We start from the raw sequence: 250,173 nt of genomic DNA, 5'->3' as shown, positions 1-250,173 counted from the left end.
CTGCAGTGAACTGTACATTTCTATTGGACAATTCATTATAACCTAGACAACGATAGAGCTTATTTCTTATTGATTATTATTATACCCGCACTTTTAGATTTAGTATTGATGACGTATAATTATCTGTATATTTTCATTGATATTATTTTTGTGTATTTTTACTAATAAATACTGTTAAAAATAGTATCATCAGACTTCAACGGACGTCTCTATCTTTGCTGGTAAGTGACCCAGTTACGGGGTTCGTAACAACCATACACTTCCCGACACTGTATTCCATCTGCAACTTCTTTTCCCATTCTCCTAACCTGACTGAGTCCTTTTGTAGCCTCTCTGCTTCCTCAAAACTACTTGCCCCTCCACCTACCTTTGCAGCATCTGCAAACTTTGTTACAAAGCCATCAATTCCATCATCCAAATCATTTACATATAATGTAAAAAGAATCAGTCCCAACACAGACCACTTTGGAACACCACTAGTCATCGGCAGCCAAGCAGAAAAGGCTCCCTTTATTCCCACACTTTGCCTCCTGCCAATCAGCCACTGTTTTATCCACGCTTGTGTGTTCTGTATACAATGGAAAAGACTTAACAGGAGGAGAAAGATAGCTACTCCTGAGGAATGCTACATTCCTGATTATCTTTTACCCTATTCTGTTGTGAGGTCTTCGGAAATGAAGGCCTCTGCGGTCTACAAATTATTATATTGTCAAAAGGTAGTGTAGAACTATCTGAATGCATTTGCTATTTGCTTACTATTTGGGTGTAAGCATACACAGTATTGCATATGTGGTACTCCTACAATGCAACAAGACCACTAAAACTACCAATACTGACATTTGTGTTACATTTGTTACTAGAACAATTGGTATATTTGGTTGATAAATGCCATGGTTTGACAGAACCGACCGAGCAGCATTGCTCAGTTAAAGTTTTCTGGGAAAACACCCAAGTCAAGAAGGTGTGTCAATTCTTCTCAGTCAGGTCCAATTAAAGTAAAGGGGGAAAGCCTGAACAGTTATACACAGAATCCAGAGTAAAAAAATGGAAGAAACTTATGCAGATGGTCTGTTTGGTATCAGAATGTTAAGTTACAGTATACCATTGGGTGTTCACTCTCATGGGAGGGATATAACCAACTCCATGTTTAGACATCTTGTTCTGGGAGCCTAGAACTAAAGGTATAGACAGGATCCTCAACAGGAGAACTGTACTCTTCCTTATTTTTGTAAGTGTTTCATCTTTTATGTATATTATTATAATTATGAATCATGTTCAATAGGTTCAATGGGTACATTTAATGTCAGAGAAATGTATTCAATATACATCCCGAAATTCTTTTTCTTCGCAAACATCCACAATAACAGAGGAGTGCCCCAAAGAATGATTTGAATGTATCTGAGAGATCTAGTTTTCTACATCTAAAATTTGAGTTTACTAATCCTTAAGCAAAAGAATGCAGCAGTACACTATCTGTAATATGCTTACAAGACTAGTTTTCAGGAAATATCAGTTAAGTCGTACACGATATGGAAAGCAATGTGAGCATCCCTGTGAAAGAGATGAACTATCTTCAGCTTAGTGAAAGACATTGCCAGCTGACCTAATGAACTAACAATGGAGACAGTGATTCAAATTTGCATCAAGGCTATAGCAAGAACAGTTTTTGGGGAAGAGCATTTTAAAGATGGACTAATATGGACATTGATTGTCATGGGCTTATGAAAAATTATAGTGGTGACATTCCTCTGAGGTTTGGGAAAAGTGTGCATGATAGAGTAGATCAAAGTCAACCTAGTTTCCTTAAGGGAAATTTTTGCCTGACTAATCAGTTGGAATTCTTTGAAGAAATAACAAGCAGGATGGACAAATGAAAATTAGTGTACTTGGATTTCAGAAGGCCTTTGACGAAGTACCACACATGAGGCTGTTTAACAATTAAGAGCCCATAATATTCCAGGAAAGATACTAGCATGGATACAGCAGTGGCTGATTGGCAGGAGACAAAGAGTAGGAATAAATGGAGTCTTTTCTGATTGGCTGCCAGTGACTAGTGGTGTTGGGACCGTTTCATTTTACGTTCTATGTCAGCCACGTTCTATAGAAGTGGTAGATGAAGTTCAACCCAAATAAGTGTGAGGTGGTTCAATCTGGCAGGTCAAATATGATAGTATTAATGGTAAGACTCTTAGCAGTGTGGAAGATCAAAGCGATCTTGGGCTCCAAGTCCATAGGACGCTCAAAGCTGCTGTGCAGGTTGACTCTGTGGTTAAGAAGGCATGCAGTGGGACTGAGTTTAAGAGCCGAGAGGGAATGTTACAGCTGTATAGGACCTTGGTTACACCCCGCTTGGAGTACTATGCTCAGTTCTGGTCACCTCACTACAGGAAGGAAGTGGAAACTATAGAAAGTGTGCAGAGGAGATTTACAGGGATGTTGCCTGCATTGGGGAGCATGCCTTATAAGAACAGGTTGAGTGAACTCGGCCTTTTCTCCTTGAAGCAGCGGAGGATGAAAGGTGACCTGATAGAGGTGTATAAGATGATGAGAGGCATTGATCGTGTGGATAGTCAGAGGCTTTTTCCCAGGGCTGAAATGGTTAACATGAGAGGGCACAGTTTTAAGGTGCTTGAAAGTAGGTACAGAGGAGATTTCAGGGGTGTCATGACCTCAGCCCCCTCCTTTGTGAGAATCGCAAGAGACAGAGCCTTACGGTTTGGAATGTGGGCTGGTCGCTCAGCAAGACAAAAGCCTTGGACATAGCCATTGTCTTGGGAGACACCTTTGTGGAATAAGGAACTGGCCTACGTGCAAAATCTCAGGGCAATGTGAGATGGGTGATGGGGGAAAGATTGCCTCGCCCCCACCCTGATTGACATCTACAACCCGGCCAGTCCAGATAAAAGGTGGGCTGCCGAGGCGGGGCCTCAGACGCACCAAGGAGACACACGAAGAAGACACGATAGTGCTTCCCGTCGGAGCAGGAAGCCATTCTGAAGGAAGCCACGTGCGTTAGATTCCGGATCGGGAGTCTGTGGCTGGAACCAAAGGACAAACCGCTTTAACTAACAACAGGGATTTGCTTCGCAAAGACGACAGGCAAGTGTTCCTTCTCTCTCTATCCAACACGTGAAATGTCAGCGGTTCCCGAAACAGGGAAGCCTACAGACTTTGAGTGACTCTTATGTTCCATTGGACTCAGTATCCCCTAGACAACGATAGAGCTTATTTTTGATTGATTATTACTATACCTGTGCTTTGGATTGAGTTTTGACGATGTATATGATCTGAATGTTTTGTATTAACCATACGTTTGTGCCCCTTTATAAATAAAACGTTTGAAAATAGTATCAGCAGGCTTCAGCGGACCTCTCTATCTTTGCTGGTAAGTCACCCGGTTACTGGGGAACGTAACAAGTGGGGTACTCGTCCCAGATTTGAAACCAAAGGGGAGGGTCAGTGAATCGGGCTGTAAGTCCAAACTTAAATCTGGTTACGCAGGTAGCCAGACAGGAAACCAGCAAAGATGGATGTGGATGAATTTATGAGAAACCCGACTGTAGAGGCGCTAGGGGCGGCTACCAAATTAGACTTGGTAAATCTGGCAAAGGGGTTAGACCTCGCAGAGGTGAGGTCATTAATGAAAAAGCAGGAAGTGCGAAGGGTCATAAATCAGTATTACATTGGGAAGAAGGTGTTTGCAGCTGAGGATTTGGAAAATATCCCCGAAAAGAGATTAGCGAGTGGGACAGATCAGTTAGAGTTGGAGAGAGTAAGGTTGGAACATGATCTTAAAGTAAAGCAGCTAGAAGCAGCTGCGAAGGAAAAGGAAAGAGAGCAGGCATTCAAACTAAAGCAGCTAGAAGCAGAAGAGAAAGAGAAACAAAGGAGCCATGAATTGGAGCTGGACAGGCGAAGGCAAGAGCGAAGAGCTCAAGGGGTAGAGAGAGAGGAGGGGTTTGATGTTAGTCGGGCGTTGAGGTTGGTCCCCCCGTTCGAGGAGACGGATGTTGATAGTTATTTCTTGCTTTTTGAAAAGGTGGCAGTGAATCAGAAGTGGCCCAGAGAGCAGTGGGTGGCGTTGTTACAAAGTGTGTTATGAGGGAAAGCACAGCGGGCATATGCCACGTTGCCCCCAGAAGGGGAAGGGAATTATGACCAAGTAAAGGAGGCCATTCTCCGAGGTTACGAGTTAGTACCTGAGGCGTATAGACAAAGGTTCCGAAATTTACGGAAAGGGTGGAATCAAACGTATACCGAGCTAGCCCATGAGAAGGGTGTGCTCTTGGACCGTTGGTGCATTGCGGAAAAGGTGGCCGAGAATTATGGGCGTCTCAGGGAGTTATTTTTGATTGAGAAATTTAAAGGTTGTGTTCCGGAAGAGATCCGGATGTATTTAAATGAGAGGACGAATCAGTCCATCTCAGAAATTGCTAGGTTCGCAGATGAATATGCCCTAACCCACAAGACAAAGTTTTCCTTGCCAAAAAGTTACCTGAGAGACCGTCGGAACGGTAGGGAAAGCCAGCCGGCTGAGGCGGAGATCCCACTGGGAGCTAGTGGTAAAATTGAGGAGAGGCAAGACGGCAGGAGAGGTCCTGGCTTGACCTGTTTTAATTGTGGAAAGGTGGGTCATATTGCATCTAAGTGCTTTGCTCTGAGAAAGGAGCCAGAGAGAGAGAGAGCAGCGATCCCTATCGGACTTGCAGTGGTAATCAGAAAATCGGCAAGAGGGTCCCAGGGGAGCAGAGAGCGCGAGGGGTCGGAGATTTATCTGTCACCCGGAACTGTGTCTGTGAGGAAGGGGGACCCGCCAATCCCCGTACGGATTTGGAGAGACACGGGGGCGGAGCTATCATTAATTAGCCGTAACGTATTACCATTCGGACCTCCGACGGGCGAGGTAGCCCTGAGAGGCATAGGAAACTGGACCGAGGTAGTGCCTTTGCATAGGGTCCTTCTAGATTGTGAGTTGGTGTCGGGACCAGTGGAACTGGGGGTCCTGCCGGAGTTGCCGGGGGAAGGCGTGGACGTCCTTCTGGGTAATGACCTAGCTGGTGGGAAGATGGGAGCAGCCGTGAAGCTGACAACCCAGCCCGTGAGAGTTGAGGCCCCGCCCATAGAGTCCCCGAGCTATCCCGCATACACGGACACTCGCAGCCTGTCAAGAGCGGCAGCTGAGAAAGCGAGCAGTTTAAAATTGGCCCAGACGTCTTTACCGACCCTGTGCCACGAGGGTTTCGAGGGTGGTAAAACGAGGAATAGTAACGTAAAAGGGGGTAAAGGAGAGAAGGGAGAGAAGGTAGATCCTCCCTTAGCGAAGAAAAAGGTCCTAGAGGTAGGAAATAAAGATGAGAAACAGATAAAGCTGTTAAAAGGTCCAGGGTTGGACATGGATGAGTCTAAAGGTGTTCCCGATGATGAAATGAGGGCAGTCCTCGATGAAAAGGATGCCATTACCTTGAAGAAGTCTGCTGGGTTGGCAGATGAGGTTGTTTCAGCCCGCGAGGTTGAGTTTACTTCAGAAGTGAGTTGCCCAGAGAGTAACTGGGAGGATCAGGGGAAGTTAGAATTTGAAAAGGGTATGGGTATTGAAAGCCTGGAAGAGGCCAATGCCCCGTTTGAGTGTGTCCAAGATGGGGAGGCCCGTGGTCCTGAGCCTAGTCACGGAGCTCAGAAAAAGTCTGAGGTATTTGACTCGGCTGGACAAGACGGCCGTCCTTTTGGATCAGATAGACTTGGTTCGGGAAAGAAGGTGTCTGTGCTGAAGGGGGTGTTCAGAGTTAAGGTGGAGTTTACGAATGGGGAGATAACTGTTGTTGTGGAGGAGAACGGTAAATCTGTAGTTCCCAAATCGAATAGAAAAAAGTTAAAGTCTAGATTGATGCCTGCGCATCGATTACAGGTTGATTTGGAATGTAAAGGGGCCTCACACGCTATTGTTATTCAAGAAAGCGCTGTGAGGAAGCCGAAATTTAAATGCGGCCGGAGAAAAAGGTTCAAACTAATACACATCAGCCTGTATGGTCTTGACAAAAGGGTTAACTACCTGTGTAGCATTAAAGAATTGGGCGGAAATTCCCATGATGGACTAGGTTGGGGACACGGAGTTAAGAGAATAACCCTCGTGGAAAGGAAAGGTGGGAGAGTACCTCGCCAAATTACTCAAGTTCCCCACGGGGGGACTCCCCGGGAAAGAGGCCATGGTTAATAGAAATTGTCATTTTTAAACAGCGAAGCCGGTTGTACGGGTTTGCGCCAAAGCCTGTGACTAATAAAGACAACCCCTTTGGAGACCTGCCGGTGAAATAACACGACCGAAACGATTAGTATTTGTGTAAACTTTCGTAGATGCACATAAGCTAAGATCACACCTCCTTAGTTGTGTTGCTGAAGAAAATAAATAAAAATAGGTGGTTATTGAGCTGAAGTTTGATGCTACCAGACTTTAGTACGGTACGTGAGGTTAAGATATTAAAGAAAGGGGCACTGTAATTGTTACCTGTTTAGATACTGACTGGAATGTATAACGGTAGTACTCTGTGAAGAGAAAAGCTTGTGTAGTATGGTAGAGTCCAAAAAAATCCTGTACCAACTTGTTTTTAACCGCTGGTAAAAAAACTTTTAAGAGGGGAGGTGTCATGACCTCAGCCCCCTCCTTTGTGAGAATCGCAAGAGACAGAGCCTTACGGTTTGGAATGTGGGCTGGTCGCACAGCAAGACAAAAGCCTTGAACATAGCCATTGTCTTGGGAGACACCTTTGTGGAATAAGGAACTGGCCTACGTGCAAACCCTAAGGGCAATGTGAGATGGATGGGTGATGGGGGAAAGATTGCCTCACCCCCACCCTGATTGACATCTACAACCCTGCCAGTCCAGATAAAAGGTGGGCTGCCGAGGCGGGTCCTCAGACGCACCAAGGAGACACACGAAGAAGACACGATAGTGCTTCCCGTCGGAGCGGGAAGCCATTCTGAAGGAAGCCACGTGCGTTAGATTCCAGATCGGGAGTCTGTGGCTGGAACCAAAGGACAAACCGTTTTAACTAACAACAGGGATTTGCTTCGCAAAGATGACGGGCAAGTGTTCCTTCTCTCTCTATCCAACACGTGAAATGCCAGCGGTTCCCGAAACGGGGAAGCCTGCAGACTTTGAGTGACTCTTATATTCCATTGGACTCAGTATCCCCTAGACAACGATAGAGCTTATTTCTGATTGATTATTACTATACCTGTGCTTTAGATTGAGTTGTGACGACGTATATGATCTGAATGTTTTGTATTAACCATACGTTTGTGCCCCTTTATAAATAAAACGTTTGAAAATAGTATCAGCAGGCTTCAGCGGACCTCTCTATCTTTGCTGGTAAGTCACCCGGTTACTGGGGAACGTAACAGGGGTAAGTTTTTACGCAGAGTGGTGAGTGCGTGGAATGGGCTGCCAGCAATGGTGGTGGAGGCAGATACAATAGGGTCTTTTAAGAGACTCCTGAATAGGTACATGGAGCTTAGAAAAATAGAGGGCTATGGGTAACCCTAGGTAATTTCTGAAGTAAGTACATATTCGGCACAGCATTGTGGGCCGAAGGGCCTGTATTGTGCTATTGGTTTTCTATGTTCTATGTTTCTATGTGATTTGGATGACAGAATTGATGCTTTTGTGGCCAAGTTTGTGGATGATACAAAGATAGATGGAGGGGGAAGTAGTGCTAAGTAAGCAGAGAGGCAACAGAAGGACTAAGACAGATTAGGAGAATGGGCAAAGAGGTGGCAGATGGAACACAGATCAGGATGTGTATGGTTATGCCCTTTAGTAGAAGAAATAAAAGGGACTCTACTCACTGGAATTCAAAAGAATGGGGGGGGGGATATCTCATTGGAACTTATCGAATGTTGAAAGGCCTCAATAGAGTGGATGGGGAGTGGATGTTTCCTGAGGTTGGGGAGTCTAAGATCAGAGGACGTAGCCCCTGAATAGAGGGGTATCCATATTGAACGGAGATGAGGAGGAACTTTTTTAGCCAGGAAGTGGTGAATCTCTGGAATTCATTGCCTCAGGTAGCTGCGGAGGCCAGGTCAGAGGGTGAATTTAAAACAGAGGTTGAAGGATTCTTGATTAGTCAGGGCATGAAGGGATATGGGGAGAAGGCAGGAGACTGGGACTGAGAGGGAAGTGGATCAGCCATGATGAAATGGCAGAGCAGACTCCATCAGCCAAAGGCCTAATTCTGCTCCTATGTCTTATGGTCTAATAAGATTAGAAATGAGAATGTTCATTATCACTGTAAAATGTTCAATTCTATATTCAACTCCTCAACAAATCTAAATTTACATGCATTATTCATACTTGGGCTAAGTAGCAAGTAACATTTGTTTCTATAATGTGCCAGATAATGATGATCTTAAAAACTTCATATTAAATCAAATAACATTTATGTATTTGTGCACCAATTATTCAAAAATCAGTTTTACCCAGAGTAACTTTTACTAGCAATGATATCCACGTGATTTGTGGCCATTTGTAAACTGGACTAGCCACTGATCCACCCTGATATTTTTCTGGCACCAGACACATACCTAATGGTAGCACCATGCGTTGATCAGCAGTCTCCAGTCATCCAGATGTAAACTGAATTTCAAAGCTACACTTTATAATCTTTGTGGAAGAGTGGAGCAATCTCAGTTCACACAGAAGCTCATCAATCTGTTGCTTTTGCCACTGCATATAGGATTGTGGGAGAGGTGACCAAGCAGCTTCAGAATTGACTGCTGCTTGCTCAAGCAAACACCTCTCAAAATTCACAGTGTGTGCTGAAACAAGCAGGGGGTGTTTTCTTTAGCCATTAGCTGTTGAAATATGTGTACTTTATTAACAAGAGCATCCACTGACAATACTATGCTACCAGAGGCAAAATAATGGTCATGACCGGTTCTCCGGTTAGATCAGGAACCTCAGGGCTAGAGGCAATTCCATACAGCTTATTCTAAGGGAGCCTTCAGAGATACTACCTCCTGCCTAAACATCATTGGCTCAGGTTTTCCCAAGCTTCCATTACCGAGATACGTGCAATGTTTCAAACATAGATTGCCTTCCCCTTAGAGGTCAAGATCATGTTCATTCTCGGCCTCGCTGCCACAGGTTATTTTCATTCAATCCAGCAGATCTTCGATACATCTCCCAAACTGTTACTCTTTAGAATGGTCATGCTAGCATGGTTTATTTGGAGAAGTTATTCCCTTTACTTTGATTATACTGACGATCAGTAGGTATTGTGAGTTTGTGGCGACCCCCTTTCTGCGCAGGCGAACCGGCTCACAAATAGCCAGCGCGCGGGGGAAGACTTTGGTAATGCACCTCTGACGTCATTTCCGCCCGGAGAGGGCGGGTGCTAGGGATTAAATACCAGCGCTGCGAAGTTTGAATAAACTAGGCTCGAAATGACTTACCGACTGCATGTCGTCTTTAGCTCTGTATGTAGTACATCGCTACATTGGTGACCCCGACAGTCCAAACGGGATTTGGACCAAAGATGACCGACTCTTCATCTGTTCACGCAGTTTCGCTAAAACTGCCGACTTTCTGGATGCTGCGACCACGCGTGTGGTTTAGCCAAGCAGAAGCCCAGTTCCAGATTCGGCAGATATCTTCTGATTCCACGCGTTACTACCACGTGGTGAGCGCCCTTGACCAGGAGACGGCTGCCCAGTTTGCAGATTTCATACAGTCGCCCCCGGAAGAAGGCAAATATGAAGCATTCAAAGCGCTGCTCTTCGGGACCTTTGGCCTCTCACGGCGTGAGCGGGGTGCCCGCCTGCTTCACCTGGACGGTTTGGGAGTCAGACTGCCGTCAGCATTGATGATCAAGATGCTGGCCCTGGCTGACGGACACAAGCCCTGCCTCATGTTCGAGCAAGCGTTCCTGGAGCAACTGCCCGAGGACATACATCTGCTGCTGGCCGACGCAGATTTCAGCTACCCCCGGAAGGTGGCGGCCCGGGCAGACGTGCTGTGGAAAGCCAAGAGGGAGAGTGTGGTATCTGTCGGTCAGATTACCAGGCCATGCGCCCTACAGCGGACCAGACCGGGCCCGGCAGGGGGGCGCACACAACACAGAGGCAGGAGTGAGGAGGACAGTGAACAGTGGTGTTTCTACCATCAGCGGTGGGGCACAGAAGCCCGCCGTTGTCGCCCGCCCTGCAAGGGCCAGGGCCAGCTACCGTTAAGGACTATGGCGGCTGGCCACCAGGACAGCCTCTTGTATGTCTGGGACAAACAGTCGGGACGCCGCTTCTTGGTCGACACCGGAGCAGAAATCAGCGTCTTGCCCCTGACGGGGTATGACACCCACAACAGGAAGCCAGGACCCACCCGGAGGGCCGCAAATGGCAGCTCGATACGGACCTACGGCACCCGCACAGTGCAGCTGCAGTTTGGCGCCAGCCGGTTCACGTGGGACTTCACACTGGCCGCCGTGACCCAACCACTCCTGGGGGCGGACTTCTTGCGAGCTCACAGCCTGCTGGTCGACTTGCAAGGGAAAAGACTGGTACATGCCGAGACTTTCCAGACATTCTCCCTGGGTGAAGCCAAGTTGCTGGCCCCACACCTGGACTCCATCACGCTGTCAGACAACGAATTCACCAGAATTCTGGCGGACTTTCCATCGATTCTGGCACCGTAGTTCACGGCAGCCATGCCCAGACACGGAGTACAGCACCACATCCCGACAAAGGGACCACCCCTCCACGCCCACGCATGAAGGCTCCCCCTGGAAAAGCTCCGCCTGGCAAAGGAGGAGTTCAAGAGGATGGAGGAATTGGGGATCGTATGGAGGAACGACAGCCCATGGGCCTTCCCCCCTGCACATGGTGCCCAAAGCAGCCGGGGGTTGGAGACCATGCGGCGACTACTGCAGACTGAACGAGGCTACCACTTCAGACCACTACCCCGTGCCGCACATACAGGACTTTGCAGCAAACCTGCACGGGGCAAGAATATTTTCCAAAGTAGACCTCGTCTGGGGATACCATCAAATCCCGGTACACCCTGAAGACATCCCCAAAACAGCACTTATCACCCCGTTCGGCCTGTTTGAGTTCCTCCGAATGCTGTTCGGCCTGAAGAATGCCGCACAGACGTTCCAGCAACTAATGGACACGGTGGGACGCGACCTGGACTTTGCGTTCATCTATTTGGACAACATCCTTATAGCCAGCAGTAGTCGTCAGGAGCATCTGTCCCACCTCCGCCAGCTCTACTCCCGCCTGAGTGATTTCGGCCTCCCGATCAATCCGGCCAAATGCCAGTTCAGTCTCGACACCATCGACTTCCTGAGCCACAGGATTACCAAAGACGGGGCAACACCTCTGCCCTCCAAGGTAGACACAATCCGCCACTTTGCCCGGCCACAGTCAAAGGCTTACAGGAGTTCGTTGGTATGGTGAACTTCTACCACCGTTTCCTCCCCTCAGCAGCCCGTATCATGCGCCCTTTGTACACCCTGATGTCGAGTAAAGGCAAGGACATTACTTGGGACGAGGAGGCCGGGGCTGCTTTCGTTAAAGCCAAGGAAGCCTTGGCAGATGCCGCAATGCTGGTGCACCCCGGAACGGACGTTCCGACCGCCCTCACGGTGGACGCATCCAACACAGCAGTCAGTGGGGTGCTGGAGCAGCTCATCGAGGGGCGCTGGCAACCCCTGGCGTTCTTCAGCAAGCACCTACAACCACCCGAACTCAAGTACAGTGCCTTCGACCGGGAGCTGTTGGCACTGTATCTGGCAATCCGGCATTTCAGGTACTTCTTAGAAGGCAGGCCATTCGCCGCGTTCACGGACCACAAACCATTGACCTTTACGTTCACGAAGGTGTCTGATCCCTGGTCAGCTCGCCAGCAGCGACATCTGTCCTACATCTCCAAGTACACGACGGACATCCAGCATGTCTCGGGAAAGGACAACGTCGTGGCGGATGCACTCTCCAGACCAGCTGTCCAGGCCCTGTCCCTGGGGGGGTGGACTATGCAGCACTGGCAGAGGCGCAGCAGGCAGACGACGAGATGCCCAGCTACAGGACCACAGTCTCGGGTTTGCAGCTGCAAGACTTTCTCGTAGGCCCAGGTGATAGGACCCTCCTGTGTGACGTGGCTACCGGCCAACCTCGCCCCATCGTCCTGGCAGCCTGGAGGCGGCGAGTTTTCGACTCCATATACAGTTTGGCGCACCCATCTATCAGGACAACCGTCTGGCTGGTCTCCAGCAAGTTCACGTGGCACGGACTTCGCAAGCAGGTCAGTGAATGGGCCAGAACGTGCACACAGTGCCAAACAGCCAAGGTGCAGCGGCACACTAAAGCCCCGCCGCAGCAGTTCGAACCCACCCACCGGAGGTTCAACCACATTCATGTGGATATCGTGGGCCCCCTACCAGTGTCCCGAGGAGCGCAGTACCTCCTAACTATGGTAGACCGGTTCACGAGGTGGCCAGAGGCGGTCCCGCTCACCGACACATCTGCCGATTCCTGCGCCCGAGCACTGATTGCAGCCTGGGTAGCATGCTTCGGGGTACCGGCCCACATTACCTCCGACAGAGGCGCCCAGTTCACCTCCAGCCTGTGGTCGGCTGTGGCCAGCCTGTTGGGAACGCAGCTACACCACACTATTGTCTACCACCCACAGTCAAACGGACTAGTGGAACGCTTCCACCATCACTTGAAGTCGGCTCTCATGGCCCGCCTGAGGGGACCTAACTGGGTGGACGAGCTTTCCTGGGTCCTGCTTGGAATTTGCACAGTGCCCAAAGAGGATCTGCATGCCTCGTCGGCCGAGTTGGTGTACGGCGCACCCCTGGCCGTCCCGGGAGAGTTCATACCAGCCCCAAGGGGGCAAGAGGAAGAACCCGCAGCAGTCCTGGACAGGCTACGTGAAAGGCTTGGCAACCTGGCCCCCGTACCAACTTCACAGCACAGACGGACCCCAACCCATGTACCCAAAGACCTGTAGAACTGTAAGTTTGTGTTTGTACGAAGGGGCGGACACCGGGCACCGCTACAGCGGCCGTACGAGGGGCAGTTCAAGGTGATCAGGAACAACGGGTCCACGTATGTTCTGGACATTGGGGGGAAAGAGGAGGTTTTCACAGTGGACCGACTCAAACCAGCCCATGTGGACTTGGCGCAGCCGGTCGAGGTTCAGGCACCGCGGCGCAGAGGCAGACCTCCCAAACAGAGGCTGAACCAGACTGTGGACATTGGGGGGTGTATCGCCGGTTCTGGGGGGGGGGGGGGGTTATGTGGCGACCCACTTTCTGCGCAGGCGAACCGGCTCACAAATAGCTAGCGCGCGGGGAGAGACGTTGGTGATGCACCTCTGACGTCATTTCCGCCCGGAGAGGGCGGGCGCTAGGGATTAAATGCCAGCGCCGTGAAGTTTGAATAAACTAGTCTCGAAATGACTTACCGACTGCGTGTCGTCTCTAGCTCTGTATGTAGTACATCGCTACAGGATATTGGTATTTGCCAATATTGCTGGTTTCCCACAAGTTCAGGTATCAGTAAGTTGCAGCCATGCCCAAAAAAGAGCTCCAATGATAAGTTCATCTATTCTTCAAAAAGAGGTTGACACTTCTTCAATTTTCCTATGGATTATCAGAAGGATCTCACAATGGCCAATGCTTTATTTCCACAAAGCATGCATGAAGCTTTCCTTTGGTGAGCTAAACTGACGGGTATTTTCATTGCACAAAGTAACCTGGAGGGATGGGTCCTCAGGAACAAGATTTTCCCTCTCGCCCCATGTTCTTCAAACCAATTCACATTACCATCCCAGCAGCTGAATGCCAATACACTGAGGACCAGGAACGACTGTAGTCATTATGGAAAAGAAGGTAGCATCTATTGTCAAGGGTCCTCACCATCTAGAACATGTCCTCTTCTCATCACTACCATCAGGGAGGAGTTACAGAAGCTTGAAGGCACACACTCAAAATGTTAGGAACAACTTTTTGTTCAATCTACCTATTAACACAACTTCACTATTCCTCTTCTGCACATTGTATTTCTTTTATTTTGTATTGAAATTTAGAATAACTTTTTATGTCTTGTTCTGTACAGCTGCCACAAAAACAACAAACTTCACAATGTACTTGACAATAAACCTGACTCTGATCCTGATTCTGAATTGCTGAATGTGGGTCTTCAGGTTTCTGTTTCTCCTCCCCGATGATAGATACGAGAAGACATGGAGAAGCTCCTTGGGTGATGGATGCCAATTTTTTTGAGGACCTACTTCTTGAAGATGTCCTTGATGTTGGTGAGGGTGAATAGGTGGGAAAGGAGCTTATTTAGCTGTTGTTGTTTTGTTTTAGTGTTATTGTTGTTGTTGGGGCTTGTGTTGTTCTGCTAAACACAGTGGGAATGATATGTTACTGCCAAAATGTGTACAGTATCAACATATGCAGGCTCCGTCCAGCACATCTTTAGGTTGTGTTGGTTATTAATGGAAATGACACATTTCACTATATGTTTTGACGTACATATGATAAATAAATGATTCTGAATCTGACAGAGCTGTCTGAGTTTACAACCCTCTGCAGCCTTTTGCAATCTGGTATATTGGAGCCTCTAAACCAGACAGTGTTGCAATGGCTCCTAGTCTACTCTCCGTCTTTTCTTTTAAATTAATGTTATGTTTTGGAGTTAGAAAACATAACAGAGTTAACAAGCATATGAACGACAACACTGTAGTTTAAAGACTGGTTGACATTGAGGGGACAACGGTATCCAAAGAGAGGATGTGATCAAATTTCTAGAGTGTTTTATTGCCATCTCTGCTCAGTCTTTAGCTAGCCAATTGAGGATTATAGATAGTGTAGATGTAGGTACATGTAGAGACATAATAAGTTAGCAAACGGGGAAGGGATTCAAAGTGAAGTGCATCTTTGCTGCCCAACTCAATTAGATCCTCCTTAAAGTCTGACCTTCCTGAGACAGATTTCTGTCCAGGGGTCAAGAGGAGTGCAGGTTAGGGAGTATTCTGGAGATATGTGAATATAGTAGATATTAATTCAAGCAAGAGCCAGTCTTCAGTTCTTACTATTGCAAATTGGAAATTGTGAGCAGTAAGCTGAAGATAAAAGCACGCCTTTGCAAATAAACAACGCTGTCTAAGAGATATGCCTTGCAAAATGATGACTGTGAGATGTTTCCATATGCATCAGCCAACCTTAAAACAATAGTTTTAAATTTGTCTTAATTTTCTGCATTGAGTATGAGTTTAAGGAATTTGCACCATTGTGACATTGTGAAAGTTCAGGGAAGTATCTCAGAAAAGGTATTTCAACATTCAAAGGTGTCTCCCACAGCAGGTATGCAATTCATTGTTAACACAAAGTACTGAACCAATGTCATTGTTACTATTGAAACTGTATTGAATCACCTATTGATCTAAAGGGTATAAAAGTGTAATGTACTTTTGAGTGTTTGAGACTCTACTAATGGCGTCGGTCCAGAGGAATGCCGGCTTCTTATGATGAATAGATACTTCTATATCACTAGCTTCAGTGTCTCTCCCGTCACAACATTACGGGATATGATTGTGACTCACTGTGTGGCCAGTGACTTAAGTAGTCTATGCGAGCAGATATTTGTAAGAGTAGCACCCACGCTTAAATCTGTTTGGAATGGTTAATCACCATTCAGGATGCCAGAGGGGTGTGTCTATACTCGTTCGGCAAACTGTATAATTGTATGCTTCTATGTGGGTGTGTTTGTATGTTTTGAGAATAACTTTGAAACTTTGGGGTAACTGTGTTTCATATGAAAGGGAATACAACGGACATCATGAGTTCAATGGCAGAGAAGTGGATGATTGCAGAGTGCATACTCAATTAATTGGGGAAGGATCTGCAGGGAGAAATTTTGTATGGGAGGAGATTTATAGTGGAAAAACCCGTTGCACTGGGGCAATCCCACTCTCTCTGCCTCAAAAATCTTGATCCAACGGTACGAAGAATCGTCACGACTGGAGACTTTCTCGGCTGCAGTGGTTAGCCATGACAGCTTCTGTGCCTTGTCGTGCCCTTCGCTCCCCACGAAACATTGCAGCGCCACCTTCTTGGCCGTTGGATCTTGTACTTGATTTTCTCTGCCCAGTCCGCTGGAACTGGCTTCACATGCTGGGGTAGACATATCCCTTCCTCACCAGGGCTGGAAGTTCCCGGCTACCCTCACCTGGTTTAGCCCACCTTGGAGCAGTTCCCAAACACTTACTTGGAGCCACAGGTGGGGACCAAAGGTGGACGAGCTGCCCCAGGGCAGTGTATGGCAAGCCCGTTAGCAGAGGTGCTACCTCTCCGGCCACCCCACACACCTCATTCTTACACTGTAGGTTTGTTAATACCCTCTGGGTTCTTTCTTAGCCTCAGGCATTAGAGGCATGAGAACAAAAGACCAAAGAATCTATCTCTCTGCGCGTCTCTCGATGTTTGCTGATTTATTGAGGCACCTTTTGCTCGGCTCTTGGGACTTCACCTAGACTAAGGATCGAGATCGATAGATGCCTAGGACAGGCCCAAGGTGATTTCACGAGTCAGAATTTGAAGATCCCTGGTAACAGCGACAATCAAGTGGTGGCCGAGAATCGTGAGCCCTGAAATCTATGTGGAAACGTTTGTAATTTACCACATAGTACTTAGTGTGGTTTACTTGTGCTTTCCGCCTTATGAGAATAATCAGGCTGAAGTTACTTTGTTGGGCTTCCATGCTTATTACCACATCTCCGGGACAATCGAATTGATTTGGGTCTTGAGGGTCTGGTCAACCCTGCCCATTACACCAAGTCATGAAGAAAGCTGCCTGAAAAGTCCGGGTTCGTTCTCAGGTGGATAAGACCACTAGTTGTGTTTTGACAGTTGGCACCTGTGTTTGCGTACAGACCCGACAAGTGGAAAAACTGGACTGTGGCTAAACAGTATGTCTCACCTTCTGTCGCCCTCGCAGACAGAACAACAAATCAAGTCCACCCAAGTACAATGTCATTACAGAGAATACAAGTGACAACCGCCAGACTGCTGTAGCACCTCTGACCACTCCTGATGGAAGCAGGTCTGCGGATGAAAAGGAACGACAACACGACTGCAGGAAGCACAGAATGTGTGTGTGTAAGCAAGCTGTGGATAAGTGTTTAAGTATAACGGTAGCTGTACTGGGAGGTAGATGATCAGTCAAATAGATCGGCGTAGAAAGTTGTTGAGAAAATAGATGGGGAGGGATCTGAGCTACAGCAGGGACATCAAGTTCCACAACTTCGATGGCAAGGCAGACTGAGAAAGAGAAGAAATTGCTCACAGCATCGGAAGGCAGCCACCCCAGCCTGTATAGGGAGTGGTCACAAATGAGCAGCCCTTTCAGTGGGTGGGCATGCAATCGAAGGGGCAGTCCGGGAGGATCTAAAGAATTCATCCTGTCGTACATGAGAAAGATAACAGTGGGATTGAGGACGAATGCTTTCAGACTTCAGTATCTTCTGGCCAGTGGAAGAGGAGAGAGGAGTGAATGCCCAGGGAAGGTGTGGTCTTTGATTATGCTGACTGCTTTACTGTGCCAGTGTAACTTATAGACAGAGTACACAGAGGAGAGGCTCTCTCTGCAGTTTCCTACAGTCACATACAGAACAATTCCCAAACTAAGCCACGATGTATCCAGAGAGGATGTCTTCTATGGTGCATTGATCAAAATTGGCACGGTGATGCACCATCAATAACTCTCGGAGACGTGAGTCAAGGTAGGCTTTTATTGGCTGGAAGAAAGCACCATCAGCAGCAAGAGACCACCACACAACATCCTGGAGACTGAGGGAGGAGCAGTGCCTCCAACCGCCTTTATACAGGGGTCTGTGGGAGGAGTCACAGGAGCAGTCAGCGGGGGGGCGTGTTCAGACAGGTATATGTAGTTCACCACACACGGGTTGACGGGGACAGACAAAATTTCTTTAGCCTCCTGAAGAAGAAGAGGTGTCGGTGAGCTTTTTCGGCTGTACCATCAACTTGGTTGGAACGGGACAGGCTATTGGTAATGTTCACACGTTGGAACTTACAGCTCTCAGCACCACTGATGTAGGCAGGAGCATGTGAACCCCACCACCACCTCCTGATGTCAATGACCATCTTTTTCAATTATTGACATTGAGGGAAAAGTTGTCGTTATGATACCATTTTACCAAGCTCTCTACCTCCTTCCTGTTCTTTGACTCATCGTTATTTGAGAGCAGTCCACTCTGGATGGGGAGGAACTGTTCAGATAGATACAGGATGACCTCATTTTAACACCTGCTGCTGACTGTAAACTATCGTAACACTGCTTAACATGTTTTAAACAATTCTGCAATTTTTCACGAGGGATTCAGTTGAACAGGCCTAAGCACATCAATAGTAATACCACAAAAATATACAAGGTCTATTTTCAAGACTATTATTGTTCATTTGAATAAAAGCAAGTTAATGGAAAATTATCATTGTTTCTTGTATTGTGCTATTAAAAATCCAGAGGGTTATAGTCAGAAATATTTTTTCAAATAAAAAGAAAATGCAAGGTAGTATATCCTTTAGTAGCATAATGCTTTCATAGCAGACGTTCCGGAGTTCAGAATTCCATTCCGGTGCCGTTCCAAAAGGAGTCTCTGTACATCCTCCCTGTGGGATTTCTCTGGGTCTTCCAGTTTCCTCCCTCAGTCCAAAGACGCACAGGGTAGGTTAATCGGTCATGGTAAATTATCGCCTCGTTAGGTTAGGGTTAATCAGGTTTGTTTGGTTTTGCTGGGGCAGTGAGTCTCGAAGGGCAGGAAGGGCCTACTCAGTGTGGTGTCAGTAAGTAAACAATCCATAAGCCTGGCCCTATTACACTCTGTCTTTCTATGTAACTATGTGTACGGGCAAGTACTGATCCAAAACAAAAGCACAGGAATGCCGGAAGCTCTGCAGCATCTACAGAGGGAGAAACAGAGCTAATATTTCATGTCAGTGAACTCTGCAGAACTGGAAAAGGGAGAAAACAAGTTTCAGGTTGCAGTGGGGGTGGGGGTGGGGGGAGGGTAAGAGAATCGACTGAGTGCCCAATAGGGTGCAGACCAAAGTTGTTGGGGTAAAAGTGATTTCACATGCCGGCAGTTAGAAAGCAGTTAAAGAAGCAAATTGAAACCGAAATGCCGGCAACATCTATTCTTAATAAAACTAACTATAAGGCTGATATCCTGAAAAGGTTGAATTCATTATAGAGCCCTGAGTACTGTATTGTGCCTAGGCAGAAGATGAGGTGCGTTTGATGATTTTATTTATTTTTGAATATTCAGCACAGAACAGGCCCTTCTGGAATTGAACCTGGGCCGTCTGTACTGTTTGAATGGTGAAGACATAGAAGTCAATCTAGTGATAAGACAGAGAATTGAAGTATTTTTCAACTTCAAAAATACATACAAGAAAATATACACAATACAATCCATATGTCTTTTTTTACATTAATAGTATCATCAAGTTTAATACATTAAATCAAAACATATTTTTACAAAGCAGCAATTTCACTCTTGTGACATCTTTGAGTTCTCTCATCAAGTGTTTGAGGGACTGTTGCACAAGACTTTGGCCCTCAGTGCCTAGTTGCGGCAGGAATTTAGACTGCAGTCCTTCCCACTGAGCCTTTGCATTGGCTGCAGTGGGAGGCCATGTGGTCTTTAGCAGGGGCTCCTGGGTGCTAGAGTTTCTCTTGCAAAATGAATGGAAGTGTTCTGAAGAGTGGCCACCAGTCTGGTTCTTCGCGGTACAGGAGACCGAAGCATGAGTGTTGGATGCATTAGCGTGGAAGAAATGGGAATGAATTGCTGCCGCGCCTAGAAAAACTATCTGGTTCTCTGGATAATGAGCAGGGATGAGGTAAAGGGCAGATGCTATAACTTTCACAGTTGCAAGGTGTTACGTACCCCGTAACTGGGTCACTTACCAGCAAAGATAGAGAGGTCCGTTGAAGTCTGATGGTACTATTTTTAACAGTATTTATTGATAGAAATACACAAAAATAATATCAATGCAAACATACAGATAATATACGTCGTCAATACTAAATCTAAAAGCGCGGGTATAATAATAATCAATAAGAAATAGCTCTATCGTTGTCTAGGGGATAATGTATTGTCCGATGGAAATATAAAAGTCACTTTCGTTCAGTCGAGCTGTAGGCTGCAGCCTTTGGTTGGAGAGAAAGACGGGTTAAAACTTGCCCATTCCTTTTATGATGTCAATCCTTCGAGAGTCGTTGTGAGTTGAGTTCCCCGTTGTTAGCTAAAAACCGTTTTTCCATGGCAAAGGCCACCGATTCCGGGGCAAATGGAAGCGGATGCACGTGGCCTTCCACCGGCTTTCACTATTACGGGATCGCTAGCGTTTCTTCTGGTGTGTCTGAGGGGCTGTTCCCCCAGACCCTCTTTTTATCCTGACTCACAGGGTCGCAGATGTCGATCAGGTTGGGATGATGCAATCCCTCCACCAACCTCCCCCTCGGTTCATTGCCTGGGGGGGGGGGGGCTTCGATGCATCGTGCAGGATGCAATACACAAGTCCGTCTCCAAGAGACAATAGCCGGTATCAATGGGTCCGCCTTTCGGAGGCCAGGACACATTCCAACTCTTTGTGGATTCTGCATGTCTTTCTCTCATTTCCTGTGTCCCCTGAACTGACTTAATAGCGTTCTTGCGATTCTCACAAAGGAGGGGGCCACCCCGCACCCTTCGGCCCCTCAGAGCTGTGGCACATTCGTAACAAAGGGAAGACACTGTAAGAAAGAGAGATATGCTGGAGATAGTTTAGGTAGTTGGAAAGGAAACAAAGGGAGGTGGTTGGGAGCGTGGTAGAGTGGAAGTGATGGATCATGATAAAGGAGGTCTCAGTGGTAATACTGTGGGAAGTCTCATCGTCAGAGTGGAAAAAGGGAAAATAGAAGGGAGTAGGAGGTCAGGCAAGATAACTGTGGGCTTTTAACAGATTGAGGGTCCTAGAGTTATGTTCCTCTCACACCATCTTCCCTGTACGTCTCCGTTCTATTCTCCCAGTTCCTCTATCAATTAAAATTTGTTCTAGTGATGAGACTTTCCACACCAGTGCTTTAAGAGGTCTTCGTTGTACTTTACCACAGTACTTACAGTACCTTCTGCTCTCAACACTCTCCTCCTAGTGAGGACATGGATAGGGCTTCTTCCACTCTCACCTTCCACCCCACCAGACTCCACACTGAACAGCTTCAATAGGATTACTGCTCCCCTCCCCTTCTAGCATTCCAAAGGGACTGTTTGCTCTTCCACCCACTGGTTGATTATTCAAGATTTAAGATTGTTTGTCATTCTCTGTACACAAGTGTAAAAGAGAATGAAATAATTGTTACTCCACATTAGATGCAGCATATAAAAACACACTAAGATATAGAACATAATAATAGAAAAGAAACAACAAATATCAGTGGATAACAGCACACACAGAATGGTGGAGGAACTCTGATGGCCAGGCAGCATCTATGGAAAAGAGTAAACAGTCGACATTTTGGGCTGAGATGCTTCATCAATCCTGGCAGCATTTTGTGTGTGTTGCATTGGGTTGTGTTAATTGGCCTGTATCAATCCAGGCCACAACGGATTTAAGTATTTTGTACCATTGTGATTTGAAGGAAGCTTGCAGACCAGGCTGATATTTGGCTCCCTCTTTGGCTTTCAAAAACTTATCAGTAAGAACAAAGCTCCAGGGTGACTTCTTATCAGGAATCTCTGGTGATCACTACATTTTTATGGTCTACAGCCATTGAAGTGTTTGGCTCATTATTAACAGGCTTCACTATCAGTATCTTCAGGATGGGTCTTGCACACCATTCGTAGCCATCTCTTCTCAAGGACAGGGCAGCACCTTCTCTGATAGAAGCTTCTCTAATCAGGAAATTGTCAGTAATCCAGATCCAAGCAACATTCATCATTTATCTCTCTACAAACTGATGGTTTACAATGCAATGATAACATTTTCCTGTCTTTCTGAAGCACCCGCTCTCTAGGCGACAAGTTAAACAGCATGTATAGTTCCATTTGTTCTCTCTCTGCTCAGTAACGAGCTCTCATGGGACAGAGTAACTAAAACATTGAGGAAAAGCTGCTGAAAGTGCATCTTGCCAGAGTCAGACACTTCATCAGAATGGAAATGATTGCTTATTAAGGTGAATTCTGTAAGGAAAGCTGAGGCCAGAAAGATGAAGAAAGGATCAAAGAGTTGCTGAAGTTGCCTTTGGTTGGAAGACACCTCTCCTAAGGAATTCCTGCAAGCTGCCCGGGATGATGTCTGTAGGTTCAGCATGCCACAACTTGAACAGGATTCATAACTGTCTGCAAGCTGCCTTGAAACATGCAATAGGGGCACAGAGTAATCCCATTATCCTGACAATCTCTGATGAGGTTACAACGAAAATTGCCGTTTTTAGCAGTGGACTTCCAACATCCTTATGAAAGGATATGCCTGCACCTCGTCTAGCAATCAGGATGTCTTCCCAGCAACAAGAGTTCTAATGTAAACAGCACTAGTAGTCATTAGACATGTGTTACTGACAGTGCTGCCTTGCTAGGGACTTGAATGAACCCTTATACTCCCTGCCGCTGAACACCATTATGCTTGGAACTCAGTCGCAAGTCCAGCCCCCTACAGCAATGCCACTGCCGGGATCTCTTTCATCACCTCCTGATGGATGCATGGAAGCTGCCATCATCTTCTCTTTGTCCAGCTGTAAAGCTCTCTCCAGTCTGGAGATTTCTCCGATCTCAACAGCCAGTGACCACCATAGTTTATTGCAGTCTCTGTTTTGCTGCTGAAGGATTATCCACCTGTAATATCAGCTCTGTTTTTCTCTCTCAGTAAATACTACTTGATCTGCTGGACATTTCTAACATCCACATTTTGATTTCAGTCTTCTGCAATGTGTATTTCACAGTTTTTTCATGTCTCTTTGTTTTCTCTCTATCTGCGGTATCTTCTTGTACAGCAGGGGTTCCCAACCTTTTTTATGCCATGGACCAATACCATTAGGCCAGGGATCTGTGAACCCCTGTTATACAGTGTATTACCATTCCATCACTGACCACACTCTATCAGTGATATTCCCTTTGCACTATCTTCCCCATCCCCACTCTCTCCACAACATTAACCACATATACCTTCTCACTTTTGAACTTCTGGCGAAAGTCCTTCGACCAGAAATGTTAGCTGTTTCTCTTTCCATGAATACTTTCTTAACTTCAAATCAGCAAGCCACTTACAATAAACACAAGAGATTCTGCAGATGCTGGAATTCCAGAGTAACATGTACAAGATGCTGGAGAAACTCAGCAGGTGAAGCAGAATCTGTGGAAAGGAATAAACAGTCAATGCTTCGGGCCGAGATCCTTCACCAGGACTCTTGTATCTGTCATTACTTCCAGTAAGCAGGTTGCCCACTTGTCCCTATCTTGCCTGGTAGATAACTATAGGTTTAAGTAGGTTCAATTCCTGCTCTAGATTTTTGCATTTAGTCTCTTTTTAATAGTTAACTTTAGCCAATGGTTGACAACGTATTACAGTTAGTATTTTAAATATTTTTCCTTCAAACTATCTAGATACAAATTATGTACTCTTTAGGACATAACTAAATACTTTGAGCATTGTAAACATGAGAAAGTCTGCAGATGCTGGAAATCCAAAGCAACACACACGAAATGCTGGAGGAACTCAGCAGGCCAGGCAGCATCTATGGAAATGAATAAACAGTCAACATTTTGGGCCGTGACCCTTCATCAGGACCTGAAGGGGTCGCGGCTCGAAATGTTGACTGTTCATTCACGTCCATAGACGCTGCCTGACCTGCTGAGTTCCTCCAGCATTTGTGTGTGCGACTTCGAGCATTGTCCCACTTCCTACTTTAATGCTGTCTTGTATAGCTTATTTCAAAATGTAGCTGCAAAAGTAGGACAAAAAGCACAAATGGTATACACAGCACTTTCAGTAGAAATTATGAAGCTATTCAGTAGCTCATGATATCTATCTTAAGGATGCCTTGAGATATCAAGTGTGACAATCTAGCTGAAGGTTCAGTTCTAGCCACTTTATTTTCAGCTATAATACAAGTTCACAATCTATCCACGAATGAAAATCTAAAAATATAATTATATAAAATTTAGGAAAATCCTTAATATATATTTAGCATAAAATAAATGAAAATGTTTACTGTATAGTTATGATTAGTGCCTATGTTTCATAAGCACTGTATGTAATGTTGCTTTTTATTTTATCATTGGTAATTTAAGTATCAGATGTTTCAGTGTTTCCTGCATTTTAAGATTATTTTGATGGCATGTGAACAAAACCTACACTGCTTCTGTGAAAGGGCAATAGAAATATATACCCAAATTTGAAGGCTCAGTAGAAAGAACACTTCTCCACTTCTGGAAAGTATAACTCTAAAAGTTAGTCATTGACTTGTTTCTGAGCTCAAGACCAGACACAAAACAATACTATTTTCTAGTCGCAGAGAGAACAATTGTTTTCTCTATGTTTCTCAGATATGCAAAATGCTACAGACACAGTTTACCAGCTGTCTAGGTCCTGACGTCACATCTTGCATGCAGCTGCGTCAAGATACAGATTGCATGAGAGACGTGCAGCTTGCTTGGGAACGATTCCTCTTTAGTCTGTCTGAGAATTATGGTGGGGGGGGGGGTTAACTGAATAGTGATGGGTATCTCACCCTAAGCAGCTGTCAGTCTGTGACTGTGCTGAAGAGTTAATATTCTACCGTTCAAATGGAGTCCCAGAGGCATCCATTCCAATAGCCTTGAATTCTTGGGATTGTATAAAATTATCTTTGCTTCTGTTAAACAGCACTTCAAATCATTGTTATAATCATTTTAGTTCCAAGTACTTACTTGCACTTGAGATAAAGATAATGATTTTAACATTATAAATGAGCTCAGGAAACCAAAGCAAAATCTAGTTTGCTGCAATCATGCCTCTGTAACAGCCACTTCTGTGGGAAAATGAAAATCAAAGCATGACAAATTTTCCTTAACAGTAGAAAACCTGCAGATGCTGGAAATCCGAGCAACACACTGAAGAATGCTGCAGGAACTCAGCAGGACGGGCAGCGTCTATCCTATTTTCCTATAGATGCTGCCTGGCCTGCTGGGTTCCTCCAGTGTTTTCTGTGTTTTGTTCAAATTTTCCTTTATCCTTAATAATGGATCAAAGATTGTTCCATAGTTTCTATCAGTCCTTGTATCAGCTTTCTTCCTCCAATATGTGAAAATGCATCATTCATTGCTTGAGATCGGACAATTAAAATCATGATCCACTAACCTGATCCTGAAAACAATGCAGAGCAGAACAGTCCAAACTTCAGTGTCTCCTGAACCATCTAATCTTAGCAGCATTATGACTAGCCTCAAGAGAAATCAGAATCAGATTTAATATCATCAGCACATGTTGTGAACTTTGTTGTTACGAAGCAAAAGTAGTGACATAGTGTTCATGGGTTCAATATTCATTCAGAATATCAGATGGCAGAGGGGAAGACGCTGTTCCTTCAGGCTTCTCCTCCCTGATGGTGGCAATGAGAAGAGGGTATGTGATTTCACATGTTGGTGATTTCATGGACCATAGGGCCCATAGGGGGCAAGATATGGGTAGATTTCCAGGGCTCTCTTCCACACAGATACTGCTGCTGCCCAGGCTGGGATCCACAGATACTGTTGCTGCCTGGGTTGGGACCCGGCTGGATTTGAACTCAGGACCACTTGCCTCCAAGTCCAGTGCTGATGCCACTACACCACCAGCCGGGCCTATGGATATGAAGCAGCTGCAAAGTTCACAGAAAGAGGCTGAGATGTAACCACTTTCTGATAGCCTGAGTGATTTGTCAAAATTTGCTGTGTAGGGTATCTGAAGATGAACAGCTATCGGAATTATTTGGATTGAGTAAAAGAAAATCACAGGGAAAGACGAAGGAGAATAATCTTTCCAAGCGACATGCCAAATTTTTGCAAATGATTCGCAGGTGAGGAAAGTGATGAACGGTGAGAAGGTTTTCAAAGAAAAATAAGGTTTAGCAATGGTAGATGCAAGCAGATGCAATTTAATGCATTGAAATTTGATGATTTTGTAGGAGGATGTGAATTAGTAACATACTTGAATTGAAGAGGTTCATTACTGTCGCATGAACTGTGATACGGTGAAAAGCTTCTGTTTGCGCGCCATCCAGACAGATCATTCCACACACAAGCACTGCAGAAAAGCAGAACACTTGATATTGTATTATAGTTACAGAGAAATTGCAGTGCAGGGAAACAAATAGAGTGCAAGGGCCACACAAGATAGACTGGGAGATCAAGAGTTTGTCTTTTTGCATATTCGAAGTCCATTCGAGACTCTGAAAACAGTGCGATAGAACCTGCCCACAAGCCTAATGGTCTGTACATCCTTTTGTATCTTCTAGCTGATGGGGGGTGGGGGAAGAGAGTCAACCAACGCGGGAAGGGGCCCGTGAGTATGTTGCCTGCTTTCCTGAAGTAATGGGAAGTTTAGACAGTCACTGGAAGGGAGGCTGGTTTGTGTGATGGACTGAGCTGTGTTCACAACTCTGTAATTTCTTGTGGTCTTCAACAGAGCAGCTGATTTTCAGAGCTGGTGTAATAATTAAAAGGATTGGAGAGGCATTGAATTACATATTCACAGCTTTTTAAAATAATTACAGGATTAGAGAGATGATAAATGTATTAATTATCTTCTTTCAAAGTTCTATTGTTAACAGAATGGGAGGCTCTGTTCCATGGGATAATCCAGGTATCTGAGCTGCAGCCTTGGCTGTTCTCAATCAGCATTAATGATTTAGATGCCAGAGTGAAGTGTAATATATCCAAGTCTGTTGATCATTCTAAGCTGTGTGGCAAGGACTAAAAAGGACTCAGTGTACAAAAGGGTACTGTTTAAAAGTTTCAACATAAAGATGATAGATGGAGTATAACATGGGGAACCCGTGAGAGTAACCACTTTGGTAGGAAAGGCAGAGAGTAGCTTAAATGAACAGATGTTGAAAAGTGCCAGACTTTGGGTACAATAGTTGGAAGTTAATATCCAGGTTAAGTAAACGATTAAGAAGTCAAAATATATGTTGATCTTTATAGCAGGAGTATTTGAGTGGAAGAATAGAACTCTGGTTCAATATCTGGAATATTGTATATAAATCTGGTCCCCCTCTCCCCATCAGGGGTGGTAGACTTACAGCTGGTAGACAGCAGTGAGAGCTTCAGCAGGGAGATTACTGGGATGGTTCGTTTGTTGTGAGTGGAGGGATCATACTGTACAATAATTAGTAGAATGGAAGATGATCTCATTTAAAATTACAATGTAGATGCAAAATTGATGTTTTCCTTGGTTGTGCTGTCATTCTTTGATTCTAACTCACATTCACTCATTTACAAATATGCTATCCTGAAGTCAGACAGAAGTGTGGCCAAAAACAGGGCAAGTTTAGATATTCCCCCGCAGAAAAGTGGCCTTCCTGATATTGAATGTATGCATCAAATGCTGAGGGAGTCCAACAAAAATATGTATTTCTGAATTAATTTGAAAATTTTACCATTTCTTTCAAAATTGCTATTACTAATTTGTTAATTTACAGGTACAGCAGGGAACAGACCTTTCTGGCCTTTTGAGCCACGCCACCCAGCGATGCTAGCCTAATCACGGGACAGTTTACAATGACAAATTAACCTACTAATTGGTACATCACTGGACTGTGGGAGGACACTGGAGCACACAGAGGAAACCCATATACACACGGGAAGGAATGTACAAATTTGCTTACAGATTTCGCTGGAATTAAACCCTGAACTCCGATGCCCAAACTGTAATAACGTCACACTAACTGCTACGTGACTGCGGCGTACCAGTTTTTTTCATTCAGTTTGAATCTGAATGAAAAAGTTACATAAAGCAGTTTCTTGTGAAATCGTAACAAATTGTTACTATTGCCAGGACCCATTCTTATCAGTAATCTCAGGATTTGTTTAAAGCTGATGTTACATTCATATTTTTAAAAACAGGAAGATTTAAATTAATCATGAGAAGGTCAGAAGTGTAATGGGTTTTTTTTTTAAATGAGATTATATTCTGACAAGATACTGGGAGTGGTCAGAAAAATATGCCCACTTCAAACAAAAAAGCCAAATGACGTATGAAGAATGTTTATTAAATGTACTGCTTATAACTTTAAATGCCACATTTAACATCTTACTCAGAACATCCACAGGGGTACTTTAAGAATGGGCTAACTGTGGCATTTTAAAACTCTGAAAAACTTACTGCCCTGCATTTACTCAAAATAGTTTATTTTGTGCAGAACACAGTTGACATTAAGTTTCAAAGTTATTGAGTACGTTGTGAAACAGCAATGTAAATTTGGAGGCCAGTGCTGGGAACTGAGCAAAAGGAGATAAAAGTCATGTTGTTTCAAAAGGAATTTTATTTCTTCCTCAGCCCTGACTCTGTGGAGTTTGCAAATTATCCCTGTGACCACTTAGGTTTAGCCTGGGTGCTCTGGTTTCCTGCCACATCACAAAGATGTGTGAGTAGGCACACTAAAAATTACCCAAGGTTGCTGGAAAATAAATTGGGAATTTTATGTGACGTTTGTGTTCAGAGCAACTTGAGATTCCCTGATCATTTCTGCTATTTTGAAAATGCTGTGCTGGAGCCAAGCCAGACTAACAAAACTGGCCAAGCACCAAGGGTGAATTAATTACCAATAAATGTTTACACTGTGTCATTTTGCTTATTTGCAACCTTCAAGGAGGTTTGAAAAACTTTGTAGAACATATAAGTGTAATGATACAAACAAATATATTTTAAGGTGTGTGGATCACAGCTTTTTTTAATGTTATTTCAGATCTGGCGACTGTGTCCTAATTTAGTTAGAAAGTAGTTTATGTACGTACTTAAAAAGTAAATTTCAAATGTAAAACTCCCCATAGCCAGCTTGGCCTGTATGTGACTGTAAAACCACAAATTAAGTTGATACTTATGAAGGAATTTGTATGTTCTCCCCGTGACCGTGTGTGTTTCCTCCCACAGTCCAAAGCCATACTGGTTGGTAGGCTAATTGGTCATTGTAAATTGTCCCGTGATTAGGCTAGGATTAAATTGGGGGATTGCTAGACCCCGCAGCTCGTAGGGCTGGAAGAACCTATTCTGCACTGCATCTCAATAAATAAATGAGCTAGCAAGCCATATCAGAGTTCAAGAGGCAATTAGCAATGGCCAACAAATATTGGTCCTATCGGGGAGGTAAATCCACATGCCATTAATGCATATGGCAAAAATAATTTAAACGGGGTTAGTAACGGATCATTAATTGACAAAAGGATACAGAATGTTTTTATACCATTTCAACCATTCGAATTAAGTTTACCCAAATTAAATTATAAACAATATATGTATATATTAGAAGTAGTTTGAAAAATTTTTTTGAAATTATAGATGACTACATTAGTTGATTGTAGGTTAGATTTACTGCTTTATGCAAATATTCTAGTTTGTACACACAAAATAAAAGCATTATTCAAAGCAGCTAAATTCTGACCGCAATTTGCGCTGGCATTCCTATTTGAGCCATAGAAAGGTATCTTGGTCATTCATTCCTTGAAGATTTATCACAGGACAGTGAGTTACAGATTTAGTCAGGGCAGCATCACCGGTCTCTCTTTCGACTGGTTAACGTAACATATGAACAATGAATTCAGTTTGTTCATGATTGATGTGCACGTCAACTTACCCATGGTTGTAAATCTCTTAGTGCCCATGGCTAAATCGACATTCTCTACCCTGACAGGTCCGATAGCCCTATAGTTCAGAGTTTTGTGTGGGATTTCTAGGCTTCCATCTTCCTTTATCTAAAAAACTATTTCCTGTCATCTCTCGTGTAGAGCATAGTTCTGCTTTTAAAATTGTGTTCGCTCATTCTTTGAGATACTCATTTGAGAATATAATGTTATAATGTAATCATAACATTTTTAGGACATGGAATTCACTGTCTCAATTGCAGTTGTGGTTGCTTTTGAATATGTACTTAGCAGCTCTAGGTTAAGAGCTACAGTTAAGGTCAAGGTTTTCAGCTACGTTTTGTTTAATTGGCGAGTCATGCTCAAAAATGGCACACTGGCATGCTGAAAGACATTAAAGATTTGCTTGCCTAATCTTTCAACAGATATTGTGGTTAGCATAACGCTTTTCAGTACCAGCAACCTGGATTCAATCCCTGCCGCTGCCTGGAAGGAGTTTGTACACTCTCCCCATGATTGCATGGGTTTCTCCAGGTACTCTGGTTTCATCCCACAGTCCAAAGATATACCAGTTGGTTAGTTAATTGGTCATTGTAAATTGTTCTATGATTAGGCTAGGATTGTCAGTACCTCCAGTTGACCTTTGTCTTTTTGTGTGTTTCCCCCTCGCTGTCAGTCTCTGGTTTTGTATTGCCATGTGCTCCTGTCCCCACTCCAGCCCCTGTATTCTTCTGCTTCTTCTTCTATTTCCGGCAGTTTAGACACATCTAGGCGTATTACTGCCCTCTGCAGGATGTACAATTAATGACAGAATTTTAAGAAACTCAAATTCTCAAATATAAACTAGTCGTACGTAGAAACAGAATAATCTTTTCAACCAGATGTTGGTTCTCTTGGCGGCCAAACAAAGATTTAATAGAAAAACAAAATACATTTAAGTCAGGCAGCCTCTTGAACAATATTCTTCTTTCAATTTTATATCGATTACAACTCAGCAAAACATGCTGAACTGTCTCTGGACTACCACAGTCACATAATCCGGATGGATGTTTTCCTATTATCTTTGAGTAATAGTTTAGCCCACAATGCCCCGAACTAAGTCTTGTTAATTTCACCATATCTCTATGATTTAAAGAGTAACAGACTGAGACCTTTTTAACTAGCGAGTGACTAGAAAAGAAATGCCTTTCCTTTAATTCATTTTTCCAATCTCCTGCCATTTCTTCTCTTTGCTTTTTTTTTAATCCTACTTCTCAATTCTGCTCTGCCTAGGGGTATTCTAATTCCTACTTGCCCACTCTGTAAGGAAGAGTTTGCAATGCCATCCACAATTTTATTTCCTTCCACCCCAGCATGCCCAGGTATCCATGTAAATCTAACTTCAGAACCCATCTTCCTTACTCTAAACAAAACTAAGAGAATCTCAATAACTATGTCAGGACGAGCTTTTGACTTATTCCTTTTAATAGCCTCTAAAGCAGTACCAGAATCTGAAAAGATGATAACCCTGCATGGCCAAGAGTCTTCTATCCACCATAAGGTCCAGAGGATTGCTAATAATTCTGTTGCAAAGACAAAAACACCATCTGAAACCCGGTGACCAATCTCAACTCCAAGTTGAGACACGTACATCCCAAATCCCGCCTCACTGCTCTCTGGGTCCACTGAGCCATCTGTAAAAATCTTCAGATAAGATCCCCATTTATTATTTAAATATTCATTTATGATCAACTCTGTTGAAATTGCTCTGCTTCCTAAACCCCTGTATTACTGAGTACTCCATCTCTCATCTGTTTCTCATTATTACCCGTATTGCTGCCACCTGTGTCTCATTGTGCTCCACCTATCATCTGCCTCTCTGTTTATTGCTCAGTGTATTTCAGTCCTGTGTTTACACTTGTTTGTTGCCAGATTGTGCCAGTGAGTTTTCCTGAGTCTTTCCAGCATTCCTATCTGTACTCTGTCTGAATATCAACTCTGCCTGTTTCCCAATTCTGGTTTTTGGATTTCTCTGGATGTTTTGATCTCTGCCTGAACTTCAACGCCAACTTTGTTTGCACATTGGGATTTGTTATTCAATTAATATCACCGTGTGCAAAGTACTGGGTCTGCGATTGGACCCCTGCTCCAGTGTCTTGACAAGGATTAAATCAGGGGTTTGCTGAGCGGTGCGATTTGATGGGCTGGAAGGGCCTGTTCCATGCTCTATCTCAGTAAATGAACGAGCAGCCCCTCACCTCCTGCCTCTAAGTGGGAATACTGGGTCATTCTCTCTTGGATCGGCATGCTAGTGTAGCACAACGCTTTAGAGTCCCAGTGACGCAGGTTCAATCCTTGCTGCTGTATGCAACGAGTTTGTCCATCCTCTGCACGACCAGTTGGGTTTCCTCCCACAGTCCAAAGACGCACTGGTCGGTAGGTTAATTGGTCTTTGTAAATTATCCTGTAATTAGGCCAGGATTCAATCAGGGGTTGCTGGGTGGTGCAGCTTGAAGGACTGGAAAGGCTGTGCGGTAATTCAATAAATAATATTTTTTTTTCCCAAAAGAAAAGCAACCACAACTGCAATTGAGATAGTGAATTCCATGTCCTAACAATGTTCCAAGGGGTTTTGTGGGAACATTATCAATTTAAACAAAGTTGAACCAGGAAGGAATGATGGGGAAGTTTTGGTCGAAGAGAGAGACTTTAAGGAACACATTAAAGGAGAAAAGAGCACTGGAGAGGCAGAGATTCAGACAGTAACCAAAGGTTAAGGCATTACAGTTGCCAGCGGAAAGCTTAGCCATTAGTGCAGAGGGATGATCATGAGACCAGAATTAGAGGAGTGCAGAAATCAGAAAGGGTTACAGGAATGGAGGGTAACCCTTTACTTATTCTTCTTGGGCTGTCACTTCCGGGTTCAGGATGACCTACTTTTACCTCTGTTCTGAAACAGGAGAGTGAAAAGCAAGGCTACAGAAGGATTTGGAAGCAATGGTTAGGATTTTAAAAGGAAGGAAAGGCTTGTCTAGGACCTAATGTAGATCAACAAGCAGACATGATTTGTGATGCGTGTTAGGATATGGTCAGCAGAATTCTGAATAATCTCCAGCTGAGAAAGCAGAGTCAATTAGCTCAGAACAGTCAAGTCTAGAAGTGACAAAGGCTTGGATGAGAAGATCAATGGCAGATTTGCATCCTGATGAAGGGTCTCAGCCCGAAACGTCAACTGTTTACTCTTTTCCATAGATGCTGCCTGGCATGCTGGGTTTCTCCAGCATTTTCTGTGTGTTGCTTTGGATGAGGAAAAAGAGATGTGGATTACGGTACTTTTACCAAAATCACTTAGCTTGATCCAAAAAACTATGGTACAATGGCCAGAGGTGGAAACATGATTGATAGCTTTTTAGCAAAAGGAGCTTTGCTTAAGAGAGGCAAGAACTTCAGATTCCATAAGACTGTTTAAGAACTTTGCTGATGAAAGGAAGGTTGGATGTTTTTCTTAAAGAGGAAGTGATTAAAGGAGAATTGAATAAGAAAGAGATACTACTTGTGGATAGAGAACTTGATAGTCATCAGAAATGTTTGATGGGTAAACGTTAGTTTAATGAGATAGCATCAAGGGAATAGGAGATTATCCTCATGAACAAGATGATCAAATGCAGACAGAGAGATGAGAAACTAGAGAAGGATGCAGTCTGGAATTTTCGACTGAGGGAACAGTGGAAGTCTGATTGGATGCGGTAGTGGAAAGAGACACCTGTCCAGTCTTTGTGAAAAAGAAATTCATGAGTTCATTGTGCTTTTTATTGGAAACAAGGGTGGAGGAAGAAAGGAAGAAGAGTTTAACAAGATGATTTGCCTTAGAGGAAGAAAGATAAACGTTAATTTTGAAATCCAGTGCCTTACTGAAATAGTGAACAATTTTTGCAGATGCAGGGCCTATTTGTGCTTTAAGTTATCTTAACTGATCTGACCCTAACAGATATTTACAATATTTGTTCAAGTCCATGCTTCCTTGGATTTAAGGAGTGGTGAAGAGAGCTCTACTGGAGATATCCTAATGATCAGGATGCTGAAGATGAAGGCATAAATGTTATCATGTGTAATGATAATGACAGGTATATGGAGGAATTTAAGGGGGGGTTTATATGGGAGGCAGGGTTTGAGGGTCGGCACAACATTGTGGGCTGAAGGGCCTGTAATGTGCTGTACTGTTCTATGTTCTATGTAATAGACAAAAAGTTAGATAGGTATGATTTTGAAACTTTGTTTTAAGTGAACTTGGAGAGAGCTTTCTCCCCCAGGAAGGTGTAAAGAAGGGGGAGTAGAGTTGGGAGGGGAGGGGGTAAATAGATGGGAATCTAAACAATATAATGATCGGAGATAATCTTATCCATGATTGAGATGATGGAATTGACCGATTAGATGGGAGTTACGGAGTTTCAATGGATCACCAAATTAAAGATAGATGAGAGAACAATGAACTCAGAAAGCAGAGAACAAGGTGAATTGCGATGGGAATTGAAATAACTGAGCAAGAAGCTGCCAGATGCAGAGACATGTTGGGACTCAGAATATTTCAAATGTTCCAGTGTAGGAGGAGCTAATATGATCCAGTCAGACTATGCTAACTCTTTGTGGAGCAGTGCAGTCAATTCCATCCTTATTCATTCATAGAATCACATTTCTTCACAACTCCTGAGTGACTATTTTCACAATCCTGACAGACTGTGAGTTCCAGGTCATAACCACTCTCTGCTTAACATACCTGTGCTTTGGCCAGCCTCTTCAAGTGTATGTCTCCTGGTTTCTGAAGAATCTTTCTGTATTTTTCTCTATGCACATAATTCGACTCTGGCATCATTTTGTATCTCTTTGTTAAACTTACTTTCAACCTTCATTCTTCCAAGAACCATCCACTTTCTTCAATATAACCAGTTGAAAACCCTCTCCCTGCAACCAGTCCTCGAACTTTTTTACTACAATATTTCTAGCACCTTCACATTCTTCCTAAGCCATGAAAGCCAGAATTGGATGTAATACTCCTAGCCCGGGTTTTATGAAAGTTCAATGCGATCTTCTGGCCTTTTATAATCTATGCCTCTATTCATGAATCTTAGATTTCCTTATGCTTCATCAGCTGCTCTCTCAGAATCCTGCTGTCTTCAACAATTCAAGCATGTTACATACCCAGATCTCCCGGTTCCTGTACAACCTTTAGAACATACCATTTAGTCTATCCTGCTTTTCACTCTGTCTGCCGAAATGTAACACTTTACTCTTTTAACATGAAATTGTATCTGCCACTTGTTTCCTCACGTTGTCCACCGATCTGCTCTATTCACTAGACACACATGACTGGGTGTCTAAGCACACACCCAATGTCATGTTCAAGTCCACTGATGACACTACTGTTGATGGACAAATTACGGGTGGTGATGAGTCACTAACTGGAGCGAGATAGGACACCTAGCTGAGGGGTGCAGCAGCAACAGCCTCTTACTCAGTGTCAGCAACACTGAAGAGTTGATTGTTGACTTCGGGAAGGGGGAAGGAGGAAGAACGTGTACACTGGAGGATCAGCAGTGGAAAGATTAAGCAGCTTTAAGTTCATGGGTATTAGCATGTCACATGACCTGTCTTGGCCCAGCACAAAGATGCATTCATAAGGAAGGTTCTCTGGTGTCAGGAAGTTACAGAGGTTTGTTTTGTTACCAAACACGCTAACAAATGTCTTCAGATGTAGTGTTGAAAGTATCCTGACTGGTTACATCATGGTCGGGTATGATGACTCAAATGGGCAGGAACGTAAGAAGCTGCCCGTGTAATGGACTCAATTCAATACAACACAGACATATCCTTCCCCACCACTGGTAGTATCTACAGTAGATGCCACCTTGAGAAGGCAACATCTATCATCAATGATACCAAGCACCCAGACCATCCCATGTTTTTGCAGCTACAATTAGGCAGGAGATACAGAAGCCTGAAATTCCACACCACCAGGTTCAAGATCATCTAGTTCCCTGCAACCATTTGGGTCACAAGCACCCAAGCAAAATGCTATTCACTAGAGTTTAATAACATTATTAATCACTTTGCACAAAAACAGATCTTGCTTTTTTGTTCTAATTGTGATCTCTCTCTTGTAACAAAATATATGTAATTTATGTTTAAGTTTTTCTTGTGAAACAGTTTATCTGCTGCAAGTAAGTTTTTCATTGTCTCTATGTACACATGAACTTCTGCGTATGACGACAAACTCAGCTTTTTCTTTAAAATGTATTAATTAATATCTTCCTTATTCTTTACCACAACTCTAAGTTTTATATCATTACATTATTTTTATGGTGCCTGGTGGGATGTAGAGATCAATAGAGTTGGAATTAGGCAAGGTGCCCAAAGAAATCAAAGGTACTAGAGAGTCAGGGTACAGATCAAAGAGTGATCTAGAATAAGAGCTACAACATCACCATAGCAACACGTGCAAGGCAAGTTGTTAAATGCAGAACCAGTATAAGAGCTGGCCAAGGTGCTCATTACAGTCAGACCCATCTGTCAGCAATTGGCCCACCTCCTTCTTAATCTTTCTGATTCATGTATCTGCCCACAAGAGATTCTGCAGATGCCGGAAACCCTGCAACACAGGACTGATGACAGATCTCAGCACAAAATGTTGACTGTTCATTTCCCTCTATAGATGCTGCTTGATCAGCTGATCTTTGTGTTGCCCATGTATCTGTCCAAATGTCTTGTAAATGTTGTTACTGAACCTGGGTTGACCTCTTCCTTCTTGTGGCAGTTAATTCTACATACATATCACCTTCTGTGTAAAAAAGGTTGCTCAAGTTCCTGTTCCTGAGTGCATTTATGCTCTCGAAGCCCCTTTTGCCTAATACCCCTCTATAAGATCACGTCTCAGTCTTCAGTGTTTCTAATATTTGAAAGGGCCATGGTAGTGTAGCGGTTAGAGTGATATTATTACAATTAGAGTTCGGAGTTATGGTAAAGAATAAGGAAGATATTAATTAATACATTGTAAAGAAATGTCTCTCTGTAAGAAACCAGTGGGTTTCCCCTGGGTGCACAGGCTTCCTCCCACAGTCCAAAAACGTACCTGGTAGTTTAATTTGTCATTGTAAATTGTCCTGTGATTAGGGCAGGGTTAAATGGGGGTTGTCAGAGGTTGTTGGGGCAGTGCAGCTCAAAGGGCCAGAGGGACTACTCCGTGCAGTATTTCTAAATAAATAAATGTCTAAGAAGGGTGAAACGTAAAGGGGCATCACGACAACAGGGAGCTTCTGGAAAATGCAAGGAAAATAAAGAAAGGGTAGAAATTGACAATGAATTGTATTGTGTCTGGAACTGCGCACAAAATGAAAATGGTCACAAAGTAAAATAAAATCAAGTCGGCTCATCACCAGGACCTTCTAAAGAAGTCATCTGGTAATTGTGGCAAGTTAATGTTTGATCATTCTCCTTGTCTTCATGTGTTTAATGCTTTCTTTAGATGCTTTAAGTTTCAACGTTCTTCAGAGAGTATTGTGACAGGTGGTGAAACGATTTTTGTTGACTTCAAGGCCTGTGCACAAATTGTTCCATTGCTTCCAGATGTGAATGCATTAGAAGGAATTCTCCCTGGAATTCATGGGTGAATGAGCAAAGTACTCACAGAGCTGTCAGAAGAGGAGATGGAATCTCATAGGAGGCCCTGGATGTTCAGGAGACTTTTCTCAAACTGGATTCTCACTAAGGAAAAACATATGAGGTCTCTCTTTTTCAATAACCACACTGGTAGGGTGACACACTGACAAAAGGCAGTGTGCATGCAGTCAAAAGCACCACACACCATGACAAAGCCCACGTACCTCACACGAATGCTCCACTTGCCAGGTAATTGGGAAATAGGTGCAACTGTCTCGGTGTAGTGAGCAATGCATTGAGCAACAGTGGATACTAACAAATGAAATTTTGCAAATAACATCTGGAAAAAGTCAAAGAATGGAAGCTCTTTGTGATATTTACCCGGAGAGCCACTATGTGTCCTGGGTTGAATTTGTGGCAGCACCAGGAGGAAGATTTCTATAGGGACATCTTCATTTCATTTTTTCTCGCTTCGGCAGTTGTTTCAAGCAGGTTTCAATTAAACTGGTGCCTAAGAAGAACATGGTAAGCTGTCTGAATGACTATCATCCAGAAGCACTTACATCCACTGTGACGAAGTGTTTGAGAGGTTTGTGATGAAGTATATCGACTCCTGCCTGAGAAGCCACTTGGCTCCAATTTGCCGACTGCAGCAACAGGTCCACAGCAGGTGTTTTCTCAACATCAGGATGGTCTTTATCGACTGTGGTTTTATCCCCAACACTCAGAACAGGCCCTCTTCTCTTTGCTACTATCAAGGATGAGGTAGAGGAGCCTGAAGACACAACAGTTTAGGAACAGCTTCAGTTATCAGATGTCTGAATGGACAATGAATTCATATACACTACCTCACTATTCTTTCTCTTCTTTTGCTCTCATTTTGCACAACTTATTTAATTTAATGAGATATATATTTCTTGGTTCCTTAAGGCTGTTATACCCAGGGTGGGGGTATGAATAAGCTCCCACTACGTAAAAAATGCTCTCAAAGTCGTACATCTCAAATAGCCTCTGACAACCAAGTCCAGCTCCTCGTCTTTACGTGGCTTAGCTACTAAGCCCAGCCGATCCACTTTGACTGACAGGCAGGATACTGGTGCCTTAAAACCAGTCTATTCGGGCCGATGGGCTCGGCACGCATGGTTGACAACTCATTTAGGAGAAGGAAATGCCTATCTCAGACATCCACCATCTTGGGGCTACACTCACTCATGGGGAAGGCTTCGGGAGGAAACCCCGAGGAAAAATCCGGAGTTGGAGTCCCTAAGGCAGCCTCAGGTTTTTGGTACCCTTCCTATAAGTATTCTTTGCACTCCTAGTGCCTCATTTTCCTTCCTATAATACAACGACCAGAACTGTAGCAGTACCCAGGTGTGTTGCAAGTACAGCATTTTCCCCACTTTTCAAGTTAATTTCTTGGGAAATACACCCTGTTTTTTGGGTTACTTTCCTTCTGGCCTTGCTAACATGCTGTATAAAATGATAGGGACTGGTCTGTTTGTACTGCAAGATCTACTTGTTCTTCTGTCTCAGCTGTGCTCATACTTCTGAAAATTATGTAACATCTCTGTCCTTCCTTCTTTTCTTGCACTTACCTGTGTCAAAGTTCACTGGAAATTACTTGCTTATTCTGCAGTATTATTGCTGTCTCTCTGTCATTTGTTGCAGGTCTCTCTGTTACTTATCCCATTAGCTCAAATTCTTCCACTGGCTTGTTATCATTTATCAACCGCACCGACGGATCCTTGTGGAACGTCACCACTCATTGTAAATAGGCACCATGTAGTCCACTCTCTGCTTTGTGTCTCAAAGCCCAATAATAATCCCACATGCTTTTTAGTCTAAGTGGAATGTCTGAAGGCTTTCTGAAAACATAACCACATTATGGCTACTGCATTCCTGTTCCGCACACTCTGCTCTCACATCGCAGAGTAGACTGAGGCATCAGATATACAGGCGTAACTTTGTCACTGACTGACCAACAGACAATAGTTATTAAGGTAGATCTTCTGTCAGTTTTCTGGTTTATTTTAAAGCTACTGTTAATGTTCTAGTTTTATTCATCAGCTATGCCACTGGGGCGGTGGGGTGGAGATGCGTCTTTAGCAAAGGAGGCGAAAAGCGCTCCTTCCCTCCGCTAGCCTGCAGGTCACCCCTGGGCAAGGTGTGGCACCTGTTTAGCCCCCCACAACCCCCGGCTCAATCAGGGTCACGTGAAGCCGTGGGGGCAGGTGGTGGATCGTCATATGAGCAGCTGGTGCATATCCTTGTTATGCGACCGATGACACCAGGCAGACAATCTCTGAGGAGTATTGATAATGGCTGGGGTCACCCGTCTGATTAAGACACTGTCCAAAAGAAAGCAATGGCAAACCACTTCTGTAGGAAAATTTGCCAAGAGCAATCATCGTCAAAAATCATGATTGCCCATGTCATGACATGGCACATAATGACAATGATGATGCCACTATATCTGAAAATCTAAATTAGAAACAATACTGGAAAGCACATTACGCACAAAAACAGGCTTTCAGTTTAGCGAGTCCATGCCAGCCATCAATGGTTCCATTTAATATCAGAGAACGTGGACAGTATACAACTTGAAGTTCATACTCTTCTCAGACACCCACGAAACAGAGGAAAAACCCTAAAGAATGAATGAGAGAAAAATGTTAGAAACCAAAAGCCCCCCCGACACACAAGCATCAACCATCCCCCTCCCCCCACCTACCTCAGCAAAAGCATCAACCGATCACTTACACTAATATACTTTGCATTTCCCTCTCCCTCCACATTCTACCACTCACCTACACAAGAGGGAGAATTTACAGTGGCCAATTTATCCGCCAATCTGTTTTTCTTTTGGGATGTTAGAAAACCAAAGCGCGCAGGGGAGATCGATGCAGTAAGCTGTGCCAGCAGCCAGGCTTCACACATTCAAAACCAGAGGTCAGATGTGAACCCAGTTTACTCCAGCTCTGCTGGCTGCACCACAGTCAGTAGAACTGTTTTTCATTCTTAAGTCACGTACAAAGTGTTGACTTTTTCCTTATATCAATGTTTATGGCATGTGGCATGTTCACACTCTTTTTGTTTTTTTATAGAGAGAGAAACTCTTATTACAGGAAGCACAAATCCCATTTAAATATCAGCTTTTTAAAAGCTGGTGAAATACAAAAATAAAACTTGGATCTATGTTACTGGTCTTCAGTAGTAGTGGGAGTGACAGCAGCTGCCATTATCGAGGAACAGACGTCAGTAGTTTACACAGAACTGTGCTGACGAGCTGCATGAGGCCTACAGGGTAGGAAGGTCTGATTTATCGAAGGACAAAGGCAGGGCACAAACAAAACAGGAGATTAGAAGACCAGCGAAACGTCAACGGCAGCGGGAGATTACACAGCTATGAAACAGCAGCGGCAGAGGGAGAAAACAGAACTGAGAAATCTGAAAAAAAAAGACAAGTTTTTTCCCAGTGGAGAATAAATAGAAAATTAGATGAAAAGTGCTTCTAATCAGAAAGACTCTGAACAGCTGTGACCGAGAACAGCACCCCCAATAGCAGTGAAAGATTACACAGCAATGTAACAGCAGCGGCAAGGAGAGAAAGCGGTGCTGAGAAATCTGAAAAGGAAGACAGTGATAACAAATAGAACATAGATTAGAAGTATTTCCAAACAGGGAGAAAACATCTGAACAGCTGCGAGTAAAAATTATATTAATTAGTAAGTTCAAAGTAAATTTGTTATCAAAATACATATATGTCATCATATACAACCCTGAGATTCACTGTCTGGCAGGCATACTCAATAAATCCAGAGAATAATAACCATAACAGAATCAGTAAAAGTCAAAAAATGAAGATTTTTGTTACAATATGATTGTTTTGTTCACAAATACCAAACAAATGAGACTTGCTTAGATAGAGTGCAGGATTGAATCCTTTCGGGCAGCTCCCTGCAGAACTGGTGAGTTCACCCACACTTCCAGCTTCAAATCCACAAGGTGAACAGTCAAAATAATAACCCGGCTGCTTTTAGCTTGCCTGTCGGTATTCCTATGGTATTTATCTGAGTGAGCTAAGCGATCGTTAAAGTGTGTCATGAAACCACATTTCTGAGTGATTCTTGGGAGCCCCTGGCCCATACGGAGAAAGGGCATTTGAAGTGACACTAAAACACTCAAAATCCATTTATCAGGAGCACACAGAAACTCGGATAAAATGGTGGAAGTGGCGCACATGACCTCCCAAAGCATCTATCCAGCTGTTCCACTAATGACCAATTACTCCAAAAGGAAGTCCCTCTCCTTCAAGCTGGCAAGGCTTTTTGTCTAGGAACCATCTCTCCTATTCCTGCAAAATAATTAGCCGGAGTAGTCACTTAGCGTCTCAGGTCTGCTCTGCCATTTAAAATGATCGTGAGTCATCTGATCAAAGTACAAAATACAAAGAACATTTAATATCAAAGTACATATAGATTATCCGGCCTTGAGATTCATCTCCTTACAGGCAGCTACAAAACAAAGAAACCCAAAAGGACTGATTTAAAAAGCAAGAAAACTGTCAAACACCCAGCGTGCAGAGAGAAAATAAAGCAAATCATGCCGACAATAAAATTAAGCTAATAGCGACCAGAGGGGAGGTCCACAAAAGAGGCTCCATCCACAGACACGAAGCCTCGGCCCCCGTCCAGCGCAGAGCTGAGTAAGTGGCATGGAGCAGCGAGCTGAACCAGTCCGTCTCACGCCTTGGATCCCGACACCCTGCCCGTCTCAATCTAGCCTGGCGCTTACATTGTCATCCCAACATCGGGTTCTGTTGCTTTGACACAGTCTGGAGCCTGGACCCCGTCACCTTGATTCGGTTAGTACCCAAACATTCTAATTCAACTTCATATTCCTGTCCACCCTCAGTAATATTTCAACCCACTGCTTAGCAGGTATATACTCAATTCTGCCTTTAAATTCCCTTGTATTAAACAGGCAACCCCTCAATTTTATACACTAATCTTGCTCTAGATTCCCCTCAAGAGGTATCATCTCTTTCACAGCACTAACCTTCAAGATCTTACATAGTTCAGACAAATCCATTCACTCCTTTCTAAGCTTCAATGGACAACCTTAGTCTGTTCAATCTTCCCTTGTGAGATAACTCATCCATTCCAAGTAACCATTTGAACTGCTCCCAATACATTAACATCATTTCCTGAAAAAGAAGACCAAATCTACATCCATATGTGGTCTCACAGTTCTTCTATACAAATAAAGTTTGATCTCCCAACTTTTGCATCCAACCACCCCTCCCCCCCAGCAGTCAACTGTAGCATTCCTATAGCTAAGTGCTTGCCAAAAAGTAGCATTCTGTCTGAAAGAGGCTCTGAACACGCAGATGTTTCTATGTTTCATAACTCCGCAACCTCACAATTTTGATAGTACCCCAAGGCCTTCCTTTTTCGTGTCAAAGTGAACAATCTTACAATTTTCAACATTATACACCATTTGGCAGATCTATGTCCAAACATTTAACCTACTCTTGTCCCTATGCAACCCGTTTTATGCCCTCTTCCCAGTGTGCTTTCCCACATATCCTTGCAGCAGCAAATGTGCCTTGACTGCTTTCTTCCGAATCATTGATATCAATTGTGAAAAGTCATGTGTCCGGCACCAATTCTTGAAACACATCGCTCCTTTCATGTTACCGGGAGAAGACCCAAGTCTGCTGGGTTCTTTATTTCATATAAGCCAGTTAATTATCCCCCAAGTCAATATGTTAAAATCAAACTAAATTTATTATCAAAGTACATATATGTTACCATATACAGCCCTGAGATTATGTTTTGTGGGCAGACTTAACAAATCTATGGATTAATAACTGTACCAGAATCAATGAAATAATGAAATACAGAGGACAACAAACTGTGCAGATACAAAAAGAAGAAAGAAAAATAATAAATAAATAAACAATAAATACTAAGAACAGCTCCCCGACTTGAAGACCAACAGACTCTCACTCACCATCGAGACAGAGAGAGAGAGCGAGAGAGAGAGAGAGAGAGAGAGAGAGAGAGAGAGAGAGAGAGAGAGAGAGAGAGAGAGAGAGAGAGTGAGAGAGAGAGAGTGTGTGTGTGTGTGAGAGAGAGAGAGAGAGTGTAGGGGCCTCTGACAGCAATGCACACCAACTGCTGTCTCAATGTTTCAATCTCCCACAACGCTTCAGTTAGTAACATTGGCAAGGAATCAGGTCGCCCACAGGGCCACACCCCAAAGGCACGTATCTTCCAGGTCTCATCTGGAGGTATCGAAACTCCAGGCCACTCAAGGATTTCCAAGAGTGAGAACCCTTCGCCCGTGAAGAACTATAGTTCGAACTGCAGCTGTAAATCAAGGACTCTGACAGGACCCCGACCACTTGAAAATGAAAAAAGGAAACAAGAGGAGAGTTAAACTGTTTCACAGACAAACCTGAAGATATTTCCCAGGTCCACAAAGACCTCTGGCGCCATCTTTAGCTTCTCCCACCCAAGGGTATGAAACAATGGCAATGTTACAAAAATCATGGGGGATTTCAAGATGTAGGTAGATTGGGAAAATCTGATTGATGCTAGATCCCAAGAGAGGGAAATTGCAGAATGTCTACAAGATGACTTTCTTAGAGCAGCTTGTGGTTGAGTCCACTAGGGGAAAGGCAATTCTGGATTGGGTATTGTGTAACGACCCAGATTTGATTAGAGAGCTTAAGGTAAAGGAACCCTTAGGATCATAATATTGCAGAATTTACTCTGCAGTTTGAGAAGGAGAAGCTAAGGTCATATGTATAAGCATTACAGTGGAGTATAGTGAAATACAGAGGCATGAGTGAAGAAATGGCCAAAGCTGATTGGAAGGGGACACTAGCAGAGATGATGGAAGAATAGCAATGGCTGATTTTTCTGCAGGAAAATTTGGAAGATGCAGGAAAGATATACCCCAAAGACGAAGAAATATTTTAATGGGAGGAATGAGGCAACCGTCACTGACAAGGGAAATCAAAGACAGCAAAAAAGCAAAAGAGAGGGCGTATAGTATAGCAAAAATTAATGGGAAGTTAGAGGATTGGGGAGCTTTTAAAAACCAGCAGAAGGCACCTAAAAAAGGCCATAGAGAACAGATGTAATATGAAAGTAAGCTAGACAGTATATAAAAGATGATACAAAAAAGATTTTCTCACATATATATGAGGAGTAAAAGAGAGATGAAATTGGATATTGAACTGTTGGAAAATGATGGTGGAAAGGTAATAAATGGAGGAACAAAAGAAATGACAGATGAACTTAATAAATAGTTTGCATCAGTTTTCACTGTGGAAGACACTAGCAGCTTACCAGAAATGTGAGAGTGTCAGGGGGCAGAAGTGAGTGTAGTTACTATTACGAAGGAGAAAGTGCCTGGGAAGCTAATAAGCCTGAAAATAGATGTCATCTGGACTAGATGGGCTACACCCAGGGCTCTGAAAGAGGTAGCTGAAGAGAATTAGCAATGATCTTTCAAGAATCACTAGATTCTGGAATGGTTCCTGAGGACAAGAAATTTGCAAATGTCACTCCACTCTTTAAGAAGGGAGGAAGACAGAAGAAAGGAAATTAGAGGCCAGTTAGCCTGACTTCAGTAGTTGGAAAGATGTTGGAATCTATTATTAAGGAAGAGGCTTTGGGGTACTTGGAGGCTCATGATAAAATACTGCAAATTCAGCATGGTTTTCTGAAGGGGAAATCCTTCCTGACAAATCTGTTGGAATCCTTTGAGGAAATATCAGGCAGGATAGACAAAGGAGAGTCAGTGGATGTTGATTTACTTGGATTTTCAGAAGGCCTTTGACAAGGTGCTGCACATGAGGCTGCTTAACAAATAAAGGCTCATGGTATTATAGGAAAGATACTGGAATGGGTAGAAGATTGGCTGACTTACAGGAGGCAAAGAGTGGGGACAAAGGGGGCCATTTCTAGTTGGCTGCCAGTACCTAGCGGTGTGCTGCGGAGGTTGGTGTTGGGACCATTTCTTTTCATGTTGTATGTCAATGATTTGGCTGAAAGAATTGATGGCTTTGTGGCCAAGTTTGCAGACAATATGAAGCTAAGTAGAAGGGCAGGTAGCATCGAGGAAGCAGGCTGTCTGGAAGAAGGGCTTCGATAGACTGGGGGAAGTGGCAGATGGAATATAATGCAGGGAAGTGTATGGTCATGCACTTTGGCAGAAGGACAAAGGCATGGACTGGTTTGTAAATAGGGAGGAAATTCAGAAGTCAGAGGCACAGAGGTTAACTTGCTGGTGGAGTCAGTGGTAGGAAGGCAGGTGCAATGTCAGCATTCTGTCTGAGAAGACTGGAGTATAAAAGCAAGGATGTTATGCTGAGGCATTGGTCTGACCACACTTGGCGTGTTGTGAGCAGTTCTGGGCCTCTTTCCTAAGAAAGTATGTGCAGGATTTGGAGAGAAGCCAGAGGAGGTTCAGGAGAATAATCTCAGGAATGAAAGAATTAGCATATGAGGAGCAATTGATGGCTCTGGGCCTGTACTTACTGGAGTTTAGAAGAATGAGGGGGAGATTTCATTGAAACCTATCGAATATTGAAAGTTCATGATGGAGTGGATGTGCAGAAGATGTTTCCAATCGTGGGGTTGTCTAGGACCGGGGGCCTCAACCTCAGAATTGAGGGATGTCCATTTAGAACAGAAATGAGGAAAAATTTCTTTAGCCAGAAGGTGGTGAATCTGTGGAATTCTTTGCCAAAGATGGCTGTGCAGGGCAAGTCATTAGGTATATTTAAGGTGGAGGTTGATAGGTTTTTAATTAATCAAGGCATCAAAGGTTACGGGGAGAAGGCAGGAAAGCAGAGTTGTGAGGGATAATAAATCAGACATGATGAAATGGTGGAGGAGACTCGATGGGCCGAATGGCCTAATTCTGCTCCTAGGTCACATGGCCACAATGCAACCAGTCACTATGCACCTACAGAATTTTTTCAACGTTTTAGGTGACATACCAAATCTGTGCAAACTTCTGAGAAGGTAGAGGCATTGCTGTGCGTTCTTCGTAATTGCACTTAATCCCAGATCCTCTGAAATTATAGCTGCAAGGAATTTAAAGTTCCTGACCCACTCCAGCTCTAATGAGGACGGGCTCAATGGACCCCTGCTTGCCAGTAGATGGAATAGAATATGCAGTCATAGGGAGATTTGTGTAAAAATAATCACCTCTCAAATTCCTATGAAATCTTATCCCCTGCATGTTAAATCTTTACCCTCTAGTCTTTGATTTCCCCAGCTCTGGGAAAAAGTTCAATCACGTTATCAGATGGCCAGTAGGGAAATACAGTAGGCATACTGTCTGTGGCAACGCAACAGTGAGTCAGTGCTGGCTGGCTGCCATAGAGAGTGTGCCTTTAAATTATGCTGCCTTTCGTTGTCTGCTAATCAGCACCTGCGATAAAGTAACTGCTCTTCCACTGGGACCCAGGAAGGTTATGATTTAAGGTAGCTCTTTGAGTGATAACATTGCTAGCGCTGTAATCTATTTGCGGCCAATTTTCCAATAATTTTCTTTGGGGGGAGGGTTCAATTTGCTGCTGGAAGTGTGTGCCTTAGGTGTAAGAATGTATTTTCCCATCTCAGCCCTGACCGTGGTGCATGGTCAACACCGGGCCTCTGTAGCGTTCAGTGAGGGTGAGCCAAAGCAGCGAGATTCTCACTTCTGATCCCCACTCAGTTAAACCTGTGTGCGGAAAGGGGTAAGATATCATTGAACCCTGAGGGTGGCGCAGTGCCGTAGTTAGTTTTAGGGTCAATCCGGACCTCGGGTGCCTGGCTCTGCAGAGACTGAGAGTGTAGGCACACCTCAAATGCCGTCTATAGACTTGCTGATGACAGCTCTTTTCTCGGCAGAATCCCAGACTCGTACAGGAACGAATAGATGGTCTGGGCGAGTAGCGTTGCAACAACGGCCCTGCACTCAGTGTCAGTAAGACCAGGGAATTGGTGGACTTCTGGAAGGGGAAGTTGGGAGAACACACAGCAAACCTCATTGAGGGGGTCAGCAGCTGAAAGGGTGGGCAGCTTCAAGCCCCATGGGTGTCAACATCTCAAAGGATCTATCCTTGACCCAACATATTGACGCAGTCACGGAAAAGGCTTAGAATCCGAGAAGATTTGAGCTGTCACCAAAGACTTCAGAAGATTTCTGCAGAAGTACTGTGGAGACAATTCTGACTTGCTACATCATGGCCTGATACGGAGGCTCCAAGTCACAGAATCAATAGAGACAGCAGAGGGTTGGAGACTGGGCCAGATCACCACCATCAAGGCCAATTCAAAAGTCGGTGGTTCAGGAAAGGGCATCCATCATTACGGGCCCTCACCATCAAGGGACATGCCCTCTTCTGATGACTACCACCAGGGAGGAGGTACAGGAGCCTGGAGACCCAAACCTGACAATTTAGGAACAGCTTCCTCTTCTCTGCCATCAGACTTCTGAATGGTCCACAAACCCAAGAACAATCCTCTTTTGTTCAATTTCAAGTTAAATTATATTTCAATTATACACAAATACCCATGAAATCAGCCAGATAAAACTGCGTCCCTCCAGAGTCAAGGTGCTAAGCACAGTACAACAGTCATATACAACACAAGGCACTTATAAGAGAGCAGCAAAACATACAATCACACTAAAAAACACATATTTCACAAGTTCTCCCTATGACCACGTGGATTTCCTCTGGGTGCTCTGGTTTCCTCCCACAGTCCGAAGACATACTAGTTCAGATTCAGTTTATTGTTATTTAGAAACCACAAATGCAATGCAGTTAAAAAATGAGACAATGTTCCTCCAGAATGATATCATAAAAGCATATGACAAAACAGACTACACTAGAAAATCCACATAACGTTTGGCAATCCCCAATCCAGAGTCCGGAGAGGCTGCTGCATATTAATATCGTGCTACTGTCTTAGCGCGTTCCCTGGAAAGGAGCTCCAAATCCACCAGACAAAAACAAGACCAAAAACTAAAGCTACAAGACCTGCACAAAACCACATAGTTACAACATATAGTTACAACAGTACAAACAATAGTATAATTGATTAAAAAACAGACTATGGGCACAGTAAAAGATGTTAAAGGACTATAAGTTCAAAAGAAATCACCACACAGTTTCCACAAGTCCCCAGGGTCCCGACAGACTCGTCATCCCACGCCGGCGGCAGAAGGGAATAAAATTAATCTTTGTAAACCGTCTCGTGATTAGGCTCAGATTAAATACGGGGAATTCCTGGGCAGTGCGGCTCAGAGGGTCATAAGGGCCTATTATGTTGTGTATTTCCAAAAATAAATAAATAAAGTCTCCGTGGATGACGTGTCCTGTAAGTTGATGGTTCACGCATGTATTGGCGAGAATAAGCAGCTCTCAGCAGTCCGCACATGCAATCCAGCTTGTTGTTCCACTGATCAACCACTGGAGGGCAACACTGCTGGGGGTGAGGGGGCCAGCCCTCAACCCAGCATGGATGCTGCGATACACTGCCTCTGTCGTCTCTTCTCCTGGAGTGCTGCAACAGGCAAGCCTGCAGCTTGAGGCCTAGTCCTTGCAACAATCATGGCCCACGCTCCTCAGTGATCTGTATTGCCTGTATACAAGAGGATCTGCATCATTCTACATTATCAACGTCCAAAAAGAGTCCTGTGATTGCGAGAGGAATGTCACTCGTATTTAGACTGCACACCTCCTTTGTGAACCGACTCCGAGGTCTTCCTTTAGCAGGCAACAACATGGTCTGTACCAAGTCCAGCTCCTCCACCAATGAGAAGCTCACCAATGGGGTAGACCTGCAGTGCTTCAAGTTCTTAATGTCCAGCATTGTCATAGAAACATAGAAAACCTACAGCACAATACAGGCCCTTCGGCCCACAAAGCTGTGCTGAACATGTCCTTACCTTAGAACTATCTAGGCTTTACCCATAGTGCTCTATTTTTCTAAGCTCCATGTATCCATCCAGGAGTCTCTTAATATCGTTTCCACCACCGCTGCCGGCAGCCCATTCCACGCACTCACCACTCTCTGCAAAAAAAACTTACCCCTGACATCTCCTCTGTACCTACTTCCAAGCACCTTAAAACAATGGCTTTTCGTGCTAGTCATTTCAGCCCTGGGAAAAGCCTCTGACTATCCACATGATCAATGCCTCTCATTATCTTGTACACCTCTATCAGGTCACCTCTCATCCTCTGTCGCTCCAAGGAGAAAAGGCCGCGTTCACTCAACCTATTCTCACAAGGCATGCTCCCCAATCCAGGCAACATCCTTGTAAGTCTCCTCTGCACCCTTGCTATGGTTTCCACATCCTTCCTGTAGTGAGGCGACCAGAATTGAGCACAGTATTCCAAGTGGGGTCTGACCAGGGTCCTATATAGCTGCAACGTTACCTCTCGGCTCTTAAGCTCAATCCCACGATTGATGAAGGCCAATGCACCGTCTGCCTTCTTAACAACAGAATCAACCTGCGTAGCAGCTTTGAGTGTCCTATGGACTTGGGCTCCAAGATCCCACTGATCCTCCACACTGCCAAGAGTCTTACCATAAATGCTATATTCTGCCATCATATTTGACCTACCAAAATGAACCACCTCACACTTATCTGAGTTGAACTCCATCTGCCACTTCTCAGCCCAGTTTTGCATCCTATCAATGTCCTGCTGTAACCTCTGACAGCCATCCACACTATCCACAACACCTCCAACCTTTGTGTCATCAGCAAATTTACTAACCCATCCCTCCACTTCCTCTTGTCCTGTGATAGCAAAAAAAATGTTTAAAGACAAAAACACCTTTGGCTAACCCCTAATAGGCTGCTGTGCCCGAGCATGCCGCCATTTTGCCAGATACTTTGGCATTATTCATATATTGTTCATTGTAACTCTGTGATTTGTTACATCTACACTATATTGCTGCCCAAAACAGCAAATATCGTGATTTATGTCAGTGACAATAAACCTGATCCTGATTCTATAACACTCTCCTCCCATATCTCAAAGACTTGCAGGTTGGTAGTTTAGGCTACGTCCACACTACGCCAGATAAATCCGTAACCGAAGCTTTTTCTCTTCGTTTTTACCCTCCGTCCACACTAAAACGGTGTTTTCGTCTCCTGAAACCAAAGCTTTTCAAAAACGTTTTCCAAGGTGGGTATTTTTGAAAATGCTGCTCGGGCAGATCAGTGTGGACGGCATAACCGGAGAAATCTGAAAACGCTGTCAGACGGCAGCACGCTATTTCATTGTTTTCTTGAACGCAACCTAACAATTTCAGAACAGACGGCAACGAAACTGACGCCAGAAGAGTTAGAAATGTACTCACCAAATACTTTGACCCATATCTTACTGAATAAATAAGTATTCTGTACTCACTGTGCCCTGTTTTCTGTCCTTGCTCATATGAAGGTGGTTTACCTATTTATGCAAGTACTTCTCTGACAATAGATGTGTAACAGCCTAATGTAACATTGTATGGAAATACAAGATAACACTGACGCAGACATGTTTTATACATTTAACAAGGAGCTTTATTAATGCAACAGAGTTAGTCAGTTTTTCAATGTTCGTTGTCAGCCGGGTCAATCTGTCCGTGAACTCCCTGTCGGTTGCCGCCGTACGCTCCAGTATTTGTGTTTTTTTTAGTTTTAAGTTCTTCTGCACAAGAACCAACAGCTGTCCGTCGTTTTAAGTTTTTCTAGTCTGTAACTACACAAACGCGCACTTTTACGGCGTGATTCAACACCAAACAAGTCACTTGTTTTCGGTAGGTGTGTCCTGCGCATGCGCAGCAGGAGAAGATTTGCCGAAATCTCCGTTTCATTGTGGATAGAGATATTTTCAAAAACGCATAGTGTGGACGCCTATCGTTTTTACGCGAAACTGGCGTTTTCAAAATTATCCGGTGTAGTGTGGATGTAGCCTTAATTGACCACTGTAAATTGCCATTGATGTGGAGGGGAGAGCAACTGGAGAGAGTTAATGGCATAGTACGGAGATTTAAATGGAGGAATAAACTTGATAGGCTGAAGGGCCTGTTTCTATGCCCTAAGAATCAATAACAAGGAGCTGATGCACTTCTGAAGATAAATACGTGCATTGGGATCAGGCACGAGGGAAGTGTCAGAAGATGGCTGATGCCTTTGAAATTGCTGCCAAAATGAAACTGATGCCTTCAGGAAACAAAGAAAGCAATGAGACTCACAGAAACACAATGGTAGGAAAAGAAACTAGACAGGTGAGTATATCTTTGAAAGATAGCACTGATAGCTTTGTGTCTGCTGCTGATAGTGTTTGGTCTTTGGTCGGGACGATCAGCAGACAGATGCAGGACAATGGAGAGGGAGAATTCCACCGATGTAGGTCGCTGTACTGGCAGCCGCACCGGACTTCAGAAATGTATTCACAAACCAGAGAAAATCTGCAAATGCCGGAAGTCTGAGCAACACACACCTCCCGAGTGTTCCTCTGGAGGAACTCAGCAGGCCAGGCAGCATCTATGGAAAAGAGTACAGTTGACATTTCAGGCCAAAACCCTTCGGCAGGACTGGGTGTATTGTTCAGAAATCTGTGAGTAGAAAGAGGGTATTTAACCCAATGGCATCTTTAAATAGGGCAGCATAGTAGTTTAGCGGTTTGGCGTAACACTTTTACAGTACCAGCAACACGGGTTCAATTCCCACCACTGTCTGTAAGGAGTTTGTACATTCTCCTCGTGACCGCATGGATTTCCTCCCACATTCTACAGAGCACAGGTTGGTAGTGAATTTGTCACATGTGGGCAGCGCAGACTTGTTGGGCCACAAGGCCCTGTTACTGTGCTGCCTCTCTAAATAAAAATAAAGGAAAGGTATGTTGCAGTTAGTGGGCGATTTCTTTCCATGCCCAATGACATAATTTGTGTACAAGGCAGGTTACAGCAGTGGTTTGCCATTGCCTTCAGCCTAGTGAGTTTTCACCAGCTCTTAACGGATGGAGAGCGTGCAAGGGAGCTGGATGGATTTGAACTCGGGACCTCTCGCCCCAAAGCCCAGCGCTGATGCCACTACGCCACCAGCCGGCTCGAAGTAAAATAAAAGAGCTATTAAGTTAGTCCCATTCCCTACTGTCCCTGTATTTATCTTATTAATATATATCCTGTTTCCTTTTGAAAGCTAAGATCAAAACTACTTCCAGCAGATGTTTAGACTGTGCATTCTATCGTTATAGTATCATCTTCATTTGTTGTCTGTTTTTTTATGTTCCTGTTATTTTAATTACTGACCTACCCTCCAATGGAAATGATTTCTCCTTTTGGATCCTCTATAAGAAAAGGTCTTTATTTCCACAGAGCAGGAATTTCATAGAGGTTTGATTGAATATCAGGCCATCAACTTTACAGATTCAATGCATCGGCAATCTCTGGGGAGGATGGCCAGGAGTGGCAAATGTGATTGCTCCTCTCACACCCACCTCTTGTGAAAACATAATTCCTCCACCCACAGATCAGATGCATTACTCCGTTCACCCCACACCTCTTCCTCTTCCCCAGCCACCTTGGCAAAGGGTGACATTTGTAATCCATGTTGAACTCTCCTAATAGAAATTGTATTTGTCTCTGTACAGTGCAATTTACCTTTAACACATCTATTAAACTTGAGCAGCAGGGTTTCTCATTAGAATGGTTAAAAAGTCAGGAAGCACACAGCAGGGTCAGAAAGCAGCTACGGAAAGAGAAACGGGTTATTGTTTCAAGTCGGAGACCTTTCATCAGAACTTCAGAACTGAGAAAACAAGTAAGCTGCAAATTGCCAAGAGGGTGGGGGAGGGTTAGACAGGACAAAGAGAATCTCTCTGATAGGGTGAGGCTAGGGTTGCCATGGCAATGCCCTGTTTGCAGAGCTGTGTGGTTGATAGATTACCGAGAGCAGGGAGAAAAGAAACAAAGGCAACTGTTAAACCTGTTAAGTGTTTTACAGCACTTCAGTCACTGAGTTCAAAAGAAGAATGTCAGAAAGGCCCACTAAATCAGGCAGCGTCTGTGGAGAGAGTAAAACCGAATTCATATTACAGATGGAATACCTGAGAGGCGCAACACAAAAACAGGCCCATCAGCCCACCGAGTCTGCGCCAATCCTTAACCACCCATTTATCCAAACCACATTTGATACTGAATGTCAGAAATAACTCACACCATGAGTCTCAGCAAACTGCAAAGCGGCAAAGCTTTATTTTTCACGAGTCTGCAGAGTCGGACCCAAAACTGCTCCAGCAGTATTGAGCCCAGAGCATTACATTTCATTTCCTTTTATACAGTTTCAAGTAGGTTATCACGTGTCCCTCAGTTGCTGTATCATTCCTACAATTATTCATAGTCAGCTCCACTCTCCCCCTCCCCACAGGCTTGTACATTTCGGGGGTCACATACACATTTTCTCATATCCTCTGTCCTTGGAGTTAGCCATCCGCAGAGCCATGTCTGCCAAGTTTTCAAAACACTCATCGGCCTTGGAGTTAGCCACAAGAGTACAGCTTATCTCCATCTGTTTCATCCACCTCCGCTCTCAGCTCCTAGCTTAATGACTCCCTTTTAGTTCTTCATGATTACCACAAGGTACAGATTGTACCTATACAGTTTTGCAAGAATCTTATATCCTTATTTAGCAATGTGTCAGCATATGTTTTGTAAGCTTAGATCTTAGCACAGTCTAACCTTAACCCTTTCACTTCTTACAATTCCACCCTTTTTCTTTTTAGAGTGTGCTAAGGATTTGTCCAGGGATTCCACTCTTTCAGTTCCCTGCCTCGTTGCAACAGCATTTTAGCCGGGTCAGCTGGGTTCCCTGGCTGCATTACCTGTACTACTACTCGCGTTATTAATGCTCTCAAGCAGGGTATTAAGCATGGTAATATGATTATCATTATGAGTATTCCGCCTAATATTAACAGGGCTATTCGCCACCAGCTTCCTCCCAGTCCTTTTCTTATCCCAATCATGAGCCAATAGCTCCCACACACTCAAACTCTCACCTATCCATGGCCATTGCTCGCTCATGTGGGGTCCCCCACAAACCCAACAGTCACTTACATTTAAACTTGTAGCTATTCGAGTTGCTAAGTCTATAAACAGGTTTTCCTTCATTTCCGGTCTTGTTTTTCCATAGGTTCCCCATTCTTCTCTGACTCCACCAAACTCTGCCCTTCCTTTTTCTTTCCTTTCACATATCCATTCTGTCTCAGGGCATGTACTTTCTCGTACACTCCAACTTCTCCCTTCTCCTTTTTCTTCTCTCACTGATCCACCGGGGTATCCCCTGTTCTTTCTCAGGGTATATTTTATTCCTCCCTCTTCACATTCCTCTTTTTCTTTTCCATAACATTGGTCATTTACATGTGAATGTGACACAAGGGCCCCGGGTCGTTCTTTTCCTTTCTCCAAAACTCGGTTCCTACACTTGTCACATTTCCCTTCTATTTTTCCCACATACAGAATTAAATATATTACAGTCAATAATGTAACAGTCCACATTGAGTTCATTTTTGTTGCCTTTTCAGTTTCACCACCAACGGTTCTTCACTGGGAACACAGGTCCACTCCGTGTGTCCCTCAGGCTTAACTGGTCCCTTTATTCTGGATGCGTGGGTCCACCCTTTCTCTTTTGTTCGTACGGCCGCCTCGGTGGTTAACAGGACCTGGAAAGGGCCTTCCCACTGTGGTTGTAACTTCTCCGGCTTCCAGGTCCGTACCAGAACCCAATCTCCAGGCACGATCTGATGTAAAGCAAAGTCGAGCGGCGGAGTCTGGGCCAAGAGACCCTTCTTCCGCAGTTCTGCAAAGGAACGAGATAGTGCCAGTAAATAGTTCCTTATAAAAATATCACCCCCTTGTAGCGTGGGGTACCCTTCTACCTTATTCCAATACGGGAGTCCAAACAGCATTTCATAGGGGGAGATTCCTATATCCTTCCTGGGTGCTGTTCGGATTCTTAACAGGGCGATGGGGAGACACTTAGTCCAGGGTAACTTGGTTTCTAGCATTAATTTGGTCAATTGCGCCTTTAAGGTACTGTTCATCCTTTCCACCCGTCCCGAACTCTGGGGATGCCACGGGGTATGGTATTTCCATTGGATACTCAATGCATCACAAATCAACTGGTGCGTCTTGGAGGCAAAGTGTGTCCCTCTGTCCGAGTCTATGGACCCCATGATCCCATATCTGGGGATTATGTTTTCTAGTAGTATTCGGGCTACTGTAGGCGCATCGGCCTTTGTGGTCGGGTATGCTTCCACCCAGTGGGTAAAATGATCCACTATTACTAACAGGTACTTCCATCTCTGCACTGAGGGTAGTTCGGTAAAGTCGATCTGGACTCTATGGAACGGTCTCATGGCCAGTGGCTGGCCACCTCTTGGAGTGGATCGCATCACTTTCTTGTTTATCCGCTGGCACGTCGGACATCCAGTTATCTCTTGCTGGGCCAGTGTGTATATTCCTTTGCATACATAGTCCCTCAGAATTGTGTCGCACATGGCCTGTACTCCCCAGTGGGTTTGATGGTGCAACTGTTGGAGGATGTTGCGGGTTACTTCCTTATTTAGTACCTGTCTCCCATCCGGGACCGTCCATTTACCATCAGTGTCTTTTCGGGCTCCTAGTTGGTTCATGCTATCAATCTCTATTTGGGTAAACATAGGTTGTTTAGTAAGTCCTTCCCTCACTGGTATCAAGGTCAGGAGTTGGATCGGGTCTTCAACGGCTGCTCGTTTGGCCTCCCCATCGGCTAGACGGTTCCCTACTGCTTCAGGTGTTGATCCTTTTTGGTGTCCGGGTACATGTACTACCGCAATCTCATTTGGTAGGGCCAGGGCTTCCAATGTCATACTTATCATTTGCTCGTGTGCCAGTCCCTTTCCTCTGGCCGTTATCAGTCCTCTTTCTTTCCATATCTTCCCAAAGGTATGTACTATCCCATAGGCGTACTTAGAGTCAGTGTATATTGTTCCGATCCTCTTCTCCAATATCCTCAGAGCCCTCTGGAGTGCGTATAATTCGCATGACTGGGCCGACCAGTTTCCCGGTAATCTCCCGGACTCCACTATTCTTTCAGTCTCTCCGTCAATGATGGCATATCCGCTGTGCCGTACTCCATCAATACATCGTGAGGATCCATCTATATACAATTCCTGTCCTTCTCCCAGGGGAACTTCCTGTAAGTCCTCCCGGCTCTTTGTTTGCAAGTCCAACAATTCAATACAGTCGTGTTCTGACTCCTTTTCTTCTAGTCCTCCATAGAGGAACTGGGCTGGGTTGCAACTGGAATCCTTTGCGAAGTTTAGGTCTTCTCCGGTCATCAGTATAGTTTCGTACTTTAGAATGCGGGAGTCAGTGAGCCACCGATGTGCCTTCTGGGCTAGTAGGGTGCTGACCGAGTGGGGAGAATGCACTGTGATCTTCCCTCCAAAGGTTAGTTTCCGGGCTTCCTCTACCAATACCGCTGTCGCTGCCACTGCTTGGATACAGGTGGGCCATCCACGCGATACCGGGTCTAACATTTTTGACAGGAAAGCCACGGGTTGCCGCTTTCCTCCTCTTAGTTGGGTGAGTACCCCTTGGGCCATTCCTTCGGCATTGTTGACGTACAGCTGGAATGGTTTTTCCAGGGCTGGCAAGACTAACACCGGAGCACGGATCAATTGCCCCTTGATATAGTTGAATTTTTGCTCCTCTTCCTTTGTCCATTTTACTGTTTGCTCATCTTGCCCGAGTTTATCATACAGAAATTTCACCAGGGGAGTATAATTCTCAATCCAGATTCGACAATACCCCACTAACCCCAGGAACTGTCGTATCTCCTTCTTGGTACGAGGTAGCGACATCCCTGTTATTCCAGCTATCCTTTCTGGGGTAATGCTTCGCTGTCCCTTACTGACCCGGTGTCCCAGATACCTTACTTCCTTTTCCACGAATTGTAACTTTTTCTTGGAGACCCGTAGCCCCTTTTTCCCTAGGAAGTTCAGTAATCTGATGGTATCTTCCTGCACCCCTTTCTGTGTTGGCCCGGATAGTAATAAATCATCCACATACTGTAGCAGTTGGTTCTCTGGAGCACATTGGAATTCCGCTAGTACTTGCTCCAAGACCTGCCCGAATAGGTTAGGTGACTCAGTGAATCCTTGCGGCAGGACCGTCCATCTGAGTTGTCTTTTCCGCCCTGTTGTAGGATTTTCCCATTCAAACGCAAACATGTCCCGACTGCTTTCTTCTAGCGGGCAACTCCAGAAAGCATCTTTTAGATCTATTACACTGAACCATTCATGGTCAGGGGAGATTTTACTCATCAGGGTGTACGGGTTGGGTACTACCGGGTATCGGGTCTGGACTACTGCATTTAGACCCCGCAGGTCTTGTACCATCCGATAAGTCCCGTCCGGCTTTCGCACCGGGAGGATGGGGGTATTATATGGCGACATACATTCTTCCAGCAGTCCATCTGCGATCAGCCCTTCAATTACCGGCTGCAGCCCTTTTCTTCCTTCCATCGCAATGGGATACTGCTTCCTCCTTACTGGGCGACCGTCCGGTAGCAAGGTGATCTGTAGAGGGCTGATGTTCAATCCTCCCCTATTTCCCTCTCTATACCACACCTCGGGCTCTATTTTCTGGTCGTCCTCTTCTTTTAATGCGAATAATTTTACTATTATTTCTCCATTGTTCGGCACTGTTCCAATGCCCAGTTGCACTTGCAGGTCCCTTCCTAATAGGTTGAATCCTGCCGAGGGCAGCAGGAGAAGGTCTTGCCTTGTTGCCCTATCTTCATATCCGACTTCCACATTGTCCACAATGGGCACTTGTATCGTTTTTCCTCCGATACCGGATACCTTCATTACTCTTGTTCCTGTTCGGGCGCCGGGAGGTATCTGGATTACACTGGATCTTTCAGCACCCGAATCTACCATAAAGGTTGTATCTGACCCTTGGGGACCTAATTTCAGATTTACCAGGGGTTCCTGTCGATAGTTTCTTCTCCCCAAGGGTAGGAACCCCCGACCCCCCTAGTCTTCGTCCTCCATCATGGCATATGACCTGACCTCTCGCCGATACTTAGGACATTCCCGTTTAAAATGCCCTTCCTCGTTACAGTGGAAGCATCTTAGAGTCCTTCGCGTTTTCCTTCCTGGTTCTTGGCCATTGCCTCGGTCTGACCACGTTCCCCTCTTTTCCCTGTTTTCTGTGGTTACTTGCCGTACTGTCTGAACCATTATCCTAGCGGTCTTTTTCTGTTTCTCCTCGTCTCTTCTTACAAACACCTTCTGCGCTTCTCGCAGTAATTCACTCAAGGGTTTTGAATTCCAGTCCTCTATCTTTTCTAGCTTTTTCCGAATATCTGGCCAAGCTTTTGATACAAATTCTACCCTGATTAACTGTTGCCCCACCTCCGTCTCCGGGTCTACCCCCGCATATTGTTGCATATTTTTCCGAATTCTATCCAGGAAGTCAGTTGGGGTCTCATCGGGGTTTTGATGACTTCCAAATGCCTTATTGAAATTATGACCCTTGGGGACCGCTTGTCTTATCCCCTTGATCAGGAATTCCCTCATATCCCTCATGTTTCCTCGTCCTTCAGGAGTCTGTTTGTTCCAGTTTGGCTCCGTGAGGGGAAACTTAGGTGCCCCTTCGGTAGTCTTTTCTTTCTCCCACATAACTATAGCCGCTTGTCTTATCATTTGTCTCTCTTGGGTTGAGAATAACGTCCCCATGATGGAATACATTTCATCCCAGGTGTATATATTAGGCCCGAGGAACTGATCCAACTGTTCAGCCAGTCCCATCGGATCTTCCAGGAGGTTCTTCATTTCTTTTTTAAAGGTTCTTACCTCAGTGCTGGTCAGGGGAACATTCACATACCCCGTTCCCCCATCAGGTCCACTCATCGGGACCTCCCTTAAGGGGCATAACTTGGGCTCCTCTTCCTTTTTCACCCGTTGTCGTGTCCGGGAGCGCGTCATAATAAAGGGGGGTCCTGATTGTGGTGGATTCCCTTCCTCCCACTTCTTCCTTTCTTTTTCTAACCACTCATCGTATTCCTCTTTTCGTTTTTCTTCTTCTTCCGCCCATTCTTCCCGTTCTTTTTCCTTTTCAGCCTCCGCCTCCCGTGCCGGATCGTCCGGTTGGAGGGGGGCAGAGGGAGCCGCCTCCGGTTGTTCAGGCCGGGGCACGTAAGGCGGAGGTAAATGATTCAATACTTCCCAAGGAGGTTTCTCCTTGTTCTTTGTTTCCAATTTGTAACTTCTGGCTGAGTCTCCTGGCCCCGAAACCCAGCAAGAGGCGTATTCACTTTCTTCTTCTTTTACATTTGGCTTAGAGTTTACATATATGTTTAAGGCCTGTCTAACCCAATCCTCATCTGACCCAAATGGTGGCCACCATACCGAGGACCCTTTTATTGGCTGTTTGGACCATAATTTGCAATATTCTACCATTCTCTTTTTCTGCTTTCCCTTTGTTCGTCCATATCCCCATCCTGCAAACATTCTACCGAGGGGGCTATCAGGAGGTACCTTCGGGAACAAACCCGAACTCTCCGGCTCCTCTTCCTTTGAGCTTCCCCCTCCCATTATTCCCTTCCCGGCCCGGTTCTTTTTACTCTAGGTGTCGTCACACCTAGTTTACCCGGTCACACCCACCTAGATCTCAGTTAGCTAGTCTCACTTACCCGGTGTGCCGTAGAACCGTCTCCTTTCCTCCCTGCTTTGCCGCCTTGCGCTGTCCGGATCTCACTCGCTCAAGCCGTTTCAGACGACGAGCAAGGAATCAGGGACTGCCGAACTCGGCAGGGTGCACCTTCTCCGATGTCCTTCCTCTCGCCCTCCACGACCGGAGTGGGGATCCCGGACGAGACCCCCAGCTGTCAGAAATAACTCACACCATGAGTCTCAGCAAACTGCAAAGCGGCAAAGCTTTATTTTTCACGAGTCTGCAGAGTCGGACCCAAAACTGCTCCAGCAGTATTGAGCCCAGAGCATTACATTTCATTTCCTTTTATACAGTTTCAAGTAGGTTATCACGTGTCCCTCAGTTGCTGTATCATTCCTACAATTATTCATAGTCAGCTCCACTCTCCCCCTCCCCACAGGCTTGTACATTTCGGGGGTCACATACACATTTTCTCATATCCTCTGTCCTTGGAGTTAGCCATCCGCAGAGCCATGTCTGCCAAGTTTTCAAAACACTCATCGGCCTTGGAGTTAGCCACAAGAGTACAGCTTATCTCCATCTGTTTCATCCACCTCCGCTCTCAGCTCCTAGCTTAATGACTCCCTTTTAGTTCTTCATGATTACCACAAGGTACAGATTGTACCTATACAGTTTTGCAAGAATCTTATATCCTTATTTAGCAATGTGTCAGCATATGTTTTGTAAGCTTAGATCTTAGCACAGTCTAACCTTAACCCTTTCACTTCTTACACTGAACAAGAGAAAATCTGCAGGTGCTGGAAATCCAAGCAACACACAAAAGGCCAGGCACCATCTAAGGAAATCCATAAACAGTCAACGTTTCGGGCTGAGACCCTTCATCAGCACCCTTTAGGTGAAATAATACCCAAGTTTACAGTATACAAGACTGCAGGGAGCAGGGAGACAAGTTTCCAGACACTGCTCTTGCTGAGGATATTGAATCTGAAAGAAAGAGCCGAGGAGGACTGAAATCATTGAGGCGGATGAGGAGGTGAACAAGTATTCAGCACCATCTTCCAGCCCCCACTCTCCTGCGGGCTACGTACAATACTTCTAAATATACCTCTTTTGAATTACTCTCACTGCAACCTACAACATGTAATTTCCCTTTAAGCAACATACTTTTAAATTGACTTAATGAACTACAGAATTCACAATCTTCCCAAGGACTCCATGGACTTAGCTTTCATGCTGGTACAGCACCTTTAAGCAGACGAAGGCTCTGCCATAGCTGGAAGCGAGCCAGGCTGAAATGCAGATGAGTGAAGCCCCCTACCTTGCATCTTGTTGGCAAATTTATAGTTGCTGGAGAACAAAACTGAGGACCCGAGGGCAAGATTGCTGTATCGAAGGGAAATGAGAAATTGTTGTGTTCTGTGTTTGACCGAGACATGGTTTACTCAGAATACATCAGATACGGCAATCAGTCTCGAAGGTTTCTCAATACCCAGGATGGACCAAACCGCTAATGCGGAAAAGGCAAAAGGTGGAGCTGTTTGTTTCGTGATAAACTCGCTGTGATGCTCTGATATGGCGGTTTTGTTAAACTCTTTTTCCCCCAACTTCAAACACCTAACGATCAAATTCCAATCGCGCTCTTTACCAAGATCTGCTGAGGGCCAGATCAGAAGCATTCAAATCTGGACACCTAGAAAGTTACAAGAGGTCCAGGTAAGATCTCCAGAAAGCCACCTCACGAGTGAAGGGGCAATTCCGGGCTAAACTTAAGCCAATGAAGGATGCTTGGTGTGGCAGTTTCTCACAAAGTGAAATCAAGTGACATGGGTGGCAACAGGCCTTCACTTCCCGATGGGCTCAATGTCTTCTATGCTCAGTTTGACCATCACATACTCCCACATTCACTGATGATCCTGTGATTTGGGTCTCTGTGGCTGACATGAGGGCATCCTTCAGTAGGGTGAACCCATGGAAAACATTTGGCCCAGATGGAGTAGCTGACTGAGTGAAAGACCCGTGCTGATCAACTGGCTGGATTGTTCACCGAGATCTTTAACATCTCACTTCGCCACTTCGAGGTACCTAATTGCCTTAAGTAGTGTTACGAACCCGCAGGTTTCGTTTACTGTGGACTGTCGCTTTAAGCGCCTAAGTGTGGCGGGACTATGACGTCAGTCACAGGCTGTCACAGTCTGTGCTGATTAAAATACAGAGAGAAAGAGAGAGAGACGTAAGAGAGGAGACTGGACGGGCAAACTGAAAATTCAGCTTGTCACTGCTATGGTTTGGAACTTTTCGATGCCTGAAAGATTAGGTTAAACATCGGCACATGGTGCACAACCAATGAGTGACTGTTGCTTTGTATAATCCATAGGAGTGGATTTTGGAATATCCTGTGTGGGACCACTTGTGTAGCCCTTGCCTGGGACAGTTGTGTGGTAACCTCTGGAAGACGATATTCCTGTGACAGGTCACTTTCGGTGATAATTTGTATGTGCATTTGGAATGACACGATGGACACGATCTACGGCGGCTGTTATCTCGTTGTTTCCAGTGTGGAACCTGTGAAATACTTCGTACTTACCCTTTCTCTCCATTACAACCTGGATTACAAATATCTCTCTCCCATCATTTATTTTGTGGATTACTGAACTTTCCTGCTTTACCATCTCGAGACTCTGAGCCTTGTTCCCCCAAGCTCAATATAGTTTGGGGGCTATATTTACACATAACACTGTTAACTTTTGTTTATCTTGGTTTAAGTTACTATATTATAAGTAGTTACTAATAAAGATAGTGGTTTTAACATCAAAACCAGACTCCATGTGTAATCTATTGCTGTTGGTTTGTTTCTAAAACGTTACAATTTATAACAGTAAGCTTCAATTATACCAGTGCTGAAGAGGATGTTGGTAACCAGCCACAATGACTATTGTCCTGTAGCCCTTACATCCACTGTTTAGAAAAGTTGGTGATGAAACATATCAACTCCTGCCTGCGAAGTGACTTGGATCCACTCCATTTGCTAATTGGAGCAACAGGTCCTCAGCAGATGCCATTTCATTGGCTCTTTATCAACTACAGCTCAGCATTCAATACTATCATCCCCTCAAAACTAATCAATAAGCTTCAAGCCCGAGACTGCAATGCCTCCTTGTACAACTGGATCTTCGATTTCCTCACTTGCATATCCCAGTCAGTTCAGATTGGAAACAACATCTCCTCCACAGTCACCAGCAGCATTCGTGAACTTATCCACCCCTCCCCTCACCCTGCATCCGACTCGCTTTACACTTATAACTTTAAGACACTGTTTTGTGGATCCAGAACTGGCTTGCCCACAGAAGGCAAAGAGTGGTTGTAGACGGGTCATATTTGCATGGAGGTAGGTCACCAGTGGTGTGCCTCAGGGATCTGTTCTAGGACCCCTACTCTTCGTGATTTTTATAAATGACCTGGATGAGGAAGTGGAGGGATGAGTTAGTAAGTTTGCTGATGACACAAAGGTTGGGGGTGTTGTGGATAGTGTGGAGAGCTGTCAGAGGTTACAGCGGGACATTGATAGGATGCAAAACTGGGCTGAGAAGTGGCAGATGGAGTTCAATCCAGATAAGTTTGAAGTGGTTCGTTTTGGTAGGTCAAATATGATGGCAGAATATAGTATTAACGGTAAGACTCTTGGCAGTGTGGAGTATCAGAGGGATCTTGGGGTCCGAGTCAATAGGACGCTCAAAGCAGCTGCGTAGGTTGACTCTGTGGTTAAGAAGGTGTACGGTGTATTGGCCTTCATCAATGATGGAATTGAATTTAGGAGCCGAGAGGTAATGTTGCAGTTATATAGGACCCTGGTCAGACCACACTTGGAGTACTGTGCTCAGTTCTGGTCGCCTCACTACAGAAAGGATGTGGAAGCCATAGAAAGGGTGCAGAGGAGATTTACAAGGATGTTGCCTGGATTGGGGAGCATGCCTTATGAGAATAGGTTGAGCGAACGCGGCCTTTTCTCCTTGGAGCGACGGAGGATGAGAGGTGACCTGATAGAGGTGTACAAGATGATGAGAGGCATTGATCGTGTGGATAGTCAGAGGCTTTTTCCCAGGGCTGAAATGGTTGCCACAAGAGGATACAGGCTTAAGGTGCTTGAAAGTAGGTACAGAGGAGATGTCAGGGTAAGTTTTATTCACTCAGAGAGTGGTGAGTGCGTGGAATGGGCTGCCGGCAATGGTGGTGGAGGCGGATACGATAGGGTCTTTTAAGAGACTTCTGGATAGGTTCATGAAGCTTAGTAAAATAGAGGGCTATAGGTAAGCCTAGTAATTTCTAAGGTAGGGACATGTTCGGCACAACTTTGTGGGCTGAAGGGCTTGTATTGTGCTGTAGGTTTTCTGTTTCTATCTTGTTCTGGAGTGTACTGTAGCTAGGATGTTGCTTGATCCCGTAGCCTCTGCTATATCCAGTGCTCTCCATCTCTTCTTGATATTACCTGGAGGGAATTGAACTGCCTGCAGGGATCTGAGGAGGAAGGTTGTTTGCTGCTTCTGACTGTACATGATTGTGTATGATGCAGGATTTTCTTCAGTGCTCCTACAGAAGCTCCTAGGTAGATTGGAAGTCCGGAAGCCGAGACCCATTGGCCAAAGCACTGGGTAAGTTGGTGGCTCAATGTATGTGAGTCTGCGAGTCTACTGGAGGCTGGAGGCCTGAACGTGGCCTGCCCTGGGGTTGGAGAACTGTCTGTCTGTGTGGGTGTGAGGGAGGGAAGGGGCTTGTTTTGCTGTTGTTCTGTTGCTGTTGCCTGCGTTTGTTGCAGTGAAGAAGGCGAACCCAAATGCAGGACACAGGCACAGAGATGGAGTTAGGAAGCTTACGCGGGTGTGAGCGTCAAACAGCAAACGGGAGGGATCTGACATGGAGCCTTGACACGGAGGGACGGAGTTTCACAGGTAAACCTTGAAACTGGAGTAGAACTTAGAAAACTTATCTTGACACGGAGAGACAGGGTTTCACGGTAAATCTCAGTACTGCAGCAAAACTTAGAACACACGATCTTAAGCGGCCGAGAAACGTTAATTACCACACAGGCAAGACCAATGATCTGGCAAATGGTGGTTGTAATGTCGGAGTTCTTATGCTGCAGGCCCAGATGGAAGCCAGGTGTGCTGTCATCAAAGAGAATTAGGAGTTATTGGGAAATTAATGGTCAGAACCGTGGTCCAATCAAAGGAAATTATGAGAAAATAGGGAATTAACGATCTGGACCGTGATAGTACCCCTCCCTCAACGGGAGCTTCCAGGTGAACCACCGGGCTTGTCTGGATTGTCCCGATGGAAATCACAGATGAGGGAAGGGTCCAAGATGAAGGAGCAGGGAATCCAGGAATGTTCCTCTGGGCCGTATCCCTCCCACTACCAGGTACTGGAGGCCCCTGCCTCGGCGGCACACATCCAGTATTCGTCAGATGGTATAAGTTGGGTAGTTGTCAATGATCCGGGTGGGTGGAGGAGGTTCAGCAGGGGGGCACAAAGGGCTGACAGACACAGGTTTCAGTTGGGAGACGTAGAACGTGGGATGAACGTGCATGGATCTGGGCAGTTTGAGTCTGACCACCAAGGGGTTGATGACACTCTCAATCTCAAATGATCCCAGATAGCAAGGGGTGTGTTTCTTGGCTTTATTCTTAAGGGGGATATCTTTTGACGAGAGCCAAACCTTCTGCCCAAGCCAATAATCAGGTGCAGGAATTCGATGGCGATCGGCAATCCTCCGGTTGCGGTCGGCTGAGCGGAGCAGGCCTCCGTGTGCATCCTTCCAGAACTTGCAGCACCGGCGGAGATGGACTGGAACAGAAGGCACAGCGACGTCATCTTCCTGGGCAGGAAACAGAAGGGATTGGTAACTGAGGGAGCATTTAAAGGGCGACATTTCGGTGGTGCTGCTGACAAGGGAGTTGTGGGCGTTCTCTACCCAAGTGAGATCGGTGCTCCAGAATGATAGGTTGTTGGTGGATATGCAGTGCGGTGCTGCTTCCAAATCCTGGTTTGCTCATTCTGTCTGACCATTAGTTTGCAGATGGAAGCCTGACGACAGACTTACTGAGGCTCCAAGGGCTTATATATCTCATGATCATATATGTCCTTATTTAGACCATATCCTCAATACCTTGCATAACTAAGTGTCTGTCTAAATATCTCTTAAACATATTCACTGCATCTGAGTTCACTTCCTCCTTTTGGCTGTATATTCTGTTGTGACTCTCAACAAAAACCACCTGAGACACATGATACTGGTAGCATAGAAGTCTTTATTTGGCACACAGAAGCTGACAGTCTTTGGGGTCACTTTGGATAGAGGCTTCCTGGTCCAACATTATGTCAAATTTTTATATGTTAAAGAACAAAGGTAACACCAGGACAATTTCTATAGTGTCATGCTTTGTCTGAGATACATATAATATTCAAAAATCTAGACACTCACACCAACAGACCAAAAAATGATGTTAATCACTACTGTCTCTGAGCTGCATTCATGCATATGCAGACACTTCAAGTCAATGGGGTGTTTATTGCATTCATGCACATGCAGACATCTCATGTGAATGGATGTTTCCTGGTCTGCAATTAACCCCAAAAAAGCAGCTCTAGGAAGACCATTTTTTCTGAGCTGCATTTTAAATTCAATCTGCAATCCATATTCTGATCTGAAGACTTGTTGCTGTTAAAATTAATATTATTGTATTCTATATCTTCAGAATATGTTGTTACGAATTGTAACTTTTTAGAAACGAACCAGCAGCAAGAGATTTCACACTGAGTCCGGTTTTAATGTTAAAACCACTATCTTTATTAGTAACTACTGATAATATAGTAACCTCAAAGATAAACAAAAGTTAACAGTGTTATGTGTATATATGTGTGCAAATATAACTCCTAAACTATATTGAGCTTGGGGCAATAAGGCTTAAAGACTTGAGGTGGTAAAGTAGGAAAGCTCAGTCATTCATGGAATAAATGATGGGAAAAATATTTGTAATCCATGTTGTACTGTACAGAGAAGGTAAGTACGAAGCATTCCACAGTTCCACGCTGGTAAAACGAGATAACAGTCGCCGTAGACCTTGTCCGTCGTGTCGTTCCAAATCCACATACAATTTATCACCAAAAGTGAACTGTCACAGGCATATCATCTTCCAGAGGTTACCACACAACATACCCAGGCAAGGGCTCCACAAGTGGTCCCCACAAGATATTCCTAAAATCCACTCCTACGGATTAAACGAAGTGACAGTCCCACATTCGTTGTGCACTGGGTGCCGATGACCAACCCAATCTTTTGGGCATAGGAGAGTTCCAAGCCCCAGCTGCGACAAGCTGAAGCTACCGGCTTCCCCAGTTTCTCTTACCCTCTCTCTCTCTCTCTTACTGTGTCTCTGTATTTTAATCTGCACAGACCGTGACAGCCTGTGACTGACATCGTAGTCCCGCCTCGCTCAGGTGCTTAAAGCAACAGTCCACAGTAAATGAAACCTGTGGGTTTGTAACACATTCCAGATAACAACCTCTCTTAGTATGAAAATCTTCCACTCAGATCACTTTTAGAATTCCATTCACCTTATTCCTACATACTCTTGTTTTTGATACTCTGAGAAAGAATTGGCAAAAAGATTCTAACAGTCTATCTATGTTACTTAATATTTTTCTATAATTAATTGATGAATTATAAAATCGCAAAACAATCTAATGGCATGGTTGGGGTGACCTCTCTATAGAGATCTTTTTTCTTCAGAACTCATAGAGATCTGAGAATCAAACAATCAGTGAAGATTATATTTTCTGTCCAGAGAAAACTGTCTAATACAAGGCTTCCCAAGTTCCATTTCTGAAGATTGTCTGTAGAATGAATTTGATCTAAGTGAGAAATGAATGACTCCCTCTTCCCCAAACCACAGTATAATATCTTTAGCTTTGTTAGGCCTTGGAGACCAATTTGAAAAGAACCCACTGGGAAAGGACAGGGTACGTGATAGGAGTTGTTACCAGCAAATGAATGGTGACAGTTGTTGGTCTGAATGCAGCCTGGATGGTGTGACATCAGTGCTGGTCACCGGTGGGAAAACTATTGACATTTTAATGATGGAAAGAGTGTGCTAATGAGAGCAGCTTGGGCTTGTAAGGTTTGATTTCACCTGAAGGAGAAGACAGTGGCTTTTTTTGTGGGTCATCTCAGTATTGTTTCCTGGTGAAAAGATTTGACTATTATATCTCAGAGCAGGGTCCGTGAGAATTTCTGTAAAGTCAGTTTTAGTAACTCAGGTCTTTGGTAACCCAGGGACTTCGGTAATTATATCTGCATGATTATTGATTTTGACAGTCAATGCTGGGGGAGGGGGTAGAGGTTGAGGATGGTGGCAGGGTTATAAACTTGTCCTTGATGCAGACACAGTAGAACTTGTTTCCTGTTGATTCTCTCCTAAATTCAGTTTTATTGATGAAATGGATTATTAAGCAGTTTGTGCTAGTTACGGGTGAAACTACAATGCTTGCTTAGCACCAGTAACAAACATTGACATTCTACCCCTGAGCATGTCCAAGACTTGATTGACTCCAGCAAAGATTACTTGCAACAAGAGCAGGATCTATACTGGGCTCAACACATTGATGCAATCATGAAGAAGGCATATTAGAAGTTCTTCTAAGGCAGGCATGGGCAAACTACGGCCCGGGGGCCATATGCGGCCCGTTAAGCTTTTTAATCCGGCCCGCAGAACTTGATGAAATTATATTAATAAACCTTGTTAACGTTTTTTCCCCGCAATTCTGGCGTTTTCCCAATAGATGACGCACTCTATATACATTGACCTTTGTTGAGGTGCAGCGTATTATTCCACATTTTGAATAAGTTATTCACTCATTTTCCCACACTAGCCACACTGGAAGAGGCCGGCGCAAATGTGAAAAAATTCAGCGAGTCACTGGATGCGCTGCACAGAGAATTCTGCCGTCGCTTTTCTGATTTTGAAAAAATTGACAAGTCACTTCAGTTGGTGGCCTGTCCCCTGTCACAAGATCCTGAAACAGCACCAGAGGAGCTACAGCTGGAACTGATCGACCTTCAGTCTGACCCTGTCTTAAAAGAGGAGTTCAACTCTCTTAAACTGAATGACTTTTATGCTTCACTTGGTAAAGAGGTGTTTCCAAACCTCCGGAGGACAGCACAGAAGATGCTGGCGTTGTTCGGCTCGACCTATTTGTGTGAACAGGCGTACAGCGTCATGAACATCAACAAAGCCAGCCACAGATCCAAGTTAACTGACCAACACCTCAGATCCATCCTGAGAATCGCCACAACAAAACTAAATCCAGACTTTGATGCGCTGGCTAAAAAGGGAGACCAACAACACTGTTCCCACTGAAATTAAAAATAAATTTCTTCGTTGTGTTATGTAAAAAATGCATTTGAAAATATTTTTTCAATAAGCCTTACATGTTACATGTCATTTCTGTTAAGTGATGGACATGAGTAGTGCGCAGGTGCACATACGTTATCAAAATAAAAAATGCGCTCCAGATCAAATAACGCGCTCCGCATACTGGCGCGCTGTCACTGTTCTGTCCTTGTGCTGGTCGTTGTTGAGTTTTGGCAAAGGGGACAATTGAATAAGAAGGAGCAGGACAAGTAGACCTGCATCTCCTACCGTTTTTGAAATAAAGACAGTCAGGAGGAGAGTGATGATGATAATATCTTGAAGGATAACAGAATTTTCAGTGCTTTAAAATAATAACTGTTACTATTAAAAAAAGCTGTATTTTATTCATTTAATTTTCAGTGTTTTAAAAGTCATTTCAATAGCTAAATACCATGGGACTTCAAAGACAGATATTTTGTTGTAATGCATTTGTTCATTTTCAATTGAAATTAAAGCACATGTTTTCTACATATCCCATGATATTTTATTTTCTCTTATGAGGTGTATTACCAAAACAGTCCGTCCATCTGCTCCTGGTCTGGCCCCCCGTCAAATTTTAGAACACTTTGTGGCCCACAAGTCAAAAAGTTTGCCCACCCCTGTTCTAAGGCATTGTTGGAATTTGAGGAGATTTGGTAGGTCACCAAAGCTCTTGCAAATTTTTATAGGTGTTTAGTGGAGAACATTCTGACTGGTTGCATCATCACCTAACATGGAGGCTCCAAAACACAGGATCACATGAGGTTGGGGAGGGCTGCTGACTCTAGCAGACTCCAACACGGGCATAATCCTCCTCACCATCGAGGACGTCTTCAAGAGGCAGTGCCTCAAGAAGGCAGCATTCACCACTAAGGAACCTCACCATCTGTGACATGTGCCCTTTTCGTTAAAACACACAGCGGGGAGATACAGGAGCCTGAGAAGTTCAAAGTTCAAAGTAAATTTATTATCAAGGTACATATATGTCACCTTATACAACCCTGAGATTCATTTTCTTGCAGGCCAATACAGTAAATACAAGAAACACAATAGAATCAATGAACTAACTCACCCAACTGGATGGTCAACAAGCAATGTGCAAAATAACCCAAAAACTGTGCAAATACAAAAAGGAAATGAAAAGGAAAAAATATAATAATAATAATAATAATAATAATAATAAAGTAATAAGTATTGAGAACATGAGATGAAAAGTCCTTGAAAGTGAGTCCATAGGTTGTGGGAACAGGTCAGTGTTGGGGTGTGTGAAGGTAGATGAAGTTATCCCCTTTGGTTCAAGAGCCTGATGGTTGAAGGGTAATAACTGTTCCTGAACCTGGTGGTGTGGGTCCAGAACAATGATTGACCAAGAGCCCTATAAATGAATCTGAATTGGACATGAGGTGCACAAGAAATTAGGAGAAATTGAAAAAAGTTCCAAAAAATCCATAGCAGAAGTTGCCAATGAACTAGATTAAACTTCTTACAGATTTTCTGCTTTTGTAAAGGAAGGGATTGTTGCAAATACTTTTCAGACTGAAGTGAAAGTCGATAGGTTCTTGATCAGTAAGGGTGTCAACAATTACGGGGAGAGGGCAGAAGAATGAAGTTGAGAGAGGTAATAATTACCTCTCAATGGGCTAAATGGTCTTATAATTAACATATCACTATTAAATACATACAGATTTTTTAGTATGGGACAATTTTCACAAATAAAGCTGGAAAAAAACATTTGAAAGGTTATTGTATCTGCATCCTCAAGCTTTTACACATAGATACAATCACAAGCAAGTTGTGCCAGTGACTTTGCTTTCTCATATGGCCAAGGAGGGTCAGCATGTCACCCATCACTCCATAAGCCTCTACAGATGTTTTTCTGAAAGTATCCTTACCTATAACATCCTGGTCTGCTCTGGCAATGCAAATGTGCAGGGATGTAAGAAGCTGTAGAGAGTAACGGACTCTGCCAATACATCGCGGGAATATCACTCCTCACTAACGGTAATATTTACATTAGGTGCCGCCTCAAGAAGGCAACATCTATCATTCAGGTCATGCTATCTTCTTGTAGCTGCCGTTGGGTAGGAGATTCCTAATCCTGAAGTCCCACACCATCAAGTTTAAGAGCAGTTACTTCCCTTTAACCATTCGTTTCTGGAACCAACTTGGACATCCCTAATCACTACCTCAATAATAACAACACTGAGGCCACGTTGACTGCTTTGCACTACAATGGACCAGGATTGTTCTTGTTCTTAATGTGTCCTCTCTTGTTAAAAAAAATATAATTTATATTTTACTTGTGTATCTGATTCTGTAAGCCTGTAAAGATGTTGCAATTAAGATTTTCATTGTATATGTGTGTAGGTATAAATATATACTTGTGCTTATGACCATAAACTCAGCTTAGACCATATATGTCAAACTCAAGGCCCGCGGGCCAAATCCGGCCCGCGGTGGAATTATCTTTGGCCCGCGAGATAATATCTAATTACTATTAAAGCTGGCCCCAGTAATCGAAGCGCCTATGGCATATGATATGGCTAATGCTGAGTTTATTCAGGTACCAGGTTTTCAGGGTTTTTAGTGTTTATTCGGCAGTCTTCTTCATAAGAAACGGAATTTGTAAAGTGAAACACTTTGTAGTTATAGCAGAGACTGAGACACGTGAGACCAGGCTGAAAAAACGGAGGCAACGAAAGCTGCGTTCGCACACGTCTGACTGATCCGGCCCGCATGAAGCTGCATTTTGCTCAATCCGGCCCGTGACCTAAAATGAGTTTGACACCCCTGGCTTAGACTTTTATGGTATTTACAAACAATAAATAATTTGTTCTTTTTCATAGTTACCAAGTTGCATTTGTTCGTGGGCTCATTATGTGCCATGCCATATGACGTGCGCAGTCACAGTCTTTCCATGACCATGATTGTTCTGGGCATATTTTTCTCCAGAAATGGCTTGCCACTGCCTTCTTCTGGGCAACGTCTTAACAAGGCAGGTGTCCCGAGCCATTATCAAAGCTCCTCAGGGATTGTCTGCCTGGTGTCATAATGAGGACTTACGATATACACCCGCTCCCATGGCATTACTGAATTAATTTTGTTAAAGATTAGCCTTTTGCCTTTTTAGTTTTAAGTATTTGTCATAATACACTTGATTGCTTGATACGAGTGTTAACAAACAACTTGGTATAAACCCAGAAAGAAATACTACTGTGAATTCCAGTTTTTAATTCGTTACCCACTTTTGATGACTACACTCTTCAGAAAACACCTATGTTGAGTTTTAAATATATTTGAACTTTCCACTGAGTTTTAGTTTCATGATAAAAAGAAAACGTGTTTACGTTTTGAAATAGTTTTTATTGTATTAGTAATATTTTCATTTTGTTTTATATTTCCACTACTGCAATATATAGACATCAATAAATAGTGCTTTGAAAACCAAACGCTAAATTCTAACAGGTTTAAGTTTATTAACTGAAAACGCCTGTGCTATCTCCTAGCCACTTTAGACATGTTAAACAAAGTGAAGAAATAATAGCCCAGAACTTAGAGTAAAAGGCAGATACAGTAATAAGAAGCTTGGCTAGAAGTAAGTATTAAAGAGTGTCATGAAGGAGGAGAGATGGAAAGGGCTATTTGAGCAATTCCAGAAATATAAAAACTTGGCAGCGAAACACATAACTGTCAATTATGGAGCAATCAACAACTTTCAACTCAACATCAGCGAGACCAAAGAATAGTTTGTGGACTTCAGAAAGGGTAAGATAGGGGGACACACACCAGTCCTCGTAGAGGGATCAGAAGTGGAAAGGGTGAGACTGGGACCTAACATCTCTGAAGATCTAACCTGGACCCAACATATCGATGCAGCTACAAAGAAGGCACGACAGCAGCTACATTTCATTAGGAGTTTGAGGAGATTTGGTACGTCAGCAAAGACACTCGCGAATTTCTGTGGATGTCCCATGCAGAGTATTCTAACCTGCTGCTTCACCACCTGGTATGTGGCGGGTGGGGGGGGGGGGGGCTCTGCACAGAATTGAAATAAGCAGCAAATACAGAGTTGTAAACTCAGTAGCATTCAGGACATCTTCAAAGAGCAATTCCTTAAATTAGATTAGACTAGATGATTAGATTAGATTAGATTCAACTTCACTGTCATTGTGCCGAGTACAGATACAAAGCCAATGAAATGCAATTAGCATCTAACCAAAAGTGCAAAAGAATAGTGTTAGTTACAAAATAATTGAGAATAAAATGTAAGTGCTGCAGCATACAGATATAAAAGTACTGAGACAGTGCAATATGGGTGCAATACTGCTTAGCGCTGTGATGTGAGGTTCAGCAGGGTCACAGCCTCAGGGAAGAAACTCTCCCTGTGCCTGCTGGTGCGGGAGAGGAGGCTCCTTTTGAACCTACTGGATAGGAGGAGAGTTAGATGTCCACGGTTAGGGTGAGATGCATCCTTGATAATGCTTTTCACCCTGCCCAGGCAGTGTTTATGGTAGATGTTCTCAATGGTGGGCAATTGGGTGCCGATAATCCGCTGGGCAGTTTTCACCACCCACTGGAGTGCTTTGCGGTCCGATACGGGACAATTGCCGTACCACATTGAGATGCAGTTGGTGAGTATGCTCTCAATGGTACTGCGGTAAAAGACCGTCAGTATCCTGGGACAGAGGTGAGCTTTCTTGATGCTCCTCAGGAAATAAATGTGCTGTTGCGCCTTTTTGATCAGGATGGAGGAGTTCAGGGACCAGGTGAGATCCTCGGAAATGTGGACACCAAGGAATTTGAAGCTTAATACACGCTCCACTACAGCTCCATTGATGTAGGCGGGGATGTGAGTGTGGCTCCTAGCATGCCTGAAGTCAACAATGATCTCTTTGGTCTTCTGGGTGTTAAGGGCCAGGTTGTTGTCGGCACACCACACAGCCAGGTGCTGGACCTCGTCCCTGTAGGCCGTCTCGTCATCCCCTCTGACCAGGCCAACCACCGTGGTGTCGTCTGCAAACTTGATTTTGGAGTTAGAACCATGTACAGGAACACAGTCATAGGTGAAAAGGGAGTACAGAAGAGGGCTCAGCACACAGCCTTGAGGCACGCCGGTGTTCAGAGTGAGAGTGGAGGAGGAGGGATTGTCTAACTTAACAGATTGAGGTCTGTTAGTCAGAAAGTCCAAGGTCCAATTGCAGAGGGATGAGCTGATACCAAGCTGGTGAAGTTTGGCGATCAGCTTGGAGGGGATCACAGTATTGAATGCCGAACTAAAGTCAATGAACAGCATTCTGACGTAAGAGTTGGGCCTGTCCTGGTGGGTCAGGGCAGAGTGAAGTGCCGTGGAGATGGCGTCCTCTGTTGACCTGTTGGTGCGATAGGCAAATTGATGGGGGTCCAGGGTAGTGGGCAGACAGGATTTCAGATGTGATAGAACCAGTCTGTCAAAGCACTTTGCAACGATGGGGGTGAGTGCAACTGGGCGGAAGTCATTCAGGCCTGTGGCAGTGGAATGCTTTGACACTGGCACGATGGTGGCAATCTTGAAGCTTGTGGGGACCACCGCCTGGGCCAGGGACAGATTGAAAATCTCCGTGAAGACCCCGGCCAACTGCCCTGCACAGATTCTGAGCACTCGGCCAGGTATTCCATCCGGATCAGCTGCCTTCCGTACATTCGCCCTGCTCAGGGTGGCGCAAACATCGGAGGTGGAAAGTGAGAGAGGCAGTTCACCAGGTGGGAGGTCCGCTTTGAGGGTGACCTCCCTGTTCCCTCGGTCAAAGCGAGCGTAGAAGTAATTGAGCTCATCAGGGAGGGAAGCAGAGCTGGAAGGGGGCACAGTACTAGGTGGTTTGAAGTCTGTAATGACCTGTACGTCATGCCACATGCGCCGGGGGTCCGAGGAGTTGAAATGCTCCTCGATCCTCTGTTTGTATGTGTGTTTAGCCTGAGAGATTCCCCTCCTCAGGTTGGCCCTGGCTGAGCTGTAAGCCTCCCGGTCTCCAGACCTGAAGGCTGAATCTCCGCCTTTGAGCAGGAGGTGAACCTCTCTGTTCATCCACGGTTTCTGATTGGAGAAAACTTTTATTTGTTTTTGTGATGTCACTCTATCCACACACTTGTTGATGTGCTCAAGGACAGAGCTGGTATATAAGTCAACGATAATCTGAGAGTCTGTGGTGACATGGGCAGCAGACATGATCCAGTCTGTGTGCTGGAATTGGTGCTGAAGAACGGAGCCAGATCTTAACAGTCTTCATTGTGGGTTTAGTGACCGGGCTGTACGTGGGAAGCAGAAACAATGAAAGATGGTCGGACTGTCCCAGGTAGGGGAGGGTAGTGGCTTTGTAAAGGCTGATTTATAGTTCTGCGTCAAATAAACGCCGTAGGTACGGCGTAGCCGCGTAACCTACGCTGTACCCTATGCCCTACCCTACACCATCACCTGACATGGACCTCTCCGAAAATGTAACTGCACGTCGCAGCGACGCAGACAGCAACAACTGTGATTGGTCCGCTTGGTAGCATCCCATTTCCTCCTGTCTGTAGGCATACTGTGCGTACACTGATGCGAAATAAATGGTTGGAGACGATGAACCAAATCGTCAAATCTACCTGCCGACATCTGAAAATATTTGAAATGCATTTCCTCGTCCATGTCTCTCAGTGGCCGGACAAGCACAGAAAATTCACTCTCAAAAGGCACCCTTACTGTGCCTCTATCCGTTCAACGGTTGTACATACCATCTCCTCCAACGTCTTCTCTCTTTTCTGCGTTGCAGTAATTTCAATAAAAGTAACCCTCGTTCAACATTTATTAGCTCCAACTCCAACATGATGTGCTCAGTTACCATTAGAAACCCCACCGCCAACTAGCGTTTTGGCGGTGAATTGCAGAGTGACGCAGACACACCAATGCACGGGTATAAATGCTCACAACGGTGCAGGCCACTTACGGAGGCTGCGGCATAGGCTACCACGCAGAAGTATAAATCAGCCTTAAACTTGTGTAGACATGATCTAAGGTTTTATTTCCCCTTGTGATGCAGGCGGCATCCATCATTAAGGGCCCCATCACCAAGTCATGCCCTGCAAGGAGATGAATCTCAAAGTTGTATAAAGTGTACTGTACATCCTTTGATAATAAGTGTACTCTGAACTTTGAGATGTCCCAGAGACAGCACAGAGACAGGCAATCACGGAGACAAACTTTACATGCTAGAACGAAGTGAGAATCCTAAAGAATGCAATTTAAGTAGCATGTGAATTACAGAGGAAGGCATTCAGTGTTTTCCCTGGAGAAGGCATGAGCTGTTTACCCACCAGTGAAATGTCAAGAGGAGACACCACAAATAATTCCCTCAGTACTTTAGAGACAAATTCTTGGAGAGCTTCTTGCGCACACATCAGTGTGGTGCACAGGATGTTGACGGCCCATGACATTGTCTACCGACCTGAACTGGAACAGGTCAATGAAAACATGGTCAATGTGAGTTTCGCTGGACAGAGTTGCAGGGAGCAGCTACTGCTACATGTATCAGACTGGGTTCATACTGAGGAGGGAACAGTCCACTTCCTTTTACCAGGCGTCACCACTGAGAGAATCATCAATGGATTTCATTCAGAGATTCAGCACGGAAACAGGCCCCATCAGCCCAATGTGACCAATTAACCTCATCAATCTGTCCTTATCATGTGGGAGGAAACCAGGGCCCCCGGAGGAAAGCCATGCAGTCACGGGGGGAATGTACAAACTCCTCACAGACAGTGGTGGATTTGAACCCAGGTTACTGTCATTGTAACAGCATTACGCTAACCAGACACGATCAGGCTGCCGAACTGTCGACAAATTCTGCAAGCCATGAGTTATTAGTAAAATGTGTGTCTGACAGTTGGTTCTGCCTGATTTCATAGAGTCATCATAAGTTGCATTGTGGAAGGAGTCCATTTGGCTCATTGTGTCTGTGCCGATCGATAAAGAGCTTCACAGCCAAACCCCACTTTTCAGCGCGGGGTTCACATCAGGACTGTTCAAATGAGGTAAATGTTTCTGCTTTCCGCACCATACCAGGCAACGGTCTTCAGACCTTGAACATTGCAGGGTGAAAACATTGTTCTTCATCTGAATCCTTCCATTAATGACTCTGAATATACAGTAACCACCCCCCCCCCCACACTCTCCCACATTGCCGAGGGAAATACTCTAGCTAGCCCCTTCATAACTCTATGCGCTTCCATGAAGTCTCCCATCGGCTTGACTGTTCCAAAGAATACAACTTTTCCACACAACCACAATTTTCTAATCCTGGCAACGTATTCAGAAATCTCCTCTACCCCCTCTCCTGTACAATCACATCTTTCCTGTAATGATCAATACTCAAGCTTTGGCTGAATTGGTGTTAAATGCAGTTTCAGCATAACCTCACTGTATCTACATTCTACACCACAGAGTCGCACACCACGGAGACAGGCTCGTCCACAAAGGGGTTAGCCAATATTGGCTCAGATCTCTTACGACTTTTTAACCACCCATTGATCTGACATTCTACTGTGGAACACATAGTGTAAGATCTCACAATCTCTCTCTCCCTTTGCACCACTGAACGTCCTCCCTTGTTTATATGTTGCCTGGACTTTTAACTCCTTCCTATCACTTAACACTTTTCTGAAATAAATTCCTTTTCCTATTTTAATTCCATCAAATCAGTCCTTCCATAACCTTCTGCAGCCTGAAGTTTGCTCCTTTTTTGTCAATCACAGAATTAATTTCTGTTTCTTCTGAAAATTACTTGGCCCTATATCAAGTATAAATAGTCAATATATTTGAAATATCAGAGGACTGAGAACAGATCCCTTTGGAAACTGACTTTCTGGTCAAGAGAAAAAGAAACCCAGTCATTGCAGGTCATACAAGGACTGATGGCATTGTGGCTAGCGAAGAAAATTGCCAAAAGATATAAGGGGATATAGATAAGTTGCAGATAATGGCAGATGGAATTTAATCTGGGTAAGTATGAAGTGTTGCACTTCGGGAGATCAGATGTAAAGGGAAAGCTAATGACAGGACCCTTTACGGTGTTGATGTACAGAGGGATCTTGGAGTCCATGTCTATAGCTCCCTGAAAGTGGTTACAGAGATTGATAGGGTGGTGAAAAGGGCACTTGACATGGTTGCCTTTATTCATCGAGGCCTTAGTTCTGGAATCAGGAAGTTATGTTGAAGCTTTATAAAACTCTGGTCAGGCTGCATCTGGAGCATTGGATTCACCTCTGGCTGCCCCATTAACAAAGGATGCGGAGGCTCTGGAGAGGGTGCAGAAGAGGTTTACCAGGATGCTGCCTGGATTAGAGTGCGTGTGCTACAAGCAGAGGTTAGACAAACTTGGGCTGTTTTCTCTGGAGCAGCGGAGGCTGAGGGGAGACATGATACAACTTCATATGATAATGAGAGTCATAGATAGAGAACTGGTATCTTTGCCCCAGGGTTGAAATCTCTACTACTGGAGAGCATACATTCAAGGTAAGAGGGGAGAAATTCATCATGGTCTGAAAGGCTGCTCTTGTCCTGTTCTAAATTCTATATTCTGTACACATTTGCTTCTTACTGCTCGAAGTTCAAAACTGAAAGTAAATTTATTATCAAAATATGCATACATTGTACAGCCTTGAGATACGTCTCCTTACAGGCAGCTTCAAAACAAAGAAACACAAAAGAACCCATTAAACAAAAGACCATCGAGCATTCAATGCGCAGAGAGAAGAAAAATACCCTGCAAACAAACAAAGTAACCAAATGGCATTCAGAGCAAAAGTGAGTCCTTGGACACGAAGCCCGGAGCAGCCTCCTGCCTCAGTTCAGTGCAGAGTGGAGCAAACGTCGCGGACCCTGCAGATGTGAAACGCACAGCAAGCTACAAGCGCGGCCTCGGCCTCAGGGCAGCACAGAGCAGTGTGAACGTCTGCTCACCCAATATTGCATCTCGAGGATTGAAGTGTTGAGGCGAATGCAGAAGGTGAGCATTGGCTGCCTGCCTTTTGATCAGTGGTGGGAGAACTCTGCTGCCAGAGAGGGGAGACTGTGTGGCCTGAGGTTGTTACTGAGGTTTTCTGTGTTTTGAGTATAGATATAGACTCGGACTATGGACTTTTATTCAGGTCTTTTATATTCTGTGTTTTTCACCCGATCTTCCTCATTGTTTTTTGTGCAAAGGGGAGGGATTTCGGGGTTGATGTTTCTTCTCTGTTTTTGTTCTTTTTTTTTGCAGGGGAGTGGGATTGGGTGGTTTATGGTCACGTTGTGGTTCTTTTCTTTCTTGCTTTTCGTGGCTATCTGGAGAGGAAGAATTTCAGAGTTGTATACTTTGATAATAGATGAACCTTTGAACCTTTGAATTTGCCATTCCCCCAGACGCTATGGACATTTACATTTTTACCAGTCTATTATGTCTGACCTTGTTAAAAAACCTTGAGAAAATCTAAAGAGCTGACATCATGTGCTCTTTCCTATTTATTATCTGAAAAATGTCAATCAAATTAATCAGAAATGAACTTCACCTTAAAAAATCTATTCTGATTGTTCCTTCTGAATCTGTCTTTCTAGACAAAGATTTATATTGTCCTTTAGAAGGGATTCCAATAATGTGGCCACCTTCAAAACTAAAACAATTGGTCTGTAATTTGTTTCAATCTACCTCCTTTTTAAATTACCACACGGCAAATGCAATTCTCTAGTTCTCTGGCACCACTCCTGTAGCCAGAGGGTACAGAAAAAAATATAGTCAGAGCCTCTGCGATTTTCCTAATGGCCTGAGACATATTTCAGACCCATTAATACATTTCTTATTGCCTGTGCAGTATTGACAACATGGGGTTCTCATGGCAAGATACTGAAGTAGACAGCCTTTCTACTGCTGCTGTCCAGGTTGGGACCCGGCTGGATTTGAACTCAGGACCATCTGCCTCCAAGTCCAGTGCTGATGCCACTACACCATTGGCCAGGCGCAATTATTCAACTTAAGTTCAACATCTGCTTTGTTTATTTTGTTTGTGAGCACAGTTGCACCATGCCCTTTGAGAACTTATCCAAATCCTCTGCCTCAACGCATAATTGACCTCGTGGTTCCCTAATGGGCTCAGCTGTTTCCTTAGTAATCCATATGTTCTTTATTAAACATTTTTAGATTGTCTTTGATTGGTAATATTTTCCACATCATCCCTTTGTTTTCCTAATTTATGTATTAATTTCAGTCTTACATTTTCTACACAATTCTGCTGTTCAAAGTCTTGCTGTCTCACGTCAACTTTGCTTTTTTTGCTTTTTCATACCCTTTAGGCATGTTGTCATCTGGGAGCTCCAGATCTGGTGGTTCCATCCTTTACCTTTAAAGCAGCATGCTTACCCCGAGGTGCTGGAATCTTTGGATCTTAGTTGCTGCATTATTTAAACCTATCAGAGAAATTCCCTTTGTTCCAGCCATTGCCCTTCCCCTCCCCACAACTCTACCCACTGGCTACTAACTTGGAAAAAAAAGGGTTAGAGAACCCTTTTCACTGCATTTATGACCCCAATGATCTTTATAAGATCATCCCTCACACTTCTACACTATCTGTGAAGTAAGCCCCATCCTGCTCAAGCATTCCTTATAACTCAGTCCCTTGTGTCCTTGGCAACATTCTTGGAAATCTTTTCTGTATTGAGCTTATTGATCTGAAAAAAAAAGGTCCACATCTGAAAGTTAACTGTTTCACTTTCCACAGATGCTGCCTGACCTGTCCAGGATTTTCTGTTTTTACTGTATGTCATCAGATTTCATGCTCAAGGTGGGTTTTAAATGGCTGTGTTGGAAGTTGAATTGTGTGCCCTGTCATTACACCCACAAGACTAACTACTCAGGAACAGAATACAGCAGCAGAGTACAGGCCCTTTGGCCCAGAATGTTCTGCCAACTTTTAAACCTACTTTATGGAAGCAGGATGCTAATTCAGTTTCTGAGTTTGACAGGCTCTGTCTGACAAGCACTTTGCAGGAAGTTGTGCCTTCTCCCTACTGACAGAATAAATGTGCTGTGACTTTGCAAATCCTGGATGAACGGTGTGGGGATGAACATACAGCAGACCAGAGTGGCATTTTGTATGGGGCATGACAAATGCTTTAAATAGAAAGTCAGGGGTACATCATCCTCAATGTATGCAAAATATTTTCTCAAACTTTTGAAAGTAATGATTATGATACCCATGGCAATAGCTGAGAACCTTCATCAGAACTGGAAAAAAGAGATGAAAAGTTAGACTTCCTGATGAGGGTCCTTGACCCAAAACATTGACAGTTATGGACAGCATGCATAGCTGCTGCCTGGCCTGCTGAGTTCCTCCAGCATTTTGTGTGGAATACTTTGATTTTCAGCATCTGCAGGTCGTCTCTTGATCGTGGGTTCAATGACCATTGAGAAATGAAATGGCAGAGGGCAAGAAACTGTTCCTGAATCATTGAGTGTGTGCGTTCAGGCTTCTGCGCCTCCTTCCTGACGGTAGCAACGAGAAGCGGGTGTATCCTGGGTGATGGGGGTCCTTAATGATAGACGTTGCCTTTCTGAGGCACTGCTCACTGAAGATGTCCTGCATGCTGGGGAGGCTAGTACCCATGTTGGAGCTGACTGAGATAAAGAAACAGAGCCACTCAGCCATCATAAGCCTCCTCTACTATTCAAAAAGACGATTGTTGTTCCAGTCATGGCCTGGACACATCCGTCCTGTCCCTTGACTACCCTGCAGTTCAAGGGTTTGTCATTCTTCACCTGAACACATCCAGCCTTTCTGCCTCGACACCCCTATGGGACAAAGAATTTCAAAAATTCACAACTCTCTAAATAAAAGGAATTCTATCTTAAATAGGTGGCTGCTTATTCTGAAAATATGTGTTCTGGTTTCAGAAACCCTATTAGTGAAACGGAGACAGTGTTTCACTGTCAATCATCCCCTTTTCAGAACGTTATGGATCAGTCAGATTATCTCCAATAAATATTGGCACCTCATCCCTAGTGAACCTTTCTAAACTACACACTTCCTTTTAAGAATGAGACAGTGTGCAGGCTTCTAGAATTTTCCTGACTGCTGCACAGGGAGACTTCCAGCACACAATGTCTAAAAGCCACCTGAACGCCATATCATATCTGTTCCACTACCTCTCTTGGCTGCTTGTTCCAGACACCCAGCACCCTCTGTGTGCATAACCTACCCTGTAATCTCCCTTGAAAATTTCCTCCTGTCCTCTTGTATTCAACATTTTTGCCCTGGAGAAAGGATTCTGGCTGTCTGCCCTATCATTGCCTTCCTTTATTTTATAAACTTCTATCAGATCTTCCTCTTTGGAGAGGAAGATGAACTCTTGTACTTTAATCTTATTTAGACTCCAGTTTCAACACTTTACTCTGTTAGTATCAGAAATGGCCAGTTCTGCTGTAAGATTATCTATTCCTAAAAAAAACTACTTTTCTCTCCCTCTCCACAGATGCTACCTGACCCAATGGGTATTTCCAACATTTTCATTTTGCTTTCTGCTTCAGCAACAGCTCTCACTTCTATTTCATGTTAATATGCCACTTTATTTTCATTCTCTCTCCCTCTCCCTCTCTCTACCTCTCCCTCCCTCTCTCACACTCTATCCCTCTCTCCCTCTCTCTCCCTATCTGTCACATGCTCTCACTCTCTATCTCTCCCTCTCTCTCCTTCACACTCACTTCCTCACACTCCCTCTCCCCCTCTCTATCTCCCCCTCTCTCCCTCTCCCACCCCCTCTATCTCCCCTCCTCCTCCCTCTTCCCACCACTCTCCCTCCCTCTCTCTCACTCTTTCTCTCTCTGGTTTAGTTGATAAACCAGACGTTATGTAATTGTGTACTCATTGAATCACCTTGGCAACCCTGCTCCACCCTGTCAGAGATATTCCCATTTGCCCATTCCATTCCCCACATTTTCTTTGCAACTTAAAACTAAGTTTTGTTTTCTCACTCTCCCAGTTCTAGCGAAAAATCTTCAGCCTGAAATTGATCTGCAGGCTTTCGACTCAAAACACTGGCCTCTCCTTTCCCCACAGATGTTGCTCAGTCTGCCGAGTTCCTCCCGCAGACTGTTTGTTATTGCACACCGACATGTGAAAACACAAGGCCTTTTTAGTGATACAGCGGAAACCATGTACGTGGAACGACTGGTCATGTCCTGTGAAGGGCAACACAGAAATGTATTGTGTTTTTTATTTGCAATTTATATCAATAAAAATATTTTTTTGGAAAAATAATGTCCCTGATGCTCCTGGAGAAGAGATGTGTAATACTTCAGAACAGAACTTTAAGAACATAGTATAATTCAGAAGAAACTTTCAGGAGCGTGAGAATAGTCAAGGTCAGGTAGCACAATACAAATGTGCACATCCATATGCAATTTCAAACAACACACACAAAATGCTGGTGGAACGCAGCAGGCCATGCAGCATCTATAGGGAGAAGCACTGTCGACATTTCAGGCCGAGACCCTTCGTCAGGACTAACTGAAAGAAAAGATAGTAAGAGATTTGAAAGTGGGAAATCCGAAATGATAGGAGAAGTCAGTAGGGGGAGGGGTGAAGCTAAGAACTGGAAAGGTGATTGGCAAAAAGGATACAGAGCTGGAGAAGAGAAAGGATCATGGGATGGGAGGCCTCGGGAGAAAGAAAGGGGGAGGGGAGCACCAGAGGGAGATGGAGAACAGGCAAAGAGTGATTGTGAGAGGGGCAGAGAGAGAAAAGAAGGAGGGGGGAATAAATAAATACGTAAATAAGGGATGGGGTAAGAAAGGGAGGAAGGACATTAACAGAAGTTAGAGAAGTCAATATTCATGCCATCAGGTTGGAGGCTACCCAGGCAGTATATAAGGTGTTGTTCCTCCACCCTGAGTGTGGCTTCATCCTGACAGTAGAGGAGACCATGGATAGACATATCAGAATGGGAATGGGACGTGGAATTAAAATGTGTGGCCACTGGGAGATCCTGCTTTCTCTGGCGGACAGAGCGTAGGTGTTCAGCAAAACAGTCTCCCAGTCTGCGTCAGGTCTCACCAATATATAAAAGGCCACACCGGGAGCACCGGACGCAGTATACCACACCAGCCGACTCACAGGTGAAGTGTCACCTCACCTGGAAGGACTGTCTGGGGCCCTGAATAGTGGTGAGGGAAGTGTAAGGGCAGGTGTAGCACTTGTTCCGCTTACAAGGATAAGTGCCAGGAGGGAGATCAGTGGGAAGGGATGGGGATGGGGGTCAAATGGACAAGGGAGTCGCGTAGGGAGCGATCCCTGTGGAAAGCAGAAAGAGGGGGGAGGGAAAGATGTGCTAGGTAGTTGGATCCTGTTGGAGGTGGCAGAAGTTACGGAGAATTATACATTGGACCTGGAGGCTGATGGGGTGGTAGGTAAGGACAAGGGGAACCCTATCCCGAGTGGGGTGGCGGGTGGATGGGGTGAGGGCAGATGTGTGTGAAATGGGAGAGATGCGTTTGAGAACAGAGTTGATGGAGGAAGAAGGGAAGCCCCTTTGTTTAAAAAAGGAAGACATCTCCTTCGTCCTGGAATGAAAAGCCTCATCCTGAGAGCAGATGCGGCGGAGACGGAGGAATTGCGAGAAGGGTATGGCAACTTTGCAAGAGACAGGGTAGGAAGAGGAATAGTCCCATATGGAAGTTATTTTGAAGGTCTTAGGAGCTATCTTCATCCCAGGAGTCTAAATAAGAGTCAGTTGTTGGGATCCGGTAACCGGGTAGTTTTTGTTCCCTCTGTCAGGGACACATTCTCACATATTTAGCTCTTTAAGAGTTTTAACTTTTCAATAAAGTCACCTCATTCTTTCAAACTCAAGTGATCAGGAGCTTAAGTTATAAAGCTTTCTTCATGTGATAAACTGGTCATCCGAGAAACCTGTTTGATGAACGTTCCCTGCACTCTGCCCACATCCACAGGTAAAGAGATCAAAATTATACACAGTACTCCAGGCATGATCCGACCAAGGCACATGTAATTCTAGCCACATGTCTTTACAAATCCACTTTCAGTAAGGACCAATGTATCATTTGTCTTTCTTATCACCTGCTGTAGCTGCACTTTGGCCGCCAGTGACTTGTGTACGAGGACCCTGAACTTTGAACTTGAAACTTCCCAATTTTAAAAGTTAAAATAAATATGCAGCATCTCTGTTTTAACTATTATTTTGGTAATACATTTTTTACATTATATTCTATCTACCATGTCATGCCCCACTTACTAACCTTGCCTTTATCCCCTAAAGCCTTTCCCATTCTCATTACTGCTGACATTAAGACGTAACTTTGTACCAGTGTCAGTCTTGGAGATATATATTGGAAATATTTCAATATGGATTGTGAATGGTAAGGGCTGAAGGAATGTTATCTGTGGTACCTCATTAGTCACAGCCTGGACATTCCTACTTTTGGTCTTCCGTTGTTAATCATTTCTCAATCCGTGCTTGTATGTTACTCCGCTCCCCCCCCCCCCACCCTACCCCACCCCACCCTGGTGTCCCCTGCTCTGACTTTACTCTTCTATGTGGAACATAATGGAAGGCATTCTGAAAAGCCACACACATCACACCCATTTGTTGCCTCTCGTTCTCGGGTGGCAGGGTAGTGCAGTGGTTAGCACGACGCTTTACAGTGTCAGCTAATATCCAGTTTATAGTACAGTACTTGGGTTCAATTCCTGCTGCTGTCTATAGGGCATTTGTATGTTTTCCCCGAGACCACACGGGTTTCCCTTAGGTGCTCTGGTTTCTTCCCACAGTGTAAAGACGTACCGGTTGTTAGGTTACACACACAAAATGCTGGTGGAACGCAGCAGGCCAGGCAGCATCTATAGGGAGAAGCATTGTCGACATTTCAGGCCGAGACCCTTCGTCAGGACTAACTGAAAGAAAAGTTAGTCCTGACGAAGGGTCTCGGCCTGAAATGTCGACAGTGCTTCTCCCTATAGATGCTGCCTGACCTGCTGTGTTCCACCAGCATTTTGTGTGTGTTGCTTGAATTTCCAGCATCTGCAGATTTCCTCATGTTTGCCGGTTGTTAGGTTAATTGAATCGAATTGAATTGACTTTATTTCTTACATCCTTCACATACATGAGGAGTAAGAATCTTTCATTATGTCTCCACCTAAATGTGCAATGTGCAATCATAGTAATTTATAATAAATAGAACAGTCAGTGTAACATAGAGTATACTCAAATCAGCGTGAGTTCATCAGTCTGATGGCCTGGTGGAAGAAGCTGTCCCAGAGCCTGTTGGTCCTGGCTTTTATGTTGTGGTACTGCTTCCCGGATGGTAGCAGCTGGGATAGATTATGGTTGGGATGGCTTGGGTCCCCAATGATCCTTCGGGCCCTTTTTACACATTGGTCTTTGTAAATGTCCTGAATCATGGGAAGTTCACAACTACAGATGCGCTGGGCTGTCCACACCACTCTCTGCAGAGTCCTGTGATTAAGGGAGGTACAGTTCCCATACCAGGCAGTGATGCAGCCAGTCAGGATGCTCTCAATTGTGCCCCTAGTAGAAGGTTGTTAGGATTTGGGGGCCCATATCAAACTTCTTCAACTGTCTGATGTGAAAGGGATGCTGTTGTGCCTTTTTTCATCACACGGCTGGTGTGTACAGACCACGTGAGGTCCTTGGTGATATGGATGCTGAGGAACTTGAAGCTGTTTACCATCTCAGCCCCAGATCCACTGATGTCATTGTAAATTGTCCCACGATTAGGCTGGTGTAAAATCAGGAGTTGCTGGGCAGTGTGGCTCAAAGGGCCAGAAGGGCCTATTCCGCGCTGTTCCTCAATAAATAAATAAACCCACTCTCAAACAACTTGAATATATTAGTTAAAAATGATTTCCCTTTAAGTTCATGTGGTCTCTGCTCAAATCATAATACTGCACTGCGCTTTCTCAGTATCTTTTACAGTCTATTCTGAATTGTTATTGTTTTACCTTGTTCTATCTCAGTGTACTGTGTAATGATCTTATCTGTATGAACAGCATTCAGAATGAAAGTGTGTCCTGTGGTGAACTACATATACCTGTCTGGACATGCCCCCCCTCCCCCCGCTGACTGCTCCTGTGGCTCCTCCCACAGACCCCGGTATAAAGGCGATTGGAGGCACTGCTCCTCCCTCAGTCTCCAGGATGTTGTGTGGTGGTCGCTTGCTGCTTGTGCTTTCTTCCAGCCAATAAAAGCCTACCTTAACTCACGTCTCCGAGAGTTATTGATGGTGCATCATGTCCATAGACACGAAGCCTGGAGAAGCCAGAGAAGGCCCACAGCCCCAGACTCAGTTCATCACACAACAGCGCAAAATGTCACGTAGCGTGGAGACACGAAGCCCGAAGCAGCCGGAGCAAGCCCAAGGTCACAGCCTTAGAGCGGCAAAGAGCGGAGCAAACATCGAGGAGCAGTGACCCAACTGGCCCGACCCTCACATCCAATCCCAACACACTGCCTTTTCAATCCATCTGGCCCGGTGTTTCTATTGGCCAAACACCAGGCTGTGGCTTGCTCTGAGACCCGGGCCCCGTCACATCGATGCACCCTGGGCCTGGAACCTGCCGCCACATCGCAGCCCGGCACTTCAATCAATCAATCTTTGCTCTCAGGTTAGGTAGACAGGCTCCAAAGCTCCTTCGCTCCAACATTTCTCCATTCCACTCACTCCAACTCCATCTCTGACTCTGCCCACTTCTCCTCAAGCATGCCTCGACCTCACTCTGACCACTTCTCCTTGAACACGAATCTCAGGGCTGTATACTGCATGTATACTTCTATAATAAATCTACTTTGAATCTTCAAAATAAACAGTCTACATTTCGGGCCAAGACCCCACCTGTTTTGCATGTCATCTCAACAGGTCATGCCATACGTAATTACATCAGGGTTCCAAAAAAAAACAAAATGCAGATGATGGCGTTTTTGAAATTCAGTGACTCTGGCCACTAACAACAAACATTACTCACCTTATGAAAAGGAACATATCCTCAGGCTGAAAGGTTGGGTTAGGATAAATAATGATGTAAAAGCTGTGTTTGGAGGACATAGAAAGTGGTGGAATCTCTCAGCAGGTTTGGCAACATTAATAGAGAGAAGATGTAAGTAAATGATCCAGACCATACCATCTTCTTACGGTTACTTACCCTCTCCTTCTCTTTCTGATCCTCCAATCCTCCTAATTTCCCCTTTCAACAGCCCCTTCACCTATCCTTTTCCCTCCTGACTCCATCCCTCTATCCCTCCATCTGTCCTTCACTTCTCCCTTCTCCTCTAATGCTTTCCATTCTCACATCTCTACACTCCCATCTTCATCTCTGCTTATCTCCCTCCAGCAAAACTTCCCATCTTCACCTCCCCCCCCTTGCTCCATTGGTATGTGTTTTTTATTTCTTTATTTAGACATATGGTGCAGGACAGACCTCCCCAGCCCAGTGCGCCACACTGCCCAGCAACCCACCCAACACCAACCTAGTCACAGGACAGTTTACAATGACCAATTAAGCCTACCAGCTGTTTTGTCTTTGGACTGTGGGGGGAAATTGGAGTTCCTGGTGGAAACCCACACAGTCATAGGGAGAACGTTCAAACTCGCTGGAATTGACTTTAACAGCATCACACCAACTACTAACGTACCAGCCAGCCCCACAGTGTGGTTCTCTCTCTTAGTCTGCCTCCATATTTTATGCACCTGCCACAATCTTCCAATTCCATCCCTGCATGTCATCTTACATGCCTCCTCAGTGCCAGCAACTGGCTCGGAATCCTGTTTTGCTGCTTCACACTGACAATCTCAAACTTCAAAGTGAATTTATTACCAAAGTGCATATACGTCACCATACACAACGATGAGATACGTTTTCTTGTGGGCACACTTAGGTTTTTATTCTTTGGAGCATAGAAGGTTGAGGGGGAACTTGATAGACGTATTTAAAAATATGAGGGGGATAGATAGAGTTGATGTGGATAGGCTTTTTCCATTGAGAGTAGGGGAGATTCAAACAAGAGGACATGAGTTGAGAGTTAGGGGGCAAAAGTTTAGGGGTAACACAAGGGGGAACTTCTTTACTCAGAGAGTGGTAGCTGTGTGGAACGAGTTTCCAGTGGAAGTGGTAGAGGCAGGTTCAATATTGTTATTTTTTAAAATTGGATAGGTATATGGACAAGAAAGGAATGGAGAGTTATGGGCTGAGTGCAGGTCAGTGGGACTAGGTGAGAGTAAACGTTCAGCATGGACTAGAAGGGCTGAGATGGCCTGTTTCCGTGCTGTCATTGTTATATGTTACTCATTAAATCCAAGAATCACCCAACAGGATGAACAACCAATGTGCAAAAGCCAGAAAGCTGTACAAACACAAAAGAATAATAAATGAATAAATAAATAAATAAACAAGAACGCGAGATAAGGAGTCCTTGACGTGGGTCCTGAGGCTTCTGTAGCTTCTCCCTGATGGCAGCAGCAAGAAGAGAGCATGGCTTTGGTGGTGGGGGTCCCTGATGATGGATGCTGGCTTCATGCAACACCACTCCATGCAGATGCTCACACTGGCAAGGAGGGTTTCACCAGTGAAGAACTGGGCCGTATCCTCTACTTTTGTTCAAGAACATTGGTGTTTCCATTCCAGGCCATGATGCAGCCAGTCAATATACTCTCCACCTCAGATCTATAGAAGTTTGTCAAAGTTTTACACGTTATGCTGAATCTTAGAAAACCTCAGTGGAAGTGGAAGTGCTGCTGTGCTTTCATTGTAATGACACACATGCCAGGCCCAGAACAGATCCACTGTAATGATAACACTGAGGAACTTAAAGTTACTGACCTTTTCCACCTCTGATCCCCTGATGAGGACTGGCTCCTGGACCTCCCGTTTCCTCCTTGCGAAGTCAATAATCAGTTCCTTAGTCTTACTGATGTTGAGTGAGGTGTTGTGGCCCCACTCAGCTTGGTTTTCAGTCTCCCTCTAGATGCTGAATTATCACCACCTTTGATTCGGCCTACAACAGTGGTGCCATTGGCAAATTTAAATATGGCATTGGAGCTGTGCTTAGCTACACAGCCATGAGTGTAAAGTGAATAGAGTTGTGAGCTAAGCCTTGTTGGGCATCTGCGCTGATGGAGATTGTGGAGAAGATGTTATGGCCAATCTGAACTGACTGGGGTATACAAGTGAAGAAATCACATATCCAATTGCACAAGGTGAAACTGAGGCCAAGGTCTTTAGGCTTATTGATTAGTTTTGAGGGGATGCTAGTATTGATTGTTGAACTGTAGTCGATAAAGAGTATCCTGATGTATGGATCTTCACTGTCCAAATTTTCCAGGGTTGAGTGAAGAGTCAATGATTTGACATCTGCTATGGACTTGTGATGGTAGGCAAACGGAAGTGGATCCAAGATGTTTCTCAGGCAGAAGCTGATGTCTTTCATTACCAACATCTGAAATCAATTCATCACATTGGATGTAAGTGCTACTGGACAATAGACACTGAGGCAAGTTACCACGTTCTTCTTAGATGCCAGTACAATTGAAGCCTGTTTGAAGCAAGTGGGTACCTCAGACTTGCAAAGCAAGAGGTTTAAGATATTGGTAAACACTCCAGCCCATTGATCAGCACAGGTCTTTAATACTTGGCCAGGTACCCCATCTGGGCCGGATGCCATGTTCATCCTCTTGAAGAATGATCTTATGTCGGCCTCCGGGACTAAAATCACAGGGTCATCAGGGGGTTGTGGGAGTTTGTGATGGTTCCTCCATGTTTTGGCAGACAAAGTGAGCACAGAAGAGATTGAGCTCTTCTGGGAACAAAGCCTTGTTATGTCCTGTGTTGTTTGTCTTCACTTTGTAGGAGGTGAAACATTCAATCTCTGCCACAGCTGTGAGCATTCTTCAGTGATTCAGGTTTGGTCTGGAATTGCCACTTCACACGTGACATGGTGCTTTCCAGAGATCGTACCTGGAACACTTGTGTTTTACTTGGTTGCCAGACCTGAATGCCACTGATCTGGCCCTCAGCAGACTGCTGGTCTCACCTCTCCACTTCTAGTCCTGATGCACGGTTTTGCTCTGTACTTTGAAAAATTCCTTTCCTCCCACAGATGCTGCTAGACCTGCTGACTTGCTCCAGCAGATCATCTGTTTCTCACAACTTCCTTATCCCACAACAGGTTCAAGAACAGCCACTTCCATTTGGCTCTTGAACTGACATGCACACCACTAATCACCAGCTGTATAGCAACATTATGACTGCTTCCACAACTTTGCATGACCATTGACAATTTTGTTTCATTCTCGTTGTGTTACTTGCATAATTTATGTTTCTCGTGAATATTGTGTAACTGATTCTATGTGGCTGATGCTGCAATAAAGATTTTCATTTTGCCTCTGCATACATGTATAAATGCATATGACAGTATTCTCAACTTTGATTTTTTATTCAGAAATTATTAGTCTGCTTATTGAAAAATCTTCTAAAGTCAAAAATAATCTTCCATTACTGGATGTCGCTGCGTCGCTGGGCGGAATGCAAAGCTCAGCTTCAGTCTGGCCCTGACCTGTACCCATGCTGCCCTTGAACCGTTGCCATTGAGAAGATGTTGCACCTCCTGCCTCTTCACGCAGTCATCACCCTGACACAGTGGTGTCAAAAAACAACCTCTCCCTCAATGTCACAAAAACAATGGAGCTGGCTGTGGACTACAGGAGAACGGAGACAGGCTAACCCCTATTGACATCAATGGATCTGGGGTTGAGAGGGTGAACAGCTTTAAGTTCCTCGGCATACTCATCACCGAGGACCTCATTTGGTCTGTACATACAGGCTGTGTGGTGAAGCACAGCAGCGCCTCTTTCACCTCAGACAGTAGAAGAACATAGAACGTAGAACATAGAATAGTACAGCACATTACAAGCCCTTTGGCCCACAATGTTATGCCGACCCTCAAACCCTGCCTCCCATATAACCCCCCACCTTAAATTCCTCCATATACCTGTCCAGTAGTCTCTTAAACTTCACTAGTGTATCAGCCTCCACCACTGACTCAGTTAGTGCATTCCACGCACCAACCACTCTCTGCATGAAAAACCTTCCTCTAATATCCCCCTTGAACTTCCCTCCCCTTACCTTAAAGCCATGTCCTCTTGTACTAAGCAGTGGTGCCCTGGGGAAGAGGCACTGGCTGTCCACTCTGTCTATTCCTCTTAATATCTTAATTAAGTCAAGGATTACATTCCTTGACTTCTCTAGTGCCTTTAACACCATCCAGCCCAAGATCTTAAGGCACAAACTAACGGAGATGGGAGTAGACTCTCACATGGTGGATTGGATAGTGGACTACTTGACAGATAGACCTCAGTATGTGCGGTTGGGAGACTGTAGGTCTGACACAGTGGTCAGCAGCACAGGAGCGCCACAGGGAACCGTACTCTCTCCGGTCCTGTTCACCCTGTACACATCAGACTTCCAATATAACTCGGAGTCCTGCCATGTGCAGAAGTTCGCTGATGACACGGCCATAGTGGGGTGTGTCAGGAATGGACAGGAGGAGGAGTATAGGAAACTGATACAGGACTTTGTGATATGGTGCAACTCAAACTACCTGCGTCTCAATATCACCAAGACCAAGGAGATGGTGGTGGACTTTAGGAGATCTAGGCCTCATATGGAGCCAGTGATCATTAATGGAGAATGTGTGGAGCAGGTTAAGACCTACAAGTATCTGGGAGTACAGTTAGATGAGAAGCTAGACTGGACTGCCAACACAGATGCCTTGTGCAGGAAGGCACAGAGTCGACTGTACTTCCTTAGAAGGTTGGCGTCATTCAATGTCTGTAGTGAGATGCTGAAGATGTTCTATAGGTCAGTTGTGGAGAGCGCCCTCTTCTTTGTGGTGGCGTGTTGGAGAGGAAGCATTAAGAAGAGGGACGCCTCACGTCTTAATAAGCTGGTAAGGAAGGCGGGCTCTGTCGTGGGCAAAGTACTGGAGAGTTTAACATCGGTAGCTGAGCGAAGGGCGCTGAGTAGGCTACGGTCAATTATGGAAAACTCTGAACATCCTCTACATAGCACCATCCAGAGACAGAGAAGCAGTTTCAGCAACAGGTTACTATCGATGCAATGCTCCTCAGACAGGATGAAGAGGTCAATACTCCCCAATGCCATTAGGCTTTACAATTCAACCGCCAGGACTTAAGAACTTTTTAAAAGCTATTATTAATGCTTTTTGAGATAGTGATTTAGATGCATATCATATTTTTTACTGAGTTAAGTATTGTATGTTATTAGTTTTGCTACAACAAGTGTATGGGACATTGGAAAAAAAGTTGAATTTCCCCATGGGGATGAATAAAGTATCTATCTATCTATCTATCTATCTATCTATCTTGCACACCTATATCATGTCTCCTCTCATCCTCCTCCTCTCCAAAGAGTAAAGCCCTAGCTCCCTTAATCTCTGATCATAATCCATACTCTCTAAACCAGGCAGCATCCTGGTAAATCTTCTCTGTACCTTTTCCAATGCTTCCACATCTTTCCTATAGTGAGGCGACCAGAACTGGACACAGTACTCCAAGTGTGGCCTAACTAGAGTTTTATAGAGCTACATCATTACATCGCGTCTCTTAAACTCTATCCCTCGACTTATGAAAGCTAACAGCCCATAAGCTTTCTTAACTACCCTGTCTACCTGTGAGGCAACTTTCAGGGATCTGTGGACATGTACCCCCAGATCCCTCTGCTCCTCCACACTACCAAGTATCCTGCCATTTACTTTGTACTCTGCCTTGGAGTTTGTCCTTCCAAAGTGTACCACCTCTCACTTCTCCGGGTTGAACTCCATCTGCCACTTCTCAGCCCACTTCTGCATCCTATCAATGTCTCTCTGCAATCTTCGACAATCCTCTACACTATCTACAACACCACCAACCTTTGTGTCGTCTGCAAACTTGCCAACCCACCCTTCTACCCCCACATCCAGGTCGTTAATAAAAATCACAAAAAGTAGAGGCCCCAGAACAGATCCTTGTGGGACACCACTAGTCACAACCCTCCAATCTGAATGTACTCCCTCTACCACAACCCTCTGCCTTCTGCAGGCAAGCCAATTCCGAATCCACCTGGCTAAACTTCCCTGGATCCCATGCCTTCTGACTTTCTGAATAAGCCTACCGTGTGGAACTTTGTCAAATGCCTTATTAAAATCCATGTAGATCACATCCACTGCACTACTCTCATCTATATGCCTGGTCACCTCCTCAAAGAACTCTATCAGGCTTGTTAGGCATGATCTGCCCTTCACAAAGCCATGCTGACTGTCCCTGATCAGACCATGATTCTCTAATTGCCGATAGATCCTATCTCTAAGAATCTTTTCCAACAGCTTTCCCACCACAGACGTAAGGCTCACTGGTCTATAATTACCTGAACTATCCCTACTACCTTTTTTGAACAAGGGGACAACATTCGCCTCCCTCCAATCCTCCGGTACCATTCCCATGGACAATGAGGACATAAAGATCCTAGCCAGAGGTTCAGCAATCTCTTCCCTTGCCTCATGGAGCAGCCTGGGGAATATTCCTTCATGCCCCGGGGACTTATCCATCCTAATGTATTTTAAGAACTCCAACACCTTCTCTCCCTTAATATCAACATGCTCCAGAACATCAATCTCACTCATATTGTCCTCATTCATAACAAGAAGTTCGACATGGGTCCCCAAATCCTAAGAATTTTCTACAGGGGCACAATTGAGAGCATCCTGATTGGCTTTATCACTGCTTGGTGTGGGAACTGTCCTTCCCTCAATTGCAGGACTCTGCAGAGAGTGGTGTGGACAGCCCAGCACATCCGTAGATGTGAACTATTCAGGACATTTACAGAGACAGGTATGTAAAAAGGGCCCGAAGGATCATTGGGGACCCGAGTAACTCCAACCACAAACTGTTCCAGCTGCTACCATCTGGGAAATGGTACTGCAGTGTTAAAGCCAGGACCAGCAGGCTCCGGGACAGCTTCTTCCACCAGGCTATCAGACTGATTAATTCATGCTGACACAATTGTATTTCTAAGCTATATTGACCGTCCTGTTGTATATCTTACTGTACATACTGTTTATTACAAATTACTATAAGTTTGCACTTTGCACATTCAAACAGAGATGTAACGTAAATATTTTTACTGCTCACATATGTGAAGGATGTAGGAAATGAAGTCAATTGAATTCAGCCATGGGTGATGTAGCCCAGCCCCGTCCCAGCTCAGCTGGCTTGTGTGTGGAGCTGTGAACGGTTTGCCATGTGGTCATTTCAACTCAGCCCGCACAGGAAGCTGTCCAGTCACCCCGCTGGTTCCACTAACACAGTCTGCGTGTCAGCCTCGCCACATCTCCTTGCTGCAGGTTACAGTGGGAGTTTGGCTGAGGAAAGCCCTGTGTGACCTGAGGGTTTTCTGCAGGGTTGTGGGCACACAGGTGCCTGGCATCTTCTATTTGCTCTTTCATTCCTTCCTGAATGACCAAATGACCGCAGCTCTCGGTATATTTGTGCATGCTTTCCCAGTGAGGGTGTACTATATGAATCTATGGTTTGACAGCAGGCCTCTATGCCTCTATACACTGGATTGATTTATTTTCCTGCGGGCACAGCATGTTCATACTGGACAAGCGCACGCGCACACACACACACGCACGCGCACACACGCACGCGCACACACGCACACGCACACACACGCACGCACACACACACGTGCGCACACATCACTGGGGTTAGTGCGGAGGATCTGATCTTAGGCAGAAGTGCTCTCCTTTTTCAACTTGCACTGCCTAAAGCAAAACTCAAAGGAACTGGAGGAGCTCAGTGGGTCAGGCAGCATCTATGGAGCAAAATGGACAGTTGATGCTTTGGATTGTGAGCTTCTGCAAGGCCTGGAAGATGTTCTGGGTAATTATCTTTCAATTTCTCAGTACCGTTTTGCAAGAAAACGCATTGTCTCTGCACTCCAGTTTATGCAGGGTTAATTGATGCTGACTTGGCCGGTATTAATGTTCTACAGCCAAGCTTTGTGGCTATGTCTAAATTATTGTCACATGCACCAAGGTGAAGGGAAAATTTTTCTTGCATGCTTCCCATACCGATCTATTCATTATGATGGGGCATTGAAGTAGTGCAAGGTAAGCTAATAACAGAATTTAAAATTAAGTTTCTTACAGAGAAAGTGCAGAGCCATTAGACGGCAAGGTGTAAATTCGCAATGAGGTAGACTGTGCGTTCAAGAGTCCAGCTTATCATATTAGGAAAACATTCAGAAGGCTGAACACTGAAGCTGTCAGAGTCTGGTGCTGCGTGCTTTCAGGCTTTTGTGTTTGCTGCCTGATTCGAATGCGAGGGAGGGGAGAGAGAAGAGGAAATGTTTGAAGTGGGTGGGGTCTTTTATTGTGCTGGCTGCTTTAGCAAGGCCGTGGAATTCTATAGACAGAGACCATAGACTGGAGTCCAGTTCTCATAATGTGACACAACTCTGCAGCTTCTTCCGGTCGTTCGTGGACTATTTTCCACATGGAGCCATGATGCATCTGGACAAGGTACAGTGATAAAAATTAGTGAGGGTCAAAGGGGACGTGACAGATCGCTTTATTCTCGGGAGGAAGTAGAGCAGAATCACTGGTGAGCTTTCTTGCCATAGCATAAACACGATTGGACCAGCGCAGTTTACTGGTGACGGATAACTGGGCAGGTTGCTGAAACCTCATCTGTTTCACATTTGCATGTGTGTTTGTGGCGTGCACTTGTACGAGAATTTGTGGTTGCAGGTGTCTTTGAGTGCGCTTGAGTGCAACGTTAAATCAGAAGATAAAAATCCTACAGCTGACTTACTGTCAAATCATAGAAACTGTTATATAATGGCAAGCAATCCTGTGGAAAATTACCCAGCTGAGAATAGTGAGGCACAAGTTGATGAGAATGAGAAATAATAACCAGAAAACAAAATCTGTTTTGCAAAATAATTTATTTAGAAAACTGCAGTGTGCAGTGCAGCTACGTACAAATTACAAATGCTGTCCTTGATAGAGGAAATGGGTCAGTTGAGCATCTGACCAATGGAGAACATCTGACTGTAATGTTGAATCAGGTTCACGGGTCCAGCAAGTGATACAGAAAGCACTCTCTGTGAATAGATATATGAATCATTTACTTACAAACAGTAAAGATTTGACCAACATTTATGTTTGCCAAGTTACAGACACTACAAAGCTGAGTATTGAACAAGCACACATACATTCAACAAGCATACTTACTTAAAATTGCATACCTCCCCAGGGGTCATGTGCACCCTTGCCTTAAACAAAGGTAGAAAGAGTAGGCCCCTCTCACGTGCTATTTTATATACCCAGGATATTTGAAGCTGGACACCAGGCAGCTATCCAATGGGAAAAGCAGCTGAAGCTTCTAAATTAACCAATCACAACGGAAGTGACTTTCTATAATCAGAATAAGGCACGTTCCCACAGGACACTGACATATGTGTAGCCCAAGTCAGAGAGGGATATAGCAGGGGCGCAGACCATTCAGGCCATTGAGTTCATGCTGTCCATCAAGCCCCCATTTTACACCAATCTACCCTAATTACTTTTATTCCACCAGAATTTATTACTCATCTACAGACTAGGGGGAATTTTACAGTGGCCAGCCCCTGTCTTTGAGCTGTGGGAGTAATGATGATGCAAGGGAAACACCTGTGGTCACGGGGAGAATGTACAAACTCTATAAACAGTCAGCAGCCAAAGTGAGAATTGAACTTGAGTCACTGACGCTGTGAGGGCATCTCTGGCAGCTGCATCACTGGGACGCCCAGTGTCCCTTTCTGCAATCAAATCGCCTTGCAAAATTGGCTCTGTTCTAAGCAGACTGACTTTGTTTGCTCTAGAGCTGAGCTTCATAAACCTCGTCTCCACCTCAGTGCCGTCAACAGAGACTCAACCGAGAGCACTGAGGAGAGAAAGGAGGGGTTCCCAGGAAAGCCAGCTATCCAGAAAGTGGAGCACAGTTACTATGATTAGAATGGAATTCCCCGGAAGCATTTTTGAACTGATTAAGGACCGAGGAAAGTCTGGAGAGCATGAGTCTAGAAGCTACTTGACGCATGAGCATTGAAGGTGAATTTTGTAGGCAGTCCTGTTGGAGAAAAGAGACAGGAATGGTGTTGTGTTCATAAGACTTTAAGACATAGAAGTAGAATCAGGCCATTCGACCCATCGAGTCTGGTCTGCCTTTCCATCGTGGTTGATTTATTATCTCTCTCAAATCTATTTTCCTGCCTTCTCCCCATAACCTTTGACACCCTGACTAATCATGAACCCATCAATCTCCACTTTAAACATACTCAATGACTTAACTTCTAAAACTGTCTGTGGCAATGAATTCCACAGATCCACTACTCCCTGGCTATAGGAATTCCTCCGCATCTCTGTTCTAAAGAGACGCCCTTCATTTCTGTGGCTGAGACTCCCTCACTGTAGGAAGTATCCTCTCCACGTCCACTCTATCTAGGCCTACCAATATTTGATAGGTTTCAATGAGATTTATAAGGCAGAACAATGCTAGTTTAGTAATTGTTGGGTCAAGAGTTAAAATTGGCATGTCACAAAAGTAATGCTAGAGTTGTTATGGGGGATTTCAACAAGCAGGTAGACTGGGAAAATTAGGTTGGTACTGGACCCTGAGAAAGGGGGTTTGTGAAGTGCCTCCAAGATGGATTCTTAGAGCAGCTTGTACTGGAGCCTACCAGGGAGAAGGCAATTCTGGATCTAGTGTTGTGTAATGAACTGGATTTGATAAGGGAACTCGAGGTAAAGGAGCCATTAGGAGGTAGTGACCATAATATGATAAGTTTTAATCTACAATTTGAGAGGGAGAAGGGAAAATTGGAAGTGTCAGTATTACAGTTGAACAAAGGGGACTATGGAGCCATGAGGGAGGAGTTGGCCAAAGTTGACTGGAAGGATACCCTAGCAGGGATGACAGTGGAACAATAATATCAGGTATTTCTGGGAATAATACAGAAGGTGCAGGATCAGTTCATTCCAAAGAGGAAGAAAGATTCTAAGGGGAGTAAGGGGCGACCGTGGCTGACAAGGGAAGTCAAGGACAGTAGAAAAATAAAAGAGAAGAAGTATAACATAGCAAAGATGAGTGAGAAGCCAGAGGATTGGGAAACGTTTAAAGAGCAACAGAAGATAACTAAAAAGGCAATACGGGGAGAAAAGATAAGGTACGAAGGTAAGCTAGCCAAGATTATAAAGGAGGATAAAGTTGGGCCCTTGAAGACAGAAATGGGTGAACTTATTATGGGGGATAAGAAAATGGCAGACGAGTTGAACAGGTACTTTGGATCTGTCTTCACTAGGGAAGACACAAACAATCTCCCAGATGTAATAGTGGCCAGATGACTTAGGGTAACGGAGGAACTGAAGGAAATTCACATTAGGCAGAAAATGGTGTTGGGTAGACTGATGGGACTGAAGGCTGATAAATAGGGCCTGATGGTCTGCATCCCAGGGTACTTAAGGAGGTGGTTCTAGAAATTGTGGATGCATTGGTTGTAGCGATGTGCTACACACAGCACTGAAATAACGACACGCAGTTGGTAAGTCGTTTGGAGACGAGTTTATTCAAACTTCGCGGCGCTGGCATTTAATCCCTAGCGCCCGCCCTCTCCGGGTGGAAATGACGTCAGAGGTGCATCACCAACATCTCTCCCCGCGCGCTGGCTATTTGTGAGCCGGTTCGCCTGCGCAGAAAGTGGGTCGCCACATAACCCCCCCCCCCCCCCCCAGAACCGGTGATACACCCCCCAATGTCCACAGTCTGGATCAGCCTCTGTTTGGGAGGTCTGCCTCTGTGCCGCAGTGCCTGAACCTCGACTGTCTGCGCCAAGTCCACATGGGCTGGTTTGAGTCGGTCCACTGTGAAAACCTCCTCTTTCCCCCCAATGTCCAGAACGTACGTGGACCCGTTGTTGTTGATCACCTTGAACTGCCCCTCGTACGGCCGCTGTAGCGGTGTCCGGTGTCCGCCCCTTCGTACAAACACAAACTTACAGTTCTGCAGGTCTTTGGGTACATGGGTCGGGGTCCGTCCGTGTTGTGAAGTTGGTACGGGGGCCAGGTTGCCAAGCCTTTCACGTAGCCTGTCCAGGACTGCTGCAGGTTCTTCCTCTTGCCCCCTTGGGGCTGGTATGAACTCTCCTGGGACGGCCAGGGGTGCGCCGTACACCAACTCAGCCGACGAGGCGTGCAGATCCTCTTTGGGCGCTGTGTGAATTCCAAGCAGGACCCAGGGAAGCTCGTCCACCCAGTTAGGTCCTCTCAGGCGGGCCATGAGAGCCGACTTCAAGTGATGGTGGAAGCGTTCCACTAGTCCGTTCGACTGTGGGTGGTAGGCAGTAGTGTGGTGAACGACCTGCCTTCCAAGAAGTACCTGAAATGCCGGATTGCCAGATACAGTGCCAACAGCTCCCGGTCGAAAGCCCTGTACTTGAGTTCGGGTGGTCGTAGGTGTTTGCTGAAGAATGCCAGGGGTTGCCAGCACCCCTCGATGAGTTGCTCCAGCACCCCACCAACTGCTGTGTCAGATGCGTCCATCGTGAGGGCGGTCGGAACGTCCGTTCTGGGGTGCACCAGTATCGCGGCATCTGCCAAGGCTTCCTTGGCTTTAACGAAAGTGGCCGCGGCCTCCTCGTCCCAAGTAATGTCCTTGCCTTTACCCGACATCAGGGTGTACAAAGGGCGCATGATACGGGCTGCTGAGGGGAGGAAACGGTGGTTGAAGTTCACCATACCAACGAACTCCTGCAGGCCTTTGACTGTGTTGGGCCGGGAAAAGTGGCGGATCACATCTACCTTAGCGGGCAGAGGTGTTGCCCCGTCTTTGGTAATCCTGTGGCTCAGGAAGTCGATGGTATCAAGACTGAACTGGCATTTGGCCGGGTTGATCGTGAGGTCGAAATCACTCAGGCGGGAGTAGAGCTGGCGGAGATGGGACAGATGCTCCTGACGACTACTGCTGGCTATAAGGATGTTGTCCAAATAGATTAACGCAAACTCCAGGTCACGTCCTACCGCATCCATTAGCCACTGGAACGTCTGTGCGGCATTCTTCAGGCCGAACGGCATTCGGAGGAACTTGAACAGGCCAAACAGGGTAATGAGTGCTGTTTTGGGGATGTCTTCAGGGTGCACCGGGATTTGATGGTATCCCCGGACGAGGTCTACTTTGGAAAAGATTCTTGCCCCGTGCAGGTTTGCTACAAAGTCCTGTATGTGCGGCACGGGGTAGCGGTCTGGAGTGGTAGCCTTGTTCAGTCTGCGGTAGTCGCCGCATGGTCTCCAACCCCCAGCTGCTTTGGGCACCATGTGCAGGGGGGGAGGCCCACGGGCTGTCGGACCTCCGTACGATCCCCAATTCCTCCATCCTCTTGAACTCCTCTTTCGCCAGGCGGAGCTTTTCCGGGGGGAGCCTTTGTGTGCGGGCATGGAGGGGTGGTCCCTGGGTCGGGATGTGGTGCTGTACCCCGTGTTTGGTCATGGCTGCCGTGAACTGCGGTGCCAGGATCAATGGAAAGTCCGCCAGGATTCTGGTGAATTCATTGTCCGACAGCGTGATGGAGTCCAGGTGGGGGGCCGGCAACTTGGCTTCACCCAGGGAGAACGTCTGGAAAGTCTCGGCATGTACCAGTCTTTTCCCTTGCAAGTCGACCAGCAGGCTGTGAGCTCGCAAGAAGTCCGCCCCCAGGAGTGGTTGGGTCACGGCGGCCAGTGTGAATTCCCACGTGAACCGGCTGGCACCGAACTGCAGTTGCACTGTGCGGGTGCCGTAGGTCTGTATCGTGCTGCCGTTTGTGGCCCTCAGGGTGGGTCCTGGCTTCCTGTTGCGGGTGTCATACCCCGTCAGGGGCAAGACGCTGATTTCTGCTCCGGTGTGAACCAAGAAGCGATATCCCGACTGTTTGTCCCAGACGTACAAGAGGCTGTCCTGGTGGCCAGCCGCCATAGTCCTTAACGGCAGCTGGCCCTGGCCCTAGCAGGGCGGGCGACAACGGCGGGCTTCTGTCCCCCACCGCTGGTGATAGAAACACAACTGTTCATTGTCCTCCTCACTCCTGCCTCTGTGTTGTGTGCAAACCCCGGCCGGGCCCGGTCTGGTCCGCTGTTGGGCACGTGGCCTGGTAATCTGACCGACGGACGCCACGCTCTCCCTCTTGGCTTTCCACAGCACGTCTGCCCGGGCCGCCACCTTCCGAGGGTCGCTGAAATCTGCGTTGGCCAGCAGCAGATGTATGCCCTCGGGCAGTTGCTCTAGGAACACTTGCTCAAACATGAGGCAGGGCTTGTGTCTGTTAGCCAGGGACAGCATCTCGTTCATCAATGCTGACGGCAGTCTTGTCTCCCAAACCATCCAGGTAAAGCAGGCGGGCACCCCGCTCACGCCACGAGAGGCCAAAGGTCCCAATGAGTAGCGCTTTGAATGCTTCATATTTGCCTTCTTCCGGGGGCGACTGTATGAAATCCGCAACCTGGGCGGCCGTCTCCTGGTCAAGGGCGCTCACCACGTGGTAGTAACGCATGGAATCAGAGGATATCTGCCGAATCTGGAACTGGGCTTCTGCTTGGCTAAACCACACGTGTGGTCGCAGCATCCAGAAAGTCGGCAGTTTTAGCAAAACTGCGTGAACAGATGAAGAGTCGGTCATCTTTGGTCCAAATCCCGTTTGGACCATCGGGGTCACCAATGTAGCAATGTGCTACATGTGATATGATGCGATGTGAAATAACGACACGCAGTGTGTAAGTCGTTTTGAGACTAGTTTATTCAAACTTCGTGGTGCTGGCATTTAATCCCTAGCGCCCGCCCTCTCCGGGCAGAAATGATGTCAGAGGTGCATTACCAAAGTCTCTCCCCGCGCACTGGCTATTTCTGAGCCGGTTCGCCTGCGCAGAAAGTGGGTCGCCACATAGTAATCATTTTCCAATGTTCTATAGATTCAGGAACAGTTTCTGTGGATTGGTGGGTAGCTAATGTTATCCCACTTTTTAAGAAAGGAGGGAGAGAGAAAACAGGGAATTATAGACCAGTTAGTCTGGCATCAGTGGTGGGGAAGATGCTGGAGTCAATTATAAAAGATGAAATAGCGGCACATTTGGATAGCAGTAACAGGATCGGTCCGACTCAGCATGGATTTAGGAAGGGGAATTCATGCTTGACTAACCTTCTGGAATTTTTTGAGGATGTAACTATGAAAATGGACAAGGGAGAGCCAGTGGATGTAGTGTACCTGGACTTTCAGAAAGCCTTTGATAAGGTCCCACATAGGAGATTAGTGGGCAAAATTAGAGCATGTGGTATTAGGGGTAGGGTACTGACAGGGATAGAAAATTGGTTGGCAGACAGGAAACAATGAGTAGGGATTAACGGGTCCTTTTCAGATGGCAGGCAGTGACTAGTGGGGTTCCGCAAGGCTCGGTGCTGGGATCGCAGCTATTAACAATATACATTAATGATTTAGATGAAGGGATTAAAAGTTACATTAGCAAATTTGCTGATGACACAAAGCTGGGTGGCAGTGTGAAATAGGAGGAGGATGTTAGGAGAATGCAGGGTGACTTGGACAGGTTGGGTGAGTGGGCAGATGCAGTTTAATGTGGATAAATGTGAGGTTATCCACTTTGGTGGCAAGAACAGGAAAGCAGATTACTATCTGAATGGTGTCAAGTTAGAAAAAGGGGAAGTACAACGCGATCTGGGTGTCCTTGTTCATCAGTCACTGAAAGTAAGCAGGCAGTGAAGAAAGCTAATGGCATGTTGGCCTTAATAACAAGGGGAGTTGAGTATGGGAGCAAAGAGGTCCTTCTGCAGTTGTACGGGGCCCCAGTGAGACCACACCTGGAATATTGTGTGCAGTTTTGGTCTCCAAATTTGAGGAAGGACATTCTTGCTATTGAGGGAGTGCAGCGTAGGTTCACGAGGTTAATTCCCAGGATGGTTGGGCTGTCATATGCTGGAGCGACTGGGCTTGGATACACTGGAATTTAGAAGGATGAGAGGGGATTTGATTGAAACATATAAGATTATTAAGGGATTGGACACGCTAGAGGCAGGAAACATGTTCCCGATGTTGGGGGAGTCCAGAACCATAGGCCACAGTTTAAGAATAAGGCGTAGGCCATTTAGAACGGAGTTGAGGAAAAACTTTTTCACCCAGAGAGTTGTGGATCTGTGGAATGCTCTCCCTCAGAAGGCAGTGGAGGCCAATTCTCTGGATGATTTCAAGAAAGAGTTAGATAGAGCTCTTAAAGATAGCGGATTCAAGGGATATGGGGAGAAGGCAGGAACGAGGTACCAATAGTAACGTTGACACTCATGGGGTAGTACACTGTTACAAGTTCTCTGTGTTGCTCTGGACTTCTAGCATCTGCAGAATCTCCTGTATTTATTAATATATTTAACAATGTGCTAATATCAGGAATATTCATCTCTTGTCTTCCCCTATAGGACAGACTCAAAATTTCCCATTAAATTGTCTACAGGACTGGTTCTAATCCATAATGTCATAACGTCATTAGCTAATCCATAATGTCATAACACCAGAATGATCTGTAACAAACATAAGTTGCAAAGTTGTAAAACTGAGTATGTACTGTAGGTCCTAGAATCAGTTTCAGAGGTGTGGGAATTGAAGTTGCACCATGGCGTTTCAGGAGCCTGATGGTTTGGGGTAATAACTGCTCTTGAACCTTGGGGTGTGGGACCTAAGGTTTCTATAACTCCCGCTCAGTGGTAGTGGTGAGAAGAGGGCATGGCGTGGATGGTGGGAGTCTTTGATCATAGATGCTCCTTGTGCAACGCTCCATGTAAATGTACTCAGTGGTGGGAAGGCTTTTCCAGGGATGGACTGAGCTCTATCCATTCTTTAGCCTTTCCCTTCCCTGGGCATTGGTGTTTCCATAGCAGGCCACCAGACAACCATTTGGGATCCTCTCCACTATGAATCTATCTGTCTGGACTCTTCAGCGGACTAAAACAACTCCTTCCGCTTTTGCAGTTGCTGTCAGAAGGACCATGTCTCCGGTGAAGAGAAGTTGCAGAGTGTCATTGTCAGTTGTGGACCCATCTGCCTCTGGATTATAAGCTGCAAAAAAACCCAAGCTGATCTCCCGGGCAGTACTGAGGGAATGATGCACAGCTGGTGACGTTACCTTGCATGGACACTCAATCCCAGCTTCAGATGGATTTCACCGAGATGTGAAGTTTGTTGTTTCATAAAAATTACTGTAAGCTACAGAAGTAGATAAACAGTGTGAAAGACAAATAGTGAGGTAGTATTTATGGATTCGAGGATGGCTTATAAATTTGATGGCAGAGGGGAAGAAACTGTTCCTAAAACTTTGAGTGTGGATCTTTAGATAGATAGATAGATAGATACTTTATTCATCCCCATGGGGAAATTCAACATTTTTCCAATGTCCCATACACTTATTGTAGCAAAACTAATTACATACAATACTTAACTCAATATAAATATGCATCTAAACTCACCCTCTCAAAAAGCATTAATAAATAGCTTTTAAAAAGTTCTTAAATAGTTTACTAAGAAATACATTGAATGGTAACTTAAGCTCAGTCCTGACCCCGGCACTTTAACATATCCTACCCCTGGCGGTTGAATTGTAAAGCCGAATGGCATTGGGGAGTATTGATCTCTTCATCCTGTCTGAGGAGCATTGCATCGATAGAAACCTGCCGCTGAAGCTGCTTCTCTGTCTCTGGATGGTGCTATGTAGAGGATGTTCAGGGTTTTCCATGATTGACCGTAGCCTACTCAGCGCTCCTGTATTCCTTCCCTGAAGATAGTAGTGCAAAGAAGCCATGTCATGGAGGGTCAGGGTCCTTAATAATGGCTGTGGCCTTCTCTTCGGTGGCTTCGATACTAGGAAGGATTGTGCCTGTGATCTGAAGGTCTACAACACTCTGCTGCCTTTTTCCATCCTGTACCTTGGAGGCTCCATACCAGCGGTGATGGAACCAGGCAGAAATCCGTAGAAGTTTGCTCGGGTCTTGGGTGACCAATGGTGTGCCACATATATCAGTGCTGGGTCTGTTGTTGTTTATCAGCTATATCAATGATGTGGATGATAATATGGTAAACTGAATCAGCAAATGTGTGAACGACAGAAAGATTGTGGGTATAGTGGACAGCAAGGAACGAGCTGCCCATGGAGGTGGTGTTTGCGGGTTTGATTTTAACATTTAAGAGAAACTTAAATAAGTTCATGGATGGGAGGGGTATGAAGGCTATGATCCAGGTACAGGTCAATGGGGCTAGGTTCAGCATAGACTTGATGGGCTGAAGGGCCTGCAACTGTACTGATGTGCTCTATAACTCTTCGTAAACACACTCTGTCAGTTCTCGTGAAGATTCCATGGCAGTTATTTAAACAAAAGCAAGACAGGTACCCCTGGTGTCTTGGTCAATTTTTCTCTCTTAAGCATATAATGAGAAAGATTCCTTTGTGAGAAATTGCTGTAATTGGACTGGCTGCTATTTTTCCAGCATTACAACACTGACTAAAATCTTGCCATGGTGAGTCCAGATCTGGAGCACTCACTGTGTGTATTTTCAGCCTTCCTACCTAGGAAGGTGTGGAAAGTGCAAGTTTGATAGAACATCAGCCTACAGGCACCATTTTATTATAAGTTAAACAAAGTATACCTGCCTTATACGTCAAATTAACATTTATCTAAGCTTGGTAGAACCTATCTTTCTCTTTCTTATATAATTTAGTACATACACAAACAAACAGCAAGAGGCACTCAGCAGGTCAGTCAGCATGCATGGAGGGAAACATCAAGATGAGGGGTCTTAACCCAAAATGTTGATTGTCCAGTTCCGTCTATAAATGCTGCCTGATTCGCTGAGTTCTCTCAGCTTGTTGTGGTTCTCCAGATTCCAGCATCTGCACTCTCTTTTTTTGTCACAACAACGTACGCAGCCTGTTTGAAAGGGTTTCCCAGTCTGTCCACATTCCACCCCTCAAATTGCATAATTTTGTCCATAGGTATAATTTATACAACAGATTTGGTTACCTCATTCCTCAAAGACACTTTTTAAAACGTGTGCACCAGGAGACCAGCATGGTCTCTGTTGCCGCTGTTTCAAAATTTGAACAAAGGAATGCCATTTTTATACAGAAGTTGACTGGTGTATGTTCAAATTAGCATAACCAATCACCCATCACACTATGATAATACAGGTAATAATAGCCAATAGAATCTCCATGTCAAAGGCCAATAATACTTCAAAATTAGTAAAGTAACTAACCAATAGTAAATGTCACCCTAGAATCCTTCATTTGCATCTTTATTTTGCCTCCATATGCCAAGTGTCTCCAGTTCCTTGCTATGCAAAAGGAAACTAAGCTCTTCAAAGACCTTTCTTGCCTGCACACCATCTGTAAACTATCCTTGCCTGGACATGATCTTAACCCTTATGTTGCAGTAAATCATTTTAAAAATTATGAATACAGTTTATTTTGTTAAGAATTTAACCCTTGTCTTGCTGCAACTTCCACAGAGACGGGCTTTCACCAACATGTACAATCTACTGTGAACATTCGCAAACACGAGGAAATCTGCAGATGCTGGAAATTCAAGCAACACACACAAAATGCTGGTGGAACGCAGCAGGCCAGGCAGCATCTATAAGGAGAAGCACTGTCGATGTTTTGGGCCGAGACCCTTCATCAGGACTAACTGAAAGAAAAGATAGTAAGAGATTTGAAAGTGGGAAATCTGAAATGATAGGAGAAGACAGGAGGGGGTGGGGTGAAACTAAGAGCTGGAAAGGTGATTGGCGAAAGTGATACAGAGCTGGAGACGGGAGGTCTAGGGAGAAAGAAAGGGGGAGGAGAGCACCAGAGGGAGATGGAGAACAGGTAAGGAGTGATTGTGAGAGGGACAAAGAGAGAAAAAAAGGGAGATAGGAAAAAAAGTGGGGTGGGGAATAAATATATAAATAAGGGATGGGGTAAGAAGGGGAAGAGGGGCATTAACAGAAGTTAGAGAAAGCAATGTTCATGCCATCAGGTTGGAGGCTACCCAGACAGAATATAAGGTGTTGTTCCTCCAACCTGAGTGTGGTTTCATCTTGACAGTAGAGGAGGCCATGGATAGACATATCAGAATGGGAATGGGATGTGGAATTAAAATGTGTGGCCACTGGGAGATCCTGCTTTCTCTGGCGGACAGAGCGTAGGTGTTCAGCAAAACGGTCTCCCAGTCTGCGTCGGGTCTCACCAATATATAAAAGGCCACACCGGGAGCACCGGACGCAGTATACCACACCAGCCGACTCACAGGTGAAGTGTCGCCTCACCTGGAAAGACTGTCTGGGGCCCTGAATGGTGGTGAGGGAGGAAGTGTAAGGGCAGGTGTAGCACTTGTTCCGTTTACAAGGATAAGTGCCAGGAGGGAGATTGGTGGGAAAGGATGGGGGGGACGAATGGACAAAGGAGTCGGTCACGTAGGGAGCGATCCCTGTGGAAAGCAGAAAGGGGGTGGGAGGGAAAGATGTGCTTGGTGGTGGGATCCCGTTGGAGATGGCTAAGTACCAGGAGGGAGATCACATCTAACGGGATCCCACCACCAAGCACATCTTTCCCTCCCACCCAGTCTCTGCTTCCCTCAGGGATTGCTTCCTACATGACTCCCTTGTCCACTTATGGACTGGAAACTGAGAACGTTGTCTTAGACAAGACACTTATCAAACCTGATGCCACTGCACAGGTCCAGAGGTGCTAACCTGAAAGAAACACAGCGTCACTCAAAAGACTGAACCTTTAGAACTGTGAAGTAAGTTACGACTGTTATTTTGAAAGCATATTTATTTGGAGTATTGGTTTATGAAAGGGAAATAGAATGTTTTGTACATATATACTTTATGTTGCATTAATCTAAAGGGGGAGGAGGTGTAATGAATGGATGTATTTCTTTTAGAGCAACGACCCCCCTCCCCCCAACACTACATATTGATCTGTTGTCTACGCATACACATTGTTCTCTCTCTCTCTCTCTCTCTCTCTCTCGTTGCAATGTGAATACACTAGTTAAAGCCATCTCCTGGTGCGTGCCTTTATTTAATCAGACACAACAATGATAAGCAAGTTTTTCACTGCACTTCGGTGCATGTGAAAATGATAAACCAATTACCAATCAGCCAAGATCCTATTGAATGGCAGATGTTCTGCTACTTTCTATGCTTTTCCCAAAATGCTGGCTTCAAACTGCTCCGTGATGTCTTGGGGCTGTGCAAGGCACTGCGTGGATGTTCTTGCAGAGGTTAGCAAACCAGTCTTGCTGGAGACTGTCACAAGATTGTGCAGGAGAACCCCAGACAGTGTTTCGCCAGAGTGCTCAGTTGGAACAATGGGTCCCTTTGTATTTTTGCTTTGCTGAAGATGTGCACTGCAGGAGTCCAGAACAGTGATGCAGGCCCCAGGACCTCATTCTAGAAGCTGCACACAAAGCAGAATTGGCACCTTGCAGCTACTAGCAAGAGCATCTTATTACTAGTGAGCGAAATGAAAATTGCTATGAACAATAGAAGCCTAGCCAGGAAAATTTCTTTTTTTAGGTTCCTTTGATGTAAACCCTATGAGGCTGGATATGTAATCCAAAATGAACAGCAGTATTATGAGCGAGATATGTTTAGTACTTTACATACAGGTTATTTACTAGGCAAGAGCCAGTTATCTACCTCAGAGACAGTATGTGTTTGTATAGATCAGATGGGTCTGCCTTTTCTTAATGTGTGGGAGCTGTATGACAAATTCTCATGGGACCATAGCTCTCCAGGGAAGCAGTTACATTTGTAGATGTTAGTGGTTGTGGGAGCAATTGGAGCACATAATACTCTCTCTTCCCCCTATTCTGAATTAAGGTGGGGTACAGCCTCCAGGGCAGCTGCCATAATGCGTCTCTCTGCAGAGGTGGCAAGCTGATCGCAAGTGAGCAGCAGCAGGCCGCTTCACGGTCTCTACCACATCCCTAGTTTACATCACTCCATCACTGGCAGCCGTGTTATCACTACTCGACACTTGCAGTTTCCTCCCTTACCTTCCTCTCTCCCCGTCCTTTAACAGATTCAAGTCCACCATCCATATCCAGCGGGACGCACTGGTTAACCTCCAGGAGTGAACCCATCTACCCAGCATGTAGACGCAATCATAAAGAAAGCACTTACACTGTCAGGTTGAACACTCTAACAAACTTCTTCAGGTGTGCTATTGAAAGTGCCCTGATGCTTGTGTCGAGGTCTGGTGAGGAAATTTGAATAGACAGGAACGCAGGAAGCTGCGGAGAGAAGATGACTCTGTCCTGTAATTCACGGTCACGTGAATGGCTCATATGTCTGACAGGAAACAAAGAGCAGTGATTAGCGGGTCCCTTTTGGAATGGCAGGCTGTGACCAGTGGGGTACCACAAGGTTCGTTGCTGGGACCGCAGCTGTTTACAATATACATTAATGATTTAGATGAAGGGATTAAAAGTAACATTAGCAAATTTGCTGATGACACAAAGCTGTGTGGCAGTGTGACATGTCAGGAGGATGTTATGAGAATGCAGGGTGACTTGGACAGGTTGGGTGAGTGGGCAAATGTATGGCAGATGCAGTTTAATGTGGATAAATGTGAGGTTATCCACTTTGGTGGCAAGAACAGGAAGGCAGATTACTATCTAAATGGAGTCAAGTTAGGAAAAGGGGAAGTACAACGAGATCTAGGTGTTCTTGTACATCAGTCAATGAAAGCAAGCATGCAGGTACAGCAGGCAGTGAAGAAAGCTAATGGCATGCTGGCTTTTATAACAAGAGGAATTGAGTATAGGAGTAAAGAGGTCCTTCTGCAGCTGTACAGGACCCTGGTGAGACCACACCTGGAGTATTGTGTGCAGTTTTTGTCTCCAAATTTGAGGAAGGACATTCTTGCTATTGAGGGAGTGCAGCGTTGGTTCACAAGGTTAATTCCCGGAATGGCGGGACTGTCATATGTTGAAAGATTGGAGCGACTGGGCTTGTATACACTGGAATTTAGGATGAGAGGGGATCTGATTGAAACATATAAGATTATTAAGGGATTGGACACACTGGAGGCAGGAAGCATGTTCCTGCTGATGGGTGAGTCCAGAACCAGAGGCCACAGTTTAAGAATAAGGGGTAAGCCATTTAGAACAGAGATGCGGAAAAACTTTTTCACCCAGAGAGTGGTGGATATGTGGAATGCTCTGCCCCAGAAGGCAGTGGAGGCCAAGTCTCTGGATGCATTCAAGAGAGAGTTAGATAGAGCTCTTATAGATAGCGGGGTCAAGGGATATGGGGAGAGGGCAGGAACGGGGTACTGATTGTGTATGATCAGCCATGATCACAGAGAATGGCGGTGCTGGCTAGAAGGGCCAAATGGCCTACTCCTGCACCTACTGTCTATTGTCTATTGTTCCTCCCCACTGCTGGTGGATATCCACAGCAGGCACTGCCTCAAGAAGGCAACATCCGTCAACAAAGATCCCCACCTGCCAAGCCGTGTCATCTTTTTGCAGTTAGCATTGGGTAGAGGTACAGGAGCCTGCAGTCCCACAACACCAGATACAAGAGCAGCTCTTTCCATAAGACCATAAAACATAGGAGCAGAACTAAGACTTCAGACCATTGAGACTGCTCCCCCATTTTATCATAGCTGATTTATTATCCCTCTCAACTTTATTCTCCCCGTAATCTTTGACGCCCTTACTAGTCAAGAACCTATCAGCCTCTACTTTAAATATACTCAGTGACATGGCCTCCACAGCTATCTGTGCCAATGAATTCCACAGATTCACTACTCTCTGTCTAAATAAATTCCACCTCATCTCTGTTCTAAAGGGATGTCCTTCTATCCCGAGGCTGTGTCCTCTGGTCCTAGACTCACCCACTATAGGAAACAACCTCTCCACATCTGCTCGATTTAGGCCTTTCAATATTCAAGCAGCAGGGACAAAATGCTGGAGGAACTCAGCAGGCCAGGCAGCATCTATGGGAAAAAGTACAGTCGACATTTCAGGCAGTCGTGTGGTTAAACCAAATAAATAACCTTACTGGAAATCTATTTGATTGTCAAATGTTGCAAGCCGTCTGCTATGGCTCATATGTCTAAGGCAGAAGCTTCAAACTCTGTCGCAGAGAACAGAGAATTCGGATCTGCGCAAGCACTGGTGTGGCGCAGTAAGGGAGTGCAGCTCAACTCAAGTGTCTAACTTGTGGGTGTTAGTGTTATTCCTCTGCCACTCCCACATGGGAGGAGGCCACGTACTGTACAAGCAGGTTTGTCAATAAAGTTCAGTTGAGTTGAGTATCCTGCGTGCGGGCGTTCTGGTGTGCTCTGCACCATCCCTCAATAACTAACACAACAATGGGTAGATAGTAAACTGAGGCATCATCGTCTTTCTCAGGTGAAATTAAAAGGTTCCATTTCAGGCAGGAGAGTCCTGAGAAATATTTAATCATCGAGCAGAAAAACACAGATCATCCAAACTATATCCCATTCAGGGAGGAGCTAAAGATGGTGCCAGAGGGCGACTTCTTCGAGTTTATCCATAGAACAGCTTAAATTCTTATCTTTAATATCTCTTCATTCCTTCTCAAGGTGGCTGGAGTCCTGTTGGAGTCTGTGAGCTACAGCTGCACTCAAACCGTGGTGGGTTCCTGCTCTCGGAGCTCGCTGAGTGGCCTAGCGTTTTCCTTCAGAAGTGGCCTGCGATCTTTCGAGGCCCTGTGGATTACCTGATTCCTTGCCGGTATCGCCAACTGATGCGTGGCAGGAGATCGGAACATCAAAACGGCAGGTGTGGCTGTCAGAGGCCTCTGTACTCAATCTGTCGCTCACTCTCTCGATGGTGGAGAGAGTTTGCTGCCAGTTCTTGAGACAAGGGACTCGAAATAAAGTGACGCTGTAGACTGTAACATTGAAAAAGCGAGCTGTTGTCCTCCCCTCTCGCCGTTGAGGGAGCGATACCTCTCTCCCTCATTACCGAGACAGAGAGCCTGTGGGATTTCGGACTGCGGGGGTGAACAGTGGTTTCTGGTGGTCAGTAGGTAGTGGTCCCTGGGGCTTGCTATAGCTTCGCTGTGGTGGGAATGACGATATTTCTGCTGGAATGTGGGTGGAGGGGGGAGGGTTGATGTTTAGCTGTTGCTTGCTTCTGCATGGGGGTGGGGGCTTGACGTTCCATCACTTTTCTGTCACTCACTCTTTGGGATTTTCTATTTTGTGGATGTCTGTGAAGAGCAAGAATTTCAGATTGTATACAGTATGCATTGTCTGATATTAAATCCGACTCCAACGTAATACTCGGCGAGAGTACAGAGTTTGCTCCGCGTATGTCTTCACAGAGACATGGCTCACTGATGGGATTTCGGACGCTGCCATCCAGCTAAACGGGCTAGCTTTGTTTCGTTCGGACAGAGATGCAGCTTTCTCCGGTAAGGTCCGCGATGGCGGTGGCGCTGTCTGTGTTTATATCGACACGGAATGGTGTAAGAACTCTGTGCTGGTTTCCAGATGCTGCTCATCGTTAGTAGAGTTTGTGGCAGTTCGATGCAGACCATTTTATTTGCCACGGGAATTCACCTCTGGCCTTATATTCAGTGTCTACATTCCCCCCAGCGCTAATGCTAAAGAGGCGCTCTAGGAACTGTACGGGGCTATTGGTGAACTGCAGAACGCACATCCTGACGGTCTGTTTATTGTCGCCGGTGATTTTAACCACACAAACCTTAAATCAGTGCTCCCCAAATTCCATCAGTTTGTGGACTTTGCAACGAGAGGGGAGAATGCGCTGGACCTGGTTTTACACAAACATTCCCGACGCGTACTGGGCAGAGCCACGCCCCCACCTCGGATACTCAGACCACATCTCTGTTATGTTAATCCCAGCATACAGACCGCTCGTCAGGCGCTCCAGACCAGTTCAGAAGCAGGTGAAAACCTGGCCAGCAGGAGCCATCTCTGCTCTTCAAGACTGCTTTGAGCACACTGACTGGCACATGTTCAGGGAGGCTGCAACCGATGGCGACTCCACCAACTTAGAGGAGTACACAGCATCAGTGACCAGCTACATCAGCAAGTGCACTGATGATGTTGCTCTGTCCAAGACCATCACTATACGTGCCAACCAGAAGCCATGGATGACCGCAGAGGTGCGTGCGCTGCTGAGGTCCCGCGACTCCGCCTTCAGAGCAGGCGACAAGGCAGCTTTAACAACAGCAAGGGCCAAACTGTCCCGAGCCATCAGAGGGGCAAAGTGTGCACATGCCCAGCTAATCCACAGTTACTTCCAGGACAGCGGTGACATGCAGCGCATGTGGAAGGGCATCCAGGACATCACCAACTACAGGACAACATCATCTGACTGTGCAGGTGATGCCTCCCTCCCAAATGCACTGAATAACTTCTACGCCCGGTTTGAGGCGGAAAATGACGTGACGGCGAGGAAGTCCACCCCTCCTACAAATGACCAGGTGCTGTGTTTCTCCGTGGCCGACGTGAGAAGAACCCTGTGCAGGGTCAACCCACGGAAGGCTGCTGGACCAGACAACATCCCTGGTAGAGTGCTCAGAGGATGTGCAGACCAGCTAGCAGATGTTCTCACTGACATCTTCAGCATCTCCCTGAGCAGCGTCACCATTCCAACGTGCTTCAAGGCCGCCACCATCGTCCCCATGCTGAAGATGTCTTCAGTGTCCTGTCTAAATGACTACCGTCACATTGCACTTACATCCATCATCATGAAGTGTTTTGAGAGGCTCGTCATGAGGCATATCAAGACCCTGCTGCCCCCCTCACTGGACCCCCTGCAGTTTGCGTACCGTCCCAACTGCTCAACAGGTGATGCCATTGACACCACCCTCCACTTGGCCCTAACCCACCTGGACAAAAAAGACATATACGTTCGGATGCTGTTCATAGACTTTAGTTCAGCATTCAACACAATCATCCCTCAGAAACTGATTGGAAAGCTGAGCCTACTGGGCTCGAACACCTCCCTCTGCAACTGGATCCTAGACTTCCTGACTGGGAGATCTCAGTCAGTCCGGATTGGGAGCAGCATCTCCAACACCATCACACTGAGCACGGGGGCCCCCCAGGGTTAAGTGCTCAGTCCACTGCTGTTCACTCTGCTGACCCATGACTGTGCTGCAACACACAACTCGAACCACATCATCAAGTTCGCCGATGACACCACCGTGGTGGGTCTCATCAGCAAGAACGACGAGTCAGCTTACAGAGAGGAGGTGCAGTGGCTAACGGACTGGTGCAGACCCAACAACCTGTCTCTTAATGTGAACAAAACAAAGGAGATGGTTGTTGACTTCAGGAGGGCATGGAGCGACCACTCCCCTCTGAACATCGACGGCTCCTCGGTAGAGATCGTAAAGAGCACCAAATTTCTTGGTGTTCACCTGACGGAGAATCTCACCTGGTCCCTCAACACCAGCTCCATAGCAAAGAAAGCCTAGCAGCGTCTCTACTTTCTGCGAAGGCTGAGGAAAGTCCATCTCCCACCCCCCATCCTCATCACATTCTACAGGGGTTGTATTGAGAGCGTTCTGAGCAACTGCATCACTGCCTGATTCGGAAATTGTACCATCTCGGATCGCAAGACCCTGCAGCGGATAGTGAGGTCAGCTGAGAAGATCATCGGGGTCTCTCTTCCTGCCATCATGGACATTTACACTACACGCTGCATCCGCAAAGGAAACAGCATTATGAAGGACCCCATGCACCCCTCATACAATCTCTTCTCCCTCCTGCCGTCTGGGAAAAGGCTCCGAAGCATTCGGGCTCTTATGACCAGACTATAAAACAGTTTCTTCCCCCAAGCTATCAGACTCCTCAATACCCGAAGCCTGGACTGACACCTTGCCCTACTGTCCTGTTTATTATTTATTGTAATGCCTGCACTGTTTTTGTGCACTTTATGCAGTCCAGTGTAGGTTTGTAGTCTAGAGTAGCTTTCTCTGTTTTTTTATTACGTAGTTCAGTCTAGTTTTTTGTACTGTGTCATGTAAACCATGGTCCTGAAAAATGTTGTCTCATTTTTACTATGCACTGTACCAGCAGTTATGGTCGAAATGACAATAAAAGTTGACTTGACTTGACTTGACTTGACTTGAAATGGAACCATTGTTATTACTGTGTTCCTGGCTTTTCTATATGACAACTGTAATTACAATGCATCGTACACTCCTTGGGACGTCGGCAATAGGATGGGAATGATGTTTCCTTTTTTCCAAATCTTACTGGCAGATTAAGATGGCACTGATGAAACCTAGTGACTAGTTACCTGCAAGAAACAAAACAAAAAACACAACTAACTACTTTTAATGACACTTTTTTATGGTAAACGATCACCGTGACCAACGGAGAAGCAAGCAAATGCAAGGCTGAGTCAAGGGTTGAAGCGTGTGGGAGCAAGGCAAAGTCGAGGCATGTTTGAGGCAAAGCTGGGGTGAGTGGAGTGGACGAGAGGTAGATTTGAGGCCCGTCCACCTACACCAAGAAGGAGGTTTGATTGATCTAAGTGCCAAGCTGATTTGGAAAGGTCAGGTTCCAGCCAAAATGTGGTGGCGGGTTCCAAGGCCAGAGCATATCGATGAGACAGGGCCGAGTCCTAGTGCGAGCAATGACCTGACAATGGGATGAATTAAATGCTAAACCAGATGGATTGAAAAGACAGGGTGTCGGGACAAGAAGCGGGGGTCGGGCCAGTTCTACTCACTGCCCTGCAATGTTTACTTGACTCTGTGCTGAACTGAGGCTCAGGCTACGGCCTGCTCTGAGCTTAGCGTCTGAAGGCTCCACGATGTTTACGCGGCTCTTCGGTAAACTGAGGCTCAGGCTGCGGCCTGCTCCAGCTGCTCTAGGCCTTGTGTCTTTGGACTCACTTTTGTTCTGAATGCTATTTGCTTACTTTTATTGTTTGCACAAGTTAATTTATTTCTCTCTGCGCATTGAGTGTTTGACAGTCTTCCTTTGTTATGGGTTCTTTTGCATTTGTTTCGTGGCTACCTGCAAGGAGACGGATCTCAAGCTTGTATATTGTATACATACTTTGATAAATGTACTTTGAACTTTGAACTCTGAACTATTCTCTACAAGTGATTAAAACCAATGGATTTACATTACTAAAAATGTAATGCATGTCAGATATTGAGAACAATGTGGTTCTCTTAGAAGTGCAATATCTATTGACAACACTGAGTCAGCCTGGAGCCAGAGCGGTATGCATGACTGGACTCAGTTAACACTTCAGGAGACAGCAAACAAAGAGAGTTTGCTCTGAAAGCACAGTTTATTGTGCAGATTAATTTCTCCAGAAAGCAAAACGGACCAGGTCTGGTATTATTTTAAATTGCTTTTGGATCTGTGCATTAACTTTAAGTCCAACATTGGAATCGGTTTATTATTGTCACATGTAAGTGCAAACATTGTCTTTCCTACTGTTCAAACAGACCAAATCATTACACAGAGCACTGGGCTAGAACAAGGTCAAACAGTAACTGTGGCATAAACTGTACCAGCTACAGTGAAAGTGTAGTGCAAGTAAACAATAAGGTGCAAAGTAATAATGAGGTAGATTGTGAGGCCAAGGGTCCAATTTATCATACAAGGAGATTGTTTCAACAACTTTTCTCTGTTCCTCATTGCCCTTCAGAAGATTGTGGTGAAATATCTTCAAGCAACACACACAAAATGCTGGTGGAACGCAGCAAGCCAGGCAGCATCTATAGGAAGAAGCACTGTCGATGTTTCGGGCCGAGACCCTTCGTCAGGACTGATGAAATATCAGCTGAAGTATTTTCTTGACCAACCTCAGTTCATCTGATGATGAAGGTGCCTCCTCACCCCCCATACTCTTGGGAAGTGAGTTCCAGGATTTAGTCCCAGCAGGTGATATACTTCAAAGTTGGGATGGTGTGAGACTGGGGGCAGTGGAATACCCTTGTGCCTACTCCCTTGTCTTCCATGTGGCAAAGGTCATGGATTTGGGAGATACTGTTGGGTCACCGCCGTGCATTTTGTGATGGGATAGGCTACAGCCACTGAGGAGGGAGTGAATAATGTTTAGGACAATGGATGGAGTACAAATCAATTGTTCTAACTTGAATTGGATGTTGTAGAGCTTTTGAGTTGTTGGAGCTGGACATGACCAGGCAGATGAAGAATGCTGTCTCCCAGTCCTGCCTTGTAGAAGGTGAAGAGCTTTGAGGAGTCAGAGGGTGAGTCACTCCCAGCAAGGTACAACTTGCAAAGTATATAATGCAATGAAATTCTATGTCACCATTATCACAATGTATTACAGGATTTACATTATCATTCGAGGGATGAACTGTGCTGATACGTTGCAGAATTGACGCAGATGAAGGTGCTACTTGGAGAGGAGAAGTTGAGGCAGGGGAGTTCCAATGCAGCACAACCGTCCCGGGTGTGAGTTTGCATCGCTCTGGATATCGAGTCGATGTGGAGAAATCAAGAGCGGCTTTGAGCTGGGCAGTGAAATCTGGGCCTGGAGCAAGTCACTGAGCGGCGTGTTCTAGCCCCGGAGCCTTTGGCTACAGCAGTGCCCGGGTCCCAGCGCGCGGTACAGTTTGCTGCTTGGACAATACACCGGAAACAGGGCATCAGGATCGGAGGCAAAAGCCAATTTCTCTCACCCTCCCCATGATGGAATTTCCTCTCTCCATGGCGCTGAGGCTATGAAGACTGCCCCCGACTGCTGTGCTCCGTGCCTGCTAATATGATGAACTGAGACCGAGGCTTGGGCCTACTCTGGGCCGCTCCGGGATTCGGATCTAAGGACTCACTTTGGTTCGGATGCTCACTTTTATTGTTTGCATAATTTGTGCTTTTCTTCCCCTTTCTCTGCGCATTGGGTGTTGGTCTTCATTTTACTATTTTTAAATTGGGTTCTACCGGGTTTTGTGCTTTGTTACTGCCTGTAAGCAAACAAATCTCAAGGTTGTTTCATTCTGTGATAATAAATGTACTTTGAAATTTTTTGAAATAATATAGTTTTCCTTTCGTTCACATGCATTCCATGAATGCACTTTATTCATAAAATATCAAAAACATAAAAACGCAGCACAATTATATGCTGATATTAGAGAACAAAAAGGGTATTTAGAGATCTGTGGGAATGACAGTGAGTATATTTAATAGGAAACATGGATAATAAAGAAGCTGGAGTCTTCAACCTATCCCACACTGATATCAGGGAGCTCCCTGTCTCCTGACTACAAAGAATAGCCAGTAATTGAGATCACCAGGTGCAGGCAGCTGTGTCAACAGAAGCCATTATCACCTTGGCAGACAGTTGTACCATGTTTACACAGAGCGCAGCTCACCAGATCTGGAGAACTCCCATCCACTGCTGCCAAACTCATAGTTTCCTTACCCCACACTGCTCGCTTCTACCTCCTACCCAAGATCCACAAACCTGTGTGTCCGGGTAGGCCCATTGTCTCTGCCCCACTAAACTCATGTTCGCATACCTCGCCTCCATTCTATCCCCATTGGTTCAGTTCTTTCCCACCAACATCTGTGACATTTCTCATGCTCAGATCTCCTCAGGAACCTTCAATTCCCTGGCCCTGACTGCCTCATTTTCACCGTGGATGTTCAGTCCCTGTACACTTCTGAGCCCCATCAAGGAGGCTTCAAAGTTCTCCATTCCTTTTTTTAGCAAAAGAGCCAATCAATTTCCCTCTGCCACCACCCTCCTCCGATCAAGCAGAATTGGACAATTTTTCCTTATGCTCCTCCCACATTTCCAGAGTTGAGGGGTAGCACTGGACACCCTCAGGGCCCCATCTCTGCCTGCCTCTTTGTTGGCTGTGTAGACCAGTCCATGTTCAAAGCCTTCCTCGGTAATACTCCCCAACTCTTCCTCCACTACATTGACGACTGCATTGGCACTGCTTCCTGCACCCATGCTGAGCTCGTCAATTTCATCAATTTTGCCTCCAACTTCCACCCTGCCCTTAAATGCACTTGATCCATTTCTGATATCTACCTCCCCTTTCTCGTCTCTCTGTCTCCATCTCTGAAGACAAACTGTCAACCGATATCATTTTATAAACCTACCGATTCCCACGGGTATCTTGACCACACCTCTTCCCACCCTATCTCCAGTAAAAATGCTGTTCCTTTCTCTCAGTTCCTTCACCTCCGATGTATCTGTTCCCAGAATGTGACTTCCACAAAATGGGGTTTTCCTTCCTCCACCATTGATGCAGCTCTCACCTGCAGCTCCTCCGTTTCCTGAACATCTGCGCTCACCCCAACTCCCTTCCGCCTTAACACTGATAGAGTTCTTCTCGTTCATACCTACCACCTCATGGGCCTTCACATCCAATATTTCATTCTCCGCAACTTCTACCACCTACAAAGAGATCCTACAATTAAAAATATCTTTACCTCCTTTGCTTTCTGCAGGGATCACTCCCTCTGTAATTCCCTTGTCAATTTGTCCCTTCCCACTAATCTTCCTCTCAGCACTTACTCCTGCAAGTGGCCAAAGTGCTACATCTGCCCATTTGCCCCCTCTCTCACTGCCAGTCAATGCTCTAAACAGTTCTTCACCTGTGAATCTGCTGGGGTTGTCTATTGCATCTGGTACACCTTATGTGGCCTCCTGGTGAGATCTCTCATAAATTGGGGGTCCGCTTCGTCGAGAGCCTCCTCTACATCCGCCATAAGCGGAACTTCCTGCTGGCCAGACATTAGAATTCCGATTCCCATTCCCATTCTGACGTGTTGGTCCATGGTCTCCTCTTGTGCCATGATGAGGCCACCCTTAGAGTGGAGCAACACCTCATGTTCTGTCTAGGTAGTCTCCAACCAGATGGCATGAATATCAATTTCTCCTTCTGGTAAAAAAATCTCCCCTCCCCCTGCCCTGTACTTCTATTCCTCATTCTGGCCCCTTAATTCCTCTCACCGGCTCATCACTTCTGGCTGGGACCCCTCCACCTTTCCTTTCTCCTCTTCTATTAGTTTCCTTCTTCTCCAACCCTTTACCTTCCCCACCCACCTGGCTTCCAATTATCACCTTCGACCTAGCCTCTGTCCCCTACCCCCACTCTTTTATTCTGGCATTTTCCCCCTTCCTTTCCACACCTAAATGTGCTCTCAAGGGACCAGCATGCCTGTCGGCTGTCTGAGTCTAGCTCAAGCCCCTGTCAGCAAATCCTCTCCTGTGCCAGCTACCAGCGTGGACCTGTCTAATGTCCTAGCTGAATATGCTGACCTTTTTGAGGTCTTCATTAAGAGGGAGGCAACCTCCCTGCCTCTACACTGGTCATGCCACTATACCGTTGACCTCTTACCCAGTACTAGTCCTTCCCGCGGCCAGTTCTCGGCCTGGTGCTCCTGGCACGGTTGTTGTGTAGTCTCTTTCCTGATGGATAGGGACAAACAGTCCATGAGCAGATGCTGCTGCCTTTTTTCCAACATCTCTCTGTATATAGGTCCTTGATGGTGGGTAGGCAGGTGCTGGTAATGTGTTGGGCAGTTTTAACTACCCGTTGTAGAGCCCTATTGCCCAGTGCAGTGCAGTTTCTGTACCACATGGCATCTTTCAGATCGGTGAACCAACGGAAAGCTTCTGGCCCAGACTGACTACCTGGCCAAGTCCCTGAGACCTGTGCTGATCAACTGAATGGAGTATTCACTGATACATTCAACCTCTTGCTTTGGCAATCTGAGGTGCACACTTGCTTTAAGCAGGCTTCAGCTACACCAGTGACCAAGAAGGATGTGGTAACCTACTTCAGTGACTATCGTCCAGTATCTCTCACATCTCGTGTTGAAGTTCAAGTAAACACTCAAGACCAGAATCAGCTTTAGTATCACCGGCATCTGTTGAGAAACTTGTTGTTTTGCGGTAGCAGTACATTGCAATGCATTAAAAAATCCTATAAGTTACAAAAAAAACTTTAAAAAATAAATTAAATAAGGGATGCAAAAGAATAGCAAAATAAAAAGAAAAAAAAATGGTGCGCTACTCTACATGGGTTTCATTGTCCATTCAGAAATCTGATGGCAGAGGCACTTCAGGATTTTTGGTGCGTGTCTTCAGGTTCCTGTAACTCCTTCCTGATGGTAGCAATGTGAAGAGGGCATGTCCTGAGTGATGGGGGTCCTTACTGACTGATGCCGCCATCTTGAGGTATTGCCTTTTGAAAATGTCCTTGATTTCATTAGAGTATAGAAGAATGAGAAGGGAACTCATAGAAACATTTTGAATGTTGAAAGGGTTGGACAGAGTAGATGTGGAAAGGCTGTTTCCTTTGGTGGGTGAGTCCAGGACAGGAGGCCACAGTCTTAGAATTAGAGAGGAGAGGAGGAGAAATTTTTTTAGCCAGAGGGTCGTGGATTTATGGAATTCATTGCCACATACAGCTGTGGAGGCCCGATCATTGAGGGTGTTTAAGGAGGAGATTGATAGGTATCTAATTAGTCAGGGTATCAAGGGATATGGGGAAAAAGCCAGAAATTGGAACTAGATGGGAGAATAGTTTAGCTCATGGTGGAGTGGTGGAGCAGACTCGATGGGCTGAATGGCCTACTTCTGCTCCTTTGTCTTGTGATACTGGGAACACTAGTGCCCATGATGGAGCTGGCTGAGTTCATACCTTTCTGCAGCTTTTTCTGACCCTTTGCAGTGGCCCCACCATGCCAGACAGTGATGTAACCAATTAGAACGTGCTCCACGGTACATTTGTAGAAATTTGTGTAAGTCTTTCGTGACATACCAAGTCCTCAAACTCCAAGTGAAATGTAGCCACTGTTATGCCTTCTTTATAATTGTATAAATAGGTTGAGCCCAGGATAGATCGTCAGAGGTGTTGACACCCAGGAATTTAAAACTGCTCACCCATTCCACTGGTGATCCCTCGATGAGGACTGGTGTGAGTTCCCTCAATTTCCTCTTCCTGAAGTCCATAATCAGTCCTTGGTCTTACTGATGTTGAGTGCAAAAGGACATCAGAAATGTTCTCCTTCTTCAAAGTACAATGCTTCCCTTCCTCCACCATCAATGTTGCATCTCCTTCATTTCCTGCTGCCTTAACAGTGATAGAGTTCCTCTTGTCCTCACCTACCCCCATTAGCCTCCATATTCAACACATCATCCTCCATGACTTCAACAAGATCCTACCACCAAACACATCTTTACCTCACCCCAGCCTCTCTCTGCTTTCCACAGGGATTGCTGTCTCTGTGATTCTCATGTCCATTCATATCTCCCTATAATCTCACTCCTGGCACATATCCTTGAAAGTGATAGAAATGCTACACCTGCCTATTCACCTCCTCCCTTACCTCCATTCAGGTTCTCAAGTGTTCCAGTTGACTCAACACTTCACCTACGGATCTGTTGGGGTTGTCTGTTGTATCCAGTGCTCAAGGACATTAATACCTTTTTCCTCTCTCTCCTGCTATTTGCCTCCTTCCTCATTCACCTGCCTGTCCCTCAACGCCACCCTCCTTCACCTCCTGTACCTGGCACCACCTACCTGTCATCTGTCAACTCGCAACCCTCCTCAGTCCACCGATCATCTCGGAATCCTTTCTTGCCACTTTGCTCCTCTTTATACTGGCCATCTCACCTCTCCCCTCTCAGTACTGATGTAGATTTTTTAACTGCTGAGTTCTTCCAGCAGACTGTTTGTTGCTTGTAATTGCTCCACTGCAACTAACAGATGTTAGTTCAAGCAAGAACCAGTCTTTGGATCTTAATGTAAATTGCAAGTAGGAACAGCTCTTCCCCTCCACCATATGATTCCTAAATGGACATTGAACCCATGAACATTACCTCACTTCTTAAAAAATATATTATTTCTGTTTTGCACTATTTTAATCTATTTAATATACATATATATATATATATATATATATATATATATACTCACTGTAATTGATTTATTTTGGTGTCAAATGGTTGTTGTGATGTGTCTAGTGTGGCAGTGTAGTGGGTAGTGTTTGTCGCCCTCACTTTCAGCTTCCACCGCTGGCTAGAGCTGAACTTTTAAGCCTCATGTAGTGCCCCCACTCTGCCAGTGTATGGAAGGTGAACTTCCGAACTACAGGGGACGGGGAGGAGGTCTGGCCCCTGCACAAATAGCACGCAGGCCCACTGGTGTGTGGACACACCCTGGTGCTCGTGAACCAGATCCCCAGCGATGGGTAAATAGCCCCGCTGCCTTGTGGGCAGCCTCAGGAGAGACAAAGGCTACGGGAGTAAACCCAGACAGAAAATCCGGAGTGGATCCCCTAAGGTGGCTGGATGTCATTCCTTCCGGCATCTCCTATAGCCAAGCTGGTGCCAAATGTATTGCATCATAAGTTTTCCTTTGGACTACACTGGTGAGGCCGAGAGGCAAATCTTGACAACTGGGCATCTCAGGATCTCCATACCTTCTGCCCAGGCTTGTGATAATGATCTTCATCGGTCTTCAAGACAGACGGATGCCAACAAATTTATTTATTATCATGTATTGCATTGAATTGCTGCTGCTAAATTAACAAATTTCATGACACATGCCGGTGATAATAAACCTGATTCTGATTAAGATTCTCAGTAATTAGTTTGAAGTTAAACGGGCAGCTTTGCAACCAGTCCTTAAGAAATAAAATGTATGCGCAATTTAATGGGACATTTTGTCTCATTGAACCTTCATTGGGAATGAGAATATATGGGTATTCCAACACATTGTTAAAGGTGTATCCTTGCCGCTCAAAGCAGAACAGATCTGCTTTGTCATTTAACCTTCTGGCTAGTTGTATGTTCATGGAGCCATTTCTCAGCATTGTAACAAAGGGGTATACTTTGGGTGTCTGGCTTTTGGAACAGACGCCAGTAATGAATATTCAGAGAGGTTCTGCTAGTTGGGTTGTGCCACCATTGTAAGTATATACAGTACATTTAGAAACTTAATGGACTATATTGAAATCATTAATGTCAGTGATTATAGCAATTGAAACAGTAGTTAATAGTTTATTGTTATCTTTGTGCTGAAGATTGTGTCAGCAGAGTGATCTTGGATGATTCTGAAGAACGACTTGATTTTATTTATTCCTTACAAATGTGAGAAGTAAAAATCTTCACGTTCTGTCTCCGTCTAAATGTGCAATATGCAATTTATAGTAATTTGGAATAAAATAGTATGTACAACAGTCAATTGCATCAGCGTAAATTAATCAGTCTGATGGCCTGGTGGAAGAAGCTGTCCTGGCTTTAGTTCTGCGGTACCGTTTCCCGGGTGGTAGCAGCTGGAACAGTTTGTAGTTGGGGTGACTCAGGTCCCCATTGATCCTTCAGGCCCTTTTTATGCACCTGCCTCTGAAAATGTCCTGAATAGTGGGAAGTTCACATCTACAGATGTGCTGGGCTGTCCACACCACTCTCGGCAGGCCTGGGAATGAGGGAAGTACAGTCCCCATACCAGGCAGTGATGCAGCCAGTTAGGGTGTTCTTAATTGTGCCCCTGTAGAAAGTCCTTGGGATTTGGGGACTCATTCCAAACTTCTTCAACATTCTTCTTCAACACTGAAGGTTCACTGTGTGAACAAAGATTTTTATATTTCCCAATTACAGCTTCTGTGTGACTCAGTTTTAGTTCAGTCACAACAAAATGTGTCCTGATTTCTACACTGTCTCCATTTATTGGTATTGGTTTACAATGGTCACGTGTCCCAAGATACAGTGAAACGTTTGTCTTGCATAATGCTTATACAGATCAAATCATTACACAATGCATGCACAAATAAGGTAAAACAATAACAACGCAGAATAAAGTGTAAAGCTACCAAAGGAGTGCAGTGCAGGTAAACGATAAAGTTCAAGGTCATAACGAGGTAGATTGTGAGGCATCTTAGTGTATAAAAGATCCATTCAGGAGTCTGATTACGGTGACATAGAAGCTATTCTTGAGCCTGATGGTATGTGCTTTTAGGCTTTTGTGTCTACTGTCCGATGGGAGGGGGAGATGAGGGGATGTCTGGAGTGGGTGGGGTCTTTGATAGTGTTGTGTGCTTTACTGAGGCAGGAAGTCTTATCACCAAACAGGCCTTCACCTCCCTCCCCACTCTCCACTTACCGCAGGATCGCTCTCTCCATGATTCCCTTGTCCGTCCGTCCCTTCTGGCACTTATGCCGCCTACAAGTGGCCAAAAAGCCACACCCGCTCATTCCCCTCCTCCCTCACCTCTATTCAGTGCCCACAAACAGTCTTTCAAGGTGAAGCGCTTTACCTGCAAATCTGCTGGGGTCGTCTATTGTATCCGGTGCTGTCGAGAGGCCTCTTCTACATTGATGAGACCTGTGGCAAATTGGGGGGCTGCTTCATCGAGCACCTCCACTCCATCCACCACAAGTTCAATTTCCCAGTGGCCAAACATTTTAATTCAGATTCACATTCCCGACAAGTCAGCCCACAACCTCCTTTTGATCTACAAATAAGGCCACCCTCAGGGTGGAGAAACAACACCTTATATTCCACTTGGATAGCATCCCCCTTCCTCTTATTTCCTACTCTGGCCACTTACTGATTCTCATTTCACCCTGTTCCCCTCCTCCTTTTTCTCCTATGGTCAACTCTCCTCTCCTAATAGATACATTCCTCTCCAACCCTTTACCTTTCCCACCGTCAGGAACAGTTATTACCTGTCAACCATCAGGGTCCTGAAGCAGCATGGATAACTTCATCTCTGCACTGATTCCATAACCTATCGACTCACTTTCAAAGTTTCTACAATTCCTGTTCTCAGTATTATTTTATTGTAGTGTTAGTTGTATTTACACAGTTTGTCTTTTGCACCTTGGCTGTTTGTCAGTCTTTGTCTGTATCTAGCTTTTTATTGATTATATTGAAACTGTAGTTAATCAGTTATTGTTGTCTTTCTGATGAAGAAACTTAAAACACTAGGTGAAGAGAACGAGATTCTCTTGGATTCCTATCCTGAAGGTTTGATGTGTGAATAAAGACTTCTATATTTCCAAATTGCAGCCTCCGTGTGGCTCAGTTTTAGTCAGTCATTACAGGTGAAATGTCTCAGATTTCACAGTTAGACGGGCCTTTGTAAACTCAGCTTTCTCACAACACTTTTATTTAAAGCCCTTGATCGTATTTTTGACGATGAAGAAGTTGAGAACTTCTAGTTTTAGATGTGAAAATCCCCATCACGATCATGGACATACAGAAAGTAAAGGGGGGGGGGCTTAGGACACAGCCCTGAGGGACACCTGTGCTAAGGGTCAGGAGGCAGAGGTGAGGGAGCCCACTTTTGCCTGGGATGTTCATCAGAATCACAATTACGTTCAATATCACCGGCGTATGTTGAGAAACTTGTCTTTGTGGCAGCAGTACAATGAAATACATGATAATAGAGAAAGAAAAACTGAAGTACAGTAAGTACAGAGGCCCAGGTTTTGGAGGTTTCAATCAGAACTGTAGGAATGATGGTGTTAAACGCTGGGTTGTAGTCAATAAACCTTGTCTTCTCCTACGTCATTTCGATCGGACTGAATCAGACTGGCCTGCACCTGGTTGTTGGTTTAACTAGCCACAAAGTATCAGTTGGAAGTTCAGTTGTGTACAGCTTTTACTTCCAGGAGACTGGTTCTCATTTTAGTTAATTCATGATTATGCTATCCATAATTTCACAACTCCAGAATAATCCCCAACGCCAGCAGATCTGAACCTGAGCTATTTCGGTCGGCTGTAGAGCTACTGCCTCACAGGCCCGGTGAAGCAGGTTCAGTCCTGAGTGTTGTGTCGATGTGCATGATCGCAACGTGATTACCTGGATTTCCCCAAGGTTCTCCAGTTTCCCTCCCACATCCCAAAAACGTGCAGGTGGGCTGCTAGATTAACTACTGTGATTTGTCCCTCTTGTGAAAGTAAGCGGTAGAATCTAGCGGGAGGTGATGGGAATGCAGGATGAGTAAATTACAGGAAAACTTAATGGGGAGTGAGAGTGTTCTGTGGACTGGCATTGACTGAGTGGGTTAAATATTATATTGAAATATGGAGCAGGATTGTTGAGAGACTCTAGTGCAGCACATGGATTCCTCCTTCCCTCAGCATCAATTGCTTTGAATATCCTGCAGAACCGTGGCCCCGCTCTGCCACCTCCCTGTATTTGCTGATCACTGTGCTGCTGGTTACAAAATTGATCCTTCAGCAGCACAACCCCCTTCAGTAAAAAGTTAAGGAATCCTGGTTGTGTGAAAGAATCGCTTATCTGAATTTCTCCATAGCTGTCGTGCAGCTAAAACCCTGCAGCAAAAACGCCTGGGCCCGGTCTCCACCTTCTTTTGCACTTTATTGTGTACTCTTAATAACTTTTCCGTGGACTGCCTCAGTGCACTGTGTGAACAGTCTGCAAAATCAGTTTTCCACGGCATCTCGGTACATGTGACAATAATAACCCAATTCCAATTGTACAGGCACAGGATCCCGGAGACGTGATGGTGCCTGAGGGATGAACCCTCACCCACCACCTGAAGGCATTGCAATTTGCAGGACTCAATACAGCCTTAGATAATTTGCTCTCTCTCTCTTTTGTTTTTGCCTAGTTTCATTTGTTGAATATTCTGAATCACTGGGCACGTCCCCATATGCCAGACTACACAACAATAGCAGCACAGTACGCAAAGCACTTTGAACTCCTTTTTATTCCAACCTATCAGAGATCATCCTTTGACTCGCCCATTTTCCCTCCCCCAGTGCTGTACTGTCCAGACTGATTTACTTCACTAAAAAACACAAAATGCTGGCAGAACTCAGCAGGCCAGACAGCATCTATGGGAGGAGGTAATGACGACGTTTCGGGCCGAAACCGTTCATCAGGAGGCTTCTGCCAGCATTTTGTGTTTTTTATTTATTTCCAGCATCTGCAGATTCACTCGTGTTGATTTACTTCACTCTCAGTTCGGTTGAAGGATCCCAGACTCAACACATTGTTTTCCTCTCCGCAGATGCTATCTGACCTTCAGAGCATTTCCATCATTTTCTGCCTTTCTTTACAAAAGTTTCAGGTCACAACACCACCCACTTCACAGTCGGGTTTTGCACTGAGCATTACAATCTCAGTATAACCGAGTCTCTCCTCGGCAAGGTTTCAGGTCAAAACATAAATAGCTCTATCTATTTGCTTATATAGGAAAGAGTAAACATACGTATTTTACCCATGAGAAAAGAATTTTCCAAAGCTATTTAACATGGAGTTAGTGTCATGATGGTTTATTGACAGTATACATATATTACTGCTGGTTTTGAGGCATTTTCGCTCCAGGGTTTTTGCTGTACAACAGGAACAGTGAAATTCAGATTAGTGTTTCTTTCATACAAAATGGATTCCTCATCTATTTCCTGTTCGTAGTCTTTAACAAGGAGGTGGTGCTACTGTAGGATAGCAAGGTCAATTGTAACCAGCAGTACAAAGATGATCAAATAAAGGGAGATAACAGAGCAGGGCCACAGTTATGCAGGATATTCAGTCCAATTAGCAGTGTGGGAAGGAGGAGATTATGTAAGAAAGCAGATACAACAAATGGGAGCAGGAATAGGCCACAGAATCCACTGTCATTTGCCGAGCTGAAATCTAGTTTCCTATCCAAAAACTTCTCCAGTTCCACGTTGATAAACTTAATGGCTGATCAGTCACAGCACTCCAGCGTAGAGAATATCAAAGGCTGAAGCCACTATGAGTTAAGTAATTCCTCCTGACCCCAGTTCTAGCCGTCTGATCCACAATTACAAAGAGATCCACCCTGCATCCATAGCCAAGTTTTTTCAGAATCTCCTGTGTTTTAATGAAGTATAGAAGGTGACGTGATTTAGGGAGCATAACAATATTTTACGGCCTTTGGAAGAAAGGAAGAGATTATAATTGGAACTAAAATCAATAGTTTCAACTAAAAATATATTTTTAAACAGAATTTGCTTCTCTCCTGCTGAATTTGAATAAAAACATCTTTTGTCGAATGTTAGGGCGTATTTTGGAGATACAATATAGCAAATATTAATTCGATAGCAACCATCCTTCAGATCTCTCTCTCACTATCGAAGGCAAAGGCTGCCTTTATTTAGGTGAGTGTCCTAAATAAAGACTTTTATATCAATGACCTGAGTCCCTTTGGAGACTTTGTTCATAGTTACAACACTGAGTAACATCATTTAAGCAATCGGATACAGTCCTCGCTATGGGGAGGATCACAGGGAAACAGAACAATAGAAGAAACACAGGAAAACTAAGTTTCATAGAAACTGAACTGCAGGCATCTTTATAGTTCTTTCCTCTGTTACCCAAGCATCAAGTAGCAACTCTCAAGTAGGGTTCCCAGTAGTTGAGATTAATAGGATTTGGCTATTCTCACAATCAGGGGAGAAGGAGGTTTTGTAGAATTAGGTAGCATGTCTGCAGGGTTAGTGCTTTGTTCAGGGTGTCAGATGTGGGAATCCTGGGAGACCTCCCGCCTCCCTGACGGCCACATCTGCACCAGGTGCACCGAGATGCAGCTCCTCGGAGACCATGTTAGGGATCTGGAGCTGCAGCTTGATGACCTACTGCTTATTAGGGAAAGTGAAGAGGTGATAGACAGGAGCTACAGGGAGGTAGTCATCCCTAGGCTACAGGGGTCAGAAAACTGGGTGACTGTCGGGAGAGGGAAGGGAAATGCCCGGATAGTGGAGACCACCCTTGTGGCTGCCCCCCTCAGCAACAAGTATATCGTTTTGGTTGATGTTGAGGGGGATGACCTGACAGGGGACGGCCATGGTGACCGGGTCATGGCACTGAGCCTGGTGCTGTTGTGTAGGAGGGAAGGAGGGAGAAGAAGAATGCGGTAGTCATATGAGATTCCGTAGTCAGGGGAACAGACAGGAAATTCTGTGAGCCTGATAGAGATACCCGCCTGGTGTGTTGCCTCCCAGGTGCCAGGGTACGGGATGTCTCGGATCAGGTCCAGAATATTCTGAAGGGAGAGGGTGATCAGCCAGCTGTCTTGTTACATGTTGGTCCCAATGACATAGATAGGAAAAGGGAGGAGGTCCTGAAGAGAGATTTCTGGGAGTTAGGAAGGAAGCTGAGAAGCAGGACCTCGAGGGTAGTAATCTCAGGATTGCTACCTGTGCCACGTGCTAGTGAGGGCAAGAATAGAAGGATCAGGCAGATGAATGCGTGGCTGAGAGACTGGTGCAGGGGGCAGGGCTTCAGATTCTTGGATCATTGGGATCTCTTCTGCGGGAAGTATGACCTGTTGAAAAAGGACAGGTTACACCTGAACCCGAAGGGCAATATCTTGGCGGGAAGGTTTAATAGAGCTGTTAGTGAGGGTTTAAACTAATTTGGCAGGGGGATGGGAACCGGAACGATAGAGCAGAGGAGAGGGAAAACAGAAATAAGTCTAAGATAGTGAGCAGTAAAGATGTCAGAAAGGACAGGCAGGTGATGGGGCAATTTTGCAGCCATTGGGATGAGTTGCAGTGCAATCAAAGCAAAAAGTACCAAATACTGGACTCAAGGTGTTATACTTAAATGCACGCAGCATAAGGGATTAGGTGGATGATCTTGTTTTACAGTTACAGATTGGCAGGTATGATATTGTGGCCATCACTGAGACGTGGCCAAAGGATGCATGTCTCTGGGAGCTGAATGTCCAAGGATACACAGTGTATCAGAAGGATAGGCAGATAGGTAGAGGGGGTGGCGTGGGTTTATTGGTAAGCAATGATATTAAATCATTAGAAAGAGGTGACATAGGATCGAAAGGTGCAGAATCTTTATGGGTTGAGCTAATAAATCGCAGGGGTAAAAGGACCCTGATGGCAGTTATCTACAGGCCTCCTAACAGCTGCAGTGATGTGGACTACAAATTACAACAGGAAATAGAAAAGGGTTGCCAGAAGGGCAGTGTTATGATAATTGTGGGGGATTTTAACATGTGAGCAGATTGGGAAAATCAGGTCGGCACTGGATCTCAAGAGAGAGAATTTGTAGAATGTCTATGAGATGGCTTTTTAGAACAGCTTGTTGTTGAGCCCACTAGGGGATCGGCTGTACTGGATTGGGTATTGTGTAATGAACAAGAGGTGATTAGAGAGATTGAGGTGAAGAACCCCTTAGGAGGCAGTGATCACAACATGATTGAGTTCACTGTGAAATTTGAGAAAGAGAAGCCGAAATCCGATGTGTCGGTATTTCAGTGGAGTAAAGGAAATTACAATGGCATGAGAGAGGAACTGGCCAAGGTTGGCTGGAAATGGACACTAGCGGGAAGGACGGCAGAGCAGCAGTGGCTGGAGTTTATGCGAGAAGTGAGGAAGGTGCAAGATAGATATATTCCAAAGAAGAAGAAATTTTCGAATGGAAAAAGGATGCAACCGTGGCTGACAAGAGAAGTCAAAGCCAAAGTAAAAGCAAAAGAGAGGGCATACAAGGAAGCAAAAATTACTGGGAAGATGGGAGATTGGTAAGTTTTTAAAAGCTTACAAAAGGAAACTAAGAAGGTCATTAAGAAGGAAAAGATGAACTATGAAAGGAAGCTAGCAAATAATATGAAAGAGGATACTAAAAGCTTTTTCAAGTATATGAAGAGTAAAAGACAGGTGAGAGTAGATATTGGACTGATAGAAAATGATGCTGGAGAAATTGTAATGGGAGATAAGGAGATGGTTAGTCAAGTCAAGTCACTTTTATTGTCATTTCGACCATTACTGCTGGTACAGTACATAGTAAAAATGAGACAACGTTTTTCAGGACCATGGTGTACAAAAACTAGACTGAACTACGTAAAAAACAACACAAAGAGAAAAAAAAACAACTGCACTAGACTACAGACCTACCCAGGACTGCATAAAGTGCACAAAAACAGTGCAGGCATTACAATAAATAATAAACAGGACAATAGGGCAGTAAGGTGTCAGTCCAGGCTCTGGGTTTTGAGGAGTCTGATAGCTTGGGGGAAGAAACTGTTACATAGTCTGGTCGTGAGAGCCCGAATGCTTTGGTGCCTTTTCCCAGAAGGCAGGAGAAACTGAACGAGTATTTTGCATCAGTCTTCACTGAGGAAGACATCAGCAGTATACCGGACACTCAAGGGTGTCAGGGAAGAGAAGTGTGTGCAGTCCAATTACGACAGAGAAATTCCTTAGGAAGCTGAATAGTTTAAGGGTAGATAAATCTCCTGGACCAGATGGAATGCACCCTTGTGTTCTGAAGGAAGTAGCTGTGGAGACTGCGGAGGCATTGGCAATGATCTTTCAAAAGTCAATAGATTCTGGCCTGGTTCCGGAGGACAGGAAGATTGCAAATGTCACTCCGCTATTTAAGAAGGGGGCAAGGAAGCAAAAAGGAAATTACAGACCTGTTAGCTTGACATCGGTGGTTGGGAAGTTGTTGGAGTCGACTGTCAAGGATGAGGTTACGGAGTACCTGGAGGCATATGACAAGATAGGCAGAACTCAGCATGGTTTCCTTAAAGGAGAATCCTGCCTGACAATCGTATTGCAATTTTTTGAGGGAATTACAAGTAGGCTAGACAAGGGAGATGTAGTGGATGCTGTGTATTTGGATTTTCAGAAGGCCTTTGACAAGGTGCTGCACATGAGCTGCTGAACAATATAAGAGCCCGTGGAATTGTGGGAAAGTTACATATGTGGATAGAGCATTGGCTGATTGGCAGGTAACAGAAAGTGGGAATAAAAGGATCCCATTCTGGTTGGCTGCCGGTTACCAGTGGTGTTCCACAGGGGTCCGTGTTGGGGCCGCTTCTTTTTATGCTGTATATCAATGATTTGGATTATGGAATAGATGGCTTTGTGGCTAAGTTTGCTGATCATACAAAGATATGTGGAGGGGCTGGTAGTGTTGAGGGAACAGAGAGTCTGCAAAGAGACTTGGATAGATTGGGAGAATGGGCAAAGAAGTGGCAAATGAAATACAATGTTGGAAAGTGTATGGTCATGCACTTTGGTAGAAGAAATAAACAGGCAGACTATTATTTAAATGGAGAGAGAATTCGAAGTTCTGAGATGCAACGGGACTTGGGAGTCCTCGTGCAGGATACCCTTAAGGTTAACCTCCAGGTTGAGTCGGTGGTGAAGAAGGTGAATGCAATGTTGGTATTCATTTCTAGAGGAACAGAGTATAGGAGCAGGGATGTGATGTTGAGGCTCTATAAGGCACTGGTAAGACCTCACTTGGAGCACTGTGTGCAGTTTTGGGCTCCTTATTTAAGAAAGGATGTGCTGACGTTGGAGAGGGTTCAGAGAAGATTCACTAGAATGATTCCGGGAATGAGAGGGTTAACATATGAGGAACGTTTGACCGCTCTTGGACTGTACTCCTTGGAGTTTAGAAGTCTGGGGGGACCTCATAGAGACATTTTGAAAGTTGAAAGGCATGGACAGAGTGGATGTGGCAAAGTTGTTTCCCATGGTGGGGGAATCTAGTATGAGAGGGCATGACTTAAGGATTGAAGGGCGCCCATTCAGAACAGAGATGCGAATAAATTTTTTTAGCCAGAGGGTGGTGAATCTGTGGAATTTGTTACCATGGGCGGCAGTGTAGACCAAGTCATTGGGTGTATTTAAGGCAGAGATTGATAGTATCTGAGTAGCCAGGGCATCAAAGGTTATGGTGAGAAGGCGGAGGAATGGGACTAAATGAGAGAATGTATCAGCTCATGATAAAATGGCGGAGAAGACTCGATGGGCCGAATGGCTGACTTCTTCCCCTTTTGTCTTATGGTCTTATGATGCAGGGTTTTGACCTAAAAAGCTGATAGCTTTTTTCCTCCCACAGCTGCTGCATGACCCACTGAGCTCCTTCAGCATATTGTTAGATCCACCCAACGTACACTTCCCCAGGACTGACTTTAAACAGGTCACAATCTGCCTCTTCACAGATCACAAGAACTGGTTGATGCAGAGTTGAGTTCTCGTTATATTTGACAGTATTCTGCCAAAGGCAGATGAACCGGTTATCTTATCTATTATTCAAAACATCAGTCATTCGTTGCAATTCACCGTGAAATTTTCTGAAACTTTACTTAAAGATTTTAAATTTCTGGTTTATCTAAAAATTAGGTGAAAGTTGGTTTTGAGTTCAAACAATTTTCAAAAATGTTTAAGCTAAAAAAATAGTAAGCAGACAGCTCAAATCTGATTGATTTTAAATGGAAACATAAGTATTGCAAATGTGAATGTGTTCTTTACCCTTCACATGCATGTACACCCACACATAGACTCCTTCCTTTTAAAAGGAACATCTGTTTAAAGCTTGCCCTGAGTAAAGCTGTTCTGCTCTCCTTTAAAAATAACTAAAATAAACAGATTTACCTTCTGAGAATGAACCTGTTCCTTGTAAGGAGGTTGTGGGCACACTCTGGAGGCAATTAATGGGAATGTGAGGAGAGTGAATTGGGAATGGTGCAGGGTGGGTGTAAATGGGTGGTCAATGGTTGGTGTGGAGTTTGTGGGTGGAAGGGCATTTTCTGTGCTCTGTACTCTAAACTGACCTTTCTGTTGAATGCATAAAATTGAAGGGTGAAATAGCATTTTGTAAAACTAAAGACATTCTCAACTCCACCTCTATCTGACAATAAACGTTGATTTTATGTCATTGTGTTAAAGGATTCAACTCTGATATCGTATCACATCAGCTTTGTGCACATGGCTGGCCCAAGAGATTGTTTTCATTAATGTTGCTGATTTGTGTTTGGCTGCTTTTATAGTCTCATTGGCCTCCTTTACTTCCCAATGAAACTTGGTTAAAGCAAAACCTTTGGAACTGCACTGTAAAGGAACATTTCTACAATACACAGACTTATGAACAGATAAAGTCAATCCAGACCAAGGGCTCCCAACCTTTTTTTATGCTATGGACCAAAACCATTAAGCAAGGGGTCTGTGGACCGCAGTTTGGGAAGCCCTAATCTAGACAAAAGTTTTATTTCTTTTCAATAATGTTTGGTTTTGTTTGCAGAGGAATAATGGAGTATGGTTAAGTTACTAGACAATCATCCAGAATCTGGATCATTAATCCATAGGATTTTGACTCCCACCTTGGCAGCTTGTGAATATCAATTTAAAAAATAAATCTAGAGTTTAAAAAAACATATTTTGTCCCAATGGTGATAACCAGCAAACAGCTGGATTGTTGTGAAACTTCTTTCAGTTCACTTATGTCCTTAAATGAAGGAAATTTGCTACCCTCATATATCAATGTTCTTGATTCATGACCGGTTTGTGATCAGTGGTAAGTGAGACGAGGCAATATATAGTGACACTGTGGAAGATACCTATATTGCTAAACGATAGTTTGTTTATTGTTATCTAGTGCCTGTAGTCTTTGACCTCACCTTTAGACAACTTGCAAGAAGATTCTCCCCAAGCATTCATGACATTACTGCAGTTTTGCACCACCTCCTTCTGGTCATGGCTCACACTGGAAGCTCAATGTCAGCAATAGTATGGGTGTGAACCCGGGTTATATTCTCACAGTATTCGAGTCTAATTTGGAGAAGTGTTTCCTATTTCACTCACCTGGCTCTCAATAGAGTGTTTCTGTCGCCTGAACAAACTTGCACTCAACATTAAGGAACTGATTATGGACTTCAGGATGGGGAAGTTCAGGGAACACACGCCAGTCTTCATCAATGGATCAGCAGAGGAAAAGGTGAGCAGTTTCAGGTTCCTGGATGTCAACATCTCTGAACATCTAACTGGGTCCAACATATGGACACAATGACAAAGAAGGCATGACAGTGGCATGGAGTTTGATGGGACTTGGTATGTCACCAAAGACTCTCACAAATTTCTACAGGTGCACCATGGAAGGAATTCTAACTGGTTACATCACCATCTGGCATGGAGGGGCCACTGCACAGGATCATATAAAGGTGCAGGAGGTTGCAAACTCAGCCAGCTCCATCATGGGCGCTAGCCTCCCCAGCAACCAGGACATCTTCAAAAGGCGGTGCCTCAAAAAGGCAGCATCCATCATTAAGGACTCCAATTACCCAGGGCATGCCCTCTTCTCATTGTTACCATCAGGGAAGAGGTATAGGAGACTGAAGGCACACACTCAGCGATTCAGGAACAGCTTCTTCCCCTCTGCCATCTGATTTCTGAATTGAACCTATAAACACTACCTCACTATTTTAATTTTGCTCCGTTTTTGCACTGCCTTCTTATATATATATATATATCTATATTGCTGTGATTTATAGTTTTTAAATATTGGATTGTACTACAGCTGCAAAACAACAAACTTCACAACATAGGCCATCGATATTCTGATTCTGCCAAAAACGAGTGTGCACTTTACTGTCTGGGTGGTGGACATGTTTAAGCGAGCATGAAAATAAATGATAAATTGATTGTTTCTGTCTCAATCTGTTGCTGGTTCAAGTTGTTTGCAAGATTGGCATGCAAGTCAATAAAATAATACTATCGCATCCATAACTACAGTTCTCAGGTAATTGCAGAAACAAATCTCCATACAGCAGCAACTAATTTTGAATAGAGAGGTCAATAGATATTTTATTGATCCCAAAGGAAATTACAGTGTCACAGTAGCATTACAAGTGCACAGATATACTTGAAGAGAAGTAAGAAAGAATAAAAAAATAAGTTATCTCAAACAGTCTAACAGGAGGGGGTCATTACTTCTCTGGCTATAGGTTGACTCACTATAGGACCTAATGGCCGAGGGTAAGAATTACCTCATATTGCTTTCTTTGAATTGTCCAAGCCTATTCATTAAAGTGCTCCTCTGTTCAGCCAAGGTGGCATGTAGAGGGTGAGAAACAGTGTCTAGGATTGCCAGGGTTTTTTGTAGAGTCCTTTGTTCTACCACAGCCTCCAGTGTGTCCAGTTTGACTCCTATAACAGAGCCAGCCTTTGTAATCAGTTTATTGAGCCTGTTGGCATCACCCATGTTGATGCCATTGCCCCAGCACACCACCGCATAGGAGATTGTCTCTTACTGGATTTTTCATTGCATTTTTTTTACTTTTTTCATGTGAGTTGCATGAGACACAACAGTTGTCAGCATGTCACAGCTCAGGGAACTAAGTATGAACCTGAACCCGACTGCACTCTGTACGTTATCTGGGTGATCTGGTCCCTCCCCTGAATGCCCTGCTTTCTTCCCATATCTTATCAATGTACTGTCTGGCTGTTCAAATTAACTTTTTGTGTAGGTAGGAACAAAAGAATTAGAGGGGAGTGTAGGCTTGTGATAAAGAATGAAAATAGGGATATACAAGAGAGAAACTGGACTGATGAAAATGCTTTGCTGGGAGCTGGCCTGGTCCCAATAGGCTGAATGACCTTATGTGCTGTAATAAGTGAGAATATCTGCTATCTTACAACTCGCCTCAATTATCCTGCCATGGTTGTCTCCAACACTAATGAGTAGTTGCCTTTCTGTGCTTTGGACTGGGAGCCTATCTTGAAAACAGGAAGACACAAAAGGCTACAGGCATTGGAATCTGGACTGAAGCCAGAATGTTGCAAGAACTTGGCATGTCATCTCCCCTCTCCCATCGGACAGTAGGTACTGAAGTCTAAAAGAACAGACCACCAGGCTCAAAGACAGCTTCTATCCTATTGTTATCGGATTCTTGAATGGATCTCTTGTACAATAAGGTGGACCCTTGGCCTCTTTAAGATCCTGCATTTTATTGTTTACCTGCCCTTTCTCTGTAGCTTTTACACTTTATTCTGCATTGTCATTGTTTTACCTTATTCAAGCGCAATGCACTCTGTAATGATTTGATCTGTATGAGCACTGTGCACGATAGGATTTTCACTGTATCTTGGGACACGTGACCATTGTAAACCAATACCAATAAATGGAGACAGTGTAGAAATCAGGACACATTCTGTTGACTGAACTAATAACTGTAACTGGGAAATATGAAAATCTTTATTCACACAGTGAACCTTCAGAAGTGAGAGTCCAAGAGAATCCAAAGGAATCTCACATCAGAGGAAAGAGGATGAGCTAGAAGGTGAGAGGTGAAGCCAGGTGCATGGAAAGGTAAAGGGCTGGAGAAGAAGGAATCTGATAGGAGAGGAGAGTGGACCATGGGAGAAAGGGAAGAAGGAGGGACTCCCAGGCAGGTGATAGGCAGATGAGGAGAAGTAGCAAGAGTCCAGACTGGGGAATAGAAGAAGAGGGAAGGGAGATGGAAAAAAAATTCCAAAAGGAAAATTCACTGTTCATGCCATCAGTTTGGAGGCTACCTAGATGGCCCCTCCACCCTGAGAGTGGCCTCATCGTGGCAGAAGAGGAGGCCACGGACCGACTGGTGATGTGGATAGGGATTAAAATGGTTGGCCACCAGGAAATTCTGATTTTCAGAATCAGAATCACTTTATTGCCAGTATATGAAAATACCAGAATTGATCGTGATTCGGTGCCAGGGATAAAACACAGGATAATGCCATAACAGACAACACGATAGCAACCAGCGATTTACAAGACAATAGTGCAAGTAGCCCTCAGCAAACAACAATTAGCAGAACACCCACATGCGCAAATGTCAATAATCAAAATTAAATAAATGCGAACATAGGAACAGACTCAATCATCAACAGACAAGGTGAGCAGGAAGGACCATTTAACGGATGGCGTGCAGGGAGTTAGGATATTACACCTGAGTGAGTTTTGTTGAGAAGCCGGACAGCTACAGGAAAGAAGCTTTGGAGGGGTCGTGTAGTCCTGGTGGTGATGGACTTGTAGCATCTCCCTGATGGCAATTTGGTGAATAGGTGACTGCTGGGGTGGGTAGAATCAGCGGAATTTTTCCAGCTCTTTACTTTGCACTGGCAATGAACAGGTGGTTTAATGTTGGAAGCTGACAGCCAATGATCTTCGCTGAGTGGACCACTCTTTGCAATCTGGGTTTGGAGAGGCAGGAGGCGGTAGGAACTCAAATGGTGACAGAGGTGGTCACAACACTCTCAGAGATGGCAGAGTAAAAATTCATCAGGATTCACCCTGAGATCTTAAGTTTCCTAAGCTGGTGCAGGAAGAACAATCTCTGCTGGGCTTTCCCAGTGAGGAGTGTAATGTTCTTGTCCCACTTCAATGTATTGGTAATGGTAGACCCGAGAAATCTGAATGACAGCCTGACCATAATTTCCAGGTAGGGGGCTGTTGGTGAAAGTCAATCCTCATTTCCACTTCATCTTTGATGGATAGAGCAGAGGTGCTTGACAAAGTGATACCCCAGCTTATCTACTGTAGAGGAGGCAGCACTGGGAGCACAGGTTGCTATAGGTGACCCCAACAGATTTTCAACTGAAATGTTGCCTCACCTGGAAGGACTATTTGGGACCCTGAATGGAGTTGGGGGAGGAGGTGAATGGGCAGGTGTAGCATTTCTGTCATTTGCAGGGTTAAGTGGCAGGAGGAAGATCAGTGGGGAGGGATGAATGGACAAAGGAATCATGGATGGAGTGGTCCTGCAGAAAGCAGATGTGTTTGATGGTAGGATCCGGTGAATATGACAAAGTTTGCGGAGAATGATGTCTTAGATGCGGAGGTTCATGGGTGGTATGTGAGGACAAGAAGAACTCTATCGTTATTAAGGTGGCAGAAAGATGGGGTGAGCGCAAACGTCCAGGAAACGGAGGAGATATGGGTGAGGGCAGCATCAATGGTGGAAGAAGGGAAACCCCATTCGTTGAAGAAGGAGGATATCTCTGATGTCCTGGAAAGGGAAAGCCACATCTTGGGACAGATGTGGCAAAGATAAAGGAACTGAGCAAAGGGAGTAGCATTTTTATTGGAGACAGGGTGGGAAGAGGTGTAGTCAAGATAGCCATGGGAATTGGTAGGTTTATAAAAGATGCTGGTAGGCAGTTTGTCCCTAGAGATGGAGACAGAGATCGAGAAAGGGGAGAGAAGTGTCAGAAATAGAATGAGTGAATTTAAGGGCAGGAAGGAAGTTAGAGGAAAAGTTGATTAAATTGATGAGGTTGGCTTGAGTGCATGAAGCAGCACCGACACAGTCTTCAATGCTTCCCTTAAACTAACACATTATTCTCCAAAACTTCTGCCGTCTTCAATAGCATCCCACCACCATACACATCCTCTCTGCTTTCCACAGGGACCGCTCCCTCCGTGAATCCATGATGCATCCATCCCTCCCCGCTAACCCCTGCATCTGGCACGTATCCCTGCAAGTGACAGATAAGCTGCATTTGCCCATTTATATCCTCCCTCACCTCCATTCAGCGCCCCAAACACTCCTTCCAGGTGAGGCAACACTTCCCTTGTGGATCCATTGGGATTTGCCATTATATCCTGTGCTCCCTATATTGATGTCTTTACAATGGAGAGACACCTCTGCTCCATCTACCAAAACTGGAAATTCCTGGTGGCCAACCATTTTAATTCCTATCTCTATTCCTGTTCTGATATGTCGGTCCACAATGAGGCCACTCTCAGGGTGGAGGAGAGACACTTCATATTCTGTCTAGGTAGCCTCCAACCTGATGGCAAGAACAATGATTTATCCTTCCAGTAATATTTTTCCTTCCCCCTTCCATCTTCTTCTATTCCCCACACTTACCTCCATCTTCCCTGTCTCCCATGGTCCACTCACCCCTCCTACCAGATTCTTCTCCAGCACCTTACCTTTCCCTCCCACCTGGTTTCACCTGTCACCTTCCACCTTCAGTCCTGACGAAGGGTCTCGGCCCGAAACGTCAATTGTTTATTCATTTCCATAGATGCTGCCTGACCTGCTGAGTTCCTCCAGCATTTTGTGTGTGTTGCTCTGGATATCCAGCATCTGCAGAATGTCTTGTGTTTAGACCTCATAATGAAGTGTTTAGGGACTGGACATCCATGGTAAAAATGAGGCGGTCTAGGCTAGGGAATTGAAAGTTGTTGAGGAGATGGAGAGCATGTGCTGTGTCATGGATGGAGGTGGGAAGGGACTGAACCAAAGGAGATAGAATGGAGTCGAGGTATGAGGGCACAAGTTTAGTGGGGCAAGTGCAGGCAGAGACAATGGGCTTCCCCGGACGGTTAGGTTTGTGGATTTTGCATAGGGGGTAGAAACAGGCAGTGCTGAGTAAGGGAACCTTGAGTCTGGTGGCAGTGGATGGGAGTTCTCCAGAGATGATGAGGTTAGAGACAGTGTCAGAGCCAATTTTCTGACAGTCTGGAGCCCTTTTCAAAGAATAAGTAAGAGGAGATGTCTGAGTGTGGCCGCCTGCCCTCAGCAAGGTAGATGTCACACCGCCACACTACGACAGCACCCTCTTTGTCGGCGGGTTTGATGCTAAGGTTGGGATTGACGCAAACAGTGGAGGGCAGTGTGATAAGAGAACAATTGCAAATAGTTGGGGTTGGGGAGTGTGAAGAAGATAAGCAGGAATATAAAGTGCAGGAACACCATTGCTTTATTTAAAATTGTTTTAAAGTTAATTTATTTGATGTTGAATCTTAAATAAAAGGTAAAAGGAACTCAGTATTGAGAGATACAGTTCATATCTGAGTTTAAATCTGAACCCCCACCTGTACAAAAGAGGTAGTTATACCAAAGGAATAAACTGATTTTTGCAGTAAAAATCCTCCAGCATTTTTGTGGCTTTAAACATTTAATCTCCCTGCTTGTATCCAGTTTGACAGATTTAAATTACTTATTTGCTTAAATCAATAGAAAACAAGCTATCAGTGGCTTATAACAGTTGGAACTAATTAAGTGAGTAAGTGATAATCACTCCGGAAAGGATGTATTAGTAATTATGGAAATTTGGCCCGATGTACAAAGTGCTAAAGGAACTCAGCAAGTCAGGCAGCATCTGACTTATAATAAACATAAGAAAGTCTGTAGGTGCCGGAAATCCAAAGCAAAATACACAAAATACTGGAAAACTCAGTGGGTCAGGCAACATCTATGGAAATCAAAGGTTCACTTATTATCAAAGTGTACAACTTTGAAATTCTCCAGTTCTCTGGGTAGCCATGAAACCAAGAAAGAAAAGAAAGGCAGCACGATCATCAGCCTCCAAATCCCCCCTCCCACACAAAAAAACTCAACAAAACAGATTAGGCACATTGACCCCAAATCCCCCTCCCTGCACACACAAAAATTTAAAAAAGATTAGGTGAAAAAACACAGAATATAACATCTGTAAGTCTGAAAAAAGAGTCTATAGACCAAAGTCCACATCCCAAGATGCAGACAATACCTAGGCAACACTCTCTGGGTGCAGCGGCAGGCTCTCCCCTCTCTGGTACAGAGCAACCGATTGAAAGGCAGGCAGCCTGCGCTATCCCTCCGCTCCTGCTTCGATGCTCCAATCTCCCTTGTCACTTTAATTGGCAAACAATGGCAGCTAGATTTTGCTTCCCAAATACCTTTAGGTGTATCTTACAAATTTTGGGCTACTGATCATGAAAATCACCCTGAAATTTCCCTATCACGCACCATTTTTTAATAAACTTATGTTTATTATTTCAATTCATAATTCAAGTCTATTAAACTGTTGCCTACAATGTAAGCTGGAAAGTTTCCTATTTTGTCCAGGCATGTTTGGGCATGCTTAGACGGCGTGGCTGCTGCATGGCAGGACAGGGTTTTAGTAATAATTACTGGGTTTAGGAATGTAAGGATGGAATTTGCTAACACCAGCCACAAAAATTTCTATGAAGGATTTTGATATTTGAGACAGATGCTTCCCAGAATAACTGATGCCAAGATTAAGGAAGGCATTTTTGTTAGTCCACAAGTCAAACAGGCCATCAATGACAGGCAATTTGAAGAATTTCTAGTGGGACCGGAGAAAATCACATGGAAGTGTATGGGACATTGGAAAAAAAGTTGAATTTCCCCATGGGGATGAATAAAGTATCTATCTATCTATCTATCTAAGTCATTCAAGGAAGTTGATGAAAATTTTCTCGGCATCTACAGAGACCAGACTACATGCAGCTGGTTGAAAGCATGCTTCAAGCATATAAAACCATGAAATGCAACATGTCACTTTACTGTGATGAAGTACTCTGAGAGGTTGGTTAAGGCCAGAATCAAGGACCTGGATCCACTGCAATTTGTCTATTGCCATAATAGGTTCACAATGGATGCAATCTCACTGGCTCTCCACTCTGCCTTGCATCACCTGGACATTACCTACATTAGGCTGTTGTCTATTGACTACAGCTCAACATTCAATACAATTGTACCCTCAGTTCTAATCAACAAACTCTAAAACCTGGGCCTCTGTACCTCCCTATGCAACTGGATCCTTGACTTCCTCACCGGGAGATCACAGTCTGCTTGGATCAGAAGTAACATCTACTTCTTGCTGACGATCAACACTGGCACACCTCAAAGATGTGTGCTTATCCCGCTGTTCTACTCTATCTGTGCCCACAATTGTGTGGCTAGGGATATCTCAAACACATCTACAAATCTGTGGATGACCCAAATGTTGTTGGCAGAATTTCAGATGCTAACAAAGAGGTGTACAGGAGTGAGGCAGATTAGCTGGTTAAGTGGTGTCGCAACAACAACCTTGTCAATAACACCAAATAACTGATTGTAGACTGCAGGAAGAGGAAGTCAACGGAACAAACATCAGTTCTCATCGAGGGATCAGCAGTGCAAACGGTGAGCAGTTTTGACTTCCTGGGTGTCAACATCTCTGAAGATCTATCCGGGGCCTAACATGTTGATGCAATTAAAAAGAAGGCACAACAGCAGCTATATTTCATTGGGAGTTTGAGGAGGCTTGGTATCGAAAGTCCCTCTAAAATGTGTGTGTGCACACACATCTTTTGCTACTAGCGCACAAAGGAACTTAAATTGCACGCAAAAGGTTAAGTATATTTGTTAAGTATATTTCAAAATTACAACTTAACATGTTAAGTATATTTCAAGATCGTACACAATCCGGTTGCTGATGTGGACGATGTTGACAATGTGGAGTTTGCAATGATTTGTCTGCAGATTTTAGAACGGGCCTATTTGTACCGTCTTTATTGAAGAAATTATTCAGTGCCAACATCAAAGGCTGTAATAAATCGAGTCAAGAAAAAAAAAAAAAGCTTACAAAAGGTTCAGAGAGCTAGGTAATGTTAGAGATCTAGAAGATTATAAGGCTAATAGGAAGGAGTTTAAGAAGGAAATTAGGAGAACCAGAAGGGGCCATGAGAAGGCCTTGGTGGGCAGGATTAATGAAAACCCCAAGGCATTCTAAAAGTATGTGAAGAGCAAGAGGATAAGTTATGAAGGAATAGGACCTATCAAGTGTGACAGTGGGAAAGTGTGTATGGAACCGGAGCAAATAGCAGAGGTACTTAATGAATACTTTACTTCAGTATTCACTATGGAAAAGGACCTTGGTGATTGTAGTGATGATTTGCAACAGACTGAAAAGCTTGAGCATGAAGGTATTAAGAAAGAGGATGTGCTGGAGCTTTTGGAAAGCATCAAGTTGGATAAGTCACCGGGACTGGATGAGATGTACCCCAGGCTACTGTGGGAGGCAAGGGAGGAGATTGCTGAGCCTCTGGCGATGATTTTTGGATCATCAATGGGGACAGGAGAGGTTCTAGAGGATTGGAGGGTTGAGGATGTTGTTCCTTTATTCAAGAAAGGGAGTAGAGATAGCCCAGGAAATTATAGACCAGTGAGTCTTACCTTAGTGTTTGGTAAGTTGATGGAGAAGATCCTGAGAGGCAGGATTTATGAACATTTGGAGAGGTATTATATTACTAGGAATAGTCAGCATGGCTTTGTCAAGGGCAGGTCGTGCCTTACGAGCCTGATTGAATTTTTTGAGGATGTGACTAAACACATTGATGAAGGAAGAGCAGTAGATGTAGTGTATATGGATTTCAGCAAGGCATTTGACAAGGTACCCCATGCAAGGCTTATTGAGACAGTAAGTAGGCATGGGATCCAAGGGGATATTGCTTTGTGTATCCAGAACTGGCTTGCCCATAGAAGGCAAAAAGTGGTTGTAGATGGGTCATATTCTGCATAGATGTCAGTGACCAGTGGGGTGCCTCAGGGATCTGATCTGGGACCCTTACTCTTCGTGATTTTTATAAATGACCTGGATGAGGAAGTGGAGGGATAGGTTTGTAAGTTTGCTGATGACACAAAGGTTGAAGGTGTTGTGGATAGTGTGGAGGGCTGTTAGAGGTTACAGAGGGACATTGATAGGATGCAAAACTGGGCTGAGAAGTGGCAGATGGAATTCAACCCAGATAAGTGTGAAGTGGTTCATTTTGGCAGGTCAAATATGATGGCAGAATATAGCATTAATGGCAAGACTCTTGGCAGTGTGGAGGATCAGCGAGATCTTGGGGTCGAGTCCATAGGATGCTCAAAGCAGCTGCGCAGGTTGACTCTGTGGTTAAGAAGATGTATGGTATATTGACCTTCATCGATTGTGGAATTGAATTTAGGAGCCGAGAGGTAATGTTGCAGCTATGTAGGACCCTGGTCAGACCACACTTGGAGTACTGTGCTCAGTTCTGGTCACCTCACTATAGGAAGGATGTGGAAGCCATGGAAAGGGTGCAGAGGAGATTTACAAGGATGTTGCCTGGATTGGGGAGCATGACTTATGAGAATAGGTTGAGTGAACTCAGCCTTTTCTCCTTGGAGCGTCAGAGGATGAGAAGTGACCTGATACAGCTGTATAAGATGATGAGAGACATTGATTGTGTGGATAGTCGGAGGCTTTTTCCCAAGGCTGAAATGGTTGCCACAAGTGGACACAGGTTTAAGGTGCTGGGGAGCAGGTACAGAGGAGATGTCAGGGGTAAATTTTTTAACTCAAAGAGTGGTGAGTGCGTGGAATGGGCTGCCGGCAACAGTGGTGGATACGATAGGGTCTTTTAAGAGACTTTTGGATAGGTACATGGAGCTTAGAAAAATAGAGGGCTATAGGTAAGCCCAGTAATTTCTAAGGTAGGGACATGTTCGGTACAACTTTGTGGGCGGAAGGGCCTGTATTGTGCTGTAGGTTTTCTATGTTTCTATGTTGTTGTCACTGGGCAAAAAAATTACATAGCACAGGATTTTTACGCACTCCAGTCATCACAAGTTAGAGGGACTATTGCTTGGTATGTCCCCAAAATTTCTAAAGACATACTTTGGAGCGTGTTCTAACTGGTCGCAACACCATCTGGTCTAGAGGGGCCGCTTCACAGGACTGGAGAAAGCTGTGGAAAATCGTAAACTCTGCCAGGTACATCATGGGTGTTAGACTTTCCAGCATCAAGGATACTTTCAAAAGGCGATGACTTAAAAAGGTGGCATCTATCATTAAGGACCCCCGTCACACAAGACACATTCTCTTATTGCTACCATCAAAGAGGAGGTACAGAAGTCTGAAGACACACACCTTATGTTTCAAAAACAGCTTCTTCCCCTCCGCCATCAGATTTCTGAATGGGAAATGAACCCAAGTCACTAACTCAGTAATTTTTATTTAATTTAAATTTTTATATATTCCTTATTCATAGTTGTTAAAATGTATTATGTAATGCACTGTAGTGCTACTGCAAAACAACAAATTTCTCAACAGATGCCGGTGATACTAAAGCTGATCCTGATTCAGAGTGTTTACTTGAACTTCAACAGGATGTTGGTGAGACCACATGGGAAACACTGAGTATTTTTGTTTCCTTACTTAAAGGGTATTTTTGCTACAGAGGGAGTGTAGTGAAGATTCATCAAACTAGTTCATGTGATGGCAGATCTTTCAGATGAAGCCAGAGAGTAGGCCAAGCCTTATATCTCTCAAAATAAGCACAAGATGTTATATCTTGCTTTCATTCCCAGGTCAGTGAGTCACAGGCAAAGCCCTCCCCATCATTGAGCACGTTTGCACGGAGAGCTGCCACAAGAAAACAGCATCCATCTTCAAGGACCCCCACCATCCAGGCCATGCTCTGCTCTTGCTGCTGCATTTGGACAGGAAGTACAGAAACCTTAGGTCTCGCACCACTAGTTTCAAGGACAGTTGTTACACTACAAGGAGGAATAAGCCAGAAATCCTTGAGCCAGTCCTCATTAGGATAATGGAGATGGAGAGGGTTAGTAACTTCAAATTCTTTGGTGCTATTATTTCAGAGGATCTGTCCTGGGACCAGCACTAAGTATCATCACAAAGAAGGTACAATAGCACCTCTAACTTCTTAGATGTTTGCGTAGATCTGGCATGTTCCCTAAAACTTTGAAAAACGTCTGTGGATACACAGTGGGAGTATCCTAACTGGTTGCCTCATGGCCTGGGGTGGAGAAACCGAAGTCCAGCAGTGAAAAGTCTGTACAGAGTGATGGATGTAGCCCAGTCCATCACAGACAAATCCCTCCTCACCACCAAACACGTCTGCAAGGAACGCTGCCACAAGAAAGCAGCATCTGTCATCAAGGACCCCACCATTCAGCCCATGCTCTTTTCTCACCACTACCATTGGGCAGGGAGTACAAGAATCTTAGGTCCCACACCACCAGGTTCAGGAACAGGTACTACCTTACAACCATCAGGCTCCTGAACTGACATGGATAACTTCACTCACCTCAACTGTGAACTGATTCTGCAACCTACAGACTCATTTTCAAGGACTCTACATGTTCTCAGTATCATTTTTATTTGTTCAATTTGCCTTTTGCATGTTGGTTCTTTGTCGCTCTTTGTTTATGTATAGTTTTTCATAAATACTATTGTATTTCTGTAACCGCCTGCAAGAAATGAACCTCAAGGTAGCCTATGGTAGCATGCACCAAATTTATTTTGCTTTAACTTCAATTTTGATTCTCTTAGTTCGGGTAAATGGTTCCGGACTGAAAAACTTACTCTTTACGCAAATGCTGCCTGACCTGATCTGGATCAGATGGCATGACTATCAAAGTTTTTGACAATCTTCTATAGATGTGTATTAGAGAGTATCATGGCCTGATCATGAAAACATCAATGTGATTGTTTGGAAAAGCCTCCAAAAATTAATGGATACAGCCTAGTCCATCATGGGTAAAGCCCTCCTTACCACTGAGCATATCTACACAAAGTGCCTTTGCCTCCAGTTCCTGCTCACTTCTCGCTGCTGTCATCAGGAAGAAGATACAGACGCCTCACGATTTGTACCTCCAGGTTCCGGAACAGTTATTACCCCTAAACCGTAATAACCATAATAACCAAAGGGGGTAACTTCACCCCATTGCTGAACTGCTCCCACAACCTATGGACTCACTTTGAAAGGCTCTTCATCTCATGTCTTGATATTTATTTATTTATCTATTTATTTATTTATCAATTTACCATTTATTTATTTGCTGCCTATTTATTTATTTACTTGTTATTTTCTCTTTCTTTTTGGATTTGCAGTTCGTTGTTTTTGTTTTTGCACATTGGTTGCTCTCCGTCCCGTTGGTGTGATTCTATTGATTCTATTGTGATTCTTGAATTTACTGCGAATACCTGCTAGAAAACGAATCTCCAAGTAGTATATGGTAACATATATGTACTTTGATTATAAATCTACTTTGATCTTTGAACCTTAAACTTACCCAGCATTTTGTTTCAAACAAGCCAGGTCGGACCTGTTCAGTGCAATGAAAACAGGATAAATTAGTAAATTAAAACAAAATTTTAAAAACAAAATTCTTGACACTGGAGATCTGAAATAATAAAAGCAGGAAATATTGGAAACTGAAAACCCATATGATTTCTGAATTTCAACAAAACGGATGAAAAGAGCACACAATGTCTGTGAGAGTGGAGAGGGAGGCTGGTTGGTGCTGGTGAAGGCTCACCTACTTCAGCTAATCTGTGTGCTGGAACTGGGACACACTACCGCTGGTGCTGGAAATCAGAAATGTACTGCAGACCAAGACAGCATCTGCGAGGTGAAGTACAGGAGATTCTGTAGATACTGATTTATCTATTGATTGATACGGCTTGGAACAGTCTCTTCTGCCCACAAGAACCTCACCGCCCAGCAACCATCTCTTTAACCTTAGTCTAATCACAGGACAGTTTACATTCACCAAATACCCTACTAACTGGAATGCCTTCGGAATGTGGGAGGAAACCGGAACTCCCGCAGGAAACCCATGCGCTCACGGAAGGACGTACAAACTTCTTACAAAAGGCGTCAGAATTGAACTCCAACCTCTACACTTCCATTCTACCTCACGACTGTCTTCAGCAACACACACACAAAATTCCCTCCATAGTTCCTGACTGACCTGTTGAGTTCCTCCAGCAACTTGTGCGTTCCCCATAAAACATCAACAGTACCGTAGTTGATCTTTCATTAGAACTTGCCAGTATAGACACAAACTGGAAATGTCACTGTGTTCAAAGTTCAAAGTAAATTTATTATTGAAGTATGTATACATCACCAAATACAACCTTGAGATTCATTTTCTTGCAGGAACTCATGGTAAGTGCAAAGATACACAACAGAATCAATGTAAAACCACAGACAAACAGCCATTGTATAAAGGACAACAAACATTGCAAATATAAAAATAAATAAATAAATAAATAAATAAGCAACTAATATCAAAAACATGAGAGGAAGAGTTCTTAAAAGTGAGTTCATAGGTTATAGGAACAATTCAGTGTTGGGGTGAGTGAAGTTATCACCTCTGGTTCAAGAACCTGATGGTTGAGGGTAATAACTGTCCTTGAACCTGGTGGTGTAGGTCCTGAGGCTCCTGTACCCTCTTCCTGATGGCATCTGGATGGTAGGGAGTCCTTGATAATGAATGCTTCTTTCCTGTGACAGTGCCCCTTGTTGATGTGCTCAATAGTGGGGAGGGTTTTACCTGTGATGGACCAGGCTATATCCACTACCTTTTGTGGCTTTTCTGTTCAAGAGCATTGGTGTTTCCACACCAAGCCATGATGTAACCAGTCAGAATACTCTCCACTGCACATCTATAGAAGTTTGTCAAATTTTTAGGTGACATGCCAAACTTTTGCAAACTTCTAAGAAAGTAGAGACATTTATCTGCTGGACTCAGGACCAATCCTCTGAAATTATAATGCTGAGGAAATTTAAGTTACTGACCCTCTTCACCTATGACCCCCTGATGAGGACTGGCTCATGGACCTCTGGTTTCCTCATCTTTAGTCAATAATCAGTTCTTTGGTTTTGCTGACATTGAATGAGAGGTTTTTGGTGAAGAAATTGAGGATCCAATTACACAAAGAAGTATTGATGCCTAAATCTTGGAGCTAACGATTAGCTTTAAGGAGATGATTGTATTGAAAGCAGAGGTGTAGTCAATGAAGGGCATCTTCCCTATCCAGGTGTTCCAGGGTTGAGTGGAGAGCCAATAAAATGGCATCTGCTGTTGACCTGTTGTGACAGTAGGCAACTTGATGCAGATAAAAGTCGGACTCAGGCAAGATGTGATATGTTTCATCACCAACTCTCAAAGGACATGGATGTGAGTGCTACTGGACGATAAACTTTGAGGTAGGTTACAACATTCTTTTTGGGCACTGGTATAGTTGAAACCTGGTTGAAGGACTCTTCCTCTCAGATGGTCAGAACGAGATGTTAAATTTATCAGTGAACTTCCCAGTCAGAGCTCAAGTCAACACAGATCTTCGGTACTCAGCCAAGTACCCCATCTGGGACAGACTGCCATATAAATCACCAGCATCAGCCTACCCACCATCAAGTAAATATGTACAAAAAGGTATTGGGAAAAGGCCAGCAATATCATGAAGGATCCCATCCACTCCGCTGACGGACTGTTTGTCCCACTCCCATTGGAAAAAGACGTTATGCAGCATCCATGACAGGATCATCAGGCAGAAAAAAAGTTATTTCCCCCAAGCCATCAGGCTGATCAACACTGCCACCCATTAATCAGCCCCACCAACCAACCCCCCATCACCACTACTTTATCATTTCCTGTCAGTCATCTGATGTACAGATACTCCTCTACCTAACCTCACTTCATGTACAATCAGTCTATGTATATAAACTAATCTTATATATTTATATATTTTTATTGTGTTATTCATGTTTGTTGTGTTTAATTTTTTAGTTATTCGTTTACAGGATGTGGCCATCGCCAGCTAAGCCCGCATTTATTGCCCATCCCTAATTGCCCTTGAGAAGGTGGTGATGAGCTGCCTTCTTGAACTACTGCAGTCCCTGAGGTGTCTGCTAGATCATATCCAGAGTAACAATCATTGTATTCTCCCTTACACTTCTCTACTGACAAATGACCATAGACAATCTTAAATCTTGACAATGATTAAATTCATTGCAGTGTTCTTACAATGAATGTACCTACTAGTTGGGTGAGATACTGCTACTCAAACTTAAATTGGACTCTTGCAACTGGACAAGGACAAGTTGCGTGAAATGGAAGAATTAGTGACAAGTATTGGGAAGCTTGGCTTGGACTTGCATACTCATGAGACAGCACCACCTAATCACTCTGTCCGCCAGAGAAAGCACGATCTCCCAGTGGCCACACATTTTAATTCCACGTCCCATTCTCATTCTGATATGTCTATCCATGGCCTCCTCTACTGTCAAGATGAAGCCACACTCAAGTTGGAGGAACAACACCTTATATTCTGTCTTGGTAGCCTCCAACCTGATGGCATGAACATTGATTTCTCTGTTAATGCCCCTCCTCCCCTTCTTACCCCATCCCTGATTTATTTCCCCCCTTTCTTTTTTTTTCCTCTCTCTGCCCAGCACTCTTTGCCTGTTCTCCATCTCCCTCTAGTGCTCCCCTCCTCCTTTCTTTCTCCCGAGGCCTCCCGTCCCATGATCCTTTCCCTTCTCCAGCTCTGCATCCCTTTTGCCAATCACCTTTCCAGCTCTTAGCTTCACCCCACCCCCTCCTGTCTTCTCCTATCATTTCGGATTTCCCCTCCCCCTCCTACTTTCAAATCTCTTACTATCTTTCCTTTCAGTTTGTCCTGACGAAGGGTCTCAGCCTGAAATGTCGACAGTGCTTCTTCCTATAGATGCTGCCTGGCCTGCTGCGTTCCACCAGCATTTTGTGTGTGTTACTACCTAATTTGCATTTGGTTTCTACACACAACGCCCAATTCAATCCGTGGTCACAACCTTCAGCTTCAATTGCTTGTTTCTTTAATTCTGTTGGGGCTATGAGAGTTAGTGAGGACGAATGCACCAGACCCAACTCTATTATGAAGCAATCCAGTTTATTGTATGTAAAACCATATTAATACTGGCAATGGTTATCACAAATATAGTACTGTTAAAGATTGTAATCAAGTAGGCTGACAATTGTTTAAATACACTGCTGGTGAAGTAGTTTGCACACATAGTTGACAAAAGTGCCACCTGAAACAAACCACATAATTACCTCTGGTAGGGTATTAGTAGGGAAATGTGAGCTTCATATCTGCCTGGGATACTTGGCCAAATGCAAAGGATACAAGCTGGGAGAGGTCACTAGGATTGTTTAATGAAACTTCCTGTTTGCAAGTGTAAGGAGAACAAAGTAATTGTTGCTTTGGATCTGATGCAGCACAGGAAAAAACCTCAAAGGTAAAGAACAAATAATAATAAATTAAAAAACACAATAAATATAAATACATAAGATAGCTATGCACAGAGATAAATTGTATGTCAACAAAGTGACGCTGGACAGTACATAGGCGACTGATAGGAAATAATAAAGTAGTGGTGGAGTTAGTGGGTGGAGTTGTTGTTCAGTCTTACTGCTTGGGGAAATTAACTGTTTTTGAGTCAGGCGGTCCTGGCATGCATGCTCAGTAGCCCCTTCCCTGATAGAAGTGGAACAAACAGTGAATGAGTGGGGTGTGTGGGATCCTTCATGGTGTTACTGGCCCTTTTCCAGCACCTATGTCCTTGATGGCTGGTAGGCTGGTGCCAGTGATGTGTTGGGCAGTTTTGACTACCCATTGTTGAGCCTTCCTGTCTGCTGCAATGCAGTTTCCGTACTGAACGGTGATAATGGTTGTTAAGATGCTCCCTACTGGGCATCTGTAAAATGACGTGAGTATGGATGTGTGAAGTCCAGCTCTCTTCAGCCTCCTCAGGAAGTAGAGACATTGGTGAGCTTTCCTGACTGAGAACAATGTGTTCTGGGACCATAAGAGTTTAGGTAACAGGAATTTACCTTTAAGGACATTAAGATTCACAGCCAGGAACATGGTAAGGGGATGACAGTTATAAGACATAGGAGCAGAATTAGTCCATTTGGCTCATTGAGACTGCTCCACCATTCTATCATTGCTGATTTATTAACCTTCTCAAGCCCATTTTCCTGCCTTCTGCCTGCAATCTTTGATGTAATCAAGAATCTATCAACCTCCACTTTAAAATATTCCCAATGACTCGGCCTCCACAGCCGTCTGTGACAATGAATTCCACTACCTTCCAGCTAAAGAAATTTCTCCTCATTTCAATGCATCTCACCAGCCCCATTCTTCTACACTCTGTCAGTTTATTCCAAATAGGCAACACCCATTGTATGAAGGAGCGGCCCCTAATGTCCCTTTTAATTAACTCGCCTCTGATCTTAAACCTCCGCCCTCTTGCTGACTGCGCCCCCACCCTGTGGAAAAAAACCTACATACTTTCACCCTGTCAATCCCCCTCAGAGAAACATAGAAATCTACAGCACATTACAGGTCTTCAGCCCACAATGTTGTGCTGACCATGTGATCTACTCTAAAAACTGCCTAGAATTTCCCTATCGCATAGCCTTCTATTTTTCTAAGCTCCACGTACCTACTTAAGAGTCTCTTAACAGTCTCTATTGTATCTGCCTCTACCACCTTCGCTAGCAGTGCATTCCACACACCCAGCACTCCTGTGTAAAACACTTACCTCTGACATCCCCTTTGTACCTACTTCCAAGCACCTTAAAGCTATGTCCCCTCATGTTAGCCATTTCAGCCCTGGGAAAAAGCCTCTGGCTACCCACATGATCAATGCCCTTCATCACCTTATACACTTTGATTAGGTCACTTCTCATTCTCTGTCGCTCCAAGGAGAAAAGGCCAAATTCACTCCGCCTATTCTCATAAGGCATGCTCTCCAATCCAGGCAACATCCTTGTAAATCTCCTCTGCACTCTCTCTATAGTATCCATATCATTCCTGTAATGAGGGGATCAGAATTGAACACAGTATTGCAATGGAGTCCGACCAAAGTCTTACATACATTACCTCACGGCTCTTGAACTCAGTCCCATGGTTGATGAAGGACAACACAGCAAACGCCTTCTTAACAACACTGTCAATCTGCACAGCAACTTTGACTGTCCTATGGACATGGACTCCAAGATCTCACTCATCCTCCACAATGCCAAGAGTCTTACCATTAATATTATATTCTGTCTACAAATTTGACCTACTGAAACGAACCACTTATCTGGGTTGTACTCCATCTGCAACTTCTCAGCCCAGTTCTGCATTGTATCAATGTCCCGCTGTATTCTCTGACAACCCTCCAGATTATCCACAACACCCGCAACTTTTGTAACATCAGCAAACTTACTAACCCACCCTTCGATTTCCTCATCTGGGTCATTTATAAAAATCACAAAGAGGAGGGGTCCCAGAACAGATCCCCGTGGATCACCGCTGGTCACCATACACCATGCAGAATACGAACCATCCACAAATGCCCTTTGCCTTCAGTGGGAAAACCAATTCTGGGTCCACAAAGCAAGGTCTCCTTGGATCCCATGCCTCATTACTTTCTGAAGAATAAACCTTGCATGGGGAACCTTATCAAATGCCTTATCAAAATTCATATACACTACATCCACTGCTCTACCTTCAGTGTGTTTTGTTACACCCTCATGATCAGATATACCTCAATTTCAAAGTTCAAATACATCTGTATGAAAGTATGGGCTGTATACTGTATATAACCTTGAAATTCATCTCCTCACAGGCAGCCAGAATGTAAAGAAACACAATAGAACCCATTAAAAAAGACCATCAAAGACCCAATGCACAAAGAAAAAGAACAAGTCATACAAACAATAATAAGTAAGCAAATAACATTCAGAACTAAAGTTCATGTGAGTTCACAGCCACAAAGCCAGTCATCACTGCAGCTCGTCCAGGATCGTGTAGGTTGCATGTGACAGGTTCAGTTCAGCACAGGGATGAATAAACTCTGCTGAGCAGCAAGCTCGATGTTGGCTTATCCTTTGCCTCTGGCCCCAATACCCTGACCGTTTCAATCTAGCTTGGCACTTAAATCAGCTTGTTTCTCACTCTCGGTCCCAAGCCCTGCTGCTTCGATATGCTTTTGGGCCCATACCCGACCTTTCCAATCTGTTCTGATACTTAAATTGGCCAAATATTGATTTTTTTCTTCACTCTTGGGCCTGGGCTCCACCACTTTGACTCTGTGTCTACTCGCCTCGGATCTGTCGGTTCGAATTGGCTCTAAGTCTGCTCCAAACATTGGCTCCATCCTGGTCCCCACCACCTTGACTCGGCCTGTACACACTGCGCTGCAACTATCTGGCACCTTCGAGACTTCACTTCACACCACAAGAATGCCAGGTTGACCAGGCTGGTTCAAAATCTCAGTTCAGAAAGGGAAGTTACAGGCTATTGATTGTGGTGACTGTTGTCCAGAATATCTGTGATTAATACAGTAGTTAGTAGATTCGTTTGCTGCCAGTAAGGTGTCGCTGTGTTTCACCAGCGCCATCTTAAACCGCTAACTTCCTACGTTACAGAGAATGAAGTCCTAGTCTCCCCTTCTGTCTTAGGAAACATCTTGGTAAAGCTTTTTGGCATTTTGTAATACCTTTCCTACAACGGGGTGATCAAAACTGAACACAATGCGGTGAATGCAGCCTCACCAACAGTTTCTAGAACTGCAACGTAACTTTCCAACTCCGCTACCCATTGCTCTGAGAAGAAATGCCAAATGCCTTCTTCAGCACCCTGCTGACCAGTGTTGCTATTTCCAGTGAACTTGTACCCTTTGGTGCCTCTATTCCATAACACTCATCAGGGCCCTGCCATTCACTGTATAAATCTGACCCTGGTTGGATACAAGAGGACCACAACCTTGTTGTGGTTAGGAGGCCTGGACTATGTTGGCTTTATGCTTTGGCTCTTGGTGGTGTCACCCATGCCAGACAAGTCAAAGGTCAGTGGCAAGACTAAATCTGCTCTCAGGATGAGGCTTTTCATTCCAGGATGAAGGAGATGTCTTCCTTTTTTAAACAAAGGGGCTTCCCTTCTTCCACCATCAACTCTGCTCTCAAACGCATTTCTCCCATTTCCCGTACATCTGCCCTCACCCCATCCACCCACCATCCCACTTGGGATAGGGCTCCCCTTGTCCTCACCTACCATCCCACCAGCCTCCAGGTCCAACGTATAATTCTCCGTAATGTCCGCCACCTCCAACTGGATCGCACTACCAAGCACATCTTTCCCTCCCCCCCTTTCTGTTTTCCGCAGGGATCGCTCCCTACGCGACTCCCCTGGTCCACTCGTCCCCCCCATCCCTTCCCACCGATTTCCCTCCTGGCACTTATCCTTGTAAACGGAACAAGTGCTACACCTACCCTTACACTTCCTCCCTCACCACCGTTCAGGGCCCCAGACAGTCCTTCCAGGTGAGGCGACACTTCACCTGTGAGTTGGCTGGTGTGGTATACTGTGTCCGGTGTTCCTGGTGTGGCCTTTTATATATTGGTGAGACCTGACGCAGACTGGGAGACCATTTCGCTGAACACCTACGCTTGGTCCGCCAGAGAAAGCAGGATCTCCCAGTGGCCACACATTTTAATTCCACGTCCCATTCCCATTCTGATATGTCTATCCATGGTCTCCTCTATTGTCAAAATGAATCCAAACTCAGGTTGGAGGAACAACACCTTATATACTGTCTGGGTAGACTCCAACCTGATGGCATGAACATTGACTTCTCTAACTTCCGTTAATGCCCCTCCTCCCCTTCTTACCCCATCCCTGACATATTTAGTTGTTTGCCTGTTTTTCATCTCCCTCTGGTGCTTCCCCACCCCCTTTCTTTTTCCCGAGGCCTCCCGTCCCACGATCCTTTCCCTTCTCCAGCTCTGTATCACTTTTGCCAATCACCTTTCCAGCTCTTGGCTTCATCCCACCCCCTCCGGTCTTCCCTTTCATTTCACATCTCCCCCTCCCCCCACTACTTTCAAATCTCTTACTATCTTTCCTTTCAGTTAGTCCTGACGAAGGATCTCGGTCCGAAACGTCAACAGTGCTTCTCCTTATAGATGCTGCCTGGCCTGCTGCGTTCCACCAGCATTTTGTGTGTGTTGTTTGAATTTCCAGCATCTGCAGATTTCCTCGCGTTTGCTCTAAAAGTGGTCCTCCAGGTTTGGGTGTTCAGCTCAGCATTAACGACCTTGGCATGGTGTTGCACTTTGAGAGATTAAACGATCAGTGAACAGTTAACTGCAGGATGCTCAACAGCACTGACGTACAGAGCGATTTTGTGCTTGTTCAAAAGACAGGGCTGTAAAGAAGGCATACTCATGTTTGCCTTTGTCAGTCGACGGAGTGAAGTGAGACTCATTTTATGTATAAAATGTGTGAAATGTATGCAGCACACACAAAATGCTGGAGGAACTCAGCAGGGGAGGCAGCATCAATGGAAGAGAGTATAATTGACATTTTGAGCTGAGACCTTTCAAGGTTGCAGAAAAAATGATGAGAAGTCAACATTAGAAGGTGGGGGGGGGGGGGGGAGGGAATGAAGAATCACAAGGTGATAGGTGAAACAACGAGGGGGAGGGGGTGAAGTGAAGAGCTGGAAAGTTGATTGGTGAAAGAGATACAGGGCTGGAGAAGGGGGAATCTAGTAGGAGAGGACAGAGGACCATGGAAGAAAGAAAAGGGGTAGGAGCAGCAGAGGGAGATGATGGGCTAGTAAGCAGATAAGGTGAGAGAGGGAAAAGGGAATGGTGAAGGGTGGGGTCAATACTGGAAGTTTGAGAAATTGAAGTTCATGTCATCAGGCTGGAGGCTACCCAGATAGAATCTAAGGTGTTGCTCTTCCAACCTGACTGTGGCCTCATCACAACAGTAGAGAAGGCCATGGACTGACATGTTGAAATGGGAATGGGAAGTGGAATTAAAATGCTTTTTCTGGCGGATGAAGCGTAGGTGCTCAGTGAAGTGGTTTCCCAATCTATGTTGGGTCTCACTGATACACAGGACGCCACACCAGGAGCACCAGGTACAGTAGATGACTCCAACAGACTTACAGGTGAAGTGTCTGGCAAGACTGTTTGGGGCTCTGAATAGTAGTGAGGGAGGAGGTGTAGGGGCAGGTGTGGCACTTGTTCCCCTTACAAGGGAGATCAATGGGGAGGGATGAATAGGCAACGGAACATCATAGGGAGTGATCTCTGCGGAAAGCAGAAAGTGGGGAGGGAGGGACAGATATGTTTAGTGGTGGGATCTTTTGGAGATGGCAGAAACTACAGAGAATTATGTGCTGGATGCAGAGGCTGGTGGGGTGGTAGTTGAGGACAAGAGGATCCCTATCCTTGAAGGGGTGCTGGGAGGGTGGAAGCATTGTGGTTGGGGGTAGTGCTATTGGTGGAGGAAAGGAAGCCCCTTTCTTGGAATAAGGAGGACATCTCCTTCGTTTTGGAATGACGGTAGACGTGGTGGAGATGGAGGAATTGAGAGAAGGGGGTGGTGTTTTTACAAGTTATAGGGTGGGAAGAGGTACAAGACCATAAGATATAGGAGCAGAAGTAGGCCATTTGGTCCAATGAGTCTGCTCCGCCATTCAATCATGGGCTGATCCAATTCTTCCAGTCATCCCCACTCCCCTGTCTCCTCAATATACCCTTTGTTCCCCCATCTAATCAAGAACCTATCTATCTCTGCCTTAAATACACCCAATGACTTGGCCTCCACAGCTGCTCGTGACAACAAATTCCACAGAGTTACCACCCTCTGGCTAAAGTAATTTCTCTGCATCTCAGTTCTAAAAGGATGGCCTTCAATCCTGAAGTCATGCCTTCTTGTCTTAGAATACACTACCATGGGAAATAGCTTTGCCATATCTAATCTGTTCAGGCCTTTTAACATTCAGAATGTTTCTATGAGATCCCCCCTCATTCCCTTGAACCACAGGGAATACATCCCAAGAGCTGACAATAGACAATAGCCTAGTAGGTGCAGGAGTAGGTCATTCGGCCCTTCGAGCCAGCACCGCCATTCACTGTGATCATGACTGATCATGCACAATCAGTACCCCGTTCCTGCCCTTCCCCATATCCCTTGACCCTGCTATCTATAAGAGCTCTATCTAACTCTCTCTTGAATGCATCCAGAGACTTGGCCTCCACTGCCTTCTGGGGCAGAGCATTCCACATATCCACCACTCACTGGGTGAAAAAGTTTTTCCATATCTCTGTTCTAAATGGCCTACCCCTTATTCTTAAACTGTGGCCTCTAGTTCTGGACTCACCCATCAGCAGGAACATGCTTCCTGCCTCCAGCGTGTCCAATCCCTTAATAATCTTATATGTTTCAATCAGATCCCCTCTCATCCTTCTAAATTCCAGTGTATACAAGCCCAGTCGCTCCAATCTTTCAACATATGACAGTCCTGCCATTCCGGGAATTAACCTTGTGAACCTACGCTGCACTCCCTCAATAGCAAGAATGTCCCTCCTCAAATTTGGAGACCAAAACTGCACACAATACTCCAGGTGGGGTCTCACCAGGGCCCTGTACAGCTGGATAAGGACCTCTTTACTCCTATACTCAATTCCTCTTGTTATAAAGGCCAGCATGCCATTAGCTTTCTTCACTTCCTGCTGTACCTGCATGCTTGCTTTCATTGACTGATATACAAGAACACCTAGATCTCATTGTACTTCCCCTTTTCCTAACTTGACTCCATTTAGATAGTAATCTGCCTTCCTGTTCTTGCCACCAAAGTGGATAACCTCACATTTATCCACATTAAACTGCATCTGCCATACATTTGCCCACTCACTCATAACATCCTCCTGACATTTCACACTGCCACCCAACTTTGTGTCATCGGCAAATTTGCTAATGTTACTTTTAATCCCTTCATCTAAATCATTAATGTATACTGTAAACAGCTGCGGTCCCAGCACCGAACCTTGCGGTACCCCACTGGTCACAGCCTGCCATTCCGAAAGGGACCCGTTAATCGTTACTCTTTGTTTTCTGTCAGCCAGCCAATTTTCAATCTATGTCAGTACTCTGCCCCCAATACCATGTGCCCTAATTTTGTCCACTAATCTCCTATGTGGGACTTTATCAAAAGCTTTCTGGAAGTCCAGGTACACTACATCCACTGGCTCTCCCTTGTCCATTTTCATAGTTACATCCTCAAAAAACTCCAGAAGATTAGTCAAGCATGATTTTCCCTTCATAAATCCATGCTGACTCGGACTGATCCTTCTACTGCTATCCAAATGTGTTGTAATTTCCTCTTTTATAATTGACTCCAGCATCTTTCCCACCACTGACGTAAGGCTAACCGGTCTATAATTCCCTGTTTTCTCTCTCCCTCCTTTCTTGAAAAGTGGGACATTACCCACCCTCCAATCAGCAGGAACTGTTCCTGAATCTATAGAACATTGGAAAATGATTACCGATGCCTCCACGATTTCTAGAGCCACCTCTTTAAGTACCCTGGGATGCAGACCATCAGGTCCCGGGGACTTATCAGCCTTCAAACTCAACAGTCTATCCAACACCGTTTCTTGCCTAATATATATTTCCTTTAGTTCATCCTTTACCCTAGTTCCTTTGGCCACTATTACATCTGGGAGATTGTTTGTGTCTTCCCTAGTTAAGACAGATCCAAAGTACCTGTTCAACTCATCTGCCATTTCCTTGTTCCCCATAATAAATTCACCCGTTTCTGTCTTCAATGGCCCAATTTTGGTCTTAACAATGTTTTTGCTATTCACATACCTAAAGAAGCTTTTACTATCCTCCTTTATATTCTTGGGTAGTTTATCTTCGTACCTCATTTTTTCTTGGCGTATTGCCTTTTTTGTTATCTTCTGTTGCTCTTTAAAAGCTTCCCAGTCCTCCGGTTTCCCGCTCATCTTTGCTATGTTATACTTCTCTTTTATTTTTATACTGTCCTTTACTTCCCTCATCAGCCCCTTACTCCCCTTAGGATCTTTCTTCCTCTTTGGAATGAACCGATCCTGCACCTTCTGCATTATTCCCAGAAATACCTGCCATTGTTGTTCCACTGTCTTCCCTGCTAGGGTATTGTTCCATTGAACTTTGGCAAGCTCCTCCCTCATAGTTCCATAGTTCCCTTTGTTCAGCTGTAATACTGACACATCCGATTTTCCCTTCTCCTTCTCAAATTGTAGGTTAAAACATATCATATTATGGTCATATCATATCATAATCCATCTCGGAGGCACTCCACAAACTCCCTTTCTTGGGGTCCAGTTGTTCCTCATACGGTAACCCTTTCATTCCTGGAATTCATTCTTGTGAATCTTCTCTGAACCCTCTCCAATGTCAGTATATCCTTTCTAAAATAAGGAGCCCAAAACCACACACAGTAGTCCAGGTAGCTGTGAGTCAGTGGGTTTATCATTGATATCAGTAGAGATACGTTGTCTCCAGAGATAGAGGCAGACAGATTGAGAAAGGTGAGGGAGGTGCCAGAAATGGACCAGGTAAATTTGAGGGCAGGGTGGAGGTTGCCCGATCAGACTGAGAACAACCATCAGTAGGAGAGAGATGAGTGTGAATGGACGAATATTTGGGAAATACTAGGCAGCTGGGCTGAGGGGTTCCAAGAGATTCTCTGACTCACAATTCAGCATGGAAGAGTGAGATGGTGCAGGTTGATATCTGCCCATCAGGCTTGTTCCAACTTGGACATGATTCTCAATCATTTGTGAGTGATTACCAGAGTGCCAAAACAATACTCTTAAAGTGAGTCTCTGATTCAAACTCCCTTGTGTACTGAATATAGGGTTCACAATGTGCTTTGTCCCACTCCCATCTGTTTCACTTTGCGTCTCATATCACTCCATCAAAACCTAACTTACATATAAGGAACATACTGACTAGACATGTTACAAGCCTCAGATTGCTGCATTCAACAGTTTTAGATAACCAGCCTTTCTCATTAGTGTCATTTCTGATGGAAGGTAATCCAGCTGTGATGTTAAGTTTTCATAGAGAGACAGCACATAAATGGTCAATTTTGAGTTTGCACTAAACTTCAACAACTCAAACAAAATGCTGGAGGAATTCAGCAGGTCAGACAGTATCAATGGAAAAGAGTACAGTTGACATTTCAGGCCAAGACCCTTCCTCTTTTCCATAGATGCTGCCTGGCCTGCTGAGTTCCTCCAGCATTTTGTGTGTTGCTTGGATTTCCAATATCTGAAAGATTTTTTTCTTGTTTGTGACTGAATGTCATCAACCCATTTACTCTAATCCCACATACTTAACAATTCTCCCTGGATTCTACCAGTCACCTACACAATAGCAGCAATTTAAAGTAACCAAGAAACCTATTAGCTGATGCGTCTTTGGGATGCAGGTGGAAACTCATTTGTTCTCAGGGAGAATGTGCAACCTTCTGGAAGTCAGATTCAAGCCTGGTTCTCAGGTGCTGTAAGTCAGCAAGTGTTCTAGCTGTGCTGCTGTAAAGTTTTTGAAATCTTCTTTCCAAAAATAAGAAGTTAAGAAAGAAGAGCAGCAGTAAATCATTTGGCCCTTCAAGTCTGCTTTACTATTCAATAAAATCTTGGCTGATCTGACTGTGGACTCAGTTGCACCTACCTGCCCTTTCCCTGTAATCCTTAATTCCTGTCATGCAAAACTCTATCTAATAGTGTCTTAAGTAGATTAATTGAGGAAACCTCTTAGCTTCCCTGGGTAGAGACTTCACTCCTCCCTGGGAAAACTAGTTTCTCCTATTCTCTATCCTAAATCTACTCCCCAAATCTTGAGGCTGTGTCCCTAGATCTTGTCTCATCTACAGTGCAAACAACTTTCCTGCCTCTATCTCATCTACACCTTTCATAATTATACATGTGTCATTCTTTGAGTATAGTTCTGGATGACTCAGTCTCTCCTCATAGGTTAACCATCTGATCTCTGGAATCAACCGTCCTCTAAATCCAGTAATTCTTTTCTGGAATAAGGAGACCAGAATTACACCTAGACATCTAGGTACGACCTTGCCAGCACCCTGTACCGTTGCAGCACAAGGAAACATTTTTCCCTCAAGCTGCGGCAGCAAGTTTCTTTTGGTGTGCAGCATAGAACCTCAGGGTGAACAGCTAACAAAGAGGATTTTCTCTGAGTGCTGGAGGAGCTCAGCAGGTCAGCCAACATCTATGGAGGGGAATAAATAGTCAACGTTTCAGGCTGAGGACCCTCCATCAGGACTGGAAAGGAAGGGAGCAGAAGCCAGATTAAGAAGGTGGGAGAGTACAAGTCGGACCGTGAGGCAGCGGGAGTATTCAAAGAGAGCAGTTTGTGGAAGTAGGTTATTTTCTTCAGCAGTTTAATGGGGGCACGACTGCGCAAGCGCGTGTAAGTCAGACCGTGAGGCAGCGGGAGTATTTAAAGAGAACAGTAGACGGAGCGGGCGACGGAGTAGAGGGAGACAGAGTAGGAAGGCTTTGTCTCCAGAGGCTTCGGCGAGCAGAGGCTGAGGACGAGCTTCACTCCAAGTGAGGTAAGGCCGGGTAAGTTCCTTTCAAAGGAGAAAGTTTCAAAAGTTGAGGCAAGTATTGGGTAGGTCATGGCAGCTGAGATCGGCCCCGTGGTTTGTTCACCCTGCAGCATGTGGAAAATCAGGGATACTTCCAGTGTCCCTGACGACTATGTATGCAGGAAGTGTGTCCAGCTGCAGCTTCTGGCAGACAGCATTGAGCGTCTGGAGCTGCGATTGGATTCATACTGGAGCATCCGCGATGCTGAGGAAGTCATGAATAGCATGTTTAGTGAGTTGGCCACACCGCAGGTAAAGGCTACACAGACAGAAAGAGAAAGGGTGGCCACTAGACAGCGTAGCAGTAGGCAGGTAGTGCAGGAGTCCCCTGAGGTCATTTCCCTCCTAAACAGATATACTGTTTTGGATACTGTTGGGGGAGATGTCTCATCAAGGGAACGCAACAGCAGCCGAGTTCATTGCACCATGGGTGGCTCTGCGGCGCAGGAGGGAAGGAAAAGGAGTGGGGGAGCTATAGTGATAGGGGATTCGATTGTAAGGGGAATAGACAGGCGTTTCTGCAGCCGCAAACGAGACTCCAGGATGGTATGTTGCCTCCCTGGTGCAAGGGTCAAGGACGTCTCTGAGCGGCTGCAGGACATTCTGGAATGGGAGGGTGAACAGCCAGTGGTCGTGGTGCACATAGGTACCAACGATATAGGTAAAAAATGGGATGAGGTCCTACAAGGTGAATTTAGGGAGTTAGGAGATAAACTAAAAAGTAGGACCACAAAGGTAATAATATCTGGATTACTACCAGTGCCACATGCTAGTCAGAGTAGAAATAGGAGGATATTTCAGATGAATACGTGGCTTGAAAAATGGTGCAAGGGGGAGGGATTCAAATTTCTGGGGCATTGGAACCAGTTCTGGGGGAGGTGGGACCGGTATAAACAGGACGCTGTTCAATAGTATTTAAACTAATGTGGCAGGGGGATGGGAACAAGTGCAGAGAGACAGAGGGGTGTAAAATGAGGGTAGAAGCAAAAAGTAGTAAGGTGAAAAGTAAAAGTGGCAGGCAGGCAAATCCAGGGCAAAAAGCAAAAAGAGCCATTTTTCAACATAATTGTATAAGGGCTAAGAGTGTTGTAAAAACAAGCCTGAAGGCTTTGTGTGTCAATGCGAGGAGCATTCGTAACAGGGTGGATGAATTGAATGTGCAGACAGTTATTAATGAATATCATATAGCTGGGATCACAGAGACATGGCTCCAGGGTGACCAAGGATGGGAGCTCAACATCCAGGGATATTCAATATTCAGGAGGGATAGACAGGAAAGAAAAGGAGGTGTGGTAGCATTGCTGGTTAGAGAGGAGATTAACGCAATTGAAAGGAAGGACATTAGCCTGGAGGATGTGGAATCGATATGGGTAGAGCCGCATAACACTAAGGGGCAGAAAACGCTGGTGGGAGTTGTATACAGGACACCTAACAGTAGTAGTGAGGTTGAGGATGGCATTAAACAGGAAATTAGAAATGCGTGCAATAAAGGAACAGTAGTTATAATGGGTGACTTCAATCTACCTATAGATTGGGTGAACCAAATTGGTAAGGGTGCTGAGGAAGAGGATTTCTTGGAATGTATGCGGGATGGTTTTCTGAACCAACATGTCCAGGAACCAGCTAGAGAGCAGGCCATTCTAGATTGGGTATTGAGCAATGAGGAAGGGTTAGTTAGCAATCTTGTTGTGTGAGGCCCCTTGAGTAAGAGTGACCATAATATGGTGGAATTCTTCATTAAGATGGAGAGTGACATAGTTAATTCAGAAACAAAGGTTCTGAACTTAAAGAAGGGTAACTTTGAAGGTATGAGACGTGAATTAGCTAAGATAGACTGGCAAATGATACTTAAAGGATTGACAGTGGATATGCAATGGCAAGCATTTAAAGATCGCATGGATGAACTACAACAATTGTTCATCCCAGTTTGGCAAAAGAATAAACCAGGGAAGGTAGTGCACCCGTGGCTGACAAGGGAAATTAGGGATAGAATCAAGTCCAAAGAAGAAACATACAAATTAGCAAAAAAAAGCGGCACACTTGAGGACTGGGAGAAATTCAGAGACCAGCAGAGGAGGACAAAGGGCTTAATTAGGAAAGGGAAAAAAGATTATGAGAGAAAGCTGGCAGGGAACATAAAAACTGACTGTAAAAGCTTTTATAGATATGTGAAAAGAAAAAGATTGGTCAAGACAAATGCAGGTCCCTTACAGTCAGAAACAGATGAATTGATCATAGGGAACAAAGACATGGCAGACCAATTGAATAACTACTTTGGTTCTGTCTTCACTAAGGAGGACATAAATAATCTTCCGGAAATAGTAAGGGACCGAGGGTCTAGTGAGATGGAGGAACTGAGGGAAATACATGTTAGTAGGGAAGTGGTGTTAGATAAATTGAAGGGATTAAAGGCAGATAAATCCCCAGGGCCAGATGGTCTGCATCCCAGAGTGCTTAAGGAAGTAGCCCAAGAAATAGTGGATGCATTAGTGATAATTTTTCAAAACTCCTTAGATTCTGGATTAGTTCCTGAGGATTGGAGGGTGGCTAACGTAACCCCACTTTTTAAAAAAGGAGGGAGAGAAAAACCGGGGAATTATAGACCGGTGAGTCTGACATCAGTGGTGGGGAAAATGCTAGAGTCGATTATCAAAGATGTGATAACAGCACATTTGGAAAGAGGTGAAATCATCGGACAAAGTCAGCATGGATTTGTGAAAGGGAAATCATGTCTGACGAATCTTATAGAATTTTTTGAAGATGTAACTAGTAGAGTGGATAGGGGAGAGCCAGTGGATGTGGTATATTTAGATTTTCAGAAGGCTTTTGACAAGGTCCCACACAGGAGATTAGTGTGCAAACTTAAAGCACACGGTATTGGGGGTATGGTATTGATGTGAATAGAGAATTGGTTGGCAGACAGGAAGCAAAGGGTGGGAGTAAACAGGACCTTTTCAGTATGGCAGGCAGTGACAAGTGGGGTACCGCAAGGCTCGGTGCTGGGACCCCAATTGTTTACAATATATATTAATGATTTAGACGAGGGAAATAAATGCAGCATCTCCAAGTTTGCGGATGACACGAAGCTGTGAGGAGGATGCTAAGAGGATGCAGGGTGACTTGGATAGGTTAGGTGAGTGGGCAAATTCATGGCAGATGCAATTTAATGTGGATAAATGTGAGGTTATCCACTTTGGTTGCAAGAACAGGAAAACAGATTATTATCTGAATGGTGGCTGATTAGGAAAAGGGGAGGTGCAACGAGACCTGGGTGTCATTGTACACCAGTCATTGAAGGTGGGCATGCAGGTACAGCAGACGGTGAAAAAGGCAAATGGTATGTTGGCATTCATAGCAAAAGGATTTGAATACAGGAGCAGGGAGGTTCTACTGCAGTTGTACAAGGCCTTGGTGAGACTGCACCTAGAGTATTGTGTGCAGTTTTGGTCCCCTAATCTGAGAAAAGACATTCTTGCCATAGAGAGAGTACAAAGAAGGTTCACCAGATTGATTCCTGGGATGGCAGGACTTTCATATGAAGAAAGACTGGATCGACTAGGCTTATACTCACTGGAATTTAGAAGATTGAGGGGGGATCTTATTGAAACGTATCCTAGATGCAGGAAGATTGTTCCTGATGTTGGGGAAGTCCAGAATGAGGAGTCACAGTTTAAGGATAAAGGGGAAGCCTTTTAGGACCGAGATGAGGAAAAACTTCTTCACACAGAGAGTGATGAATCTGTGGAATTCTCTGCCACAGGAAACAGTTGAGGCCGGTTCATTGGCTATATTTAAGAGGAAGTTAGATATGGCCCTTGTGGCTAAAGGGATCGGGGGTATGGAGAGAAAGCAGGTACAGGGTTCTGAGTCGGATGATCAGCCATGATCATACTGAATGGCGGTGCAGGCTCGAAGGGCTGAATGGCCTATTCCTGCATCTATTTTCTATGTTTCTATGTTACAAGTTGGCAGGTGATCAAGCACAATCAAGGCTGAAATGGGTGGATCTTTGGACTAGTGGGGAGTTAGGATAATTGGGCATGGAGTAGGAATGTTTTGAGATGAGGATGGGACCTGATCAGCCACAATCTTGAATGTGAGTTCAAGTGTGAGGGGATACATGACCTGCTCTTCACTTTGCTCTTGGTTCTCGTGCACTTCATGATCCAGTTGATCCAATGCCAGTTCTTTTCAGAAAGGCAATGTGTAAGAATGCAAAGAAAGTAATATTCTTAGAGTCTTAATCATAAACTCAGTCATATTAATAAGTTACAAAACTCCAGAACTTTTTTCTAGCATTAGTAACTAGATAATCCACTTGGAACAGGTTTTTCTGATATTTTAATGTCTGATGTACAAAGCTCTAATTATAAAATGTATGTGACTTAGTAAATACTTGTATCTTTGAAGCTTATTTCAGTTGAGCAGGAAGGCATCAGTCCCCTGCACTTGTTGGCTTTAAACCTTTTGGAATAAAGCTGTGTGCTTGAATCTCTGTTGTCCTAGTGATACCTTTGGGCAGGGAGGTTCCCGAATTCAACAACCAACAATAAGGAAACGGCAACATATTTCCAACACTGGATGGTGTGTAACTCGGATGGGAACTTGCATATGATGCTTCCCCTGCAATGTCACCCTTATTCTCCTTGGTAACTGAGGTCACAGATTTGGGATGTGCTTTCAAAGTAACTTGAGAGAGCAATAAATTGTGTAGATGATTGCACAGTAGCACTGTACACCAATGGAGGAATGCACAAGTGTTTTAGGTGAGTAGAATTACAATCAAATAGATTGATTTGTTCTGGATGGTGTTGAACTTCTGGAGAGCTGTTAGCGCTACATTCATCTAGGGAAGTGGAGAATATTCTATTATAATCCTGTCTTGTGCCTTGTAGGTGGTGGAAAAGCTTTAGAATATCAGATGAGTCACTTACCACAGGATAGGCAAAGTCAGGTGACCTTTGAGGTGCAAATTGCCAGTCTCTGATGCCACAGATGTAAATGTGGCACCAGGGTCTTGAATGGTTTAGTTTAGCCTTGAACAGTTTTCAGGGGCAGAGATGGAGGGTGGGGTGACTAGTTATGGAGTTTATGGAAAGATCTAAAGCAATAATTTATACTTGCCTAATTTGTTGTTGTTCGTCCTTTGGAGTTGAAGACGACACATGAGGGTAGGTGCTGCAGTGGAAGTGGAGGTAGTTTGAGCCTTGCGTGCGGCGTGTTTCCTCTGAGCCTCTGCGGTGCATCTGATTTCTGCTGCATACGCTCCTTTAGTGGTCCTGCTCCACCAGGTTGGGTGGTCCAGAGCAAGCGATTCCCAGCTACTGGGATTGATGTTGAGGTCTTTGAGGGACACTTTGAGGCAGTCTTTGAAACGTTTTTTCTGCCCTCTAACTGAGCGCTTGCCCTGGCTGAGCTCTCCATACAGCAGCTGTTTTGGTAGTCGTCTGTCAGACATCCTGACGACATAGCCAGCCCATCTGGCTTGGGCTTTCTGTAGGAGGGTGTAGACGCTGTGGGTGCTATCCCGCTCCAGGACCTCCGTGTCTGGGACTTTGTCCTGCCATTTAACGTGGAGAAGTCTGCGGAGGCAGCTCAAGTGGAAGTGGTTGAGCTGTTTAGGGTGTCTGCTGTAGACAGTCCAGATCTCGCTGGCATAGAGGAGGGTGGTGAGAACCACTTGGGGTGTATGGGGTGTCAGGAAGAGGTAGTACCTCTGACGGGGAACACGTCGTACTCTTCTGAGTAGTTCGTCTGCATTGGTCCTCACCTGACACTCAGCTCTCACCAGTGGTTCCTCGTAGCTGTTTGCATGCAACAGCAGCCACACCCCAGGTAGTGGCTTCGACTGGCCGGCAAAACCTGGTGAGGGTAGCCGATGGGCCTCAAACCCTCGGTGAGTTAGGGCTCGTCTACCTACACATGCCAAGACTGAATTCGGCGGACTAGCCTAATATTCACAATATAACACCAGAAAGCCTCAATAGGACAAACAGTCCAAAGGAATGGGGAGGATCTATGATGAATAGAATGGCATGTTACTAACTTATACACGGGAGGCATAAAACACTACTGGAGACAAGAGATCACAGATGATAAAATCTGGAGAATAAAAAATTGACTGCTGGAAAAACTCAGTGGGTCAGGCAGCATCAGTAAAGTGATACAGGCAATCAACGTCACTTTCCTCTGCAGATGCTGCCTGACCCACTGGATTCCTCCAGTAGCTTTTTTTTGTATGAAAAGTGACACCAACAAATGCAATCATGACCAGTGGGAGTGGCAGACGACATTCCAATGAGCTAAAATAAGCTGGTCCAGACAGACAGCCTGTTGTGCAACGAGGAAGTTAAATGCAAAACTATTTTAGCAAAAGTGAACTTTCTTTCAGTTCCTCTCTTTGTGAATTTCATTTGGAAATGTGATAGCCCCATACTGCCTACAGGATGTCCCTCTGACCACCCCTCCCCCCAAATCACCGAATGTCTAATGTTACTGATACATCATCAGGTTTCATCATTTCTCCATGAGAGTCACTACAAGGGACTCCACAGCACTGTTTATTGCAGGAAGTTCCTGGACATGCCAGTACTTACAAGAATTCCTCATAAGTATCTGCTACAGGGATTCCCTGAAAGTATATCAATAGTCACCAGGTATCAGTAGAAATGTTACTACAGACACAGGAGAAGATTCTTCCAGGGAAACATTATGTTCCAGGGTTTCTGTGAATGTCACCAGTTGTACATTGTGTAGTTTGAAAATTGTTTAGTTCCATGTAAACGTTATAACAAATAATACAGTATCTATCTATAATAAACATCAAATGGTGTCCTTGAAATATTATGATATTTAACAATACCCATTAAACAACCTGATAATTGCTTTTGGCATCAAAGTGGAACTTGCCACAGCAATGGTGGATGGACAGGTGGCAGCGATGAAAGAGTTATCACCATTTATTTAATCAAAAGTTAGTGTTAACTCAGAACTTCTCCCAGAATTTCTGCTGGTGAACACATTCCTCCAATATTAATAACATGTGTATTTGTCTTTGTGTTTCATCTCTGCCTCTGCTGATCCGTGCTTATCAGTTCATAAATCCAAATGATGTCTGGCTTAACTATGGCAACTTTAAAGCCAAGCTCCATCGCATTCCCCTGAACCTCCAACAAGGGGCTTGGGAAAGTTTTGCCCTTTTTCTTATTTGACCAGCACCTTGGCACTCACCAGGAAATTCTGTGGAGGTTGGGCATCCATTTTTGGAGCATGGAACTTAGCGACAGGTACTGGAACAGTTCCACATTTATCCTCCTGCATGGGGGGGAGGGGGGGGGGGAGCGTGAGAACTGTTCCTACAAGTGACCAAGCAACACACACAAAATACTGGAGGAACTCACATGTGACCAAACTGTTTTATGGAGCAAAACTGGCTGCAAAAGAATGCAGCTTACGTGCAGGCTCATCATCTGAATGTCATGCAGTGTTTGAGAATATGTAACTGTGGTATAGGAATGGCGAACGATTTTGAAAGTGTGAGCCCAAATTGGCGATAATCTTCGAAAAATTTAACTCATGTGCCATGATAATTCTGAGCAGAGATTATCAGTGGTTAATGAATTAGTAACAATATTATTGACTTTAAGCGAAAAGGATAAGTTCTGTTGCTTATTTACATATATTAGTTGTCTTACTATTAAGAAATAAATGAAGCATTTTAGAAAGCCTGTTCAAAATATTTTTAATATTTCAAAAAGACTATTGAAAGTATTTCCAAATAGTATTGTTATTGTACTTCATAAGAAATGTGAAAATGAAATTACAAGCTTTGCTGCATACTTATAAAAGATCAAGGAAAGAAAAATAAACACACTTTATTCAGTGGGACTTCTGTTGCTGCACCAACGATGACAAATATTTTATATCCGGTTTGTATTTGGTTGTCTTAAGGGCTATGCATGTAGCACTAATTTCATCATTAAGTCCATTCCAATAATTAGGGTCCAAGTTCATCATTGAAAACAATGACTCACATAAATATGTTGATGAAAATAATGTTAATATTGCCATTGCAAGATCTTTCAGACAGTTAAAAGTTTCAGGAATGGAATTCCAGAGCTTCAGAATCTCATTGTCTGGATTTTTAAGTTTTGATCCAGTCACTAACCGATCTCTTTCAATATTTTCTAGTTCAACTCTTAAGTCAACAAATTTTTGCCTCCAAATTGAGCTGCTTTGTAAATCAATCAATTGCATTTCAAAATTAACCAAATCAATCCACTGTAGTATTTCCAAATTCAGTTTGTCTAATGTAACACAGTCTGCATACTTAATGAATTTTGCAGTTTCTTCAAACAACCTGAGCTGAGTGAATCTGAAAGAAAAGTGTTCAGCAGTTGAACCAATGATGCTCAAAAATTGTATCTGAAGGCTCTGAATGTCTGTCTTTTCAGGAATTTCAACGCCTGTCATATGTTTTTTTAGGTTAGGGAAATATTTAAAAGTGCCATTTTCCACATCACGTTTAAATACTTCCAGTTTGATTTCAAAGGCTTTTATATTATCAAACATGACATCAAGCGTTTTGCCACATCCCTGTAATTTGGTGCTCAAATCATTTAAATGTGAGGAGAAATCTGCAAAAAACATCAATTTACAAATCCACACAATGTCATATAATTCTTGACAAGCATATTTTTCATTTGTCAAAAATAGACGAATTTCATCCAGACACTCAACAAAGCATTTCAGGATAGAACCTTTACTAAGCCAACGAACACTATTGTACGTAAGTAGCCCTGTGTACACTGACTGCACCTCGCTCAATAAATTCTGAAATTGTCTTTTATTAAAAGAATGTCCAGAAATAAAATTAATTACCTTGGTTACAATTTTCATCACTTCTTCAAGTTCTTTAAGGTGAGCTTCTGCACACAGAGCCTCCTCGTGTACTATGCAATGAAAGCCTACCAGTGGATGTCCAACATCATTTTCAAGCAGATCTACAAAACCTGCCTCTTTAGCAATCATGCTAGGTGCACCATCAGATGTCACAGAAACTATTTTGGAAAGGTTAACTTGTCGACCAGACAATGCCTTTACTACCGCCTTACAGATTTCAACCCCTGTGGTGTGTTCAGGTAACATTATCAAGTTAACCAGTTCTTCGCGTATTTCATCGTCCCTACAAAATCTAGCAATGATGGCTAGCCTAGCTGGCGATTTAACATCAATGCTCACGTCAAGACAAATGGAAAGAAATTTACATGAACTAATATCTTTTGTTAGTTGTTCTGCTACGTTTGTTCCCATCATTAATATTCTTTCTTCTATCGTGTTACTGCTCACTGGCAAACCCTTAATGCGCTGAATGATTTTTTCCTTTTCTGGAAAACTGTTAAAAAGGAAAGGAGCACACTCTAGCCATGATTCTTTTACATATTCTCCATCACTGAGTGGTTTTCCATGTTTAACAATAACCTTTGAAACCTCAAAACTAGCAGCAACTAAATTGGAACCATCTGAAATGAACGACTTCAAAATCTGTGACTGCATCTGTTTGTTGCAGATTTCTTGAGAAATGTGTTCTTTTTGTTCTTGCTCACTTTTATTGCAGAGTTGCTTATGAACAGTTTCATAATGCCGCTTTACAGAAGAAGTCCTGCACACCACTGTTTCAGAACAAAAGTTGCAGAATGCTTTATCACCCTTTTTAATCATGCCAAATCTTTCACTCCACCATTCTTGAAAATCTCTGCTGCTTCTCTCATCACTTGAATGCTTTTGTTTCCTTACTGGTGTATCTGACATTCTGAGCAAGCTGAAAAGGGTAAACACAATTTAAAAATATTTTACAAATAAACTTAAATAATAGTTTACCTTTATTGTGGGAAAATATTCATGGAGGCCAATGCTAACTGGCCCAACCATTTACAATCCAAATACTGATGTGTACACCAGGTCTGCGAGGATTTCAAAATGTTACTTGCTCTCCCCACCATCTAGCTGGCACCAAGTCAGTAGGAGATGTTTTCTGTGAAAATATTTCACTGCTCTTGGATGTCAAAAAGTAATTCACTGTTTCATTTTGCAGTAATGATAATCATTATGTACCTTTTTATTATGGGTGGATTTTGAAGGATTGAAGGGTGCCGCTATATGCCGCGTGCCTCTCGAAGTCCAACCATACATCCCTGTTGTGAGAGGAGGAAAGGGGTAAGGCAGGCCAACAGGGCTCTGGTGTAGCTGTATAGGTCAAGCTCCTGTACAGTGGACACAAAGGATTACAGAAATATTGATGAACTCCAACCATACCATCGACTTTGGATGATGGAGATGGGAGAGCATCAATGGCCCATGCTCCACTGGAAGCTAAGGGCCCAAGAAGAAGAAGAAGACTGCATGTCGTGTACCAACAAAAACTTTCTCGCACACTACTTTGAGCATGCATGCCGTAAGCTCATCACCCCTGCCATCCTGTGACCGCATAGATTTCTGTCAGGTTCTCCAGTTTCTTTCAACATCTAAAACATGTGCTGGTAGGTTAATCAGCTAATGCCAATTTAGCCCCATTGTGGATAAATGGCTAAAAGATTAAAAAGAAGTAGATGATCTTCCAAGAGAACAAGTTGCATGGCCACAGAATACAAATGATGAATTGGACTGATTGAGTTGGTCTACTGGGAGTGATCATTGACTTGACATGATATCACAAGTGAAAATATGTGATTACTGCAACACAGAACTCTTGTTTACTGAAATACAATGAGACTTTAACAATCTTAAGAATATTTCAGTAACATAACTTCAACACACAAACCCCCCAAAAAATTACTTATTTTCACTCAGCCCACTTAATAAATTTAAATCATGCCTAAAAGCAGAAGGCTGATTTTGATACATTATAGACTTTACTGTAAAGGACTTAAGTTTTTATAACACTGCTCAAAATCCTCAGTTATTCCAAAGCCCTTTGGAGTCAATAATTCTACTTTAGGAAAACTAGGGAGTGATTTACAGTGGGCAGTAAGATCCACTTATGTTGCCAATAAATCATATCCTTACTAAATCCATACCTTTTTATAACAAATTTTATCTTGTCTTTTGCTAGAAGAATTCTTTCTAAACTTGGAATTCCATAGGTGGACGGCCTCCTAAATGGAATCCCTTCAGGTAAGCCATCAACACAAAGATCTTCAGAATTGGACTGGAAGAGTGGATATGGGATCACAACTGGTCCAGTAGCTAGAGTTGCTTCAGCTGAAAGATTACACAATGTAAAACTTAGATCCCATCACAACAGCTTTTTGCAATACCTGCTCTAAATTCCTTACATTCTACTTTGCAATGAACATATTTTAACAGTGGTGAATGGGAGGATTACCAAATTGCAGAATGTTATTTCTCAATAGAGAAGTGGGGAGATGTTTATTGGAATTGTAAGATATCCTAAAATTCTCATAACATAGAGAATAAAGCAAGTCAAACAATCTTGAAAACTTTACTGGACTTACATTTTACTAATCCACAAGGTCTAAGCTTGTGGGGTTAGAAACCTGTAGTTAATGACTCTTGCATATAATAAGTGCCCTCAGATTTTCAATGCAAAAATAAATTTCTAAGTTACTGACTAGTGACAATGAGAAATACAATTAAACTCTATACGTGACTAAAACAAAACTGTAGGCTTTGCTCCTTGTGCTATTCATGTTCAATACCCTCCCAAGACCTTCGTACAGTAAAATTCCAATAAGCCAATATCTAAAAGTCTAGAAAATCTGTTAGTATTCATTGCCAAATTCAGAAGGAAATTCCTGGAGTTTAACTGTTTTAAAGACTATGTATGGAAATAAATAATTTAATGTTCAACAAAGAAACAGCAAGCTTTGTCAAAAACAAGATAGGCAATTTGGTACTTTTAGTGTACAAAAAGTAGAAAAGCATTGCTAAAATACATCTAACTCAAATTTAAGCAAATAATTACATGATATAAGCAGACACATGCAGTGGAGTTAATTAACCATCATTACAGCCAACTCATCCAAACATGAATAGGATTTCAAATCCTTATTTCTAAAAAAAAATCAACACTTATCTGATTAGTACTTCATAAAAGATTTAAAATAGTTACCATATTTTCTTTCAAAGAGTTCTTCCACTTGCTTTCTTAAATCAGTAATCCTAGCATTGGGTTGCTCTGTATTTAAGAAAAGGTCTCTAAATTAATGAGAAAAACTTCAATATTGTATATTCCTGGATGCAAATTGTAGTAGCTAACATTCAGGTATAGTTATTTTATTGATTATATATGGGAATGATGACAACAAGCAGAACTGAACTCAGGAATTTTTTGAACCTTAGTGTGTCAAATGTTGTACACTACACAATACTGCTAAAATATATCCACAGTGAACTTCAGGAAACAAACAAAAGAAATCAAATATCTGGTTTCAACACAAATATTTGATAATTTTGAAATTATGTTGTACAGGTTTCCCTCACTATCTGAAAGTAGAGCATTCCTATGAAACCTTTCGTAAGCTGAAATGGCGTAAAACGAAGAAGCAATTACCACTAATTTATATGGGGAAAATTTTAGAGCATTCCTAGACCCAAAAAATTACCAACCAAATCATACCAAATAACAGATAAAATCTAAAATAACACTAACATTTAGTAAAAGCAGGAATGATAATGATAACTACACAGCCTATATAAAGTAGAAATAATGTATGTACAGTGTAGTTTCACTTACCAGAATCGGGAAGACAGTGAGCACACTGGAAGGTTCATACCATACAGTTCTTTGTAAGCACTCAAAACATCCTGCAGATTTGCCCTAAATCTATGTGCCCTTTCAAAATTAAAGTCATACTTTTCTGCAATCATTGCATCAATCGTAGCGAAAATCTCACGAAGTTCAAAGCTATGGCAGCTTGATGCTGAGTGTAGTTTCCCGGGGAAGGAACTTGGTGATGCTACTCTCGCTGCTTGGGGTGCGTGCTGCCTCTATAACGGCACACTTCAAAACAAACGCTGAATGTTATTTTCGCTTTTCGCCACTCTCGCTGCTTGGGGTGCGCGCTGCTTCTATAATGGCTCACTGCAAAACAAACACTCAACACTATTGTCGCTTTTTGCCTTTTCTCGTAAAAGTGAAAATCCTCTTCGGATTTCTTTCGGTTAGCGAAAACGGGTACTAACGTAGGTCTTTCATAAAAGCGAAGTGGCATAAAACGAACTTTTGTAAAGCGTGGTTACCTGTACTTGTATTAGAGGTGTTAAATCAACATGGCAATCTCAACCTCATTTCTTTCCTTAAAATCACCCTAAATGTTTTAAACAGAAATTGCTGATACATCATCTCAGTTAAATTAATTTTCCTTGGAAAGCTGCTGGATTTAAAACTTAGCTGTCAGTGTAAAACAAATGTATATAATGCAAAGCATGGGCAGCTTGTCAGTGAATTATGCCAATTCACTTTGGAAAAATCTAACTACATTTGCAAAAACTAATGTTTTGTTGTGTATACTTGGAAATTATGGCCCAAATAATAGGCTAAATGCTGTTGTGAGGCCTTCACTGCAATAATGGCTAGCCCAGGACCAGCCTTCAAAAATAGACCAAATATGCAACCCTGCAGACAAACATTGCATTCCCTGATATTCGTTTCTGCTCCATGACAAACTATTTTTTTAGTTTCTTCAAATAACTGAAATCTTCCATCCTCTATACCTTCTCATTATATCCATTCTTATGATATCAAAATACTGCAATGCTCTATTAAGATTTTATCACAGCATCCTTACTTTATGTCCTTTGCCTTCATTTTAAAATCATGAATTATTATTATTTTTTTCCATTTAGAGATACAACATGGTAACAGGCCCTACAATTAACATTATGTTAATGAGCCTGCAGCACCTCATTACTTCCACATGTCCAATTAACCTAATAACCCACACGTCTTTGAACTGTAGAAGGAAACACATGTGGTCACAGGGAGAACATACAAACTCCTTACAGACAGTGGTGGAACCGTAGTCTGTAATAGCATTATGTTAACCACTACACTACTGTGCCAGCCCTATAGAGAATAAAAATTCACAATATTTACAGTTAAATATTAAAATGCACAATTTATTTAACCTCTGCATAATCACAGGATACATAGTATCCAGCAGGTCCCATTTCTCAAGCTATTGATCCAAACCTTTTCGGGACATTGAAATGGTACTTTAACTCACCAAAATTGAATTCCCTATTTTTCCGCTTCACTGTGGCCCCAGCATCTGTTGCCTGTACAGTATTCTTTGGTCGCTTATTTGATGGGAAATATTCATCATCTGAAAACATAAAATACAGCTTCATAAATTTCCCAAAACCAAAAAACTTACCCCTCATACTCGTCCAAATAGCTCTTTGCAGAGTGCCTTTCAGCTTCAAGGATTCAATAACACTATTTTTGCTGATGCATTCATTATAGAAGTAAAGGCCATTGATAGGTTACAGACTGACTCCGTTTATACAAGTCAGAAAATACACAAATATTGTTGTCAATCTGAACTGACTGGGGTCAACAAGTGAGGAAATCAAGGATCCAATTGCACAAATAGGTACTGAGGCTAAGGTCTTGAAGATTATTGATTAGTTTTGTGGGAATGAAAGCATTGAATGCTGAGCTGTAGCCAATAAAAAGTGTACTGACGCATGCATTTTTGCTGTTCAGAGGTTCCAGGGTTGAGTGAAGAGCCAATGACACGGCATCTGCTGATGACCTGTTCTGATGGTTGGCAAACCGGAACAGATCCAAGCTGCTTCTCAGGCAGGAGTTGATGTTTCGTCACCAACCTCTCAAAACACTTCATCACAGTGGATATAAGTGCTACTGGATAGAATCAGAAACATAAGAATCTACAGCACATTACAGGCGCTTTGGCTCACAATGTTGTGTCGACCATGTAACCTACTCTAAAAACTGCCTAGAATCTCTCTACCGCATAGCCCTCTATTTATCTAAGCTCCATGTACCTATCTAAGAGTCTCTTAAAGGACCCTATTGTATTCGCCTCTACCACTGTCGCTGACAGTGCATTCCACATACCCACCACTCTCTGAGTGAAAAACTTGCGTCTGACATCCCCCTTGTACCTGCTTCCAAGCACCTTAAAACTATGCCCCCTCATGTTAACAACTTCAGGCCTGGGAAAACCCTCTTGCTGTCCATGTACTGATAGTCATTGAAGCAGGTGGGTACCTCAGACTGCTGCAGCAATAGGTTAAAGATATCAGTGAACACTCCAATCAGTTGATCAGCACAGGTCTTTCATATTTGGCCAGGTACTCCATCTGGGCTGGATCTTTTTTGTGAGTTCACCTTCCTGAAGGCTGCTTGCACATCGGCCTCAGAGACTGAAATAACAACATCATCAAGGACTGTCAGAGTTTGTGAAAGTTTCTCCATGTTCTGATGGTCAAAGCAAGCACAGAAGACATTAAGCTCATCTGGGAGCAAAGACTTGTTGTCATCCAAGTTGCTTGGTTTCACATTGTAAGAGATTTCACATTTAAGCCCTGCCATGGCCTTCGAGCATCCTTCTGTGTTTCAAGTTTGGTCTAGAATTGCCAATTTGCATGTCAGATGGCTTTCCGGAGATCGTATCTGGACATCTTGTATCCTGCTTGGTTGCCAGACCTGAATGCCACTGATCTGGCACTCAGCAGATAACAGACCTCATGGTTCATCCAAAACTTCTGATTGGGGAAGATGCTAAATGATTTGACTTATCTATGATTGCTTTTATAAAGGCCATGACAACTGTGGTGTATTCGTTCAGATTCTTTGATGAGTTCTTGAACACGGCCCAATCAACTGATTTGCAGCAACCACATAGCAGCACCTCTATCTCCATCTTGTTGCTGTTCTTATCTCTGGAGCCCTGCTCTTTAGCTTCTGCCTTATGCAGGTAGGAGAAGGATCAGATCTCCTGAAATATGGTCTAGGTATGGAACAGTATGTGTTCCTTGTTGTAGTATAGGAGTGGTTGAGTGTGCTGGGACCTTGGTACAGCAGGGTATATCCCAATAATAAATGGGCAGAGATTTCAAAAAAGCCTGATTGAAGTGTCCAACTCTGGATTTGAAATGCACTGGGGTGGGCTGTTTCTTGTTTGGTGATGGCAGCATTCAATATTTTGAGTGCCTGATTAATGATGGCTTTTGGCAATATGTAAGCTGAGGTCAGGATCACAGAGGAGACCCCTCTTGGTAAATGGAATGGTTGGTACTTATGGTTAGATGTTTCAGGTTGCAGGAACAAGAATGTGACAGAATGTGACAGATTCATATTTTTGCCTTTTCTGAATCAGCAGTCCAGTCTATCCTGCACATCAGGTCTTACCAACGTATCTAGTGTGTCCGCAGTGAGTGATGTCTCCATGAAACAGAACACAGCAATTCCTCATTTCACTCCAATACAGTAATCTTGCCCTTAAATCCTCAATCTTGTTCTCCACTGATATACATTTGCTGACAAGATGCTGGGTAGGGGAATTCCATTGCTTGGCATTTCAGTCAGGCTTGGAGTCCTCCCTTGTTCTTCTCTTCCAGCCAAGCTGACGTACCTTCATCTGCTTAAACGTGCCGTACCTGCGTGCTTGAGAGTTAAGTTCACCAAATCCTTCAGAAGATCATGAAATATGGGCTACAGAGAGCAGTAAGAGTTATTCAGAAGAGTTACATTTAGAGGTTTTGTAAGCAGCCCGCACGACATTGCTGAGGTTCACTGGCACCTTCTTGAAGCACTTGTTCATCTTGGCAGCCTATGTCTGATTACTGAGATTTTTCCACGTTATCTCACTTAAGGGCCATCTTTGCAACAAGATAGATTCTAATACAGTTTAAAGGCTTTCACAGTGCTACTTTTACCCATACAAATACAGTACCTACACCATTCCATAAAGAGCTACCTTACAGATATCAGGCGAAATCAAAGCTAAGAAACTAGAAAAGTAGCCCTCTTCATTTAAAAAGCTTTTGATTTGTTATTTTCCAACTACGATTCTGCATTATGAACTACCAATTTTACACTTCAAATGCAATTTGCATAAATTTGAGGGTCAAATATATCAGGTCAAGAATGTAGGGATAAACAAAATTGAAGGAAAAGAATAAGCAGTTCGGAAATTCAAGTTCACCAGCCATCTGTCCATCCCCTCCTATGGAGACACACACAATCACTTTAGATTATAATAGGAGAAACTAAAATTGAATACCAACTAAACATCCAAATATGCTAGTTATTGTGATTTCTGTGGATTCTACCAAATAAGTTAAAGACCAATGCTTGCCTTCAAGAGTAACTTCTACTTCTGGGTAGTCACTAGCTTCAGAATGCTCTTGCTGCATTGGATCTAAAGAATACAAAACAAATGTGCATCGTTTAAAGAAAAAAAGACTTAAAACCAATTCATGTTCTAAGTTATACACTGCACCTCACATAACCATAGGATGTTAGTAAGTATTCCACAATTTAGAAAAGCTTTTTACTCAGATAAGGTTACCCTATATGTCGTTACTTACGTGTTCAATAGTTCTATTCAGATTTTAAAAATAATTGGAAGTTAACCACAAATTCAATGGAAAATGCTTTTTTAACTTCTAAAACTTCTAAATTATCAATGAGAAAATCCCTCTGTAATATTGACTTCAGTTCTAGGAAGTTCTATAATGTATGGAACAATTTCTTTTAAAGCACTGACCCCCCCCCCCCCCCACCCTCCCCTTAGCACTACATATTGATCTGTTGTGTGCAGGCACATTATTCTCTCTCTCTTTCCCCCTCTTGCAGCAAAGCAAATACACCAGTTAAATCCATCCCCTGTGAGTGTGCTTTTATTTAATTGCTATGTAGTTGTACATAGACACAAGTTCCACCAGCCATTTTACCCTCAGATATAATGATGGTCACTGCATCAATAATGTAACTCATTGAATTCTCTAGGTCCTAAAGAAAAGGCACAATCATTATGACAGTGAGTTTATCCCACACAATGTAAAATTATTAAAAGATCAATTCAATGCATAAGTCAGTTGATTTGTCACTTTAAAGTTTGCATTACTTTCTCAAAATATTCAGTTTCAGAGCAGCCTCTCACTCATACACTGTCTTTAAAAATACCGATTGTTTCAGTGAGTGATGCACATGCTAAATATATTTGATTTTGCTTATTGTAGAGTACATAATAATTACTTTAGTAGAGGTCACGGCAGGCTCTGCAACCACTTTATATTTGTTAAGGACTCAAAGCAATAGATGCAAACAAAACTTTTCCAATTAAAGTAATTCTTATATAATATTTTTATGGGGTGTTTGGGGTACCCAGGAAGGGCTAGCACCTCTGGTGAAGGGACTTGTCATGTCCAGTCTGGGGCAGCTCACTCATCTTTGGTCCCCACAGGACATTCAGCTCTCACCTGTGACTCCACGTAGTAGTTTGCATGTCACAGTGGCGACACCCCAGAACACTGCTTCAACAGGCGGGATAAACCAGCGGAGGGCAGCTGGTGGCCTCATACCCCAGTGAGTTAGGGACATACCTGCCTCAGCATGAGAAATCAGCCCCAGCAGACTAGGTGGATGAGATCTACAGGGAGATCCAGCAGCTAGGGTCTGTAACGCTCTGTAGTGAGCAAAGGACATGAGAATGCAAAAAGACATCATGGCTATCCACTGCAACCCAGGAAGACCCCACCCAGTGTGTGACACTTGTTCATACTATTGGACTCCCTCCTGGCACTTATCCTTGTAAGCAGAACAAGTGCTACACCTGCCCTTACACTTCCTCCCTCACCACCATTCAGGGCCCCAGTCCTTCCAGGTGAGGCGACACTTCACCTGTGAGTCGGCCAGTGTGGTATACTGCGTCCAGTGCTCCCGGTGTGGCCTGTTATAGATTGTGAGTCCCGACGCAGACAGGGAGACTGTTTCGCTGAACACCTACGCTCTGTCTGCCTGAGAAAGCAGGATCTCCCAGTGACCACACATTTTAATTTCACGTCCCATTCCCATTCCAATATGTCTATTCATGGCCTCCTCTACTGTCAAGATGAAGCCACACTCAGGTTGGAGGAACAACACCTTATAAACCGTCTGGGTAGCCTCCAACCTGATGGCCTGAACATTGATTTCTCTAACTTCCGTTAATGCTCCTTCTCCCCTTCTTACCCCATCCCTGATTTATTTATTTCCCCTCTTTTTTTGTCTGTCTGCCCACCACTCTGCCTGTTCTCCATTTCCCTCTGGTGTTCCCCTCCACTTTCTTTCTCCCTAGGCCTCCCATCCCATGATCCTTTCCCTTCTCCAGCTCTGTATTCCTTTTGCCAATCACCCTTCCAGCTCTTAGCTTCACCCCACCCCTTCCTGTCTTCTCCTATCTTTTCAGATTTCCCCCTCCTCCTCCTACTTTCAAATCTCTTACTATCTTTTCTTTCAGTCAGTCCTGACGAAGAGTCTCAGCCCAGAACGTTGACAGTGCTTCTTCTTATAGATGCTGCCTGGCCTGCTGCGTTCCACCAGCGTTTTGTGTGTGTTGCTTGAATTTCCAGCATCTGCAGATTTCCTCGTGTTAACACTTCAAGTTAGTGTCTGTGGAGCGGAAATCTCTTCCTAGTAGGGTCATGTCCCAGGGGTAGATAACAGGAGGTATCCAAGAGCTTTTAATTCCAAGATGTGAAAATTGGTATGTCACAAAATGCAGGATAAAAGTTGTCACCATCAATGACATCAAGCAGTGCTTACTCATCAATAACATAGCCAACACCCCAACATCTGCTCTGGCTTCTGCCAAGTCTATCTTGCTCTGGATAGCATCACAGCCCAGGTCCAAACATGAAATAAAGAACTTAATTCTAGAGTGACTACTCTTGACATCATGGCAGTGTTTAGACAAGTGGCAAAGTGACATCGAAGTGTCTTGGTAAGATAAATTAACAGTATCAATGGGAACACCTTCCATAAATGAAGATGGTTTAGTTGTCAGAGGTCAGTCATTCCAACCAAGGACCTCACTACAGGAGTTCCTCAAACCAGTGTCAGAGCTCCAACTAGCTTCAGATATTTCATTAATGACCTTCCACACTATCAGGTGGATGTCAGTGTTGCAGTTTCTCTCAAAACAGCTTCTCCAAGGGCACAAATTCTGGAGCAGAAGACTTTGGTACTATTGCTGGAATGTTATCAGAGCCCATAGTGATATACCGTGCCTTTAGCAGTTTCTTGATATCACAAGGAGTAAAGCAAATTGGCTGAGAACTGGCATCTGTAATGCTGGAGGCTGAGATGGGTCATCCAATTGCAATTTCTGGCTGGAGATTCTTGCAAATGCTTCAGTTTCCTCTTTCACACTAATGTGCTGGGCTCCCATATCATTAATAATATGTCTCAAGCCCTCCCATACTCATCATTGAATGCGGGTTGATCCTCTGGTTTGAAGGTGATTGTACAGCAGGGCTAGGCCATAAAGGTTTCAGACGTGATTGAGTATAAATCTGCTGCTGGCCCTTAATGTCTCATGGATGCCCACTGATGAACTGCTGGACATTTGTAGTCTTCCCCTGTTTAGCATGGTTGTATTTCCACACATGACATGTAGTTTCACTGTAAAAACTGGATTTCAGCTCAACAGGACTGTGGAGTGGTCAATACTGTGTTGACAAATGTATCTACAACAGGTAGGTTTGGTGAGGATGACATGAGTAGGAGCTTCCTTCTTGTTGGTTCCCTCAAGACCCAATCTAACAATGATGTATTTTAACATTTTGCCAGACTGGTCAGTAGTGGAGCTACCAAGCTATCCTGGCAACGCACGTTGAAGTCTCCCATCCACAGTATATTCAGCACCTTAAATGGCATTCAACATGGAGTAGTACTGATTCAGCAGCAGGAGGAGGATGATAGGCTATAGTCTGAAGGATTCTTTGACTAGGTTTAACCAAATGCTGTGACATTTCATGGGATCACGTGCCATTATTGAGGAATCCAAGGGCAGCTCCCTCCTGTATCCCACTATACCCACCACCTCTAGTGGATCTTTCGGTGGTGTAACTGTCACAACCACGGATTTGGCAGCACAGTAGATATGGCAATTGTGCTTGTGAATATGCATGTGTCAGCTAATTATTATTTAATTGTGATAGCATTTAATTCAGTACTTGTCATCATAGTGGTTGTCGAGACTTGGACGGAACACAGCAAAGCTTTGCTGCCTGTCTGCATTGGGACTTGCCTAGGAAATTGGACTATCCAGTCAACTGACTCTGAAGATTAGCGGTATTCTTTTTATTCTTAGTTGCTCTTTTCAGCTGCAGTGTAGGCTTTGTTTTCCATTTGAGAGTTTTAGTTAACAGCCCTGTTTGGCCTAGCATTTATTGTTTTCTTTTCCCTTTAACACAGTTCGCATTAAAGTCTGTGAACTATCGACCTGCTTCAGTGTCTCTCACTCTGCACTTGGGCCATATCCAAACCTGGTGACAGTAACAGGACAAACCCAGGGATGGAGATGGTGGTACCTGGATTTTTGATCATAAGCGATGATTTAATGAGTACCACTACATCAAGCTTTGCTTGATTAGTCTGGAAAACAGCTTTCCCATTTTGGCACACGCTCCAAGATGCTGGTGAGAAGGAATTCATGGGTTCAGATCTCAATTCTCAAAACTGCTAACCTCAGATGGCAACTCTTCTCCTGTTGGCAGATGATACTTTGAATTACTTTTGAATATACTTTTGTACTCCTCAATGTACTCCTTATTTAAATTTGAGGTGCAGTTCTACTGCAAAGTTTTGTACATCATGCTGCAAGTAAACAGGAATCTTTCCTGAATTACGTATAAGCTTATATAATACAATTTCCGCAACACAAGTATCAGTATTGATGATGTAATTATGTAAATTAAACCTTTTGAACAAATGAAGAGGATAATTTAATTGAAGGAAGGTAGTGTTTATGAATTGTCAGTTGGACTAGACAAATAAACTGACAATCAGCAAAATACTGCATACAGATGCAGATTCCTAATAATCTGTATCCTCAATCCAAATCATTCAATAGTAAAAATCCTCTGTATATAAATCTGAGTTATTATGTCTACTACACCTACTTACTATAATTACTAACCATTGACAAGGATGTAGTACTCTATAATGAAATACTACACACAATAGTCTGATCAGAGATAGTCAGTATGACTTTGTCAAGGGCAAATTGTGCATTACTAGACTGATTGAATTTCTTGAGGAAATTCAAAACACATTGATGAAGGCAGAGCACTGGATGTAGTGCCTATGGATTTCAGTAAGGCATTTGATAAGGTTCCCTATGCAAAGCAAATTCAGAAAGTAAGGAGGCATGGGATCCAAGGAGACATTGCTTTGTGGATCCAGAATTGGCTTGCCCACAGATGGCAAAGGGTGGTTGAAGATGGTTCATATTCTGCATGGATATCGGTAACCAGTGGTGTTCCGCAGGGATCTGTTCTGGGATCCCTCCTCTTTGCGACTTTTATAAATGACCTGGATGAGGAAGTCGAAGGGTGGGTTAGTAAGTTTGCTGATGACACAAAAGTTGGGGGTGTTGTGGATAGTGTGGAGAGTTGTCAGAGGTTACAGCGGGACATCGATAGGATGCAGAACTGGGCTGAGAAGTGGCAGATGGAGTTCAACCCAGATAAGTGTGAAGTGGTTCATTTTGGTAGGTCAAATTTGAAGACAGATGATATTATTAATGGTAAGACTTTTGGCAGTGTGGAGAATCAGCGATCTCTTGGGGTCCATGATCACAGGACGCTCAAAGCTGCTGCACAGGTTGACAGCGTTGTTAAGAAGGTGTATGGTGTGTTGGCCTTCATCAATCTTGGGATTGAGTTCAAGAGCCATGAGGTAATGTTAAAGTTATATAAGACCTTGGTTAGACCCCACTTGGAGTAATATGTTCCGTTCTGGTCACTGCAGGAAGGATGTGGATACTACCGAGGAGATTTACACAGATGTGGCATAGATTAGATTAGATAGCATACCTTAAGAGAATAGTTTGAGTGAACTTGCTGGTGAGAAGGAATTCATGAATTCAGATCTCAATACTCAAAACTGGAAACTCCAGATGCTTGTACATGAAACACCAATCTCACCAATACAATTTTACCAAGACACCAGCAGAAATTAATTCGTAAGGTTTGCTTTAAAAAAAGTCAAAGAATCAAACTACGAGTCCACAACATTTGTAATTTTTATGATATCAAATTGCTAATCATTATTAATATTCTACCAATGATCGCAGCAATTTACTAGTGTAGAAATTTATACTTTTATTTCTATGCATTAAAAGTCAACCACATTGCCAGTTCAAAAATTTCTGCATTAATATTCTGTTATTTCTCTGGGACTATGACAGGTGAATTTAGTTCTGAGGGGGCTTAAGTCAAAAATGGAAGGTTACTCCACTTCATACCATCTGTCGTAAACTCCTCTTCAGTCTCTTCACTTGATGCTTTGGCTTCATTCGGCAACTCTTCTGTTGGCAGATGATACTTTGAATTACTTTTGAATATACTTTTGTACTTCTCAATGTACAATACCATTTAAAATTGAGGTGCAGTTCTACTGCAAAGTTTTATACATCATGATGCAAGTAAACAGAAATTTTTCCTGTATTATGTATAAGCTTATGTAATACAACTTTCATAATACAAATATCAGTATGAATGATGTAATTAGGTAAATTAAAACTTATGAATAAAGAGGATAATTTAATTGATGGAAGGTAGTTTTTTTAATGAATTGTTGGTTGGACTAAACAAATAAACTGACAATCAGCAAAATACTGCATACAGATGCAGTTTCCTAATAATCTGTATCCTCAATCCAAATCATTCAATAGTAAAAATCCTCTGTATGTAAATCTAAGTTATTATATCTATTACATCTACTTACTACAATCACTAACCAATTAACAAGGATGTAGTACTCTATAATAAAATACTACACACAATAATATGATTAGAGACAGGCAGTAGGACTTGGTCAATGGTAGGTTGTGCCTTATCAGCCAGATTGACTTCTTTTGAGGATGTAACAAAACACATTGATGAAGGCAAAGCACTGGATGTAGTGTCTATGGATTTCAGTAAAACATTTGATAAGGTTCCCCATGCAAAGCTCATTCAGAAAGTAAGGAGGCATGGGATCCAAGGGGACATTGCCTTGTGGATCCAGAATTGGCTTGTTCACAGATGGCAAAGGGTGGTTGAAGGTAGTTCATATTCTGCATGGATATGGTGTTCCGCAGGGAACTGTTCTAGGTTCTCTCCTCTTTGCGACTTTTATAAATGAACTGGATGAGGAAGTCGAAGGATGGGTTAGTAAGTTTGCTGATGGCACAAAAGTTGGGGGTGTTGAGGATAGTGTGGAGGGTTGTCAGAGGTTACAGCGGGACATCGATAGGATGCAGAACTGGGCAGAGAAGTGGCAGATGGAGTTCAACCCAGATAAGTGTGAAGTGGTTTACTTTGGTAGGTTAAATTTGAAGACAGAATATAATATTAATGGTAAGACTCTTGGCGGTGTGGAGAATCAGTGAGATCTTGCGGTCCATGTCCATAGGACACTGAAAGCTGCTGCACAGGTTGACAGTGTTGTTAAGAAGGTGTATGGTGTGTTGGCCTTCATCAACCATGGGATTGAGTTCAAGAGTCGTGAGGTAATGTTAAAGTTATACAAGACCTTAGTTAGACTCCACTTGGAGTAACGTGTTCAGTTCTGGTCACCTCACTACAGGAAGGATGTAGATACTACAGAGAGTGTGCAGAGGAGATTTACACAGATGTTGCCTAGATTAGAGAGCATGCCTTATGAAAACAGGTTGAGTGAACTTGGGCCTTTTCTCCTTGGAGTGACAGAGGATGAGAGGTGACCTGATAGAGGTATATAAGATGATGAAGGGCATTGATTATGTGGATAGCCAGAGGCTTTTTCCCCAGGGCTGAAATGGCTAACACAAGGGGGCATAGTTTTAAGGTGTTTGGAAGTAGGTACAAGGAGGATGTCAGAGGCAAGTTTTTCACTCAGAGATAGGTGGGTGTGTGGAATGCACCGCCAGCGATGCAATAAGGTCTTTTAAGAGACTCTTAGATAGGTACGTGAAACTTAGAAAAATAGAGGGCTATGCAGTAGGGAAATTCTAGGCAGTTTCTAGAGTAGCTTACATGGTTGGCACAACATCGTGGGCCAAAGGGCCTGTAATGTGCTGTAGATTCTATGTTCTAATAAAACATATTTCAGCTTTTAGCCATTCCGATTTGTTCGACTGTGTGTTCCATTTCATCAATGTCATGCATTTAACCGCAGCATCTAAATCTGCAATCCAAACAATTCTGCAAAATGAGCGACAACTATTACTACTGCAATACAGACAAGATGCTGGAGGAACTCAGCAGGTCAGGCAGTATCTATGGAAATCAATAAACAGTTGACACTTTGGACCAAGACCCTTCTTCAGGACCAAAACAGAAGGGGAAAGATGCCAGAATAAAAAGGTGGGGGCAAAGGGGAGAGCACTGTTGCTGCTGCTTTGCCTTTCTTCTATTCTCCATTTCTCTTGACCCTTGCAGCTGTAGCAGGAAATGGCCGAGCAGCCCATCATATTGTTCACCAAGTACTGGTCCTCCGCCAAGTATTCCATACAAATCAGAAGGTAAATTATATTGCGATTGCACAAAAGTGGGACTGGAAAATGGGTGAAAGATGAGTGTGTAATACAAAAAGTAACAAAACAGAGCAGCACCGAACTCTTTCTTCCAGAAAGCAGCTCTCTAGGGTCAGTAGCTAGCAGTAGGACTATTGCTCATTTTTTTAAAAATTAGCTTTAAGAATTTTAGTGATAGAAAGACAGACTTGAGAGTAAACAGTGAAGCACTATTTTCCCTGAAAATCAGTGCTTCACATCATGAATTATTCATCAGTACAATCTCAAAATGCTTCCAGCATTTTGCTCTGGATATTATTTTTTGATTCCTATATCCACCAGTTAACGCTCCCCAGGACATCTGAATCATTGGATCCAAACTCATTTGTCACATATTTTCACTCTTTCCTTAATTTCCAATCTAATAATTTCTTTTTTTTTGCTTTTAATTTTAGTGGAACATTTTGGCAAAATATTTTATTGGATTAGCTCGATAATTTCACTGCAAGCACCACAGCACCATCTGGTGTGATTAAGTAACAGGTATACAGATAAACTGCACATTTTCAAAATGAACGGCACAACACAACAAAGTAAATTCAAGCAGGCTCAAAGGAGCAGGGACACTGCAGCATAGAACAATAGAGTACAGTACAGACTCTTCGGTCCATGATGTTGTGCTGACCATTTAATTTACTGCCAGACCAATCTAACGCTTCCCTCACGCATAGCCCTCCATTTCTCTTTCCTCCATGTGCCCATCTAAGGGCGTCTGAAGTCACTCTACTGCATCAGTCCTACTAACATGTTCCATGCACTTACCACCCTCTCTGCAAAACACCTATCCCTAACATCACTCCTATACTTAACTCAAAACATTTAAAAATTAGTAATATGGCCTATTAGCCATTTCTGTCCTGGGAAAAATGTGCTGGCTCTCCACTCTATCTCATGTCTTTTATCATCTTCTATATCTCTATCAAGTCACTTCTCATACTCATTCGCTTCATAGAGAAAAGCTTTAGCTCGTTCAACCTTTCTTCACAAGTCATCCTTTCTCTAATGCAGGCAATGTCCTCGTAAATCTCCTCTGCACCCTCTCTAAACCCATGAACAGAAAAGCCTACAAAAGGTGCTGGACACAGCCCAGTCCATCACAGTCAAAGCCCTCCCTGCCACTGAGCATATCTACAAGGAACGCTGCCACAAGAAAGAAGCATCCATCAAGGACCTCCACCATCCAGGTCATGCTCTCTTCTCACTGCCTCCATTAGGAAGGAAGAATAGGAGCCTTAGTTCCCACACCATCAGGTTCAGGAACAGCTATACCCTTGAACTATCAGGCTCCTAAACCAGTATGAAAAATTCACTCACCCCAACTCTGAATTAATTCTAAAACCTACGGATCATTTTCAATGACTCTATAACTCATGTTTTCTGTATTAGATATTTATTTTATATTTGCAGAGTTTGTCTTATTTGGCAAAATGGTTGTTAGTGATTGTGCGTAGTTTTTCACTGATTCTATTATATTTCTCTGTTCTATTGTGAATGCTACAAGAAAATGAATCTCAAGGTAGTATAGGGTGACATATATAAATTTTGAAAATATATTTACCTTGAACTTTGAAAGCTTCCACGTCCTTCCTATAATGAGGTGCCCGGAACTGAACAGAATTATCTAGGTGTGGTTTTACCAGGGTTCTATAGAGCTGCAACATTACCTCGCAGCTTTTGAACTCAATCCCCTGACTAATGATGGCCAATACATAATACATCTTCTTAACCGCCCTATCAATTTGCGCGGCAACTTTGAAGGATCTATGGATGTGGCCACCAAGATCCCTCTGTTCTTCCACATTGCTAAGAATCCTGCCATTAAATCTGCAATCTGCTTTCAAATTCAAACTTCCAAAGTGTATCACATCACACTTTTCCGGATTGAACTTCATCTACCACTTCTCAGCCCAGCTCTGCATCCTATCAATATCCTGTTGTACCCTATAACTTTTTACACTATCCACACCATCAAGCTTTGCACCATCTGCAAATGTACTAAACCACCCTTCTACTTCCTCGTTCAAGTCATTTATAAAAATCACAAGGAGCAGGGGCCCCAGAACAGATTCCTGTCAAACTCAATTGGTCACCAACCTCCAGACAGAATACACTCCATCTACTACCATTCTCTGCCTTCTGTTGGCAAGCCAATTCTGAATCCACAGTCAGGTTTCTTGGATCCCATGCCTCCTGACTTACTAAATGACTCTACCATGAGGAACCTTATCCAACACCTTGTAAAAATCCATATACACCACATCCACTGCTCTGTCTTCAGATTCAGATTTATTATCACTGGCACGTGACGGAAATTTGTTAACTTAGTAGCAGCAGTTGAATGCTATACCATAATCTATCAATGAGAGAAAAAAAAGTGTAAATTCTGGTGTATAAGCCGAGAATTTGGCCCTAAATCTTAGTCCTAAAATTAGGGGGGGGGGGGGGGTCCAGCTTATACAGAGGGTGCCAACTTTGGAAAAATGAACACATGGAAGACAGGTCATACTTATTGGCTGTTTTTGAATCAAATTTGTTCCACTGTCGACGCATGAATTCTTTGAATGGTTTGTTTAAGCTCATATCTAGTGGCCAGAGTACGGACATCAAACCTCCGCGGATGACTACAATGTCCGTATTTTCAGCTTTCAATGCTGCTTTTGTCTCACCTGACATGCGCTTTTGAACATGTCCCAGACAAGTAGCAACTTTTCCTTCCTGAAACCTTCAGGACGTCGATGCCACACCTCTTTAACCCACTTCAAGCAACCCGCTTCGTCCATCCAGCAGCGTTCTTGAACGTAAAACAACACCCCACAGGAATTTTCTGAGCAATCTTTGTTTTTTGTCTCAACACAAGATCACGTCTATTCATAAATCAGGTGCACCAACTTCGCGTAGCTTTGAAATTTTCGCTGTCCTCACGGTGTTTTTTGGCCCGTTTCAAAACTTGAACTCGAATCATTTCTCTGATAACAATGTATCCAAATGATCGCTGGTGATTTACTTTTTCTTTCAGTTCTGGCCACTGGCATGTTTTCCCGCGGTTTGCATATTTCATCTTTGGCATTTCCCTCAGCGAGTCCTCTACCTTTCTCTCCACTCTCTCTCACCTGTTTCTTGTTTACACTAAACTTATTAGTAGCTGCAGAATTATTCGTTCCTTTAGCAAAATCAACAACCTTCAGCTTGAAGCCAGCATCATATCGCATTTGTTTTAATCTTTTGTACATGGTGGTTGCAAACTCAATACTGAGTACACATACTGATCCCGCCACCCCATGTTAGGTTTTAATGAGATTACGATAAGCGCTAAATGGTTTCATGGGGGTTACATTTCAAAGGATTCTTTACCATTGGGAATCTAATCCAAAACTTCCCTCCCTGATTTATTTATTAAGAATTCACTCATAACGCTCTACAACGTGTAGGCCTATTTTCTTAGCAGGTACTGGTTCACAAAATTTCCAGGTTCCGGATCCAGTAAAGCTGAGTACCGGCATGTGAGATCTTGTGATCTTTCCTGGTTAAATCAAAAATCTCTACAAAAGGAGTTAGCTTATACAAAGGTAACATGAAAAAGTCACTTTTTTAACCTCGAAACTGGGAGGGGGGGGGGGGGTTTGGCTTAAACACCAGAATTTACGGTAAAATAAAATATAATAATAAATAAACAAGTAAATCAATTACATATATTGAATAGATTTTTAAAAAAGTGCAAAAACAGAAGTACAGTATAGTTAAAAAAAAAGTGAGGTAGTGTCCAATGCTCCAATGCCCATTTAGGAATCGGATGGCAGAGGGGAAGAAGCTGTTCTTGAATCGCTGAGTGTGGGTCTTCAGGCTTCTGTACCTCCTACCTGATGGTAACAGTGTTTTGTAATGGGCTCATGAGGCACAACCTGCTCCTCAAAAAAAACAGGCTGTCTGTTCCTAATCACACTATGCTTCTCTAAAATGTACATAAATCTGATCTCTAAGAATCCTCTCCAGTAGTCCGCCCACCAATGAAATAAGACTTGCTATCTATAATTCCTTGGATTATCCTTATTACCTTTCTTGAACAAAGGAATATCATTGGCCATCCCTTAATCTTCGAGTACTACTCCTGTGGCCAGGGAGTACGCCCAGATCATTGTCAAGAATTCTGCATTCTCTTTCCTCACTTTCTGTAGCAACATTGGGTGTATCTCGTCTGGCCACAGGGATTTATATATCCTAATGTTTTTCAAAGGTTCCAGCATATCCTCTTTCTTAACATCAACAAGTCCTGGTATATTAACCTGTTCTACACTGTCCTCACATTTGTCAGGGTCCCTCTCACTGGAATACTGAAGCAAAGTATTCAAAGGTATATTTAATGTCAGAGAAATGTATACAATATATATCCTGAAATTCTTTTTCTTCACAACCATCCATGAAAGCAGAGGAGTGCCCCAAAGAATGAATGACAGTTAAATGTTAGAACCCCAAAGCCCACCCCCACCCCCAGCTCTAAGGATCTCCCTTAACTCCTCCATCTCCAGGCATGTTTCCTCTTTTATCCCTGATCAGTCTTATTCTCACTCCTACTCTTCTGTTCTTCACATACGTGTATAACGCCGTGGTTTTTTTTCCTAATCCTACTTGGCAAGTTCTTCTCACATCCCTTCCTAGCTCTCCTGAGAACCTTCTTGAGTTCCTTCCTGGCTACTTTAACTTACAGTAGCCGAGTCTGATCTTTACTTCCTGAACCTTAAGGCATCCTTTCTGTTTTAATTGGACAAATCTATCCAGAATCCCATGCAAATTCTCCTTAAGCCTCCACATTTATATCATAGAAAAGTACAGCACAGAAACAGGCTCTTTGACCCATCTGGTCCATGCCATATCATATAAACTGTCTACTCACATTTCTGCCGGGCATTTTTCTGAGTACATCTGTTCCTAATTTACGCCTCCCAACTTCCTGCATAATAGCATCATAATTCACCTTCCATTCAATTAAATACTTTCCCATACAGTCTGCTCCTACCGCTGTTCAATGCTATGGTAAAGATCAGGGAATTGTGCTCACTGTTTCCAAAAACCTCACCCACTGAGATATCTGTCACCATAACTAGGTTCATTTCCTAGTATTAGATCCAGTATGACTGCTCCTCCAGTTGGCCTGTCCACAAATTGTGCTGGGAGTCCTTGCTGGAATTCCGCCATGGATGGTCCCAAGCTTGGTTGTGGTAGGAGGATGACTCATCCTATAAACACCCAGTGATACAGAAACACCAACAGAAGCTCCAAAGGCCTCTTCACTGGAAGAGGAAGGATCTTTGAAGATGGGCTAGAATTGGGGCAATTTGAAAGAATGGCTCAGGACAAATTCTGCTAGGATTGTAGTATTTTCCCTGGTGAACTTGTGTCCTTCTTTATCTTTATGTACGGAGATGAGTGACAGAGGATCATGTCTTCTTACAGCAAGTTGATGCTCTTGTAGTCTCATGGATAGTTTTCTCCCCATCTGTCCTACATATTGCTTGGGGCAGTCTCCACATGGTATTTGGTATATTATGCTTGTTCTCTCCATATGGGCTGTTGGATAAGAATTTTATTTCAGGCAACATGGAGACAAATTTGAGAAGCAAAATGATGAATACAGTATGGAAGGTGTTATATTTGAATGCACATTGTAAATGAAATAAGGTAGACGAGTTTATAGTGCAGTTCAAAATTGGCAGGTACAATGTTGTGGGCATCACAGAGATGGGCCAAAAGAAGATAAAGCATCCTAAACACCCAAGGATACACAACCTATTGAAAAGATAGGCAGGTGGGCAGAGGGGTCAGGTGGTGTTGCTCTGTTGGGAAACTATGAAATCAAATACAAAGAGTCTCGGCTCGAAACGTCGACTGTGCTTCTCCCTATAGATGCTGCCTGGCCTGCTGCGTTCCACCAGCATTTTGTGTGCGTTGTATGAAATCAAATCTTTATGAAGAAGGTGCTGAATTGTTGTGAGCATAGCTAGGAAACTATAAGGGTAAAAGGACCCGATGGGAGTTATATAAAGTAGCCAGGATGTGAAGTACATATTATAATGGGTGAGTAAAAGGCATTTGAGAAAGGCAGTGTTAAAATGCTCATTGGATCTTCAATCTGCAGGCAGACTGGATAAATTTGTAGAATGCCTATGAGATGTTTGTTGTTAAGAACAGGTTGTGGTTGAACTCACCAACAATTGTGTATTTAGTTGTGCAATGAACTTGATTTCATTTAGGAAGCTTAAGGTAAAGGAACCTTTAGGAGATGGTGATCAAAACATGATAGAATTCACCCTGCAGTTTGAAAGGGAGAAACTAAAATCAGATACACTGGTGGTGAAAAAGAAACTTAAAAGCATAAGAGTGGAGCTGGCCATAATTGATTGGAAGGGGACTCTAGCAGGAAATTGAGATATGCTGGAGTTTCTGCAAACAATTCAAAAGATGCAGGATCATTTCATCCCAAATTAGCAGCGTTCTAAAGGGAGGGTGAGGCAAGCGTGGTTGACAAGGTACGTTAAAGATAGCATAAAAGCAAAAGAGAGTGCATATAATGTAACAAACATTAGTGATAAAGCAGAGGATTGGGAAGCTTTAACAAACTAACAGAAGACAACTAAAAAAGCAATAAGCCATCTGTGGCAATGAATTCCACAAATACATCACTCTCTAACTAAAGAAATTCCTCCTCATCTCTGTTCCAAAGAGACATCCTTGTATCTGAGGCTGTGCCCTCGGGTTCCAGACTCCTGCATTATAAGAAATATCTTCTCTACATCCATCCTATCTAGATCTTTCAATATTTGATTGGTTTCAATGGGATTCCCCCTTCATTGTTCTATACTCCCATGAGTATAGGCCTGCAGCCATCAAAAGCTCCTCATACATTAATCAGTTCAATCCTGGGAACACTTTCATGAACCTCCTCTGAACCCTCGCCAATGTCAGCATATCCTTTCTTAGATAAGGGGCTCAAAACTGCTCATAATACTCCAGGTGCAGTCTGACCAATGCCTTAGAAAGCCTCAGCATTTCATCCTTTTATATTCTGGTCCTCTTGAAATAAATGCTAACATGGATTTGACTTCATTATCAATGACTCAATCTGCAATTTAACCTTTAGGAAATTCTGCACAAGGACTCCCAAGTCCCCCTGCACCTCTGATTTTTTAAAATTTTCTTCCCATTTACAAAATAGTCAACATAATATTCTATCTGGCACTTCTCTGTCCATTCTCCCAATCTGTCCAAGACCTTCCTCAACACTACCTGTTCTTCCATGTATCTTCATATTGTCTGCAAAATTGGCCAAAGCTATGAATTCCTTCATTCAATCATTGAAATATAATGTGTAAAGAATCGGTCCCAACACTGAAGCCTGCAGCACATCACTAGTCACCGTCAGCTGACTAGAAAAGGCCCCTTTTAATCTGACACTTCGCATACTGCCAGTCAGCAAATCTATCTATTCTAGTATCTTTCCCATAGTATTTTAGGCTGTTATTTCGTTAAGGAGCCTCATGTGCAGCACCTTGTCAAAGGCCTTCTGAAAATCCAAGTAAACAACACCCAATGACTGTCTACCCTGCCTATTATTTCCTCAAAGAATTCCAACAGATTGTGGATACAATAGGGTCTTTTAAAAGACTCCTGGATAGGTATATGTAGCTTAGAAAAATAGAGGGCTATGGGTAACCCAAGGTAATTTCTAAGTTAATTACATGTTTGGCACAGCATTGTGGGCTGAAGGGCCTGTACTGTGTTGTAGGTTTTCTATGTTTCTATGTAGATTTGTCAGGCAAGAATTCCCCTTCAGAACACCATGCTGATCTTGGTGTATTTTATCAGGTGTCTCCAAGTAGCCCAAAATCTCATCCTTAATAATAAGACTCCAAATTTTTACCAACCACTTAAGACAGGCTATCTGGCCTATAATTTTCTGTCTTTTGCCTCTTTCCCTTCACAGAGAGCAGAGTGACATTTGCAATTTTCCAGTCCTCTGAAACCAATCAAGAATATAATGTTTCTTGAAAGATCAATACTAATACCTCCACAATCACCAGCTACAGCTTTCAGAACCATCGGGTGTAGTCCATCTAGACCAGAAGACTTATCTACCTTCGGACCTTTCAGCTTCTCAAGCACCTTCTCCTTAGTAATAGCAACTACAGTCACTTCAGCCTCCTGACACTCTTGAATTTTTAGCATGGTGCTAGTATCTTCCACAGTGAAAACTGATTCAAAATACTTAAGTTCCTCCACCATTTCTTTACCCCCTCTCCACTGTCATTTTCCAGCAGATCGATTTCCACTCGTCTCTCTTTTACTCCTTATATATCTGCAAAAACTTCTGGTATCCTCTTTTATATTATTGGCTAGCTTACTTTTGTTTGATTGGACTGTATGATTGTTACTTTCTTTGATTTTTTTTAATATAATAAATTACGCATGTATAATTGCTATGTTTTTGGTAGTGGCTGCAGTTTCAATGGTGGATATTGCATTATTTGAACAGGGGCCGTCTCACTGGTTAACTGTTATCTATGAAAATTCAATGCAATTAGCAATCTGGTATAAGACGACCAGACCATATTAGATCAGTCTCATTTTGCTTTCTTTGTCTCTGAGTTCTTTCCACTGCCACTAAGGTCTCTTTTGTCTCTGTTCTTTCTCTCCCACCCCTCGTGCCTTTTCTTCCCTTGTTTCATTCCTGTAACACTTTATAAGCAATCAGAAACATTAAGTTTTATGCCTCATTCTTGACTTTGGAAGAACAGTGGATAAAAAAAAAATCTGGAAGCAACATCTTCATATTTTATCTTTTCTCTTCTTATTGCTTTTTTTCCTGTGGTCTTCTGTTGGTTTTTAAAAGCTTCAAAATCCTCTAGCTTACAGTACTTTTTTGCTATATTTTATAACCTCTCTTGATTTTTTGATTCTTTCTTTGATTTCCCTCGTCAACAACAATGGCTTCCTCATTTTTCCTTTAGAATATTTCTTCTTCTTTGGGATGAATTTACCCTGCATCTTCAGAATTGCTCCCAGAAACTCCTACCATTGAAGTTCTGCTGTCATCCTTTCCAATAAACTTTGGCCAGCTTCTCTCATTCCTCTGTAGTTCCCTTTACTCCACTGTAATACTGACATATCTGAGTTTAGCTTCTCCCTTTCAAACTGCAAGGTGAATTCTATCATATTTTGATCACTGTCACCAAAGTGCTCCCCTACCTTATGCACCCTAATCCAATTTGGATCATTACATAACTACCATTCAGAAATGCCTTTTCCCTAGTGGGCTCAACCACAAACTGCTCTAAATAGCCATCTCGTAGGCATTCTAAAAATTCCTTTTCTTCGATCCAGCACTAACCTGATTTTCCCAATAGAAGTTTAAAGTAATTATTAAAGAACATATACGTCACCACATAAAACCTTCAGATTCACTTTCTTCTGGGCAATTACAGTAAATACAAAGAAACAATAGTATCAATGAAAAGACTGCACCCAACAAGACAGACAAACACTAGGGTGCAAAAGACAACAAATACACATAGTAAAAAAAATAACAAATAAATAAGCAATAAATATTGAGGACATGAGATGAAGAGTTCTCAAAAGTGAGTCCATAGGTTGAGGGAACAGTTCAGTGATGGGGTGAGTAAAGTTGAGTGAAGTTATCCACTCTGGTTCAAGAGCTTAATAGTTGACGGGTGTTACGAATGTGCCACAACTCTGAGGGGCCGAAGGGTACAAAGTTGCCCCCTCCTTTTTGAGAATCGCAAGATCGCTATTAATTCGGGTCTGGGACCCAGGAAATGAGAGAGAGACATGCAGAATCCTCAAGGTTTGGAATGTGTCCTGGCCTCAGCGAAACAAAAAACACTGATAACGGCCATTGTCTCTTGGAGACGGAATTGTGTATTGAGTACTGTACTATTCATTGAAGCCCTCAGGGGACGACCAGAGTGGGCTGGTTGAGGGATTGCATCATCCCAACCTGACTGACATCTGAGACCCCGTGAGTAAGGATAAAAGAGGGTCTGGGGAACAACCCCTTGAGACGCACCAGGAGAAACGCTAGAAATCCCGTGACAGCGTTTAATAGCGACAGCCAGTGGGGGGCTCGTGTGCGTCCTTTCCCTTGCCTGGGATTGGCGGCCTCACCACGGAAGAACGGCTTTAGCTAAAGGAGAGGCCACAAGTGAACGGCCACACCAACAGGACTCCCGAGGGATCGAAATCATAAAAGGAAAAGCCGGCAAGTTTCTCAAAATCTCTCTCTCTCTCTCTCCAACCACTGCAACCCAGTGGTCCCCAAAAGGCGGCAGCCTGCATGAACTGAGTGACTTTTATATTTCCATCGGACAATACATTATCCCCTAGACAACGATAGAGCTTATTTCTTATTATTATTATACCCACACTTTTAGATTTAGTATTGACGACGTATATTATCTGTATGTTTGCATTGATATCATTTTTGTGTATTTTTACTAATAAATACTGTTAAAAAATAGTACCATCAGATTTCAACGGACCTCTCTATCTTTGCTGGTAAGTGACCCAGTTATGGGGTTCGTAACACGGGTAATAACTGTTGCTGAACTTGGTGGTGTGGGACTTTACCCTTGAGTACCTCCTTTCTGATGGCAGCAGTGAGAAGAGAGCATGGCCTAGATGGTAGTGGTTCTTGATGATGGATGCTGCTTTCATGCGATACTGCTCCATGTAGATGTACTCAATGTGGGGAGGGCTTTACCCGTGATAGACTGGACTGTATTCTGGTCAAGAGTATTGGTGCTTATATATAAGGCCGTGATACAACCAGTCAGTATACTCTCCACTGTGTATCTAAACAGGCTTGTCAGAGTTTTAGATGTGATGCCAAATCTTCATAAACTTCTAGGTAGAGAGAGGTGCTGCTATGCTCTCATTGTTATAGCACTTGCATTCTGGACCCAGTACAGACCATCTGAAATAATAACAATTTAAATTTTCTGATCCTCTTTACCTCTGACCCCAATGTGGACTGGCTCTTGGACCCCCGGTTTCCTCCTCCTGTAGACAATAGCTCCTTGGTCTTGCTGACATAGTGTGAGAGGTTCTTATTGTGGCACCACTCAGCCAGATTTTTGAACTCCCTTCGATATGCTGATTTGCCACCATCTTTGATTCGGCTAATGACAGCGGTGTCTTCAGCAAACTTAAGTAAGGCGTTGGAACTGTGCTTACAAAATGAGTAGAGCTGGGAACTAAGCACATAGCGTTGTGGTACACCTGTGTTGAATCTATCTGCATACTAAAATCCCCCATGCCTATCATAACATTGTCCTTTATGCATGCCTCATCTATCTCCCATTGCGATTTGTACCCCACATTCTGAATACAATTCGGAGGCCTGAATACAACTTCCATCAGTTCTTTTTACCCTTGCAATTTCTTAACGCTACTCACAAGATTTCTATATCTTCTGATCCTATGTCACCTCCTTCTACAGATTTGACCAACCAAGCCACCCCACTGCCTCTGCCTACCTACCTTTCCTTTTGATGCAATGTGATCTAGTTTTACCCAGGACTCAGTGATGGCTACAGCGCATACCTGCCAGGTTCTAACTAAATTACAAGATCATCTATCTTAGTCTATATTAGCATTTATTTTGAGAGGACTAGAACGTAAAAGCAACAATATAATACTGAAGCTATACAAGGTGTTACTCAGATTACATTTGCAGTACTGTGAGCAATTTTGGACCACAAATCTAAGGGAGGATGTGCTGGTACAGGAATAATCCAGAGGAGGCTTACAAGAATGACAACAGGGATACAATGGTTAATGTAAGAAAAGCATTTGATACCTCTGTGCCGGTACTCACTGGCGTTCTGTTCTGAAGGACTGGGGGTGAGAAACTCCTGAACGTACCAAGTATGGAAAAACCTGGATAGAGAGAATGTGGAGAGGATTTTCCCAATATTGGGAGGGTCTAGGACCAAAGGGCACAGTTTCAGAATAAACAGATTCCTCATAGAACAGATGAGGATGAACTTCTTATCCATAAATGTGGTGCAATGTCCAGTTTAAGAAGGTGCTACCGAAGACGTGCAACAGCTTACTGGTAGTTCGAAAGCAAAGGAATTAAATTAAAACCATTATTGACAACATTTTTTTAAAAAAAAGTAAATGTGGTAAACTATCACTGCAAACAATGAAATCTCAAGATTGTATAATTTATACATTCTTTGATAATAAATGCACTTTGAACTTTGTAGTTGTGGAATTCATTACCACAGATGGCTGCGGAGGCCAAGTCACTGACTATATTTAAAGTGGAGGTTGACAAGTTCTTGATTACGAAGAGTGTCACAGGGAGAAGGTAGGAGAAGGTAGATAAGAGATATTAAAAAAAGGGAAAAATCAGTCATGATTGAATGGGGGAAGGTGTTTCGATGGGCTGAATAGTTTGTTTCTACTCCTATGTCTTATGCTTTACTTGATTTGCTCCCATACACCTCAAATCCAAAAATCTCTCTTCATATTTTAAAATATAACAGCTGCTTGAGAAGATGGACTTCAAGATCAAACACAAGACATAGCAAGAGATATAAATTTCAAGCTGACAGCAGTCAATAAGCCATCGTCATTCAATTAATTGAGGAAACTAAGAAAACTATCTGGTTGAGTGCCGCATCAATTGGGCCCGAAGAAGTGTTGCTTACAAAGAACAAGGACACAGTGAATCCTCTGAAGAACCATGATACAAGAGAACACTGAAGATAAACAGCTGTGCCAGAGAAATTAGTCCTCCAATAGAAGAAAATTTCAATGATGTTTTCATGTGCTTCTGTGAACAGTGCATCGATGCCTAGTGGGACAGCTGATCATGTACCATGCAAATTTTCATGCTTTAGTAAATTAGAAATCGAGTTTTCTCGACGTTCTTTTTGGTTATTGGAATGCATATGCTCCTGAAGACTAGCAATTCAAAAAACTGCCAGCATACGAGGAAAAAAAATCTTAAAAAGGAAATTGCTCTCCCACTTTATTAATAAGATCAGCACAGTGATGAAGCTAGCCGTAATCTCAACAGTGTCAGAAAGATTTTAGTCACCACAGTTCAAACGTATGGGTATATGTCACAAAGTTCTATATAATAAAAATGACAAAACATGGCTGGTAAGCTAGTTGCTCTTTAGCATTATAACCACCATAAATGCATCAGGAGGGAGTTGGTTAATGGATACCACACTACAATCAGTATAATTAACAATGTGATTTAGCAGTGGATGCAGAGATGAAAATGGTATAACCATGAAGTTATTTAAACAAAATCAATCATTTAAATAAGAGGCATTGGGGAAAAACATGTCAGAGGTGACACAAGAGGCAGTGAAACCATGTCAAAACAGTTTCAAATGCTCGATTAAATATCAGCCATAATAAAGTATCAGCTAGAGCTTTAAAAGAGAAAGCAATTCATCCCTCAACTTTCCAGGAACAATGCAACTCAGAATCAGATATATATTGTCATTAACTCAGATGATGTGAAGTTTGCTGTTTGCAGCAGCAGTAGAATGTAAAGATATAAAATCACTATGAATTACAAAAAAAAACTGGTGCAAAACAGGTAGTCTTCATGGATGGCATCTTCTTAAGATGGTGGAGAAGGTTGTGCCTGTGATGGAGCTCACCCACTCAGAATAGTCTCCACTACATACTCAGAATCATAATCAGGTTTAATATCACTGGTATATGCTGAGAAATTTGTTGTTTTGCGGCAGCAGTACACTGCAATACATAATAATTTAAAAACCATACATTACAATAAGTAACATATATATAAATAGTGGAAAAGAGCAAAAAAAAGAAAAAATATACATTGAAGATGTGTTCATAGGTTCATTGTCCATTCAGAAATCTGCTGGCAGAGTGGAAGGTGTTCCTAAAATGCAACTGTGTGGCTTCAAGCTCCTGTACCTCCTCCTTGATGGCAGCAATGAGAAATTAGCCTGTTCTGGGTGATAGGAGTCCTTAATAATGGATGCCACCTTTTTGAGACATCACCTTTTGAAGATGTCATCGATGTTGGAGAGGCTAGTGCAATGATGGAGCAACTTTCTGCAGCTTTTTGCGATCTGTGCAGTGGCAATCCATACCAGACGGTGCTGCAAAGAGTGATTTCAATGGTACATCTGCAGAAATATGCGAGAGTCTTTGGTGACATACCAATTCTCCTCAAATATAGCCATAGCTGTGCGCAAAATTGCATCAATATATTGGGCCAGGAAGGATAGATCTTCAGAGATGCTGACACCTAGGAATTTTATAGTCATCTATAGAAATTTGCAAATCTTGGATGACATTCCAAATTTCAACCTCTTAATGAAGTAGTGCTGCTAGAGTGCCTTCTTCACAATTGCATCAATATGTTGAGACCAGGATCGATCCTCTGACATGTTGACAACCAGGAACCCGAAGCTGCTCACCCTTTCCACCAGTGACTCCTCAGTTAGTACTTGTGTGTGTTCTCCCAGTTTTCCCTTCCTGAAGTTCACAATCAATTCTTGGTCTTGTTGAGCAGAGTTTGGTCTAGTTGAGTGAGAGATTGTTGTGCTGTCACTTAATCAGCCAATGTATCTCACTCCTGTGTGCCTCTTCATCACCATCTGAGATTTTACCAAGAACAGTTGCGTCATCTGCAGTTTTATAGATGGCATTTGAGCTAAGCTTACTCGCCACACAGTTACAAATATAGAGAAAGTTGAGCAGTAAGCTGAGCATGCATCGTTGAAGTGTGTTTGTGTTGATATTCAGTGAGCAGATGTTATCATAAATCTCTGCTGTGGTTTCCTGATGAGGAAGATGAGGATTCAATTGCAGAGAGAGGTACAGAAGCCTAGGTTTTGAAGCTTGATGAATAATACTAAGGGGATTATGGTATTGCACACTGAGCTGTGATCAATAAACAGCAGCCTGATGTATGTTTTACTACCTTCTAAAGTAGAGTGGAAAGCCAGTAAGATTATGTCCACTGTAGACCTGTTGCGGCAGTAGGTGAATTGCAGCAGTCCAAGTCCTTGCTCAGGCAGGAGTTAAAAATAGCCATAACCAACCTCCCGAAGCAGCTCATAATGGGAGACCTGAGAGCCAACAGGTGATAGTCACGGAGGCAGTTCACTTGCTCTTCCTGGGCACTGGTATGATTGCTGGTAGGTGGGAACCTCACACTCCAGCCAGCTGGTTAGCACAGTTTTTCAGTACACAGCCAGGTACACAATCGGGGCCAGACATCTTGCAAGCAATCAACCTCTTGAAGGATGTTCTGACATCAGCTTCCAAGACAGAGACAAAGGGTCATGGGATGCTGTGGGGATTCAGACAAGTGCTGTGTTCTCCCTTTCAAAGTGTGCATGAAAAGTGTTGAGCTCATTGGGAAATGAAGCACAACTTTATGCTGTTAAGTGTCACCTTATAGTAAGTAATGACATGCCACAGTTGTCATGCATCTGATTATGTTTCTAACTTATGCAGAATTGCCTTTTTGCTCTCATGATAGCCTTCTGCAGGTTGTACTTAGACGACTTCTGGGATGATATTTTGCTTAAAGCAGAATATAATCATGCAATAATACTAGTTTAATTTCTTCTCACCAGATTACCTCAAAAGATAGAAATAAGCAGTACCAGATAATTCATTTTGACAATAAATCACTGCTAAAATCTTCCCATCAGAATAATACAAATTAAATCAGCCATGAAACCTGTACAAGTTATGCAAAAATATGTTAAGGAAAAACAAATACCTTTGAAAGACTTTAATTCGGAAGGTCTTGCAGTATCAATGACATCTGAAGTTGTCACACCTGGCCCTGCCATGAGAAGTATTTTTTAGCACCTCCATTGCCAGCTACTACAAACAGTGTTTAAGCAATTTCTTTTAAAGATATAGTGTGCAGCCATAACACACAAACAAAAATAAGCAGGTAACTCTATTGATCCTGTCTAACCTAGTCATAGAGATAAGCATCATGTTTATGATGCAGACCATGGTTAATGGTTCAGACCATTAATCTCAGTAAAGATAATCAAATGCACATATGCTTGGCTAATTCAAAGAAAGGGTTGGGGATAATTATGGAGAATTCCTCTGCAACACCTGATGACCATAAGTCCAGGAGACCAAAGTAACTAATTAATAGTCTAAATTTTCCACCTAGGTCTCATTCAACTCTAATTATAACTACGCCGACTCCTTTTGACAGCTTGCAACACGTCCTCACCCAAAACACAGTTTGTCATCAATGACATTTGATGAAAAAGATGCTTATCAAAATTCAACCTATTTCCTACTTCATAACTTGCACACTTTATGACCATAATTCTCCCTATCTCATCTTAGACTGAATAGACTACCCACATAGAAATACAGTGGTTTGTTTTTAATTTCAAAAGCAGTCAAGAACAGCCTCAGCATTTACGTTTTCAAGATTTTAAAGATCAAGCTAGAATAGTAACAAGAGCCTTTAAGATAGGTGGAAACTTATCAATGCAGATTTTACAGAACTTTTCACATAATTTCTTTTGAAATCCCATGCCATGCCGTATTTTCTAATTACAGGGCCAAAGAGCTTTAAGTTGCAAATCTACTTATAGGCTTCCAAGGTACAACTAGATTTTATCATTTATCATGCTGTTGTGGGGAAAAGCCAACCAAAAAAAAACAGAAAACCCATTGAGAATCACAAGAATATAAGCAATGTTAACTTGAATAATGTAACAACCATATTTAAGTGCAATTATACACAGTTTTGAAACCAGGAAAATAATTTTAATTTAAAAACTAAAGTATTACTAAGGACCCTTACCAAAAATGTAAACTATTCCACATAATAATTCTTTACATTTTTTTTGTTTCTTGACAACCTCCTCAAATGGACACAAAACCTTCCCAGAGACATTAATCTGGACTTGATTACTAAAAAAAACTGAGAAATTAATGGGACTGGGAGCACACTAAGTATGTACCAATGCTCCATTACTTTTAGATCAGTTCCCATTGAATGTAACGTAGTAAATCTTACTCCACTAAGGAAGGAGAGAGAAAATTTTGAACTCCAGATTAGTGATAGGAAAAAATGCTACAAAATTGTTAAGGAAATGTTAACAGGACACCAAGAAATTTATAGAATTAAGCAGAGTCAACATGAACCAATGAAAAGGAAAACATTTATAACAATTATGTTTAGACATCGATTAATAGGTGCAAAGTTTTGTTTTGAAGTTGGTTACCAGAATAAATATAAATGAAAGACTATTAAAACTTTCAAAGGTGTCACACAAAAGATTGTTGAACAAAACACAGGATAGGGACTGGTTAAAAGCCAGAAAATCAAAAGAAGAAACATCTGGTTTGGGAATGGATCTGATTGGTGGTGGTGACAAGTATCCAAGTTTGAGTCCCGGATATTTACAGTGTACAGCGATGATGTGAATGAGGAGACCAAAAGTAACCCGTCTCAGTTGAGTACCAGTTAAAGGTTTTAAGGAGAATGCAGATGTAGACATACTGGCCACTTTATTAGGTACACCTGCTCGTTCACACAAATATCTAATCAGCCAATCATGTCATAGCAACTCAATACATAAAAGCATGCAGACATGGTCAAGAGGTTCAGTTGTTGTTCAGATCAAACATCAGAATGAGGAAGAAATGTGATTTAAGTGACTTGGACCATTGAATGATTGTTGGTGCTAGATGGGATGATTTGAGTATCTCATAAATTGGTGATCTCCTGGGATTTCCATGCGCAACATTCTTTAGAATTTACAGAGAATGGTGTAAAAACAAAAAAAAACATTAATTGAGCAGCAGTTCTAAGGGTGAAAACACATTGTTAATGAGACAGGTAAGAGAATGGCCATCTGCTTCAAGTTGGCAGGAAGGTGACAGTAACTCAAGTAACTACACGTTACTGGAGTTTCTGGGGGTAGTTAGGAAGCTGGAAGACAGATACATCGCAAAGATGAATAAGTATTCTCCAAGGCAGGATGAGACAACTGTGGTTGACAAAGATAGCATAAAAGCAAAAGAGAGGACATATAATATAGAAAAAATTAGGGGGAAGTTAATGGCTTGGGAAGCTGTTAAAAATCAACAGAAAACAACTAATAAAGCTATAAGGAGAGTAAAAAATTAAATATGAAGGTAAGCTAGCCAATAATATAAAATGTTTTTTTTTCAGATATATAAGGAGTAAAAGAGCTGAGAGTGGATATAGAACCGCTAGAAAATGACACTGGAGAGGTAGTAATGGGGGACAAAGAAATGGCAGACGTACTTAATAAATATTTTGCAATAATCATCACTGTGGAAGACACCAGAGGTATGCTAGAAATTTGAGAGTACTGGGGGCAGAAGTGAGTGTGAGGGAGCTGAAGAAGCTTGGGAAGCTAAAAGATCAGAAGGTAGACAAGTCAGCTGAGTTAGATGGACTGCAGTCCAGGGCTCTGAAAGAGGTAGCTAAAGAGATTGTGGAGGCATTAGTCATGATCTTTCAAGAATCACTAGAGGTCTGGAAAATTGCAAATGTCATTCCACTCTTTAAGAAGGGAGAGAGGCAGAAGAAAGGAAATTATAGGCCAGTTAGTCTGACTCCAGTGATTGGGAAGATATTGCAGTCCAATATTAAGGATGAGGTTATGGGGTAGTTGGAGGCGCATCATAAAATAGGCTGGTCAGCATGATTTCCTTAGGGGGAAATTGTGCATGACAGATCTGTTGGAATTCTTTGAGGAAATAACAAACAGGATAGATAGAATCAGTGGGAGTTGCAATCATGGATTTTTCAGAGTCCTTTGACAGAGTATTGCAAATGAGACTGTTTAAAAAGAGCCCAAGGTATTACAGGAAAGATACTAGCATGTATAGAAAATTGGCTAACTGGAAGGAGGAAATGAGTCAGAATAAAGAGGACCTATTCTGGTTGGCTGCTGGTGACCAATGAGTTCCGCAGGGGTTGGTGTTGGGACCGCTTCTTTTCATGTAATATGTCAATGATTTGTATGATGGAATTGATGGTTTTCTAGCCAAGTTTGTGGACAATACAAAGATACATGGAGAGGCAGACAGTGTTGAGGTTGCAAAGTCCGCAGAAGGGCTTGGGCAAAGAAAGGGCAGATGGAACATAGCGTAGGAAGTATATGGTCATGCATTTTGGTAGAATAAATAAAGTCATGGATTATTTTATAAACAGGGAGAAAATTCAGAAGTACAAAGGAACTTGGGAGTCCTTGTGCAGGATTTCCTAAAGCAGTGGTTCCCAACCTGAGGTCCACAGACCACTCAGTTAATGATAGGGGTCCACAGCATAAAAAAAGGTCTGGAATCCTTGTCTAAAGTTTAACTTGCAGGTTGACTCAGTGGTAAAGAAGGTAAATGCAATGTTAGCATTCACTTTGAGAGTACTAGAATGCCAGAGCAAGGATGTAATGCTGAGGCTTTATAAGGCATAGGTCATACTGTTCTTGGAGTACTGTGAGTAGTTTTGGGCCCAATATCAAAGAAAAAATGTGCTGACATTGAAGAGGGTCCAGAGGAGGTTTTCAAGAATGATTCTGGGAATGTAAGTGTCATTGTATGAGGAGCGTTTGATGGCTCTGTGGCTGTGCCCATATTCGCTGGACTTTAGAAGAAAGCTTCTAATTGAAACCAATGGAATACTGAAAGGCCTAGATACAGTAGATGTGGAGAGAATGTTTATAGTGAGCAAGTCTAGAGCCAGAGAGTACAGCCTCAGAGTGGAGGACCATCCTTTTAGAACAGAGATGAGGAGGAGTTTCTTTAGCCAGAGGTGGGTGAATCTGTGGAATTCATAGCCACGGACGCCTGTGGCAGTCATTGAGTATATTTAAACCAGACATTAGTAAGTTCTTGATTAGTGAGGGCATCAAGGGTTACCAAGGAGAAGGCAGGAGAATGGAGTTCAGAGGGATAATAAATCAGCCATGATGGAATGGCAGAGCAAACTTAATGGACCGAATGGCCTAATTCTGCTTGCATGTCTTATAGTTATAACAGTGGTGTGCAGAAGACCATCCCTAAATACACATGTTGAACTTTGAAGTGAATGGACTACAGCGGCAGAAGACCACAAACATATACTCAATGGCTACTTTATTAGGTTCAGATGGTATAGACAGGCCAAGTGAATTGGCAAGGAGTCTTCAGGTTAAATATCCTGCAAAAAATTTGAAAGCATCTAATTTGATTTAAGTGGAGAAATTCACAAAGGTTAGTGTTCAGAAGGATCAAAGTTATCCTCAAACAATCACGTAAAAGTTCACATGTTGATATACAAAGCAATCAGGATAGCAAAAGGCATAGTGGCCTTTTTTACTAGAGAATTTTTACCCAGAAATAATGTATTATGAATATTATAGATGCCCCAAAAAGACTAAAACTGGAATATAGTAAATATGAGAAATCTGCAGATGCTGGAAATCCAAAGCAACACACACAAAATGCGGGAGGAACTCAGCAGGTCAGGCAACATCTATGGAAGAGAAACAGTCAACGTTTTGGGCTGAGAGCCTTCTTCAGGACTGAGAGGGAAGGGGGAGATGCCCAAATTAAACTGTGGAGGGAGGGGAAAGAGACTGGATGGAAGGTGATAGGTAATGCTAGGTGGGTAGGAAAGATCAAGGGCTGGAGAAGAAGGAATCTGATAGAAGAGGGAAGTGGGTCATAGGAGAAAAGGAAGGAAGAGGGGAACCGGGGGAAGTAATAGGCAGGTGAGTAGTAGTAAAAGGTCGGGGGGGGGAACAGAGGAAGGAATATTGTGTCTAGGTCTAGTCTTCCTCAGCAGGAAAAAGGTATTCAGTAAAACAACTGTATCCAAATATCCAGAAAGCCCATATAATTCTACATCTGGCTCACTCAATAATCTGGAACACAAGATCGGGGTTAGAATGAAAGCTACATGAGTGTGAGCTGGGCACACACTGGATTCTGGATTTGCAGCCAGAACACATGTATCCTTCAGCTAGGTCAGCAATTATTAAAGGAGAAGCACTCAAATGTCTAGAAAATTTGGTAATACAGCGCTACCCAATTTCTGAGGTGCTACATTAGTAGTTTTGCGTTACTTGTAAGAAGGAATGCAATAAAGATTAGAGATTCTTCAGAGGCTACAGTTCCAAAATGCTAGAGGAGCTCAGCAAGTCAGGCAGCATCTATGGAAAGGAACAAACACTCAATCTTTCCAGCTGAGACTCTTCATCAGGACGGAAAGGAAGGGGAATTTGGGGAAAGGAGAAGGAGAAAAAATGGAAGGTGATAGGTGAAGCCAGGTGAAGGGAAAGGTGAATGGGTAGGGAGAGAGTGATGAAGTGAGAAGCAGGGATGCGATAGGTGGACAAGGTAAAGGGCTAAAGAAGGAATCTGATAGGGGAGAAGAACGAACCATGGGATAAAAGGTTCTTTGACTTTTAGAAGGGTGAGATTGTTCGAGGAGAGATTAAGCAGATCATACCCAAATTCTAGCATTAAGAACAAAAAGTCACCTCAATAAAATTTAAGTTTTAAAAAGCATGTAAGAGAAGATGCAGGAATAATGCTTTTTCTTGGCTGAGTTGCCTAGAACCAAAGATTAGTTTCCAAATTAGGAGTTAGCCTTTTAGATTAAATACAAGAAATTTCTTGAGCCAGAGGGTAGTGAACCTTTGGAACACTCTACCCAAGAGGCCTGTGAAGGCTTACTCACCAAATGCATTTTATTTATGTTTTACCTTCCTCTCTTTGAATCTGCGTTCACCCAGGCAAACGGTATGCTTATAACATGTATCCATTCTAATCTTTTTCTCCTTTCCACAGCTAACTTGCATCTCATTCCTATAATTCCTCTAACATTCTACATCATAGCAATTTATACCTTTCTACTTTTGTAAATCCTTTTATGTACAGACTTATATACCCTTGAAGTATACGCTTTGGTGAAGTATGTTGTTGAAAATTTGGAGTCACTTGAATTTATGTAATAGACCATGCTGCCAAGTAGACTGTTCAAGTTTTTGAAATCACAAGTTTTTAAACTGAAATGACTGATAATTTTCATTATGTTTTAATGAAATTGATTAAAACTATGAAGAATCTTTTGAATCACATGCCAAATAACTAATCTTTTACAGAGCAAGATTTCCATATTACCTTGAACACTGTATCGATAATAATCAGGGTCTTCTGTTTCAACTTTGACTGGGACCAGATCAACTGATGTACCTGAAATACATTTTGAAGAATGAAAATTCTATTGCAAATCAGGAAAACATCAAAGTAAAAGCAGAGACTGAAGATATTTTCTTTCAATTCATTACTCTTAAAAGATCAACAATTAGCAAACTGCTTCAGATATCAGAATCAAATGGAGGGAAGTGTCCTAAGTATTAATTATTCTGATGTGGTTCCTAGGAATAAGTGTAGTAGACATTTATCATAGCTAATCCCAATGGATTCTTTATCAGCAATCAATACACGCACTTATAGATGAAAAACAGTCACAATACAAGCTAAATGGGATCATTTATGGTCATTCTACCAGCTGTTTTGTACCCAGTCTTCAGTTTAGAATATATTTGGCGCATATCATTAATCTTGACTAGTAAACCATCACATTTAATAAGTACCATGTTTGATTTCAATATTAGTTCTTTTTGCCCCTAAATCAAAGTGGTAAGTGTACACAAATTACCCAGTGATGCAATCAATAATACAAATGTGTTAACAAGCAGTTTATTAACTCTGAGGTTAATTTTTTGAGCTCAAGAGTGCAGTGTTTAAGTTACGTGATTTTAATAGAATAGCAATTAAGCCTACTATCTAATGTAATGCATATTTAAATATACTTCATTGCTCTTGGAAGTTGGCCTACCGTAAACAGTTGTAGTTAAAAGGCCATTAATCTATTGCTATGAATACATTTGTTGAGAGTTGGTAGCCAGGTACTCATTGTTTTCATTTTTAGCATTCTTTTCCATCTTGCTTTTTAAAAGTCAGGTTGAAAAATGCTCCAACCATTGGTTCTAGAAATGGAATTCATTTTCTGTTCATACAATATGTAATAGACCACAAGCTTTTCCTTTATTGAGTCACGGAGTCATAGAAAAGTACAACACAGAAACAGGTCCTTGAAATGCATTGATGATGATCTTTAATTTCTGCTTTAATTCACAAATTCACTCACTGTAACTCATAACTTCGATATTCTCCTAACCTCTACTTCACTAAGTTTGATAAAATGCCAGAACTTCATTGAGGATGTTAAGAAAGCAATGATCGACCATTTTAAGCGCTATGTTGGTATAGCATCTTTATGAATTAGCAGCAGCACTCAGATCACTCAGCCCCCAATCTTTTCGGCCACTCAAAAAGATCATGATTGATCAAACTGTAATCTCATTTCAATGCTGCTGTCTATCCACAGTTTCATTTGACATTTTTGTATCAAGTAGCTATTTGCCTTTGCTTGACCAGTGGCATTAATGGAAGATATGAATATCTTTGGGAGGATTTCCAAAGGTGAATTCTCATGTTCTACTGAGAAAGGAAAAAAATAGATTCATCCATTTTAAATGGGCAATTCATTTTTAAACACTGACTCCGTTCTAGATCTCCTTCAAGTGGAGCTATCTTTTCTACATACTGCCATTGGTATCATAAACATTTCATTTAAGTTGCTCCCTATGCTCCTGCTGATACAACCATAGCCTTATTAATCTTTCCTCATAAGACAGCCCACCCATTTCAATTATAAGTCCAGTAATCTCTGAACCCCTTCCAACACATTAACATCCTGATTAAATTAGGAGACCATAACTATCCCCCATCAATTAATAAAAGTTATTTTAAATTACTTTTATTACCTGTGTATTAACCTTGTGAATTAAACACAAAAATACCATGTCAAAATGTTATAACTTACAAACATTTAATTTCCAGAGTAACCATATATGCAGCACATTATCAGTAGTATTCTGGAAATCTTAGTACTTTCCCATCTTCTATAACACTGGTTACTTAACAGAATTACAAAAAAATGATCAAAAATGATTTGATCAAAAAAGCCTTGTTGACTTTGCCCAATTACTTTGAATCTTTTAAGTGCCCTATAATCTCTTCAATAGCAACTTCTATTAAACTGTAGCTTCCTGCTCTGTCTTCCTTTCTCTTTGAATAATTTTTATTACTCAATGTCACACAAGTCTACAGGAGTTATAAGTGTTGAAATTACCAAAAGCTGAAAAATGAGAGTAATAGAGCAACCTGGAAATCACGGGAACGCTGTAGGTTTCCATAAGACATTGGAAAACTACATAGCAAAAAACAAGCCCATAACAAGCTGAGAGAATAGAAGTTATGATGGGGATTAAGGATATGACATTGACCATTGTATGCCTTCACAGAAGAAAATGAAAATATTGTGGACATATGGGAGAAACAAGACCCATAAGAATGAAGAACAACTAATATTTGTAAAGAGACAGCAAAGGAAAAACTAAATGGGACTAACTGCTGAAAGAACTTCCCAAATCTGATGTCAATACCTTGAGCTTCAAGAAGAGACTACAAGTATAATAAATGCACTGCTTTTTATCTTCCAACAATTCCTTAAATTTTAGACTCGAGCAACAGACCTCAAGTGTTCAAATTAGCAAATGTAACTCTAGTATTTAAGAGAGGGACAGAAAATGAAGGTTAATTTTACTGATATAAAACAAGAAAATGGTCAAAATGCTCGGCAACTCAAACATCTGAATAAAGAAACATTCACAATTCCTTTTGGAGACCCTCCTTTCTAAAAGGCAAAATATCCATTGTCTCTCTTCAGAGATGCAGCCTGAACTTCTGAGCATTTCCTCAGATATCCAGTGTCTCCAGACTTACAAAATGAATTACAATAACGATGACCCTAGAACTGGGTGATGAGAAGATCAATTAAATTATGGTTACTCCTGTGCAGAAATAATCATACAATATGCTTAACTGAATTCCATACTCAATACCTTTACAATATTTTTGACCCTTTCAATTATAAAAATATTACTACATCATAAGTTTCCTAATTAATCTCATGCAAGTAGAAAACACAAAGCTTTACTAAAAACACCATAGATAAGGACTACAGATAATACATTAGCACTCATATTTTTCTTTCAATGAAAAGCATATGTAATTTTAGAAAGTAACACTTACTCGGTTGGTTATCATCACATGGCTCAGTTTTCACCTTAACTGGAACAAAGCTACAAAATAGAACATTCAAATATATTCACTTTTGCCATGGTTTGTTATTCCTTTTCTGTAGGTACAGAAAATGTATGTTATTTTCCACATTTCTGCCTGCATTTACAGGAAAACAACTTACACCATGTTGCAACTTTAAAATGGACTGTATTTAGAACAGACTATACAATATACTATGGTATAAAAGGCCATCTAGCCCAGCCTTAGTTCTTTTAAACAGCTACAGCACTGTGTAAAAGTCTTTGGCACATATATATAGCTCGGGTGCCTAAGACCTTTGCACTGTACTGTATTTGTCAACGTGGAGCAGAGAATGAGTTTGTAAATCTGGCAGGAAATTTGGAATGGTAAGGGTGGAGTGCTACGGAAGGCGTCTGGGGCAAGTGGCAGAGAAGGTGTATGAGGGGCAGGGTTTGGCATAGGTGCAGACGCACCTAGCCCTGAGGCACCAGGCAATGTCATTGGATACCAAACAATTGGTTTCTTGATAATTACAGAATGTCTCTCTGTTGCTTCCAGCTTTCTCCCCTCTCACTTCCCTATTTCCCAACCATGATTCCTCACTCCCTGCCCCCTTTCAGTCCACAAAAGGGACAAGTATCAGAATCAGGTTTATCATCATTCATATTATGAAATGTTTTGTTTCTGGCAGCAGTAAAGTGCAATACATAACACTGTTACAGTACTAAGCAATTCGCACATGCACGCGCACCGCACACACCCCACACCCTCCAACTCTAATACTTTTCCAAATAAGTTATCCTTCAAATCTAACTGAACTTGCTTTTACCTAGTGTTGCACTCCAGACTGTAATAGTTCTTAGCATTAAAAAAAACATAATTTAGGGTAACCTACTCTCCCACTGGCTTCTGACCATATGTTTGAAAGAATTCTAGTCTTTCCATTACTCCTATATTATACCTCTCTTTATACTGAAGCATACAAAAATCCCATATCCTTGCCCCACATGTTGTTGCATAATAATTTGTGGTGTAAACTCAGTTTCTCCATCATCCAGCATTAGCCATAATATACATTCGGCCCTCCTTATCTGCGAGGGATTGGTTCCGGGACCCCTCGCGGATACCAAAAAACGCGGATGCTCAAGTCCCTTATTCAATCTATCTCAATGCGGTGGACCTTAGGACCCAACGGAAACCCAGACCCTATTTAACCTGTCTCAGTGCAGTGGACATTAGGACCCAGTGGCGGAGCTCTGAATCCGCAGTGTTTCTGTTCACGAAAATAATCACGATTGAAAATAAAGTGGAAATAATAAAGTGATCGGAAAGAGGTGAAACGCCATCGGTCACTGTAAAAGCGTTAGGCTACGTCAGTCAACGATTAGAACAATTTTAAAGGATAAAGTGAGAAAGGCCCTGCCCCAATGAAAGCTGCAATTATTACTAAGCAAATGCAGTGGTTTAATTATTGGGTTTTGGGGTTTTGAGTTTTTCATCCTCTATATTAACCCAGCACTGATGGAGAGCACACTCAATAGACAATAGACAATAGGTGCAGAAGTAGATCATTCGGCTCTTCAAGCCTGCACCGCCATTTTGAGATCATGGCTGATCATCTACTATCAATACCCAGTTCCTGCCTTGTCCCCATATCCCTTGATTCCCCTATCCATAAGATACCTATCTAGCTCCTTCTTGAAAGCATCCAGAGAATTGGCCTCCACTGCCTTCTGAGGCAGTGCATTCCAGACCCCCACAACTCTCTGGGAGAAGAAGTTTTTCCTTAACTCTGTCCTAAATGACCTACCCCTTACTCTCAAACCATGCCCTCTGGTACTGGACTCTCCCAGCATCTGGAACATATTTCCTGCCTCTATCTTGTCCAATCCCTTAATAATCTTATATGTTGCAATCAGATCCCCTCTCAATCTCCTTAATTCCAGCATGTACAAGCCCAGTCTCTCTAACCTCTCTGCGTAAGACAATGGCAGTCTGTCACTGGATCGAATTCGGGAACTTCCGTTCCCAAGCCTGGCACTGAAACTAATGTTCTTAAGTGTTTTATATGCATAGAAAGGTAAAATATATACTACGTCAAACGTTTGACTAACTGACGCTAAATAATACCGGATGAAACTGTTCTGACTTACTTAGAACTTCCGATTTTTTTCGATCCTGATCCACGATAACCCAGGCATATCCTCCTGTATACTTTAAATCATCTCTAGATTACTTATACTTCCTAATACAATGTAAATGCTTTGTAAAATAGTTGTTATACTGCATTGTTTAGGGAATAATGACAAGAAAAAAAGTCTGTACTTGCTTGAACAACAAGTGCTCGAAGAGCATTTCTGGGTTTTCTCGATTCATGGTTAGTTGAATTCGCGGATGCGGAACTCGCAGATAAGCAGGGCTGACTGTACTTCCATTTAAGAGACAAGCTATCTCTGTTATGCCAGGAAGTGACAATTTTAGATCAATGATATATGCACCTAAAACTGGTACATAACTATTGCAAGCTAATGCAGAAAGTATATTCATCACAGCAAGTCTGAAAAAGTCACACTGCTTGAAGTGGCAGCTTCACGGCAGTGTAGCTGTTAGCGTGATGCTATTACAGCTGAGGACGCTGGAGTTCGGAGTTCAATCCTGGCGTCCTCTGTACATCCTTCCCACGGAATACGTGGGTTTTCCCTCCCACAGTTCAAAAATGTACCAGGTAAGTTAACTGGTCATTGTAAATTAACCTGCGATTAGATCAGGGTTAAATCAGGGTTGTCAGGGGTTCCTGGGCAGTGCCGCTTGAATGGCGGGAAGAGCAGTGTATCTCTGAATAAAAAATAAACAAACTTCTCTTAACAGTCATCAACTAGTTCTTCCAGAACTAAGGAGATGTTCTCCTTCAAGAAAGGGACTTCCCTTCCTCCACCATCAATGCTGCCCTCAACCACATCTCTTCCACGTCAGTTCTCACCCCCATTGTCTCACCACCCTCTCCAGAGATAGGATTCCTCTTGTCCTCACGTACTATCCAACCAGCCTCCGTTTCTAGCACATAATTCTCCATACCTTCCGTGACCTCCAATGGGATCCCACCATCAAGCACATCTTTCCTTCCAACCTCTCCACAGGGATCACTCCCTATGAGACTTCCTTGTCCACTTGTCCCTCCCCACTGATCTGTAACTTATCCTTGTAAGCGGAACAAGCGCTACACTTGCCCCTATCCCTCCTCCCTCACTACCATTTAAGGCCCCAAACAGTTCTTCCAGGTAAGGCAACACTTCACCTGTGAATCTGTTGGGGTCATCTACTGTATCTGGTGCTCCTGGTGTGGTCTCCTGTCTATCAGTGAGACTCGATATAGTTAGTGAGACCATTTTGCTGAGTACCTACGCTCTGTCTGCCAGAAAAAGGAGGACATCCCAGTGGCCACCCAATTTAATTCCACTGCCCATTCCAATATGACTGTCCATGGCCACCTCTACTACCGCGATGAGGCCACGCTCAGTTTGTAGGAGCAACACTGTATATATTCCATTTGGGTAGTCTCCAACATGATGGCATGAACATCGATTTCTTGAAATTCCAGTAATGCCTGCCCCCACTTCATCATTTCCATTTCCCCCTCTCACCTTATCTCCTTACCTGCCCATCACCTCCCTTTGGTGTTCCTCCCTCTTCCATGGCCTTCTGTCCTCTCCTATCAGATTCTCCCTTCTCCAGCCCCTTATCTCGTTCACCAATTGGCTTCCCAGTTCTTTACTTCACCTCGCCCCCTCTCCCGGTTTCACCTATCACCTACTTTGTATTTTTCCTCCCCTCCCCCCCACCTTCTTACTCTGACTTCTCATCTTTTTTCTCTATTGGAGTATAAAAGTTGCATTGTTTGCTGTGTAACCAAAACTATGTAGTCAGCTTTGAACTTGCTATTCGCTATGCAATTTAGTAGGAGAATGAAATCTTAAGAATGTAGAAGACAATGGTGTGTTAATGAGAGGTAGCTAAGAGATGTAGATGGCGGATGTACTTGTGATACGCAACTGTAGACCGATTGGATATGCTAATGCTACTAAACCAAGAGATTGCTATAAAAAATGCTATGTACAAGGATTGGTGGGCAATCGGCAACTAGCTCAATGACTGTCTCAGCTTTGATTTGCAAATTAAAGTTTAATACTTCTTGAAGAATCTTCTGCGTCTCCTGGTCGTTTGTGGGGCACGAGAAACCATGACATCTCCAGCTCTGATGAAGATGTCTCAGCACAAAACGTCAACTCTTTACTCTTTTCCATTGATGCAGCCTGGCATGCTGAGTTGCTTCAACTTTCTGTGTGCGTTGTTTGGATTTCCAGCACCTACAGATTTTCCTATTTATGATCGACTAGTCTAAGCCGGTTTTGGAGATTTCCTAATTCAAAACAAAGCATGCAAGCAATTCTCAACAGTGGAGAGCCTGAGCTGTAATGATTCAAACATAGGGAACTCCTGTAGAGATACTTTTCAGTCATTACTAGTGAATGGCTGCAGATAAATTACTCAGGAGTAGAAAATAACATCAACAAATGGCAAATGCTTAATCAGTGGTACTAGCATGTTCCTTGTTAACCTTTTTAAGGAAGAGGTTCGAGAGATAGAAGTAACTTATTCCAAATAAATTAGAATCTTGAAGCACAAAGTTGCTGGACATCAGAAAATGGTCAAAGAAAGTAAAGAACAAATACAGGCCCTTTGGCCCATCTCTTGACGAACCTACTCCCATCAACCTGCACCAGGTCCACCGCCTTCCATACCCCTACAATCCATTTGCCTATCCAAACTTCCTTTAAATGATGAAATTGAGTTCACATGTACCGCTTGTGCTGGCAACACGTTCCAAACTCTCATGACTTTCTGAGTGAATGTTTCCCCTCATGTTCCCCTTAAACTTTCACCCTTAACACATGATCTCTGGTTGTAGTCCCACCCAATCTCAGTGGAAAATGCTTACTTGCACTTACCCTATCCATACCCCTCATAATTTTATATACCTCTTCTCAGTCTTCTACATTCCAAGGAATAAAGTCCTAACCTATTCAATCTTTCGCCATAACCCAGGTCCTCCAGACCTGGCAACATCTTTGTAATTTTTCTCTGTATCTTTCAACCAGTAGGTAGGTGACCAAAACTGCACACAACACCCCAAATTAGGCCCCACCAATATCTTGTATAAAATCAACATAACGAGCTTGCAAACAACGCATCTCTGAAGTGAGCCGGGAATACTTACTTTACACTTTGGTGTTCCAAGGATGAATTAGGAATCTCACAGGCTTCTGTACAGAAGTGATCATAGAGTAAACTGGTAAAAAAAAATACAAACAATAATAACTTCTCAGTAAAAAGAGAGGAGCAAAGTGAAGATCATAAGAATTAAGAGCAGGAGTAGGCCATCCTGCCTGTCGAGCCTGCTCCACCATTTGAACTGGCTAAGGATTCATCTCCAACTACCTGCCTTTTCCCCCATAACTCTCAATTTCCTATCACAGTCCAACACAGGCAGAGAAAGGACATTACCTGACACTGTAGGATTTAACTAAAGTTCCAGAGAGGCTGAGACAAGAGATCATAAATAAGGACAACAAATATGACCAAAAAAAAATGACAATGTGACAAAAACAGTGGAAGAGTAAAGCTCTAAAAACAGTTAATGTAACTAGTACCAATAAAGGAGTACTACTTTGGAGTAAGAACCTCAAAACAATAAATTTCATGGCACAAGTCAGTGATAACAAACTCATTCAGATAAACCTTCTTGCTAAAAAATAATTATGATTAAAAGCAGACAAATCCCATGAATTTGTACATCATATATAATCATATAACAATCACAGCACGGAAACAGACCATCTCGGCCCTCCTAGTCCGTGCCGAACTCTTAATCTCACCTAGTCCCACCTACTCGCACTCAGCCCATAACCCTCCACTCCTTTCCTGTCCATATACCTATCCAATTTTACCTTAAATGACACAACTGAACTGGCCTCTACTACTTCTACAGGAAGCTCATTCCACACAGCTATCACTCTTTAAGTAAAGAAATACCCCCTCGTGTTTCCCTTAAACTTTTGCCCCCTAACTCTCAAATCATGTCCTCTCGTTTGAATATAGGTTATACATCCTATAACCAAGGGTTCTAAAAAGAGGTTTCTGCAGAAATTGTGATATACTGCTATTAATTTCCTAAAATTAACTAGATTCTGCAATATTCACAAAAGGCCAAAAATGATTGTTACATAAAGTAATGGCACATGAAAAGTCAAGAATATTTTTCATTGATATTAGATTGGTTTAAGGGTAGAAATCAGTACAAGTAAAATTGGCACTTTCACATAATGGATGCTTCAGCGATTTAAAAATCTATATTTTTGATGATGTAAATGTATCCGTAACTAGTCAATTTTGTGGATTCTGAGGAATGAGATTATGTGAAGAGGCTGCAAATCTGAAGGTAATGTGAAAACATGAGGCCATTCATTTTGATATGGAAGCTGGGTATCCTTGAACATGGATGCACTGTAGGTTCAGCAATTCAGGTAGGCAAAGACTGCACTGGCCTTTTGGCAACGTGAATTCAGAAGACTGGGTGACAGACTAAAAATAAAGGAGAATAAAGAATGAAAAGGGTGGCACGATGGCCTTCAGCAATGCAAGTTGAATCCTACCCTGCAGTGCAGTCTGTCAGTTTACACATTCTTCCTAGACTGTGTTCCAGTTTTTTCCTGTATACAGTACTGAAGACTGCCTACTGTAAATTACTTCCTGTGTAAGTAATTAGCAAAAGAATTGAAGGGAAGTTGCAGAACATCAAGACAGAATCCCACTCCTGACAGTAATTTTATGCCCGGGTAAATATTGAAAAAGAACACGCGCAGTCCACCGCGACCTTAGAGGAGTTTCGAGACCGTTGGGCTCCGCGGGGTGTAAATGCCATCGTGGATAGAGATGGCAACATTTTGGTGTAATGTCTATTGTCTATTTGTAGTTTAGTAATTGTGTTTGCCACTGTTTTGTATATATTGTATAGCACCGATATTTGTAATAAAGGATTTTGTATATAAAAAAAGACAGAATAAAGAGCAGGGAAATGAGGGTGTGGTAGAACAGTAGAATGGGATTCTCCTACTAGAAGCCAGCATGACCTGATTCACTGTATAGCATCCTGTGCCATACAGGATGCACAGTATAATAGTATAATAGCAAGCAAAGAAACCTGAATGGAAAGAAAAAATAAATAGGTGTGGGAATGGGAAATTCCAGCAGATAAATCATAAATGGATCTAGTCAAGATGGTACGGAGCTGCAATGCCTGTCAAGGTTGGGGCTAGGACTCAGTTGCTTTATAGGTTCGTAAGGATGGTTTGGGGATGTAGAGATGAGGAGGGGTTAGAAGTTAGGGGCAGAAGCCGGTGGTGAGAGTCAAGGTTGGAGCGCTCCACAGTTGAAGGCAGGCAATCATCAAGGGTTGGGTTGTAGGCACTGAGGATGAAGACAGTGATTCCCGTGGTCACTGGGCCCCACCAGGAATGGCAATCGATGACCTTCCAGGTCGGTGAGACCCAAGGTCAAAGCTTCATATGGGCAGCAGACACAAGAGCATATGACAACCGGAGGGAAAACCAAATGAACGAGACAGGCAAATGCTGGAGTATAACAAGAGGGCTCTACTAAAGCAACACAAAGAAAATTCTATTTTTTATAACTTTCTGGAGAAATGGAAGAGAACCTTCAGAAGAAAATACCCACACATACAAAATAATTCCAAAATAAATTACAAATCTACCTCCAAGTGAAAATAGAAATACTGTCTTTTGCACCTCCAAATAAGGCAATTAAATACAGCCTATGGATTTATGCAGATTATATTGAACCTACAGCTAAATCATTAAAGTTTTGAGTACTGCAAGGACAGAAAAACCAACCTACCCCCCAGGAGGCATCTGTGTGTTCTCCTTCCTAGTTGGCCGTTCTGTTTCCACTACATGGAAAAATAGAAATGTTAATCTTTAAATGAGTGGCTTGCTTGGACAACAATCCCTAGTTCAATATTAATGTGAAAGACATGCACAAAATGTGGTACAAACAGGATTATTCAAACTGGAATAATTGCCAGAGAAAACTGAGGCCCCTAACTTTGTTATTAAACAATCTATAAATCCAAAGAAAAGTTTTTCTGCAACTTAATATCATCACTTGATTTTGTTCTTTCAACTTACAGAATTTCACAAAGTCAATTTGAAAATCCTTTCGGTTTCCAATGAAAGATCTTCCTCGTTCTGTTCCCACCACAAATACATTTTTCTCATATACAGCAACACACGCCACTTCAGCTTTTAACTTCGCAATTTCCTGGCACTGAAGAGGAAATAAGTTGAATCAACTTTAAAGAGAAAATATACAAAAACATACATTAAAGAAAATGACTTTTGTTAAACATATCTTTGGTGCTCAGATATCATATTGAGGAAAAAATTGTAGCTTCATACCTTATGATACTGGGTATCAAGTTTAAACTAGTATCACTGAAATTATTAGAGGATGCCATAGGTAGAACAGCATTAAAATGTCATATCCTAAAACTCAACTAAATCCAAGGGCTAAACATATGCATAGATCTCCCCTGGTTAACAAAGGGGTCAGGCTCCTGAATAACCAATCATTATGCATAAACATTTCCTGCAGGAGCTGCAGTACTACAGTAAACTCAACCTTCAAAGGGGTTGGGGTGTGTTCAGATACTGTAGCCATCTCTTTACCCCATCACTATCCCCTTTGCCTTAAGCCTCATCCTATATATCACTTGGTTTCTCCTATTTTAAATCCTTTTACCAATCTTCTCCCTTGTTCCTTCTACTTTTTCTTTGCCTGCTCTATTGAGTAAACAACCTTACAGGATATCTCTAGGTTAAGAACACAGGGCTTATTGACAACCGTACATACAGATGAGCTTCCATAATATGAAATTCCGAAGTCCAATGTACGTATAGAACATGTATCCCTACATTGTATATATGCACATCATACTTTGGAATTTAATAATATCAGCTTCCACTTGATCTCTTCACTTTTATGATCTCTCTTCCTTATCAGTATTATATGCTTTTGATGCCATTCATTGCAATACAGCAGAGGCATGGCTACTAGATTGCATTTTTTAATATATACACATTGTCCAACTTATGGAAATCTGTGAAAATGGAACCTGTTCATTGCCTGGGGACAACTGTATGGGTCCCATTCCAGTTCCAACAAACCATCTAATTATATTTCTCCAGAGATGCTACCCAATATTTTTTGTTTTTAATTTTAATTCAAACCATGTTTAGTATTTTATTTTTACTTTGCAAAATACAGTAAGATCTTTGATAACCATTTCCAATAATACAAAGTACAAGGCATAGTAAATTTGTGCAATGTAAGTCCACCTCCAATTCTTGAACAACTGGGGAAAACAGGATACTGTCCATACTGAATATAAGTCACACAATTCAGAATATTTTCTTTCAAAGATGAGACAATCAGTGGTAGAGGGAAGTTGTTCTGGATGTGTACAGATGACCAAAAACTGATGCATGGGTGGTAGTTAGTTTAACAAAGTATCTGGAATACAAATTAAATTTGAGAAGTTCAAAACTTGGGTCAGACCCCATTCACAGCAATGTTTAGATTTGGGCAATAAATAAGGAAATATATAATGGCCTTGAAAGAGAGCATAAGCAATTTAAGCCACCTGGTGAATCCATGAGATTAAGTTCATCTATTAACCAATTTTGAAATTTATCAGACAAATACAGAGAAACTATTTTCTCAGACAGGGAAATCTAGAAGGAAACATCATTGTTTTAAAATTAAAGCAAGGTCACTACAAATCATATTATACAAATAGGCCACTGCTGCTGTATATCCTTCTTTCTAGAAATTGGCTTTCTTCAGGAGTGTTACTGAAACACAGGATGTGCAAGCAAACAATTTAAACTAGCTGTCTATTTTAACCAGGTCTTCAACCTCCCTAGTCTTTCATGCGAGAAACTTCAGAAAGTAGAATGTTTCCACCTGTTCAATTTAGTTTTCATAATTGCAAGCATCGCAAAGCACACTGTAATCTAACTGGAAACTTGCCAAGGTTTAATTAATCTATATAGATGCCTAATTAGCAATTTACATTACTAATTTTACTGCAAATTCTACAAAATTAATGAAATAAAAATTAATATAATAAATGGTGATCTAAAAAGGAATCTGTACCTCAATAGTCCTTTAGTTTTGTGAACCCCAAAACAGTACTCAGTATTCCATCTGTAATCTTAGTTTTAAACAAGTCAAGTCACTTTCTATTGTCATTTTGATCATAACTGCTGGTACAGTACATAGTAAAAACGAAACAACGTTTTTCAGGAACATGGTTCTCCATGAAACAATACAAAAACTACACCGAACTACGTAAAAACACAGAAAAAACTACACTAGACTACAGACCTACCCAGGACTGCATAAAGTGCACAAAACAGTGCAGGCATCACAATAAATAATAAACAAGACAATAGGCACAGTAGAGGGCAGCAAGTTGGTGTCAGTCCAGGCTCTAGGTATTGAGGAGTCTGATGGCTTCAGGGAAGAAACTGTTACATAGTCTGGTCGTGAGAGCCCGAATGCTTCGGTGCCTTTTCCCAGATGGTAGAAGGAAGAAGAGTTTGTATGAGGGGTGCATGGGGTCCTTCATAATGCTGTTTGTTTTGCGGATGCAGCATGTAGTGGAAATGTGACACTTAAAATGTCAAAATGTGATACTTAATTTAGCAATTACCTTTATATTAGCAAGATGTCTCAAATACAAAACATTTAGTTAACCCTCAACTTAATAAGATCCAACTACAGCACAACCTAATAAACTTCCACTACTGCATGTGGCAGCATTTCCCAGTATATTATCTTCAGCATAGGATGTAGACAAAAGGCAGGTAACAATAGGCCAGTTAGCTTAATGTCTGCAGTGAGGAAAATGTTTGAAGCGATCATTAAGGCAGACACAGTAGGGATTCATGAAGGGCAAGTTCTATCTGGAATTCTTTGACAATATAGTGAGCACAGTGGACAGAGGGGAAGCAGGTGGATGCTATATACTTGGATTTTAAGAAAGCATTTGATAAGGTACTGCATAAAAGACTGGTGGGACCTCATAGAAACATTTCGAATGTTGAAAGGCATGGACAGAGTGGATGTGGCAAAGTTGTTTCCCATGGTGGGGGAGTCTAGTACGAGAGGGCATGACTTAAGGATTGAAGGGTGCCCATTCAGAACAAATGCGAAGGAATTTTTTTAGCCAGAGGGTGGTGAATCTGTGGAATTTGTCGCCACGGGTGGCAGTGGAGGCCAAGTCATTGGGTGAATTTAAGGCAGAGACTGCTAGGTATCTGAGTCGCCAGGGTATCAAAGGTTATTGTGAGAAGGCGGGGAGTGGGACTAAATGGGAGAATGGAACAGCTCATGATAAAATGGTGGAGCAGACTCAAGGGGCCGAATGGCCGACTTCTGCTCCTTTGTCTTATAAGTATGCACTGTGTTGGGGGTAACATATTAGCATGAAGAGAGGATTAGCTAACTAATAGAAGGCAGAGAGTTGTGATAAATGGGTATTTTTCTGGTTAATAGTCAGCGGTGAGCAGAGTGCTCAGTGCTAGGTTTGCAACTGTTCATGAACTGTTAATGACCTAGAAGAGGGGACCAAGTGTAGCGCAGCTAAGTTCGTTGATCAGACTAAACTGAGTGTAAAAGCAAACTGTGCAGAGGATCTGCAGAGATATAGCTAAGTTAAGTGAGTGGGCAAGTGCCTGGCAGATGGAAAACAACATTCATATGTGAGGTCACCCACTTTGAAAGGAAAAGTGGAAGATCAGATTATTAGTTAAACGGTGAAAAGACTGCAGCATTTTGTGCACAGGGGCTCAGAAGTGCTTGTGTGTGAATTGCAAAAAGTTGGTTTGCAAGTGCAACAAGTTATGAAGAATGCTAATGGAAGGTTGGCCTTCATTACCTGAGGGATTAATTTAACTGTAGGAAGGTTATGCTGCCATTGTACAGGATACTGATGAGGTTGCACCTGGAGTACCTAATGCAGTTCTAGTCTCCATACTTGAGGAAGAATTTACTGGCTTTGGAGGTGGTGCAGAGGAGGTTCATCAAGTTGACTTTTGAGGGAATTACCTTGTTGGATATAATGGGGTCTTTTAAGAGACTCCTGGATAGGTACATGGAGCTTAGAAAAATAGAGGGCTATGGGTAATCCTAGGTAATTTCTAAAGTAAGTACATCTTCGGCACAGCATTGTGGACTGAAGGGCCTGTATTCTGCTGTCGGTTTTCTATGTTTCTACTAAGAGAGAATGAGTTGCCTGGAACTATACTTGCTGGAATTTGGAAGAATGAGAGGGAATTTTAAAGAAACATAAAATTGTGAAAAATATAGATAGAGCTAGCAAAGCTGTTCTCACTGGTAGGCAAAAATAAAACTAGGGGGCATAGCCTCAACATTTGGGGGAACAGATTTAGGATGGAGATGAGCAGAAACTACTTTTCCCAGAAAGGATTGAATTTGTGGAATTCTCTGTGCACAGAAGCAGCAGAGGCTACATCATCAAATATATTTAAGACACATATTGATTTTTGTATAGTAGGGGAATTAAGGGTATGGAGAAAAGACAAACAGGTGGGCCAAATCCATGGCCAGATCAGCCATGATCTGTTAAAAGACAGAGCAGACTGGACAGGCCAGATGGCCTTCTCCTGTTCCTATTTCTTGTGTTCTTATTCCAGGAGCCCTAGGAACCTCCATTTTGCCCAGTCTCCAAATATGCTTGTTTTTTTAAAAAAGCAGCAACAATGCAAGTGAGTTTTATTACCTATCCCCAAGACTCCAATTCCATTGAGCCACCAGCTTCCATACAATTAAAATTAGCTCAAGTGTTATAACATAGTAAATTAACTATTTACCATCGACTCCAGTGCTGAAACAAGGAATCTTACTTCCAGAAGATTTTCAACACCAGAGGGTTCTTCATTTATAACTGATGTAGTTGCAACTTGTGCCATATTTCCTGAAGGCAAGAGAGAGCCAAGAGCAAAGAGAAAGGTTATAGTAAGATACAGAAAGTCTTTGCACCAAATGTGAAAACCACAAAAAAATTGCAAAATAATTCCAATTTTTCAATTATCGATTACTTAATCTCTGTTTGCTTTCTTTACTAATTTTCAAAATCTGTTCCTAACCAGTTAATTATATTAAACCATGAAAAATGTCAATATTGTATTAACTTCAACATAAAATTTAAAATGAAATACAACGGATTCCGGTTAATTGAGCTATCAGTTAATTGGGGCAGCCAATTATTTGGGACAACTCTTAAAGAACAAAAACTAATTGAAAAAATAGCCGGGATTGCCTTCATTTATTTGGGACACTTAATTGGGGCAGGATACCATTGCCAAACATTTTCCAACTAGTGTCAGTTGTATGCACTGCATAGTCGTTAGACATTGCACCATGCTTAAGAGCGAACAATGTTTAAACAGTGTTACTTTTGTGAGTTTGGGTTCATAAAGCTGTGATATTTGTCACTGTTAGGTGGTGAGAAATAAGCAGTAAGACAATTCTGAACTGTTCTGCTCACTGCTGTTTAATGCATTCAGTTTTAGAGATGACAGTAATGGCCAGGAATGAAAGTGAAACTATTTCACTTCATCAACAAGTTAGAAACTATGTAGAATCTGAAGATATCACCAATCATCTATAATATTATAATGAAAGTAAAGATTTGGAGGATGCAATCATCAACAGCATTGCATAACGGCAGTCCATTACCTACACAAAGTAACTGCACTGACTTTGTTAATTTATAGTCAAAAGAAAATGGCACAGATTAATTCCTCTACTGATAAGTTTTAGGAACTAATACACAGTTTTATGGTACTGTTGTAGTATTAGTAGTGTTCTAATTTGTTCTGTATTTCATTTAAATACATAATTTGCTACTCTGTTTATCTTTTCAATACCTTTTAAACTATTTCAATGAAATGTCATCTAATTGGGGTAGCTGCTTAACTGGGCCAAAACGTACTGGTCCCGATATGTACCAATTAACCGGAATCCACTGTACAGTTGTCCCTTGGTAACTAGAGGGATTGGTTCCAGGACTCCCCGCGGATACCAAAATCTGCGGATGCTCAAGTCCCTTATATAAAATGGCATAGTATTTGCATATAGCCTACACACATCCTCCCGTATACTTTAATTCATCTTTAGGTTACTTATAATACCTAAAACTTGCTCTGGAAGGTAGCCTTTCTCTTCTATGGGTTTCTTGAGCTTTTCTGGGAACATTGATGCTGCCTCGGCATCAGTTGATGCCGATTCTCCCATAATCCTTAAGCTCTTGAGGCTGTAGCGCTTCACGTAGCTAGCCAGCCAACCCTTACTAGCCTTAAACTCCTTCCTCTCGCTCTCCTCAACCCCTTCACAATAGTGCTCATAGAGGCTAAGTGCTTTTTCACGTATAATTTTCCCATCAACAGGGATATGCTGCTGTGACATGTCCTCTAGCCACACACTTAATGCTTTCTCAGTCTTTGCAAGCACTTTATCACGAACCAGAGAGACCATTTTTGCCGTTGTAGGGGCAGTACGAACACTTTCACGAATTTCAGCTTCTTTCTGCTTCATTGTGCGAATGCTCGATTCGTTCTTACCGACCCTACGGCCCACTTCAGAAAACGACATACCACTTTTCAAAAGATCTAAGATTTTAATTTTCTCGGCAAGAGATAGCACTTTACGCTCCCTCTTAACCTTTGAGGAAATGCTTTGACCACTTAATTGCTTTTTAGGAGCCATTTTTTCACAGAAACAAAGGGTGGACACAACACAAGCAGCAAATGGAGAGAGACTGAGGATCTGCGAAATGGCAGGAGGCTACAGCAGGGTATGCCTACACATCACTTCATTCACGTGGATTCAGCATAGTGCTCAGCAAACGGCAAATTCAAGTTTTGGTTTTTGGAGCTTTCTGGAAATTTTTTCTGAATATTTTTGATCCGTAGTTGGTTGAATCTGCGGATGCAGAACCCGTGGATATGGAGGGCCAACTGTACTGAAAATGCTCGACAAGTCAAACAGCATCTGTAGAGAGAGAAAGAGAGTTACTGCATCACAATGACCTTTAAGTATCTTGCTTGCTTTTGCAAACCTGCAGCCTACTGATAAATCTATACAGAAGAAAGGAGGTGCAACTGGGTTATCTATCTTCAACGTTGTATCATTTGTGCTAGGATCTACGTTTGTACAATCAATTAGTTATGCATTCTTAATGTCGTGTTTTATTCTTGCAAAGGCAAACTTATTCAGGAAGGTTACTCTCAAAATGTATTTCCTTACAAATTCCAGGCTAGTGAGGCATATTTGCTTTGCACATAAATAATACAAATAAATTAATACTTTGGAGACGATTTTCCACTACCCAGAGATTACTAAACTAATATTTCTTGCAACATGGCTCTGTGTGCAACTAGCCATGAAGACACTGGCTCCCAGTTCACTGATGTATATAAGATCTCTCATGTAATTTGTTGACTACACTCAGTAGCTGTCAAATGAAATACAGTTCCCAGAAACCTATCCATGACACTCAATGTTTATTTCTCCCATTCACAAATATTCAAAAACACCCAGGAGTTATTGAAAAAAACAATTAAAATATCACGCTAAAATTAAACACCAAAGAAGGTACAGGCGTCCTCTGCTTTACGAATGTTCGCTTTACACCACTTCGCTTTTACAAAAGACCTACATTAGTAAACTGTTTTCGCATTACAAAGAGGATTTTCGCTTTAATGAGAATTTTTCCCATATAAATTAATGGTTCTTCACTTTACGCCATTTCGGCTTAAGAAAGGTTTCATAGGAATGCTCTACCTTTGTAAAGGGGGAAGGAGATACCTGTAGTAAATAGATTGTAGCTACTTGAAAACCTGGAGTGGTATGGTAGCATAGTGGTCACCACAATGCCTTACAGTTTCAGCAACCCAGGTTCAATTCCCACAGCTACAGATTCAGCTGGTAGATTTCTCTGTCTAAGGCCTGTGAAATTTGTCCCATCAGACTGCACAAAAAATCTGCAGTTACAGTATGAGGAAGCTAGTAGCAACTGTCATAGACTATGATTTCTGCAGAAAGAAGCTCTACATTAAGCAGACTCACCAAAATGTACCAAAGTACCAGGTTGAAAGATCCACTTTCTGTAAATGTAGACCCAGTCAGCCAGATACCCAACAATTCCAATGAAAAGCATTTCAGAGAGCAGTCTTTAATGTAAACTTCTTCGAGGTGAGAATATCAAATTTGAATGATGTGAATACTAATCATAGCTCACTTAGCCTGGCAATAAGAACACTAATTATTGAAAATATTGGCAATTAAATTATGCTCCGGGCATTCAATCATATTGGCATATTTAAGTTTCACATCTATAATAAAGATAGTAAAAGCTTTGGAACCAAAGTAACCAAAAAAAGGGAAAATTAAAGGAGAGGTACATTGTTTAAAACAGTCACTTCATCAAGGATACATCAGTAGCAGTCTGGACAGATTACAGTTCTAAAATCATCAAACTCATTATACAATGAGCATATGTCCACAGAAGAACATGACTAACAATACAAACAAGCCCAATGCTCCCTGAACTCACTCCATCATTTCACATGATAATGTCTGGACCTGTGCCTCAAGTCCAGCTTCCCACCCAGTCCCTGTACTTTATGATGTCTAATATTCCATCTTAGCTTTGAATTTACCCAACTAGCGAATAAGCAAAGTCCTTGTAGTAGAGTTCTGAAGATTTACAGGTCTCTGCATAAGGTAATTTCTATTCTCAATCCTATATAACCCATTCTTAAACTAAGTCTTCAGCTCGAGAATTAGCAGCTTGAGAATGTACCAAAACCTTGTACATACAGGTGTCCCCCGTTTTTCGAACGTTCGCTAAATGACAGCTCGCTGTTACGAAAGACCTACATTAGTACCTGATTTCGCAAACCAAAGAGGATTTTCACTTTTATGAAAAAAAGACGCCCGCTTTATACGTGTGTTTACCCCAAGAAAGACTGTCATGACCATGAAGCCTTGTGCGGGCAGTTGTGTGCGCATGTGTGTAAGTGCCGATTTTTTTCTCCAAATCGATTTCAACTCACTGTCTTCCTGCTTTTGATAAGTGAAACTAAAGCGTACATAAAATATTTCTACTTTATATAAGCTGTATATTTATCATATAATTCCTGCTTTTACTATATGTTTGTGTTATTTAGTATGATTTGGTAGGTTTTTGGGTCTGGGAATGCTCAAAAATTTTCCCATATAAATTACTGGTAATTGCTTCTTTGCTTTACGACATTTTGGCTTACAAACGGTTTCATAGGAACGCTCTACCTTCGGATAGCGGGGGAAACCTGTATATCTTAAGTCTCTCTTATTTGTCCAAACTACACCAAGTGCAAGCTAATCTTATTCAACTTTCCTCTCATTGGACACACTTTCTTACAATTAGTCAATCAAGTAATTTAAACTTTTTTATTCAAAACTACATAAGCTACAGCAAAGGTGTTTCACTACTGCTAACTTCTGTACCCTAAACCCTTTGTGATAAAGGTCAACATACCAGTTACTTTAATTGTTTCCTCTACCTTCAATATTTTCCCTTAACCAGCAATAGGATTTCTTCTACATTAACATTCAGCACATTCTCATGATTTGAAGATCTTTCCTGCCAAAGTTCATTACTTCATATTTCCCAAGTATATTTCATTTGCTACCTCATGTACCGTTCTAATTGCTTAAATCTACTTGGCCAATTTTACAACCCCTCCCCCTCCCATTTCCAGCATAGCTTGCTCTTCTGTGCGGGTTTACCAGTCAAACTTCGATGAAAAGGCAGAATGTACTGTATCAAAGTTATTCATCTAAATTAATATGAACTCAATACTGATCACTGTTACCCTATTAATAATCTGTCTACCTGAAAAATGACACATTTATTCTTATTCTGCCGTAGTCTTCTATAAATGTTAAATATTATGAGGTTTTAGTTTTTGCAAGAAATGTTTGCATTGTACTCTATCAAAATGAATTTTGAAAAAAACTGACTTATATTCCATTTATTAGTTTCCCATTATCCAACCTTTAAACTGGGTGTTCCCAACTGTTACTATGCCATGGCATCCTACCATTAACCAAGCAGTCCGTGGACCCCAGGTTGGGAAACCACACTTTAAACTTCTATGTGGAAGTACACAAAGTTTGTCAATTATGACCTCCCTCTTAAAAAAGCTAATTTATGTAATATGAAGTGCCCTGATGCTACCCTTAATGCTGGACCACAGTATTTTGCTGTCAAGGTATTAGATCAACTAATCTACATTTCCTAAGCCCCCCACCACCACCCAATTTCTCCTCTAAGAGGTGTGACATTTTCCACTTATTAAATCAACCGCAGCTGCTCTACAGAACTTAGATTTTTACTATTTCTGCCTGTAATTCTGGCTTCAGAGATGGCAGTTATTGAGTCCAAGGGATACGTACTATTTCAATCTTTTAGTTTCTCCAGAACATTAATTACTAAGTCCCTCTGTCATTAGATCCTCAATTTGCTTCCTTGTCTATCACATTTGAGTATTCTGTAGTGAAAATACAGTACATACAAATTACTTAGCCATTTCCCTTCACCCCCACCCACCCATTATAACTTTTCCCATTGTCTCTACGGTGATCATAGTTAATTGTGCTGCTCTTTAAGTATCTCTTGGTGATTTATTCTATCTTCTCCCTATGGTAATACTTAGCAATGCATAACAACTCAAAGACCTTTTCAATCTTTAGATTTATTACTTTTGTCAACATTGCAAGACTATCCCCTTTGCTGAACTTTTTGAATTGAATTACCATCAACGAATTATTTGTGTTATGGATTTTTTAATAGAATGCATTTACACTGCTGCCAAAAATGTAGGCTGGTATGCCTTCACACTATATGCATGCTCATGCGGGTACGAGTCAGCCAGATTGCACCTATGTCTGTGCTCATTTACGTGCGAGCATTCAGGATTCTTCTCCTTACTAAATTCCTGGAGTAGTCTTGTCACAGCAAATGCTGTTTTTCCAGAGGGACAGGCAGTCAACAACATTAGCCCAAACCCAGGCACCCATTTGATTATATCACCAGTCAAGTGAGGGACCACTATTTGCAACAACTCTGCCGTGACAGATAATGACTGCTGAACTGAATTGTTATATTTGTTCCATCAGTATTGGCTAAACCTCACTTGTATGCCATATTCATGAACGATCATCCTACTGGCTTTCATCCAAAATATGCAATGAAGCATACATAAGAGCAAGCAATGCACTCAACATTTGCTAAACAAATGCTCCTCTACCACCCTGCCTCCACAGTACAACACTCTCACCTCAGGCATACATTAAGCTGACACTGAGTACGGTAACTAATAAGAACGAAGCAGCACATATCTGCTACAATCTGGCAAGAGACTTCAATCAGGCTAGTTTGAAGAAACCTCTGCCTAACTTTCAACACATCGCCTGCAATACTGGAGGATTCAATGCATTCGACCAATTCTATACCACCATCATGGATACCTACTGCTGCATCCCTCACCTGCACTTTGGTTAATCTGACCACCTGGTTGTGTTTCTTCTGACTGTGTATACACAAGAGACTGGAGAGCATGGTACTGGTGAAGACAACAAGTAGAATATGAAATTGTAATCACTGTCAAAAAGTACTACAAATGTGCTGTCATGGACAAACCAAGGTAGAACATACAAGGTAAAGGTAGGGCACTGAGGAGTGCAGTAGAACAGAGGGATCTGGGAATACAGATACAAAATTCCCTAAAAGTGGCGTCACAGGTAGATAGGGTAGTAAAGAGAGATTTTGGTACATCGGCCTTTAAAAATCCAAGTACTGAGTGTAAGAGTTGGAATGTAATGGTGAGTTTGTATAAGGCATTGGTGAGGCCGAATTTGGAGTATTGTGTGCAGTTTTGGTCACCGAATTACAGGAAGGATATTAATAAGGTTGAAAGAGTGCAGAGGTTTACGAGGATGTTGCTGGGACTTGAGAAACTGAGTTACAGAGAAAGGTTGAACAGGTTAGGACTTTATTCCCTGGAGCATACAAGAATGAGGGAAGACTTGATAGAGGTATATAAAATTATGTTGAGTGTAGATAGAGTGAATGCAAGCAGGCTTTTTCCACTGAGGTTAGGGGAGAAAAAAACCAGAGGACATGGGTTAAGGGTGAAAGGGGAAAAGTTTAAAGGGAACATTGGTGGGGGGGCTTCTTCACACAGAGAGTGGTGGGAGTGTGGAGTGAGCTGCCAGATGAAGTGGTAAATGTGGGCTCACTTTTAACATTTAAGAAAAACTTGGGACAGGTACATGGATGAGAGGTGTATGGAGGGATATGGTCCAGGTGCAGGTCAGTGGGACTAGGCAGAAATATGGTTCGGCACAGCCAAGAAGGGCCAGAAGATCTCGAGTACAGAGGTGTGAAACATTAGAAACTGGTGATGCCAAGGAACATTGCTATGTCTGCAGATTATAGTACAATTCAAGTCTTTTAAACTTTCCAAAACAATAGCTAAAGAAGAACATATTTCATAGTCTAAATAGTATCACTTTTATTAAAGAGATAAGCAAATTCTACCCGAAATGTCAGTTATCCCTTTGTATCTACAGACTAAGGTTCAACCAGCTGAGCTTGTCCAGCAATTTGTTTTCAGCTCCACATGACATCTGCAGTCTCGTGTCATTTTTTGCAAATGTGTTACTCAACAACCGTCTTCATAACCAATTTATATAACATTTATATATTGTTACCATTGATTCTTAAAAATATTTATCTATAATGTACGGGTTCAGTATTACCAATAGACTAATTACTGTTAAATTCGGATACAGTGCACTGTGTCCAGTACTTGCAGAACAATTAACATTATTAACAACCAAATGCAAAGAAATGAATATGGTTGTAAAATTTTGATCACATTACCACGAATCATTCTTCCATGTTTTATTAACCACTTCTTTTGCCTTTCAGCCTTACTAATTGACGTCCTGCCTCCTACATACTGATTGGTTACGTCGGAATACCGAGCCTGCCACGGGATTATCTATTGGACAAAGCAGCTGTCGGTCAATCAAGGAACCACGCATAATACTGGAGGAACACAGCCGGTCAGGCAGCATCTACGGAAATGAATAAATAATCGATGTTTCGGGCCTTCGGGATAAAGAATTTGTTTAAAGCCTCACAACTTACTACCACATAATGCAAACATTGGGCTTGCTGAGTTCCTCCAGCATTTTTCTATGCGCAAATTTGCTTGCATTTATGACCTATTTGCCGCCAAACGATCGAAAGTACACCGGTATTAAACCAATACTGGAAGGAAGTAATTCAAACACATCCTATCCACCTCTAAACATTTTCCCCAAGCCTCATTTTAGCCGGGGAAGCCCGTCGTGCCGAGTTATTTTCGGTGGCAAGGATGTAATGACGGGGAGCCGTGTATCCCTCCGCCTGCTGCAGCAGAGCCGCGAGTCGCACAGCCACAGCGCGGAGACGCGCGTCCGTTCATCGCGCCGCCTGCTCCATGCAAACAGGCGCCCGCTCAAACGTTTCGTGTGACTTACTACATTCTGTACCGTACGCACATGCAGCGGAGAGAGCGGGGACGGTTTGATCCCCCCCTCCCCCCAGCTCCAGGCTGACAGGTTGGTGGTGAGCGCTCACAGGAAAAGCGGTGACGCGCAGCCGCGTGCACTCCTACAAATTCCCCTCAGCCGCCAATGGAAAATGCTAGAAAAAATAAATAATAGACTGCGGGTATTGTCAGTCACGGTGTCGTATTACCTCAACTCTAGATAAAATTCGTGTTTTAAAATAAACACAAAAAGCCAAAAGTCGACCTAGAGCTCAGCTGGCGGAGCCTAGTCCTGATGAGGGGGTCTCGAACTGGAACGTCAGCTGTTTATTCCCCTCCATAGATGCTGCCTGACTCGTTGCACTTCGCCAGCATTTTGTGTACGCGCTGGGAGCCCCGTCCCCATTCCCTTTGACCTTTGCGAAGCTGGGACGCACGCCAGCGGCATGCCGGGAAATGTAGTCCAATTTGTCTCGTTCTGCGCTTTCAACTACATTGTCCTCATACCACAATGCCTTGAATGCCATGTGGTAAACAACTTGGCAGTTCATAATATGTATTTGATTGAAAAATAAGATAAGAAAGTTTCGGCAACATCAGAATCAGGTTTATTTTCACTGGCATGTGAAGTGAAATTTGTTTGCAGCAGCAGTTCAATGCAATACCTAATCTAGCAGAGAGAGATAATAATAATAATAATAATAATAATAATAATAATAATAATACGTAAAACATAATAAATAAACACGTAAATCAATTATGTATATTGAATAGATTTTTTAAATGTGCAAAAACAGAAATACTGTATATTTAAAAAAAAGTGAGATAGTGTCCAAAGCTTCAATGTCCATTTAGGAATCAGAGGGCAGAGGGGAAGAAGCTGTTCCTGAATCGCTGAGTGTGTGCCTTCAGGCTTCTGTATCTCCTACCTGATGGTAACAGTGAGAAAAGGGCATGCTCTGGGTGCTGGAGGTCCTTAATAATGGGCACTGCCTTTCTGAGACACCGCTCCTTAAAGATGTCCTGGGTACTTTGTAGGCTAGTACCCAAGATGGAGCTGACTAGATTTACAACCTTCTGCAGCTTCTTTCGGTCCTGTGCAGTAGCCCCTCCGTACCAGACAGACTGCAGCCTACCAGCGCAGCTTGTCTGAATGCTCTCATGGTGCTTAGGCTTAAAAATGGCAGCTCTTGTTTTATTAAAAATTTTTTTATTGAATTTTCAAATGGTTACAGAAGGAAAAAAAAATTATCAACCCTTCCCCCCTCCCCTTAACCCCTCTCCCCTAACATATCCCTGTAGAAAGAGAAAAAAAAGAAAGAAAGAAAGAATGCCTGGATATCGGAAGATCCCCACATGCTCTATGGAGTTCATAATAGCCTTAGTATATATATTTATTTCTTTCCCCAAATAACCAATAATTTTATTTTCGGAGCACCTATATATTTAATCCCATCTTTTGTAAATAAGGGTGCCAAATTTTCAGAAATATTTTCATATTTATCTCTTAAATTATAAGTAATTTTTCAAATGGAATGCAGCTAAAAGCTGTATCTATTTTCATTTCTTAATGTATGTTAAAATTCTTTTTCTTTTCACCGGTCCGTTAAGCCCATTAACATTAAAACTTTATAAATTCAGTAAATTAGTCATTATTTTTAACAGGGTTACTCCAGTCTATAGTAATACCTAACTTTTCAACTTTCGTAGTACCTGGGGAATCTTTTTAAAATTCTCCATGTTGCTATGTGTCTCACCACCCCCCCCCCCCCCCCGATTGTCCAGGCAAAGAAAGAAGGATTAAAAAAAAATAGATTATAAAGAAAAAAAATAACAAAATACCCCCCTACTAATGTTGTGAATAAAAAAAAACAGATTACCCCCCTCTGTTGTACGGGTCATGGCAATTGCCATGATTACACATGTGAATCCCGTAGCAATTGATCCGAAGTTCCCCCAGCTCCCCTGTAACATAAAAAAGTATATATAAGAGAAGAAAAAATATCACTACTCTCGATTAATATTTCTCAAATTTTTACCTTTCTCCCCCTGTATCATATAATTAAGAATATATTTATATATTCTTCTGTCCTTAAACATCCATCAACTCCATTCACTGTCCCTGTCTTCATCTTTAATCTGTTTCACTTTTAAATCTTTGGCTGTGGTTAGCGAATATTTGGGAGTTCTTGTGCAAATTCTTCCGCATCCCAATAATCAGTAAAAGATCTTCTTTTTCCATCATCCAAAAAAATTATCAGGGTTGCCGGGTGGCACAATATAAATTTATAACCCTTTTCCCATAAAACTTTTTTCGCTGGGTTAAATTCCTTCTTTCTCTTCAAAAGGTCATAACTTATATCAAGATAGCAAAGAACTGTTTTCCCTTCTATCATCAATGGCCCATTTCTCTTTCTGGCATGTTGGGCAGCCGCCTTTAGGATCTTTTCTTTATCTTGATATCTTAAGCATTTTATCAAGATTGATCGTGGGTTTTGATCAACTTGAGGTCTTGGTCTTAAGGCTCTGTGAGCCCTATCAATTTCAATTAACCAGGTTCCTTCTTCCATTTCCAAAATTTCTGGAATCCATTTTTGAAAAAAATTTATTGGATCCTTTCCCTCTATACCTTCTTTAAGTCCAACAATCTTAATATTATTTCGTCTGCTAAAATTTTCAAGTACATCCACTTTTTCCAACAACCATTTTCTTTCTGATGTCCAGGCAGAAATATTATCTTCCATTTTATTCACTCTATCAATGGTGTCTCCCGTTGTTTCTTCCAAGTTTTTAATTTTCTTATCCATTTTGTCCTGTCTTTTCATCATTTTATCAAACATAATCTTCATATTTTTAATAACATTTTTTATTACTTTTAATGCTTTTAATTCATGCATTATTTGCACCAATGATTTTTTTATGTCTCCAATATCACCTCCAACTTCTTCCTGTTGCTCTTCTTTGTCTCTTCATCTTCATCTGATTTATCCAGAGAATCTGATAACACCTCATATTCACTTTCACTTTCAGTTCCGATCATAGCTGGGATTTGTAGTTTGGGTTGCTTGTGTTTGTGCATGCCCCTTCCTTCATGCATGCACAATTCCTGTTGCTCTTTTCTTTTGGAAACGGTTGATGTTGCCGCAGTTTCCTGTTCTGTGTTGCCGGAGGTAAAATGCACTTGAGCCCGAGGCTCTTTCATGGCGGCCAGCCTTGATTCTTTTCCAACTTGTGTTGTCTTCAAAGTAGTAGTTTTCTTCTGCTTCTGTTTAGGAGACATATCTTAAGACAATCCTGAGTAGTTTATAAGTTATTTTTAAAAAGTATTTACTAACTTTTCTTCACTTAGACATTATTTTACTGGTTTTTTGCGGGAGAGCTGGAATTCCACGTCTCGATCCTACGTCATCACGTGACGTCCCCCCGCAGCTCTTGTTACAAATTGTAGAGTGTTAGTATTACTACTAGAGTGATAAAGTTATTTAAGTATATTAGTACAAAAATGTTGGAGGAACTCAGCAAGTCAGGCAGCAGCTATGAGTAACCTGCTAGTCTCTCTGGCCCCAAACAATCTTTTCAGGTGAGGTGATACTTCATCTGAGAGTCTGTCGGGCAGAAAGATTTTTGAAAGTCTTATGCTGCTGAGGAATACCAGAGCCTTATTACAGGACAGGCGTTTGGATGTCTTGGGTCAGGAGAAAGCCTTTGATAGGATATCACTCACATAATGTAATGGATGTGCTCTCCAAAATGGGATTTGGTGAGGGAATCGGGAATTTGATCCAACTGTAGTGCAATCCGAATAAATGGGTAGGAAACAGCTTCCCTTTCAAGTTTGGAGCAAAACAGGGTTGCACACTCTTGCAATTTAGTTCATGTGCTGTATATGGAAACATTTGACAAATCCATCTGGAAGGACGAGAGTATAATAGTGGTAACCCAGGTGAGATCTCTCTATACGTGTGCGACATCACTGTCTTCTGCATGGATCCGAGGTTGGTTTGCTGTTTGATCCGCATTGAAGAGCGAGGCCATGCTCTTCGGTAACTGGTCTGATCGATCCAGTGTTCCGTTCATCTTCGAGTATGATTACCTGAAGGTGCTGGGGTTCTGGTTCAGAGGGGCCATGACATGCAAAAAGAATGGAGATTTGGAAGGTAAAATAGAAATTGGGACTGCTGTACTTCATGGAGTTGTGACCCACCTCCCCTCACTTCTCTAGCTGGAAAATCACCCGGGCTATGTTCCAGTTCATCTGGGGAACCAAGATGGAGCAAGTCAGAAGGGTCATGATGCACAAATTCCTGGACAGTAATAGAACAGTATTTGACGCGTTGTCTGTGAATATAAGAATGAAAAGGCACTGCATGGATTATTCTTGTAAGTAATTTTTATAAAGAACAAAGTTTATTTTGAATTTTTAAAAAGTCTATCTTTTCGGGTGTAGCCTCCAGTACATCAGTGAGACCCAACTCAGAGAAGTTGGATCTCCTGGTGACCACCCATTTCAATTCGACTTCTCATTCCCATTCTGACTTATCTGTCTATGGTCTCCTCTACTGCTGTGATGAGGCCAAACTCAGGTTTTAAGTTTTGTTTGTGGAGTATTTCTGTGACACTCACATTGAGTCTCATTTGTCTAAAATGTCTGAATGGACTATCAGATACATCAAATTTAGCTGTGTCACTGTTGAATAGGACCGGAACAATGAAAATCTCAATACTAACCAAGATTAGAATGGAAACAAGACTCACTGACCAAGGCAAAAGTTATCTCATTTAAAGATATTGTTAAGCAAATGTAAGATTATTTTAATCCAAAGCTGTTAAAGGTACATGAAATCTATACGTTTGGGAGAAATAACCAGAAGCAGGGGGAAGCAATTAGTGAGAATATTATTTTATTAAATAACTTTATAGCTGTAATTTCAAATCCGACATTCTGGGATAGATTTTGACTCGTAGGTTAATAAAATTCAATCAAAGCTGTTCAATACTCATCTTCGCATTCAATTTGTATGTAAGATTACCATATGGATCAAATTGTATCTAAGAAGACTGAAGACTTTTACCCATCACAGGCTATTAGGAATAGCTTGGTTCAGTCAGAGAGCTGCAGAGAAGTCCAAGGCCAGATCCAGGTCTGAACTTAACATGTGAGATTGTCCGTGAGCTACCATTACAATGCCCAAGTTTCACTATAGACTTGTTAGTTTTGAACAGCAAATGTTTCAATTTCCAAATGAACGGCAATGTTTCTGCAGTCTACAAATCCAAGGTTAAGAGAAACAACAAAAGCAATTTCAGTGGCAATTAGAAATTACAAGTGAACGAAAAACCTCATAGTTTGGAAAGTCATTTAGACAACGAGAGGCTAGGATTGTGCAGTAACACTCTACATGAGTAACTGGAGCTATTAGATAGACATTCAAGAATGATAGGGATGCAAGAGGCTGCAGGTGGTGGAATGTGGAGCAACAAGATGTTCGCGGATTCAGCAAGTCAGACAGCGTCTGTGGAAGGAAGTAGACGGTTCGGGTCAAGATCCTTCATTGGGACTGAAACACTGAGGGAAGTGGAAGAGGTAAAGCAAGAGCTAGCAAGTGGATCCAGTTGAAGAAAGTAATAGGCAGAAGGAGGGGGAAAGTATAGGTGGGAGCTGATAGATGGAGGCAACAAAGCTAAGCTAAGCAAGATGGCGCCAGTGAAATATGGTGACGTTCCACAGGATGCATACAATACTTATAAATATACCTCTTTTGAAGTACTGTCACAGCAATCTGCATGTAATTTCCATTTAAGCAATGTACTTTTAATTGACTTAATGACTTACAGATTACATGATCTTGTGAAGGGCTTGGTGAACTTAATTTTCAGGTAAGTAGTTATGGCACCTTTAAGCAGACAAAGGTTCATTGCCATAGCCAAAAGCGAAGCAGAAACACAGAGAGATGAGGCCCTATCGACCCAGCATCATGTTAGCAAATGTACAGTCATTTGAACAAAATTGAGGACCTGAGGGCAAGATTGCTGTATTGGAGGGAAATGAAAGAGTTGTTTTCTATGAGAACATAAGAAAGAGGAACAGGAGTAGGCCATCTGGCCCGTCAAGCCTGCTCCACCATTCAATAAGATCATGGCTGATCTGGCCATGGACTCATCTCCACCTACCTACCTTTTCCTCATAACCCTTAATTCCCTTACTATGCAAAAATCTATCCAACTTGTCTTAAATATATTTACTGAGGTAGCCCCCACTGCTCATTGGGTGGAGAATTCCACAGATTCACCACTCTCTGGGAAAAGCAGTTCCTCCTCATCTCCGTCCTAAATCTACTCCCCCAAATCTTGAGGCTATGTCCCCTAGTTCTAGTCTCACCTACCAGTGGAAATAACTTTCCTGCCTCTATCTTATCTATCCCTTTCATAATTTTGTATGTTTCTATAAGAACTCCTCTCATTCTTCTGAATTCCAGCGAGTACAGTCCCAAGCGACTCAATCTCTCCTCATAGTCTAAGCCCCTCATCTCTGGAATCAACCTGGTGAGCCTTCTCTGTACCACCTCCAAAGCCAGTATATCCTTCTTCAAGTAAAGAGACCAGAAATGTACACAGTACACCAGGTGTGGTCTCACCAGTACCCTGTACAGTTACAGCATAACCTCCCTGCTCTTAAATTCAATCCCTCTAGCACTGAAGGCCAACATTCCATTTGCCTTCTTGATAGCCTGCTGCACCTGCAAACCAACCTTTTGTGATTCATGCACAAGCACTCTCAAGTCCCTCTTAACCTATCTATATCTCTCTGCAGACTCTCCATATCTTCTGCACAATTTGTTTTTCCACTCAATTTAATATCATCAGCAAACTTAGATACACTACACTCGGTCCCATCTTCCAGATCGTTAATACATATTGTGAACTTTTGTGGACTCAGCACCGACCCCTGTGGCATACCGCTCACCACTGATTGTCAACCAGAGTGACACCTGTGGATCCCAACTCCCTGCTTTCTATTAGTTAACCAATCCTCTATCCATGTTGATACATCACCCCCAATTCTATGCATCCTTATCTTATGGATAAGTCTTTTATGTGGCACCTTATCGAATGCCTTCTGGAAATCCAAGTAAATAACATTCATCTGTTCTTCTGTATCCACTGCGCTCATTATATCCTCAAGGAACTCCAGTAAGTTTGTCAAACAGGGCCTGCCTTTGCTGAATCCATGCTGCATCTGCCTGATGGATCCATTTCCTTCCAGATGCCTCACTATTTCTTATTTAATGATAACTTCAAGCATTTTCCCAACTACAGATGTTAAACTAACTGGCCTATAGTTACCTGCCTTTTGCCTACATCCTTTTTGAACAGTGGTGTGACATTGGCCATCTTCCAATCTGCCAGGACTTGCCCAGGGTCCAGGAAATTTTGGTAAATTATCACCAAAGCCTCTACTATAATTTTTGCCATTTCTTTTAGGACCAGGGGTCTTATCTATCTTCAGATCCACAAGTTTGCTCAGCACTACCTCTTTAGTGATAGTGATATCAAGGTCCTCACCTCCCATCGCAGCCATAACATCTCTCGTTGGCATGTTAGGTGTGTCCTAATAACTTTCTACAGGGGCATAATTGAGAACATCCTGACTGGCTGCATCACTGCCTGGGATGGAAACTGTACTTCCCTCAACTGCAGGGCTCTGCAGAGAGTGGTGTGAACAGCCCAGTGCATCTGTAGATGTGAACTTCCCAATATTCAGGACATTTACAAAGACTGGTGTGTTAAAGGGGCCCGAAGGATTACCTGAGCCACCCCAACCACAGACTGTTCCAGCTGCTACCATCCAGGAAACGGTACCGTAGCATAAAAGCCAGGGCCAACAGGTTCCAGGACAGCTTCTTCCACCAGTCCACTAGACTGATTCATTCAAACTGATACAATTGTATTTCTATGTTATATAACCATATAACAATTACAGCACAGAAACAGGCCATCTCGGCTCTTCTAGTCTGTGCAAACGCTTACTCTCACCTAATCCCACCGACCCACACTCAGCCCATAACCCTCCAATCCTTTCCTGTCCATATACCTATCCAATTTTGCTTTAAATTACAATACTGAACCTGCCTCTACCACTTCTACTGGAAGCTCATTCCACACAGCTACCACTCTCTGAGTAAAGAAATTCCCCCTCCTGTTACCCTTAAACTTTTTCCCCCTAATTCTCAACTCATGTCCTCTTGTTTGAATTTCCCTTACTCTCAATGAAAAAGCCTATCCACATCAACTCTATCTATCCCCCTCATAATTTTAAATATGTCTGTCAAGTCCCCCCTCAACCTTCTACACTCCAAAGAATAAAAACCTAACTTGTTCAAACTTTCCCAGTAACTGAGGTGATGAAACCCAGGTAACATTCTAATAAATCTTCTCTGTACTCTCTCTATTTTGTTGACATCTTTCCTATAAATCAGTGACCAGAACAATACACAATACTCCAAATTTGGCCTAACCAATGCCTTGTACAATTTTAACATTACATCCCAACTCCTATACTCAATGCTCTGATTTATAAAGGCCAACATACCAAAAGCTTTCTTCACCACCTTATCCACATGAGATTCCACCTTCAGGGAACTATGCACCATTATTCCTAGATCACTCTGTTCTACTGCATTCTTCAATGCCCTACCATTTACCATGTATGTCCTATTTGGATTATTCCTACCAAAATGTAGCACCTTACACTTATCAGCATTAAACTCCATCTGCCATCACTCAGTCCACTCTTCTAACTGGCCTAAATCTCTCTGCAAACTTTGAAAACCTACTTCATTATGCACAACGCCACCTACCTTCGTATCATCTGCATACTTACTAATCCAATTTACCACCCCATCATCCAGATCATTAATGTATATGACAAACACCATTGGACCCAGTACAGATCCCTGAGGCACACCACTAGTCACCGGCCTCCAACCTGACAAACAGTTATCCACCACTACTCTCTGGCATCTCCCATCCAGCCACTGTTGAATCCATTTTACTACTTCAATATTAATACTTAATGATTGAACCCTCCTAACTAACCTTCCATATGGAACCTTGTCAAAGGCCTAACTGAAGTCCATATAGACAACATCCACTGCTTTACCCATGTCAACTTTTCTCGTAACCTCTTCAAAAAATTCAATAAGATTTGTCAAACATGACCTTCCACGCGCAAATCCATGTTGACTGTTCCTAATCAGACCCTGTCTATCCAGATAATTATATATACCATCTCTAAGAATACTTTCCATTAATTTACCCACCACTGACGTCAAACTGACAGGCCTATAATTGCTAGGTTTACTCTTAGAACCCTTTTTAAACAATGGAACCACATGAGCAATATGCCAATCCTCCTGCACCATCCCTGTTTCTAATGACATTTGAAATATTTCTGTTGGAGCCCCTGCTATTTCTACACTAACCTCCCTCAAGGTCCTAGGGAATATCCTGTCAGGACCCGGAGATTTATCCACTTTTATATTCCTTAAAAGCACCAGTACTTCCTCCTCTTTAATCATCATAGTTTCCATAACTTCCCTACTTGCTTCCCTTACCTTACACAATTCAATATCCTTCTCCTTAGTGAATACCGAAGAAAAGAAATTGTTCAAAATCTCCCCCATCTCTTTCGGCTCCACACATAGCTGTCCACTCTGATTCTCTAAGGGACCAATTTTATCCCTCACTATCCTTTTGCTATTAATATAACTGTAGAAACCCTTTGGATTTATTTTCACCTTACTTGCCAAAGCAACCTCGTATCTTCTTTTAGCTTTTCTAATTTCTTTTTTAAGATTCTTCTTACATTCTTTATATTCCTCGAGCACCTCATTTACTCCATGCTGCCTATATTTATTGTAGATATCTGTATCTATGGAATTCTCTGCCACAGGAAACAGTTGAGGCCAGTTCATTGGCTATATTTAAGAGGGAGTTAGCTATGGTCCTTGTGGCTAAAGGGATCAGGGGGTATGGAGTGAAAGCAGGTACAGGGTTCTGAGTTGGATGATCAGCCATGATCATACTGAATGGTGGTGCCGGCTCTGAGGGCCGAATGGCCTACTCCTGCTCCTATTTTCTATGTTTCTATATCTCTCTTTTTCCTAACCAAGTTTCCAATATCCCTTGAAAACCATGGCTCTCTCAAACTTTTAACCTCTCCTTTTAACCTAACAGGAACATAAAGATTCTGTACCCTCAAAATTTCACCTTTAAATGACCACCATTTCTCTATTACATCCTTCCCATAAAACAAGTTGCCCCAACCACTCCTTCCAAATCCTTTCGCATCTCTTCAAAGTTAGCCTTTCTCCAATCCAATGTTATATTGACTGTCCTGTTGTACATACTATTTATAACAAATTACTATGAATTTCACATTGTACATTTAGACAGGGATGTAATGTAAAGATTTTTACTCCTCATGTATATGAATGATGTAAGTAATAAATTCAATTCAATTCAATTCCTCCACAGTGAAGACTGACACAAAATAGTCATTCAAAGCCTTGGCCATTTCCTCATTACCCAATGTCAGTTCCACCTTCTCATCCTCCAAGGGACCTACATTTACTTTAGCTACCCTTTTCCACTTTTACATAATTATAAAAACTTCTACTATCTGTTTTTATATTTTGTGCTAGTTTATTTTCATAATCTAGCTTCCTTTTCTTTATTACTTGTTTAGTGGGACTTTATTGCTTTTTGAAGTTTTCCCAATCTTCCACTTTCCCACTACTCTTGGTGACTTTGCATGCACGAGTTTTTAATTTGATGCCTTCTTTTACTTCCTTGCTTATCCAAGGTGGCCTTCTCCTCACCCTTACTGCCCTTGCTTTAAACTGGAATATATACTTTTGTTGAACACCATGAAAAATCTCTTTGAAAGTCTTCCACTAAACCTCAGCCGTCCCACCATATAGCCTGTGTTCCCCATCTACACTAACCAAATCCTCCCTCATCCTATTGTAATCTCCATTGTTTAGGCATAATACACTGGTTTTAGATTGAACTATTGTAGCCTCCATTTGTATGAGAAACTCAATCATGCTGTGATCGCTCTTTCCAAGGGGATCCCTAACTACAAGATCACTAATTTTACTTGCCTCATTACACAAGACCAGATCTAAGGTTGCACGTTCCCTTGTAGGTTCAGTAACATGCTGTTCAAGAGAGCTGCCACGGATGCATTCTATGAAGTCTTCCTCAAGACTGTCTCAACCAACTTGATTCACCCAATCTATGTGCCAGTTAAAGTCCCGCACGATAACTGCTGTTCCATTCTCTTATGCCTCAGATATTTCTCTCTTTATTGCCTGTGCCACTGTAATGTTATTATCCGGTGGTTGATAGGCAACTCCCACCAGTGATTTTTTTTCCCTTTATCATTCCTAATCTCTACCCAGATGGATTCAACATTCTCCTCCTTAAATCTTATATCGTCTCTCATGATCGCCCTGATCTCATCTTTAATTAAGAGTGCTACCCCACCTTCCTTACTTTCCTGCCTATCCTTCCGTATACCTGATATCCTTGGATATTTAATTCCCAGTCCTCTCCACCCTGCAACCACGTCTCTGTGATGACCACTAAAT

General features: G+C 43.2%; 1 protein-coding gene and 2 long non-coding RNA genes across 16 annotated transcripts; 1 reads left to right on the top strand and 2 right to left on the bottom strand.

Annotated features, from left to right (window-relative positions):
* Positions 1-53,743: 53,743 nt before the first annotated feature.
* LOC140731837 (uncharacterized) lies at positions 53,744-60,999 on the bottom strand. Its single transcript, XR_012099927.1, has 2 exons — positions 60,251-60,999; positions 53,744-55,366 (listed from the first exon to the last, which is right to left on the bottom strand). It is a non-coding gene; the product is annotated as an uncharacterized lncRNA (long non-coding RNA).
* Positions 61,000-97,209: 36,210 nt separating this feature from the next.
* Positions 97,210-108,569, top strand: LOC140731836 (uncharacterized). The gene is made up of 3 exons (XR_012099926.1): positions 97,210-97,317; positions 105,834-106,062; positions 108,363-108,569. It is a non-coding gene; the product is annotated as an uncharacterized lncRNA (long non-coding RNA).
* On the bottom strand, positions 97,765-238,915 carry LOC140731833 (general transcription factor II-I-like). Of its 14 annotated transcripts, XM_073053708.1 has the most exons (17): positions 238,729-238,915; positions 231,065-231,923; positions 229,742-229,845; positions 224,972-225,110; positions 224,682-224,733; positions 221,986-222,057; positions 216,699-216,748; positions 213,657-213,728; positions 207,256-207,321; positions 189,156-189,218; positions 183,000-183,062; positions 179,898-179,996; positions 177,782-177,847; positions 176,727-176,910; positions 150,446-150,478; positions 134,252-134,319; positions 97,765-97,901 (listed from the first exon to the last, which is right to left on the bottom strand). In XM_073053708.1, exons 2-17 carry the CDS (start codon positions 231,636-231,638, stop codon positions 97,783-97,785), a joined length of 1,824 nt encoding a protein of 607 aa, XP_072909809.1. In that variant the 5' UTR covers positions 231,639-231,923; positions 238,729-238,915; the 3' UTR covers positions 97,765-97,782. The 14 variants fall into 14 exon arrangements, with proteins under 14 accessions (XP_072909809.1, XP_072909810.1, XP_072909815.1 ...); XM_073053709.1 differs by lacking the exon at positions 150,446-150,478; XM_073053713.1 differs by lacking the exons at positions 134,252-134,319; positions 150,446-150,478 and adding an exon at positions 175,765-175,844 and having other exon boundaries at positions 97,815-97,901.
* Between the last annotated feature and the right edge of the window lie 11,258 nt (positions 238,916-250,173).

This window comes from Hemitrygon akajei, chromosome 8 (genome assembly GCF_048418815.1).
Source record: "Hemitrygon akajei chromosome 8, sHemAka1.3, whole genome shotgun sequence".
Lineage (NCBI taxonomy): Eukaryota > Metazoa > Chordata > Chondrichthyes > Myliobatiformes > Dasyatidae > Hemitrygon > Hemitrygon akajei.
Note: the sequence above shows the minus strand (reverse complement) of the source record. Positions and strands in the feature narration are given on the sequence as shown.

Excerpts from the sequence above, each read along its gene's own strand:
- LOC140731833 (XM_073053701.1), bottom strand. The coding sequence starts at position 231,638 with ATGGCTCCTAAAAAGCAATTAAGTGGTCAAAGCATTTCCTCAAAGGTT. Across the intron at positions 224,734-224,971 it reads AATTGACTTTGTGAAATTCT|TGGAAACAGAACGGCCAACT; the intron begins GTAAGTTGAAAG and ends TTTTCCATGTAG. Across the intron at positions 176,911-177,781 it reads ACTCTTTGAAAGAAAATATG|CTGAAGCAACTCTAGCTACT; the intron begins GTAACTATTTTA and ends GTAATCTTTCAG.